The sequence below is a fragment of the Diplotaxodon limnothrissa genome, linkage group LG6, assembly GCF_057381915.1.
Source record: "Diplotaxodon limnothrissa isolate DT_005_m linkage group LG6, D_limnothrissa_male_GT1.1, whole genome shotgun sequence".
NCBI lineage: Eukaryota > Metazoa > Chordata > Actinopteri > Cichliformes > Cichlidae > Diplotaxodon > Diplotaxodon limnothrissa.
In genome coordinates, this window is record NC_140601.1 from 34,676,617 (window position 1) to 34,947,607 (window position 270,991).

At 39.7% G+C, this 270,991-nt stretch overlaps 18 protein-coding genes across 30 annotated transcripts; 12 read left to right on the forward strand and 6 right to left on the reverse strand.

Moving 5' to 3' along the window:
- Nucleotides 1–276: 276 nt before the first annotated feature.
- On the forward strand, nt 277–9,179 carry LOC146631035 (Fc receptor-like protein 5). The gene is made up of 11 exons (XM_085356284.1): nt 277–382; nt 471–497; nt 1,985–2,266; nt 2,358–2,654; nt 2,885–3,157; nt 4,048–4,380; nt 4,738–4,788; nt 6,493–6,603; nt 6,698–6,722; nt 7,708–7,795; nt 9,071–9,179. The coding sequence occupies exons 1-11, from the start codon at nt 277–279 to the stop codon at nt 9,089–9,091; spliced, it is 1,614 nt and encodes a 537-aa protein (XP_085212410.1). The 3' UTR covers nt 9,092–9,179.
- A 379-nt stretch (nt 9,180–9,558) lies between these two features.
- Nucleotides 9,559–14,843, forward strand: LOC146631036 (platelet endothelial cell adhesion molecule). Of its 2 annotated transcripts, none has more exons than XM_085356285.1 (13): nt 9,559–9,666; nt 9,764–9,790; nt 9,888–10,014; nt 10,097–10,278; nt 10,537–10,720; nt 12,218–12,321; nt 12,440–12,712; nt 12,809–13,114; nt 13,191–13,292; nt 13,378–13,405; nt 14,236–14,284; nt 14,385–14,450; nt 14,532–14,843. In XM_085356285.1, the coding sequence occupies exons 1-13, from the start codon at nt 9,636–9,638 to the stop codon at nt 14,598–14,600; spliced, it is 1,548 nt and encodes a 515-aa protein (XP_085212411.1). In that variant the 5' UTR covers nt 9,559–9,635; the 3' UTR covers nt 14,601–14,843. The 2 variants fall into 2 exon arrangements, with proteins under 2 accessions (XP_085212411.1, XP_085212413.1); XM_085356287.1 differs by having other exon boundaries at nt 13,378–13,399.
- A 2,462-nt stretch (nt 14,844–17,305) lies between these two features.
- Nucleotides 17,306–28,417, forward strand: syngr2b (synaptogyrin 2b). The gene is made up of 4 exons (XM_085355099.1): nt 17,306–17,545; nt 23,786–24,023; nt 25,419–25,555; nt 26,119–28,417. The coding sequence occupies exons 1-4, from the start codon at nt 17,426–17,428 to the stop codon at nt 26,392–26,394; spliced, it is 771 nt and encodes a 256-aa protein (XP_085211225.1). The 5' UTR covers nt 17,306–17,425; the 3' UTR covers nt 26,395–28,417.
- An 843-nt stretch (nt 28,418–29,260) lies between these two features.
- tk1 (thymidine kinase 1, soluble) lies at nt 29,261–32,294 on the reverse strand. Its single transcript, XM_085356288.1, has 7 exons — nt 32,223–32,294; nt 32,052–32,083; nt 31,541–31,654; nt 30,877–30,970; nt 30,177–30,266; nt 29,779–29,898; nt 29,261–29,443 (listed from the first exon to the last, which is right to left on the reverse strand). Exons 1-7 carry the CDS (start codon nt 32,292–32,294, stop codon nt 29,264–29,266), a joined length of 702 nt encoding a protein of 233 aa, XP_085212414.1. The 3' UTR covers nt 29,261–29,263.
- Nucleotides 32,295–34,234: 1,940 nt separating this feature from the next.
- afmid (arylformamidase) lies at nt 34,235–40,669 on the forward strand. Its single transcript, XM_085356289.1, has 11 exons — nt 34,235–34,374; nt 35,477–35,567; nt 36,256–36,360; nt 36,450–36,498; nt 36,583–36,668; nt 36,779–36,851; nt 37,069–37,166; nt 37,288–37,366; nt 38,832–38,967; nt 39,452–39,556; nt 39,888–40,669. The coding sequence occupies exons 1-11, from the start codon at nt 34,348–34,350 to the stop codon at nt 39,915–39,917; spliced, it is 879 nt and encodes a 292-aa protein (XP_085212415.1). The 5' UTR covers nt 34,235–34,347; the 3' UTR covers nt 39,918–40,669.
- Nucleotides 40,670–41,791: 1,122 nt separating this feature from the next.
- Nucleotides 41,792–51,259, forward strand: cant1b (calcium activated nucleotidase 1b). 2 transcript variants are annotated; one of them, XM_085356291.1, is made up of 5 exons: nt 41,792–41,880; nt 46,005–46,592; nt 46,677–46,817; nt 47,639–47,842; nt 48,942–51,259. In XM_085356291.1, the coding sequence occupies exons 2-5, from the start codon at nt 46,055–46,057 to the stop codon at nt 49,310–49,312; spliced, it is 1,254 nt and encodes a 417-aa protein (XP_085212417.1). In that variant the 5' UTR covers nt 41,792–41,880; nt 46,005–46,054; the 3' UTR covers nt 49,313–51,259. The 2 variants fall into 2 exon arrangements, with proteins under 2 accessions (XP_085212417.1, XP_085212416.1); XM_085356290.1 differs by lacking the exon at nt 41,792–41,880 and adding an exon at nt 44,010–44,042.
- Nucleotides 51,260–51,430: 171 nt separating this feature from the next.
- Nucleotides 51,431–58,898, reverse strand: ogal (O-GlcNAcase like). The gene is made up of 17 exons (XM_085356292.1): nt 58,549–58,898; nt 58,327–58,378; nt 57,883–57,980; nt 56,978–57,108; nt 56,535–56,706; nt 56,321–56,419; nt 56,083–56,222; nt 55,843–55,987; nt 55,208–55,306; nt 54,863–55,119; nt 54,610–54,784; nt 54,049–54,134; nt 53,414–53,506; nt 53,240–53,328; nt 52,769–52,889; nt 52,550–52,679; nt 51,431–51,800 (listed from the first exon to the last, which is right to left on the reverse strand). Exons 1-17 carry the CDS (start codon nt 58,619–58,621, stop codon nt 51,664–51,666), a joined length of 2,097 nt encoding a protein of 698 aa, XP_085212418.1. The 5' UTR covers nt 58,622–58,898; the 3' UTR covers nt 51,431–51,663.
- A 2,062-nt stretch (nt 58,899–60,960) lies between these two features.
- LOC146631042 (uncharacterized) lies at nt 60,961–70,334 on the reverse strand. The gene is made up of 11 exons (XM_085356293.1): nt 70,239–70,334; nt 68,090–68,194; nt 67,849–68,004; nt 65,855–67,538; nt 65,211–65,264; nt 64,343–65,123; nt 64,067–64,270; nt 63,805–63,871; nt 63,597–63,718; nt 63,354–63,505; nt 60,961–61,853 (listed from the first exon to the last, which is right to left on the reverse strand). The coding sequence occupies exons 1-11, from the start codon at nt 70,332–70,334 to the stop codon at nt 61,753–61,755; spliced, it is 3,522 nt and encodes a 1,173-aa protein (XP_085212419.1). The 3' UTR covers nt 60,961–61,752.
- Nucleotides 70,335–74,816: 4,482 nt separating this feature from the next.
- ldb1b (LIM-domain binding 1b) lies at nt 74,817–103,119 on the forward strand. Of its 6 annotated transcripts, none has more exons than XM_085355103.1 (12): nt 74,817–75,246; nt 82,347–82,512; nt 95,582–95,684; nt 97,118–97,162; nt 97,400–97,475; nt 97,564–97,666; nt 97,746–97,918; nt 99,210–99,332; nt 99,415–99,498; nt 100,644–100,767; nt 100,860–101,008; nt 101,765–103,119. In XM_085355103.1, the coding sequence occupies exons 2-12, from the start codon at nt 82,485–82,487 to the stop codon at nt 101,993–101,995; spliced, it is 1,239 nt and encodes a 412-aa protein (XP_085211229.1). In that variant the 5' UTR covers nt 74,817–75,246; nt 82,347–82,484; the 3' UTR covers nt 101,996–103,119. The 6 variants fall into 6 exon arrangements, with proteins under 6 accessions (XP_085211229.1, XP_085211228.1, XP_085211230.1 ...); XM_085355102.1 differs by having other exon boundaries at nt 74,817–75,175; XM_085355104.1 differs by having other exon boundaries at nt 74,817–74,913.
- Nucleotides 103,120–109,130: 6,011 nt separating this feature from the next.
- Nucleotides 109,131–132,702, forward strand: armh3 (armadillo like helical domain containing 3). 2 transcript variants are annotated; one of them, XM_085356295.1, is made up of 26 exons: nt 109,131–109,213; nt 110,421–110,530; nt 110,626–110,682; nt 111,049–111,195; nt 112,093–112,200; nt 112,364–112,456; nt 112,547–112,621; nt 112,730–112,816; nt 113,563–113,619; nt 113,745–113,788; nt 114,299–114,406; nt 116,316–116,391; nt 117,385–117,478; nt 119,196–119,297; nt 119,485–119,543; nt 119,636–119,701; nt 121,016–121,085; nt 121,229–121,289; nt 121,381–121,469; nt 123,525–123,607; nt 123,919–124,045; nt 124,181–124,256; nt 126,134–126,212; nt 130,194–130,310; nt 131,674–131,797; nt 131,877–132,702. In XM_085356295.1, exons 2-25 carry the CDS (start codon nt 110,429–110,431, stop codon nt 131,764–131,766), a joined length of 2,070 nt encoding a protein of 689 aa, XP_085212421.1. In that variant the 5' UTR covers nt 109,131–109,213; nt 110,421–110,428; the 3' UTR covers nt 131,767–131,797; nt 131,877–132,702. The 2 variants fall into 2 exon arrangements, with proteins under 2 accessions (XP_085212421.1, XP_085212420.1); XM_085356294.1 differs by having other exon boundaries at nt 131,674–132,702.
- Nucleotides 132,703–140,455: 7,753 nt separating this feature from the next.
- LOC146631045 (A-type potassium channel modulatory protein KCNIP2-like) lies at nt 140,456–154,820 on the forward strand. Of its 4 annotated transcripts, none has more exons than XM_085356296.1 (9): nt 140,456–140,528; nt 149,364–149,468; nt 149,583–149,758; nt 149,925–149,994; nt 152,359–152,429; nt 152,801–152,908; nt 153,003–153,107; nt 154,626–154,688; nt 154,773–154,820. In XM_085356296.1, exons 1-9 carry the CDS (start codon nt 140,456–140,458, stop codon nt 154,818–154,820), a joined length of 819 nt encoding a protein of 272 aa, XP_085212422.1. The 4 variants fall into 4 exon arrangements, with proteins under 4 accessions (XP_085212422.1, XP_085212425.1, XP_085212426.1 ...); XM_085356299.1 differs by having other exon boundaries at nt 149,364–149,466; nt 149,638–149,758; XM_085356300.1 differs by having other exon boundaries at nt 149,364–149,462; nt 149,634–149,758.
- Nucleotides 154,821–156,383: 1,563 nt separating this feature from the next.
- Nucleotides 156,384–176,894, reverse strand: jupa (junction plakoglobin a). The gene is made up of 16 exons (XM_085355107.1): nt 176,768–176,894; nt 165,265–165,299; nt 164,666–164,833; nt 164,325–164,578; nt 163,515–163,753; nt 162,741–162,942; nt 162,308–162,452; nt 162,025–162,128; nt 161,575–161,913; nt 161,006–161,158; nt 160,786–160,905; nt 160,485–160,635; nt 159,238–159,359; nt 159,007–159,046; nt 158,164–158,301; nt 156,384–157,385 (listed from the first exon to the last, which is right to left on the reverse strand). The coding sequence occupies exons 2-15, from the start codon at nt 165,275–165,277 to the stop codon at nt 158,165–158,167; spliced, it is 2,187 nt and encodes a 728-aa protein (XP_085211233.1). The 5' UTR covers nt 165,278–165,299; nt 176,768–176,894; the 3' UTR covers nt 156,384–157,385; nt 158,164.
- Nucleotides 176,895–201,170: 24,276 nt separating this feature from the next.
- hap1 (huntingtin associated protein 1) lies at nt 201,171–223,143 on the forward strand. The gene is made up of 16 exons (XM_085356640.1): nt 201,171–201,231; nt 201,516–201,827; nt 203,211–203,399; nt 214,164–214,240; nt 214,482–214,598; nt 214,706–214,800; nt 215,839–215,947; nt 216,125–216,203; nt 216,289–216,419; nt 216,512–216,586; nt 216,937–217,148; nt 218,803–219,021; nt 219,147–219,484; nt 219,727–219,915; nt 220,149–220,251; nt 221,518–223,143. Exons 1-16 carry the CDS (start codon nt 201,171–201,173, stop codon nt 221,912–221,914), a joined length of 2,703 nt encoding a protein of 900 aa, XP_085212766.1. The 3' UTR covers nt 221,915–223,143.
- A 177-nt stretch (nt 223,144–223,320) lies between these two features.
- Nucleotides 223,321–223,946, reverse strand: LOC146631048 (uncharacterized). Of its 2 annotated transcripts, XM_085355110.1 has the most exons (3): nt 223,906–223,946; nt 223,562–223,821; nt 223,321–223,397 (listed from the first exon to the last, which is right to left on the reverse strand). In XM_085355110.1, exons 2-3 carry the CDS (start codon nt 223,818–223,820, stop codon nt 223,321–223,323), a joined length of 336 nt encoding a protein of 111 aa, XP_085211236.1. In that variant the 5' UTR covers nt 223,821; nt 223,906–223,946. The 2 variants fall into 2 exon arrangements, with proteins under 2 accessions (XP_085211236.1, XP_085211235.1); XM_085355109.1 differs by lacking the exon at nt 223,906–223,946 and having other exon boundaries at nt 223,562–223,820.
- A 3,893-nt stretch (nt 223,947–227,839) lies between these two features.
- On the forward strand, nt 227,840–232,529 carry LOC146631049 (keratin, type I cytoskeletal 19-like). Its single transcript, XM_085355108.1, has 9 exons — nt 227,840–228,115; nt 228,671–228,799; nt 229,145–229,227; nt 230,175–230,331; nt 230,520–230,681; nt 230,785–230,910; nt 231,966–232,195; nt 232,285–232,319; nt 232,423–232,529. Exons 1-9 carry the CDS (start codon nt 227,840–227,842, stop codon nt 232,527–232,529), a joined length of 1,305 nt encoding a protein of 434 aa, XP_085211234.1.
- A 6,807-nt stretch (nt 232,530–239,336) lies between these two features.
- Nucleotides 239,337–244,031, forward strand: LOC146631050 (keratin, type I cytoskeletal 19-like). The gene is made up of 9 exons (XM_085355112.1): nt 239,337–239,612; nt 240,170–240,298; nt 240,644–240,726; nt 241,674–241,830; nt 242,020–242,181; nt 242,286–242,411; nt 243,468–243,697; nt 243,787–243,821; nt 243,925–244,031. The coding sequence occupies exons 1-9, from the start codon at nt 239,337–239,339 to the stop codon at nt 244,029–244,031; spliced, it is 1,305 nt and encodes a 434-aa protein (XP_085211238.1).
- A 9,471-nt stretch (nt 244,032–253,502) lies between these two features.
- LOC146631051 (keratin, type I cytoskeletal 50 kDa-like) lies at nt 253,503–255,629 on the forward strand. The gene is made up of 7 exons (XM_085355111.1): nt 253,503–254,003; nt 254,180–254,262; nt 254,372–254,528; nt 254,639–254,800; nt 254,898–255,023; nt 255,118–255,335; nt 255,432–255,629. The coding sequence occupies exons 1-7, from the start codon at nt 253,503–253,505 to the stop codon at nt 255,541–255,543; spliced, it is 1,359 nt and encodes a 452-aa protein (XP_085211237.1). The 3' UTR covers nt 255,544–255,629.
- A 3,178-nt stretch (nt 255,630–258,807) lies between these two features.
- krt98 (keratin 98) lies at nt 258,808–261,445 on the reverse strand. Its single transcript, XM_085355114.1, has 8 exons — nt 261,041–261,445; nt 260,666–260,748; nt 260,384–260,540; nt 259,818–259,979; nt 259,594–259,719; nt 259,255–259,475; nt 259,045–259,067; nt 258,808–258,908 (listed from the first exon to the last, which is right to left on the reverse strand). The coding sequence occupies exons 1-8, from the start codon at nt 261,443–261,445 to the stop codon at nt 258,808–258,810; spliced, it is 1,278 nt and encodes a 425-aa protein (XP_085211240.1).
- Between the last annotated feature and the right edge of the window lie 9,546 nt (nt 261,446–270,991).

Sequence of the window (270,991 nt, forward strand, 5' to 3'; positions counted from 1 at the left end):
TGGTGTGGATTTATGCAGGTTATGGATACAATTTGTTGTACATAAGGAATGTATGCACATACACTTGTAGAGTAAACAAAATATGTTGAAAGTATGGTGGTCACGGTCACTCAAAGACTTTAACTGTGGCCTCACTGTGTCCTTTAATATTGACTGTGCATGTTTTTCTCCAATTTGATCAAAATCTTTGTGCACATTTTAGCTATATTTGCATTTGACATCACAGAGATCCTTAAAATGAAGTTAACAGCCCAGTATGTTATCTGCTTGCAACACATGTGTAACACCCTTGCAAGCCTTGGCAAGCTGAAGAAACCATGCCCAAAGGTACATGAGAGGGTTATGGAGAAACGTCAGGCTCTTAATTTTTTGCCAGTTTTGGGTGAGTTGATTAATTTGATGTAAAACTGGGAAAATTTATTATTGTTATTATTGAATAATATTGTTAATGTGTGTGTTGTTTTTTCCAGCTGTGGCAAGTTTCCTCGTCAAGATAAGTAAGTGTGTTAACTGGGTGCTTAAGATATGTGGCTAAGATGACAGAGATCTTCACGCTTTTCAGATGTTTGCTTCTTAAAAATACTCTCAGAAACAAGGTTACAGTAATGTGGACAGTCAGTGTTCGAACAAAAACAACAAGAAAGTTGATATTTTCTTTAGATTTTAAAGTTTTATTGTTCACTTTAATGAAAAGCATTCAATAATGTCTGATGTGTTTCATTTTGTATCAGTCAGCATAGTGGTGCTGTGGTTATCCCTGCTGTTTCACAGCATAAAACTTCTAATGTGTCTTTGTTTTCCCTGTGTCTGCTGGCTGTAATTACAGATATCAGTCAGTAGTCGGTAATACCAGGAAAACCACTTTTCAAATTCTATAAAGCAAAATGGCTTAATGAGTGTCCTGTATGTGATTTAGGACCTTTTTATTATTATTGATGTACAAAATTGCCAACAGCAGTTAAAGACTGGTCCCTGTAAGGTGCAAATCACCATTGCTGGGGTTGTTACTAAAAGAAAAGTAATAGATTACATATTACTCTTAATTTTAAAGAAATGAATGTTTTTTGTAATTTGTGTCACAACTCATTGAATTTTGCCTAACATGGCCTGAAAAGCTTTTGTGATTCCACAAAGTGCTGTAAACATCCCTCTGAGATTTTGGTCCATTTTGACATGATATCATCACACAGTTGCCTCAGATAATCTGAATCTCTTCTAACATCACCTCTCAAAGGTTGTATTTACGTGATTTCTTGATGCAACAGGTCTGCCGGTAATCAGGCCTGGGTGTGGCTAGTGAAAATGAAATCAGCTTTTAAAAATTCCCAAATAATTCATGATTTAACAAGCGGGGGAAATTACCTTTCCAGATAAGTCCAGGTAGGTTTGGAGAGCTTTTGCATTTACTTCTTAGTTTAACATTAAAAATGTTTTTGATTATCTGAAACTTTAAAGAGTGACGAATATTTAAAAAAAACAAAACAAAACTAAGAAATCAGGAAGGGGGGAAAAAATTCCACATACATATGTTTTTTCCATACATCAAAGGTATCTATAATTTTGTACCAGTGTCATACTAACATTACAGCCTGGGAAAAACAGTTCAAATAAATCATTAAAAGTCCAATATTACAATGAAACCCATGCCCACGCAAGTTGTAAATAAACTTCTGACCACAATTGTACGCTCAAAGTCACTTACCTAGGTCGCTGCATGTTGATGCTGAATAGCATCTTTACGCTGAGCAAACATATCATAGAGTTCATCACCTTGTCTCTGAGGCCGACCCCAGTCACCCTTTTTAAGAACCTAATTTCTACAATTCAACCCACAATCTTCCTTCAGTCACTACACACAGCTTAAGGTCACAGGTAAGAGTAGCAACATAGACTGAACGGTACTTAGCCGGTGTTATTGAGCATAGTTTTAAATCTTTTTATAGTTTCAAGTTTGCATGCACAGTTGTTTCATTTGCTTCTTTAGGTGGATCAAGCTCTTTTCGCCCGGTGCTGACTGGTCCTGACCTGGCCTTCAGTGGCCCGAGGGTGGTTTTCCGTTGTGTTGCATCTAACGTCTCCCCACCAGTCATCTATGAGCTGATAAAGGATGGACGTGTGCGAATTGGCCGCAATAGAGATTTTCAAGGTGGCCAAGTTGCATCATTCCCTATCAAAGTAACTGCAGCGTCAGAAGGGTCATACCACTGCAGGGCCACAGCTGGAGGAACCAGAGAAATCAGCAACAGCATTAAGCTGAGAGTAGTCAGTGAGTATCGGATGTTGGGTAGTTTATTAAAGCTTACTCAACTGACTTTCCCCTTTTCTTCACCAACTGTCTTTTATTCCCTGATTTCCAGCTCCACCATCATATACCAGAGTGACCTCTGAACCCTTCCCCCCAGTTGCATACGAGGGGTCACGCATGGCCCTGAGTTGTGACGCTGAAATGGGGTCCAACCTTTCCTACAGCTGGTTTTTTAACAGGAAGGAAATAACATCTTCGACTTCTCTCCCCTTCCACTTTGTGGAAAACAAGCTGCTGGTGGAGAGGGTAACTCCTGAGTATGCTGGAAATTATTCTTGCAGTGCTTGGTCCAGCGTGAATGGGATCAAAAGGATTTCCAGCAGCACAGAGGTCCAGGTGACAATCAAAGGTACATATTAACAGAATTTACAAAGTTTATAAATACTACGTTTGCTACTTGGCGCTATCAGCCAGTTTAGTTCAGAAATATCTCATGAAACACTGAATAGATTTGCATGCAATTAGGTCCATTGTAATGTTCCCAGAGGGCATTTTTAATGAGTTTTCATTAGCACTGAGGGATTGATATTTTTTCCATTTCAGTGAAGTTAAAACTCTTCCTCCTTCCTCCTGCACCAGTCTATGTTTCAAAGCCAGAGATCTCCTTCTCCGTTCATAAAGAGGGAACCAGTTACCATGGCAATGTGACGTGCTGGTCAACAAGAGGGAGCCCTCCGGTGAACTTGTATCTTTTACTAGACGGTAAAGAAGTGAACTCCGTCACAGCAGCTCAGACCCTGGCTGCCTGGTTCCTTGTAGTCGTAGTCCCCGAGCTGGACATGGGAGAGGCACGATGCCGGGTGAAAACCGAGAATCAGGACCTCACAAGTGAGCCTGTGAACCTGGAAGTAGGTATGAAGATGTGTGAATGATCTCGGTCTTTACCATAGACTGTAGATGGATGCAACCAATGCAAAAGTGACTTAAAGGTGCATTCTTTCTCCTGTTGCCCATTAGAGATGCTTACATTACAATACAATATGAAGTTCAATGTGTAAACGATTCAGATCGGGGGATTATCTAGGATTTCCATCGTGATTTGTCACTATTTAAATAAAACTGAACTGAATTGAAGTTGCGTTCAGTAAGTGTTGATGCAGAAAAGGATCCAAAACAAAAGACTGACCGTTATTTAGTTGAGGTTTATGAAAATCCACAACAGAGAATCAACTAATGAATCCAAATGTCTGAAAAAGTCATAAAGCATAATCAGCAGGGAGAACTGAACTGAACAGGCCGACAAAGGAAGGCAGCAGCTATATCCACAAAGAGGTGAGAGACACCTGGAAGAGACAGAGAAGTAAAACTAAATACTAAACACACAGACGCTGCCAAAATAAAACAGGAAGTAACTAAAACATAAACACGGCTCCCACAGACCAAGAATTAACAACAAGACATGGGAACAAACTGAAAACTCAACCTATGAAAAAATTAAAAAGCTCAAACACATAATAAAAAAAACGAAACTAGAATTACAAGAATAGAGAAAATCACAAAGAGGAAAACTCTTAAGTAAGGACAGACACAGGACCAAGACAAGTAGACTCAAACCTAAGAGCACAAATTCATGAGGAAAGCGTCGTTTTTCTAGACTTGTTTTTGCAACCAGACGAAACGCCCCCTGCTGGCCATTAGAAAGACTGCATGTTTAAGACACGTCTGCATTGATATGTTTTACATGAAGTCTATATTTTATGTGAGATTTGTGACCCTCTCTTCCTTCTTCTTTGTCTGTCAAGTTCCAGTTGGAGGAAATGTGAAAGTGGAGGTGGAATATCTGTACACAGCTGATTCCAAACTGACTACAGCAAGGCTGAGCTGTCACGTCAGCAGAGGAACTTTTCCTTACATCTCCTGGCTCTTCAATGACTCTGTCCTTCCCTCTGAGTCTCATCCGGATTCCCACACTCAGCCCATCCTGCCTCACATTGCCTTCGCTGACCGAAGACGATCCCTCATCCTCACTAAGCTCAGCCCTGAGGAGTCTGGGTATTACCGCTGCAGGGCCAGGGACAGCTACGATGACTCTGGGCCCTGGGTGGAGAGTGCAGCTGAGCTGGTCCAAGTCACAGGTGAAAGACCAGGACTAAGAGAGGAGTAAAACTTGTGGAGTAGTCATTTTGGGAAGTATACTAACTTGCTTTATTATTGAGGTTTATAAACTCCATGTAATGGTTCTCTGCAAGAAAACATACAGTACCAATTAAAATAAGCAGTCATGATAGATCATTTCCACCTTAAGACCGTCCCTTGAATCTTTATGCCACAGTCCAGACATGAGTGTGGTATTGAGCTTTTTGTCTAGCTCTCTCCAAGAAGGCCAAATTATGCTTTAAAAAGGATTTCTGTTCAACCCAGGCTTTTGTTCACATGCATCATTTAATATAAATGTGTCTTCCTGTGGGTTTCTGCACTTTTTATGCCTTCAGTCAACTCCATGTCTCAAGCAGCGTCCTCAACCGAAACGCCACCAAGTCAAAGTAAAAATATTTTGTTTGTTTTATTAATCTTATTTCTGCACAAAAGTTTGGGGTCATGCAAAAAAAAAAAAAAAATCTAAATATTTTAAAATATTTGTATTTATTAAATGAAAGTGCAGAGTGATGAAAAGTACAGTCGATTAAATAATGAATTTGAAGTTATTTTGCCCTTTAAATTCTACTTTTGTCCAAGGAGTAGAGTTACAGCATTGTAGTCTTCATTGATTGTCAGTAATTCATTTTTTTGAATTCTTTAATTTTCTTTTTTTTCCACCCTTTCTTTGTGTCTAAAGTCTTGATTTTTGTGATTATAGTTAGGATTCCTGTTATGCTTCCTTTGTCATTCTAGTGTATTACAAATCTTAGGTCTGGTTTTGTTTTAGTTTTGTTTGTTTTGTTTTTAGTAATAAGTTTTGGTTTGTGATTTCTTGCATTTAGGATTAAAAGAGGATGCTAGGGATAGGGTGAGATGGTGGCAGACCCCTACAGGGAGCAGCTGAAAGAAGAAGAAGAAAAGAGGGTTCTTGATTATCATGATAGCCCCCCTTGTGCTTCCTGCGTCATCTTGTTAGTAGTAGGTGTCAGTATTCATGCCTGTCAGTCTCTTTGGGTTATTCTCTGCTTTTACTTTGAAGGATGTTTTCTCCTGTGCCCTGTGTCAGCGTTGTTTCCTGTCTGTCTTCTTTTGAGTCCTCATTATTCTCACCTGTTGTCAGTTGTGTTCACCTGTGCCCCCCACCCCCACGTAGCTCTGCCTGTCTTTGTGACATAACCTGCTTTGGCTGTTTAGCGTTAGTGAAACTTCCTGTTCTGATCCTAGTGCAGTCTCTATCGCGATCTTCTGCTCTCACCCCCTTTTTTCAGATTTTGAGTTTTTTGCATTGCACTTTTTAAAAGAAAGTGAATTTCAGCTGGCTTTTTGTTTGTGAACTCCATTGTACACAAAGCACCACCTACAAGTGAGACTGGTTTCATGGGTACTGAATAGATGCAAAAACATCACCTCAATAGGCAAAAACAGATGTGTTTGGTGGCCCAGCCAGACATACAACCAGCTGTTTCTTTCTTACATAATTCTTGCATATTTTGGATCTGTGCTGATTGACCTGTTGTACGAGGAAGCTGGCTCCCGACAAGAGCGATCCTAAACGTCTGTCAGCTAAATCCATTTTAATCTGCACAAATCTTATATTTACCTCCACATCATACCCCAAACCAGAACATTTCCTCCATGAGGCTTGACAGATTTGTTCTGTTTTACACAAATTTTCTTCTTTTTAATCCAAACATATTTGGACATCTGTAGCAATTTTGCAGCTCGAGGTTTGTGGGAAACATTTGATAAAGGGAGACAATGAGGTGTTTGTGTCTCTGTCAGGAGACTCTTTGTATTCTTGCTCAGTCCTGCAAGTTTCCAGCATTGAATGTTCTTCCTTTGTTAGAATAGCCTTTGGCCTTTTTAATGAAAACAAAATTGCGTAAAAATGTAACTGTCATTTAAAAGTCATTAATGATTGATTGATAATGTTTTATTGCTTATTGCTTGTCATTTGCAACATTTCTGGTACAGTTTATACTATTTTATTTCAAAACAAATATGCAGTTCATTCAAACTTGTAGATGTCACAGGTGACCCTAAACTTTTGTGCAGCAGTGTGTGCGCTGCCTCAGAGTGTGAAACTGTCTTCGTCTCATCTCTTTCAGGTTTTTGCATGAACATCACAGAAGCTGTCACCATCGCATTCTGCTGCTTCGTTCTCCTCATGCTAGCAGTGGGTTCAGCCTGCGTGTACAAGATGTTTGAAAACAATCAAGGTGTGTGTGAGAACCAGGAATCCACTGATTGGTACACACGCAGGAATTCCTATTAAAACTTCTTGTCTTCTTGTCATCTTATCTGTTGTTCCAGCTCATACCAACAGTGTTCCAGCAAAGTAAGTTTTACACCTGAAACACTCCAACTATAACTAAGTGTGATCATCTTATATTTACATAACACTTTAAAGCCTGAAAAATGAAATAATGCAAGAAAATTCTTTTTTTTAATGGAGTATTTAGCGAACTTTCTGATGAAGTAAAAAAAAAATAATTAAATACTAATTTGCATATAAGAGTTGTAGTTTGTATCATATTTGCTACATGTGGTATTGTTCTGCAGTTTATTCCTTAAAAATGTATCATGCAATTCATTGCAGTGTATTTGGGGAGGGGGGGGGGGGGGGGGGGGGGCAGATAATAATAACAAATATTTTTATTTATTGTTTTATTCATGAAACACTTTAAAGAAGGAATTTACATGACAACCCAGCAGCTAAATTGATTAAGTAAAAATAAGTAAAAATCTGGAAAGAGAATAACAAAAAAAGACAGAAAACACAAACGATGAAACAGAAAATAATAAAAACAGCTGAAATACAGTAACCTTACAATGAAATACTGAGACATAATCACATTAAAGCAAGTCTGTATGCTTTAAAAAATATATATATTCAAATGTCACTGAGCTTTACCTCCATAGGTAAGCTGTTACAGTCAAAGCATCTTGGAGTTTGACTTAATTTCTGAAGAGTCAGACGGGTTCGACTCAGCTGCAAAGTGGCTCAATTTTTTTAAATGACCTGAACCGAATGTGCTTTAAAAGAGATCAGCACAGAGTTGAGCTTATTGCTTATTGCTTGGAAACTTTCAAAGTTTATGCTTTTCGATGGAATATAGATATTCTGGCCTTTCAAAATATTTTAACCACGAACGGGCTCATATCTAAAATATCTGGACTTTGATATGGCTCTTTTGTTGTTGTGTTATTATTTGCATGTGCATTCTTTACATATTTTCTTTTATAAACTGTTTAACGCTAAGGAAGGATTGTTTGTTAGTTACATCATCCTCTTCATAAATGTTTGTGCCATCTCACCCCAGCTCTGATGCACTCCAGTCTGAACTGACGCCCCAGTCAGGGGGAAATATGGCTGATACTACTGCTACAGATTGTGATGTTCAAAATCAGGTATGCAAGCAAAAACTATAATACTACTATTCAGGATCAGTGAAATGTTAGTGTCCAGTCACACTCTTAATGTCCCTTTCTTTCCTATAATTAAGAAATAAGTATATGTAAATTCACTGAAGGATTTCTGTAAAGAACTACTGCATTTGGTACATAAAACAAGGAACACATTTTTCTCCACTTTCCTTAGTGTGTCAATTTTCCTGTTCTGAGCACAAATTCTATATTTTTCTCAGGGGGATATTTTTGGAATCTGATAGGAAATCACACATGCTTGAACAAACTGATAAGAAATAATCAGTGTACAGGAGACATAAATATATAGCATAAGCTTTCAGACTCAAACTATGTAAACTACATGAAGATTTTGAAGATGCCAAACCCACAGACTAGTGAGCTGCACCAATGGTTCCTAACTGTAACAAGAAAACATTAATTTATTTGTCAGTTCTTAACCTCTACACCATAACCTCCACACTGGCATTTGCCAAAAAATGATTGAGGGAATTTAAGCTGTTATAAATGGCTTTTTGACCTAAAATCTGTCAAAAATAGGTGAGTCATATCACTATATATATCGATCACATCAAGTAATTTAGAGCCAGAAAGAGCATTCCTATCAAAAAGCAGCTGCTGCAACCAGACTTTTACAGTATATATCCTTTATTTATCCAGGTAAAAAGTGTCATTGACATTAAAAATGTGTTTTTCAAGAGAGATCTAGCCGAGGAGGCAGCAGAAACTGTAACAAATATAACATCACAGTTCTAAAAACTTACTGGAAGTAAACAAGAAGGACTGGATTGATGACAATATTGGCACAAATATGCAGAGTCATAAAATACTTCAAAAACAAGTCATTTCCTTGTTTTACGTAAAAATCCTTCATAAATCCTGTTCACTACAGTCTATTTGCTAAAATAAGCGACGATATTAGACGTTAAAAAAACAAAACACAAAGACATTGGAAATCACTTTTTGGCACAACACCAGTGTCCTGCATAACTACTGGTATGTGTGCTTGTGCCCTGATGTTTCATGTGTGGTGCCAGCTAATAACAAAAACAGTTCCTGAGAGTCCTCGCTCTCTGTTGTTCGTGTGTTTGTGTGTTTAGATGTGTGACTGCACAAAGGCACTTATTTTGAACTGTCAGTCATGCAAAACTGTTTTTTCTGGATCCAAGAATAAAAAAAAGTGAGCAGAAAAAGTTGCATTTAAGCCAAAATCAGCTCCCTTAGATGTGATTGTAACATATTTCTCTCTCTCTCTTTCAGATCACTGAGGTCACAGTATAATGCACAAGACTCCTTCACCTCCTAATACAATATTTAATTTTAAATGTTTATATTATGTTCATATTTAATGTTCTTGGGTTACTGAACTTTCTACATGGCACTGTTGGAACATTCAGTTATAGACAAGTGCGAAATTGCATTGCCTACCTCCTGTATACTGTTATTTTGATGCAAATAAATTTTTAATGATTAGATTACTTTTTGTTTCTGGTGTTTTTGCTTTTTTTTTTTTTTATTAAAATAATGCAAAAACACATCACAACACTTACTTTCAGTTTTACTTTACACTGTGTTTCACGTGATATTCATAGCAAACAACACCAGTTAATTAGCTGATATGACAGAGGCACGGAGCAGGGAGGTCCAGAGTAACACTATCAGTTATTTGCACATGTTTCGAAGAGGGTGTGTGCGTACTTTTCCACATGCATTGCCTAAACACACAGTTTAAAACTGACAACTGTCACACTTGTGTCTGACAGCAGCTCCCTGTAATAATTTTCAAGGACTAATGTTGTATTAAAGTCTGTTGTTTTTCCAGAAGATGCTTGCTTCCTTCTTTGTGGTCATTCTGGGTAAGCAACACAAAGGGAACCACAGTAAACTTAATATTTCGCAATGTTAAAATCTTCCAATCTCTTTAGTTTCTTTCTCGTTTTTTCATCCCTGCAGGGTTGTGCTGCTGCTTTAAGGAAAGCAGTAAGTGAGCGTTACTGTTTGTATGTGTGTATTTTAATTTTGTTGTTGTTGATTCTTTTTGTGATATTTTCATTGTCTTTCCTTCTATTCTTTATAGGTCAGTTTTTTCTGGGGCATCCACAACTGTATGGCCCCAATGAGGCTTTGGTGAAAACGTATGTAGAGTTTCAATGTGAAGTGCCGAACCACCCGATAAATCACGAAATCCTGCTGCAGATATTTAAGTGGGTACATTCAATTTAACCACTGTGGTGAGACACGTTACATTAAATGATGACATTTTTCTAATTACTACCCTTTTTACAGGGAGGATGACCCCAACAAGGCATTGGGTGAATACACTTCACTGGAAGGGGAGGCCGCAAACATTCCCATGGTTATCAAAAAGCGTTATGACGGCTATCTGAAGTGTGTGGCTAGCGTACAAAACCGCTCCATCTCTCATATTAATTCCACATCCAGCAACCTACACTATTTAAAGGTTATCGGTGAGTCCCTTTATTTATATGCATATAAACAGTTGCTGACTATCACTCTGGGTTGTCTTTATTATCTTTTAATTATTTTTTTAATAAAACTGTTTCATTGTGTTTCACCAGTGCTTTGGATATAAAAAAAAACATAACTGCTTTTGTTTTTGAAGTTGGGGGCTGAAGTTTGGGGAAACAGTAGTCAGTATCAATAAGCATTACTGTTGTTCAGAAAGTGCACCATGATCTCAGCCTGTTCTTGTGTCTGTCCTGCAGAGCCGGTGAAAGGTGCACAGATCATCAATTCTGGTCCAGATGACTTCTTTGAGGGAGAAACACTTCAGCTAATCTGTCAACTTAGCGCTGGAAATTATATCTCCTACAAATGGCTGCACAGTGATCAGCTTGTATCGCCGTCTTCCCTCCGTCGTATTTATGACAACCAGCTCACGATCTACAGGTTAGTGACAATCAAATGAAGCAATCCAGCAGGTGCATGTTACTAATAATCAACAGTCCACTTACATTTGAGCTTCTGACAGCGTAGGATTATCTAAAAAACCACGTGCTGCAAATCAAACGCACTTGATTACCTGATCATCACCAACTGCAACCAAGTTTAAGTTTAGTGAAATACAAACACAGCCAGCAGCTCATACTCACTGTCAAGCATGATGGAGAGCTGATGATTTGGGCTGGTTTTGCAACAACAGATGTTTTCAGTCATTGAGTTGTTCATGAACACCTCTAAGTATTGCACAGTCAAATGTGAGGCCATCTGTCCAACAGCTAAAGCTTTGCCCAAACTGGGTCATGGAATGATTCCAAGCATACATACAAATCTACAACAGAATGACTGAAAAAGAAAAGAATCAAGTTCTGATTTAAATGCTGTGGCAGGACTTTAAAAGGGCTGTGCGTAAATGAATACTACTAAAACTCAATTAAATCAAGTAGTATTTTAAAGAAGAATGGGCCAAAATGTCTGATGTTTTACGGTGGCCCTGAGAGGCCTGCAACTTAAGAAAACACCAGTAATAAGAAAAACGCTGCAAAAGCACACAAAATACAACGGAAATAGGAAAAAGGAAAATAGAAATAGGAAAAAACTGATTTCCAAAAGCACAAGGGAAGTGTTTCTGGGGAGACAATAACCCGACGGACATGTTGCAGGAACCCAAAACATGGTAGGTGTGTTTTATCATGATTCATATAATACTGATGATGGATTTTTAGGCTAATAGTTAGACTAACACACTTACCTCTCATCTTTTCTTTCCTCACAAAACCGATAGATCCTCCACTTCTCCACAAGTGTCTCCCAGCGCAATTCTTAGCATATTTTGGTTCCTGCAACTGGTCCGTCGGTTTATTGTCTCCCCAGAAACACTTCCCTTGTGCTTTTGGAAATCTGTTTTTTCCTATTTATGTTTTCTTTTTTCCTATCTCCGTTGTGTTTTGTGTGCTTTTGCAGCGTTTTTCTTGTTGCTGGTGTTTTCTTAAGTTGCAGTCCGTTTGGCCTCTCAGGGCCACCATAGATGTTGCTGTTTGTCAGTTTAAACAAGAGAAAACATTGCATAACCATTAAGAATAATAATTTAAGACTGATTAAGAAATCATCAGCTAATTTATAAAACAGTCATTCAGACCAAATGTTTTGACAGATACAAGGTTTTTAATTTACCAGGTAGGCCCACCCTAAAGCATACCTGATATTCTTCTTTTGACTCTAACAGAAACTAACAGGGACCTGAAACTAGTGTGATTAGACCATAAACTTATCAGAAAATGATTTAAGAGTCAATCTCTCATAGACTCTAGAACTCCTCTAGACTTCTTTTACGTAACTGGAGGAGTTGCCCCCTGCTGGCCATATATTGACACCTATTTTTCCTGTACAGTCTATGGAAACAATAAATTCAAATATTACAGGAATAGTTTTCTTTGTCACCCTCAGAACAAATCCTCAAGACAGTGGCTCCTACAAGTGTGTGGCTACCAACGTCTTCAACAAAACAGTCTTCACCTCCAACAGCTCTGAAATTGAAATCACAGTCAAAGGTTAGCACTCATTTTGTGGGGAAAAATCCTTCTGGTCATGTTTTCGTAAATTCATCATGGTTTGTTTTTTTGACAGCAGATCAACAAAATAACATCACTCTTCTTACTCTTCTTTCAGAGTTTGTGTCAACCCCTGACATCTCCTTCACTGTGTTAAAGGAAGCGCCACAAAATTATTTTGCGATAGTTGTCTGTAACTCAACACGAGGAGATCTGCCTATCACCTACTCGCTGTACCGTGGGAAAGAGCAGGTCATCAACATGACAGTGGAAAAGAGAGATTCCGTATTTAAGCTTCCTTTGGTCATGGACCGCCACTTAGGCTTTCTCAGATGCCATGCGAGCAACGGAGAACAGACCACATACAGTCAGTGGTTGCCCTTGCATGTTGGTATGTTTTTAAAACTGTTAAGAAATTACTGAGATAAGCATGTGTTTTTACAGTTAACATCTATTTGTCTTGACATCCCTTTCTGGCATCCAACAGTCCCTGTTAGTGGACCTGTGACAATGCATTATGACTACGACACTGGAGAAAACTACGCTGTAACTGGCCTGAGGTTCTACTGCAAAGCCGAGAAGGGATCACATCCACACTATCAGTGGTTCCACGACAAAACCCTCCTACAGGATCGAGGAACCTACTACTATGTGGTGGACCAGATGCCACAACGATCGATACTCCTGCTATCTGTGGGGAGGGAAAGCGCCGGGACGTACTACTGTGAAGTATCAGACAGCTTTGACAACAGCACCGCCATAAGCAGCAAGAGACGATATTTGGATAAAGAAGGTACAGTTGATTTGAGTCAAACATACAGATACCAGGTGACAGCTTAAATCATCTCTTCATCTTCCTCCCCCTCTAGTGCTGAACCGCATTCCTGACTTTGTAGTGGGAGTTGTATTTGGAAGTTTTGCCTTTTTGATTTTCCTGATGTCTGCTTGTTGCTGGATTGGAGTGATTTTCAGTGAGTACAGATGCTTTTTCTTTCATCTCGTTTTGCAGCCTTTGCATTTGCTGCTGAGAAATAACATTATTCACTTTCGTTTCAGGGAAGAGGCAGTATGGAGAAAAGTCTCTGTGAGTTCTTTGTTTAATTCTGAAACTGCTGAAAAGTATAGTAACTATAATGTCAATGCTTCCTATGTGAAGGGAACTGTGCTACTTCCTCCAGAGTCAGGTTTTTCTTTGTTTTTATTGGGGTGTTATCCACCATAGGCCACTGAAAGAAACAATGGTGGACTATAAGTAACAAAGTAAAGTGGCCCTGCTTCCTGTTTTCCTTTTGCAGCACAGCGGCTTTTCAAAGAACAGCAACAATGAATGTAATGTTCAAGCCTAGATTCTTATTTGTTTGTGGTTAAATATTAAAGCTATCAAGGGAAAAACTCTACTGTATATTAGATGCTACACCCTTCTTGTCTACAGTTAAGACTCACCATCACAGGGTTACCAGAGAGCTATGAGTACATTTGTGATCCTGTCTTTAATGACATGTAAGATTTGGGGAGCTAAGATTGAACATGGGGTGCTGTGGTTTGGAAATTTGGAAAAATTGGGGTTTTTTTTATGATAATGGAACTGAAACAAGTGATCAATGTGTCTTATAAAAAATGTCACATGAAATGCTACTTACTTATTTTTGACTTCACTAAAATGGGTCAGCTTTCAACAACCTAACAGCAGTTTAAGATATAAATAACGAATGAAATAAAATGAATAACATGGAAGTCTGTGGAGATTGAATCACTTTGGGGTATTAAAGTAACTGTAGTTGTTTTGAATTTGACCACTTTTTTCACACCCCTTTCTCTCCTTCCCTTGTATGGGACTATAAAAATGTCTGTGCTTGCACACTTAATCATTCTTAAGACAGCTGTAGCCTACATGTGCATTTTGTCTCTTTGCAGGTGGAGCTTGGAGATGCAGAGAAGCAAAGCTGTATATGAGGACAAGCTGGTAAGTGGCGATTTCTTTAGTGCATTCAATGACATACTGATTGTATTGTACCACTTTACTCCCAGCACAGTAAGCACCACTCAATAATGTCTTCTTATAGGACTTTTCAGTCCACAGTGATGATTCTGATCTGCTGAAAGCAGCGAGAGAGGATGAATTCGATCAGGTGAGGCCAGATACGTTTCTTTTGTTACCCAGTTAGAGATAAACAAGCCGTTGAAGTATTTTGTTTGTTTTCTCCCCTCAGGCATCTGAATCCTCTGAAGATGAATGGCCCCAGATTCAGAAGAAGACTTTGAAGGATGAACCAGTTTAAAGAACTACGTGGATGTTTGCTCTCTAAACGTGAACTGTTGTAGTGAAATAAACATTTGGTCAGTGCTGCAGCGTCCTTACAGCATGAGCACTTTTACCAGTTATCTGTAAAACATTGTGAAGGACAAGTTAAGTCAGAGGTGCCAAGTTTAATACTGATGAGGATGAGGGAAACAAAATTAAGAAAGAAAGAACTCTCTTTAACCAGTGGAATCATTTTTGACCCCAGTTGTATATTTATATGTGCCTGTGTGATAATTTTTGATTGCAAAATTATTTTCTAACACGAGTTTGTCAGTTTACTTGTTCCACGGCTTTTCTTTGTGCTTTACAGGAATTGGGCGATTTGTATGCATGGATTAAGGAAAGTTATGTGGGGTAATTAATGTGTTTGTTTGGTTTGTTTATTTTTATCATGATTTTCACTCGTAACCTCTACATTGTAATGTTTTGCAGTGAAAACTGGCTAACAAACCAGGATATAGCAAGCTCCGAGTGTTGCAGAAAATATTAAATATTACACATTTAAAAACAACAAATTTGTTCAGACTGTGTCTGGGCTATGATGATTTTATTGTAATTATTTGTTGGTCAAACTATTACAAAGTTATCAGTTCATCTATATTTTGGTGTGAAAAATGATGATAGCATATAATTTAGCATAGAAATTTTATTTTATTTTTTTTGGGCGGGGGGGGGGGGGGGGGGTGGAATGGTAAAACGTTTAATACAAGAATTCTCTAAATAAATCATCTTTCGTTTGTACATTCGTGTTTGTCTTAACTCATTTCTGGATAAAGACTTTTGAAACACATAATTGACTACATTATAAAATTTATGAATTTTAGTCATACATGAATGAGCTTATGGCCACTATAGTCAGTAAAACCACTTGGTTACTTGACAAATAATCAATTTGTTTCTAAAATGTTTTTTAGAAACTTTGCACACTTTCTGTTCTGCACAATGTTGCCGCCATTTGTGTAAGCTTGTATCTACCACTGGAAAAAAATACTTTTTTTTGCCACCTATACGTCGTCTATGAGTAAAAATCTGGGGTTATTATCTACTTTTAAAAATTCAAATATCTAAAATGTATTTTTCTAAATTAGATAATAACTTAAATTTTGTGTCATTGCTGTGAAATTTTCAGATAATAACACAAGATTTTGACCTATAGTTGGCTTTCTTGTCTGAAATAAGCTTCTTTATTCTTAGCCTCACCACACCTGGAATAAAAATGCACTACATTAAAATAAAACAAAACATACATTTAACATTGAATACATATTTGATACATTGGGGTGGCTGTAACTCAGGAGCTAGAGCAGGTCACCTATCAATCTGAAGGTTGGTTGTCTGCTCCATTCTGCTCTGCTGCATCTATCGGAGTGTGAATGCTAGATGAAAAGCACAGAAAAAAGTGCTTGTGTGAATCGGTGAATGAGGTAAATTGTATAAGAGCACTTTGAGTGCTCAGTTATATATAAGAACCAGTGCATTACCTGCAGTTTTCAAACTCTGCAGAACCATTCAGTAGGTGTAATTGGTCCAGTTCTAGAAATTCTGGTAAGTAATGGCTCTCAGAAAATGAAGATTTCTGCAGGGAACCTCTGTAGAGCTTTAACAGGTAAACAGGGTCATTCCTGAATTATGCTTCAGTGGGAAATCTACATGACCCCTACACCATTACCTCCATGGCGGTATTTGCCAAGAAATGACTGAGGGAATTTAAGCTTTTAAAAATGGCTTTTTGACCTAAAATCTGTCAAAAATAGGTGAGTCATATCACTAAATATCGATCACATCAAGTAATTTAGAGCCAGAAAGAGCATTCCTATCAAAAAGCAGCTGCTGCAACCATACTTTTATATATTCTTTATATATCTGGGTAAAAAGTGTCAGTGACATTAAAAATGTGTTTTTCAAGAGAGATCTAGCCAAGGGGGCAGCAGAAACTGTAACAAATATAACATCACAGTTCTAAAAACTTACTGGAAGTAACCAAAAATGACTGGACTGATGACAATATTGGCACAAATATGCAGAATTAAAAAATACTTCAAAACAAGTTATTTCTTTATTTTATGTATAACCCCTTCATAAATCATGTTCACTACAGTCTATCTACTAATATAAGTAACCAACCAATTTCTGAGCCACACAAGTTTGAAGGCATTTTTGACGCTCAAAATGTGGTTTTAGTGTTAGTGTGTTAAGTTCTTGTTAGGTTTAGGCTAAAGGTTAGACATTCATATTTGAAGGTTAGGTTTAGGGAACGCATTGTGTCAATTAGATTTCCTCACTTAGATATAAAATGCAAGGATATGTGTGTGTGTGTGTGTGTGTGTGTGTGTGTGTGTGTGTGTGTGTGTGTTTGTTTTTCAGAGGCAAACTTATTTGTCCCACTAGCGTTTCCATATCTCATCAGTTCTGATAGTTTGTCTGCGTTTTTGAGTCCTTATGTTGACGCTGTTATTATTATCATTTTTGTTATGATCGTATTATCGCGATGGTTGTTGTTCTCTCGCTGAAGACTGCAGTAGCCGAAAACGCGCAGTAAGCGTCGGTAATCCTGAGCGGACCAATCACAGTAGCTGATAGTTACTTCGCCACCAAGTTTTGTTACGACGTATTTCCCGCTGAAGAGTAACTTGGCCACAGTTTTCTGTGTAGCTCCGCCCCTTCTGCGCACAGCGGCTACCTCAGGTGTCTCCGAGCTGGTCCCACTTGAGTGCAGGAGGCGGCGGTAGCTGGTAGTTTTAGTCGACTGTGACCGGAGCGTTGCTTTCCCCTTAGGTCTACTCGCACCGGAGGATCGGCTGAATGGCAGACATGGAGGAGACGGGCGGTGTAAGTGCGTACGGAGCTGCGCTCGCAGGAGGAGGTTTCGACTTTTACAAGTTTATCCGCCAGCCTCAGACCATCGTGCGCTTTCTCAGCTGGGTGAGTGCTGTTTGTGTTTGAAACTAAAGGTCCAGCGGGGTATGTGAGCAAGTCCGCGCACAGAGGTGAAGATGAGATATGTTGGTAATGCCGCGGGACAGCGGGCAGCTTTGTGCGCTTCCTCCGGCGGGCGTCGTATTTACAGCAAGACTCTCCGTGACAGCGCCGCAGGTCACCCCCGCTGCTGCTGACTGAAAACTGCACTTCCGGGAAAACACTACCTGCCAGATATCGGCATTAATAATTAACTCCTTATAATCCACAAGATTACGTTCTCATAATTTCACTTCACACAGCGGATGGAAGTCGATGTTTTTAAAAGTCTTTATTATTCGAGGCTGAAGCGTCAGAGTAGGTGGTGTTTACATTAAAAAGGGGAAATCGTGCTGAGAGAAAGTTCTCGGAACTTTTACAGCCCTAATCACCTGTTGCTGGGTAAATCTTAAGGCACGCAGAATTTGGGATGTGCAAAGTCCTAAATGAATCTCAATGAGACCGTTGATATAGTGAAAAACATACTGTTGTGCAACCCTGAGTGACTGAGCAGACACCGAAGGACCGTTTTCTGTCCTTGAACACTTCCTAGTTGAAATCGAGCTACGACATCTCCACAGAATGTACTAAGCTTGACTGTCGTGTGCTTTGTAAATGAAGATTAATATTCTCCCGTGCAGGACAGGCCCGGGCAAAGACGAGCGCACACATTAATCTGCAGAGTGAACAGTTTTTAGTGTGGCAGATGAGGACAGACTGTGCCCTTGGCTGTAGCTGTTGTCTGTGTGCATGTGTGTGTCAGTGGTAAACAGGGGCTAACAGGCAGGTAAGGTGACACCCGCTACTCTGTTATGCTTGTTGAATGTCTGCTACTGATCTCCCCCTGTGACTGGCACACATATGCAGTGCAGCTGTGCTCATCTCAGATTCTTCCAGGCTGGATCACTGTGTATCTCTGGTGATTTTAATCTTAGAAAATGACACCTGCATGTATGATTGCACAAAAGAGGAGCACACCTGGTCCTGGGACCAGTGTTATCATAGTTTTTATTTAACTTTTTTTTTTTTCATTTTCCATTAACGCTGGCATTTATTGCAATATTGTGTGTCACGAATGAATTGTGTACCAGTGAATGGAATATGTTGCCCGGCTGTTGTAACTAGGCAATTTTTTTTTTTTTTACAAAAACTTTTGCAATATCATTCAACACAGTTTAACCTTTATTAGAATACCGCATTACCACATAGTGTGCTCCAAAACATGGGAAAAGGAGAAGTGCAAACCGCCTCCAGTTCCCCAGAACTTTCCAACAACATGATTGTGGGATTTATCTTCCTATTTTATACCAGTTTTCTTTTTTTTTTTTTTTTTTTTTTTTTTTTTTTTTTTTTTTTTTTTTTTTTTTTATTAATATTTTTGGATGGACAGAAACATTAATAAATAAATATACAACTGCAATAATCATACTGTCAGTTCTCTGTCCATTTCTAAACAAACAAACAAACTAAGACAAGCAAACAAACAACACACTAACAAACAAAAAAAAAAAAAAAAAAAAAAAAAAAAAAAAAAAAAAAAAAAAAAAAAAAAATTACATAAATAAATAAATAAATAAAATAAATAAAACCCAGGAGAAACAAAATAATACACCGCCTCCTGGAAAACATCAGCAAAAACAAAAACGAATAAGGGTAAAACCCCCTGGTGCAAAAAAAAAAAAAAAAAAAAAAAAAAAAAAAGACAACAACCAAAATACCAATGACACATGAAATATCCCTCTAAGAGACCATTTATCATAATGTCTAAGAGACATTGTCAATGTACCGCAAAAAGGGACCCCAGACCTGCTCAAAAATATCTTCTCTTCCCTTCATTCTATACATAACCCGTTCATATGATGCCATCCTAGACATTTGTTCGGTCCATTCCTTGAAAGAACAGGGGCTGGATGACTTCCAATGCCTAAGAATTACCCTGCAACCAGTTATAAAAGCCAGACGCATCCACAATCTCTGTTTTTTTGAGAGAATGTTATCGTCAGGTAGTAGGCCCAGGACGCATATAGCTGGAGATTTAGAAAGATTAAGTTTAAAAATATCATTCACCAAGTTGATGATCCCATCCCACAAATAATCATTTTTCCGACATGTATACAACATATGAACTAGAGTCCCGACTTCCTGCTGACATTTCCAACAAATGTCCTTATCTGCGAGCTTCAACCTGACTAATTTACTGGGTGTCCAATAGTTTCTGTGAAGCAACTTGTACTGGATAAGTTGAGACTGTGTTTCAGGTGAGCAAACATACCATGATGAGATCAGCATCTTCCAACTGTCCTCTGAGATCTGGATACCCAGATCTTTCTCCCAACACCGCCTCAGTCCCCCCAAACTGGGAGCATGTGCCTCTCTGAAGCTCCCATAAAATTTAGATGCCCTGATTCTGTTATTGTCAGGGGTTGCAAACATCTTCTGAACACTAGATGGAGGGTCTAGATTATTTTTCAAAATGGCTTTAATACAATGTCTTATTTGAAAAAACCTCCAAATTTCCCTTGGATCCAAATTGAATTCTCGTCTGATTTCTGCAAACGATTTCATGCCAGTCTGCCCAAATAGGTCCCCCATCTGATTAATACCTGTCCTAGCCCAGGCCTCCCACCAGACCGGTTTCTTCCCTATTAATACTTTCTTATTATACCAAATAGAGGCTCTAGCAGTGAGATAAGGGCTGCTGTTGGTATATTGGTGAGCTCTAAGCCAGGTCTCTTGCATGAAAGACAGTACTGGATCTTTAAACGGTACTGGCCTACCCTTCTGAGTAAGGAAGGCCTCTAAAGACGAAGGGGCCACAAGACTTTCCTCAATCCCAACCCATGATGGCTTATCAGTAGAGGAATTATGTATCTTAACTAACTGAGAGAGGGAGAAAGCGTAATGATACCAGACCATCTTAGACAATGCCAACCCACCACTCTCTTTAGCAGCATATAATTTAGACCGATTGAACAATGGCTTTTTACCTGCCCACACAAAACCCTCTACACATGTATTATAAAGCTTTAGCAAATTATGTGGGACTGCTATCGGTAACATGTGAAGAAAGTACTGAAGTTTAGGGGCAATAATCATCTTCACCAAATTAATTCTGCCCAAAAGGGACAGATTTATTTTAACCCAATTCTGCAACAGCGAACGGATGTTTTGAATCACTGGGGAAATATTTACTTTCATTATGTTGTCTAAACCAGGGGTCAATTTAATCCCCAAATAAGTCAGACCCTCGGGCTTCCACTTGAAATGCCATGAACTCCTCATAACAGGCGGACACAATTTAGAAATAGGCATAGCTTCAGACTTAGACCAATTTATAGTGTATCCAGAGATTACAGAGAAAGAATCAATAATTGAGGAAATTGCAGGAACGGCCTGTTCTGGGTTAGTTGAAATCAGTAAAATATCATCTGCATCTGTTTTACAAAAACTTTTGCAATATCATTCAACACAGTTTAACCTTTATTAGAATACCGCATTACCACATAGTGTGCTCCAAAACATGGGAAAAGGAGAAGTGCAAACCGCCTCCAGTTCCCCAGAACTTTCCAACAACATGATTGTGGGATTTATCTTCCTATTTTATACCAGTTTTCTTAGTAAATATGACTCACCTTACATTCAGTCATCTTACTGCTTTTCGTAGCTTCTCCAGGGCAAACTTCCTACATGCCTTCCTGAGTTTGCACTTATAATTCCATATGATTGAGAGACCTTTCTAAGTATGAACAGCAACTGTTGTTTAAATATCAGTTTTGACCAATATGACCACAAACTTAAGACATTTCCTGTATAAAGGGTATGTCCAGTTGTTTCTTTTCCACAGAGTCTTTATATTTTGTTATTTTGATCACTTGTATTGTTACATATTTTTACACACCTGTTTGTTTTGGGTTTTTTGTTTGTTTGTTTGCTTTTTGGGTGGAAGGGCTATAACAGCCTTACCTGAAACAAAAAAGGGCATACACTCGCTCCTGGCCATTAAAAGTAGCTACACCTTCCCTGAAACAGTATATTTGCAGTATATTTATGTAACTAAATGCGTGTCATTTAGGTTTAATGCAAAAACAAGTCATCCAAACAAATCTTATTTGCGTTGCTTATTGACTGAAAGTTCAAATCAACATGTGACACTTGTGCGTCGGTTCGACATTTGTTATTCATTGCACAAACACTTTCTGTTCTTTTAAAAATGTACAAAAATTTCCATCTACTCCTCTGAAAGTCCCTGTCTTACTTTTGTTCCATTTTAGGGAACCCCCCTCCCCGCTTTTCACTTCTCCAATGTCTCTGTCTGCAGCTTATTTTCTGTATCGTTGGTTTCATCCCACCAGCAGGACTTTGGCCTTCTTTCCCTTCCCACCAGTTAAACAGTCTCTCTCTGTCCTCCTCCCAGATCTCATTATAAGCAATGTTAGGGAGCTGGTGGCATCTCAGGAATCACATGGCAGGCAGCTGCACTCAGAAGTAGGTCACATGGTTAGGTGGGTAACCAGAGCACAGAGAAGCCAACCACGGGACAGCCTGTCAGAGGGAATAAACACTCCACATACTAACATGAAGGAAAGTCCATATTTCAGGGGTTGATAGTAAGAAAAGATGTTATGTTATAATTATGTAGCTTGTCCATTTTCCACAAAAATCACCCGCTTTTGTGACTTTGTTGTTGCTAAACAGTTTCATTTCATTTTGATAGATGTGGTGTGAAGACAAGACAAACCTGGGGGTGTTTGCTAACTTTCTCACATGAGTTCTAAAACAAGCCTCTTTTTGATCCTACTTCCAGCTGTTGCATACAAAAACACATTGAAGAATTGGCTGCTTAAAAAGTATTTTACATGTTGCCTTCATGCTACAGCACATTACGTATTTTCTAGGAACTTTCATTTTTCATAAAGTTAGAACAACGGCTGTCTGGAAGGAGCTGAAAAGGTCATGTAATGCCTGCAAAGAGTTAAACACCTTCACACGTTTGAAGGTCTGAAAAACAAATAACACTTGAAAGCACAAAGTTCTTTACTTGCCCAACAGGTTTAATTTTTGATCTGTACGCCAACGTTCTGTAAGCTACACTGAACTCACAGATCCAAAGACAGGTGAAGATCTTTTCTTGGTTTTATGTTTATTAACACCAGCATATCTAAAATGCAGATTGTTGTTTTCCATCCATTTTGCCAATTTTGGTGACCTTCACTCTAAATATCCAACCTCTGCTTGATGCAGACACACAGTGATACAGCACTTCTTTAGTACTAACACTGATGTCGTTGGGTTCTTGGCAATACAAAGTGTCCAGTGTAAAATTCATAAACTTTATTCCTAACTATAAGTAAACATCAGACATGGCATAAAAACGACTGAAACAAAATGTAACAAGTAAATAAATACATAAATGTAACTATTCATCAGTTACTTAAATAATGCATAGTGCAACCAAGAAAAAATATTTGTATTTTTTTGTCATTGTAGTTTGGTATGAGAGTCATTTCTGCGTTTTCCTGTCGTTTAAAGTCATGCTGGTTTCTCTCCTCTGGTCTGTTTCACCGTGTGCATGATTGGAGACAACAAGTAAAGGATGATAATGTTACTGTAACTGACAATAACCCTGACAAATGTTAAAGAGAGAGCGAGCAAGAAGCTGACAGCGACAGAGCTGCCGCTGCATTTTTATCAGGTTTTCTGGGTGATTTTTTTTTTCTTCTATTTTAAACCACGAAGAAAAAAGTAGAACTTGTTGGTTTAACAAACCTAAAGTATCTCCAAACTGCTCACACAGTATCTTCGTCTAGCCTATTGTAGCTCTCCAGGGCACAGTTGTACATGCCGAACATCACATTGGATGAATTTTATTTTTAAACAACAATATTATAATGGTGGATTTGCGGCACATGTTACACATGATAGAAAAATATCTGTTTTTGTTGACTCTTAGCTTATTGAATTCGCTATGAGCGTCACAAGTTTATATGTACATTAAGTCAAACAAGATCATCTTAAGACTGGACACCTCTGCCAGGGCTGAGATATCCCTGCACATCATTCATAAATTGAGTCCAGGAGGATGTCTGGACCCTGATTAGTTTGAGATATTTTGAGCGATGCAAACATCAGCTTTTACCAACAATTCCGCGTTTATTTACTCTTCATTCGTTTTCATTAATGCCCGCCTTCTTTTCTCTTTTTCTGTAGATTTTTGCCATGGTGGTGTTTGCCTGTATCACGGGAGAGGGCTACGTCAACACCCCCTACGAAGCTGAGGCCAAATGCATCTTCAATCACAACGACTCGGCGTGTCATTATGCAGTCGGTATCGGGGTGATTGCTTTCCTGGCATGTGTGGCCTTCCTCGTGTTGGACGTTTACCTGCCTTTTATGAGCAACGCAGAGGAGAGGAGGTTTGCTGTCGTTGCCGACCTGGGATTCTCTGGTGAGCATGAACGTTTATTTTTATAAAGATTGCACAAGGAAGAAGAGACTGACAGAAAAACCTGAGGCAATGACAGGCAAAATAGTTGGTGGTGATGCAAAGTGGGTGGGTGTGTTTGCAGAAGTGTGTTTACAGCCTGGTGCAAACATAGTTTCAGCCTCTATATGTAATTTATCTATTCGTAGCAGCTGTAAAGAGGGCGAAACCATTTTTAGAACTCACTCATTTGGATTCTGTGAAGAGTTAAAGTTGGGGCATGGCTGCTTTGATTGATAGGTGATTGCTATCTCCTGGGCCTCACCTCTGCTAATTAGAGTCACCGAATTGTACCCTCGACTCTGTTTGTGCTGTTGTTTCCCTTTGGAGCATCTGTCCTTGGGAATATGAATTACCCACTCCTGACATAGAGGGAAGGGTCACTACATGTTAATACAAAGTACCTCTTAGTGATCACCTTTAATCCTATAATGCAAGGGTGTCAAACATAAAGGCCCAGTGACCAGAATGGGCCCAATAAAGACTCAGGTCTGGTCCACTGGATGGCTTTGGACAATGTGCAATGTGGAAGGCATAGATTTTTGCATTTTAACTGTGTTTTCACAAGTTTTAGATTTATTTATTTTTTCTACGGATAAAGAGCTCTCCCATTGCCATTCATACTACACCAAATTATGATAAACAATAAAATAACAGAACATTTCCCGATTTTGAGGTCAGAAATATGTGTTTCTTCTTTCATTCATTTCAGTGACCTAGATAAACTCAAACGTATTGTTGAAATGGCGCTTCTTTCTTCTTTAAACTTGGTTCTCTGAATCATTCGCGTCCTGATGGGAGTGCTCTCTTTCAAGATGATACTCGCATCCACTTGGCATGAGCTAAATGGCTACAGCCTTTGCAGTCATCACATCATAAACTAATTGAGCATCTTATGGAGATTATAGATTGAAGTGTTTTCACCACCATCGTCAAAAACGCAAGAAAGTGAGTGATTCATGCATTCAAGCTGTTCCTAAAGCGTGAACTTGTTCATGTCGAAAGCCTCTGAGTGTTGGTGTAATCTGGGACAGGCTGCTGACTGTTTCCCTGACATAACGCAGTATTCATCATTGCAACATTAGACGTGGAATGAGCTGCAGGGTGGAGGAGGAGTATGACCTCACATATTCAGATGAAAATAAACAGACATCGGCTTTCCACAGTCAGCCATTCTTCAGGAAAACAAAAGAGTGTTAGTTTGGAAAAACGGCGCGTTTTCGTGCGAGCAGATGGAGACGGGGGAATCCTGTTGTTTATCTTTTCATATCTGTATTTTCAGCTGAACGCTTCTGTTCCTCCATCCAGTGAGGAAAAGGTGATCATTTGTGCGTCTGTTTCTCTGGATGTTTGTTTTAGGAGTGTGGACCTTCCTGTGGTTTGTGTGTTTCTGCCTGTTGGCCAGTCAGTGGAGTAAAACTCCCGATGACCACTCAATCCCCAAAGACGCCGCACGTGCCACCATAGCTTTCTCCTTCTTCTCTATCGCCACCTGGGTGAGTGGGATTGCGGCTTTGATTTAGTCACTTTATCATTCAGTAAAATTTAGTTTTGAAAGTATTTTGTAGATATTTTGATTGTGTACTTGATGATGCTTTTTTCTGATTTAAAAGAGTGCTTTAACATTTTAGAAAATGTACTGATTCCCTTAGATGTGTTTGTTAACCCCAGTCTTGTAGCTTTTCATTAAGATTAAGATAACAGTGTATCTATGACAGAGGATAAGGAAAAGCCTAATAAGTCCACTCTAAAGAGCTGCTTACATCTTGGTGCCAGATACCACAGAGCCCTTCAAATTGTATTTCTAGCCTATTCCTCAGCAGGTCAGAGCTGCTTCTGGCAGAAAACAGAGGTTTAACACTTTAGGCAGGAATGCTCAGTGTTTTTGGCTCATCAGTGCATAATGAGTGTCTCCCATTAATTTTTTAATCTTGTGTAAAATTTGCATTATTTCTGTTATTGCTGAAAAAAATGCTCATCGGCCTCTCGTGTGATTAATTACTTGCACATTTTTCACAGAAGCTTGAATGACTTCATCATTTTTATTCTCATCATGCAGGGAATCCTAACATACTTCGCCCTGGGTCGTTTCCGCCATGGTGTAAAGGATGTTGCCATCCCTACCTACACGGAGACGGTGCCGGATATTGCCACCCCTTATCCTCCAACCTATGCCCCCACCTCCTACAATCCCACCACTTACACCCCCACCACTTACACCCCCACTACTTATACAGCCTATCCCAGCAATTTGCCTGACATCCAACAGCAGCCTCCTCTCGCCCAAAACCTCCCGCCCAAGGTAGATGCCGGCTACCAGCCGCCCAGCTACTGAGACAGAGGGGAGGTCACATGGGCCAGGTGGTGTTCGTCTGTCGGTGGACTGACTGCAGTTGCACTGCACACCCGCAGAGCTATATCATATTGATGTGGTTTCACGCTGATTTAACGATGTCAGATTTGAGAGCCTGAGCAGTGCAACTCCATGTTAGAGAAGAGGAACACTGCTGTTTACGTCAGTGGGTCTGTGATCAGGTCTTAAGACATCAGGCTGACTGCTGAGATTAGTGCTGATGATTGGGTAATCTGACCTTTGACCCCTGTGCAAAGATGCAACTTTTACCTCAAATGAGCAGATCCTGGAGGTAGAAGAGGGTCACATAATGTGACATTATGAAGAGTGCTTATGACAGCCACAAGTGGAAGAGGCCAGCATTTAATGTTTTGCGCATGAAACTGTTGGAACTTGAGGATATGCATTTATACAAACAATTCACAAGTAAAACTGCCATTTTCATGGTTGTATGTGGCTGATTATATTTTCTTATTTGGTCATACATTTTGTTTTGTTTTGTTTGTTCAATTTATTAAGCCTGTGGAGATGCAACTAGTTTACGAGGTATTAAATTAATTTGCAAATGCGAGTTGACTGTTAGTGTGAAAAACTACTGTAAAGCCAAATTCTGACAGAATTGTATTTTGTGAAACTTGGGAGTCTACATACAACCATAAAATTATCTATCCATAAATGTATTCTTTTCCATGTTTACTAACTGTGAGGACCCTGAATTTAATCAAGTCTGACTGAGGCAAATACAGCAGATTTGTGTTTGTAAAAAAAATTGGTTAAATGTTTCCAGCCTGCAGCAGCATTCATTGGACTTTGATCCCACCTTTAAGATAGAGAGGGGGGAGGAGACTCTACACAACTATGCATTCATTGAACAGATTTACCATATCCTAATACAGACGAGTAATTTATTAACTGCCATTAACAATGCTTTCTTGCTAGCCTGTGAACAGATCAGCCTCACACTTCCTCCAAGGTCTCAGTGACATTTTGTTTCCTCAACACTGATTATTATCTGCTTCTTAGTGTTCACTGTGGGAGAGGAAATATACCCAGTGTGTTAGTATAGTTACAGAATAAGTGCTTAATTTGCAACATGTGCATCCACCACATACACTTAGAAAATCTGGGGTTATGCAATGTTGCTTTGTGCCCAACAGTTAAATGTTTGCTGGTTTTTAATCTCAGCTGTTGTCGATCTGATTACACTCAAAACTTGGCCTGGCATCAGTTTTGGCGTGGGTGTGCAAACTCTGAATTGTCAGTTGGATGGGCTCATACTCACTAAACATTTTTCTTATGCTTCTGCTTTTATATCCGTGGATGGGGAATAAGGTTTGTTCCTTTAAAGATGTGCATAAACTACTGAAGCCAACTGTATGAAAACATTGCTTATTTATCATTTGTGCATCAAAGGGAGAAATTTGAATGACATATGTAAGATGGTGAATGATAGTAAATTGTGCCATGATTAAATCTTGAAGTTATTTTAAGGTTAAGCAGCTGTGCATCACAGCTGCCCTCACTGCTGTGCGTGAATGATTTTTGTTAATTTCCATACTGTTGAAAGTTCTGAAATCAAAATTGGCAACCCGTAGTTGTCAGTGAAAGGAGCTTGAAATGATTCAACTATATTTTTTTTTTCTTTAACATTATTTCCTGTTTGCAGCTTCAAAAGTAAGCCATATCTGCCTCAGTGACAAAAATGTAAAGTGATTATTTGCTGCACGTATCAAGTACAAAGTATCCTGCATTTGTGCTTTTGCTTAAATGTTAATCATAACTGGGTTAATGCACATAGCCTCATGTTTTAGATCCGAGACTGGTTTGATTTGCATGGTCTGCAAGTTTTATAAACACTGATCAAATTGTGCTTGGTTCATTGGTTTTTCTAGCATTTCCTGTTTTGTTTTTGATCAAGTTCAGTTTCTTTTGCCTTCGTGCCAATGTCACAGATGCACAACTGTTGAATAAAGTCATAGGTTCAGGCATCTTGTGCATGCTGCGTCATTCATTTGCTGCAGTAGTACAAATTTAATATAGTTTGCAGAGGATATGCTGTACTTTCCCATCCCAACATGACAGCTCACAGCACAGCCTTTGAGTCTGCCTGGATTTAAACAGGTTATTTTAGGCCTCAGATGCTTGTGAGTGTATTTACCGGTAATTACATATCACAGTATGCACTAAACATTTACATCTTAAAAGTAAAGAATTCCACAGAAATGGCAAAGAGTTTAACCACACATTTTACTTACAATATATAGTAAAACGTTGAGTCTGTGTTTCCATTGAGTATGGCCTTGTGAATGTCAGTACATTTGTTAAACACCTTACATTTACTAATGCTACAGTTCAAGATGTCAAAAGCAACCTAAACTAATGTTACAGATATCACCAAAACACTGAATTCTGTGACAGCAGGTTGTTTACTTAGATTCAAGGTTATTAAGTGCGTCAAGTAAATAATATATATATATATATATATATATATATATATATATATATATATATATATATATATATATATATATATATATCTATCTATCTATCTATCTATCTATCTATCTATCTATATATATATATATATCTATCTATCTATCTATCTATATATATATATATATATATATATATATATATCTATCTATCTATCTATATATATATATATATATATATATCTATCAAATAGACACCAAATACAAACCAAATAATCTGATTTGATCATATTCTTTAGCAGACATACAAATAATTAAAGATTCAGTTATTTCAAATAAAAACCCATTTACTCTGCAATCTGCTCACACACACACACGATTAAATGTCTGAACTTGTACACCAAGTCTTTGTTTCGTCTTCAGAGGTGTAGAGAGGAGAAGAGCTTCCTGGGAACACCGCTGTCCACGAGTTTTCCTATGAGGGCATTTTGTGGAGTTTCGTTCCTGAAGGGAGAACTGTTCTCTTTGTCAACCATCAGACCTCCGTAACACTTTCTGCACACCGCCTGATATTTGTCTGCTCCACCAATCACTTCCACCTATGACACAGACAAGACTTTATAAGTATACAACAGATTTATTGCAGACTCTCCATCTCCAACTCTAAAGCACTGGAGAAAATACAGGAAATGGTGAGAAAAATTCTCATTTTATATCACTGGATTTTCTATGGCATATTTTCATTTGTTTGAAGTCATCAGCATCATGTTCATCAAAGATCGGTTAGTTCCAGTTAAATCCAGAATCACTAATTAAATATAAGTGAACACTTCTTTTATGTTTTTAATATATTTACTGCATACAGACACTAAGTCTGTCTCATCACCACCCTTTGAAGAGTTCTTTTATCACAGCCTCAGTTATGCCTCCTCACCTCCTTTTCAGCTCCTATTCTCTTGGTGTAGGCAGCTTCTTTGAAACACTGCATGCAGACAGCGTGGAGCTTCACTACACTCTCCGCCAGAGGAACAAGGTTCAGGATGTTTCCAAACGCCTACAAGAATGTGCAGGACAGCAGAAAAGCACAGTCAATATCACTGAATGAACAGAGGTATAATTGCATTACAAGAAAAGAATAGACAATGTAGTGTGGAATAATGAGCGCATTGAGCCGTCTGCATCAGTTCTGCTCCTGCAGATTGTTCAGCATTTCCTTAAAAATGTTCATCGTCTGGGACATTTTGTTACCCCTTTTTCCCAGAGCGGTGCTTGGTGTTGCCCTGCAGCAGCCACAGTCTACCTGTATCACACCGATATGTGGACACTACTCACCTTTCTCTGGAAGGTTCCATCTAAGGCAGCTACAATGATTGTCTTCCCCAAATTAGCCATCTCCTCACAAAACTCCACAGCATCTGGGAACTGCAACATGAAGGAAGCAGAGAGTATTTAATGAAGGTCTCTATGCAAGTAAAGACCTATTAAATCAAATAATTTTTTTAAGCACTGGTCATTCAGGCTAGTGCAACTAGCAACCTCAGATGGCTGACAAAGTAACAAAACAAGATTCAGTGACGACCAATTTTAAATAAATTAAAAATAAGCTAAAATGTAAGTTTAGAATAGCCTAAGGGAGCACATCAAATGAAATTCAGAAATTACTTTAAATATTTTAAATCCAAAATTTTAAGAAAATGGATGAAAAAAGTAAAAATATATAAAAGAAATAACTAAAAACAAGGCTAGAGAAAATAAAATAAATAAATTTAAAAAAAAAGCACAATGGCTATTAAAATTTTAAGAGTGTAAGAAACCAAAACAACAAAACTGAATAAACCCAATATATTAGTTAAAATGGAAAAATAAATAAAAACAAAGTAAATGTCTATCAAAATATCTAATAAAAAAAAAAAGAAGGACTTTATTTTAAAGTCAGAAAGGTAGCAGTATAGGATTTTTTTCAAAAAAGGAGAGAGAAAAAAACAAAAAACAATGGGGTAAATGTAAAATGTAAATATATAGATAGACTTACAAACTGTCCTTCATCGATTCCAATCACACAAGCTCGTAGTGCCAAAGGCCGCACATCCCTCAGACTATTTGCTGGTACAGCTTCCATTGTGCTTCTAAAAGATGTACCAGAGAGAAGGAACTTAACTTCAGACAGATGATGTGCAGTCATTGCATTTGCTGTGACTGACCTGCTGAAATATTTACACAATCCATTTGCACACTAACTCCTCCACAGGAAAATGCACATCTGAGAAGTCTCACCACTAGAGGTCAGCTGGTGCTAACGTGTCATAACTTGGATTAAGGTAAAAGGAAGCAGCAAACGCAGCTTCTCCTCTATTTTTATTAAAACTCACCTTTTAGAGAATTACTTAATTGCTGTATTTGTTTGATGTTCATTATTATATGAAGACAATCAGTGGGATTATGCTTTCAGGTGTTCTACCTCTGCTGTATAACAAAATTATTGTTAAGAACTAATGTGTCCAGAGAGAGCACTTCCAGCCTAAGGTGTACTTGTCGGAAAATTGCATGCAGCTGTGCACAAATTAAAAATGAACTACTAAGCAAGACTGCATTGGGCTAATGTCTCCTCTTCCTCCTATTATGAAAACCAGAGGGTATTTCTGTGGATATGAACAGCTCAGCTAAACAACAAAGTAAACAGAAAAAACGAGGCTTACTTGTCATGAGTGGCCATGCCCGTGTCGGAGTACCGTGTATCTTTGGCATATTTGATCACCAGGCAGTTGTACTGGGCTATCTGGAAACGGCGCACTCTTCTCATCAGTTCAGTGCTGCAGAATAAATAAAGTTTGCAAACATCAGTTAAAGCTGGATGTTTATTTTCTACATGGACATAAAACTATAGTGCAGACACTATACACGTAAGCGCGGTAACGAATGCTACATAACATGATTAGTATGAAAATAGTGCAAAAATCTGTGCACTGATCGTTAAAATGTACCATATGCTGTATTAATGTGTATCAACTGTACGCTGTACAGTAACATGAACTGTTTTTATGAATGGGAGCCGGATAAACAATGCAGAATTTGGCGGGAAGTTTTGATTTGGGCGGAAAATCTTCATATAGTTTGTTTTAACATAATTTTACACGTTGGGCACGTAAAAAACTGGCTAATTAACGGCTCTAAAAATGCTTTCTTTAGGTTTATAAGTGAAGAACCCACCTTTTGCCTGAAAACATAGGTCCAAAAATTACCTGCAAACGACAACAAAGAGTCGACGTCAGGACGTGAAAGTCGGTTAGATAACAGTTTTTATCACCACAGGTATGCACCGTTTAAAGTTATTTATATTTTCTTAATTACCGGAGGGTAATTTTTGTTGTAGACACCTACCTGAATTTGTCCCCGGGCTTTCCTCGGTGAGTTTGGTAGGACTCTTGGGAAATCTACGCAGTCCATGTTCATTTAAAATACACAATAACTTAGTAATAAAAAAAATAACAGACAAAAAACCAGGTAATTACAACCGCTACTATCAACAAAACGATAACGTAGTCAGGACACAAGAAGTTGAATTTGCCGCGCCGGCAGTTGTCAGCGGATTTATCCACAGTTCCACCAATCAGCACAGAGTCACGTGATATAGTTTGAGCCAAACAGGCTCAACGGCTCATGTCTGCCACTATTGACCAATCAGAGCCAAGAGGGGTGTTTCGTTAGCCTAAAAAATGGAGGGCTAAAGAAAAGCTCTCTTTTTTAGGCTAAAAGCGCATATTTTCTTTAATAATTTACAGTTTTATGTTAATATTTGTAAAGTAAGACCCCTATGCGCTTACGTAAAATAATGTAAGTGATGTTTGTATGTTGAGTATAAAAGCAAAAGGTGTTGTTTCATATATTTTATGCATTAACATACAAGAAGTATCTACTGTATATGCATGAGGTTAATTTTACAAGTTTGATTGCAGGGTCACTTGATGACATTTCACTGTAATATACACTGGCTTGTCAGTTTATTAAGTACACCTGTTCAACTAGTTGTTTGCACAAGTATCGAATCATGGAAGCAAGGTGGTCAAGACAACCTGTTCAAAGAAAGTTCAAAGAAAGGTGATCATAAGTATTTCAGAAACTGCTGGTCTACTGGGATTTTTTTTTTTTACTTTGATGGTTCAAAAACGAGAAAATATCCACTGGATGGCAGTTCTCTGGGTGAAAATGCCTTGTTGATGTCAGAGGACAATGGCCAGACAGCTTCAAGGTGATAGGAAATACAACTCAAATTTGTATTTGAGTTACAATGTAACCATTGTAACCATTGTAACGAGTGGTTACAATGTAACGAGTGGTTACAATAACCACTCGTTGCAATGTGTGCAGAAAAGCCTCTCTGAATGAACAACATGTGGAAGCTAGCGCAGGAGACCACACCCGGGTAACCCTATTTCATCTAAGAGCAGAAAACTGAAGCTACAGTTCACATTGGCTCATCTTAATTGGACAATAGAAGAAAAAATGAAATGGAATTGGAAAAATGCTGCCTTGTATGTCTGCTGAGAGATTCAGATAGGGCCAGAATTTGGATGCATGCCTTGTATCTATCCATGGTTTTATATTGTATATTTTCTTGACGAAGTTTTGCCCCCTTGGTAACAACTGAGCATCATTTAAGCACCACCTTATCACAAAGCTTGTTTATTTATTAATTTTTTGTCTTCATCCCTTTTATAAAAACAATGATATGTAGATGGAGTTTAGTAATTATTATCTTTGGTGTTTATGAAACAAAACAGTGGGCCTATGTTTACTTATTTTGGCCAAAGTATTTATTCACAAGGCTAAAGACCCACAGTATTTACATGCTATTCCTCTGTATGTGTATTTATTAAGCATGTATCTCTGTTCTTCAAGAAATAACCTCACCACTGTTAACTGTAACATTTTTTAATGTTTCATTTTATTTAATATCTATTTAGGTTTAATTTACTAAACATCCGATTTTCATTCAATGCACAGTCTGTATTTTCCATCAGCTGCCCCATGGGTCATCCAAATGACTGTGGTAAATAGATTCCAGCTACCTTCTGTTTTCCTTGTTTTGTCAGCTTTTTTGAATAATTTATAGTTTATGCTATTACTTGTCCTATGGCTCATTGTAGTGTAGGTTTATTCGACATTACATTAGTGTCACCTGCACTGTTTGTTAAGCTCTACTTCCTGCATAGCTGTGCTTTAGGTCACATGTTTGATCAAATCCCGGAACTAGATATAAATAAAGAAAATGTAGCTTTTAGCAACCGTTACTTCCCATTTTTGTAAAGTAAACAATACGGTTTTAAGCCTCTACCACTCCCTGTCTGACATTTCTGATCTATAAACGACCACGTCCACAATAGACATGGCTGATTTATTAACTTTTCTGAAATGAGGGTCAGTCTGAAGTTCAGTCCACAGTAGAGAGCACGTCTTCTGTATTCATCAGCCAGCGACGACTTTAAACACCACAGGAGAAAAAATAATGCACTGGACAGAGATGAAGAAAGACGTAAGAGCTTAATTTTTATGATTTTTTGTTTTTTCTGTGTTATTAGGATTAGTTCAGTCTTAATTCAGTGTGAAAACAAGTAGAGATCACCCACCCTGCACAGGATTGAGTTAGGAACCGTCTGCAAAATTACCTGGCTTACTGAAACAACAGACTTGGGCAGTAATATAAAACCTATAAGACATGTTTTTCTGCTATTATTTTTTTAATCTTCCGTGTAATGAGAAAATGGAGTGCGCAATTAAATCCCCCATAGAGGGCAAACACCCGGATATTGGTACTTTGGATTGTAAGATATGCTTTATTGATCCCTAAAGTTGGGAAATTACTGCGATATCGCAGCCAAAACTCAAACACAACCCACAACAACATAGTCTAATAAAAAAGAATAGAGCAATAAAAAATACAAAGTCACACAACAAAATAGTTTAATAAGGTAAAATATTCAAATAAAAAAAGAATTCTGTTAAATAGTGTAATAAAGACCGATAAAAAGTTTAAATAAACTACAACAAAAGAAATATACAGAAATTATATAAAAAGCTGAATATAATGTGATGAAGTGCCTCTATAAAGTTGGTGTGTCTGACATGTCTTTATATTCCCTGTAAAGCACTTTGTAATAGATTGCTGTCTTAAAAAGTGCTATATAAATACATTTTACTTCCTTACTAAAATAAATTTAACAAAGCAAAATAAAACAGAATAACACGTACACTACTATAGTTTGTAAAAGTAATTGTCAGATAACAATGCCCAATACACAGTCTAACTGTAGTGGACAGTTCCTGCAGTGTGCATTTTATAATATTTTTCAGTAGAATTTTTTTCCTTTCTTTTTTTTAGCAGCCCTGGTGTAATTTCACTCACCTATTTCACCTTCCAAATATTTTTTTAATGTTTTCGTCACAACTATATCACAGGACTCCCATTCTGATAGCAATAAAAAGAAGTTGGAGTAATATAAGCACCAAAGCAGCGGTGTAATTGCGGCAGCAGAAGGCGCTGTTCACCGTATTTACGTCGCTGGTCGCCGGCTGATGGTGGTTGGTGTCTGTTCTTTCATGGCCGCGCAGCTCTCATGAGTTTCTCTCTCTTGCAGGAGCTCGAGAGGCAGTATTCCCCCAGCAGGTGGTCCCCCAGGATGTCGGCCGACGACGTGATCAAAGCCCACGTGAAGGCTTTAAAGGAAGGTGGGTTTGTTGTGAACTGGATACACACGACTGTGAAACCCGGCTGTGGCGAACAGGCAGGGCAGCAGGAACACAGGTGTCGTGCCAAATGTCGGATACTCGGGGACATCTGTGTCCGGGTCGATTATTTGTGCCTTACTTTGAAGCTTTGACACGCATTCTGACAGAGAAGCTACAGTTTTTCATTGTGCAGCATTTATAAAAACACTCACAGTGCTTAATGACTTACTCTAAGACTTCCTCTTTAATCTGCCAGATTACAAGATCCTACACCTGTGCATATTACGCATAAAACTACGTATTTTGGATATTTAATGTAGTGTGAGTACTTTTTAAAAACAAAACCTCAGTGAATAAGTAATGCTAATAAGTCTCTCTGTCATCATACGTGTAGTTTTAAGGGCTATAAACATATTTGGGGCATTTTTTTTTTTAGATCTATAAGTCTTAAACCTGAGACCCTTTTCCTAATAGAAATCACCAGTTTTGCCTGTTTTCATTTTTGATAAATGTTTTTAATTTAAGTGGTAAAATCTTTTTCTTTAAACAGAAAACAGTCTACTGATATGAAAATACGCAGCATTGCTCAGAATGATTTCTAATTAATTTGTCAGCAGTAGACAAACATGCATTTGGTCTCTTTGTATCTGTAATCATGGCGTTGTACCTAATGCTGTCTGCTGTTCAGGTACGGAGCGAGCCCGTGGTATGGCTCAAACTTTACTCAATGTCCCATATGGGGAAGGAGATGGAGAGAAACTGGACGTCTATATACCCAACATCAACTCTCTGGGTACGGACATGCATCGTTGCCCCACACACTGTTATCCTCCAGGTACAGAGCTGGTATAGGATTAACAGGCCTCATCCTCTCTCTTTCAGATGTCCACCTTGTTGTTTACATACATGGAGGCTACTGGCAGTTTCTCAGGTCTGTGCTGTTGCTGGAATCTCTACATTTCTAACCATAATTCGATTTCTGGGTCATTCATTTTGGGTTTTTGTGGTCACACAGCAAAGAGGAGTCTGGGTTCATGGCTGTTCCGCTCATTGATAAAGGTGTAGTGGTGGTTGCAGTCGGTTACGACATTGCCCCCAAAGGTAGTCTTTCCATTTTTGACAGTATTGTTTCCGTTCTCTCAGGTGAAAAAGGATGATTTAAGAAGATGAACTGAAAAATGTCAGCTTCCTGTTGTGACCTTTCTTTTCAGGTAACATGGACCTGATGGTATCACAAGTTCGCAGGAGTATTGTGTCTGTCGTTCAGCAGTATTCTCACATCAGGTAGCATTGCTTGTTTTTTATATTTGGATTGGATTGTATTTCTTTATTTCTTTAGTTCTTTAAACCTGATGATGAAGAATGTGAAAGCTCATCATCGTCAGGCTTGAAGGATGTCATCTTAAAGCCTCCCAATCTAATGAAATTGTATTTGCAGCTGACTAAAATGTCACTGCCTCTGTTGTAAACGCACTGTGTGTCGTTCTGATGATTCACTCAGTGGTCTGTACCTGTGTGGCCACTCTGCTGGGGCACACCTGGCTGCAATGGTCCTCTCAACTGACTGGTCGCAGTACAGCATCACTCCCCAGATTAAAGGTGAAGGCTGTCAGTTGAAACGGGACATGTAATCAGTAATATAATAAGGCAGAAGTAATTCAGTATTAATAAAATAGGAGGTTAAAACATGATACATTTTTGTTTTCTGATTGTGTTTTAGGTGCTTTTCTTGTGAGTGGCATCTATGACCTCCTGCCCATCTTGTCCACCTACGTCAACGAGCCTTTGAAGATGACAGAGTAGGTGCCTCACTACACTACAGACTGCGGGATAGCTTGTTTAGTACAACTACATACACCATCCCTGTTGTGTTTGCAACTCACTTTTTACAGTTATCTGAGTTTAGAAACACCAATGTGGACATAGACTCTGTGCTTGGTAACAGTAGTTATACTTAAAGACGGCGGTTTTCAAAAAGTTAATATATTAATGAAAGCGACTGATGCAGGAATGCGGTATCATAGTATACTCGCAACTGAACATCTGTTGAAGCCCTGTCTTTTTGGTAGTCCAGCAGATGTATTCCCAGCAACATTGTCCATTCAAGGGGGAAATGATCCAAATCTAATTCTAAAAGTGAATAACTGGAAATTATTTTTTCCCTTTAATGTTGAAGTTACATTCTAGTTGGTTATTATACCAAAAACAGATCTAAGTTAATACGCCCTGATAAAGGCCAAATTCACCAGTTTTGCCCAATTTATTGTTTATTATGAGCGCTTAAGGCCTCAAAGCCCTTTAAAATTCGTTATTAACTAGTATCTTAATATTTACATATACAGATAAAGTAAGCTGGACTCTTATGAATAACAGGAAAATTATGGTGTTACAGTTTAACCTTTCAAAATTAGCTAGCAACCTACCTCTTAAGCTGTCCTACTTTACTACATGTGCTGCAGACATAATAAGAGTATGTTCTAGAGAACGTTCATATGATGTCTCAAAATTTTTATTTAACTTCTTTGTTGTCTTGTGTTTTATGTAATGGTTGTTATAGTTGTAAATAATCCTATCAGAAATTCCTGGATCCAGAGCCGGATCAGGATCAACTGTAAAACTGAGTCACTTGAAGTTTGGCTAAACCTCACTTCTGTTCTTAACGTTTTAGGAAAATTTCTTTCTAACACACAAACTAAACCAATCACTTAACCTTCTCAGCAGTGTTTAAAAACAGAGTGGGTGTAGTTAGAAATAAGTTACCAGACCTAGCCTGCTTCTCTTCTTGAGGCTACATTAATTGGTGCTAACACACCTGAATGTTTGGAGATTGCCTTGGAAGCTTAGTGGTGTAATCCCATTGTTTACAAACTGAAGTTGGGTTAAAAAAGTAATTAGATTTTCACAACTTGTTAACACTTTATGCAATTTCCCAATTTAATTATCGTACTTTCTCAAACTTGGTAGCTGAGGTTGGTTGATGTGCACATTTGTCTTCCATCTCAATGTGTAAATCTAAAAAGTCCTTAAACTCATTTGTCATTGTCCAAATGAGTTTAAGGACTCCTGCAGTAATCCATTTGCATTTGGCTCTAAGTGCCAGTCCGTGTGACGTAAAGAGCATTGTGTGAACGAATGTCGTGATGCTCAACACAAAGGAGAAACTGTGCGTGTAAATGTCCTGGTGTTCATCCGTGTGTCCTCCGTTGGCCTGTGGTGCCAGTCAGTGCCTCATTCCTCTGTCTCGTGGGTGTCTACTGTTTGCAGGGAGGTGGCAGTTAGGAACAGCCCCAGCAAGCTGGTCCCTCAGCTCAAACTCTCCTCCTGCAGCTGTCAGATTGTTGTGGCTGTTGCTGAGAACGACTCGCCAGAGTTTCGCAAGCAGTCTGAGGAATTTTACAAAGTCAGTACCCGTGTCTGAGAACAGATGCAGTTAATGATCGGTGTATAAGAATAATTCAAGATAAATGATTTAGCCTTTAAAACTCTGATGCTTTGTTATGCCTTTTCTTTGCTCCACTGCTTGTTTTGTCCAATTTTCAATTAGAGCTCGTATTCAATTTGCAATACAAGAAAAGCTCCCAAAAATCTAAATTCAAGCTAGGAAATGCTTGTCATTGTTCTTATAAACAACATTTAGTGCATTCCTAAAATATTCTGTTAAATCATCTCCTGGCCTTGTGGTGATTTGGTGTCTCCACCCAACAAGCAACAGTCTTTTAAGATGTAAATCACAAGCAATATGACCTGACTCGGAAACATGGGGTCAGGCTTTTTCGTGTGTCTTTTGTTGGTGGAAACATCAATATACTTTCTAAATATGTTGTTATGCAAATCTGATATTTCCTCTGCTCTTTTTCTTGCTACCTCTTGTATTTCCTTTTAAGACTTTGGAGGCGTCAGGGCTGAATGTCACCATGGAGGATGTGGCGAATACAGATCACTTCAGTATTATTGAGAAGCTGGTTGACGGAGAGTATCACCTAACAAAGGTAAATATGCAAACAAAACCAAAGTTATTGAAAATTATTATGAATGTCAGTGCTTTTTTTTTTTTTTTTTTTAACCACTCACCCTGTCTTTCAAAGCTTTATGAGATCAATATACTGTATTAACTTATAGCCTACGGTAGTCAAATTTCACCTCCTAACATTCAGCCGCTCTTTTACTAAAAAGACTAAAAGTTTACAAGTCAAAAAAGTATCTCTGTAGATTATCTTTTCATCAAATGTTCAACAAATGTAGTTGTTTTTAACCTAATTTCTGCACATGTTTATGGACTATACGTTTTGTCATCATCTTAATTTCCTGGTTTCTTTGTAGCTTCTCCTGAAGATGATGGGGAAGAGCTGAGGTGTTTTATCCATCATCTAATATCAACATACCTCGGTATCAACGAACACCTCTGAACAGAGCCATCATGCAGCAACACTGACTAAAATATGCATTGTTTCAGATTTGTACTCTGGTAAATCTACATTTTGTGTCCATTTGGATCCTTTGTCAGTGAGGTGCTGTGGATTGTTTTGATGTCTAGTTTCACTGTTTATGACCTTGTTCACTGTAGTTACTGCTTCTTTTTTTCTTTTTAAGGCCTAAGCTTTGTATGTTTCAGCCACCATGCTATGAAATTGTGTGCCTAAAACTAAGTCACATAAAAATGGCAATGGTAGTAAAACTATAATTTTAGATTCAGTTTGCACAATAGCTGTTAAGTAATCTCTTAAAATGTTTGTCCTGTCTCGTACCTTGCAAAGTCTATTGTTAGTTTTGGTATATTTCTGGTGTTTGTGTGTGGGTGGGTCTGTCTGGTTTGTGAATTGTATTTTTTTGGGGGGGACAACAATAGGAGCTTATGTCAACAATAATGAAACCGAATGTAGCTTTTTATTATAACTTCCACAATGCTTATATGTCACCCAGGGAACTTTAATATGTTGTTGCTGATAAGGAAAATAATGTGTCTTTGCACTTTTTATTTGATTATAATCTAGTTCAAGAATCTGAATATTCAGGCGTTATTTTAAATTGCAGATACAACAAAACTGAAACTGATGCACATCACTACTTATGGCCATTACTCTAACATCTGACAAAACTGTTTACATGACTATGTACACTGTGTTCTGTTTATCGTTACTTATAAAGAGAACAATCAGTAAATGTTTATATTTGAGAAGCGTCAAGTCAAATTTATCTTTGTTTATTGTTTTCTTGTTTAGGAAATGATTTAAACTTGGATACAAGTGTGCAAAGGTAGTGAGGGACTCTAAATCCATTACTGTACTTAGAAAACAACAATTACATATTTGTGCAGTATAACTAATGAAATATTCTATTTTAAAATATTACAGATACTTCATTTATATTGAAAACTATAAATGGCAACTAATCAGTGATGTTTTATTGTTCTAAAGGCAGTTCCAGCAGCAGTTTTACTGTACAGTTTGGCCCATAAGTTTTTGGATAGTGATAGATTTTAACTCAAGCGGTGATTGAAGTGCAGACTTTCAGCTTTAATTCAAGGGCTTTAACAAAAGTGTTTAAGGATTACAGCAATTGTTTTTCGCATAGCTGCTCATTTTCAGAGGCTTAAAAGAAAATGGATCAACTAGAGTAAGTCACAATATTAGGACTGTTTTGACCCTTGGATGAAAACCCTTCGCAGTGTTGTACAGCCTGAAGTCATGGACATCACCAAATGCTGTTTTTCCTCCCTTGAAATGCTCTGCCTATATATATTTTTTGAAACAGTCAGTGTAATACTTTTTGTGTGTTGTTGCAAACCTAACTTTAGGCTATAGAAAAAAACTTCACATTATAATGTAAATAATTCCACATATTGAGTACTAAAGTAATAAGGTAGTTTGATGCTAATTGATGCTAACTGTAAGTACCCCCTTAAAGTCTGGAAACCCCCTTGCTCTCTTTTAAATGACACAATCATGCCATAAATAAAAAATAAATACATACATAAAAAGTTAAAGTACATATTTTAAAATACAAATGTGTGTTGTTTTAACTGACGTAATAGTGTGGGTAATTGTGTACTCGGTTGGTTCAGGAGCGCTTTGTTTTGATCTTGAAGACTTTTAAAACGACGATAGTGACGATTACAGTGGTTATGATGACATTTCCCCTGTCAATAGTAAGTTAGTAGTCATGGTGATTACTGAGTCATAATTTGGATGTGCAGACGCCCAGTTTAGCTGCTCCGGAGTCTCGGAACAGGAGGAGCTAATCATCGAGAAACTTCCAACCGAACCGTCCCAACAAAGATGGACAGCCGGGCTGATTTACAGACTGTCTACACCAGGTGAGTCCTCAGAGTCTCAGCGAAGAACTCGACCTATTGAACCCTTGAAGCAGTTCACTGATTTTAAATCCGAGGAATAAATGTTGGTAGTAACGTTAAGATGCTAGCCGACGCTAGCTGCGTGGCTAATGGGAGCCGGTGCGTTTCTAACTCTCATAAAGTGTTTAGCCAACTCTTATGTGGCTACTTTAAATACGTTAAATCCTTTAGGTTTTCACAGTTTGAGGCTCCAGTCTACGGCTGTGCTTGTGTGAGAAAGTCGGGCAAAGTTTATAAACTGCCAGGAGGTGATTTGTTTGGTTTTTTACAGGTCGCCTTATCTCTGCTTTCGTGGCCGTGTGGACGCAGGTAGGCACAAAGCGACGGGGGGTGGGGGGTTGGTTATTCAACAGGCAACTAGTGAGAGATGCCTCACTTTATCTGGGACTTCAGCGTTTTTATTTTGTACTTATTTACACGTTTAAACAGTGTCCCACGTATTTACTAGCTTAGAGAGATGTGCTGATCTGTCCCAGTTGTTAAGATGATGAGCAGAAAGGAGAGCAGCTAAACTAGTCTTTACAGTAGAGAAGTGAACGCAGAGGTTTACAAAACTGTAACATAAGACCATAAAACAAACAGGATATATTGTATTTATCCCAAAAGTTGTGAAACTCTCAGATTTGTTATAGATGTTAAATAATGAACACAACTTAAACAGAATAGATTGAATAGCTCTAATAAGTAGATTGCGATAAAGGTCATTACAAATAAAAAGGCTATATTATCTATATCTTATACAAATCATTTAAAGTTAAAATATATAATAATATAATATTAAATGGTTATTAAACACGTAGTTCGGTGAAACAGTTTAAGAAGTAGAAATCACAATTAAATACAATGCAATATATTATTGATGCCAAACCTTTAATCTGCCCAGTTTGTGATATATCAAACTTAGAAATTAAACAAAATATAGGTATTAATAATTGTGCAGCTCATTTTGCTTGTTAAGTGATATCACAACAGAGATGTGTGTCCTCAGACTGTTGTAACTTTATGGTCCATCCCGTGGTAAATGGAACTGCATTGTTTCTAATGAGCACCAGGAAGCAACTCAGGTGAAAACGGCCCTCTGCCCCTATGCTCTGACCTCAGTCAACCCTTTTCCTTTCAGGTCATACTGAGTAAAACTCAAAGTCTGTTTTATATAATTATGGTCATTTTGAGAAACAGAAAGGAGGATTACCCAGGATATCGTCACTGGTTAAGGATTTGTCAATCAGAAGACATTGTATAACAGGAATTCACAATATGACCACAAACCAGTGGGTGATGACACTTTGACTTCACCCATCTTTCGTACCATTCATGGTTCCAAGCTCAGCTTTGTTTATTCAGCCTTAAATAAAATACGGAAGAAGTTGATGATTGGTAACTAGAGAAAAAATGATATTTTCCTTCATTTGCTCAGAAAGGTTTTATCTTGACCTTGAAAACAGGGTGTACTTCTTAGGTGATAGCTTTGTTAACACAGCTGAGAAATGACCAGGGTTTATTGGACGTTGAAAAGCAGTAAAAGTCAAGAAAATAAACTTTGTCATTCGACCACTTTATAAAACATGGTTACAACGTCCTTTACAGAACACAATAAAAAACAGATCAAAGTAGAAATGGAGTTTGCCAACCTTTGTGCCTACCTTTATTTGTCTTTCTTGGTTCCCTGTTGTTCATTAGTTTTGTTAAAAATGTAACCAATATATTGTTGGAAAGCAAAGCTTGGTCCTGATTCAAAGTGCTTCAGGATGACCTAAAGGTTCATTGAGCTTACTCATCTGTAATTGCTGACCAGGGCTCCTTTGTTCTCCTCAATTCATTATTGAAACTTTCTTGGCTCTGCAGGAAGGGGGAGAAATTTGAGATAGCCGACAAGGAGAGAAAAGGAGGAGACTCTGCGAGATCAGATATTCATGTTGAACGAGGGCTGGCGGAAGGGGGGCAGGGAGTTTATTATGGGATGCGTGCAAAGGAGAAGAAACATGACAGTCGTGGCGTGTTCAGGAGTGAAGAGGCGAGGCAAGGGTGAATAATTGAACTCTTCATACAGCGTACAGTGAGGCTGTGTCTGGCTCTCCAGGGATGTGAATTACGGGCCGTATATTCAGTAGCAACAATGAAGGGTTTGTTTCATAGCCAAGTGCTTGCTAATTTGACATGTGTGTATTTGTGTATGTGGTTTGGAGAGCATGTTAATCGGGAAGTCTGAACTTGTCTAGAGAACTGTTCAAGAGGCAGTTCTCTGGAAAAACTGTGGTGGGAGATTATGTGAAGTATTGCAATAACACGAAACAGGATGTTGCCAAGTCTTTTCTGGTTTGCTTTTTTACACAAATTTTCAGATGCGAGTCTTTCGAAGCATAGGCTTGTTTCCTGTTTAATGTCGTTGCTCTTTAACAGAGAGAGACAGAGTTTTATTGATGCTGCTGTAATGATGCTGATATAATTTGACTATAATTTTGTTTTATTTAGTTCTGCTATTAGTGTTTAATTTATAGCTGTAGTAATGTTCACTGTTTAGGATTAAGTTCTGCGGGATTGCAAGTTGTTGTATAGCAAATAAAGTGAGGTAATCTTTTAAGATGTATGCTAAATATATTTTTTATAGTTATGATAACGGCACATTATAATACTTTATTAAGAGCTCAATCTGTTTTAGTGGTGCAGCTTTTTTTACTGTGCCGGTTTATCGAGGGTCACCTTGGCACCCTTTGCTTTTACAAAACAAACACACTTCTTGTGTTTCAGGCAACTTACTCACTATTTGTGAAACGCGCAAGTACCCATTTTTAACTGAGTAGACTGTGGTTTGTTAAAACAGTCACTACTGTTGAACTCAACGTTTATTGAGCATGCTGTTTAACTTTTGTCTTGGTGTCAAGCTTTAATACATTCATTCACTTAATGTACTACCAGCAGAAGATGACAAACTGATACAACCACACCTCTACGCATCATAAAAACATGTTTACCAGGATAATTTTGTGTCACAGAGTAACTAAAAAATTGTGTTATCAGGAACTGAGCATCCCAGCCTTGCTTGTAACTGGATGACATTGCATTTTTCTTGTAATCTGATGAGCTTTTCTCTGAAACCACAGAGGGACAGTGCTTAATTGCTTAGTGTAGTACATCCTGTACCGCCACCCAGATCCTAGCACATCTCCTGATGTGATATATGTTGCTGAATCGTATTTGCATACAAAACGTTAACTTATAGCCTGCAAGTCCCTTTATTCTGCACCCTCCTGTTCTGTCCTGTTCCTGTTCTGGTTGAGAGTAACAAAAGAAACATGAGGTTCACATTTTGGGGGGGGGGGGAGTTAAATTGCACAAAGGCTTCCTGTATATAGTCTGATAAATCTGCCCTGTTGTTTTATGTTGCCTCTGTTTTATGTTACTATTAAACTGATTGTTTAAAGTCTTAAATGTCTAACCAGGGATGGCAGCTCCACATGGTTAAACATTGTTGTCACATAGCTCATATGCACCAATAATATTTACCAGTGCTTTCATTTTTAAATAAACTGATGAAATAAACGGAGCAAAGATCTGGTAACTGGCACCCCCTCCATTCAGAGGAAGTAGGATGGGTCAGCTACCTCCTCGGTTTTCTGCCTGAACAGCACAACAAAGACCTGCTGTGAATACAGAACAATAGGAACAAGAGCCCAGTTTTCCTTCTGGTCATCCTCTGCCCTTTGTTCATTCTTTCTATATATTTCAAGTTTTAGTCATTTTTCTACTCAAAATTGAAAGTTGAAAATTTGATTATCAGCTTTCATTTTTTTACAGTATCTCTTAATGCACATGAAATGTTTGACGTGATATGTGTCGATATCATTTGTTTATTGTTTCCATTGTTAGAAAGGGAGAGCTCATCATCATCATCAGTTTCTGTTTTGAACATCAAAACGCAGTTACACAAATATTCAGTAAAGCTTGGTTTGAGCAGTTTGATGTAGGAACCGTTTTCTTTTCCAAGCACTTTGTTCTTTGTCAGATTTTGACTTTTTATATTTCATTTTTTAATGTATCCTCCATCATGCCCCTCTGCTGATAATCCTCTTTGTGTTCATTTCCAGGCCATAATCACCCCCAGACCACAGACAGTAAGGATGAAAAGGATACTTCAATGACCTCCTTTGGCATGGCTGCGCGAGGCCTCCCTTTGGCCTTAGCATCCATGACTCAAACTGCTACCTCCGACACGCGCTTCCACCCAAAATGGCGAGCGATTGCCGTGGCGACCCTGTTCACTTTAGTGCTCATGTTATATTTGCACCGGACCGTAGAGGACTGGGAGCGTCCAACCAAAGGTTACTACCGGAACAGGGTTCACAGCTTTCAAATGCTCGATGAGGGTGAAGATGACTTATTCAGGGACACCAATAGACAAATTGCACGAAAACTCGGCCGCCAGCAGAGGAGGGAAAAACCGTACAATCACACATATCCTTTGAGTCCACCTGAGAAGACGCTGCACGGCACCCGTTACCGCATAGGAGTGATTGCAGACTTGGACAAAGCGTCACAGAGCTCAAAGGATCAGACGTGGTTCAGCTACATGAAAAGAGGTCACCTGACTGTTTCAGCCTCCGGCGACAGACTGGAAGTGGAATGGGATGCGGAGACGGTCACCCTGGAGAGTCATCTGGCTGAGAAAGGACGAGGTACGTGAACTCAGTGAAGGAACTCAGATTTATAGTTGCATCTAAATATTGTTTTTGTGCTTACATGTGCTAACTCCTCTGCAGGTATGGAGCTATCTGAGCTGGTAGCATTCAATGGTCACCTGTATACTGTGGACGACCGTACAGGTGTGGTGTACAGGATTGAGGGCAACCAGGCAGTTCCTTGGGTTATATTACCTGATGGTGATGGCTCAGTCTCCAAAGGTGAGTCCTTTTCAAAACTCCTGAAGTCTCAACTCACAAACTCCACAGTGCTCTTCACACAGCTTCACACTGGGAGCATTTCAGAAGCAAATAGTTTATTCTCTGTTTTTTTTTTTTTTGTTGTTTGTTTGTTTGTTTTATCTTTCTGCCATGTTCTGCACCTGCTCTGTGAAACTTGATCTGGCTTCTCTGAAAGATAAACCTGGTTTCTCTGAAAGATAAACCTGGTGTTGAAAAAATACACCAGGAAGTGTCCCTGCAGGGAGACTTCTGAAACGTGCCAGAATGCAGCGCTTTCAAATATAATCTATTACTGGGTTTATAGGGATCTTTGTGTCCAGAGGAGGAAAACAATCTGAACAATATGCTGGTCTTAAACAACACAATATGGTTCTTAATGAAATAAAGACAGATAACAGCAGCTGTGGATATGCTAAGGTGGACTAAAGATGGCCAATTAAGTTGGTAAATTAAAAACACAACACGGACTCCAAAACTTCAGGGATCATTTCAGGGAACAGTCACCCTGTTGAGACTATTCAAACCAGTTTATAATGCAATAGAGAGACTGCTGTAATGAGACTTGTGATGCACTCTCCATTGGATGTTAATGGTCCATTTATTTAGCAATAATTCAGCGTACCACTGCTCATGTAAATCCACTATTAAGCAATAAATTAAATATGATAAAACTAAACCACTGCATGGTAGTCCACTTGGTTAGTCAAACACCGGCGCTGTCAAAACCCTTTTTTCTTTGTTCATTTGAAAATAAACAACCAAAAATGTCTCACTCGTGTGTCTTTTGTTTGCTTGTGCAGGTTTCAAGGCAGAGTGGCTTGCAGTAAAGGATGAGCACCTGTTTGTTGGAGGCCTGGGGAAGGAATGGACGACGACTTCTGGGGACGTCATCAACAACAATCCCGAGTGGGTAAAAGTTGTTGGTGTCAGTGGGGAGGTGGAGCATCAAAACTGGGTGCCGCACTACAACGCCCTACGGAGTGCAACGGGGATCAAACCACCAGGTACTGTTGGGTGTGTTTTTGGGGGTTTTTTTGTTTTGTTTTGTTCTTCAGTACAGTCTGAATTAGTAATCAGGCTTTATTTCTATTTATTATTAAACTTCTTGAAGACCAACTTATAACCTATAAATTTTGTTAAATGCTTATGTTATATTTGCCTATTTAATTAAAACAAAGATCGCTGATTTACTGCTTTGAGGTTTTTTGTTTGTTTGTTTGTTTGTTTTTGTTAAATACAGATTTCATATCTTTTTTTAGGACTAGTATTTGCAGTTTTCTTCTGAAACTACAGTCAGACCAAAATCAAGCTGGCCCAGTTTTCCCTGTTAGTGTAGCGAAATGCAGACGGAGACAGGAAATGTTTTGTAATCCTCTCATGAGCCAGCATGGCTGCTATGATGACAACAGCAGTCCACAAAGTTGTACGTTACCAAAAAACCCAGCTTAATCCAACTTTTGGCTCTTTTTACCTTCTGTGCATCCAAAAACATTTGGTTTATGGGTTATTTAACAGAACAATAACACACGGGTAACAGTCAGCACTTGTTAAGTAAGAGGTCAACTACTTCTCTCTCACGAACTGGCTAAACATCAGAGAAAGTTGCACTTTTGTCCTCCCAACACTTTGTTTGTCTTCTGATGTAGTCAACTAGATATGCGAGCTAAGACTTCCTGTTCTGTGGGAATGTCATTGTTAACTGGAGGGGAAAAAAATTATACAAAGCTAAGTTGTCTTCAGACAATTGTGAGTGGGTTTCATTTCATTCCCCTTTTGCATTCCACATGGCTCTCACATGTGATTTAAAATAGAAACCAAAACCTGAATCCTTGTCGTGCCAATAATCCTGCCTCTTGCCCACAGCTACTGCTATACATTGGTTTATAGAGACTAAAGACTTTAAGCATAAATTGTGTTTGAATTCTGGTATAACTGGGCTTAATGGGAAGCTTGATAATGTATAAAAGCCAAATTCAGGCACAAAACAAAGAACTTAAAAAATGATTGAAACCAAAATATTTGGGAAAGGACAAAACATTGTGAAACGTGGAAATTACCTCCAACTCCTTGCATTCATTTCTGTTACCTTTCCTTGCTCTCTAGGCTACCTTATCCACGAATCAGCAGCTTGGAGTGAGCGTCTCCAGCGGTGGTTCTTCCTCCCTCGCCGTGCCAGTCACGAGCGTTATGAAGAGACGGCAGATGAGCGGCGTGCCACCAACCTCCTCTTGTCCTGCCCTGCAGACATCCGCTCCGTCAGCGTGCAGCGCGTCGGACCGCTCAACCTCACACGTGGCTTCTCCTCTTTTAAATTTGTCCCAGACACAGATGATCAAATCATCCTAGCCCTAAAATCAGAGGAGGATGCAGGCAAGATTGCCACCTACATCATAGCGTTTACACTAGACGGCCAGGTGCTGCTGCCTGAGACAAAGATAGGAGATGTAAAATATGAAGGGCTAGAGTTTATTTGAAAGAGGCAGTGCTGAATATGCAACGTTCCTGTGCAATATGATGTGACCAGATTCAGAGATTATATAACTACGATTATTGAGAGACACAAGAAAAGTTAAAAGGGAAACCCTGAAGCATAGCTGTGTGTCGCCAACCACAGACTGGCTGACTGATGCAGCCAAAAAACAAATGTTTTAAAGGCATTACTACTAAATTTAAGCACTGCTACATTGCCGTCTAAACTTCCTGGTTTGACACTACTGAGTCTGTTAAACACCAGATAAGATGTAGATCTCTTTTCCTGCAGCCGAACTCTGCTGGTCAGACACTCAGGGAAATGAGACGAAGGAGCATTTAAAAAAAATAAAAGTTAATGTTCTTACATTACTTGAAATATTTAAGGTCACTTGTTGCTTTGGATTTTATTTATCCTTTTGGATACACTGAGGTTTTGTCATAATAGAAACGGAACCGGCCCAAACATGTTCACTTGTTTTATTTCGGCTGTTCTGTAAATGATAAGTTATGCTACGTAAGTCTAGAGGGGTGTACTATGCAGCAAAATTAAGCAGGTAGTGAGATATGTTGAGTTTGGAGTCAAAGTTTTCAGTGCCACAAAGGTGACTTCTCTTTTACTTTCGTTTGAGATCATTATGCTGAATGTAATCTGGGTTTTACAGACCAGCATGCTTTACTCACTTGTTCTCTCATGACATGAGTGACACGTTCCCGTCTGAGGGGATACATTTTTATATAGAACCTGTTCAGGTACTACTGAACAACAGTGCAGTAAAGTTACTGTGGCACAAACTGTGTCAACTTAGTGATGCAGAAAATGCATAAATAGGTGTTTTTCTTTGGTCTTACTTTGTTACTAAGTCTAGTTTTCAGGATGTCAGTATGACATCCTGATAGAAGACCAGAGAATTGATTAGTCTGTAATTATTAAAAAGAATATTCACTTAAGAAAATCAAATATTCACTTTAATTCGGTCCAAAGACTGAGTGACCCATATCGTCTTTATTATGAGGAATTCTCAGACTCAAATGCAGTTTGAATGTTTAAATGGATCCCGTTTAAAAGCTGTAATACGCAGCTGTCATATTAGAAATAAACCCCAGCATGAAGTTTGCACTGCATGGAAAAACGGCCTAATATTTTTTATGTTCTTCATATCACTTCATGACCCATTTCTGCTGATTGGCACTCCATCTGTTTATGTTGTGCAGAAGAGAGTCAAAGGACATCAAATGCCCCCCTTTCATGGGAGTGAGCACAGAGCCTGAAGCAAAAGGCCTAGGGCTGCTTTCACACCGTTTTCAGATCTTCCAGCAGGATGTCACTCTGATTTCTTTACTTCGTATCATTGTTACCGCTTTAGCTTTAGTAAACCTGTAGACTTATTGATTGTTTGGATTGAAATGTATAAGGCCTTTAATTATGTGGTCTAGTTACAAACAGGTGTACAGTTCTGTACACACACACTATAACCTCTTCTTTGATTTTCTGTTAGCCAATCAGAACACAACCAATGGATTCTTGGTTTCTTTTGGCTGGTTGGTGGTCAGGCTCTACGTCTTTTTTTTTTTTTTTTTTTACTTTGACCATGGTGCCAGCAAGAGATCTTGCACTCCAGATGTGCTTTGCTTACTGCTGCCCGAACCATTGAAAATAAAGGTTTTCAGATCACAGGGGTACTGTCCACATGTTCTGCGTGTAAGCTTGTCTGAGCACACGCACACGCACACACACACACACACACACGTTAATTGTCACTGAAGGTTTTGTCAAACCAGCTTATGCAAAGAAAGCCTGGCTAAACCAAACTTGCTTCCTATTACACCCCTCAACTTAAATGTTGCCTCACATGTGTTGAGTAATTATGATAAGCTTCTCAAGCCAGAGAACATGAGAATCACCAGCTGTTTAATGTAACCATAATTAATCATTAATATATTCCCTGTATCCCCTGAAAAGATTAAAATTTCTTCTTTAAATGTTCGCGTGTGAATCGTGATTTTAAACAAGAAACCAAAATCTTAATGTTGCATTTGCTGTGGTATTTCGTGGCATTTATTTAACTTGATTAAATCAACAAATTCATCTAAAAAATACCTATACAGTTTCATGTCTACAAAATCAATAGTAATGCATTACACTTCACTATACATTAGTTAGTATTCAGGTTTAATCAGGCCTTTCAAAGACTTGGCAATGGGTTCAGGATCACACCGATTAACCGCCTAACGTGAAAACATTTTGAATCAGTTTAACATGCTCCAAAGTTAGCGATTAGTCACATAGCAGATGTTTATCTCCTCACTTCAAACCTGAGGAAAGTACTCGTGAGCAGTTTTTTTTTTTTTTTTTTCACAGGCTCGTTGCCATTACAAGGATGTCTTGCGGTAGCCCGTCCATCTGTACGAGTTTGAAGGAGCCCAGTTTGGAATAAAAGTCGAGCATCCTCCGATTGCTCTGCCTCAACTCACAAAAGGCTCCTCTGGACCCTAAAAGGAAAACAACAATGGTAACTTTGGAGTTTTGTAATAAAAGAAGCAGTAAAGGCTTTATGTGAAGTATTTCACAGATGCAAATATTCTGAGACTAACTTTATAATTAAGTATATATGGGGGTGTTAAAAGGAGACCATTATGCTTTTCCTTACTTTCTTCCATACATATACTGTTAGAATGGTGGATACACACAATCTTAGAAAGCATTTCAAATCATAAGGTCAGCATGTGTAAAAGTAACCCCTGTGAGCTAACAGCGTGGGCTTCAACCTACTCAAAACACTGTTTCCTACAGTTTCTCTTTATGTTGGTGACTGCATGCATCCCTAGTATGGTCATCAAAGCCCCACCTATCTCCTGCTTAAACATTCTTTCTGAGTGGGGCAGCCAATCAGAAGAAAGCTGCCTTAAATTGAGGGTAGCTTTAAAGACAAGAGGAGCTAAATGTCTTATTTCATACAGGATGAACCTATACACAGCATAAGATTATTATGAACTGTGATTCATGCAAAGCCACTCTACTGGAACCCAAGAACAAACACATGGAGTTGGAAAAGACCATAACTGGGCCCTTAAACAGCAAAGCAGCTTATATTATAAACATCTATAGATATAGAATGATATTGCTCTAAATGGAACAGCTCCCCCATGTGGTTAATTTTCTGCCTCATAAACCTCAACATGTGCAGTTAGATGAGCTTCATCCAGAATGATCAAGTTCACAGTGTGAAATCTCGACCTACCACTGCTCCTGATGGAGGACAACAGCTGACCAATCATGCGCTTGGCTGGAGAAGGATCAGTGACCCGAGGGAGCATTTCCAGAGCAATCACTGAGGGGAACTCTTCAAACACTGAACCACTTACTGCCCTCTGGAGTTTGGAAATAGAATACAGTCAAGTGACAGCATTTATGGTTATACTGCATTCTAGAAAAATTTTCACATCTTGCTTTGAATCACCTGGATCTTGGCTGCAGCTGGTTTGGCATCAGTGAGGGCCAGTGCATAACCACACAGCCCGAGGTCATCCTCCAGGATAAGACCACAGAGAGGGGAAGGAGAGATTTCACCTGCTGACAGGCTGCAATGCCCCAGGGGAAAAAAATAAGATGAAGAGGAAGATCACATTCACAGAAGAAAAAAGGTTTATCATCCCAAGTAATTTAAAGTGCGTTTTAACAATATACCCGCTGTATATAAAAGATTGCTGTAGCCATCGTGACATCACTTGTTACTATCTTGGTGTTTTGAAAATAGACGTTCAAAGTGAGGGGCGGTTTTTCCTGAGAACTCGAGGAGTGATGCATGCTTCCTGCTTGTGCAACTTGTGAATCACGTGGACTTTTAATAACGAGGACCACAGTTTCCAAAAATCAACATGAGGAAAGTGGTTAGTGAGGTCACATCACTAACAGAGTAGCTAACTCTTACCTGTCACTGATAAGTGGAGACTGAGCCATCAGAGCAGAGTTGCCTTCTCCTGCTTTCTGCATCTCCCTAAAAATCCTCTCTACCTCTGGCTAGAAAGAAAAAGAAATACTCCATAACATCACTCCTGAATTTTAATCGAGAGAAAACTAAACCACTGATGATCAGCATCTTCACCTTGTCCTCAGGGCAGTAGGGTCGTATGCAGTAAACTGCTGTCATGGGAGGATGTCTGAACAGGTCTCTGTTTCCATGTCCTGGCAGCATCCTCTGTTGGTGCGGAAGAAAACAGACACCAGAAACCCAAAGTTTAAAAATCAGGTGGATCTAGCATCACAAGGTGGTGCTTATATAGTATGCACTACAGATGGATGGTAACGTTAAACATGAAAACAATAAAATAAACGTTTGTGCACATAATCACTGTAGCCAGAAGCTCAGACATCAGATTGCTTTTGTTTTCACGGACATTTTTTTTTTTTTTTTAACTCTTGGACCTTGATGATGTCAAGGCACACAGCACTGGAGGCCCCGCCCACCTTTATGAAGGGCAGCCAATCAAATGAAAGCTGGCTTGAAGGGAGCGGATATAAAGCAGCTTGTTTGAGACAGTAGAAGAACCAAGGAGCTGCACCAAGGCTCAGTATAAGATAAAGATGCATTATTTTGAACTGTGAATAATGCAAAGCTACTCTAGTGGAGTGCAAAAATAAAATATGGAGCACAAAACATCAGCTGGAGACCTTGCCTTGTTACTGACTATTATCACTGCTGTGATTTTATATAACAACTCACTGCACTGCTTAGTTTACCTGGAATTCTCCAGACAGGCCTCCTCTGAAGCCCCAAGGTTCAGGATCATCGTTCAATAACTGGGCTGAGGGTTGGCTGTGGCCTCCTGTGGAAGGCAACACACAACAAAATATTAAAAGCTACAGTAAGCAGCTTCAGTTCACACTTTCACACCTCATTTAACCAAAGCATAATCACTTCTCTTAAAAAGATAGAAGGATTAATCATCGAGCTGATAATCTAAATGCAGTTCCCTGCTGATTTTCATGGCTGCTGCAGTTTTTGTTTGGAAAAAAAAATGCTTACAAGCTCATCTCTTATTACAGGTAACAGTGGGAGCAGAAAATCACACAAACTGAATGAGATGCTCCAGCATTTCTTAGTTTCAGAATTCTTCAAAGAATTCAAGAAATATCTGTTTATATAGATGTAAATTTGAGTTTATTGTTGTTTATCAAGTGTTATTTTGTCCGTATTGTGATATGGATATTTTGCTACTAAGGGGTCCGCAACGTCTTCATCTATAGAGCAGTCTTTCAGTGTTGGTTTGCAATATGAGTGGAATATATTCGTTTTCTCACCTAGTGTTTTCACGTAGGCTCGAGCCAGACCGACCCCACTCTTGATGTCACAGATGTAGTTGTACAGATCGTACAGGATGCTGCGGTTCGGGGCATTTGACAGGCGGTTGAACATCTGCACCACTGCCTCACACATGTTATCGAACTGCTGGGCTCTTGAGCACCACTCTGCTGTCTGAAAAAACAGAAAACAGCTGTAGGAGGACAACATGTAGAAAAATGATCTGCGTTTGCATATAAATATAAATACTACCTTGTCTGTCTCTGCAGCTGCTGCCTGACTTTGGTTTTTGAGCCAGTCCAGCTCCTGCAGCATGGTCCTGGCTGTGGTACCGTGTTCGTAGGGCAGGTAGAAGAGGTCTGACAGCAGCTTCAGGTCATCCAGGGTCAGAGGCTCAGCTGTGTACAATGGGTTCTCCCCGGGACCAGGAATGTAGGGGCTCTCACCCATGTCAGTCTGCATGGGCTCCTCTTCTGATGACTCTTTCTTCAGGCGAGGATGACAAGGGCCTGGAAGCACAGACATACCGTGTATTAAAGTGACAACCACCCATTCATGTCTTTTAATATCATTAAACCATATTTAATAAGACTCTACCTCCTGGTTGATCTGTGCTCATGAACTCCTCCAGCCAGTCAGTGAGGGCCAGATTCAGGGCTTTCTGTGGGCTGTAGCAAGGATCCTGCTCTTCATCACCTGGAGGTGAAGGTCAGAGAAAGTGAGACAATGTTTAAGCTCCGTGACCTCACAGACAGCATGGAGTGGATTCCAGCAAACACAACGACAACACTGACAGCATTTCCTGTCAAAACTGGAAAAATAAATCTGCACCATAAATAGATGTTGATGTTGCTTCCACAGACAACAGTGATTCGGGCGGGGTGGGCCTTATGAAGCAAAAAATACTATTCAAAATATTCCAAAAAGTGCATGTTTTTATTTTTAAATATGATGTCTGACTGTCATGGCGTGGTTGTTGGTGTCAGGCAGGCTGAAGTACTCTTTGCGGAAAAAAGGAAAAGAAAAAACCTTGTTGATGCCAGAGGAGAAAGGCCAGACTGTTGGCTTTGAGCACTCCTGAAAGCATCAGGAGCAGGTTGGGTTCACTATATTATGATTGCAAATTACTTTCTACACAGTCGCTGAATGCACTTGAGGGTAGTCCTGTAATGTTTTACCTTCTACAAAAGAAAAAAAATGCATTTGTTAAATCATGACTAACAGAAACTCACCCATCTCCACATCCCTCGGTGTTCCTTCGGCAGGTGCTTTACACCATGTCGCCAGAGTGTGAACGGCCACGAAGTTTGGGTAAAACTCACAATTGGGATTTGTGAGCACTCCTTTCAGTTTTGGGATCAGATCAGTGGGTCTATCCTTTTTGAAAAAAACAATAATATATAGACACCGGAGTCATACTGGTACATGCACACAATCTAACACTGTTAAAATAAAGAAGAGAAAAAAATAACCTTATAGGGTCCAAGGAAAAGCCTTTGGGGATCATAATCATTGGCATGAATGTTGTCCCAGATGACTGGTGCCCTCTTCAGGACTGAGGATACCTCCTCTATGGATTCAACTGAGATTTTGTGGGATACTACTTTTGGACCTAAATAAATGAAAAAAGTAAAAACAAATGAATAATTAACCTTGGGGAAATTCAAGATCATGGAAACAGGTTCAGGCTCCGGCTGAGTGTAATCTTACCAGTCCACAGTACGTCAATGCCAGGCAGGAGCTTCTCTCCCACAGTGTTCAGGTACGAGGACTGGGTTACACTGGGCGTACAGAAGACAGCACAGTAATCTGAAGATAAAGAGTGAATCATTAAGAAACTGTTAGAATAATGTGTATTATTTTCTACCACAACGCTCCCTGTTTAACTGGACTGTAACTGGACTGGACTGTTTTGCTGTCTGACCTGTAGGACAGAAGAGAAAGACTTCGGGCTCTCCTAAGTGCATGTACACCTCGTTAGTGATGGCCACTTGAGCGTGGGCGAAGGAGCTGAAAGCCTGCTTGTCAGCTGGACACATCTCAGTCTCGATGTCGTCAAAGAGTAAAGAGAAAGACCTGCAGCCAAACTCCTTGACCTAAGGAACAGATGTAATTTCTGTCAGTGAACAGGGTCAAGTGAAAGTTAGCATCGCTTTGCTTACAGCCAAAGACATAAAAAAGGCTATTCCACCTAGAATTACACTAGCCTCTGTATAATTTTACTACCCCACTTTAAATGCATCCATTTTACTGCTAAGCGATGCGCTGTCCAAACCCTCGGAGAGCCACAAAGTGAGATACAACCAATTATAAATTATATTATATTTTTTCCTGCTGCACCCATCACCTCTGCTTCCAAAGTCCTACCTGATCTAGTTTCCTCTTCAGGGCAGCTACTTCTTTAGGGTTGGAGAAAGTAATGTCCAGACCGGGTGAGATTGCATAGACGAACTCGACGTCGTGCTGTTTCGCTGCTGATATCAGGCTCGTTAGTTGTTCTATGAAAAGAAAAGGGACAAAGAAGAAATGCTATTTGATGATGCAGTTCACAAATTCTGTTAATGATCCCTTTACTTCCCATCAATGAACAGATTTAAAACAAAGAGTTAAAGTGACATGGTTTAACCTTAGATTTAGCTGCTTTTGTGTCTGCGGGGAAACTTTACGAGCATATACAGGTGGGTCTGAAGTCCACTGACTTGATGAGGGGTCATCAAAAACATGATAATTTGAAAAAGGTTAAACATCAAATCGTCTTCACTGCACTTCAGATTGTAATGTTTTTGATAACATCCAGACAGTCGACCCAAAGACACTTTAAACACGTCTGAGGAGATAACAATGAGTCGTAAGGGGATGAGTTCGGAAGAGCTGACAACTGCAAAATGACCAAACTTTTATTATTTTATGTGTTTTAATTTACTTTTATTGTTTGGGGCTCAATTTATAACCAGTTTTGCACGACTATTGAATGAGGACTCAGATATGCACACGTAAATTTAAACACATAGTTTCAGTTCCATTGCAGTTAACTGGACGTTGCAAATTAGTAAGTTGTCTGAGGAGGAAATATAGTACAGATTTTTTATTTAAATGAGCATTTGTTAAGGTAGCGGACTATGCATGGAGGCACAACTGCTCTGCTAATAGATCAGGGAATTAGTCAGTGTTACTTTTAAAATTAAAGACAGGTGCAACTGAATTTCATCTGCTTCCAAGACCAGAAAGATTTTTGTGGTTTTGAATTATGAATGTGATACGGTGAGACTCACCCGCCTCCTCAGCAGCGTACAAGTCTCTCCAGTACATCCTGTGTTTGTAATCATCCTTGGGGGCGTACAGGTATGTGTTCAAACCCCACTTCTGTTCCCTGCAAAACCAAAATATTATGCCAGAGGTTAGAAATTCTCAGTGCAACATTTCTAAATGTTGGTGCGCATCCTGATCACAATAAAAGCTTCTAGTAATAACAGAAAATAACAACCGAAATTGCCAGTGTAAGAGAAACTGTGACAAAAGCAATGCAAATCACCTGCATGTCATTTCATTCATGCAAATGATTCAGCGCAACTACTTTTGGATATTTAAAAAATAAATAAATACATGAATATGAATACAGCTATATTACATATGTCAAAATCAGCAGCTGCTGTTATTACTTTCAGGAAGTGTGTTCATCATTTCCAGTTCTTCGCTTGGTGCCTAAGACCACATACCTCTTAAACAGTTCTGTTCTTTGCTCCATAGTCCACGGCCGCCCATAAAAGCCTGTAACAAGCAAAGGTCGACTTACACTTCAAAACGCGTCATCTTACCAAAAGTGATCAATGCATGATTGATTAATCAGATGCATTTTAAAGCGGGCAGCTGGAAGCATTCAAGAACCTGTAATCTAGCGGAGCCGCGGTGTTTGGGCCCCTGATTCCGGGTCTGCTCACCTTCTACTACGCCGCTGATGAAGCGCCCAGTCCCGGTGACGGGCTGTCGCTTGGTACTGTCCGGTTTCGACATGTTTTCCTGTAATATTCAGTCTCTTCCTGCTTTTTGACTTTAACAGTGCTCAGTCTGCAGCCCCAGCTGTGACACGGCGATACTGACAGTCATGCTTCTGCACGCCAACCTTTGAATTGATTCGCATTTATTGTACCTTATTCTCACGCCTGCGCAGTAACAGTCGGGTTAAACACCTGCAGCATTGCGCAACATCGCGCTAACGCCAATAAATGTCCAAACCTGTAAATGGTCGAAACAGAATCGCAGCTATTGTTTGGTGCGGATAACTGAAGTTCAGCTCATATTCAGACGCATGTGTCTGACTACCGGGTGGACGTCTTAAAGGGACAGTGTGCCCACAACTTAAAGGGACAACACACCAAAAAAAAAACAAAAAAAACACGCAGGATGCCACAGGAGTTCAGTATCTTCTACTAACTTTTACAGTTTTAATTTCAACATACCCGGTAGTTTGTTAAGTTAGTTTCGAGAGGATTTTTTTTTTTTTTGCTTCGTTTTAGTTTTTATTCTTTAAAATTTTTTATTTTATAGCTTAGGTTTTATTAGATTTAGTCTTCTTAATTATAGAAATATGTAACAAGCAACCTTATTAAGTACACCTGTCCAGCAGCTGCTTGTAAAGGTGGGTGAATCGATCCAAGCATCTATACCAAAGCTGGTCTTGGTGTCTAACGTGACAGGATCGATATTTTGTTTTTATCTTTGAAGTTCAGCATGTAGCCCACTAAAGAGTTTTAAATAAACGGTTTTACTCTTCTTCTTCTTTTTTTTTTTTTTAATGAAAAACATCTAACTCAAGATCTGAACAACGTCTGAAACTTTCTGTGTTGATTGTCACATCTATTTTATTTACAGCCTATAAGACATTTACAGATTGACCCAAAGTGATTTAGAGAAAGGCACATTTATATTCCAGGTAAAGCGGAAAGAGTGAAAGGTGTGGTTTTTGTATTAATCAATAATTATTGTGGATAGTAAAAATCACCTACCCTTAATATGTGTTCAGAATTTGCACATTAGTGATCCCATAAATCATGACACAATGCTGGCACATTGATAAGCTGCGTTTATAGATTAAAAGTATCTGTATCGGTACCGCTATTGGTAGTACTGGCCCTGTATTTACTTGGTATCAGATTGATACCAAAATTTGTAGTATTCCACAGCAGTTTATGTAAATAGCCAATCACACTGCAGAAAATCAATGCATTTAGGCCTCTAGACACGATCAAGGCAACCCTCTGAAGTTCAGACTGAGCAACAGTTCAAACATGGCTGGTTGTGCCAGAAGTGCTGGTAATTTTCCCGCACAAACGCCTGGAGGGTTTAGAGGGATGCTCTCTTGGTGAAAATGCCTTGTTGATGGAAAAGTCAGCGGAGGATGGCCAAAAATAACCATTTGTTACAACCAAGGTATGCAGAAAAGCATCTGTGAACAGACAACCTGTTGAACTTAGGTGGGCTACAGCAGCAGAAGACCACGGCAGTGCCACTCCTGTCAACTCAAAGAACAGGAAACCGAAGCTACAGTTTGTAGGGAAACACAAAAATGGGAAAATGGAAGACTGAGAAAATGTTACCTGATCTGATGAGTCTCACTTTCTGCTGTAACCTTCAGATGGTAGCGTCAGAATTTGGCATGAAAGCAGCAAGTCTCGTATCAATGGCAGGATGGATCCAATGGCCTTATATCACACTCCCTTATCTTTTCTGAGGCACAAATTGCAGTTCTTCTTGGTAGTTAATTACTGAAATAAACTGTCTAGATCTTTGCATATAAATCAGCAAACTCTTAGGAGATCGCCCAAAGAACTCCCACTCCCTCTCCTGAGTGTGTGGTTTTGCGAATGCATCATCAGGCTAATTTTACTTTTGTCCACAAAATTGCTGGCCCTAGTTTTTTGAAGCCAGGAGAGGATTTTGTGGCGTCGGAAACTAAGTCTAATCCTAAGTACTGTGATGATGTTAAGATATGTGAACAGTCTATAACAGTAAAAACACCTTCGGGAGCTCAAAATCTCAATATATCAAGTCTCCACAGATAATTGGTGCTTTCTAGTGATTCTAAATGTAGATTTTTTTTTTTTAATATGCCAGCAATTTAACTAGAGGTGCAGTCACTATCAGTAGCTGCAGTCCAGAATCACAGGTTTGAATCAGAGGTTTTTTAAGGACTTTTTAAAAATGGGGTCACTGCATAGACCAAAAGAATCACTTGTGTGGGCCCACGGGAAATTATTTTTATCAGAAATAAATTTCACACTTGATGACAATCACTTGAAAATTCAACAGGTTATGATTTTAATTGTCAACCAACAATTAAGGAGACCCCCCTGAAAAACATAGCAGCCAGATTAATGCACAAGATTAAACTGAGGTAATGCAGTGTGGTTACAGCCATAAACATTGTTTATTCTATGTAAAGAGCAATATATCACACCCTTTATTTCAAGCTCACCAATGGAAAGTAAAGCAGTGGAGCAAACCACTGTCTGCCACAATTATCTGGATCTGGTTCAACATCAATATGATGTCACCAAATTTTTCTTGTTTAAGTTTGGTATATGTTTGTGAAGATATAATCCTAAATGTCTAATAAACTACTAGAACAGATCCAAATGTGGACCTACTGGAAAAGTGAACCCCTTCTACATTAGTCCAAGCCCTCAAAAACGTTCATTTAAATCAGTCCGGAACAGCAAAGAAACACACAAATCAACACAATAACAAAAGCTCCTTGTCAGAGGTAAATATCTACATGAAAATATCTAATCACTCAAATTAACCCAAGTAAACAGAAAAACAATAAATTGCCTTTTTTCCCTATACAAACTTTTCTCAGTGCTCTGGAATGCCATAAAAACCTTGTCTCACATCAAGTGCTACATGTCAACTTTGCACACGAGTAACTGCATGCATACAAGTGCTACATGTTTGTACATATAAACTGTACACATAAAAACCTTCATGCATTTACAATATAGTTTAGCAAAACATGAAAACTTATAACAAATTTTTCCCATGCCAGTATAAGCACAATGCTCTGAGGTTTGTGGAAAAACCCCCCCAAAGCAAACGCTTCCATCTTTTCTTCCAGGCTTGTGCTGCCGTTCGTCCTCTCGGCTCTGCTACGTCTTTAATCCTCTCTGAGCCTGCTTCAGCAACGAATCAAAGTCGAGGTCCTCAAACTTGGTCCTGGAAGGAGACGCTTCTGCGTCTCTGTTTGCATCTGAGAAAGAGAGGGATGTGCACATGTTCACTGCTGTGTTCAACAAGGTGATGAGGGTGTCCGCGATGTGTATTACAATATAGTGTGAGAGCACTGTAGCAAATACAGCTTTTGTGAAGCTTCAAAATTTCAGTTTATGATAACACTGTTGCACTGTAACTCTTGACCAGCAGTGACACTGGCCCTTAATCCAAGTGCTTCATCTGTCTGCGGAGGCTGCGTGATAACCCACTCTGCCCTCCTTCCCTCTCAGCCTGTCTGTGTGGCCATTCTTTTCTATGAGCACTGGAGAGGATGTGTGCCTTATTTTCAATCAGCAGCACCTGGGCCCAGAGCGCCGGTGCTCTACAAAAGTCAATAGGGATTAGTTGCTGGGTGGCTCTCCTCCCTGAAGCCTGGAATGTTTATTTTAAACCAAACAGCCCTTCTAAGAAATACTAGAGCTGCTTAAAAAGAGCAACAAGCCCGTTTACTGGACCTGTGTGGATTCAGATACAGATGCACCTTCACCTTTACGAGGTGCCTCGGGCACAAAAAGTTAGAAAATCACTCACCTAATCAATTTATAACTTACACTAGTTACACCATCATCATCATCATCATTCATCTTTCTGATTAAGGTTTTCAGCTGTACACAGCGGTGCTGTTGGAGTGCTCTATTCTCACAGAAGTGAGTGGACTGTCATGATAGACTCGAATCGAACATGCTAGTCCTGCTGGGAAGTCATGAGGTGTTTTAGCAGTTGGTTTCTGTTTGTAATGAAACAGATTAAATGTGCACAATTATCATATATGACACCAATTTTAATTCCCAACCCAAAGAGATGACCCACACTGTACAGGTTGGGACACCTCTGGGGTGGCATCTTTGGCTCTGCAATTAAAGAGCATAAACAACAGTTGACTGTGTTGGGTATAAACCCCCTTTTTCCTGTGCTGAACATCTCAGCCTCATGTCTGAACGAGTACTGTGGTTTCTTTCTTTTTTTTAAATGCCTGAGAGCAACTTTCAATTTTAATCTGTTGGATTTAGTCACAATGTCACATCTCTACAACTTCAATTATTTTTTTTGGTTGTCTGGCTACATTTAATATGATTTCATTCAACTTCTTTTTTTCCTTTATTCTGGTAGAATAAACCAAGCGTGTTTCAGCCTGTCCATTCTCACACAGCTATTATAAGGCCGGGCTTTTATTCCCTTGCGGACGCCACAGATGAGTAGTTGTTCTTATTATATTTGTAGACCTTAGCTTGAAGCCTGCATGTGCTGCTGGTGCTCTTATACTGTGCAGAATACACAGTATACTGTCTGTACAGTCATAACAAATTGAAGGATACAGCATGTGTAGGTTCACCTGCCGTTTCATAACACAGTAGTTTTTAGGGCAATTTTTTTTAGTCTTTTCCAGATAAATTTTTTGTTTTTTATCGATTTGTCCGGTAACTCTCTCCTTTCACTATAGTGTAGTGTTTGTCTTGGCTGTTGGTGTTAGACCTACCAAGATCCGTGTAGTTTGTATTACAAAACTGCCGTCTTCCACCAAAGCAGATGTCAAAGGGCAGCTCATCAGGTTGCCGTAGTTTCCCACCATTATCGATGGCTGCGAAAGCATCTTCCATGTTGTAGAAAGTAACGAAGGCATAGTGGTCACTGTGGGAACCAAAGATGTTGAGTTTAATGGTGACCCATTTCACTGTAAAGCCAATAAAAAACGTGTTAAACTGTAATGGTGCATGCTTACCCCCTATCTCTGAAGTGAAGTGACACACACTCCACCTCTCCAAACTGAGAGAAGCGTTCTCTCAGTTCATCGTGAGTCATGGACCTGCGGATGCGGCCGACGTACACCACCCGGCGCTCGTCCTGTGTGAAAGAATTAAATGCGATATAGTTACCGCCCACTGGAAAAGCAAAAAAAAATATCAGTACGTCAGATGAGTTTTACTCACTATGGCTTTCAGTTTCTGAATCCTTATCTCATGCTCTCTCCTGAGCTTCCTGGACTCTCTGCTGCTGCTGCACGGACGAAGAAAATGGAGAGTGAGATTTTGCTCCCACTGAATGTGTCAGTTATCGCATAAAATCAGGGGCAACGACAAGTCAGTGCGATTGTTCTTTATGTCAAAAGTTCGCACTAGTTCTCTAGCAGTTAGCAACAATTGCACTGTATCTGAACTGGATGGTTACAGCTCATCAACAATATTCACTGACCTGCAAAAGTCTCTCCACCGCTTACAGCATATTTGTGGAGATGGCGACCGAGACCGGGATGTGGACCGGGACCAAGATCTGGACCGTGATCTGCTGTATCTTGGTGTACAGCACCCTGACCTGTACCGCCGAGGAGGGGATCGGGACATGGAGCAAGAGGGGGACGATGAACACGAGCTGCTCTCTGAACGCTTGCGATGGAGCCTGCAAGATAGACATATTGTAGCCACAAAAGGCAAAAGCTCAGGCTGAACGTGAATGATAGAAGATGAGTACCTTAATCTTTTTGGAGAGCGAGATGAAGAGCTGGATGAGGAAGAAGAAGAGGAGGACCGGGAGCTGGAGCTTGAATCGGACCGTGGTGATCTTCTCCTGTATCTCCTCTTCTCTCTGCCTCTGACAGGAGGGCTGGGTGGAGGTGTCGGGAAGGTGCATGGAGCGGTCTTGTCTTCACTCCTCCCACGATCTTCTTTGGCAGCACAGTCTGCAAACTGCAGAGCTCTGTCTGTGGTCTCTGATCTGGCCCTGGGCTGATTGAACTGATGCTGCAGCACTGACTGTGTTTTAACAGTTGTAATCTGGTTCTTCTCTTCACCTGCAGCTTGCGAGCCCTGGGTCATCACATGGTGCTCATTTGTGGTTTGAGAAGCATCCTTGAGTAAACGGGGCTTAGCTCTGCTACGCTGAGAAGCATTTACAGGAGAATGATCTACAGAGCCGCAGTAATCGTGATCGGCAGATACGTGCACAAATATGTGGGAAGAAGCAAGAGCTGCAGCTGACTCTGACTGAGTTGTGTGAGTCTTCCTGGACGGCAGAGGACGGGGGTCAATTATCTGAATAGCCTTGGATGGAGGATTTTTCCGTCTTGCAGGCTGCTTAGTGCTCAGAATGATTTCAGTGCTGAGGGGCTCAGGGATATCCACAGCCTCCAACACTTGGAGTTTCTGACTTTCTGCAGTGCTTAAAGATTCAAGTGGTCCCACAGAGGACATCGCCGTTAATGAAGCAGCACGGAGAAGCGCGGGCTCGTTCTCACAAACTCTCTCTTCTTTAGCTGGAGGAGGAAAAATAAAAAGAGGTTATGTATCGCAGGACGTGAGCCTCCATAGTACACCGCTGCTAGTAATCTGACAAAATTCACCTTGTGTTTCCTCAAACTGCTCCAACAAGCTGGTCAGATCAGTCGCTTCAATTCCTGATGAAAGAAAGAACAAACGTGAAAAGATCGCTTTGGAAGATGCTCGCCTTTAGTTCTCTCACACTCCTATCATCATCACATTTAACTCAAAATAATAACAACACCATGTAAGCTCAAAATCCTTGGGCTTTCTTATTAATATGTTCTATGAGAAAACAGTAAAAATGAAGACTGAATCTTCTAGTATGCAGAGTTTTTTGGACAGCCTTTAACTTTGCATGCGTCTCCTGTCTGCACACCTGTCTCCACGTCATCGTCCCACACAAGTTTTACCAGTTTTTCCTGGTAGTTCGCAACATGTTCCTTTCCTGCTTTTGTTGTGGAAAGCAAACAGCTTATAAGTGCTCTACTGCCGCACTGTGATGATCGCAACATAGTATATACTAGCAAAAAAAAGAGAAAGTATGCTTCCTGGCACAAAACATAAAAAATAGCTGTTGTTTTAAATCAGGCATATTTTGCCTTTGAAAATGTTTTCCCCAGATTCCAGTCTTTAAGTCGAGCTAACTGGCTGCTTCTACATTTATTTCACAGTCAATCAACTTCTGTATATTTCCTAAAATGTGAAACTACTCCTTTGTGTTTACCTGAGTCAGCTGTTGCTCCCTGCACTCTGCACCTGGATTGAGGAGGTGGTGGTTCCTCAGGAGGACTCATACTGTGGGTTAGGACCTCGGTTACTGCTCCAGAATCTATGTGAGTGAGGGGCTGACTGAAATGTGGGCTGACAGAGGAACATTTTACTGGTCTCTGTGCGTCAGGACTCGGTGCCTGTGGAGTTTCTGGTAAGCGCTGGGGTCCTTTGGGTGGGCTCAGACTGCATTTTTGAATGTGTGATTTTATGCCCTGTGAGTTTTCTTGTTCCTGAGAGATATAGGAATCATCTGCTATTTCACTAAATGCTGTCTTCGTATCCTGAAGTGGTGCAATGCTCTCTTGGCTATAATCTTTGATTAGAGGTGACACCTGGGGATTTAGCTCTGAGGAACATGTCTGTCTCTGAAGAGGTGCAGCTGAGGATTCAGTGTGGAGTTCTTGAGGCTGTCTGTTGCTCTGCAGGCTTGAATCCCTGGACAGAAACTCCACTTTAGGTGCTGATGAAGAGTTGGAAGTGGATGGTGATGCTGCCTGAAGAACTGGCAGGGAAAGGAGGACAGGATTTGGGGGGTCACTACTAAGTATTGTTGGCTTCTTCACTGGACTTTTCTGGCTTTCATGAAGAATGTCCGGCAGTGGACTGGCAGGCGAGAGGACTTTGGATTCAGTCCTTTGGTGATTTAGTCTGCTGTGATTTACATAAGTGGAAGATTTGGCTTCTGAGGAGTGAAGCTTGCGTGGTGAAGAGGCAAGATGGGATGACTTGAAATCAGGTTTACGGGGGTCTGGGTAGTGATGCGGCATCTTAGGTTTGCAGCCGTTTTGTTTCTGCAAACAGAGGATGGGGGTCAGCTCCTTAGGGGGCTCAGGAACAGAGGGCCACTTGGTAGTGTAGTTCCCCTGTTTCTCTACCAGGGGTTGTCTCTTCTGGCGCAGCTGTCTGTACTGTTGGAGGCTGAGTGATCTGGCCTTTGTCTGAGCTTTAGGCTGCTGGTCCTCAGTTTTGTTATAATTTACCTCCGAGGACGTTGCTGAGGCTTCAATTGCTGGATTTTCAAGTGTGTTTGTGCTGTTCAGTGGAAGTGACTCACTTTCACTAGTATGGCAATTTGTGGGATCGCTCTCATTTAATCCATTTTCCGATTCATCCAATGAAGCCACTCGAACGGGGCCAAAGCTCACTCTTTTCTTCCCTTTGGATGGGGGTGATCTGGAGTTTCCATTCAACAGCACGCTCTTCAGGACTTGCCCGCTATCTCTTCTTTCATCTACCTCATCTCGTATCTTGGTCTCTCTTACAGGCGCCTCGTCATCAGATACTACATTTATCTCTTCATCACTGTCTCCAGTTGGTCTTTCGTACTTCCACACCTCTTCCTGGGAGAATATGGTGGGATGTGTCCTCGGCTGATCCCCTTCCTCCACACGAAGCTTCAGACAGTAGGGATGCATGAGCTTCACCAGGCTGACGAGAGAAGTCGAGGTAAAAACCTCGACTTCGGCATCTGCCTTTTTATTTTTGGGATGAAACATCTGGCCTTGTAGCTTAAACATCTGTGACAGACCGCTTTTCTCTAGTTTGCCCCCCTCGCCTTTCTCCCCATCACTCTGAGTTGTGGATGCTGTAGTTGGTGTTTTAGATCTTGGTCTAAGTCTCTGAGCAAACGATGATCCCTATTAAAAATGAGAGAGAGGGGTCTCAAGATCTCATACTGCATCTGCTGCGAGTAACATGTCACTTCCTTCCTACCTAAACACAAGTTACCATGGTGATCTAAAAGAGCTGAAGTTGTGACATAGAAAAATCTTTATTTTATTTACAGACACCTGACTAACACACTAATCCTGCTTTGTAAATTTCCACATTAGCTGATCATCATTAGCTTCATGATGAAACAGTCGAAACGCTTCTCCTACTTCTTCTCTGATTACTAGAACAGACTGTGGACAATACAAGTAATTCTTCATTCTAGTTTCTACTCACCACGGTGTTGTCCCTGTACTCTGCCTGGCTGAGGAACTTGGTGTCTGGCAGGGTGTCGAAAGGAGACAGAGTCCTGCCGTCATCCTCCACACAATCCAGCATCTCAGTCAGGGCGGACAGCAGGCGCTCGCTTTCTTCCTCAGCTCTGCTCTTGCACTGAAGCGAGAACGCCAAATCAAAATACATACACAGCCAGTGTGACTGAGTGAAATCATTTAGATGAATCTGCTTTGACTCTGACCTCCGATGCAACAGTGGAGTCTTCCAAGATGGCCAGGATGGAGTGATCCACACAGGACTGTGTGTCCATGTCCACGCCTTCCACACCTGCCCTGCTCAGGACTGGCTGTAAACACAGGCATGACACTTCAATGTCCATGTTATACTGATTTGCATGCACACACATTAGTATATTTACACCTCCTGCTTAATAAAAAACAAAAACCCCAAAACACTCATTTCCCTGGGTGTGACCAAAAGATCAGGAAGCATGACTCTAACTCCAGAGCAAAAACAGGAAGTCCCAGTTCTGACAAAAGTTCAAAAAACTGTGATCAGATCTGATACTTGACTCATGTTTAAAAAGCGAGTACTTGTCTATCACACATAAACCCATACTGACTTACGTATCGTCCTAAATGAAATGCTGTTATTACAGAACATGATAGTTTGATTGCTTACTGCACTCAGCACTATCTGAAGCATTAGAGCAGCTGAATGGTGGTGCAGCTAAGTTGTTTATTAGTTTGTGGAATACAGCGGTTGTGACTAAAATATTAAGACTGTCCATAATGTTGTCCATTTCAGGGTTTAACATAATCAACATCTCAATGACTGTGGGCCAGTAAAAAAAAGGGCATCACATGGACAATAGTAATGGACCACATCTCTTAATCTTCAGGTGTGTTCAGTCCTTCTGCCAAAGGTGCAGAAAATCAAGTATCTAGTGAAACATTTACAAACATTCGCGAAGAACAGTTTGCTGTAAAGAGCTTGATGAATTTGAGTGAGCTGCTGTAATAGGATGCAAACCTTTAACAACTCAGTTTGCGACATTTCTTCTCTCCTAGATTTTCCACAATCAACTGTAAATGGTATTACTGCAGAGTAGAAGCATTTAGAAACTTAGCTCAGCCACGTAGTGTCAGACCACGTAAAGTTACAGAGCGGGTCGCTGAGGTGCACAGGGCACAAAAGTCTCACTGCTCTGCTGACTCAGTAACTCCACAGGACCAAACCTCCTCTGGCATTAACATCAGCACCAAAACGGTCCACCAGCAGCTTTTTCTTACATCATTATTCACAAAATATTTTTTTCTAAACTGCGTCTTTGGATAGCTTAAACATAAATGAAGCCATCCTTAACCACTCCCACCCACCACCTCATTACTATACAACGAATAACTCAATCAAGAAGCTGGTGAAAGGAAAGGTGCCTGTGTTACGTTGGATACTGGGCCTAATAATTTGACCTAAGAAACCCTATAAAATACTATTTATTTTTTAAAGATTTAAATCTGTGACAGCACACTTATAACTCACTGGGAAGCAGGAGTGCGCATCTTTGTTTTAATAGTATTTCATGTTATTAACAAACTTTGCCTATTTTTTGTGGCCGCTGTTTAAAAGACCCCTGCAACTTTTTTAGGCTCTAAATGTGATTATGTGGCTCATGCTATTAAATCAAGAACTGTGTGGGGTATTTAATCGATATACTATAACTAAACACAAAGAGGAGCAGACACTCAGTCAGACAGCAAAGGATTTCTCTTAAAGGAAAGAACAGGAAAGTGAAACCTCAGTTTTTAAGATCAAGTTGTGATGAATGAGTAGGAAGCCGGCTACGGCCCTAGAGGCGGGTGTAACATCTGTACAGCACCTCTGGGAAGTGAAGCAGCTCTCATTTCCTGCACTCCTCTAACCAAGCATTTGCTTGACAGGGCAGCGGTTCATTTCAGTGCCTGGAAATATGTTAAAATTAGGCTTCCGGCAGTCAAGCAAGGACAGCAGCTGGGGGATAGTTGAGGGAAATAAAGCAGCGTGGGTCGTACGGAGGGCGATGCCTTATCTGAACATCTTGTACCTTCGCGGGAACTCACCGGCTTCCCTCCGTTTAAACGTCCAAACTAATAAACATCAAACTAGACACGAACAGCCTCATTAACTAGCTTGTCATTTAGCATTTCCCGCATCCAAACCGTCCAAATGACAGGCGGATCGATCCGCTCCCTGATCACTACCTGAGTAGTACTACGAGCTCGTTTCAGCCACGTGTCGTTATTCGCGCATGTGGCCTCGAGAGCAGGGGATACACGCCCGACTAATGCACCGAAACCCGCCACTATGCGGTCTATTTTATGACCGATGAGCTAAAGTGAGGAAACCGGTACCTCGTTGGGGGTGTTGCTGGCCATAAAGTCGCTGTTGCCGGCATTTACTTCCCCGTCTTTCCCCCTCCACCGCGCCGCCATCTTGCCTCTCCACATGGTCCGCTGGCAGGCCGGAGGGAGACACGTGGTCACCGGTTGGAAGCGCGCGAAAAGCACTGATCTGAGATCGGATTTAACTACGTTAATCAGAGCGAGGACGCGAGTAGAAATCAGATCCCAGGTCAGCTGTCTGCTCGTCACGTTTCTCATTGATTATTAATTAGTTTTAGCTTAAAAAATAGTTTTAGTGACCCACAAAGCGAGACGAATTAGGGACAAATAAAGGAAGCGGGTTTTGACAATGAAAGGTAAAATAAAAGGCAGCTTATTAAAGGAATCGTTTTTCTTTTCTTTTTACAGGATCGTATTCAGAAGCACTTAAATGTTTCTGGACTGCTTTCATTCCACCCAAATTATAATCAATTCAAACAAATAAGTAAAAAATTAACTTATTAAAAGTTGATTCTTGTTACAGGTTTAAATTTTTCATTCATTAGTTATTGCTCAAAGAGACACCTTGTGGCGGAAGAGTCTTGTTACAGATGTTATGTACAAATATAGATATAAGCGATAAAAAATGTGAACTCTCTATAAAAAAACAAGTTATAAAACCAATACACTCAAAGTGAAATGTTAAATTAAAATTAATTATTCTAATATGAATATAAGTGAAAATGGTCCAGGTAGGAGTGATTTCCTGTTCCAATGATAAAATATACCTGATCCACATCAGTATCTATCTAGTGAAGTATCTAGCAAAGTGAAAGCACTATTCAGGATTTCTGGCTCTTTAACTGATACCTTTCTTCTTCTTAATTTGTTCCCTAGGTTTTGCATTAAGATTTCATGAGGTACCCTACCACTGCTGTAAGAAGACCCACCCTCACAGCCTCCATAGTCTGGCCTCGCTGCTCTTCTTGCTCCCTGCTGGCTCTGGAGAAAAGATCTCACTTTGTGCAGAGAAGGACACATGCCACACAAATATGTATAATTTATAAAGTAGCATTTTAGCAAAATAAAGGCAGAAACAGTCAGATACAGCTCAGGCTGCCTGACATTTGTTTGAATCTGTTTTATGGCATGAAGCTTTGATGGAGAGAGCACTAATGGTGTAAGTGGGAGTTATCTTCTAGTGCTTTATTATCGCTGGTGTTATAATTGCTGAGAGTGTGGTAAAAATATCAGTGCAAATGTTCGGCATCAGCGGCTTCATAAAATGTTAGATACCATAATAAGCTACATTAAAACTCAGTCCTTGAAATGGTGACTGTAACCTCCTGGTTTCTGCCCCATCTACAAAACAGGCTAACTGATTGTGCGCATGTTCAGACATCACAATGTTTGCTTTGCCAGTACTTTTCCGTTAGAGATTAACAACGGTTTTACTAACTTGTTTAACTTGAAATGGGACCTTTGTGAGGTCCAGTTTTTCCAGTTTAGTCTTCACGTGGACTCGAGGCCACAGAAAGCTTTAAATGAGTTTGATTGATTGTATTTATTGCTTGTTACTCATACAGTTCGGTGTGATTGATGCTTTGTTTCGTTTCTTTCCTCTTCATCTTGTGCAGCTCCACATCATGTTAAGTCATATATGAGAAATTGTTATTATACATCTGAGTAATAAATACAACTGCTCAAATCAGTATTTTCAGCTGTGGTTGATTACATTTGCATATTCAGTACATCAACTATGTGCTTTCCTCTTGTTTCCTTTTCTGTTTACTGTTACACTTTGTTTCTATTTGATTATGAAGTTGAGCCAATCATCGCTCAATCATTTCTGCAGGAGCTGAAGAGTTTGCTTGGTTTTGTCTGTTTGTTGCCTCTGTCTGCACCATAACCAGATGAGGGTGGCCGTCAGTAGTTATAATGTCTCCCCATTTTGTGTGAGTCTTCACCTGCATGTGATGGCAAATACACGAAGCTTCAGACTCTGTTCAGGTGTGGCTATATTATATTTTTAGTTTATTAAGGAACTCCCTGATCTGTCTGACTCTGCTAGCCATTTGCCTCATTGCATGTGAATAAGCTGGGAAGAGGAAATGAAATAAAGAGACCTGGACTCTTATTACCTAATAAATAATAAGCTTTAAAAATAGAGATCTTTATTCACTTTTTTATTCACTTTATTCACCTGGTTAGCACTAAGTGCAGGATTTAACACAAAGGTCTTTTGTAAATGTAAATGTTAGATCTCCACCAGGTGAGAAGAAGCTAACCGCCCACCCACCCAAGTGCTGAACTAACTCATAAAACCTATGCGACGAAGCACACTATGAGCTTTTCATAACTGACTGGATATTTTACGTAAAGGAGACCAGTGGTTTTAAGATAAACTGCCTAATTATTCGTTTCTGTACAAGCCAGAGGAGAGATATGCAGCTGAAGGTCAAAGTTGTTGTGCACACATCAGATCCTTTTTTAAAAATTGTGCACAAGTTGTCAAGCTGTATTTCCTTGAGAGTGTGGTGCTAATTCTTCTAATATATTATCCCAATAGAGCACCTCTCTCCCAGACTGCAGGCTTGCTTGTATTTTCCAGAATTTCCAAAAATAGAGTGGGAGGCAGGTTTCAGCTATCAGACTCCTGTTCGTGGAACCGGCTCCCAGTTTGGCTGCAGGAAACAGACACCCTCACTACTTTCAAAATGGGGCTTCAGCTGTCTTTTTCTTTTAATAAAGCTTATATTTAGGGCTCAATCTGGTGACTGTAAACCATTTTTAACTATGCTGCTATAGACTCAGACTGCTGGAGGATTTCCCATAATGTACTTTTCACTCCCCAATGTGTTTATTGTTTGTGGTCTCTCTGTGCTCTTGTTTTTTCTCACCTCTTATTCTTGTCAATCAACAACAACAACCACAAGTTGCATGTAGATGCTCCTCCCTGAGCTTGGTTCTGCTGGAGGTCTGTTCCTGCTTGCTCATAGGGGATCACCTGATTGCCCCTCTGATATAAGAGAAGCTTTACTTGCAATAAAAAGCACCTTGAGATTACTTTAGTTGGTGATCTGATGCTAAATCAATAAAACAGAATTAAACTGAAATCAGCTGAATTGAATACTCAGCATAATGAAAGTCAGACAGATTAATTTCATAGCATTAATTTTACACTTTTATATGACTGACATAATTTAGGTCCTGGCTATTTAAATATATTTCAGGGAGAAATATCTCATGTTCCTATTTTTGGGTCATGGAGGTGGAAATATTCCACTGCTGCAATGTATTTTCTCCACTAGATGGTGATATTGTACACCTGCCATTACGTTCCACTCATTCTTTTGTTTTCTATTGGATATCAGAAGTTGTGAATCAGTTCATTCTCAACTCCATACCAGCCACCTACAGTTAAAGCTATTTAAATTGCCATAGGCATTTGCATAATAAATGTCAAGGTTGTTCACCTTTCTGTTTGTGCTATCTCGTATTATCTTGTCTTTTTTTTCCTGTGGAGGACTGTGGATGTGTCTGTCCTGTTATCTTGTGCATACCAGGAAGGAGCTGACCTTTCTGCTGAATGTCATGGTGGAGTCAATGGCTGCACCAGATTAGCAGGGAGGAAAAATGTACTCTCTGATATACACTTTTAACAGGGTACCACACATACCCTGCTCATTTACAAGTCTGCCCGATATGTACCTATACTGTACGTCATGTCTACCTTGCAGTCTGCTCAGCTTGTCGCCTGTTTCCCACTCTTTTTGTTGCTTTATATAGTTTAATCCCCTGTCTTCTTCTGTTCTGTTGCTTCAGGTCTCTTCAGCTGCCACACACCGACGACCTCCCACCTCATCTTCCACAACTCTTGAAACACATTACTGCCTGAAATGGGGCCAAAGCATCCTCCAGTCTCCAGTGTGAGTGTGTTCAGGAGTGTGCAGAGGCAAGTGTTTGTGTGTGTGTGTGTGTGTGTGTGTGTGTGTCAGGAGAGGCAGTTCTGTGTAAGTGGGTCACCTTACTGCCGCATCCAGCGCACAGCCACCCTGCCAGTATATGTCCCCACAATCACGAACACCCACATTTAACCCACTCTCCACACACCACATGCCCCCACTTTTATCCTTTTTCTTCTTCATTTTTTATACTTTTTTAAACTTATTCCTTAAAAATAAGGAAAATATAAAATTCACTCACTAAGTTCTTTTAAGTGCCAGCCTTCACTTTCATTCTTGGTGGGAAGAAAAGCTCTCCTGCTTTTCTTTCATGCCTCATCTGTCCTGTACTTCTCATCTTTTCCTCACTCTTGACCTGCAGGAAGACTCCCACGGTGCTCTTTTGGCATGTTTGAATTTTTAAAGAACCTGTGAGGTCTAAGGAGTCGGGTATAAGCTTTCCTTTATCACTCTAACTCACACTTGCTGCATTTCTCTGTGTGTGTGTGTTTGTCTATATGACTTCCAGTCGTCTTGGCTGCTCGGTCATGCAATGTTTTACGTGTCTCTTATGTGACCTTTCAAATATTGTGTAACACTGGGAGCAGTGTGTTATAAAAAGGCAAAAGCACTCTGATCTTTAACTTGACACCTTCTCTATGGGGGAAAAGCAGGACACACAGGCATTACTTTGGAGACTGCTGAGTTGGGGAGCTCTGTTGCTTTCGTCCTCGTTTGATTTTTTTTTTTCTTTGCTTCAAGTAAGTCTTCTTTTTTCTTTGCTTTCAAAGCAGAGTGGAGGAATGCCCTCCCACATGGTTCAGAGAACATCTGTTAGTGAGAAATGAAGGCCTGAGAGAGAAAGAGAAGGAGGGGGAGGTGGTGCAAGGGGACTTACATTAATACAGAAGACGAAAGGAGGTGAAGAAAGAACAGGAGAGCATGCGGAGAGGTGGAAAGGGGAGGAGGGAGAGTGACAAGACCTCAGCTGGTGGAGACCACCCTTTCTGCAGATCAGCAGAGGTGAGACTATCCAGAGGTATCCGAGAGATAGTGACAGAGGTGGGACCAAGTCATTGTTTTGCAAGTCTCAAGTAAGTCTCAAGTCTTTATCCTCAAGTCTCAAGTCAAGTCTCAAGTAATGTCAGGCAAGTCAGAGTCGAGTCTCAAGTCACTGGTGTAAAAGTCCGAGTCAAGTCACAAGCCTGAAACTTTGAATTTCAAGTCCTTTCGAGTCTTTAAAAAAAAACAAACGAAAAAATAATGTTGCAGTTATATGCTAAATGTAAATATTAGACCATGTAATTTTAAAATCTGTGTTTTTCTCAACACATGACAAAATAGTGAACTTAGAAAATATACACAAATTGTGAAATTGCACCTCTTTAAAATGCAGCTCAATTAAACCTAGCTCCAAGAATAATTTTCACCGACAGTTCTGAGATACGCTGCATGTTATTCTTGGATGCGGTTGTAGGACCGGCTTTAAAATCGCATGACAAAAATATCATACACATTAAAAAAAAACTGCATCACCAACGTAGCCTGGACAACATTTGCTAGTTAGATGAAGTCAACTATCTCATCTTAGCATATTTATATGCATATTTATAATTATACGGTTCTTGGAGTGAGTGCATACACTCATGAAGTTTAGTAACTTCAGGTCACTGCAAAAAGCCCAGGTACAGTTTACCGACGGATGGGTGCAGGACCTTGAAATGCACCGTGTAGAACGAAAGACCATCGTACGTATCATAAGTTTACCAGTCTCACAAATCGTCTTCATAAATACACATTCCTTAACCGTTTATTAATAGGACCTTTGAGCTCAACGGTAATTAATTAGTAGTGGAAATAATTTCTGGTACCCATCACAGAAATGTAGCAGTGACAATAATATTGTATGCTGTAATCGTACTGGGCAATTAGTGATACAAAAAACCTGTTTTATCCTGTGAATAAAAGTATATGTTTTTGTCAATGTACCATAATAACAGAAGCGAAACGCAATATTGTGTCAGGACAATTCACTATTTATGCACAATAAATAAAGGAGCATAGCGCGACAATTTCTGTTCAGCACCAGACTTACTTGTAACCTATATCACCAATTATGTTAAGAAAAATGACGTATTAACTACTACAAAACTCTGACCTTCGTGTAAATGCTTGGAGCAGACTAACCTGTGAGCTGGAGTGTTCTGGGACGTTATATTTGATCTTTGAATGGCTGCAATCCAGGCCATCCGTCGCGTCTTTGTTACTTCGGAAACATGGCTCGAACAATTTCTCTTCAACGACGTAATCCGATAACAACCGATCTCTTTACCCGTCGGCTTCCCGTGGCTGTCATGCGACCGGCTATTGCAGTTAATAATACAACGGCTTCTTGACATTTTTGTGTTTCTTTTTATCGCTGTATAACTGATTTTAATTGAAAGCCTGCGTGCGCTAGTACCGCTTGCCACGAGTTCCCAGAATCCTTTGCGGTTCTACCCGTGAATGACGTCACATTTTCAATCTCTATATAATATGCATGTTAAATTTTATATTTGGGGTAAAATATCAAGTCTTTTCAAGTAAACCGGTTCAAGTCCAATTCAAGTCCCAAGTCATTGGTGTAAAAGTCCAAGTCAAGTCACAAGTCTTAGAACATTTTTTCAAGTCAAGTCTAAAGTCATAAAATTAATGACTCGAGTCTGACTCGAGTCCAAGTCATGTGACTCGAGTCCACACCTCTGGATAGTGACTTACAGGTGCACATGTTTCCGTGCACGTATGCATACAAACACACTCGGCATGGTAACAGAAACCTACATCAATAATGTAGCTGAGAGAAACAGGATGCAGTTTCTGCCTTACATAAGAGTTTACAGACGGCTGGCTCGCTCAGAACAGCCTCTTTCATTCTCTGCTTTGCCCTCAGGCTGGATGCACACAAGATTTCTTGAGCTAATTAACCACCACATTTGCCTTCCAAACAACTTTAACAGATAACTATGCAGCTACAACGGCATGAGAGTGGCACTAAAGCCATTTTTAACTTCAGTCTACTGACTTTAGGTGATTTGTTTTACTCTCTAGAGCAAAATTTTTCAGCAGTGCTTCTGTAGCTGCTAATTTGCTGGTTCCTACATTATTAAAGTATTGCAACAGGCTTGTTTCTAACAGGCATGACTAATGACCTGGGAAATGAACTTTTGTCTTTGCTGCTGCGCACATACTGATTATAGTCAAACCTGGCAGCACCTAAGCGTGTGGCGTGTTTAATCCAGGTCACAGAGGGTCGCAGAGACATGACAGAGGTTCAGTAGGACTTGGTATATTAATGTTTGATGGGCTATATCCTGTGAGGTAAAGCAGAACAAGTCAAAATCTACTAGAGCATTTTCTAAGATGGCAAACATTGCATCAGCTTTACACGAGTATGTTAGCAGCATACTGACTTCAGCTACTGTTAAACTTATTCCAATAACATTTTTAATACTTTTTAAGTAATGCGACACTGTCGACACAAATAAGAAACTGTTGCTGTAACACACTCTTTAATCTATATTTGAAAAAGAACGGGCAATTTTAGTTTTTTGTTTAGGGGTGGCTGTAGCTGAGGAGGTAGTCCAGGTTATCTTCTAATAGGAACTAAGCTCGATTCCTGGCTGCTCCAGTCTGCGTGCCGAAATATCCTTGGGCAAGATACTGCTTTCATCAGAGTGTGAATATGTGTGAATGCTAGATAAAAAGCACTTCTATAGAAAAAAAGCGCTTGCACAAATGGGTGAATGAGACTTGCTGTATGAAGGCCTTTGAGTGCACAAGTACAAGTGGGCCTGTTAAGTAGGTCAGTTAATAAGCTGACTTATTGAGGAAGAACTCAACATATATACAAGCAGAGCAGTACAAGTCTAAACCAATTGTGCATAGAATTATTTAGAACTTCACTAAACAAACCTAAAGTTTTTATGTAAATCCAGAGAGTGAAACAGAAATAAACCTAAGTATAGTGCTGATGTGGGAGAGTATGAAACCATAAATCTGTATGTTGGATTTATGAGGGGATGAAGATTAACAACCTGTTATTTCAGTCGTGGGGCTGTGAAAATCACCATCACAGGAGCATTTCTGGCAACTTCATCAGTTTTGTTCCTGTTCTGGTGTCAGCTTGGGAATTCCTGATATACCTGCTGTATGCTACCTGCTGTGCACCACACACAGAGTCAGCAAAATGTTGACCGCCTAGAGAAACTTCCCTCAAGAGCTGTCGGGCATCACGGAGGAGCAAAAAAGGAGTAAATATTAAGCTAGCATTCATCAGGTGGACAAAAAAAACAAACAAACACACAAACAAAAAAACATTTCAAATGAGCATTAGTGCTGCTTTGCATCTTCTGGGTGCATAAATTGGCAACTGCTTGCTGATGCATTAGCTATAACAAGTAATTGAAGTGATAATTTGTCAATATTGTATTTGTCTTTCCCCAAGTGGAGCCAAAATAATCAGTTAATGCTGGGTTTACTGAAGTGTTTTATAGATTAGTGAGAAAAAAGGGGGTAAGAAGAAAAAAACAAGTTAAAGGAAATGCGCATCATAATCCAATAAAGTCTATTGTAAGGCAACACAGCAGGCAACGGTGATACTTGATTAGGTATTTAAAAAACTGCTTTCTTGTTCTCCTTTATTATTTTCTTCTCCGGTGCCTTTTCTTCACCTTCTTGTTTTGTGTTGACTGCCTGTCTTTTATGCTGTAATCTCCCTCCACGGCTTCCTTTGTCTCGGTTATTTCTCTGTTATGCAGGCTTTGACTATCTGCAAACTGGCAAATTGTTAATGCGTGTGCATGCCTGTGTATAAATGATTGTTGTAGAGTTTAAGACGCCGTGCTTTCTGCCCACACCCATTTGAAAGTATGAACTTGTCAAATATGTCTCCATGAAACTGTTAATGTGGGCAGATACATGTGTGAATCACAGTTTTCATTTATAAAATTGCGTGTGTAGAAGCTCATCATGCTTGTGCTATCCTTTTTCTGCCACATTGCCATGGCGACAGTGCCCTCCCGGGGTAATGGGGGACGAGTGCGCCAGAGCTATTTATTCTTTCACCCTCCCTCTTTTCCGCTCTCCCTCCATCCATCTCCCTCTCTTTTCCTTCGTGTCTCTCTCTCTCATTCTCTCTCACCACCTCTCTCACTCACTCCATCTCTGCCCTCTTCCTTCTGCAACCTCGCCGTCTTTCCCTCTCTCCTTCTCCCTCCTTCCTCTGCTCTTTCTTCCCCTCTCTGATTGGCTTAACGCTCTCCTCCTCAAAATGAGATGCTGCCTAATGAGACAGAGGGTGAGGAAGAGAGGGAGGGGGGGCAAAGAGCAAGTGTCTTAAAAAAGGCAAGTAGGAATATGTGGGGGAGGCAATCTACGCAGACTTGTGTTGCATGTAAAGAGAGAACCAGATTTAACAAAAACTCTGTGATGTCATTCTGGAGGGAAACGGCACGCTCTTGTTTATAATTAGACATCTCAGGAATGTGCGTATGTGCAGAATGTGTTGTATTCAGTCTTAGGATGTCAGTGGGGGTCATGACCTTTCTAATGGCTAAAATCCCTGAATAAGCACAATTTATATACTGCTCAGCCACAACCATTAAAAGCACTGACAGGTGAAGTGAACAACATTGATTGTCTTGTTACGATGCAGTGTTCTACTCAGAGACCTTGCCCTCACAATAAAGGACACAATAAAGAGCCCCTATGTTTTGATCCGACCGTCAAACCGGCCCAGATCCCGATCCAAATGAGCATCTTTGGGATGCACCAGAACAAGACCAACCCAGCACCCAAAGTTGCTGCCAGGTGTCAGACATCACAGGAAAACTCCACATATTCTGATAGGCAGAGCTGCTTTTGCAGCACCATATTATAATTGGTTTAGCAGTGTAGCTGATTGGTGAGTAGGTGTTTATTTTATTTCTAAGGTGAACAAGAAAGATTTTACCAGTATTTTACGAGAAAATAACTGCAAAAAATTATGAATATGGAAATAAAGATAAATTTGGGTAACTAAATTCTACAGTAGCAACCAGAGCTGGGTGACTTAGTGTGGAAGCAAATGGTTAATTTGCATATAAGCTTCTAAGCTCCTAAGCTTCCAACTTGCAAGTCTTAAGTTATGAACTAATAAGCTGCATAAAAACAGCTAACTGCTAATTAGTGGTAAGTAACTTATAAATACAGTGACAGAACTTCACATGTCAAACCCGAGCACAGATTTCTTGGACATCCTGTTAGTACAATTAATTTGTCTTATAATTGCATTTGCCTTAAAGTGCTCCAAAAGGCGGCAACACCCACACTTGAGAAGTCCATTTCAGTGACTTAGATTAGCTGAGGTGAAGTGTAGCAGACCTCCATTAACTGTAGCGGCCTATGTTTGCATCTACATCAAAGCAGACCTGCCACTAATAATATTTTATGTGCCAGGCTGCAAACTTATTTGTGCCGAAAGGCTGAACATGCAAGTCTGTGGGATCAGACCTGATTCAGAAGCCAGCCTCAAGTGGTCATACAAGGAACTGGAGTTTTTGGCACCTTTTCAGCATTGAAATAGCACCCTGGTTAGGGACCATAAGTTTACAAGATATCAAATGCCAGGAAAAGACCACAACCATCCATGTCGGTGGCACTCAGCCACAAAGCCAATTTGTTCCAAGTTAAATCATTTAAGTATAATATCTATCTAAACTTACAAAAAAGAGGTAATGTGATTTTCCTCAAATTACTGGGTTCTGGGGCTTTGATCAAAAGCAGACATGCATTTGTTGGGAACTATTGTCAGCTGTGGATTAATACGCATTTAGTTACAAACTGAGTACTTTGGAGTAGCAGGGAAGTGCACTCAGGATAAACTGCAGAGCTCATGTATAACTACATGGCTCAGTGATGTAGCTTAATAGTTCTTTGGCAGAGAGGAAAAAATACTTGTTAATCGCAACAACTCGCTGTCAGAGTCTTGTCTTTTATTTATTTATTTTGGCAATTAGAATAGGATAGTACCTGATGTGTCCTTAAGCAGTCAGGTGTCATGTCGCTTTTAATGTGGGCCTAACTACTCTCTCCTCCTGACACAAACTTGAGCATCTGACCGAGAAAGAGAAATGACATAGTGATGGAGGGAAGATTAGGGCGAGATGGAGGCAGTGGGAGGGAAAGGTAGAATGGAAGAAAGAGTAATAAGGACCGAGAGAGAGAGACAGCGAGGGGGGAGGGAAGGGCAGGAGAGATAAATGGCCGAGTAGACAGGAAGATGAGTGAAGCGAGAGAGCAACACTGTGTGACATACTGCAGACAGGAAGACTAACGGAGCGAGAGAGCGGATGGGTGAGAAAGGGAGGCGAGAGAGAGGGCGAGAGAGAGGAGGCATGTTAGTTGCATCCTCCTCCCTTTTTCCTCACCCGTTTCCCTCCCCCTGCCCGTAGCAGACCTTGTCCGGATGGTAACAAGCCACTCAGACAGCTGCAGCGTGCACACACACACACACACACACACACACACACACACACACACACACACACACACACACACACACACAGTCTCTACATATTTAAAGGAGGGAAAAAAGGGACCCACATCACATGGTTGTTATTCTCTCAAATCTGCCTCTCAGGTCACTTTGACAGTCCACTCTCTCTCTCGCCCTAGCTTACTCGCTTGCTCGCTCGCACACACATTCGCACACACACACACACTCTCTCGCTCTCTCTCTCTCTAGCACTCAGCTGCTCATTCCCTCCCTCTCTCTTTCTCTCTTACTCCCTCTCTCCTCCCACCTGAGCTGTAATTTGCAGGGCTGATGAGGGTGAGGGCAGAGCAGAGGCAGGAGCAGTATTCTCCTCACTCGACAACACGCACTCACTTACACACTTGGACACACACTCGCAGTGTGATTCAGTGTACAGCTACAACTGAGAGAATCTGATCCTTTGTGTGTGTGTGTGTGTGTGTGTGTGTGTGTGTTTGTGTGTGCTCTTTTTTTTAACCTTTTCTTCCCCTCTTTCTCTCTTTTCTCTTTTCCTCCCTCGCCGTCACTCACTCACTCCCTCCCTCCCTCCCTCACTCACTCCCTCTTCTCTCTCTCTCTGCTCCCTGGCGGTGTGTATATGTGTGTGTATGTGTCTGTGTGTGTGAACCGTGGGGATAACAGACGCTCATGTGAGCAGCCTCAGTGGCGGCAGCAGTGACTGGTGAGAACGAGGAGAGAGAAAAGGAGAGGAAGAGAGCAGGGATAACAGAGCCACCACCACCATCATTCTGATCGGATTCACACCAGACATGTGAGAAGATGTCCGTGGGCGGCTGCGCGTGTCCCGGTAAGTAGCTGCCGTGGTGATGGTTGTCTTTAACGACAGCCCTGCCGCTGCTACCTCTGCTGCTGTTGCCAGCCGCTGACTTTTTCTGGTTGTTGTTGTTGTATTTTGGTTGGTGAGTGCAGCGGCTGCTGTGGCGTGACCAACTGGGGCAGAGAGATGGGGAAAGAGGTGCCCCGAGGCCCTAGGGCTCTGTTTGCAAAGGCTCATGGGAGGTCACCCTCTGCGATGGCTGATGAAGTGCAAAGAAAATACTAGGACATATGCAGCAAACATGCATTCTTCTTATCATCGTACTCTTTTAGTTTCAAGATGAAACGCTGAAGATATTTGCTTGCGGCGCGCACATCTGTGCATGAAGTTGTTGCAGTGGCGCCACTAATGCAACTTCTTCCTCTTCCTCCACCAGTTGTTGTTCTTGCTGTTTCTGCTGTTGCTAATGATGCTGATGCTTTCTGACTAATGGCCCAGGTTAACAACAGAGTCCTTTATAAGTTACTCTCTCATCCAAAGTGGAAATCTGACAGCGGAGGTAGTGGAAAAGAAGAGAGGAGGGAAAAAAGGGATCAAAGTGTGACATTTAAAGGGCAAAGATCAGTGGCATGAATCAAAGGCTTGCATGATTGATTTTGCTCCTCTTTTCACAGAAGAGTTATTAATGAATGCTTGATGTTTCGTAGCTCACACAGGAGTATGCTGTTTAGGATATGTGAAGAGGGAGATGAGGGGATGCTCCTCTTGCAGGTACAGAAGCAGTTTTTATCACTGATATCAAAGTGGGGAAGAAAGTGCCCTGCTACATCTGTGGGACGTGATTTTTAAAGATTCAAGTCTTGTTCCTTAACCAAAGCATGGATGTATAATAGCCTTGTTAGGGAGCTTTTTACCTAGAAGTTCTCTTTAAGTTCACAAAACGAGGTCAGCAAGTGCACGGTCGAGTGGGAGAAGGGCAGACGCTGATCTTACTCTAACACAATTACTTGCACCTCTCTCTGTTCGCTGCTGTTTTCTGTGACATCTGAGGCTTCTTCATTCATGTTAAATATCTGTCTTTGGGGTTGAAGAAGTGTCAGTCATATCGCCACAGTCGTAGCTTCATAGGCCGTTTTCATTTTGCGCCATGATAACAAAACAGCCCCGCAGTCCGACTGTTGTATGTCACCATTTTATTAAAATTGGTTGAAGTTGAGTATCGGCTACAGGGCTTCTGGGAACAGCGCCACGGAGAGCGACCTGGAGGGAGTAATATCCGTCATATTAGGCCACCATATTGAGAGGCGTGCGACTTCTGAGGAACTCCCCGCAGTCCCCAAACAGTTGTGTTTAGGTGTGGGACGCCTGACAGCAAACAGATAATTCTTCTGGTTTTATTGACTTTAATCAGGCAGAGGTGGAAAGAACAAGAGAAATAAAGGTCTAGAAATAAACCCTGCACTGCTCAGCCTCAGGCAATATATTATTAAGTGTTACAGCGATTTATGTAGCACTCCTGATAGGATGTGTAGGACATGAAATATAATCCTATAGCTGCGAATGTATTCATAATCATGATAGATGCTCTCAGAATCTGCTGCTGTATAATTCTCAGCAGCAGGAGAGGAGGAAGGAAGTGTGATAAAGTTGTGAGCTGCTGTGTGTATTTATGTGCGTGCAGGGTGCTGCATAACCCTGACGTGGCCTCCTCTCTTCTCCTGCCTACCAGGCCACAGCGGCCACAGTGGTCAACCCTCAAACAGCCGGGATGTGGATAAAGAAATTTAGCCAACCACTCATCGAGTATCGTATTTCCCTGGTGCCAGTCTCGACTTTAGTCATTAGAGAGATGGAGCACTAACTGGTCCCATGTTTTGCGGTCTGGAAACTCTTTAGCATTGCAGATTATTTTAAAGGCGGAAAGTTTCGGAGAAGCAAACTGAGAGACAATGTCAGCTCGTCTTGGCTTGTACAGTTGCAGCTTGTAGACAGATGAATAGGAAGAGACACGACCGAGGATGACGGATCAGAAAGCTGGATAGTATAGAAACATGTTGGCAGACAGATTTGGTATCAGCAAGGGCAAACTCTCTAGACGCACCAGATAACAATTTGTCTGGAGCGCACAATGGTACAGGGAATATGGTGCATCAGAGTTTTCGCCTGTGTGTGTGTGTGTGTGTTCAATCATGTGTTTTCAATCTCTGCGCAGCGCTCCGTGTTACAAAGGCAAACGCTGCCACCTCAGCCGTTAAACAAGCCTGCACAGCAGAGGCGAGAGCATTTGTTTAGAACCGGGCCTTAGCTATCTTGTGGTCAGATTGCATACTTAATCAACGTGGTCATGGAAATTTCCAAAAAGACGTATGACTGCACTCTTCTGCGCTCCACTTTTGCTCTCATATTGTTCTCTCTGGTGTTCCCCTTTTTGCTTTTGGCTTTTTTTTCTGTTTTCTTTTGTATTCTCTTTTTCATTTTCTCCTCATTTTTCTTTTTTTTTCTCACTTAAAAAAAAATATTATTGACAAAGTAGCTTCTTGTCTGGTGACATCTTTCACTTTTCAGCTCCTGGCTTCATAGATGTCGACACATATTTAGCAAAACCCAAACTTTAAAAAGACAACACAACTGTGCAATCTTACTTTCTCATGCACATCTGGTGACCTTAAAGAATACGTGTGATTAATACAGCTTCAGTCACTCACACAGATACACATGTATACACAACATGAGGTAACTGAAAACCAATGTAAACACTGCCTCCTAAAACGGAACAATCACTTCCATTCATTCAAGTCAACTTCAAATGAACCCAAAACTTGACCCTAAAGTGACGCTAGTTAATTTACACGCTTAAGTTGCCACCCTCTTTATATAATTAAAACACGATCAGAGACTCTGAGAAAGCTGACTAAATACAACAGCATGTAAAATGTGAAACTATATAATTTCTGCCTTTCGGTTGCTTTCGTCTTGTTCTCTGTTGTTTACATTCCTGAGCCGTGTTCAACGCACAAGGATCCTCCCCCTTCTTGTGTGGGCTCACAGTTTGTACGTGAGTGTGTGTGTGTGTGTGTGTGCGTCTGGATGCACACACACAGCATGTGTCCTGACATGTGGATGACATAAACAGTGGGCCGAAGTGTGTGAGGGAATAACTTTACTCAATGGTTATTGTGTTTTCTGCTTGGAGATCAATTAGATGACTTCATACTATTCTACACTGACCTTACAGTAAAATCCACACTACTCTGTGCCCCCCTCACCTCTGTGACATCTCCCCCCCATACCTCCCCTGTCTCCCCTCTCCCACACAGTTTCAGTCTGCACTGTGTATATACCTTCATCCTTCTTTCCCCTCTCACCCTCCCCTCACTCCCTCTTTTTCTTTGACTCCTCTGATTGCTAGCGTATGTTGGCTGGCTGGCTGGCTAGAGTGGGGGAAGCGGTGGGGAGGAGTAAGGAGGGAGACGGGGAAAGGGAAAGAGAAGGAGAGAGAGCGACAGAGAGAGAGAGAGAGAGAAGGGGGAAGGGACTGTGCCCTCTCATGCAGAGAGTCACATGGTGTCCCTGATTGGAGGAAAATGAGTAAAGACTGCAGCTCTGGCTGAAATGGCAACAGACAAAAACGCACAAAGGCTGAGCTGTTTAAAAACGGGTTGCACAACAAGAGAGCCTGAAGAGGAGGAGGAGGGTGTGACAGAGGGGAAGAGAGAGGGAGTGAGCAGACACCGAGGAAAGATGTGGATTAAGGGAGGAAGAGGAGGAGGAGGAGGAAGCAGGAGAAAGGAGGGAGAAGAGGTGATGGGGGGGGGGGGGGGGGGGGGCAGAGTGCAGAAGAGCCAAGAAAAGAGAAGCAAGTAGGAGATGAACACTGTAGGAGAGGGAGGGAGATGGAGTGGGTGAGACAGAGTGAGAGAGAGAGATCAGACTGTGTTTCTATGTTTTCTGCAAGGCTGAGCGGTGACGTGATTGGCTGAGGGTGTGTGGGGTGGGGGGGGCAGACCTGACTCTGAGATCAGAGACAGACAAAATGGCTCCCAGAGAACAGAGAACGCAGCATCAGGGCACTGTCATCTCCACTCACACAGCTGCCAGCTGACACCAGCCACCGCCACACACACTCTCGTGCACATCTGTCACACACACACTTAAATCTAAGCTACCTGCAAAATGCCAGGGAGAAAAGGGGGTGGCGGTGTTGGGGGGGGAGTGCAACAGTGAAGATGATGGATAATAATATAGATCATTAAGTTACTACAGCACATGCATGATTCTTTTGACACTTAAAGTAACACACTCATATAATATATTTCAATGCCAAACTGCCTCACAGCTGAGCCTTTTCCTGATTTAATCCCTTCACCTCTTGGCCTGTTATAACATGTGACGCACTTGCCGCTGAACTTCCCAGGTTGCAGTGTGTCTGTGTTTGCCTGCCAAAAAGATCCTGAGTAGGGAATTCACCCAGTGAGTGAGAAAAAAAAAAAACTGTAGGGCAGCATGAAAACAAAGACACTGGCTCATTGTGGCCACGAGAGGGCGCTGCTATCAAAGGACAAGCTGCAGATTGTAGGTCAGTCCGAATTTTCCACAGTGATTTCTCCTGACTGTAAAGCAGATGAATGAGTGATGGATCTCTGCTGAGCAACAGCAGATCCATTTATATTCAGTGTCGCTTGTTTTGATTGTCGCACTTTTGTTTTCTCTTGCAAATGAGACGCATCAATAACAATTTCCCGTCTGACAGTTGAGCTGTAGGGTGCAAGAGATTCAGATCGTTTAAGTAAAAGCAGTCAAGTCCTTTCAAAGTAAAAGTCCTCACTAAAAAAAAATTACTTATAGTATTTAAAAACTATTTATTTTTCCGAACAAAATATCAATAGTCCCTGTGTTAAGCTTCATTATTTTGGACAGGGGACGTTAACATTATCTATGATTTAATAGAGGGAGAAATTAATAATTTATTAATATTAATCCTATTATACATTTTTTTTAATAAAATAATTTTCTGAATGGATAAAATAAGCTTACTCAAGCTTTGAGCTTTACAATATCTTTTTTATTATCTAAATCTGAACACAGAGGGAGAAAAATAAGACCCAGTTGGGACTTAAGCGCCACTGAAATTAGTTTAATATCACTGTTTTGCACAGACTAGCTGACAAACTCAGCAGTATTAGTATTACATGAGGTTGGAGGGATAAAATTCTTATAAATAAGACCATTTGATACTGGTTCTTAAATGTAAGGGGTTTCAACTTCTATCCCTGATTGTTATTACCTATATTGCTTTTCTGTACACGCACGTACACACACACCCTGTTTTTGGGGTCTCCTGTGATTTAAATAGATAAGTCAAAATTACTTTAGACAGTTATTTCTAACTTTTGATTCCAGTGGTTGTTCATGTAAAGAAAGATTACAAAAACACCCAACAAGATATAGTAAAGCTGTTTTGTGATTAAAATTCTAGAGTGAGGCTACCTGTGCACATCTTTGACCAGGTGATATAGAAGCAGAACCTGATGTTTGTATTATCTTGAACTGATGTTAAAAAATCCTCCAAACATTAAAACATTCAGTGAGCAGCAGTTCTCTGCCCTGATAAATATTAGGAGAATGGACAGAAGGGTTCAAGCTGATATGAATGCAACAGTAACTCAAATAGTTGCTTATCACAACCAAAGAATGACAAAGAGTATCACTGAATGCACAACACGCCAAACTTTGAAGCAGGTGAGCTACAGCAGCAGAAAACCTATTCCTGTCAGATGAGAATAGGAAATCTGAGGCTTTGATTTGGACAAGTTGACCAAAATTGGACAATACAAGATTGGAAAAACATTGCCTCAACAAACAACATGAAAGCATGGATCCACCCTGCCTTTTACCAACAATTCAGACTGCTACTGGTGGTGTAATATGTGGGACATATTTTCTTGGCACACTTTGTCCCCCTTACTAGCAGCTGAGCATTGTTTAAATGCCACAGCCTACCATCTCCATCCCTTTATGACCACAGTCTACCCATCTTCTGATCGCTGCTCCCAGTAGGATATCATCCCATGTCACAAAGTCAAATCATCTTATAGTGGTTTCTTGATCATAACAATGAGTTCACTGTACTCTAATGTGCTCCACAGTCATAGAATCGAAATCCAACAGAGCACTTTTGGGATGTGGTGCAACAGAAGATTCACATTATGGACGTGCAGCAAATGTGTTATCATATCAATACGGACCAAAATCTCAGAGGAATGTTTCCAGCACCTTGTTGAATCTGTGCCATAAAGAATTGAAGCAGTTCTGAAGGGAAAAGGGGGTCCAACCTAGTACTTTGCCCTCATGTAATAACTAAGTACAACTCTTGAGATTAGGAATCTCTTTTGTGAGTGTGTCCTGGGCCCAGATGGGATGCTGTTCAGTGGCAGAAGTAACTAGAGAAAACCTTCCCAGGCTGAGGGAGATCATTTGAACTCCACAAAGAAATCCTCTTGCTGTGAGCCACCATGCTGCTAATTAATGTGAATGCTACTTTCTTCTGTTGTACATTTCTCTGTTGAGATAAGACATTTTGCTTTAACCCTAAACCTTGAGTCCATTAAAATAACTACAGCTGAAGTTCTGCGTCAGTTAAGTGTCTGCAGCTCTTCTGGCTCACAGTCTCTTTGATCTAAAGCTGGCCACTGTTAGAGCTCATTCCTCCAAAAAGTGGCAGCTTGTCTTTTGGATCTTTTATCAGAGCTGAATCAGACAGAGAGATCTCTGTCCCCCCCCATCTGATCCAATAAAGGAGTAAAGAGGCCTGAGCTGCCAAATGTATCAAATCTGGCAGGCAGACACCAGTGAAACGAGCCCCAGAGACATGTAGCTAGCCTCCGTGTGGACAGTGTGTGCCACTGATGTGTCTAAAGTACTTATTTAATATTGTGAAGTGGGAAAAGTCGAGAAACAGTAGGCATGCTTTTAGCTTTGGGAAAGAAATGCAGTGAATGCTATCTATGAAAAGAGGAGTGGTTCTGTTTTCATTCCTGTTTGGGGAAAAAACGGAAAAAACAGCACTTAACTGATGTCACTCATTCTCCAGTTGGAACTCATCTTTGAGCTGGGATCAGCTCGGTCAGGGCTTTTTCTGCAGTCAAACCGACACAAAACTGTCCTGAGATCAGTGCTTAGGATTGTGCTGAAGGGAGGCTGGCGGGAATGGTTCTTATCAGAACTCTGGCAGATGCATGTGCAGTTGAGTTTCCTGTGGACTAGTAAGTGGAAGTGGCACATTGCACACATTTGCACATGTGCACGATAGCATGCACGCACACACATGCACATGCGAGGCAGACACACACACACACACAGACTGTAGGCATCCTCCTTCCCCCTCCTCGTGCCCCTGAGCCTGACAGTCTGGACATGGAAGATATCAGAGAGTGGGAGAGGCATGAAAACACAGACTCAGGCTCTGAGTTAGATCAGTGTGTAGCCGTGAAAGTGCATTTGTAGGTGACAAAATGGCGATGTCAGAACAGCTAGAGTCTGAAGGAGGTAAGTCTGTCTTGCTGACCTTTTCCTTTTTGCCTTTCTCACAGCTGACGAGGTAACAAAAACCTCTGAGGTCAAATAAAACGGTCGAAAAGAAGAATTTCTGATTTGTCTTTTATTTAAAAGCAAGAACTAGTACAGCATATTTATACCAAAATGCTGTACAAGTTCAGTCTCTTACTCTCTTTTTATTGACTTTAACAAAGGTCAATTTAAACAGGTTGCACTTGTGGGTTTAAAGTGTAGGCTTAGTGAAAACACCATGTGTGTCCGCTTTGAGCACTTATTATACATGGCTTTATGGCTTTAGGTGTGAATGTTTAACTGCAGGAAAATGAGGCAAGCTGACGAAGCGAGGGTTGGGCAGATCTGTGTGAGTGTACCCGTGTGCCTCACTGGTTGGGGTGCTGGTTGAAGATAAGGCTGTCCCTATGCCTGAGAGCAAAGGAGATGGTGTGTGTAAGCCCTTCAAGCCTTATCCTGACACACCTCCCACCCCCACCTCCTCTCCAACACCCCACCACACACACATGCACTGGGGATTAACCCCGTCATGTACCATTTCAATGGGTGAGCTTGGGGAGACACACACACACAGGATTAACCCTTGTGTGTCCATTTCCATGGATGTTTCTTAGCCTCTCTCTCTGGTTGTGTCAGCAATGATTGCTCATGTTGCCATAGTGACAGGAGCCAGCTAATGTAAGATAGGCAAATCCACATAAGTCACCCACAACAGACACTCTTAGCTACAACAGACTACACCTCCCCCTGGTACTAGACACACAAAGATGCTGCCAAAGGACTGACAGCAGCCTCGTGAGCTGTGAAGAGCTCATGTCACAGGCTTACCATGGTCAAACCAATATACATAAAGTCAGCCCGGGCATCTTTGTTGCTGGTCGGGTGAGAGACAGGCCTTATAGAGGCTTATCCTCTCTACATGCCTGGCTCTGGGAGACAGTGCACTTCACCATACTCTGGATTTCATACATCAGAGTCTACAAAGAGGTTCATATTTGAGTTGCTGTCTTCATTTTGGGCATATAAGAGCAGCAGATCCCGGTGGGATAGATGTCCAACAAACAGATCCATCACTTGAAAAACATACACAAGTATTTTAAATGTATAAATGGAAAAAAGCATAAAAATAAAAATACAATAAAATGTATTACACCTAGATTCAGTGTATCAAAATGCCGGCATGAATTAAAAAATATAACATAGTAATAATAGTAAAAAGAAATCTGGATGAAAATGTGAGAATAATGTTTTAAAAAATGTGCAAAAATTGCATCTTTACTTATATCTACTGCACACATTTAAATGACTTATAAGTAACTGAGAATTAGATTATTGCATTAAAACTATCATCATCAAAGAATCATGGAGCAACATGTATACGGGCACACAAACTGCATACCACTGCAAATACACCCCAGTGCAAGTCTGGTTCAGGATAAAATATTACACCATCAGAACAACAAATGGGATTTTAAATATCAGACAAAGGCAGCAAGTCATAACCCACTGAAATAACTTGTTTAACTGATGCTTGAAGTTTAAATTGTTCTGCATACCAAAATGTGTAAAAAGAAACTTAAAAAAAAATCACATTTCTACTCATGTCCGCTTTGGTGTATATATTTCCAGTCATTTATATGTGTTATCTATAGTGCAGTTAAAAGGTGAAGATGAATGTAATATTAATAATGATGATGATAATAATAATAATAACGACGCTGATGATAAATGTTATTATAATGTTGCAATAATGTCATATTACTGATCAGCACCAGTGTTTAGTCTCACTCCCTCTGTGAAGACCTGTTTACTGAGCAGCTCGCAACAGCGGCTTAATTTATGAATAAATCATTTATGAAACATTGTTTTCACTCCCAGTGTGCATGGGTGGTGTATTAATGAGAACCGTGTTCGTGCTGGTGGCTGTAACAACCTAAAGAGTGCAGCAGGAAGGGAAAGTTCTTTAGTGGGTGAAAGGAAACTACTTTACATCCTCGATATGGGATAATCTGTCTTTTCTGTCCTTTGGGGTTAGATGCTGTAGATCAAATAGTTTGCGTGTTAGATATGACGCTTGCATAAATATGGAAAAATTGCTGTCCTAATACTGCTTGTTCTTTTTATATCACAACTTTGGACATATGGGTGAGATCTCTGCTGGCTGTGATCTGAATATCTGATTATTATTTGAGGCGATTTAAGCAGATTTAGAAGCCTGTGGGATTCTCCTTTTGGCTTAGTGCTTTGTGTGTGTGCGTGGATCTGTGTGTGTGCGCGCAGACTCAGAGAGGAAAAGAGGGTATAGAGATTCCTGATGTTAGGGGATTTACTCGTCCACCTTGGGCAGTTCAGCATACAAACTGAAAGGCAGAATTAACTGACAAACTTATTCTGCTGTCTTTAAGTGTAAATTTATAAGATCTTGGTGTACTTTTGACCAATGGGACTGCTCCACTGCAAATGTATGTGCATCACGTTTGCATCCTGCTTGGGCCCAGGGTCTTGGTTGTCACTGCCTCAGCTCAAGCTGATTGCAGCAAGCCTATGTTCACTAATTAGGTAAACATGACAGCCACTTTGCAGTCAGCATGATCTTTGTCTCCACGCTCATCTCCACTGAGTTGCATTAGGACAATTCTCATCTGTGTCAGTTACAAGGAAGGGATATGGGATGCAGGGAGGAGGAAGGGAAAAATGCTTACCAGACAACCTTTATGTGCAGTTGTGCATTAGTGGGGGGAGGAGGAGCAGAAGTGGGAGAGGGCGGCTGGCGGTGCTGAGCAGAGGAGAGAGGAGCAAATGCATTGCAGAGGGAGAGGAGGAGGAGGGCCTACAGCTATTGTTCATGTCCTCCCGTGAACAAAGGGCTCATCGGGGTCCATATGTAAACCCACAGCAGGCTTCAGCCCACTGACAAGGCCTCATGCGGGACAAAACATAACCGACCGACTCCCGCAATTTAGGCCTTATTCCGTTTGGAGGAGATTTTTTTATTGATCCAATTCAAAGGGACGTATTGTGTGGGTACGTTGCGTCCAGCGGGCCTATCCGTTTTTACGCACGGAGCGTACACACGGTCTATCAGCACGGATCTGTAAACATCAATTTTCTGATAGGACTTCTTTGCAGGTAAAGGGTCGCCTTTCCTCCAAACACACTACTCGACTCTAACGTTTAGCTTTTTTAACGTTTACAGTTGGTGTAGGAACTGCCGCCGGTGTAATTGCTCCTCTTTTTGAGTGCTTTTTCGTTGCGAAGGGATTTAACGCTAAGGCGTTAGCAGGAAGGCTAAAACCAGCTAACTGGTTACAAACAGTTTTCAGGCTAGCTGACGTTAGCCTACCTTGCAGGCCTACGAGGCAGTGTTGTACACAGTCACCGTCGCTGTGGTTGAGGGGATCGGGATTATGTATTGTGTCTTGTTTGTTCACATAAATGTATTGCTTTTCAGATTATTATTGTTTGGCGTTTTGTTGTTAAGCTCGCTCGAGTCCCGTAAAAAATTTAGCCTAGCTAGCAACTATATGCTAGCTTGGTGCCATTCTAATTGCCTTTGTAGCAACTCTACATCCAATCTTCTTTAGCAGTTAAATTTATGAAGCATAGATGCCGAAATAACCTAAACCGGTGTCACTTTACGTTCAAAGTTTAACAATGTGGTTCAGGTTTATCCGGCTCACAAATTCCGTTTGGATACTTGTCCCTTATCTTGTCCCTTGTACCAATCATGGTGGCAGTCTTGAGTGGCAGGAGTGCACAACCACGACAGGTTATATCCCCATTTAGAGGAGACGTGATGTTGGGTGGATTTTTGGCGGCTGAGCATGAAGAAAAGTCAATAGTTGAGTGTTTTTTGGCATCCGTGCCAGTTTGACAGATGATCTGCTCTAAAAGTTTCTGTCCACAAGCAGATGTGTGTATGTTTAATGTGTATGTTTCTGTCGACATTGTGTACTGTGTGCTTGTAAAAGAGAGGAACACGATTCCCAGTGGAGGAAGTGGAGTCCAGCTGATGTGATTGTGACTGCCTGTCATTAACCGCTAACGGGAGAGGAGAGGAGCTAATGGAGCTCTCAACAACTAATGGACACACAAAGAATCGATTATTTATTTATTTATCTGTCTTCTGGTGGTGCATCCAGCCCATAGCATAGTGTTGCACATAGTAAACAGCTTGTTTTTAACTCGATTTGAAGCCAGGGTTTCAAATAGATGAGTGTTTTATTGCCTTTTCTTTTTAACTTTTTAGAAAGATGGAAATGTTTTATGGCTCTATACTCTTTACGGAAAACTTTTTTATTAATTTACCTCTGGGTCTGTAAAAGCTGTGATCGCTGCTGTTATTCACAACATATTTGAATGCAATTCCTCCTTTCACTAGAATGGATTTCATAAGGATGCATAGATTAGTGATTTATAGGAACAACATCCTAATGTGTGTGACTTTAAAGGTTAGGCAGCCTCTGTCTGCCCACCTCACCACAGTGTGTCTGCAGATATGTGTTATGAAGTGTTACTAGTACTTTTTACTGGTTTAACTGTTTACTATACATCTTACGTCACTGTGTTCTCATTTCATAACAAACTTTCCTCTGAGACAAGTCCCCCTCTTTGGTTATATCTTTCCTTCAGACATACAGTGACATAAATATGTTTAATATGCAGAGACACCACAGAGAGATATGAAGGAGGTGGGGCTTCACCATGGTGACGCAGAGGTCGTGACCCAGAGGCCGCCACGCCTGGATGGCCTTTATAAGAGAGCCAGGCAATTAGAGTAGAACAGGGACTGGATCTTTATGTGTGTGTGTCAGTGTCATCAGTATGTTTTCTCTTGTGTTTGGGGTTCCTTCTGACTTACTGTTTAGTACTTCATGGTAAAGCACCAGTTTCTATGGTAGTGCTGCATGAGGCTTCTTCCATTGTGTTGTTTTATATTTTAATGCCCCAAAAATGAGCCATTCAGGGAAGACCATGGAATGAGTGCAGTTAAAACTGGACCATACTGGTTATTTCAGGCTGATTAGGCATCAGAGGTGTAACAGTTCTCCACTTTTTACTTTGGTTTTCAAAAAAAACTATTTTTAGCACAGGTCCAGTTATTCAATCATGATTGGATCATGGACCAAAAAAGAAACTATGTATTTATGTATCGCCGCTTCAGTTTTTAGCCAGATAATCTTTAAACCTGACAACTTTACCATACTAGCATGCTTCAAGTAGGTAAGGCAAGATCTGATGCCGTATCGTGGGCCTTTGCATCTTTTCAATCTCAGTATTACAGATTCGTACAGCCCTGTTCGACATCATCATCTTTGGTTTTGTTGGTTTTTTTTCCATAACCTCAGCTTTATCAATATTGAAAAGTTTACTTTTTTTTCAGTTAATAAATTTTTTATCTTTATCTTTTGTGTCTAAATTTGGCATGCTTACTATACACACGTCATGTTCTCCGTCAGGTCACAAGTTTTCATCTGCCATAAGTTAAATATAATAATGTATATTACAAATATATACGTTACTTCTATTCCAGGCTGTTCCTCCAAGTCGTTCAAGCTGTACTCCCCCAAGGAGCCCCCCAACGGTAGCACTTTCCCCCCTTTCCACCCCGGCACCATGCTGGACAGAGACGTGGGGTGAGTTTAATTTCTGTGCTGTGTTTGTAAAGCTTGCCAAAAATTAGTCTAGCTGACTGCTTATGGGGCCAACTGTGTTGTTTTTAAAGTATGTTTTCTGTTAGCTGTCAAATGTTTTTCAAATGCTTCTGTGCATTCAAACTGTTGTCGCAAAGTTTTTGCAGTGCGTTTACAATAACCTTACAAGTTATCGACTTAAGTAGCATTATCCTCACTTTAGCTGTCTCAGCTCCGCTCTACAAACACGGCGAAGGAAATCTTGTATCTTTGCATAATTACTTTAAGCCTTTAATTTAAAATCAAACCAACAGATAGAAATCCTCCTCAGTCTGTTTTCCCACGTTTTGTGAGGGATCAGTGTAGCCACTCAATGCTTGCACATTCATTTCAAAGTGTGTAGAGAGATGAGCACATGCAGTAGGTGTGACTGTGAGCACATCAGTGTTGCAAGAGTGTGTTATATTAGCTGAAGCTGGCGTGAAGCGTGAATTTTCCTGGGAAATTTTAGTTCAATATTTATTTAATCCATCCATTTTTATTAGTTACTTATGGTACTTATGGGCGAGGGGGCACAGCCTATCCCAGCTGAAATGGTCAATCACATAGCAACACAGAGAGATGACACACTCACGTCCCCATCTATGGCCAATTTAGTCTCGCCAATTACTGTAACATTCGTGTCTTTGGTCTCTGGGAGGAAGCCGGAGTACTCAGAGAGAACGCACACAGGGATTGGGAGAACATGCAAACCTCAATTAATAATTGAATGCATTATGCTTTAAAAAAGCATCAAGCCTTGAGATCATCTATTGGCATAATAATGTAATAACTGAGTGATGCTACCTTCCAGTATCAGATCCTAAATATAAGCCGTTTTTCAAAGTGTTGCATACGTTGTACAATATTACCACGCACTGGTAAAACACCTTTAATATATGAAGGTTTATTCCTTGTATTTAAGTAAAGGGGGGCCCGCTGATCTTCTGTCATTGAGTGAACATTTGCATCAGTACTGCTGTAATCCAGAGTAGAAAAATGTTATTCATTCATCGTTTACGCCACGAATTATAAAGGCAATTACCTGCTGAGCTACTGTGAGCAATGTTTAAACTGTTAACTGCTGTATGAGGTGAAAATTTACAGCCAAAAAATTGCATTGAATTGTGTAGCTCAGTAAAGTTGGAGAATATCGTTGTTTTTTTAAATTTTGGTTGTTTTTCCACCCGTTGTCATTTTGCAATAAATAAATAAATGAATCGGCTGCAGTTGTTGATTGTGTCTGTGCATTTGAGAATTGATATTTACCGTCTCATCCAATTTTTGCCATGTTTGGCTCATGTCCCGGGGTTGTAAAGGCAGACTAGCTCCTTGAGGAGAGCATATTAGCATTATAGCTGAATGTAATAATGTCTCTGTCTCCTGTTTCTCTACAGCCCCACTCCAATGTACCCTCCCACATACCTGGAGCCAGGAATAGGGTAAGACTACATTGTTTCCCATTATTCCAGGCAGGTTTAAAAACCGTAGTAATACAAATACAGATAAGATTGTGAGATTTTTTTTCCCTTCTCTTAATTGCCTAGAGATCTTGCAGTAAGACTGTAAACCTCAACTGGGTTAAACCCTGCTAAATCTAAAGAGTCTATGAGAGCTGTAACCCTACTGCATTTTGATGACTGTCAGCTTTTGTGTTCTTTTCAATTTGTTTCTTCCAGGAGGCACACACCATATGGCAACCAGACAGACTACAGAATATATGAGCTCAACAAACGACTACAGAACTGGACAGAGGTTTGTGTGCATACACAGCCACATACATTGACGCTAAACGCCCCCAAAAAGGTGTTTAATGGATAACTTTCTCCTCTCTACAACGTAGGAGTGTGACAACCTGTGGTGGGATGCATTTACTACAGAGTTCTTTGAGGACGATGCCATGCTGACCATTACTTTCTGTCTGGAAGATGGACCCAAACGTTACAGTAGGGAGCTGTTTGAATGACACAAATCAGATTCAGATTTTCAGAATCAGGTTTTTCAGATTCCGATTTCTTCTTACAGCAATTGGCCGGACGTTAATCCCGAGGTACTTCCGGAGTATATTTGAGGGCGGTGCCACTGAGCTCTACTATGTACTGAAACATCCCAAGGAGTCCTTCCACAATAACTTTGTCTCCCTCGACTGTGATCAGTGCACTATGGTCACACAGAATGGAAAACCCATGTTCACACAGGTGTGTATGTGCAGGGGATGGGGACAATGAGGTATTGGGGACAAATACAGCTGGTACTTCTAAAAACTGATATTTAAAGATGAAATTTCTGTCTATGTCCATCAGAGTAATTCTATTTCGAGACAAAAGTTGAAATATGGAGATTAAAGTTGTTTCAAGAAAAATGGAGTCGGTGGAATCTTCATAATTAACTTTAGTAAAAAGGAAGGAAACAATTTCTCTTTTAGCACGTAGACGTCAAAAAGGTGGTGCAGGAAGCTGCAGCTGCAGAAGGAAAAATAAAAACACTCGGAAGAGTGGATTTGCACAAAATGTAATGGCTGGCAGTGGACAGATGCAAGGATATCAATAGTTCCACCCTCATCCAATAAAGTGGATGTATGCTGTATCACAAGACAGTTGATCAATTTGTTTCACCAACTCATCTAAATAAGGCATTTTGGAAAGGGTATAGAAATCTGTCTTGAAACAATAACTGTAATCGCCACATTTTGACTATTTCTCATCTTTAATCTCGAAATTTCAACTTTATTCTCAAAGTGATCAACATGTTTCTTTTCTTAATTTGGCCCTAATACTCAATAAGATGTAAATTTAGCTTCTCTCACTTTAAGGCACTTTTCATCTGATTGGCTGTCCATTACAAACAGCAGATTGGAGCATCTGGGTTTAGAGCCGTGTCCCTGAAATAAACGTATCAGGAATATTTCCTCTTATTAACATACAGATACATAAGTTTAGAAATAAAATAAAAAATAATAAAACCGATTGTGCAGATCAAAAACTGGTCGTCTCCTCGAGTTACCTGCATGCTACCACAGCATTAAGGACGTGGTTAGTTGCCGTTTTAATCAGATTTTATGAGTGTTTCGTGCATTCTGTCGTGCACAGAATCTCTGTCCCAGGCTCTCCGCAAGTGATTATTAACTTGGTTGACATTGCATTGATGATAGATGTGACCTTCTCTTTCCACCTCTCTCCACTCTTATTTTGAGTATAATTACTGTCCCAAAAATGGAAGGCAACATGCAGCTTTGTTGATCATGAACTTGGCTCATATCATTGTCCTTTTCTGCAGACAACGTAGGGATTTGTTCTACTCGTGTAGTGAGAATCTGATATTCTGTATAACAAGAATTATTTAAAAAAGTATTTTCGAAAAATTTCTTAATGAATTCCCTGCTGCAAAAAACACTAATCTTTAAATGTGTAAACATGTACCCACTCCTGCATAGATTCTATTCGTCTCTCTTCGGTTGTGTACTAACTCCAGTTCTCTGATCTTCTGCAGGTGTGTGTAGAAGGGCGCTTGTACCTGGAGTTCATGTTTGACGACATGATGAGGATAAAGACGTGGCACTTCAGTATCCGACAACACCGTGAACTCATTCCTCGTAGTATACTGGCCATGCATGTGAGTGAATGCAGAGGAAGTAGGAACCCACACCGGCACACGCTGTTTGCTAGATTTCTAATCTCCTTTCCATATGTTCCAGGCCCAAGACTCTCAGATGCTGGACCAGCTGTCCAAAAACATAACAAGATGTGGCCTGTCGAACTCCACCCTCAACTACCTCCGAGTGAGTACAGTACATGTGCAACATTTGGATTTGGAAAAATGTTCTTTCCTTGTGTCTTGATCGTGGTCCAGATGTAATTTCGTAAGAAAACATTTCCATCTCTGAAAACTTTACAGGATGTTAAACAGTTAATTAGGGACATTGAGTAACCTGCCAAACAGCAGCATATGTTATATACAGCATCACTGAGTAGAGTGAGAAGACTGTTCAGAGCAGTTCCTCCTTTTAAAGCACTTTGAATGATTACCTTCTGGTTTATAAATGAATATATAGTTTGTAGTCAAGGTGTGTACAAACTGGAGACTTTATTTTTGGATGCTTTACAGATCCTGTGGGGTGACAACCAACATAAGCACATTGTGTTCATGTACAGTAAAGATACAAGAATGGTTGAAATGGTTTATTACTAAAAACTGACCCTGTATGTAGAGCGTTTTTGACTAGTAGTGTCTCTGGAGAGCAGTGCTTTGCTTGAATCTCTTGTTTTACAAGCGTGAAGCTGCTGCTTGTTGACAGGAACCTTTAAAACTTTAAGGGGATATTATAAGTCATCATCTTGGCAACATTTTACCAGCATCTATGTCTGCATAATTTACATTTCATTCAACAGCTATTTCCCCATTTGCTTTTAAAAAAAGGCTCTTCATCCTCTACCCGACTGTGCAAATAATCACAGCTGTTTATTAAATTTTGTGTGTGAGACATGAGAAAAATACTGCCTCTTTAGTTATTGGTGACATCCCCTTGCAGAACAGTAATGCTTTAAATGTTCTTGTATGCTTGACAAACAGGCCCAGTTGGATACTAGCAGGCTGTTTGTTTTTCTGCATCTGGCGTGCCTCTCATTTTAAACACAGCACGCAGCACCACCTCACATCCATGTGAAAATTGATTGGAACATGAGCTTTAGATGCCTCTGTAGTGATTAAGCCACTCTAACGTTGCCGCGAAGTGATAACAAATTGTTTTGCTTGATGTTTTATCCCATCGCATTGTCTGATCTCAAACTTTCAAGTCAACCAGTGATGCTAATAATGCTGAACACCAGCTGATAATGCTGGTAATAAATCAAGCGGAGCATCTCTAATTACCTTGAAAAATGGGTAATCACTAACCTGTGGCATCTCCTCTGTTCCTTCCTCTAGCTGTGTGTGATTTTGGAGCCCATGCAGGAGCTGATGTCCAGACACAAGACCTACAGCCTCAGCCCCAGAGACTGCCTCAAGACCTGTCTGTTCCAGAAATGGCAGAGGATGGTGGCACCACCTGGTAGGTGAACCGCATGATTAGATAGGACACGCAGACACGTTGATATGTGGTAACTGGATGTGTAACTTTCTCTCTTTATTCCTTATCTGTAGCTGAGCCATCAAGACAAGCCCCTAACAAACGGCGGAAGCGTAGGATGTCAGGCGGCAGCACCATCAGTGGAGGAGGAGGAACTAACAATAACAACAACAACAAAAAGAAGAGTCCTGGTAGTGGCTTCCCACTGTCCAGCCAAGTTCCGGTGAGTGCTCTGGTGCCATCTAGTGTCTATCATTTGAGCAGACATTATCATTTTGCTCTTTGATAAACTGCTCCATGGATTTGCTAAGGAGAGTTCAGATAATCGTGGCAACAAAAAAGCAGGACTCAATAAACCAAAGTCATTCTGTGTACAAAAATATGAGGACTGACTCAGATTCTGTAATCCTAACCCTAACTAAAACACAGTTGAAACATCTTGTTACTGACTGAGCTAGTAGAAGTACAAATGTCACTTTTAAACCCTCTCATGTTTTTGCAAACACCTCATCAGGGTTCATTCTTGTTTTGTTTAACTGTAAGATAAACTTGTGCCATTTAATGCATTTTTAATATAGCCGGGAAAAGTTACTAATAGCAACCCAGGAAAATAAAAGCACTGTGCTATGACTTTTGGGTGAGTTCCATACTTTCATTTTCATGGTAGAAAATGTATTAATTTTCTTTAAATTCAGTTGTTGTCATTAGTATATAGCCATTACTTTTGGAATTAACATTTTAGATGTTGCTTGACTGTAATCAGGTCAGAGCAAGTGTTTTAACAGTAAATACATCTTTATTATTAACAGCTGGTTGGTCAAAGTTCCTGCCAAAACTACAGCAGGTGCAAATGAGAGGTGGCTTTACAGGGGGGGATTCAGAGGCACTAAATGCATCGCTTGTATGATATAAAATCGTATGCCATCTGTTCTAAGATATTCATGTGGTCTGATTGTTGTGCTGTTTTGTAACTCCGTAGGATGTGATGGTGGTGGGAGAGCCCACTCTGATGGGAGGGGAGTTCGGCGACGAGGATGAGCGTCTGATCACACGGCTGGAGAACACACAGTTCGACGCTGCCAATGGCATAGATGACGAGGACAGCTTCAACAACTCTCCGGCGCTGGGCTCCAACTCGCCTTGGAACAACAAGGCTCCTTCCAGCCAGGAGAGCAAGAGCGACAACCCCACCTCACAGGCATCACAGTAGAGCCCAGAGCCCCGCATCCTCAACCTAACCCCTCCCTGTCACTCCTAGGCCCCCACCCCACCTCAATAGCCATGACTGCAACAGTAACAGTCCATCATCTGCTCTCCAATCCAAACACCACTGTAGCGCTCAGATTCAAGCACAGGTAGCCCGAGGGGGCTCGGACTGTTTTGCCGAGCTGGAGGAAGTTTCACAACTTCGATTATTGCGGTGACTTCCTGATAATTAGGCACTGTGTCCCACCTCTTGCTCCCTTTTCGTCATTTCATAGACAAAAAGTCCCATCTGCTCTTGCCAATTTTCAGTTTTGGATGGCAACCGGGTAGCACGAGTGATGATTTAGTCCAGGGGAGAACTGTGCACGCTAAAGTATCCATACTGAAGTTCACATGTAGGAACAGGTGGGGTGGAGGGGAAGGTGGCAGTCGGGCTTCAAGATGGTGGCGAGTCGCTTAGGGACGACTCGTCCACTCCTACGCTAAACATGCCTCTGGATTCTGGTCTGCTCTGCTGATGTGCGGGTCGCCCATAACGTTTGTTAATAGAGTGTGTGTGTGTGTGGGTGTGCGCTTGCATGCGTGCGAGTGTGTGTTTGTGAAAGTTTTGAGAAGAGAAAAGCAGCAGCGTGAGTTTAATGGTGGCTTTGCTGAAGCAGATGGACCAGGATTTAGAATCGGTATGTAAAACCATTTGAAATGAACACACTAATAAGAGAGGTGAAATGTGGCACTAGGGAAACATCAAACACACAGACGCGTGCGCGCACACACACAACCACACATAATGATCGAAGGATTTTGAGTCCCCCTAGTGCCCAAATATCTCTGATTAGACTACAGTGAATGCAGTCTTTCAAACAGAACATTGACAACACACACACATGCACAGTCTTACACACACACACACACACACAGTTACACATTTTAAGAGTTTTTATACAGTATATATTTCCCTAGAATGTTTTTTAATTTGTATTAAACGCCTTCATTTCAATTGTTACTTTTTTATTTTCTACCAATACTGAAAAAGCTACAGACCAAGGAGCAACACAGGACTTTTATCCCTTCCCCCTCTAAAATATATTGTTTTTATCTTTTATGTTTATAAAAGAGAAATACTTTAGTGTGGATGTTTTTATTTTGTCTTTTTGTTCCTTTTTTTTTTTTTTTTTTTCCTTTTGAGATTTGAATTTTTGTGTATTTGTGCTTGTATATTTAAGGTAGTAGCAAAGTTCTGTCTGACTGTAATAAAATGTATTCTTACTTAGATTTACCTAAAGCCATCCCAATCTAATGTAAAGAAACAAAAATAGGAAAAAGGAGAAAATTCATGAACCCGTCCCCTCTACCTTCCCACCTGCTCTCTTTCCTCCTCCCTCTTTTTTAAAAATGTAAATTACAACTCCCCCTGGGGGTACAATGCCACCATAGAGAGATGGTTTTACTGTTTATTTTCTTTAATTTATTCAGAAATTCAGTCATGTATTCATCTATACAGAAAGTGATTTTTTTTTTCACTTAACATTCACAATTTTGTGTATTACAACTTGATGTCAAGTGAATGTGCTCGCTGAACTTTAGTTATCCGGTGACTTTCATGTTTCGTCACTGGCTAAACAGATTTTTTGTTTTAAGAAGTTTTCTGTCTAAATTGTCTTTATTTGTATTCATAACCAGAATCATACACATCTTCTTAAACCAGCCTCACATTGAGTTCAGTCTGCATATTTGGTAGCAATGCTGAGTCTGTAAAGTCTAATAAATGAACAGCTGAAGCTCTGTCATTGTTTTGTACATTTCCATTTTGTTACTGTTGAATCCAGCAGCAGTTATGACTGAGTTTGAATGGTGACTTGTACCTTCTCCAGACCCTGTAGGAAAATCATTGTTTGATATATATTTTTTTGATTTGGTTAGTTTCTGCCCTTGATAATTAATGTATGGTACCAATAAAAAGATACATTTTCACTTTAAAAAGCTTCTTTGTAGTTGATTGTACTAAATTTTACACTCAAAGCTTATTTAAGCCAACACTGTTTTTTAGTTGCATGTTGTGTCCTTTTGGCTTACATAATTTTAAACAACATTATGTAGTGAATATTTCGCAAACACAAAACAGCTTAAACCCTGTTGCATATCTGGTTACTGTTTATTGAAAGCTTATTTTTGGATAAAACTTACACACTTTACTTTGTGTGTTACATAGACTGATCTGCTTTCATCTCAAGACAAGTGAGACCATATAAGCTAAAAAGCATAAGAAAATGACTCATCAAACACATGATCAACTGCCTGGTTTAGGAAAAAGTGCAGTTACAGCAATATGTTTCATATTTTCCGCTTTCGATCACAACTCGAAGACTAAGCGGCATTAGATTGCTGTAAAAAAAAAAAAATGCACTGGAAAAACAACAACAACAATGCCCTTTTGTGCAAGATTACTATTTTAAAGAACTAGAGGCGCTAACTGGACACTTTATTGGGTAGGTTCTCTGGTATATCACGTTATGTAACTTTATGTTAAATTACCTAGAACCTAGAGTATGTCCTCTCTGGAAGTCCATAAAAATGCACCTTCTTGAATTCCACATAGGAGGTGTTGATACTCTGGGTTTCCTTCATGTAAACTGCCTTTAACAGCCTCTCTACATGTTTAGTATGCTGTTTACTTTTGTGGCGCAAGAATAAAAAAATAATTTAGGAACGGTAGCAAATTTTTTTTTGTAGTTGTCAATGTTAAAAACCCTCCAAATCTTCAGAAGATTATTTTGCATTAGTGAAACATCTCAAAAACAAAACAAACAAAAGCAATGGTTTTGAGTTTTCTGCATACAACAATCATGAACCCGTCCTCTCTACCTTCATACAGTAGCCATAGATGCCCGGGGTGAAAAACAGAAAGCGTTGATGACAAATATTTTTGTTGCTCTCCTGCCTGTCTCCTCGGTAGTTTATGAATTATAGTACATCCCTCTGTTTTTTCTGAAACAGACCCTTTAGAGCGCAGCTCCTGTTCTAGGAGCCAGTGTGAATTTGTCTGTCTCACAGGCTTGAAGCTGTCCTTCTGGGTGTCCAAAGCCTGCAGGTATTGTGCCCTACCGGGTGGTTAATGGCTGTCAATCAAGTCTACATGTGCCCTGAAACACACATCTACAATAACATTGATGGGGAGAAGAGAGAACCAGTAGGCTTCTGACACCAAGGAACCAGAGATGTTGCCCTTATTGGTGAGACAGATTTCATATCTGTTCAGAGTGGCAACCAACAGTTCTGTCATTCAGGTTTCATCATCAGTCCTTTGTTTATGTAACAAAACCCCCCAAATCAACATCAATAATGTGCCTTCTTCACCCATTCAGTACCAAAAAGCTTTGTTTTTTTCCAAATTGTTTCCACTTGTATTTACAGAAGTGAAATCAAGAGGCTCACTGTGGGTTACCAACATCCTTCAGACATTTACATACACCCTGCCTACCTACCATCATTATTTTTAAACAGGTATTTATTCCTCTTATTGTGCCACATGGTACCTTCACAGCTATAAAGGCTATCATTTGATCTTCTGCCGGGTCAAAGAGCAGACAGTTGGGACACAATAGAAGATTTGGGGAGAGTCAATTGTCTTTGTAAGTCCCAGCAGAAAAAATTATGTATGACTAATTGGGACGATGCACAGTTGGGAGACCAAAAAACAAACAAACATGTGCTGGAACCAAGGCCCTGAGCTGGCCTGGTGTTTGGCTTTGCAAAGTGTAAAATGGGCTGCTGTATTAAAAAATACTAGTTTGGTTTATTTACAGAAACTCTACATGTGAAAGTTTTGCGCCTTTCTACTGTATTCTTTTAATGCACATCAAATGTGCATTAATTTACTTAATTTAAAAACTAAAATATTATTTTTCAAACTGCACTTATTTTTTTGGGACATCTCAGACTTGTCTATATAATAATAGAAAACAATTAAAAAAGAAATAATGCCCTCTGCTGCCTGAAAAGTTTTAAGACAATGGGGTGTGAGGTGTTTTTATCCCATAATTATGGAATGGTTTTACTAGCGTAGCCCACATGAAATCAAATTGACATGTGGATGAAGTGAAACAAGTCTGACAGACACTCATGATAGAAAGAATAACATATGTTAAAGAAATTAGTAATAACGAGTAGTTAGTCTTTTGCGAGGCTCATTGTTTGCAACAGGCTTAATTATAAATGACTCATGAATAAAATGAATCATTGTGCTCTATGGCAGGATAATTATGAACTAATCATTAACTAAAGATTCACTAATGTAGTGTCTCTCACTTTGATCTCTAGTAATTAGTTATTTTCTATTACATACTCACTGTCTATGACGTATTGGTCGATAATGAAAAGATATTATTGATTATTGATTCTTTATCAAGTTCCCTCTTGATTGTTGATAGAGCTCATTGTGATTATTCAGCAGTTTGAACCCAGTGTATAAATAGTGACTCAGGTGTGTAAATGCTCCACTTACATGATTCTGACTATGACTTAAAGCTGGCAAACAACCATGCAAGCATTTATATTTGGATCTTATACCATTCTGATGTACAGAACATTTTAGACCCTCTTTAACAGTTATTAGGGAAGTACTTTTGAATGATGCATCAAACTGTTCCAGATGAATTCTGTACTTGTTCTTTATTAACTACATTGTTACAATATTGTTGTGTTATTGGATTATCTTGAAATATATCATAGTATTTTTGCATTATTAGCTGTCTGACGCTGCCCACAGCTTCATTTAAAACGTGAAATCTAGTGAAACTCTCTTTCAAAGGTCTTTATGTCTGCTGATGTGTTACAACAGAACTATTGAGCTGTGCTGGCATCAAGTAGCTGGCAGACAGAAATGACTGCGGTAGTGTTTAACTTTCCTTTCTGTTTCATCATCAATTTTAACCTTAACAAAGAGTTTCAAGCAATGAGCACCTGCAAAGTTAAAACCTTCTTAATGTTCTCTCACACTCTATAAACCCAGTTTCTCTCCTCTACTCCTTTCTCATTAGGTTCTGATTTTCTTCCACTCTCTTCCTTCGTCTCCTTCTGTCTAATGACGCAGTAAAAGCAGAGCTTGTCTAATTTATTTTGGAAATTGAGGTGGTCCATGTACTCCTTACCAGAAATATTACCCCTTGATTGTAAAAGTTAATTTACCAAAAACGCATGAGGTCAAAATATGGACGCATTAACTACTGTTTTGAACTACAGCCAAAACCATTGGGAAATATATTATCTTGGTCCTGAGAAACAGGTCTACCATAAAGACGGCAAAGCACTTGCTCTAATTCACAGATACAGACAAAATGAATGTGCAGTATGAAGTAGTTAAAAGGGAGTTCATTCATCTCAACTCACTGCATAATTTCCACACAACTCCATAGGAAGCAGTCACATAAATATGACAGAAAACTGCTGCTGAAAAGCCATTAAAAGACTGTAACTTTTACAGAAATAAAACTAAGATGTGAAATTAAGCTCCAGGATTTTAATGTACTGAAAATAAATTACAGTCAGAGGTGGGTAAATGTTTATTTCTGCTACCGCAAGCAATCTTTGTGGTATAAAGAAGAGCTTAATAGTTGGACTGTAATGAAGGCCACAAGCTGAAATGAGCTGGGCAAACAAAAAAGTTACATACTTTAAGACAAGCCTTAACCCTTCAGACTGTATGCTCTTCTCTCTGAACCTTTGAGATATGTGAAAATATGCCAGAAAACTCTTAAACATTTATTTGCTGTGTCAATTATTTTTTACATTTACTCATCAGGGGCTTGGACACATTGATACTCTTAAATGCTTAGTGAAACTTTCAATTTTCTATGGACCTAAAATTTCCTATCACTAATTTGATATTAACTGGAACAGACTTATAAAATGATCTTTTCATCGTCTGAAAAAAGGGTGTTTGATTATGTAGTTTTGCTGCTTTTCCTGCCTTGTTTAAAAGCAACATGACTGCCAGAAAAGAGGTCAGGTGACCATTTCACGTATGAGCTTTGCTGTTTTCTGGAAGTGTATTATTACCTCACTCAACGTCTTTATAAACACAGTTTTAACAGAATTTAATAAATCGTCACAAACATCTAAGTGTTAATAGAATACACAGATCTGTCGCATCATAAAAAGTACTGTAATCATTTTAACACTTTATTTGTTTTGTAATTTAGAATCTTTGGCTAAAATTGTGTGATATATTAAAGCAAATAGTTGTTTTCCCAGGTTGATGTGGGATCAACATCACCTAGAAGGGGCTGTGTAGTAAAGGTGCACTGGCTATAACTACAGAAAATATAAAAATAACGTTTAGACTCTTTGTTTAATTAACATTGTCACCACTTCAAAAATGAAACAAAACAAAACACAAGCAAAAAATTGACTTTTAGCTGTCTACCATGTCGACAGGAATAAACCAGTCATATCTAAGTAGGCCTGTAACTGGGAGCCACCATCCGAACGTGGCCAGCAATGTCCTCACAAATAAAGACGGTATTATCTGAATGAATCTCCAGTGAAATAGGTCTGTACTGCTATTTGACTTGATTGTGCTTCACTTATATGTGCAACAAAACCTTTTCTGTGAACCACAACATGCTCCAGTTTTTTTCGTAATTGCTAAACATCTGTCCTTTCTGCTGCATATTTTTGAATCGGATCCGGTGGGTTGATAATCTTGCAGAGATGTGACCCTCTCAGTTATTCCCATTTTACAATGAGTTATTCTCCAGAGTCCCAGTCTTATATTAAATTATAATGAGTTAACGGGTAGGACAGTTTGTACACAGATAGTAAATATTTAATTTTAATCATTCTCTTTGTCACTCAGGGGTAAAAGTTTCAAAAGTAAAAATAGAAAAGGACAAATATATGAGCTCATGCATTTGCGTGAATATCAGCATCCATATGTCTGGTGTCTATATTTTCCTCATTCATTCATACAGACACGTTCTGTAGTATCAGTGTTTGACAGTGTCAGCACTGTTAAATTGTCAAAATGTTCACTGTGTCTCCTTTGCCCGGAAAAGCTGCCCTATGGCGTAAACATGTTGCAATAAGTGTAGCGCTAGGACCCTGCAGATAAGCAGGAGTGTCGACAGCCGTATGCTAGCAGATACTGACTGTATGCTAGCAGATACTGTTGTTACAAGAATTCATGAACTGCAATAGCAGCATAGGTTTTAAAACTTTAATAGAGGTAAGAACAGACGACAGCCACCAATCTAAACAACACAGTAACGTTGCTAATAATCCCTTTCAGATATCAGCTGACAGCCAAATCGTTGTTAATATCTTTGTGTGACAAATATTAAGCTACGTAGCGTTAGCTTCAGCTGGGAGGAATCTGGGCGTTTTATTAGATTAACATTTAATGACCTAACCGCTAAAGTGCTTTTCGGATGTCTGCTGGACAACAGTGCATGCTACATGATGTGTTGCCGTTTGTTGTTTACTGCTTGATCCCACCAAGTTAGGTGGCAGTGGTTAGCAAGCTAATGTTAGCTGACAAGCTAGTACTTCAACGTCCAGTTGGCTTAATACTGATCAGTGTGAGCAAATGTCAATATGATATATGATACTCAGATAATCAATTGATGCAAGCCCATAAGATGTTGGCAATGCAAACTGATAATGCACGTTCATTTTAAACGTATTACTCGGTCTGATTATGGGAAAATAACTTCTTAAATAAAAACTGTATACTTACATTCATAACCTGTTCATTATAAAAAGGGTGTGGGACAAAGGCACGAAATCTTGAAAAACAGGTCAGACTATTATCTGTTTCTTATCTTTTCTTTTATTCAAACAATACAGAATATTAATAGCCTTGTTTTTATAATAATCAATTGACGATTGTGGCTCCACAAGCCAGTGCACTCCTAGGGCCAGTCCTAAGTTTGGTCACAGAGGACATCTGGCATAAAATCCTTTACCAAATCAAACATACAGATTTTGAAGGATGAGATTTCCATATTGGATTGGTCGGGGAGTCTGGGTTAACAAGAACTACCTCTGGTGCTGTTGACCAGCAGGGTACAGGTAAAAACTGTGTGCTGGAGAGGGGGGAAGGCATATTCAGTACAGCGAGAAAGAAGGAATGACAGGAGTGTGGAGGTGAAGAATTTAAATGTTGGAACTATGACTGGTAAAGGGAGAGTGCTGGCTGGATACATTGTACAAAGGATGCTGATTATGGACCTACCAGGTGGGGAAAAAGGAAGAACACAGGGACAATTCGTGGATGTAGTGAAGGAGGACATGCAAAGAGTTGGTTTGACGAAGGAAAAAGCTAGGAATACAGAGAGATGGAAGCAGATAATCTGCTCTAAAGGGAGCAGCTGAAAAAAGAAGACAAATACTCATTAAATATATATGTCTTTTAACTGTGGTTATCTTCTCAGACTTAATCATGTCTCAGGTGGAGAAGAAGGCAGGGCTGCTGAGGAGGACGTCATCCTCTAAAAAGCCCTTGAAAGAGAAGGTGGTCCTCATGTATGATGAGATTTTTGCAGTGAGTATCATAGAAAGTCAAACAATGTCGATGTTGAGAGTTTTGAGAAATGCATTATGTTCAAGTGCTAACAATGTCATTTCTGCTTGATTTAGAAAGAAGACCCAGCAAAAAATAACCCTCGTTTCTGGGATGAGCTGTTTCTTATGAAGGTAAGGAGAAAGAAGTGTGCTGCATAACAGGAAATCTCTCACAGTGCACTCTGTGGTTATGTGAAGCTGCAGCAGTGATGTGATGCACATAGTTTAAAGAATGCATACTTTAGAAAAGAGGAAGTACTGATGCTCAAATCAAATACACTGCAACCAAATACTGCAGAGATAAGGACTTTTGAAGATTGCCAGGCAGTATAATTTGCATTTATTGTGATACTTCTCTACTATGAATGGTTAGGCTATTGCTTTTTTAACAGGAGAGTAGTCTGAGATTTTGAAGTGTATCTTTTATATGACTTATGCACCCTTAACGTTTAATTCTCCTTGCCTTTCACTCAACACTTTTATCTTTTTTACCCGCAGGTGAACCTAGAGTACCTGGAGTCAAAGTTGGAGAGTGTGGATGGGGAGGACGTCCAGCGCATTCAAGACAACATCAACTCTCTGTTTCACCAATGCGTTCAGGCTCTGGGAGAGGAGCACCAGATCAAAGTGGTCAATGCCCTGCAGGTAACTGTCACCTGGATTTTCAACTGCGTGCACATTGTGTATATAATCATCACATTAGGAGCAATCTAAGTATGTTGATCAGGCTGTTAGCTTCTTTTGACTGATAAATTATGTTAGCTTGACTCCATATTTTTATTTTATAATATCATTTCACAAAAATGTGGAAATGTGTGTTGTGGTTTTTAAAAAATAAAAAATATTTAGGTTAATGGCATTCTATAATGAGTGTGTTGATATGCATAGAGGTGTTATGATTGCAGTTTATAATAACTACAGTATTAAAGCTTAACCCTGTTAAATAATGAAACATACTAAAACTATTTTTCTCCTTGATGCAGTAACAGCGACAATATCATCCCATGACTGTTGTTGTCTCATGCAGGATTTATGGACCTGCATCAGTATTGCTTTTTAGGTCTTTTTCTATTCAGAGTGAAGTTTAAGTATGCAACCAATGCAGAAGTACCCACCTGCAGTGCCCTTAAAAAAACAACACAGTGTAGCCTGGTGGCACTGACATTATGTAGCAGTTGAATGCTGATTGGTTGAAAAGCTGGGTTAAACAGAAAAGGGAGCAATAGCAGAGTTCACCATAAACACCATCAAGCATGGAAAAAAAATCCAAAATCAAAACAGCACACTCAAAAAGCCCATAGATCTGTCACAACACAGCAGAGTCATTACCGTGTAGTATGACTTCTGTCTATCAAAACTCAAATATATAGTACATATTTACCTGATGTTCCACACCTTTGAGGCATCTCCCCTTGCTGTAAATCTTCGAAAATCTGCATAACATTTAAAAATTACCAATGCAAAATGATGTGGGGTGCTTTACAGACGTGCCGATTCATGAAACATGTGTTAAGCAGCCCATGTGTCCTCCTTTACTTCCAGACTCTCTGTGCACTTTTCCGAGGGGTCCACCAGAAGAACAAGTCGGCGTCCGGGTTTGATATTATCAACATGCTCATGGGGTTTGATAAGGCTGAGCAAAGGATGAAGGTATGTTAGACTCTAAACCAAAATAGAAAGAAATAGAAAATAGAAATAGAAAGGAAATTGAGTGAAGTCGATTAGTAAATAAAGATGTAAAGGGAAAGATGGGTTGAGTTGTTGCTTTTTTTTTACTCATTCATACACTTCCTTTTGTTTGTGTCTCCTGCAGGACCTGATGGAGAGACTGGACAGCCTTCTCTGTGGAGACAGCTCAGAGAGTCTCAAGAGCCTTTGCCTCAAACTGTTGCTGTGTTTGGTGACGGTGAGATGGAGCATGTATGATAATTATCATTTGATATGCTTGTTCTGCTGTTACACAAAATGTTACAGCTGTTGAAATATTGTGTTACAGGTAACAGACAATATTAGCCAGAACACTATACTAGAATATGTGATGATCAATAGCATCTTTGAAGCCATTCTTCAGGTAAATCATTTGAATAGAAAATATAATTCTGTGATTTTCAGTTATATTTTGAAATTGTCTCTCAGCTCTGGTCTATTCATCTTTGCTCTCTGTTTGTTTCCTGCTCAGATTCTGTCAGATGCATCCAGCAGAGGGCAGCATGGTTATGATGCTGTGGTGCTTCTGGCTCTCCTGGTGAACTATAGAAAATATGAGGTCTGTTTGATGTGCATATGCTGACTTTTGACTGTGCTAGCGTTTCTTCATATAAAGCTTTTTCTACAATAGTCATGAACTCCAGTATAAGACCCATGTGAGACTGAACCGGGTTGTGTATCCAAAAGCAAAGATCAACCTCCTGTTCTCCGACGAATCTCCTTCTGGAAACTGATATGTATCTTCTGCTGTAAAGTCTAAAAATGAGAAGATATGTTAAAGGCAATTATTAGTCTCTAAACACCGCAACAGTAGAGAATAATAGGTAAAAATAACTAAGAGGAAGAAAATAACTCGGGCGTTTTAAATCATGTTTCCAGAATATTAATGGTGCCACACTCTAATTAGTTAAGCCAATGTGGATGAGGGGTAAAACAGTGTCTTTATGCATCATCAGGGTGACTTTACCGGCTGACTGTTTCTATTTGTAGTCTTACTGGGATGCCATCTTGGGTGCATCGGGGACAAAAAGAATAATATTCCAGCATCCATTTTCTGCTCTTGGTATAGAGTTTAAAAACATTATTTTTTGTACCAAAGCCCTTCTTGACGCCATATTTTCACCCTCTAGAAAGAAAAATAACCTTCAAAAAGGATGATGTATTTTTATTTGCATTTCTGAACATTGCATTGCTTAGCCTGACCAGTTAAATGTTGCAGGTTGTTAGTGTATATACTGGGTAAATAAAGAATGGTCTTTCATGGTCTTTAATAATAAAGTATTTACTTTTCCTTTTCTGTTATAGTCTGTGAATCCATACATTGTAAAGCTCTCCATTGTGGATGATGAACCAACACTAGATGTAAGTATGCTGTCACTAGCTGTTGTAATTGCAGAATAATAAATAGCCAGCCTGATGTAGGTGGTCTTTACATCAGACAGATAATCAAAGCTTTCACTGACACCTTGAATGTTTTTCTTTTCCAGGGAATGGGTATGGTTGTCCACCAAGCTCTGACAGAATATAACAGGTGCGATTTAAAACTTCCATCTGTCAAAAAGGTGTTTTTAATGATGCAGTACATAGTGTGCTGAGAGTGTTGGTACCATCAGTTTAGTTTGATGTATCCTGCAAATGTTCTATTTCTATTCTCCTTAAAAGAAAACAGGCCTTCATAGCTTTAGTTATTTATATCTGACAGCTTTCTTTGGGAGTCTGTAATGTTTTTTGGATGAGGAAAGGTTCAGATATTAAAATGCTGTGTGTGAAGGAGGTCTTGTCTGTCTGCGTGCATAGACAGACACATCAAAATGATGGATGGTGGCTCAATGCACTTCAATGTTTTTGTGTATAAACTGATTGCCCGTAGATAATAAACTGCAGAGAGCAAAAGGAGGTGTTAGGTAAATGTGTGTTAGGTTAGGCATGGCTGTTTTTATTGCTCTCTTTTGTGGCTTACCTGCCTTTCATTAATTTGTCATTCACTCCTCTTTTTTTGTTCTTTCTACTTTCTGTCCATCTGGTCTTTTTCTCTTTTTAGGCAGTACAAAGACAAAGAGGAGGAGAACCAGGGTGGCTTCTTCTCTACCCTCACTAGTATGGTGGGCAGCATGTTTATAGCAGATGCTGATGAGAAGCTCTCCGTACAGTAAGTGCAAAGCTGTTTCACTTCCTACATCAGACAGATTCATTGTTCTTTATACTCAAGTTAAAAGTAACAGGACAGAATTAGAGTACGAATGAACAGGTTGGCTGAAATACTATAAACAGAAGGAAGACACTCAGATATTAATAAGTTTAACCCAGTATTTACTGTTATATTTACAATGTGTTACATATAGTTTTTAATATCTTTAAGTCCATTTGTCAGAACCTCAGTTTCATTAATAAAAACAAGATTTATCTGGTAGAATTTTAGATATCTCGCCATGTTATTTCATCATTTAGATGCATGGACTTGCATGGAATTAAATCACTATTTTTGCCCATCAGTCCACATCCAGTAAGCCATAATAACACAGGAGCATTTGATTGTGGCCTTTGTCTAAACCACTTAGACAAAGGTACTATAATTTTGCTTTTGCTCCATTTGCATCCATTTTTCAGGTGATGAGTAGACCGAGTGCTCCTCTGAAATAGTGCTTGTGTCATCAGATTAGACGATTTGTTTCATTCATTCATTCATTCATTCATTTATTTGTTCATTTTCAGGCACAACAAATACCTATATTGAACATAAAATGCACAAAACAAAAAACAAAAATTGCCTGAAAAAGGAGTGGGACGAAGAAAACTTATTAAATCCCACCCCTATACTCACTCATCAACAAAAAAAACAATAAACTTCCCGCAGCTAAGCCCATCATTGCATACAGATGTTTGCTCTTGCTTTGTTGCTCATTTTCAGTTCCATATTAGAACCTTGCAAGACTTAAAGTCTTTGTATTATACTGGACTTTAGTTTAGCATTTCAGTTAATGCTGTCTCTGAAATAAGTTCCATTCCAAGCCAGCTTCGTTCTCATTGGATGCCCCTTGCAAACAGAACATTTTTACAACAGGTGGGTGGGGCTTCTGGGCTCGCAGACATAGATGTGTGCTTAAGATGTCCATAGTAGGTATACACGCTCTCTGTGACATCATACCGATCTAAAAGTAGAAAAACATTGTGAAACTGAGTGTTGAGATCAGTCTGATATATATAGTCAGCTGCTGTATAATTCTCTCAGTCACTTCAGTCTTGCTAGTTTACCACCAAGGCCTGATGCTTTGTCCTCCTTCAGGAGGTTCTCTGATCTCTCCGTTAGGGTTAGGGGTCGGGGTTTTTCTTACACCTTTTTTACTTTACTATTTAGTTTGAGTTTTGAGTTAATGCTGAACTGAAGGAAAAGTTTTGTTTCAGATTTCTTGCATCTCACAGGTTTTGGGCTGCTGTGCTTGTGGGTTTATAAATCATTTGTACGCTTCTTCTGGTCTATTCCTCACTACAGCTTTACAGCAGATGTTGTAGGAAGTTTATTGGACTTCTTGGCTTGGTATATAATCACTTTTTCACTGTGAGTTATTTAGTCTAGACTGACGGGGAAAAATATATAGCAGTAGACAATATAACTTTTATATGGTATGATGAAGAAAGTAGAAGATAAAAACTGTTGCATTGTTTAGTACAGACAGTTTGGCTCAGGCCAACTAACTTAATATGTTTAAAACTGCAGTCAAATACTTGTGTTCATAATCAGTATACTCACTGTTGTTTTACATGACTAATGTCCCAATTTCTATCAACATAAAAATGGACAATGCATTACGAGGGAATTTGGGAAATGATTTATTATTCTGTTCAAACATTGTGCAGTAGTTAATGACACAGAAAATTAAAAAAGTGACCTGCTGATGCGTGAAGCCGTTGTTAAGAAACTTTGAGCAGCAGAGTGCTTTTCCAGTTGTTCCTTGAGCTTGACTGGATCAAAGGCTGGAACGCTCAGTCCACTATTTTGTAAAATTTGGATATTTATCCAATAAAAAAAGTGTTCTCTCTAACTTAACTTTCATTTCAAGGACAAATGAGGCGATTCTGCTGGCACTCTATGAGGCTGTGCATCTCAACCGCAACTTCATCACTGTCTTGGCACAGGTAACATACAACACTTTTTTGTGTTCTTCTATGCTCACAGCTTTTGGATGTTAGAGGTCAAGTAAAAGTTATTCCACCCCTTAGTTTTTCTGTAATTTTGTGTGTTGATGCCTTTTGGCCTGCACTGTAACTCACAGAAAGTTGGTAAGAAACTACCTTGTCTTCATTTATGATTTAATTTAAAGAGATATTACAGGTGGTCCTCACGCTAAGCAAAGGTCCTCAGGTCCAAAAGTTCCTGAGGTTCTCAGACTGCAATGAGAATTCAGAAAACTTTGAGTTTTATGATTTAATCTTTAGCAAACCTTATCATTTACCTCCTCTCGAGGTTGAAATCTTTTTAATCTTAAATCTTCTGCTACACATGGTATCTGTGAGATGATTTGCCAATAACGACCGATGCGCAGACCAGTGGTTAAGAGTAGAAGCGGAAACAGGCATCACTTTTTATGTATAAGTGGGCACAGGAAAAACTGTTTTATCATGAGGAGACCTTTGAAAGAACCAGGCCCGGGGAAGGACAGCCATGTGTTGTGAGTGAAACAGAAGAGAGAAAAAAAAAGACTATAGAGAGAAAATACTAACTATGGGAGTTAATTACATGCATTTGTCATATATAAAGGCTTCGGAAGTGAAAAGATTGGAGTTGCTTGCAATTTAATGTGTTTTGCTCTTTTAGTATAAATGACTTGATAAGAGTAAAGCGTTTGAGCTAACGACCTAAATAAGGATAAGATGGCAGCCTCAGGACCAGCTCACAAATGTGTTGCTTTTTTGCAGTGTTGTGCTTATTTGCATATTTCAGGGTAAATGAAGAGATTAGGTGAATGATTAGTGCATCGTTCTGTAGATGTTTCACTCTCCTAAACGTAATCTGTCTCTACTACTCTTCTTGTTTTCTCACTGACTCAGCTTTTCTTTACATTATGAGACTCTAGGCAAGGTTAATCACTGTTAATGAGGTGTTTTTATGTGTGTCATGTCTTTCCACAGAGCCATCCCGAGATCGACATTGCCGCCACACCTACCACCACTACTCCAACCACCCCTACGACGCCACTTGGCACAACGCCGCCCTCCCTTGACAGTAAGCCGTACACTTAATATTTTGATTCAGACACGCGTAGACCCAGAAAAGCTTACATGATGTCAGGGGCATTAATCATTGGTTTCGGAGGGCAACTCTCACTGGCTTTATATCACTGTTTGGGAGCACATTTTAAAGTTTCTAGAAAGAATATTTGTTGACCGCAGTAGTCAGTCAACAGACCGTTTTAAAGGCGTTGTCTGGAGGTTGAAAATTGATTGAATAGACTCAGTTACAGGATTCGGTTTTTTAACCTAAAAAACTGTAACCTTGTCTTCTTTGATATAACAAAAAATGACCCTTCAAAGCACCTGAATAGGCCGAGAGCACTGCAAAGGTCTCTAAAGCTGTGGAGCGTTAATGGTCTCTGCTTCTTTGCGTCCATTTAATCGTAACTTTTAATATGCATTTTTAAACACTCCCTTTGAATCTGGCAGCTTTTGTTCACGTTTGCTTTTAAACACTCAAAAGCAAAGAGGCAGAAATAAAAAATACAGTTTGTGCTCTTTACCTGATAGAATTGAGTTCCTAATACACACTCGATTTATTACACCTTAATAAGTGAATTATTAATGCTACTTCAGCTGCTTACTAATCTCACTTTGAAAAGGAGTTCATAGCTCCCACTTCAGCTTTTGTGGATGGTGTATGTTGATGCTGGCACATTGAAAAGCAGCTCATTTGGCATACACATGTGCTGTAACTGTTAAAAGGTACATGTTTCTATCTCTGGATAACTTCAAACCCAAGAGCCATTTTCTATATAAAATATTAACCTCCAGCTTCAAATACAAATGAGAGTTTCACATGCAGTGTGCATCATGAAAAGTTGAGAGAGCGTCAGCCCTGAGGTCTTTTGTGTGGAACATACATGTGCCTTGTAATCACATGTCAGGAATATGCATTTCCTTCTACAGTCGAGCCTCACACGATAGATGGTGTGAAATCTTTTTGTTTTTTTTGGTGGTATGCCTGCTGTGTGCTGAGGAAGAAGGAAACACAGGAGGGTTTTGTGGGGTGGAGGGACATGACCAGCTCATCATTTAACCATGAGTCAAGCTGTATGTTTCAGAGAGCAGAGATTTTTAAATGGATGAAAATGCTTGTCTAGACTGCACAGTTAAATACAGTAGCTACAGTAATGGCAAAAACACATTACTTTTTGTGCGTGAATGAACACTCCGTTTACCCAAACAAGTTAGCTGCTGTTTTATCCCAAAAGGCTGAGTCTGTTCATCTGGACGTAGCAATTTCAGTGGGAGAAACGTTTTGTCACTCATCCAAGTGATTTCTTCAGTCTCAGCTGACTGCAGGATTCCCCAACCATATAAACAGTACATTTGCACAATGACTGAAACCAACCCACTGAATGAACAGTTGGGCTGTGAGGTCAAACAGCTACGTCCAGATGAACAGAATCAACCTTTTGGGATTAACTTACCTGGATGATTGAGCATGCATCAAGACAGCTGTTGTTTCAGTGTCATGCTGTTGTTAATGGTGGCTTTAAGATGGGCTCAGGTTTCATGGAGAGTCATAATTTAAAGACTGGGACTAACTTCAAAATTTCTTTTTTGCAACTCTTTTGTTTTCTGGATTCAGAGTAAATCTGAAAACAAGGAAATTAGTTTGACTGTGTGTGTGTGTTTTTTTTTTTTTTTTTTTTACCCTAGTGATGATGTTTATCTGTACTGTCATTTCTACATTTGCATTATAGTGATGAGCAACCCAGAACTGCCTCTGGATCCCAACCTGCAGACCAGCAACCTTCTCATCACCTTCCTCAAGTATGCTTCCATTGTAATGCAGGATACAAAAGGTAACAAAAAGATTTAAATCCTCTTTCTCTTGGTCTCTGCTACTCTACCTTCTTATAATCATTCATTCTGGTAATTTTAATTTCATCTTTGTCCTAAAGTGCCCCCCCAAATTATTAAACTGTTATAGCTGTCATCATGTTGTGGGTTGTTTATGTTTAGTCCTTTTATCTGTTATTGTTTTCAAAGATGAGCACCGACTCAACAGCGCCAGACTGTGCCTGATTATTCTCACCTGCATAGCCGAGGTATGAGAACCTACCGTCCTGCAACAAATGCCACCGACCACATTCTCCATCAACCTGACCATCTTTGTTTTTAATCCTTCCCTGTACGATAGGACCAGTATGCTGATGCCTTTCTTCATGATGACAATATGAACTTCAGAGTCAGTCTCCATCGAATGGTGAGTTCATGGCCGTGTGAGTGACACTCAGTGAGGATAGAAGTAATTACAAGGTGCGATCCGAAAGTCCAGCCTGTTTCTGTTATGCGTGATTAGCGTACATCATGGTCATTTCCATGAACAGGTGTGAGAAGTAACTTTCCTGAGTCAGGATTTTGTGTGACAGTGCACGGTCAACACTGGGATCTGCGTTAGACAGGTGTGGACATTTGTCATTTGTATGGTCTCTGTGAATAGCCCAGTGTTAATGTAATAAACCTGCACTGTCAGTGGAAGATGTTTCACTCTAAGGGGACACATCAGGTCAGGATGGTGACCCAGGCCGTGATCATCACTCTTTTGATTGTTCCCGGGGGTTGAAAACTGAATTCATTCCCTAGGATCAGACTTTTTACTGCATGTTCTATTATAACATCTTGCAGCACAGATGAATCTAAATGTTACACAGTGGCACAGTGAATTGTATGCTTTAAAAATGTGCGCTGGTTCGTTTCCCCCTACTAAGATATTTTTAACTCCCTACTTGTCTTCCCTCGCCTGATATTACTCCATCTGATTGCTTCCTCTTGTGCATCAAAGATAGTTAGATAGAAAGAATGGAGCATTTCAAGTGTGGACACTGGGTGTGGTATATGGTGTCTGCAGTTGGTTGGAGGTATCAACTGTTTTAGTTTTGTCAACTGAAACATATAATCAGCTCTTGAGTGAATCTCGTTCTGTAGCTAAACTCAGACTCCATCATTTTGGACTTCAGCTGGCGGCTGTAGACCTTGTTCTTCTCTGCAGCCTCTGTGAGCTCAGAATAGCAGTGCATGGAAAAATTGCCCACTGCTACAGATTCTGGTTAGTGTGGCCCTCTTGCTCACTGATCTCCAGACCAGAAGGAGGACTGCTGACAGTTCAAAACAGTAGAATTGGAGTACCTCCCACAAATCCTCTTTGTGAAAACAGCTAAATGAAATTGACATATAGCACAAAAGCAACCTGGCCAGTGAGATATCTGGCAAAACATGAGATAGGCAGTGACTGAACTCCGACACTAAGATGGAAGGAATAGAGTTGCAAATAAAGTTACTCTCTTAAAAGTTGTACTTTGAAGGATTACATACCCGTGCAGATGCTGTCAGTTTCTGACTGTGACTGTTATTTAGTGTCTGCTGATTATCTGTTCTGTGTCACTTAACAATAAATAACATACAGCTGTAAAAACTGTTTCCAAAACTGCAAAGTAGGCTTGTCTTGTACAGTTGTAATTATTAAAATTACAGAGTATCTGTGCATATTAACATATTTTTCTATTTCTATATTTTTCAGCCTATGAGGCACAGGAAAAAAGCAGTGGACAAGAACATCCCGTCACGGCCGCTGGTGTGCGCTGTTCTAGGTAAGAAGAGTGTTTTAACACTTGTTTACTATGGATTCAAATCAGCAATGATATCTGTTAGCTGTAAGGCCTAACTTCTGAGTTTTAAACCTCATTATTATGCAATCAAAGGTCATGCATTTTAACAGTTATCTTTTGTGCAGATCTGATGGTGGAGTTTATTGTTACTCACATGATGAAGGATTTCCCCATGGATTTATACCTGTGAGAACACATTAAATTACACATATATCATTATGACTCATCCATCATCAAATCGATTCAATCAGAGTTTCTTGTCTTATTTCCTGTGCAGGCGCTGTGTGCAGATCATCCACAAACTCCTTTGTTACCAAAAGAAATGTAGAATCAGATTACACTACACCTGGAGAGAGCTTTGGTCAGGTAATGATACCTCATCTTCTCGCTTATGTACTGTTTGTCAGAAAAAAAGCCCCATTCAGATAGGATTTATTTCTCAGGGTGAAATAAGGTGAATTTAATGAAATGCCTGCTGTTTTTTTTATATATCACAGGTTATCTCATAATTTAAATCCCAGTGTCCTTGTATTTTAGAGTCAATCTCAGCTTTTCCATTTTCATCCCAGTTTTTGTGAATTAGTGAGCTGATAATACCATTTAGCTCAAAGCACAGTCCCTCAAAGCTCTGAAGAACAATTTCCAATTTATGACCTTTTCACAGAAATAAGTAGATACGTTTTAGATAGTAGATAAGTACACCCTTACTGCTTTTAGAGTTTAGAAGGTAAGTAGCACCCAGGTGCTGCTAATCAAATGCACTTGATTGTTGATCATTTGCAAGCATGACCACCTCTATAACAGCAGAAGTTTGAGGTATTTGCTTGCATGGCGCATTCAGGTGTGTTAACACAATACCGCAGTCTTTCCACGAATGAACGTTCAAGTAGATTTAACCCAAGATCATCTGAGACTCTACACGCCTCAGCATGTAGCATGTTAATGTTCATGACAGTGCAGCTGGAAAAAACTGTGCAAATATGGATTATTCAGAGGGATTGCCAGGAGAAATGGTGACGTGGCGTCTGTTGGATCTGAACAAAGATTTTAAGACTTCTGGAACAATGTTCTTTGGAGAGAACAGATTAAAGTGGGGATGTTTGGTCGTAATTCGCAACACCACAGCATGTCAGCACAAATACCTCATACCAACTGTCAGCATGGTGGTGGAGGGATGATGATATTGGTTTGTTTTGCAGGGACAGGACCTGGGCACCTTGCGGTTGTTGAGTAACCATAAACTCCTTTGTATAAAACAGTATTCATACTCTAGAGTCAAATGTAGGGACTTCTGCCCAACAGTTAAACATTTTGGTTCATGAAACGGGACAATGATCTCAAGCAAGGAGCAAATCTACAACAGAATGGCTTAAAAAAGAAGAGTCAAGGCAGTGCAGTTGCAGTGACTCATTCAAAGTCCAGACTTCAACACAACTGAAATACTGTGGTGGGAGCTTAAGAGAACTGTGCATAAACAAATGCCCACAAACCTCACTGAACCAAACCAAGTTTGCAAAGAAGAGTGGGCCAAAATTGCTCCACAGTGATTTGAGAGATGGATAAAGTCAAACTGAAAATGAATTTGAAGTTAAATTTGAAGTTATTGCAGCTTAAGGTGGGTTTACAAGCTATTGAATCATTGGGTGTATTTACTTAGAGTCCTGTGAAAAGTTCTTTTTCACATGACTGTTGATGTATATACCAGAAAATAAGTAAATGCTCAACAGGTTACTTTTAACCTAGGTTTAAATGACCTGAGAGACAACATATGACTAATTTAAAATGTTTGATTTGCTAAATATATATCACCTCACGAGCTGAGCAAATAGTTCCTGCTTTTGCAAAACAAACACAATTTTCTTCTAAAGTGTTGTTTTGTAAATGTACTGCATCACTGAAACCAGATAATGAGTCTCTAAAGAAAGCACAATCCATCCTCGTGGCCTTGTTTTCAGCCTGGTCAACAAACAATAGGATAACATTTCAGCTTGTAATGGCCTCATCGCGCTGTGTCTCATTAGAATACAGATTCCTCTAATCAGACCAATAATCAGCTTAATTCCCTGAATAACCCCGACTCTCTTTTCCTGGTGGAGATAATAGCGTACCATGAAATGACACTGGAGAGAAAAATTAATTCGATTGTTTGTCTTCTTTTAGCATGTTGCTGTGCCAACTCGTGTTGGAGCTTTTTTTGTGCGTGCACATTTTGGTTCTTCTCGTGGGATTGTTTGCCTCAATAAAAGCCCGTGAAGAGGCTAGATTTGGTGTTGAAAGACCCCCCCTCCTGTGATTCCATTATCTACCTTAATAAAGCTGCACACTAAGGAAAGCAGTCTGCTGCCATATGCCTGTGCTGCTAGACGATTAGCAACACTCCTCTGTATTTCATTAATGCAAGCATGTCTCCCTCTGCATTAGCTCTCATCAACCTGCTGAAGTTCCTGCTGTCAAATGAGACCACACTGCTGGCCAAGCACAACATCTTTCATCTGGCCTTGCTGGTGAGAATCATACACTGTTAAAAAAAAAAACACATGGAGGCACAGGACCAGACCACAAACCACAGTGAGGATTGGTTTAATAGAGATGCTGTATGTGTGAGAGTTAGTAAGAAGACAGATTCTAGTAGTGGCGCTTCAACCACGAATCTAAACAAATTTTATGTTTGTCCAAGGAGATTAAAAGCACCAAACGGATGTGGTGTAAATGTAATTTTCCTTTATAAATCCTCTTTTTGGTTTATTTTTCTCTTGTTGGGTACTTTCTATAAATGTAATGCTCAGCTAATCCTAGTGTGTGTCACTTTATCCAGGTAGTAAACCTGTTCAACATGTTCATAACTTACGGCGACACATTCCTGCCCACCTCCAACAGCTACGACGAGCTGTACTACGAAATCGTACGAATGCATCAGGTCTTCGACAACCTCTACTGCATGGGTATGTAACCTCATGCTTGAGTTTTTAATTTATTTCTTTTAAAGCATTCCTAAACTATTTAATACGCACAGCCATCTTTATACAGCCTTAATCCTAAAAAGGATTTTTGTGTATTTCTGTCATTCTGCTTTCCAGTTTTGAGAGTTTCAACTAACACAGGCCAGTGGAAGGAGGCAGCCAGTAAAGTCACACATGCCCTTGTCAATGTTCGGTAATCACACAGCCACACACCCGCACTCACACTCTTTACTCTGATTTCTGTATCCTAAGAAGGAGAAATGAGTCATACTGGATTGAAGGGAGCTGAAAGTGAGCGAAGTCTTCAGAGCCGTAATTTGGGTTCTCTACCATCTGACTTTTTTTAGTCCCCTAGGCCCCTCTATTTTATAAATTTTTAAGCTTTTATCTCCTTCACCCCAACCTCACACAGATATTGTACTTGGTCTCTTCCTCAAATCTTTTCCCTGTAATCTCCCTTTCCTCCTCCATCTTCTCTGGGGAGATGATCCTCTGAGGTCACCCTGGCTCGAAGGCCCCAGAGGGCAGCCGTATGAACAGGATAGTCCTAGAGGATTTAGCAAATGCAGTGGGCTCCTGATAGAACAGCATCCCTGTGTAAAAAGGCAATCAGAAGAGCTGAAGTGAAGGCTGGGAGTATAACAGGAGTAAATGTTGAAAGAATGGATGAATAAATACACGAAGACAGAATTCTAAAGATTCACAGAAGATGGTCTTATAATGAACTTAAATGAAAGGACCAAACCCATTTTACTCAGTTTGTTTTTTCCACTATAGGCTGGCTTCCCATACATAAATGACAGCAGAATTACCACTGCCGAGAATCCTCTGCATGTTTGTCACTATAATCTGTTTGATATATGACGCAGCCAAAGCCAGTACAAAATAAGCCATTCAATCTCTCAGCTGTGCTTAGTGCATCAACTCATACTTGAGCTTTAAAGCAGTTTATTTCTCGGAAATAAATGCTAATGATGGAGAAGATTGCCTCTGAATTTAGATTTGATTCCCTGGTGTATCCAAACAATATAAAGGAGACAGTGACATGTATCAGAGGTGACTTTTCTGTTAACAGACACGTTTTGTCAAAAAATACAAATTTCAGATATTTAAACCTTTAATATAATTTAATTATCAATTATTATTTGAACCTAAATAAGATGTTGTTCCACATATCATAGCCAAATGTATTTGGACATCCTTGCTTTCAGCAGATTTCAGACAACTTGTCAAGGATATCAGGTTTGATCCTTGTAGCCTATATGCCGATTATATCTATTGAACTGGGGCCAAGAGGCACAGCTGTTCTTCCTCTGCTATGTATTTCCATTCTGAGCTGCCCTTGATAAAATCTGGAGGATGCATCACACAAACATGCTTTTCTTGACATAACTCAGATAGACTGTGGCAGGAGTTACCTCTTAAATCATCCAAAACATTTTGTTTTCTCCCATCTTTGAACCTCTTTTGCATTGGTCATTTTTAATCTGGGACAACATCGGACGGGTTGCAGTGTGGCCAGTGTCATAGTACATTTAGACTGGCACTGTTTCTTTGTTTTGGGTCACGACTCTGTTTCAACTTTTTGTACTATTAGTTTAGAAAGATTCTTCCACATTAAACCATCTAATTTATTTTTCCCCATGTCCCAGACAGTGGAACAAGTGTGGAATATTTGTTTGATTGTAGCTCATAATTGCTGCCTGCTGTGCTAGTCCTGCCTCTTTAGTCCTTCAGCTCTGGATCTCCACCTGGCACTCAAGCTCACAGCTGCTGTAGCAGGTGGAGAACTGGTTTATGTGGCGCTACACAGAACTCGCCAAGGCTTCAGACAAGGGCTAAGATCAGCAGCTGCAGTGCATGATGATGAAGTTGGAGTTAATCTGCAGGATAAGAAACTTGCTATAGAGCAGCTCAGTTATGTACTGTAACAAAGTATTAGGTGGATAAAACAGTTAGAGACAGAAGTTGAATTATTAAGTCATTCAACAAACATACACATACATGCGCATGGATATCCCCTTTATCTCCCATTTCTTATTTAAAAAGTTTTTTGCGTTTTTCTTCCAGGGCCATAATCAACCACTTCAACCCCAAGATTGAGTCATACGCTGCAGTGAACCACATATCTCAGCTGTCAGAAGAGCAGGTAAACACTTTGCCTGACTAAAAGTTGCATGTGAATAAAAATGAACTTCCATATCGTCTCGGGGCCATTTGGGCTGAACTCCAGTGACATGTCACTCTTGTTCTTTCAGAAGAAAATCTTCTGAATTTCTCAGTAAACAATGAACTAGGCTGAAGTGTTTGAGGAAAAGCTCACTGAGTTTTGTTTTGGGGGAAAAAAGCCTATTCATCAAGACGTAGTTACAGCAGTGTGGCAGAAATGAATGACTCAAACATTGGTTATGGTGATGAGACGCACAGAAAAGCAGTTGTTATCACACACATCGCTGAGCTTCAGACTCATCATGGCAGATTCAGGGAAACATTACACTGAAAGGCAGGCTTGAGTTATTCTCATTTGAGATTTTATTGTACATAAAATACAGCAAATGTTGCCATTTCTCTGGTGTCTGCAGCTGCTCTTGTAGAAATAATGACAATTTTTCCACATAGTTTGCAAACACAAACAGAGTGTGGATCGAGTCATTAAGCAGAAGCGCTGGGCGACTTTTGAAACAGTAATTTTTGGAAATACGTGAGCCGGGACTGGAAGGAGGCTGAACTGATATGAGCTCTATAAGTTCCATTTAAGACTCGTGTGAAGTCTTTCGCGATGGAAAACAGCAGGAAAAAAACTTTGGTTTTTTTTGTACTTGATAAGAATTGATGGATTTGGTCATTATTCTCTCCAATTACCTCTCTGCTTTTATCTACTAGATTTATTCACAACAAAGAGGAAAGCCAGAAGGTAACTCAGGTGTCAATGAGCTGCGGCTGGTTTTATGTTATTTTTCACCTTTGGTATTAACAGCCTTTTCGTTAGATGCAAGGGTTGAACAGCAAAGATTGGGTTGAAGCTGCGGTTGCCTAGGGCTGTTCGATATAACGAGATAACGATATAAAAACTATCGTTTCATTTTACGCTATCGTTTGTTTCGTGGTGTCGCAAAATAAACTGTTTACGGTAATATTTTTTCATCGTTTTGATGGTCACTGTAGTGGCTATATTAATTTCTTAAAGTTCTCTCTTTCTTTTATATTTAATATAACCACACTACAGACGGACAAGCACCTGTTTTTATGCTTTGTCGTTAGCAACAACGACGGTAACACCATCGCGTGTCCGCTTGTTTATGTTCCACATAAACCTTTCAAAATAAAGCTCAAGATCCTGTTGAGACTTTTCAAAAATAAACTGAATCACGTGAAAGAGCAGATTATTTACGGATTAGAAGTAAAAAGGAGCCGCCAGGTGCTAAATAATAAACCTTAGACTCAAGCGTTAGAACAGGCTTTTCCCCGCAGCACGCCGTGTAATAAATACTCACAAAGAAAACGGCGGCCGTTACAACTTATGTCTAAAAATGTGTAGTTTCATGCATCGGTTAAAACACTCGACTCCAGCTACATGACGCGCAGCTGGAAACACTTCCCGCAAGACGAGCTGCCCGAGATTCACAGAATTTACAGAAAATGTTACATTTTTGTGATTTATATCGTTATCGGACGATAGAATTCTTATATCGGGATATGAGATTTTGGTCATATCACACAGCCCTACGGTTGCCTTTCTTAAAGTCCATAAAATAGGCATTTCAGATCAGTGATTCTCAGCTGACCATAGGTGTGGATGTGATTGTGTTTGGTTGTCTGTCTGTATTTGTTAGCTCTGTAGTGGACTGTCGACCTGAAAAGTCAGTTGATTGTTTTTAAGAGCTGACAATTTCCAGCTGTCCACTACGGTTAAATTGATACAGATAGAGGAAAGCTGGAAATGTTTAAAAATGATTTTCTTTAGAGTAACGCTGGAAAAAACCCCTTTTACTTGTCTTCTCCTAATTTTAGGCTTTAACTGCTTTTGTACACATGTGGCTGGCTTGGCTTAAGCACAACACATCACGTCTCAGCTGTCCAAAACACGTTTCTGCGTTGTAAATGAATGAACTGCAGAGCAGTGTGAACACATGAACACGCGCTGACAGTGAGAGGCTGAAGATGCCAAGACCTGTCCAAACCTTCTGACTCAGCTTTGTCATAACGACATTGTGCAGACCTCTGCAGGATACTGTTTAAAACATTATAAAAGGCCATTAATATAATTTTATGTGTTTTTATGTTTTAAGATTAATGCCCATTGTGCTTTCTCTGCACAAAGTAATTACAATTTGTAACTCAAATCTGGAGGAAAGAACATGGTCACTATTGGGATTAATATTTCGGTTAGTGTGTTTATGCCGGCTGAATAATTACTCTGGTTGTAAATTACAAGATCAGCCACAGCCAGGGCAGCATTTCAGTAGCTGTATGCAGCCGGTGACTCACATATATGCAGCAGAACAGAGATAAAGAAAGCAGGAACACATGACATCTATAGAGTCAGCTCTTTACTTTTCTCTTGTCTGCTTCTGTCCCTTGCTCTTTGTTTTTCAGTGAACTGAAAGAAACTTTGAATTTTGATCCCTCAGTCTTTTGGCATACTGTCCTAAACACACATACACACACACCAACACACACAAACCCCCTGCTCTCCAGCCCTCTGGAGCGACTTCACTCTCTACAGTGACACCAGAAGACGGATGGCCTCCAGAGACACGCAGCATTGAAACAAGCTGCTGTACGCTCTGTTCCTCACACAAAGTACGAAACTGGACTACAATACTAGAGTTAAAACACATTAAAAACCTGCTTTTTAGTCCATGCATCAAGATAAAGACAGTGACAACTGCGTGCACACAATCGTATCTGCTTAGACACTGAAACAGTTGCACAAGCAACAACCCCTTCTAACAAACTCATACACTTTCCTTTAATTCCCCCTTTTTCCTTTACTTTATATCAACATTTTTGCTTCTGAACAGTTTGTTATATCTTTTGGTTTTTTTCTTCTTTACTTTTTCTTTTTGCATTAGTTTGGTTGACTATTCAAACCTACCACCGCTTTTTCATACAGAGAGGAGGGAGATGGAGAGGGAGGGAGCGAGAGAGAGATATGGGTATGAATTTTTCATCAGTGTACCACCAGAGGTTGAAGTAAAAACAACAGCACTTTTTATTCACAAGCAGAGTCGTAGATTTATTAGAGAACGCTCTTCAGGTCTCAGCCTTTAATAAGTCTAAAAATGTTGATTCAGCTGGATAGTAAATAAGCTGCCATGGCTAAAAGAGAATTATGTTATGTATAAATGAAATAAGACCTAAATGTAAGTTAACATATGGGTGTTTAATGTATGAGTGTTCATGTTTGTGGAGCCTTTCTGAGAAGCATGACAAAGTGCAGCTCATGTTCTTTGCTGTGAATTTTTCATGCCGTGTGGAGTCTTTCTGGAGCATTAATAAAAAAAAAAGAAAAAGGTCTGCTTAGTGGCTATTTCACAGCTGAAAGGTGTGGAGAATCTCTGTATAATTACCTCTGATTTTAGCCAGTCTTCTTATCTCAGCTGGACATTAGCTGAGGCAACTCTTTCCTCTGCATACGTAACCACAGTTTATACACACTAGTGACGATTCTGCATTATTCGTAGCCTGAAACTTTCATTGTGAAAATGCTTTTAATCCGTGAGTCTTAACAGTCCGCTCAACAACAAAGTAATTAAGCAGCTGCAGTTGAATAAGCCTGTTAGAGTCCCAACTGAAGGCGCGGACAGCACTGAGAAAGTGGGACAGAAGAAATAAAACTTAAATTAAGTGAAATCCGTCAATAAAACCTCATTTTTCTAAATGACACGTGAAACGGTTCATTACAGTGAGGCACATTATCGCTGGAAAAAGTCGGAGAGGAACCAAATGTTACGTTGCAACTCTGAAACACTACTTGATCCCTCATAAATAAAAGTGTGGGAATAAAGTATTTAATACTAATTAATTTTTGACTGCTCTGTAACCATTCCCAGTACAATGCAAAAACCAGTTGAGAGAATCACATGAGACTTAATTTCATTTTGTGTTTGTCTGATCTTTTTGTAAGGTGTTGGAGGTGGTACGGTCCAACTATGACACACTGACCCTCAAACTGCAGGATGGCCTGGACCAGTTTGAGAGATACTCTGAGCAGCCCAAAGAGGCTGCTTTCTTCAAGGAGCTGGTAAGAGAGAGGGAGGGTGGTTTGTTTTGAGTGTTCAGGGTTTTATACACTCCATTTGAACTCTTTCTCAAGTGCATCCAGTCTAATGTTTGACTCAAGCAGCGTTTCACTCAGAATGATCAAAAATCTGTCTCTCAGGAGTGTTAGAAACATTTTCTCAGATTTTACTGTGTTTTTTTAAGGAAGACCATTACTTGCCAGCTTGTTTCATTATAAAATTAATGGAGAAAGTACAAGACACGAGGCAGAAGTAGCAGAAAAGGTGCACATTGACACAACAGCTAGAAGGTAGAGGGTGATTGCTCAGCGCACTATTAGTGAGGTTTTAATTTCTGTTTTTTAGACAAGAGGCAATTATAAAGTTTCAGGACTCCCATCAAAAAATTAAGCATCTTGCCTGATGTAAACAGGGCCAATCTCCTCTTCAAGGTATCTTCTTGCGTACCTTTTGACCACTTCCAGTACAGTTATTATATTGCTCTGTGAATGCCTCATTCTGTGCTTTTGCAAGCCTCTGCGACACACACACTGGATCTAATTTCATTTTGGGGAAATACCAAAAGGAGGCTAAGCGATCTGCGTGCACTGAATGTCGTCCCTCAGATTCCTCAGGATGTTGCAGTATAATTTAACATTGTTAGTGCTACCTTGCTGATCAGATTCACGGTGCACGGCTTGTGCATGCTAAAGGGAAAACAAACATACTACAGCTCCTGCTTCACCTCGCCCAGTGCACCGCTTCTGGGATTGGAAACTGTGAAGCCTTCAGAGGACTGCAGTTCTGATAATCCTCCATGTTAGACTTGGGTGGAAAGAAAAGTTTATGCCTGTTTTGTGCAGCAGTTGAGGTCTGTGTGAAAATATCTGGCAAATGCAGGTGGTCAGAACACACCTTCCATGGAGTGGTACCAAAATCCTCCCAATTATTGAAGATAGTTAGTGGGGTTAGGTTAATTGGTGAATCTAAATTGCACAGTACATAAGTGTGTTAGACTGGTGTAGCCTGCCTCTCACCCTATCGTAGCTGGGATAGGCTCCAACCTCATGCAGCCCTGAATTGGATAAGTGGAAGAAAATGAATGGATGATGTATTTAGTATTTAGTATTTATTTATTTATTGTCATTGTCAAGAACAATGAAATTGCGTTTGGGGCTTCCATACAACCCAAAAAAAAAGAAGAAAATAATAAATACCCCTTAAAACCCAAGTGTACATATTTAACCCAGTGTGTATGTATTTATTGTCAGTGCCATAAATTAATTTGTCGCTGTCGTTAACGTGTTGATGAAGAGAGGTTGTTGTGAGTGGAGTGAGATGTTTTACACAAACATAAAGCCTTGTAATAAATGTGCGTGTCCCCAGGTGCGCTCCATCAGCCTGAATGTGAGGAAGAACGTCTCCCTGAACACGCTGAGTCAGGACGTCCTGCTCAAAGAGTTCTCCACCATCTCCTGAGAAACACCCACACTCCCTTCAACACGGATGTGTAAATATAGTTTAACACATGCAACAGAAACGATAACAATCCTGGATGGTTCTTTCCATAAATCATTTCTCATCTTCAGTGTCCTGTGAACTGGATCGGGGGATCCTGCAGAGACACTTAAAGGCTGGATGCACCTTAAGGACAGGCCTGAAAACTCTCCAGACTTTGCTCCTTGTGCTTGTTCATGTTCATGCTGATTTGAAGAAGTGCCCATATTGCACTGGTCCCTCACGTGCAATCAGCAGTATTGGCTGGACTGTTAACTGACACTTAAAAGTTTTGATTATGGTAGTAAAACAAAGTATTTCAGTCCTCTGGTGTCTAATCACATTTTCTGAATCATCTGTTTAGCAGTTTGTCCTTCACGACATTAGTGATGGTGATGCTGAGCCGTTTTGAGTTTGGTGAATCTTACTGTACTCTTGAATTAGAGCATTAGCCTTTTCTTTTCCGATCAGTGCTCGTTGCGCGAGTATTAAATTCATTCTCTACATGTTCAAGATTGAATTTGAGTATTTTTATGTACTTACTTGCTGAGGGGATAGAGCAAGCTGAGGATGCTTTGAAGTGACGGAAAGCTTTTTATTTTTGTTTTTGATGAGAGCCAATACTAACACTCACTACTGTTACTCACGTCTCCATTATTTTAACAAATGACCTGAATGTGTTTGACGTGAGCTGTTATCATTTAGAAGAAAAACTGTTTATTAATGAAACAAAATGAGCTGTAATGTCATCATGGCTGTTGTGTCTCTGGCACACACAAGGTCTTTAGTGAGAATAGTCTCATGCGTATGCGCTCTTGAACTCACTTTTCTTCTTTCAGAACAGTTGAACTTATATTTTTGAAAGTTGATCTGAATTATGCAATTTCTTTACCTGAAAGGTCTTCTTTCTTTCCTTCACCTCTAACCTCTGTTGGTATATTTATGTTTCTTTTTTAAATAAAGATTGGTTTCCTACTATATCAGTGATTCCTCTTGACTGTTTTCACACATCGTTGAGGATCTGTGACATTGGTCGCATTGCCGAAGTGCTAACTGATGAAAGAAACATTGAATTGTAGGGGACAGAATTCATGTCACCTGCAAGAAATATGAAATGTGAATGATTAAAAAAAAAGAAACCAGGAAAAATTAATGGTTCTTTCAGAGTATTTGATATATTTACTGCACTCTGCTGGGACAAACTAGCAGTGTATGAATTTATGTAGAAGGTATGACATCATCTTTATACACACATTTTTCAAAATAAAAAATAATAATAAAAATCCCCGTAAATCCAGCTTAGAGGATTGTGAGATACTTTATGAAATGAGAACAGCAGCTGCAATAAATATATCAGACTGAATGCAACGATCCTGATGTATGATTGTAGTTGCAACATGATAATCAGTCAGAGAGATGCAATGTGATTCTGGGTCTCACATGTACCAGGCCTGTTATTCTAAACTGTGGGAACAAGTCTGTGAAAATGAGACACACACCTGATTATATAATGAGAATGTAAAATGTGTTTTGTTGCAACAGCAGAGATGTGGAAGTAGTTCATTAAAAACAAAAAATCAATAGTCTGCTGCTGAATAAACGTATTATCAGGTCATAGTTGGTGAGAAAGTGGAAACTTTCCTGCTCCAGTCTCGCTGTTCCGCCTTTTACCCTTCTTGCCCCTTCATGTTGTGAAACTAATTAGCCAGTATCTCTGATAAACTTTGTCCTCCAGCTACTTCCTAATGATGTCTGCACCCTGAGGCTCGCACAAACAACACCAGCAGAGGTCAGAGAGGAGGATGGTAGAAATTGTGATAAAGAAGTCCAGACGAATCAATAAAGGTAGTGCTTGACTTGCTTTCTTAAAACTTCTCTCCCCTGCTGCTGGAAGTTAGTTTCACACCAGGCAAGAAACAGACATGATCCTTCTGTCAGGAGATTCCTGATTGTTTTCCTTTTTCCTTCATCATCATCCAACTCATAGCATAAGAAGTCTGTGAATACATCTTGAGGGCTTGTATTACTTATTATTGTGTTTGACTGCTTCTGGTAGCTCAGATGACGCCATTGTGGGAAAGGGGTTCCTATCAACTGTGTTAATTAATCACAAATTTATTTAGGCACACGGACTGTGTGCCTTTTTTCTGCAGGACTCCTTTAAAACAAAAGATGTAATCAATCTGATACCAAGCTAACTCCGAGTTAATACGCAGCCTCTGGCTCTGCTGTTTGGTTTGACTTGTATGGCATTAAAGCTGCTTGCTGGTTGTCTTTGCTCCTAAATCAGATGTGACTTGTTTACTGAATTCACACACAGTGCACACAAAAGTTCAGTGTACACAGCATACATAACACATAGGCAAATTATAGCTACTCTGGACCATCTTAATGCAGCCCACAAAGTCCCTAGTGGAATTACTTACAGTGACTCTGCACTTCTGTTCGATCTTAATTACAATGCAGTGTGTTTCATCAGTGACTTGTGCAGCGGTGCACATCAGAGAACTAGTAAGCTGTAGTGATATTGTCCTCATAACCTGCAATCAGGTTTTAGGTAAACTCTGTGGCATTAGCATGCTGTATCTGAGTAATGATGGCACTGTGGAAACAGGAAATGTTGCTCGCCCCTGTTATTCATGTTGAGCATTTTCAGGTTTGTTTGTGTTTAGGGCCGGTTAGAATAGAAAGGAAAGTGACTGTTGCCTCAAAACGCATAAATATTGCATCACATTTGGGCCTAAAATTGAAAACTATTGAGTTGATTTGTATGAGTGGAAGTTAAAATAGAAAGAAGCACTTACCATTAATAATTAACACCAAGCAGTTAAAGAGTCACAGCTACCTTTGAGGAGACGATGGTGACCCCAGCACCCCACTGTTGTTTTGCAACTAGCAGAGATTTGGCAGGTGATTTTATTTTGTATGATCACCTGATTGATGATTGCTGTGATATTTAAAAATATCAGTGAAGGTATGATGAAAGTGTAAATAATCACCATTTATGCACACTTTGTTACAGTTATAGTTGCAATCTCTCACAAACTTGTTATAGATCAATTTGACTGATGTCATTAATGCTGTAATTTAAAAAATGAATCCAGTTGATAGCACTGTCGCCTCACAGCAAGAAAGAAAGTACGCTCTTGGACTGAGACCTCCTGGCTGGAGATCATCTGACTACAGTCATTGTTACTGAACTCAAATGTTTGCCATGTTATTTTATCCTGCAAGATGCATCAAGCAGGAGGTGGGTACACTGGTTTTTAAACAATGCTCAGTTGGTACTTAAGGGGTCCAGAGTCACCCAAGAGAATTTTCTCCACACCATTATACCAGCAGCAGCCTGATCCACTTTTACAAGGCAGGATGGATCCATGGATTCACTCTGACCCTACCTTCCAAATGTTATAGCACAAGTCGAGACTCGAAGCTCGGGGCAGTCCATTCTTCCAGAGAACAATCACACGCTAGATTTTTTCCTCTTTTGCAGCCCTTTCGCTATAAACCTAGAGATGACTGTGTGGGAAAATCACAGGAGATCTGCAGTTTCTGAAATACTCAAACCAATTTGAAGTGGTGTGTCTAATGTAGTGGCCTGTGAGTGTATATTATATGGTCAGTTTCATCTTCACATTCAGTAAAAATCACATCAAACACAATCTTATCCTTTACCTTGAAATTCAGAAAAAATACGCTATATATTAATGTAATAAAAGTTAGAAAACTCAAAATATTAACTTTCTATTTTGTTTTTTTTGTTTGTTTAATGAGTAAAGGAACCATTACAGTGGCATTTGCTTTGTCTACAGTCCAATGTTAAGTTAACTGTGAGGTTTATACCTAACATTATCACAATTTCCAGTTTGGGACAAGTTGTTGCATGACACAAGGAAGGCTGTGACATGTTCTAGTATAAAGAAGCACAAAAGCACTGCTACCAAACCAAACACATTTCTTTTTTTGTAATATTTTGAAGAAAGACAGATGATTAGAAATTCCAAAAGAAGACAGTGGTGGTACACCACCTCCTGCTTCTCTGTCCTTTCTTAAACAACTGCTTAAAACCTTTAGGTGTCTGAGATGCAACAGCTGGGCCTTTGATACTTGCACTTACAAGTCATAGTAATCCTTAGGGAATTGTAAGGAGTAGGAATGCAGTAGTCAGATATTTATTGTCAGCTAAAATAACACAAGTTAAAATACAATTAATTTCTTTTTAGAAACATAAATTATAAAAAAAACCATGACCATTCCTTTTCTTTCTTCATTACTAGATATCAGTCATTTTTTAACAGTAAAAGCAAAAAAGTCTTTTTTTTTGTAGCTGCAGGTGGCTACCTGTCACTCCCATCAACACAACAGCTATTGAAACAACTTTGCTCTTTTCACATTCGCTTTTTCGTTTTTCTGCCTTTCTCATAAGTAAGTAAAATTTATTTATATAGCACATTTCACAGATAAAAATCACAAAGTGCTTTACAATAAGATCAGACATACAGTGGGGCAAAAAAGTATTTAGTCAGCCACCGATTGTGCAAGTTCCCCCACCTAAAATGATGACAGAGGTCAGTAATTTGCACCAGAGGTACACTTCAACTGTGAGAGACAGAATGTGAAAAAAAAAAATCCATGAATCCACATGGTAGGATTTGTAAAGAATTTATTCGTAAATCAGGGTGGAAAATAAGTATTTGGTCAATAACAAAAATACAACTCAATACTTTGTAACATAACCTTTGTTGGCAATAACAGAGGTCAAACGTTTACTATAGGTCTTTACCAGGTTTGCACACACAGTAGCTGGTATTTTGGCCCATTCCTCCATGCAGATCTTCTCGAGAGCAGTGATGTTTTGGGGCTGTCGCCGAGCAACACGGACCTTCAACTCCCGCCACAGATTTTCTATGGGGTTGAGGTCTGGAGACTGGCTAGGCCACTCCAGGACTTTCAAATGCTTCTTACGGAGCCACTCCTTTGTTGCCCGGGCGGTGTGTTTTGGATCATTGTCATGTTGGAAGACCCAGCCTCGTTTCATCTTCAAAGTTCTCACTGATGGAAGGAGGTTTTGGCTCAAAATCTCACGATACATGGCCCCATTCATTCTGTCCTTAACACGGATCAGTCGTCCTGTCCCCTTGGCAGAAAAACAGCCCCATAGCATGATGTTTCCACCCCCATGCTTCACAGTAGGTATGGTGTTCTTGGGATGCAACTCAGTATTCTTCTTCCTCCAAACACGACGAGTTGAGTTTATACCAAAAAGTTCTACTTTGGTTTCATCTGACCACATGACATTCTCCCAATCCTCTGCTGTATCATCCATGTGCTCTCTGGCAAACTTCAGACGGGCCTGGACATGCACTGGCTTCAGCAGCGGAACACGTCTGGCACTGCGGGATTTGATTCCCTGCCGTTGTAGTGTGTTACTGATGGTGACCTTTGTTACTTTGGTCCCAGCTCTCTGCAGGTCATTCACCAGGTCCCCCCGTGTGGTTCTGGGATCTTTGCTCACCGTTCTCATGATCATTTTGACCCCACGGGATGAGATCTTGCGTGGAGCCGCAGATCGAGGGAGATTATCAGTGGTCTTGTATGTCTTCCATTTTCTGATGATTGCTCCCACAGTTGATTTTTTCACACCAAGCTGCTTGCCTATTGTAGATTCACTCTTCCCAGTCTGGTGCAGGTCTACAATACTTTTCCTGGTGTCCTTCGAAAGCTCTTTGGTCTTGGCCATGGCGGAGTTTGGAGTCTGACTGTTTGAGGTTGTGGACAGGTGTCTTTTATACAGATGATGAGTTCAAACAGGTGCCATTCATACAGGTAACGAGTGGGGGACAGAAAAGCTTCTTACAGAAGACGTTACAGGTCTGTGAGAGCCAGAGATTTTCCTTGTTTGAGGTGACCAAATATTTATTTTCCACCCTAATTTACGAATAAATTCTTTACAAATCCTACCATGTGAATTCATGGATTTTTTTTTTCACATTCTGTCTCTCACAGTTGAAGTGTACCTCTGGTGCAAATTACTGACCTCTGTCGTCATTTTAAGTGGGGGAACTTGCACAATCGGTGGCTGACTAAATACTTTTTTGCCCCACTGTACAAGTTAAAATTAATTAAAAGCCCGTTTGTATAAAAATGTCTTCAGCTGCTGCTCATACACCTAATTAAAGCTGTGAGCAAGAAAAAACACAATGACAAGCCTCTTATGGACACGTATTATGTTAGTTTAACCTGTTCCTGAGATAATGATGTGGTTTTGTATATACTGGGGATACTCACAGTATTTGCCCCTGTGAGTGCTATGGAAAGAGTGACATAATATTTAACCAGCTATACTACAGTCCCCTGATATTAATCTACATGAAACCCCCTGATACATTTGTCAGCATTATATACTGGGCACTATATTAACTCCCTGATATAATCTCTACAGTGTGTGTTCGTGTCTGCACTGACGATGGCTTAGACGGTCGGATTGATCCAAGCCCGGGTATTTTACTGTGACAACCCATTAACGCTGCAGCGTATTTATAATGTTTCATTTAGGCATATCGCCCTTCTCATCAAATATTCATCTGAGGGGAGATTGCCTACTTTGTCTTGGCTGAACTCCCTCTGTCAACCCTATTTCTTTATTTGTGTGTTCTTGTATCTGCAGAAAACACAAGATCAACTCAGACTGAGTTGTGGAGATACATGTGAGCAGGCGCACAACTCCTTACGTCATGCGGCACCACTTTTTTGTCCTTTTCTCTGGAAGCTTGTACTTGTTGCCGGATTGTCCTGCATACTTTTACTGTATCTGCATGCATGTGTGTGTGTGTTGCTTGCCACCTGCACTGTGCATAACTCCAGGCATCAATCAGAGCTCATTATTGGTTATCTGTCGGCTCCACTTTCCAGCCTGCAGAGGTGCTAAATGTCTCTGTAAACCCCTGTGGGAGATAAACACCATCAATACTGCGAGATTTAACAGTCCCCAGGCGCATAATATATTCAAATACCTCTCCACTGTGTTACCTCCGTCTTCTCCTATTTCTCTTTCATGTCTGTGTTCCTTCTGTTGCTTCAGCCTCCTCTTCAGATGCGCCACCATCCCTCTGTTTGATATTTTTTGCTTCACCAGACCTCTCTTTGTGTCCTACCTTTGCCTTGCGCTTTCCTCTTTTTGCAGCAGCTGATAGATATTTTCTCCCCTCCCCATCAGTCTTCTGACTGGGGACACAATAATCCCTCTCTCGCTGGCTGGTCTTTAAAGAAGCTCTACTACACCATTTATCCCCAACAAGGATTATTTCAGCTTTTCCTGGAAAAGGTATTCTCACTTACATCACTCTCTGTATGAGAGAATTCAAAGGCAAAAGTCCATTTGCTAATCATGAAAAGTGCTGCTTTTCATGTGGAAACGACTATAAAGCTGTAAAGCTCCCATTCTAGTTTTATTATGAGCCCAAAAACTTCGAGTTATGTGGCACCGGGTCTTGAGTATTTCTTATTTTTAGCCTGAAGAAGAGAAAAATCTGAAAACAAGAAATTTGCAAAAAATAAAAAAAAAAGTCCTTGGATGTTACTATTATCAGGTAAAGAGTTTCCGTTTGTCCAATATTCTGGTTTACTTTGGTTCTGTTTAGTGCAAGTTCTTCTACGCTGGTGAGATGGGAACCATAAAAATATTATACCCGCTGAAAATCAGTACATTTGTCTACATGTTTTGAGTCTAATATTTTTTGATAAACCTCAAAATTCAAATTTGCCATGTGGGTAACAGAGAAAAGTTTGGTTTGAGAAACACTAGTTGCTGCATGTAATTCCAGTTGTATGTGCATATTGCTCAAATAGGCTTCAGTGCTGTTTATATAGGTGGCCAGAGGTTCATCCACCTCTTTGTTCCACCTCTGATATTCAGCTCAAAGCACAGCTGTAAAAGCTACACCCTCACAGAGATGCAACTTTATGAAAGAGTGCCTCTACAGTCTACAAAAAGCAGCTATAGCATGGTGTCTCCATGGTGCGCATTCATGGAGATAATATTCAAATATTTTTTCTACCTTGAAAAAATACGAGTGAGTCATTCTTTTACTCTGCTGAGCCAACCCAAGGACGTGAAGCTGACAGGATATTGATCCGCAAGTATTAGGATGCCGAGCGGCTCAAGTCCAAGGTGAGACCATCCATCAGAGAGCCAGGCATAGATTAGTAGGTACACACTCCCACATCCCTCTGCTGTGCCACTCCCTCTTTTGCTTCATCACTCCTCCCAGCTTTGATGGTTTACCTCTCTCTCTCTCTGTTCGCGTCTTTGCAAGGACACCTGTACACGCTCCAGCTGGCAGGCGGACTTTGGATGTTTGGCAGAAAATTAAAGTCAGCAGTACATTTGAACCTCAGATCCACTGAAGTCCTTCAAACTGTGGACGCTGCGCTGTTGATAAGCGCGAAGAAGAGAGAGTTGTAGTTGGGAGTGCAGGGAGCAGACAGACGAGCTTTGCGCGGACTTTTGCTTCTCCGTCGTTCATTTATTTGCAGCCCACACTGACTGATGCTCATAGAAAAGTGACATGCAATCGGGAGTGAATGCGCTGAAGTCGTAGATAAACTGCGGCTCGCACAGATCCTGCAGGTTCAGCTTGGTGATCCGAAAAGAACTGAGAGGGAGGGAAGCATGAAATCCACGAGTCAGGATCAGAGTTTGTCAGACTCCAGAGAGCTGGACAGATCTTACGACCCACTCACAGGTAGGCGTGTCGTCATGTCACTCTTGCCTTTCTTTGTTTTAATAGTATTTTTTAATGATTTGGCGCTGGCCTGGCTCAAATCTCCACTAAGAAGTGCGCCTTCACTGCGGCGATGAAAGTTTTGGTTTGACGGAAGACTTCGGCTCATTGATATTCGACTGTGGGACTTTTAACAAACCACAATCAAACAATTAGTGAGTGTCTGTGCACGTGAACTCCCTGCTCTACAGCTCCCCCAAACAGCAGCATGATCTGATTAATTATTCAGAGTCTGATCTCACAGGTATTTTCCTTTGAAATGAACTTTACACCATCTCCCCACTTTTTGATAATAAGAATGTGAACTAATAGATCTAAAAATGTCAGGTCGCCATCATATGTTGATTATTTTTTAGTTGGAACTATAATACTACTACTACTACTACTAATAATAATAAGATAAATAATGTTCCATATGAATGGCTCAGCAAGAAGAAAATGTGTTACAATGTAAATAATAAATGGAGTTAACGTAAAGAAGTTAGTGTTTGATTTACAACTAATTGACTGTATGTGAAATAAAAGATGGGTAAATAATAGCAATAGTGGTATTATTTGAGCCATTAGCTATAAATTTAACTGAAAGCAGTCCCTTCTGTGGCCCCGTGCTACTGATCAATTAATAATTTAACTAATGGACAGAAAATTAATCAGAAATCATTATTAATCACTGTAGAAATTTGGCAACAGCCACACGCCTATCTTTAGGTTTTCAGCTGTGTTTCTTTTCTTCTTGTTTTCAGTTTTCTAAACAAGCAGCAGTCAGAAGACATCACCATCATGCCGGTCTGCTTTTATCTGGGCACTTTCCCCACCTTACTATTAAATAATTGACATAATGGTTCAATGACTTTGTTCCTCAAACATCAGTGCCATTAATTGGTTACAGCATAGCAACACGATTCTTCTCAGACTAGCTGAAGGAGTGAAAAATGAACAAACACATTAATTTGAAAAGAAAAAAGAAAACAAAGATTTGTTTATATGAACAAAGTAATGCTAATGAGTAGTTAGGATGATAAAAATCTCAATGTGGATTTACTGTAGTTTAGATAATCACACTGGTCGTAGGCCTTGAAGGTGAAAAGCAAGAGAACAGAAAAATATTGCAAAACAGGCTCTCGTCACCTAAAATTACATCTAGCAGTGTGAGTGTTCGTAGCCTAATTAGATCAGTGAGGCTCTTCTCTCTTTCAGACATTTCACTGGTTTATTTTTCTCACGAGTGCTTGCAAACACAATCCTCTTTAGAGATCACACACGCAGGTCTCTCTTTGCTTTGGCAGGCTGGCCTGTCATTTTTCTGACAGCTTCCCTAAATAGTCCTTTCCTTTAAAAATAACCACATAAATGTGTAAAAATAACCCCTTTAATATGGTGCACATAGCAGCACCATTTAGTTTTTTATATGATGTTTCTAAAGTACTGTATGAGATAGATGTTATACAGATGACAGTTTATTTCATAGCTGATAGTTGCTGTCTCAATAGAGGGTGTGATATGCACTCAGCAGCAGGTTAAACAAACAGAGAACAGGTGCATGAGGTTTTAAGAGGTGTTTAGAAGACACAAACAAAGTGTTTTATTAAACAGTGAAGCAGAGCCCGAAGCCTCTTCCTTTCATCTCCATGGTTTTTGTCTAACAGCAACATATGCTTATGGAAAATTATATTAAAGTGTATTTGAAATATTCATCAGATAAAATTCACACTGAACACTACATGGTCTTTATGTCCAACCGTTCTTCTGTAAAGCTGCTGAAATCCTCATGTTGTTTACTTCTTGGTTCATGCATTATAGATACACATTCCTTTGTGCACTACACTTATTACAGTAGTACAGGCTGCCTGCTTCTGTGGGACAGTTAAACCATGATGTCACAGAAAAACACCGTTAAAAAGGCATTGGTTGATGGTTTGGGAAATCTGCTTAGATTGCATATGAAATTCTTGGAAGCAGCTTGCTATGATGGGCTTGCGACTTGTCCTCTGTGCACCCGATCTCTCATCCAAAGTCAGCTGAAATAGGCTCCAGTGCCCCCATGACCCTGGATTGAATAAGCTGTTAAGAAAATGGATGGATTTATCAGAATTCAGTTCAAAAAGTGGACCCAAATGCAGACCAGTAATGAAACAAAAGATGAGCTTTATTCAAAGGCTCAAACACAGACACCACAAACCTGGAAAAACCATGAGAAGGCAAAAAGGTGGCACGAATCACAATTCCACAAAAGCTGCTAGAAAGACTGGGATATTCATACAAACTCATCCCATACAGAAGGAAACCAAAGGTTCAAAATATGACCAAGAATCAGGATCACTGTGGAATTTAAAGAAATCAAGGCAGAAATCATGCACTACATAAATACCAAACAGTAACTGGAACTAAAATACAAAGCTAATCCTAAAGATTGTAATAAATATAGAATAGAAGGAACACAAGGAAGTAAACTCACCTAGAAGATCACGAAATAAAGAGAACTCGAGACTTTACTAGGTTAGAAACAAATCCACTCTGTGACTGATTGATGGATGGATGGACTTGGTACCTCAACATAAAAACTGTGAACATTTAGCCCTTTGTCCAAAGTTAAGATAATCAGTGTTAAAGCTCACTGATGAACACATAATGTGCTTAATTAATACATTCAAACCCAAAAGGCCAGGAGCAGTTTTCACAACTTTCTACATGTTTATTAATTAAATTCGTAGGTTTTGGTAGGAAGATGTCATGTTTCAATCTTAACCTTAGTCATAATTTGGGACTAATATTTTCGTGAGTGTTGTAATTACAGACTGGCTATAAAGATGTACCGAAATATGAAACATTCATAGTATGTCCACCATGTAATCATATCCAATTTTATAGCCTCAAAGAACTAATTTTAATAAACTCCTCAGCCTACACTATCATGATAAAAATATCTGAAATGACAGAAATAAACCTTGGGAAACATTTGTCTGAGCTGCACTTTAATGTTTTAGTTTTACCCACATCCCATCCACTAACATGGAGCTGATGGGGTTTCTGACCTACACTTTAGTCAGCCACCAAGGAGTGATTGAAAGGTTTATCTTCACTAAAAGATGAAAACAGCTTCTTGGTCTGAAAAGTATAGGCATTATAAAAGGGCCCCGAACCTGCATTATTTGGCCAGAAGCGGCTGAGTCCTTTGGTTGAACACTGATGTTTTCTTATATAAAAGTTTATGGGAAAATTACCCTTTGGTTCCCTTATACTGTGACCTCCGTGACTGTTTTACTGATGGGTTTATGGATTCAGTCACCAGCTTCAGTCTTATTGAACACAGCATAATATTTATTTTTAAAATTATGAGCCTCACTACAAAACACAAAAGCGGAAAAAGGCTGTTTATGTCTTTTATATACAGCTTATGGTCGTGTGACAGAATAATTTCCTCGAGTGAACAAACATGCTTGTGATATGTATGTTTGTGTGCTTGAATGAGAAAAGTGGCATCATTTTCAGACATTTTTTATACAATACTCAAGGATCAAAATATCACCTGAAGCCATCTATAATATACAACACTTACACATTTCATTTCAAAATAAAAGCCTGTCATGAGATAAAACTATTGATATGATCACTGCAGAGCTCATGCTGTCAGCCCCGAGTGAGCAAACTTAAGTATGTTTGCGTGTGTCAGTTCTTTTTCATGAAATGGACATCTATAATCTGAACTGCGTCCTTCTGGGGGATTATTGTAAGTACAGGAGCTGTTGCCCCTGGCAACATTAGCTTACAAATGTTCATTTAGTGCATAGGCTGTCATGGCCTCCTAAAGTCAGCATGAAATGCTTACAGTTAAATGACACACAGTTGTTGGTTTAACTCACCTTTTGCCAATTATTATTATTTTTACTTTAGAGATTAATTAAGCTTTTATAATGAACTGTAAAAGATTTTTAAGAATCGGTGAAAGATATACTGATACTTAGGTCACAGGTTGTGTATTGTCTCTCAGGGTTTGTCCTCCCCCCCCCCCCCCCCCCCCCCCCATGAAATAATAATAGAAAATACATTTTTTATAAGTAAAATCATCAGAATCTCCTTTTGAAGATTTAAGTCTTTCACTTCATGATTAAATTGAACTCCAAAGTCAATATTTTCAACCACTTCAATGTTTTTTGTCATCTCCCTGATCCAGCTCATCAAAAGCCTAATCGTCAGGCCCATCAAAAGCTTTAAAATCTGCTCAAGGTTTCTGAGAAAGTTATTGACCTTTTATGAGTAAAACTTGCCGAGAAATATCTTCAGCTTGGCCTTCAGAAACTTTTAATTTCGTTCTTTCAGTGAATCTTACTTTCCCCCCTGTGTGCTTTTTGAAACAGTGGATGAAAGAGGCTTTAAATAGTTACAATGATGGCTCAAAGAGGCTGTAAATGTAGTTATATCAAAGGGTGAAAGAGGCTGTAAAGATAGTTATAACGATGGGAAAGCGAACATTGATCTACCCCAGAGGACTGCATTTATTCAAATTGATTTACGCGATCAAAGTCACCCATGAGGGTCTCTTGAACTGACAAATAGCTGCTGGGTACTGTGAAATGTCAACATCGGCTGAAATAGCTGTTCAGTTTTGTTCATCCATAACTCCAGCTACCCCCTGCAGATATATGGTGCTCATTTGCAACACATATGGGACAGGTGAACAGTTGCTTAATAATTAATCAGGTATGCTTTGTTGCTTTTGCTCATCTTCCAACTGTGTGAACGAATCAAATCATGACACAATGTCCCGCTAATGTTTATGAACCTGTGAACTCACAAAAGCAGCATAAAGCGTGCTTCAGCTCATTTAGTAGCTGTTTTTTATGCAAGAACAACCTCCAGTGTTGTTTGTGTGTAAAACAGTCACATCAAACAGATTCCCTCAGATGGGTTTTTAATAACTTAGGAAGTATTCGTGGCCTGAAATGCCCTGAAAAAAGGAGCCTTTCTGTTCCTTTTACAGTTTATTTTGTGCTTTTTTAAAAGTCATTTATAATTTTGCCACATTCAATCACAAATCTGAGGTGTTTTTCATGCAGCGCGAGTGTGTGTGTGTGTGCATTTGTGTGAAAGGCTGTATAAAGCTTTGTTTGTTTTTCCATGGTCATGCAGCTGCTATATTTGATAGTTTGATTGATATATCCTCAGCATCCACTGTCACTGATGTTCATGATAAGTGCACTGAACAGTTACTGCCACCCTGGGAGCTACAGTAATTGCTTAAAGAAGACAAAAGCTTGCTTCTACAGGCAAAAAAGGAAAAGAGTTTCACTGTGCATTTTAATACTTTGGATGTATTACTGCAATTTACACCTTGCTTGTTTTGCACGTGCAAAGGGTCTTATATTTCATATTTGCAGCATCCGCTAACAGCGACTGATGTTTGTGGGTTCATAGGTTTCTCTTTATTGTGAATAAAAAGTTTACAGGTTAAACAGTTTTATTTGTTGTTCCATCATCATGATCATCATCATCATTATTTAAACACCTTATTTTTTAATTTCCTCTGCTGTTTCCAGTGTTTGGATCAATAGGACTGTGTGTATGTCTGCAGTTCTTTTTGTGTCTGATCTCAAGCCATTCACTGCTGACTGCTGACTGCACACGTTTGTTCACCCTTTATTTGACTTGGAGGCCCTTCACAATCTTAAACGCACCACTGCCCTCTGGTGGCAGAAAAAAACTTTTTCTCTGGCGACTACAGAACTACTTTAATTTTTAGACCTTTAATCATCCCGTTTTTATCACAACTTATAATAAATCTAAGCGCTTCCAAGAATGTTTTAAAATTTTCTTTAATGTTATATTTAACCAGTAATATGAATGTCTGTTTTCATGGTACCACAGCCTTACCACTATGTTAGTAAACTAGTTAACAAGTAGAGGACGCTTTCCTTCATTAGCGTCACTTTCTTCTGCTTCAGTTATTTCTAAGATTGTTTTCTTTCTTTATGTTTCTGTCTACTTCTTTCTTATTTCACCGTCTTTGCAGGGTTTCATAGCTTTTTTAATAATTTTTTTTATCATAGTATATTTGCATATTTTAAATGTTTTAATGGTTTTATTTGACTTTGTTTTATTTTGTCTTGATGTTTATAAGTCTGTAAAACTTTACATGTGATATTGTATTACACAAAATAAACTTGGTTTGTCTGAGAAAACTCTAAGACAAAAGTTAAAGTTCAGAAAGTCGTTGCTGGAAAAAAAGATAAGAGAAGAAAGCAGAAAAAAGCAGCAAGCAGAGCAAAGGAAGTAAATGTCAGAATAGATTTCTCCATCCCCTCCTATCCACTTTCTGCTTGTCCTTGGCTTATTTTGGGTTAATATAATATTTCTGTGTCTGGCTTTGGAAAAGAGGCTAAAATCTACTAAACAAGCTTAACACAATCAAGAGCCTTTAACAATTCAATTCAGTTGTATTCATATAACACCAAATTACAGCATTAGTAATTAACCAATTAACTTTATATTGCAAAGTCATATCGCTACAAAATTATAGAGTTTATAGAAATTGCTAACAGTGGATTTGTTTAGCAAGAAGATGTCTTCAGCAGATCCGGTCTCGAGGGCGTGTGGTGCAAGAGCAGCTAGGGAAGAGGAGCATGGCACAGTGAAAAACAGACATGAAAACAATAAATGCAGGTTCAATAAGAGAGAGAAGGGGCAAAGCGAACAACAAATAAACTGGAGGAGAGAGAAGAAACAAAGTTAATGATGTGCAAAAGTGCCATCTAAATGCATTAGAAGTAAGAAGAGGGGAACTGAGAGGTTCTCAGTGCATTATGGCCGGTCCCTAAACTGCCTGGGCCTTTAGCAAGATGACTAAGGGATGGTTCAGAGTCAGTTAGTCACACAAGTTTGAATTCTGTCAGATGAATAATTGAACGCAAACATGCGACTTAATTAATAATTGAGAAGTCCTGATATGTTTTCTTCTTCTTCTTCTGGCTGCTTCCTTTAGGGGTTGCCACAGCAGATCATCTACCTTCATGTGACCTTCCCTAGTTTCCTCTTCCATCACTACATCCATGAATCTTCTCTGTAGTCCTCCTCATTTCCTCCGCCCTGGAAGCTCTGCCTTCATTGTTCTTTGTCCAGTTTTTCCACTATATCTCTTCTGCAGGTGTCCAAATTATCTCAGCCTCGTCTCCCTAACTTTGTCTCCATATCGCTCGACCTGATCTTTCCTTCTGATACATTAATTTCTAATCACGTCCATTTCAGTCACACCCAAAGAAAACCTTAGCATCTTAAGTTCTGCCAGCTGTGTTATTGTTAGTGTTACTGTCTCCGCAAACATCATAGCAGGTCTTGTAAAGTTTCCCTTCACTCTTGCTGCTACCGTTCTGTTAAAAAAAAACCCGACACCCATCTCTACCCACTCCACCCTGCCTACACTCTCTTCTTCACCTCAATTTTGTGCTGTCTGTTGATTTTCAATGGTTTATTTAAGGTCATCCACATTCCTCTGCTCTCCAGCGCATACTTCCACATCTCAAGTCTCTTTTCAACCTGCTCTCTACTCTCACTACAGATCCCAATGCCATCTTCGAACAGAGACTCCTGCTGTTTGCCTGTCCATCACCATTACAAACAAGAGGGGGGCTCATAGCTGAACCCTGATATAATCCCAATCCTGTCATTCCTACTGTGACCCCACCACTGTCTCGCTGTGCTCTTACATGGAGTACCTCGTGCAGTAGCACAGTTCCTCTCTTAGCACCCTGTTGTGTGATTTCTGTAGTTCTGATATCTTTGACTTCACCCGGCATTATTTTAGGTCCACCGGTACAGGAACATCACACTTTGGGTAAATGCGTCTAAATTAATGCTACAGCTTTTTAATGAGTTAGTCAAAAATATGGAGGTTTTAAAAGATAATGAAGAAGATAGCTTTTTGAAACCATAAAGAATTTGGTTGTTCTCTGAGTTTTCACCTAGCAGCACCATCACAATTTGAATTTGCCCAAGATTTCTATTGGCTATTTTGTTTTAGTAACAATTAACAAAAGTTAGCATTCTAACATGTTAAACTCAAACAGTAAACATGCTAAACATTATGGCAGCATTGCCGTTCAGTTTTTAGGGTTGCGGTGGCAGGATGGGTTATCTACAGTTTGAAGGTTGGTGGTTTGATCCCCGGTTGCTCCAGTCTGTATGCCAAAGTACCCTTGAGCAAGATACTGAACCCTGAGTTGTTCCTGATGCATCCATCAGTGTGTGAACAACATTAGATAGAAAGCACTTACACAAAGGAAAAAGGTGCTTGTATGAATCTGTGTGTGAATGTTATGTTGTATAAAGCATTTTGAGTGCTCAGGTAGAAAAGTGCTATATTATTTAAATGCTTACCACACTGTCAGCAATGCTTGCAGCGCTGTGTTAGTATTACAGATAATCCGTTGCTGTGTTTGCTGACTCCAAAAACCAGTTAATTTATATTTAAAGAGACCTTATAGTTAAATAAATAATGACACAAACTTCTTTTCATATCTAAAGAGAAATTAGATTAAATAATGTTAAAAATTTAGGAATCTGTCAGCTGATTTCTGTATCTTAGAGGAGCTCGGACTTGAGACTCGACTCTGCTGGGTCCTGTCCCAACAGATGTAATGGGTCACACAGATTCAAAGCCAGGTCAGCAAACTTATTTCTATGCAAGACAAGTGATTTCAAGTATTTGAGTCTAGTTTGCCCAGTGTTTTATCCATTTAGCATGGCGCTGACTTTGTGGGCCACTGAGTCTGCTTCTAATCTCTGGTCTGATCTGGTTCTTTCCAGGTAATCCTCCATCCAAACCCAATAAAAAGACCTTAAAGCAGCGCTTCCTCAAACTGCTGCCCTGCTGTCGTTCTGGCTCCAGCTCTTCAGTTGATCAAAGCAAGTGTTAGGACACGCACTTTGTCACACCACATCAATTAAATTAAACACAAACAAAACATTGATTTTTACTCTTTTAGTCTCTTTGCCTTTTCCTCTCTAAAGTTTCCGTCATTTCAGGGACGCTCAAAGAGAAACTGTTTCCTTTCTGTCTTCATTCCTCCGATGCAGGGAGCATAGTTGAAGATGGTGAACTATCGACAGTGTGTTACAGACCTGAGGGCCTTGACCGTCTTGTACAGCAGACCAAATTCAGCAAAAAAGAGCTGCAGGTCCTCTACCGGGGATTCAAAAATGTCAGTCAACGTTTCCTGGAAATCATTGATCATTCCTCTTGCAATGAATGCGCAATACTTGAAAACCATCAATTATGATGTGGCTCTACTGTGCTATTTATGTGCATTGGAAAGTATGTGTGAAGGGTTTTTTTTGGTCCACATAATAATTTTATGATTTCCACAGGAGTGTCCGAGTGGTGTGGTGAATGAGGAGACGTTTAAAAGCATCTATTCCCAGTTCTTCCCTCAGGGAGGTCAGTCACACTCACTTCCTTTTATCCCATGTTTTACATTTTATTCAATTTTTTTTCTAAGGAGCTAGGTAGGAGGAAATGTTCTGTCTCATGTGTCTTCAATGTATTCACTGAGGATTGAACTGGTTAGGTGCGTTCAATTCAAATATGTATTTAAATTATAATACTTTCAGCTTTGCTTTACTATGACAGTGACAAATAACATACACATTTGTGGTTATAAACACTTCTTTCATCTTTAAAAGCAGGGTCAAATTATACACAATACTGTGCAAAAGTCTTGAACCACCTCATATTTTGCTTCCAAGGCACCAGATTATTAATGTTTTTTTAAGCGGTCTTTTGTCACGGTCTGCAATGGGAGACCATGGGGATGAGGGGGAGGGAGGACCCAAACGCAGGACTCTTGTGCGATGAATGTAGTGCGTTTATTTACAGTGATGTAAATATTACATAATAAATCCCCGTGCGCTCCCCTGACTCCCGTGCCATGTCTTCTTCCCAAAAACCGTGCTCGGTGTTCTCCGCTCCCATGTGTCCGCACAACCCGTCCTCACTGCCCTCTTGTTTTCCACGCTCCTCCTGGGGGGAAATAACAGAGGCAGCCGTCAGGACACTTAACTACAGCACTACAACTTTAATACACTCACTAAACTTGGGTCACTAGGAAAACTGACATGGAGTTTCACGCAACAGAGCGCAATCACACTCTTAAATAGCTCCCCCGACGAGGCTGATCAGCTGCAGGTGCGTGGCATGATCTTCAAGTGTGGCCAGCCACCTGGCAGGGCCACACCCACCAGGCCTGAAAGTGCCTGTCACCTGGCCTATCGGACCAGCCGCACCCACACACACCGGCCTCTACATACAAGCATGGAAGCACAGGAACAGCAGCACAGTGCAGTAAAAACACATATAATGAGTCCACACTGCTCATGGACCCTGGGCCCCTCAGATCCAGGTCCCTGACAGTCTTCAGCAATAGTTCTCCAGGTCTTTCAAAGCTTTTCTTTGGGCATTAGCTGCTTTTTCATTCCTTTTCAGTCCTGAGCATTTACAGAGGAAAGCTACTTAACATTGACCTATGAACAATTTTTTGTTAAAACCATGAAGGATGGCTGACTGGAAATGACTGGTTTAAAAAATCTACAGCACATGAACACTTTCTGAAAATCAAGCAAAGACCTGAAACAGGACCTGAGAGATGCATCTGGCCCTTCTGCTGATCGTTATACTGTTCAAAGCTTCATCAGAAATGGTGCATGTGAAGAAGCCATTCTTGAGGAAGTGATACAGGGAAAAAAGGCTGAGGTAGTCCAAATTACACAAGAACTGGACTAAAATGTGAAAATTTGGGTTCAGAATGTAGTAAGTATGTACAGAAGAGGACAGGAGAGAGGTACAACAGTGGCTGTCTAAAGCTCTCTGTAAAACACTGGAGGCTCTGTCATAGTTTGGGGCTGCATTTCAGTCAGTGTTATTGAGGATCTTGTCAAAATTTATGGAATTATGAATTATTTTGATCCATCATCTGGAAAGCATCTGCTTGGCAACAGCTTCATTCTTCACAATGACAATGATCCCAAACACACCGCCAGTGCTGTGAAAGCTTACCTGAATAGAAAAACAGACAATGGAACACAATCAGTCATTGATTGACCTCCCCAGAGCACGGACCACGGCATTGCTGAAGAAGTGTGGGATCGTCATGACAGAGAACAGAACAAAAGGCAGCCAACGTCCACAGAAGAGCTTTGAAAGTCCTTCACAAAGCCTGGGGAACTATTTCTGAAGACTAATGCAATTACAGGAAAGCTTGCCTGGGAGAGTTCAGACTGTGTTGAAGGTCATACCAAATACTGACTTTCGGTTAGAATTGCACAAACTCTGTTTTTGTCTCATACACTGTACTTCCAGGTATGTTTGCACATGTTTTTGAAAAACTTGCTACATCTATTTCCCATTTTCCCAGCCAAATATATACGATGGGTGGCTCAAGACTTTTGCACAGTGCTTGTATACTTGTTAAATGTGTTTATCTGGCTTTAACTGAATCTGCAGTCATATATTAAATCATTTTAAAATCAGACTTTTTGTGTATCTGTGCTTGATATAATTTGTGCATAGATAAAATGCATTTGCATGTTTTTGCATGTTTACAAAGTGCGATAAACAACCCACGACTGAGCAGCACAGTTCAAAACACTATTACCTCTTAACTGATGCACATTTAATTACCTGTCCACATCTTTAATGTCTCTAATATTTTTCTGTTTCTGTCAGTTTAGGCTGTCATTACACAAAATCATTGACGTGACTGCTGCACAGTTACAGTAACTTGCTTTCTTATATTCTCTTTTGCAGATTCAAGTATGTATGCGCATTTCTTGTTTGAAGCCTTTGACACACAGAACAATGGCTCGGTCAACTTTGAGGTGAGATACACACCTCAAAGCCTCCTTTCATTCCCTGCAGCTCACAGAGATGTTTTCCCTTTTCCTTTTTCATCTTCTTTACTGTCCTTTTCTTTATCTATGCTGTGTAGTTTGATTATACTTTTTCTTAGAGTTTGGAAGAAAGCAGCATAAAGCTTTGTTCTTGGTGCACATCTTGTATAAATCTCATTACTTTTTAAAATGATTTCACTCTGTTGGTGAAACTCTGTGGGTGTCAGTAACACAGGGTTGGAACTGAAAAAACATAAAACATAGTATCAATGCAGCAAATATTGAAAAGTTTTGTCTGTGCCTTTTTTGTCTTTATTGTGGTCTTCACTTTTAGTGCCTGTTTTCTTTCCCTGCTGTAGGACTTTGTTATAAGTCTGTCCATCATCCTGAGAGGCTCCATCACTGATAAACTCAACTGGGCCTTTAATCTGTATGATATCAACAAGGACGGCTGCATCACCAGAGAGGTAAACCAACCAATCACTGCCTGTTTTTTTCTTTTTATTACATTGGCAGCTCATGTCTTTTTCATATTTATTTTCCTTCTGTCTGTTCTTCCAGGAGATGACAGAAATAATGCACTCCATCTATGACATGATGGGGAAGTATACATACCCCCACATGAAAGATAGTGCACCGAAAGAGCATGTTGACAGCTTCTTTCAGGTAAAAACTCACAAATAATCAGATCACACATCACACATCTCCAACACTGAACTCAAAGTGAGTCAGAATGTACTGAAAGTGATGGGTAAAGCATTTACTTTATCTACTGTGTCACTGTTGTGCCCATTAGTGTAAATGTGGAGCTGTGGGTTAAACAGCCAGCTTCGTCAGAGAGTGGATATCTATGAATTTGAATATTTTGCTTTTGCTCTGCTTCATACACACAAAAATAACCCAACTTAAAGACATGTTTTATTTCTAAATTGGGCTTTTAAATGATGAATAATCGTCCAAAAGGCAAAAAATTTGAAGCTAAACAGTGTAGCTCAGAAAACAGATCCCTGTGGAACAACACATCTCGAAGCAGCCGTTTCTGGGTTTAAACCGATGATAGTAACAAAAAAACTTTTGTCTATGAAGCAGCATTTACCCAGTCTAATGCTGATCCAGACACACCCACTGCCTGATGAGACTTATTCAATAAGATTGTGTGATCCACATTTTCAAAAGCTTAACTCAGATCTAATAAAACCAGAACTATTTTCAATAGATTGCTGTATATCTTACCAAGTTACAGCCCACTCTCGATTACTGGGAAGCATGGTGTCACCTGCCTGCATGTGAGTGATGGCAGGTGAAGGCGTATCTTCATTCCTGTGCACAACATAAATAAGCAGGAATCCACCTTTTCAGCAATTTGGTAGTGGTGATTAAACTAGAACATGTTCCATGGACTTCCACTGAAAATGGGCGGTTGGCAGTGCCAGAAAGCTGCAAAAAAACCCAACAAAAAACCCTGACGTCAATGATTATGGGAGGACCTGCTGAAAGGAATTCATTGATGATCCATAGTGGCAGCCCCAGCTTCCATTACTGTTTCTGAGTCCCTTTGAAATGTCGACTGGTTTTTCAAAGGCAACGAGGTAGAATGGACTTCACACCAACTGAGAAAGCCTGAGCTATGATGTTTGGGCTACTTAAGCTACCCCCTAGAGTTACTATAGAACATAGATTTTTTTAGGCCAATCCCTGTTTTTTGTGTCATCTGGTAAAATAATTTTTGTCCTGCAAGACTGGAGCATTTCCAGAAATGTCTAGTTGGCTCACAAACACAAATGTAAACAATGCAGGTTTTAAAGGATTTTGCAAATATGTGAAAGAACTTTTAGCACCTGGTAAAACTAAACTTGGAGAATGAGGTCAATACATTTTAAACTTTCATAGTTAATGTTCCTATTTGTGTTTGCCATATTGCTATATTTATTCGGTTAAATATAGGGTCATGATAGACCGTAACAAGGTTGGCTGTTATTAATTATGTCACAGAACTTTCCATTATTTTTTTCAGCACAAATGGGTCAGAGCCTGTAAAAACTGTGAAAGGTTGTAAGAGAGGTAGATTTTATAATTACAAATGTCACATCTGCACATCCCCTCATTTATGACTGGGGTCATGAATGAAGTCATTTAGTTACTTAAAAGTTAAATCATCATTTGTAACTTGTTGCATTTTTCCAGAAAATGGACAAGAACAACGATGGAGTGGTCACGATGGATGAGTTCCTTGAGACGTGTCAGAAGGTTAATAATAATATCTGTTTCAAACAGCAGTGCAGCTACACATCCACAGCTGCTGAAAATACAGAATTCTTTTTTCTTTTTCAGGATGGGAACATCATGCAGTCCATGCACATGTTTGATAATGTGATCTAAGCATTGGTGGACATAGACAGAAAACAGATTTCCCACCTGTTTGGAGCTCTCGGCTCAAATGCAGCTCATCGCCAGCGTGGATGAATTTTCTGAGCTTCAACAGCGGTCCAAGGTTCAAGTAGCAGTGACCTAAAGATACCGACCCCAAACACACATTTTCTAAAATACTTTTAATGAATAGACTGAGCAGAATGAGTCAAGTGTTGATGCAAAATTACTTGACTTGTGGGAAATGTGAGATTTTATTTTTTATACTACACATACGAATGAAAGCGTTAAAGGTACGCCATGTTGCAGTCTGACGAAAACAAAAAGTGCTAATGAACAGTTTCCTCAAGAAAGCAGCAGATATGCACAAGCAGCTGCGATTTTAAAATTTGATGACGTTCTTTCTAAATTATGACTATTACAATATTTCTCTATTGCATGTGTTTACACACTAAAGTGAGACAGAGGCACCGGTTATACAGATGTGGAACAAATGGAATAACTCTTAAATGTTGTAAAGTATCACACACTCTCTCTAATCACTCTTGTCCTATAACAGAGGATAGCTTTAAGTTTGAAATCAAAGCAATAATCTTACATATTATCAGTTCTTATCTGTTCTCTGTGTTCTTATGGAGCTCACCACTCACATTTATTATAATTGTGCATATTGTGTGCATGATGTATCTGTTTTCATTGAATAGTTTAATGAAAGTGTTAATATATTTTCTATATGGGCATAGTAACGATGGTGAGGAGGAAACTAAAAATCACACAGTTGCTATGCAAAAGCAAAAATCATTAAACTACTGAAATATGATTGATGGGTCTGGCTCGGATTACTTGTTTTTTTTTTTTTTAAAAAGTGCTGAAACAGTGCTTAAGAGGGTGTCACCTGTCCAGATTATGATGTGCATTACATTCATGCAGCAGAATGTAATGAGAGCCGAGCTTTTAAGAAGTTCCTGGCACGACTTCATCTGCAAACAAGGTGCATGGAGCAAGTTCAGCAACACTTCATTTATATTTTATTTGTAATGTGTTTCAACTTGTTGATTTTTTTCAGGGTGATCATAAAAACATATGACAAACAATACGTCCTCTCCACCGATGTTGCAGTCGTCTCTTACTTGAACACCTTCAGCACTAATTTGGCTCCGAGAGGATCTTTAAAGCTTCAGCGGCAGGAAATGTTTCTTTTACCCATAAATTGGAAACACAATTAAATGACTTTTTGTAGAGAAATGTCTATTTTCAAACTGAAAGCAGTGTAGCCAATGAAACCATTTTTGCCTTTGAATCAGACTACTAATGACAAGAGTAATAAAGAACTTGCTTAAAAAAAACAACAAAAAGAAAATAGCAGGTGTATAATCAGAAATTGTTCAACTGGGTGTTGCCTAAACAGACGATATAAACCCAGCAGACAACCATTAGATGTACCATGCTCGTACTGGGTTGGACCCAAATGATAAGCGTAAGAAAATGGATGTACAGAAAACGAGAAAAAGCACATTTCTGATTTATAACTCAATAAACATGAACACAAGAACATTTTGAATATATATCCTTTATTTTTATTAAACAAAATTTAAGTAAAAACTCTTAATAAGTAGAAAGACAAATTTCCCTGTCAGTAGTTTTTTTTTTTTTCAACCACAGCTGTATTATCTCATGTGTTTACTACGGAGTTGGACAAATCTGTTGCACAAGTATGTAAATGAGGTTTTTTTTCAGTGGCTACATATGATTTCCTCTCTAAATTCATTTTAAAATCAAAGGCATCTCTTTCCTTATTTTCTGGTAATTGTGCATAATGTGAAACTTTCCCAGTAAATAACTTATAAAAGTTGAAGATGACTCTTGAAAACAAACAAACAAATAAAGCAACCGTACTGATCAACTACAGTCCAAATAAAACGCATCAGATGATTACAGAAGAGAAGGGAGCAGCTGTACAGTGTTAGCTCGAGTATCTCCGCTTCTCCCCATTTGCTCACGTCTACTAAATTTTGTGACACATGAAAGGAGCGTTAACCACCTCTTCGCTGACTCTTGGGCCACGGTGTGAGAAAACTGACAGTATATAGAGCCAAAACTACAGCAAAGTCAGAAATGTGTCTTACAAAGGCGTTAAGCGGAGTTGGTGAGTTGGTGCACTGTGCACGCTGAGCCACCTCTGGCAGTGTTTTCAACTATTATTCTCTTTTTCTTTCTTTTCTTAAAAAAAGAAAAAGCTACGATTATCATCACAAAATAAAATATCTTTGGCATAGAATACCCACCCAAAAGCGTAAACAACCACGCACACTCATGCACTCACTCTTAGAAGGTTCTTAAAAAAACAAAACAAACTACAAGCATCAATGTCAAAATTATAATCTGCAAAATTATGCTATAAAACAGAGTTGAGCCCTGTTAAGATTATGAGTCCCATACTCGGCAATAATTGTATATATTACATCAGGTGGCGAGCAGAGGAAAAAGACCTTTCGTGATGACCACGTTCTACTCTTCTGTGTCCCGTTACATCCTAAATCAGCTCTTTGCTGCCTTCTCCTCGTCTGCTTCTTTCCCCTGAAAGAATACAATTTAAAAAAAGAAAGTTATTATTTCACAAAAACAAAAAAGTGTTTTTATCTTTTTTCCTTGCTCTGAAATGAGCAGGACTTTATTTGAAAAAGGGTGATAACATTTTGCTGTTAAAGCATTTCAGAGGTACAGGCTGCAGTGCTTTTAAAGTGCATTAGTACACTACATTAAAACCACTGATAAGTGAAGTCAATGGCATTGATCATCTCTTTATAATTTAATGTTCTGCTGGGAAACGCTAGGTCACGGTATTAATGTGGATGACACGCCTCGCAACACCCACAGAAATGGCTTAAGATGTTTACCCAATCGCCAAATTCCCAAGAATCTAATTTTTACTGATAATTTCAGGCTGCACAGAGAAGCCGCCTCACAATTCCCAACATCCAAATCATCCGCTGTCAATGACCCACTGTTAGACACTACAGGACACTCCCACAGGATCTTATACAGTGGATATCACACAAGTGGTTTAAATATTGTGGCTGATCACAATATATAACAAGAAAATAACATTTCAAAAAAGTACAGAGATAAATTCTACACGCTGTAAAAGGCATTTAAGTGTTTCTTCTGTGTTTTTAAGAAACCCCAGAGAACATAAGAATTTGATCTTTTACTTATACAAGTTCAAGATTATGCTTTTGAAGCTTGGACTTTGTGCACACACACAAACAAATGGCATTATTTCTCACACAGTCCCGATCAGCTGAGTCTAAATAAAGTAAGATGACTGGCTGAAGTAACATTAGCATCTACTGACCTTAATAATGGTCAGGTGGGTACTGTTGTCTTTCGTAGGGCAAACTGGCTGCGTATTCGTCATGCATCATAGTTCCATCCATGCTGTCCATGGGCATGTCACCTGGATATCCGTATCCTTGGAAACCAGCATCTAGCTCTGCAAAACAAGATGTGTAATTATTATATTAAGGCACATTTCTGGATTACTGGGATCAAACTGAGGGAGAAAAAAAAAAAAGATTTTTTTTTTTTTTTTTTAACTTAGTTGGATCAGAGTAAGAAACAAAATACCAAAACCATAAAAGGAAAAAAGGCAAGTAAAGGAAAGGATAGGACGAAGATGCAAACATAGATAATGAAGAAACACCACAATGGGGGCGAGAGGAAGACCTTAACTTGATAATAATGAAAAGGAAATGATGTATCAGGAAATCAAACACAGAAACAAACAAACACAATGTTGTTTTCAATGTATTCATTTTAGATTTTCTTAGATTCTGGTATAATACACCTTGACTGGGGAAAAATTATATAACTAACAAAGCACAGATGGAAAGAATTGATAAAAAAAGCAAGTTTAAAATTAATTTAAGAAGATATAACTGACGGTTCATGCGAATCTCAAATTAAAATTTTTACTTTACGGTACATGAAAAATAAGTAGCCATTTGTTTTTTGTGCTGAGCTTTGTGATGAGCTCATTCTTATAGCTGCCAAATAATGAAAGTAGTTTGTAAGCAGCAGCAGGGAGGCAACCTGCTAACAAATTATTGCGCTTTCATGCTGCGGCTGCTCTCCGTGGTGTAGTGACCCACTGCTGAGGAATGTGCTGTATGTGCACATTTCAGCCACAGTTACTCACCATCGGGATAGGGTCCCTCCATGACAGCTGTGTTGTGGGCCTGCAGATAAGTCACGAGAGGGCAAAGGTCAAATGAAGCCAACACTTTGATATAGAAAGATTTTTAATGCCACAAAAATGCCAAGATGTATTTGACACAGAAACAACCGACGTGAATAAACAAGTCTACGAGAATCTTCATTAATCTTCAGCTGTCGTGTTGGTGCATCAGAGGGTGCCACACCCACTCACCATCTCCCAGGCAGCGGGATCGTTTTTGAACAGAGAGTGTGTGAGCTCCACAGACACTCGCTTCCTGTAGTCTGAGTTCTTATCCTCGGAGATGCGGAAGAGGACGGCTGCGGCGTAAGTAGCTGGAGGGGAAAGAATAAGAAAACAGTCAGTGGTCGGGGTCAGCGTTAGTTAATAAACTTTGAAAGCTTAATATCTGGAACAGAATGTCCTTTACTTTGAGCTTCAGCACATTGGTGCAAAATAAAATGACCAACAGTGCGATTTACAGTGGTTGATCTATGAGTAAGCGTGGCCTTTTTAAACATCTAGAGCTCAACGTTTTAGAGTTTACAAGTATAACAGAGAGCATATAAGACAAAAAAATGCATTTTATTTTTTTGGTGTGAAATCCTTCCTACCTGAAGTCATTCCTGATAAAGAAATGTGCAGCTACATCCTGTTTATTTAAGGCTTATTATACTTCATTTGGTTCATTTGGGCTTTTTCCTCCTTAGCAATGTAATTATAGTGACAGACTGTTGTATCTGCAAGAGCTTCTAAATGTGAAGCTACAGCAGGGGTGGGCAATCTCAGTCCACGAGGGCCGGTGTCCTGCAGGTTTTAGATGTGTTCTCGAACCAACACAGCTGATTTAAATGGCTAAATTAGCTCCTCAACATGTCCTGAAGTTCTCCAGAGGCCTGGTAACGAACTAATCATGTGATTCAGGTGTGTTGACCCAAGGTGAGATCTAAAACCTGCAGGGACACCGGCCCTCGTGGACTGAGATTGCCCACCCCTGAGCTACAGCCAGTTAACCTGCGTCAGCATAAAATAAAATGGAAACAGGGTTTAAAAAACAACAACAACAAAACAGAATAAAACAGCCCAAAATATGAGTACCTGCAGTGCTAAAGTGTACATATTAGCATGTTATATCTTCTTGTTTGTTAAACTGAATTAACCAGGACAACAAGCTGGTGTTTCTGTAGCATCTACAATAAAGACAGAACCTAACAACAAGAAAACAGAATTTCACACAACAATGTTTCCATTATTGTGTATTCTTAAAATGTAGTTTGCAACATTTCATTATGGAATGCGTAGAAAAGTATAATGACTCGCAAAATGGACTTGTGCAAGTGCCTGGAAACTGCACTTACAGTAAGCACAGCACTTGAGTAAATCGACTTTGTTATTTTCCATCTATGACTAAATGCTACGTTACAGTAAGCTAATTACAGTGCATTATGTGCATGTTTTACCAATGCCCTCGTTGTTGGAGTGCAGCAGCTCCATCAGTGGAGCCGAAGCGCCCTCGGCGTCGATGAGCTCAGCTGATGGTTTGTCCACTGCCAGCTCGCACAGGACGCCTGCTGCCACGCGCTTCACGTTGTCCACTGGAGAGTAGAGTAGCTGTAGAAGACAAGAAAAAAATAAGTTTAAGAAAAACAAACATAAGTGCGAATTGAAAGTAAGTAAGTGAAGTTTATTTATTAAGCGCATTTCATAGACAGGCCGTCACAAAGCTAATTGTAAAGGCTTCGTTTCTGTTTCTTTGTTTACCTGGACAAACAAAGGAATGGTCTGGAGATTGGCGATCTCTGCTCTGTTAACAGGATCTCTGGCTAGTATGTGCAAAGCTCCTGTGCAGCCCTCCACAATCTCCTCCATCCTCACTCCATCCTGAGAACAAAACATGAATAGAAAAAATGTGATTCTACAGAAATGCTACAATGTCGACAGAGGGATCATAAACGTCCTTTGACATGAGCCCATCATGTACCTGGTATGTCTGCTGGTTGGATGAGCCATGTTTCTGGGCATCCTGGTGGGCTTTGAGCAGCAGGTTGATCAGACGGGGGACTGCTCCTGCATCCCTCAGAGGGGCCTGGTTCTCGTCGCACAGGGCCAGGTTACGGATCAGGCCAACCGCAGCCTTCAGGCAAGAAAAAACAAGCAAAGATAGACTGATTATGCAGTTCTGTTATTGGTCAGCAAGTAAAATGACTGGAATGATCTCAAACTTTTGTTTTCATTAGAATGTGGTGTTCTGTTTTTCCCCCTAAATCCCAGTCTTGTAAAACATACTGCTCCTGCTGTCATGTGCATTTCATGCTCTTTCAGGATGGCTGAAACTCTGGCTCTCTGCCCTACTTGCCATCCACTTTGGCCATCTGTCCAGCTCCCAGTGTCTACCACTGAACTCTTTAAAGTACTTATTTCACAGTCTTTAATATTTTTTCCAGCATAAAACCACCTTCTTTCAGTCAGATCCTTTCTTCCATAAATTACCACATTTCTGTTGCGCACATTTTTGCCCCACTTTAGAATATCCTTCCCTCTTTTAACTACCTTGATGACAGGCCAGTAGTAGGGTTGGTTGAGCAGCTTGACAATGGGAGGGATGCCATAATGTTTCCTCACTGCATGCTGTGCCATCTCAGCCTGCTGGTGGCGTGAAGTCAGGTGGCGTAGAGCGCAAATGGCGGGTTCAGTCACATCCTCCTTCTCACTGGCACGCAATATGGCATGGATGAGAGCCTCAACGCCATTGCTCTGAGTGACCAGAGATTTGTTATGGGCATTGTTGCATGTGAGGTTAGACAGGACGCCGGTCGCACAGGTGAGCATATTGATGTCATCTGAACTGAGCAGGCCAACCAGCTGCTGCAGCAGGCTGTCCATACCCTCCTGAAAGAAAGAAAAAAAGATAGATATTCCCCATTAGTTACTGGTGGGTGGAAATATAGCAAAAAGAACGTGAGAAAAAAAAAAAGTAAGTAAGTAAAGCTGGACTCAGACCTGTTTGGTGGCAGCATCAGAGAGGTTCCTGAGAGTCCAAAGGCAGTTTTGCGTCAGACGCTGGCTAGAGCCAGTAATGTGTTTGCCTAGAGCCTGCATGCCACCTGCAGGGAAGAGAGAAGTAAAATTACTCAGCTCTCAACAACATTTAATAAATTATGCTATCAAGAAACACAGTTACCAAGGAGCCATTGGCCCCTGTTCAGATAACACAAAGCTGACACACCTGTATGACTAGCTTGTGCACACAGGTGTTTCAACACAGAAAACCTATATCACATACCAGCCTCTACAATGGCGGGTTTGTTGCTGGGGCACACAGAGAGGACTTTGAGCACACGGCTTGTGGTCCACAGCAACTTCTCGTAGTTGTAGTTTCTCATGATATGAACGAGACCTTCGGGGCCCCCGTTGGCAAGGATGATCAGCTGTTAAACAAAGACCTTTATGAAAACAAATTCTTACATTTTACAATGCACACTTCTAACTAAGCCATGACTTTCCTGGCACCTGTCAATTCATTACACTAAGCAAACAAACAACCACACCCAGCCAGCACCTGAACACCTCTGTTCTCATGCCACACCCAAAGCAAAACACATGCACACACACGCACGGCACTGTCGACGGTTTCAGATTGCAGTCATTGTGTAACGTAAGCCCGTGGTAACAAAACACAAAACAAGTGCAAACTAAAATAATAAATTCACACACACCTTGCTCTCCTGGTTGCCGTATGACAGCAGCTGCAGACAGTCTGTGGTGATGGCCAGGAACTTGGGGTTACTCTTCTTCAGCAGGGGAACCATTCTCTGCAGTCCATCTGCCAGACGAACGGCCATCTTAGCTCCTTCCTGGTGCAGCAGCAGGTTGTGAAGCGTGGTGATGGCGTAGAAGAGCACAGATTCCACAGGGGAGCTGTGGGAGCAACGAGGAAGAGAAACATGTGTGTTTAGCGTGCGTCACAAAATAATCCTGTCTATTTTTCGTTTGAGCCAATTGTGTTTTTCCTTATTTTCCACCAGATATATGTATATATTAGTTAGTGGTTGATAGCTCATAGTGAGCATGGCCTAAGCTTCAAATACGTCAGTGCCCTTACCAGTAATCCCTGTGAGTCAAAAGCTCACTTGTTCATTGGACAGAAGTTAATCATCTTGTTCCATTTAGATCTAGCTGATGGGAGGAACAATAAAGCTTCCCACCAGGCTTCCAGCATTGAAGGCTAATGCTGGCAGCTTACTCAAATAATATTAAAAACTTACTACAAACTGTTATTTCCTTCTACATATAACTGCACGGTAGCTGCACTGGAAAATACTTCAACACATTGCCACAGAGCGCATCTTAACAAGGATTTAATGCAACTTTGAGTGACTTTTCTAAAATATTTTGAGTTTTTAATGCAAATATGTCCTATTAACCATAATAAAAAAGTATTTCTAGCAGACCACAAGTGAAAATTTGACCCATTTGTAAACCAGCAGCACCTGAGCATGCGGACTAGAGCAGGGATTCCTCCTGACTTGAAGATAGAGAGCAGGCCCTCTCTCTGGTGGGACAGGTTGTGGAGGATGCTGGCCGTGGCTTTTGCCGTCTCCATGTCGCTTGTGTTCTGCATGGCTCGCACCACGGCCGCCACCATCTGAGGGGACTGCATCAGTGCACGGCGGGATGCCTCCTTGCGTGTAAGCTGGTTCACAATCTGTGCAGCCTTGCTGACTACCACCTTATGAGAGATGGAAGGGGAAGGTATGAGTTAATTTGTACAAGGGAAAATTAAACACCAAAGTTCTTAAATCTTCCTATTCAGAAGGTAATACAATGTACATGGCATTTTTTTCTGAATTTGATATTCACTTAGTAATTATCAGAAATCTAGATAACCTTCAATTATTTGACTTATTTGGTCAAAAATAGAAAGCTACTGCTAAGGGTGGTGGGCTAGGCAGTACACAATCCCCAGGGAAAGCAAGTTTAACGCTTTACAGTTTGTTTCCATCAAGGAAATTACACAAGAATGAGTGAACTGAGTTTGGCTGGCATATTTTGTGATGTTTTGACTGATTCGGATTTATTGTTATCAATCCTCATGCCAGTATAAGCATGAAGACTGCAGCCAGCACTATATTTAGCACACAGACATGACCACAGTATTGATGTCTTATTATTAGCACAATTTTAAACTTATTCCTTCGCTAGATCCATTAATGACTTAGTAATTATTTTAGCAAGTTTAACAAAATATTTATAGACTGTGTTTGTTTGTATCGACGCGGGCACATCTTCGTTTTCATCACCTGGTCTTCATCGTTGAGCAGTTTGGTGAGCTCTGGCACGGCACGTGTGGCTAGCTCGGCATCGTCCTGGTAGTTGATCAGATGGATGATGGCGGTCTTGAGCATCTGAGAGGGCTCGGCCAGGCGCTGGACGTTAGTCATCTGGGACGGGTCTGTCTGAGTCGACAGAATGGTGGTGCCTCCCTCCAGTGTCTCTGGAAACATTGCAGCTCGCACCCTCTGAGCTCTGGTCATAACGCTTTGGGGATCCATGTCTATTGAGAAGCGAGATGATGAGGATGATGATGTAGTCTAGGTGTATTTAAGCCAAAGTTACAGCATGTTAGCTGGTCTGTCCTTACCAGGCTCCTGCATTGTCACAGTGCTGGTCATGGTGTACTGCTTAGATATGGTGAAATCGCCGTCATCATCTCTGACTGTGGTGGCTCCAGACTGGATGCCTGAGTCTAGACCATACATCGTCTGTTGCCACTCTGCCACCTTTACTTTGCCAGTTTCCATCTCACGCACTGCCAAGGAAGGAGAGAGGAAATCAAAGGTTTTAAAAGTAACTTAAAGTAATTAACAGATTTCATGAAGATTAAGAAACTGCTCTTTATTAAAACCTTTGTGTAGATCAGTTTTTCTTTCTCCCAAGATAAACACAGTTGTTTTTTTTAACCAAAGTAATAAAAATTTTATAGCAGGAACCTGTAGTTATACTTTATTTTAAGGAAGTGATTTCAATGCAAACACTGAACACAATACTTGGAAGTAGAAAAGGTCAAGCTCAAACTGTTCAGGTCTATTTTGAATGAAGTGATAGAGACTGAGGTGAAATCAACGAATCACACAAATACAACCAACATTAAGCTGCTGCCTTGTCAAAACAGAATTTACAGAAGAGGAAATAAAAATCGGAACATAAAATATGATCATGAAATTGAGCTGATTTACTTACTCTGCATTGCCATCCTTTCTTCCGATGGAGCAAACCTAAAAACAAACACACAGAGAAATCCAACGTCAGTGTTTCCACCATTTCACGTCATACAACGGGTAAATACACGCATTCCTACAAACCCTTTTTGCACGAATTAGTGAATAAACTGTCTACTTCTTTCCACGAGACAGCTTACTGAGTATGGGGGTGGCACGAGTTGGACACTTCCCCACTTAGTGTTCACACTGATCTGGAAATTAAAGCACTGAGCAGAGTGACTTGCAAAGAGAGAAGGGAGAGCAAAGTGAGTAAAGTGACAGCTGTAATGTAAAAATGCTAAGCAGGGTGAGTGACCTTTAACCCCAGGTCTCCACCCATGCAGTCATGGGAGCAGCCCACTGCTGATATGTGGCAATCAGGAACCTGCTCATCAGGTTTCAATTCCACTTTGAAAGTGTGTATGTAGATGACTCCCCAACACACCTTTAAAGTAATAAAAAACAACCAAAAAACCCCAACAACACACACCCTTACCTTCACTTTAATTTTGTCTTTATATTTACATGCCCACCAAAAAACCTGGATTTTAAAACTACGACCCTTAATCATAGAGGCCAAATAAACTACTTAAGTCCGCTAAATACTTGGTTTCACTTTAACAATCCCCCAACTTGTGCAACTACCTGCTACCTGTCGGTGCATGTTTGTTCATCATGCTCTTGGTTTATCATGCAAATACTTCCTCTCACCCCCGACAGGTTTCTACATGGCTGAACTGCAGTTAGGTTTTTAATGTGCTTCGCCATTAAACCCTCTGCAAACAAAGAGCAAAACTAGTACATGTGAAATATTTAGAAAAGATTATGAGGAAAACGTAAATGTATCCTCTCAGAAAAATTCAATGTAATAGTGGTGTTTTTGTATACAGGAAGACAGATTATTCTTGGAAGTGGCCTCCCAGACCCAAAATAAACCCCCATGGTTACAACATGCATGGAAGTTTTCTGCATAGTTCTGTAGTCTTAATGTCATTCACCCTGAATTTCAGAGAAACCTGCATTCGCAATAGCTGCTGGTCACTGGATGTGTCATACAGTCTACAGTATTGCATTCACTTTGCTGCTTATGAGCGTTTTCAAATGTTAGACTTTTACAGGATTGTTTGCCGAACATATCGCCGGGATGGGTTATGTGTGTGATGGTTTTGCTACAGATGTACTTAATATATGAGGGTGTGTGCATTTTCTGAGAGCGCGCTTAGAATAAGAAATCTCAGATTTAACTCACAGAGCTTGTTGCATAATTGGCCATAAATAACAAAAACTATATTACAAAAACAGAGATGATCCACACACAGTAGAGACAAACAAGCAAGTGGAAAAAAAAAAGCTTTAATCTTCAAAACCCTTCTGTATGACAGCTGTTTTTAGCTTACTGTGGTTCTGCATGTAATAAGCAGCTCTGCATATCTTCCGTCTTGACTATTAATAAAACAAGTTGGGGCTAAAACCCACAATGGCAAGCTTCTGTGCTAGCATATAATGAGCCATAAACACTTAAATTACCACCTTTACCTATACGCGCCCTCAGTTCCATGGAACAAAATGTACTAAACAATGTTAAGAAAATGGAAAATACTTGAATTGAAGCTGATCAATGGGCATGCAATTACAACTTGTAAAAACAAGAACAAAGAATGTATTTGAGTCAGTCTAGTTTTCTCACGCTACTTATTTGATCTGATGTGCATGCATTACTGTTGCTAGCGGCTTTGTTTTTCATTAAAATTGATACGAAGAAGAAATTTTCACCATTTTTCAGCGTCTGTCCTCAGTTTTCTGTACGCGCCACTTTGTTTAACGAAAAACTCATTTATACGTCGACACATTTACTTTTCAACACAAAGTTATTTACTATACGGTTCATGTGCACTGGCAACATTTTCCTCTACGAGTTTCCCATGTATTGAGTCTCACTTGAGATCCTGCAGGACCAGGCCACAGAGGGCTGTCTGTGCTTGCAGCTACACGTTACCTTACAGATAACACAACTGTACCAACATTCCCCGTGCATTTCTACCTTTCTCAGTAAAGGTGTGGCCACCTTTTAAAAAATTACGAGCACTGGTTAACAGGGCAACGGGAACAACTGGACAAAAAACAAGATACAGCTTCACTAACTTTTTCAAAGGTTTTAAAACAGATAAAAGTATAATGATCCATTTATAACAAACAGTACACATCTGAGTTTGGTGCAGAATGTATGTACCTTCCTGTTGTCTGTAAATCAGGGTCAGTGTTTGTGTAGTCTTTGTTTTCCTGGGCGAGGCAGCGGGTTCAGTCAACTGTTGCAATGCAGTGACACGCCCCGCATATTGTCTAGGTAACTGAAAGTCCGCTGAAACGCTGTGCTGTGAGGGTTTTATCTGCTGTCCAATCTAAAGTCTGAAGCTCTGGGCACTTGTTTGTTGATAATTTGTCTTTTCCTCTTGGGCTTTCTTATTCTCTTTTTTCCTCCATTTGAGAAAAAAAAATCTATTGGGGAAGGGGTAGGCTACAAATTATTTAAAAGAATAAAAGATCAAAGCAAAAAAAAAAAAAAACCCTGAGTGAACACAGTTTTCTATGTTCTGATGATTATAAAGTCTAACCCAGCCTTCTCCCATTGTTCAGTGCCAACAAAGAGCTGATGGTGCGTGCTGTTGTGACTGAACTTTGTTCTCTTCCAGTTAATCAGTAATATGTCCTTTCACTCTCACTGTGAAGTGCCTTTCTCCTGAATAGTCATTCCCACTGCCATTTATACACCCACACAGACAGTGACATGAAGCCATACTTCAGGAAAACACTTTTCACACACCCGTCACCTCCCACTATCTTGTTAAGCAACAGCCTCTGCGGATGATGATTTAGGAGGCTTAAAAAAACCAAAAAGCCTGCACAGTAAAACCAGGAATGTGTATCAGTAAAAGCTGCCAGTGAGGGAGGAGTGAGTTGCAACAGAAAAGCAAAGCAGAGATGGATCTTGATCAGGGCCCAGCGCTCAAACGCTGCTGTGACATTCCACACTAGTGTTGCATATTCAGTCTGAGTCGTCAATCTGTTTCTGGGAGGGAAAAAAAAATAATAAAGAAAAGGGGAGAACACACCAACCTTATCTAAACTTTACTCACTGACTTACTCAGAAATGTTAAATTGCTGAAACTGGTTTTACTGTGCAGGCTTTTCTCTGTAGGGACAAGACTACTGTGACAAAGGATGAGTAACTCTAATCTCTGTAATGAGAACACATTTACTATCATGCAAATCCCTCAGGCATGTTGGAAAGGGAGTGTCTCTTCAGCAGTGACAGGCTCTCAGAAAGGGTGTGGCAGAAGAGTGCTTGGATGTGTGAGGAAGAATACACCTAATGGCTAGAGGGGATCTTACATTTTATTCCTTTCAGTATCCTCCCAATAATTATAGCTTTACAGTTGCAAACGGAGCATAGTAATGAAAAACATTCCAGCAGGCCAGATTTTGACTTTGCTGGTGTAAGCTCTTCTTTGTATCACAGCAGGAATGAATCAGGTCAGGCAAGAGGCCCAGGGGGGCTTCAGATAAACTTTGCTCATATTGCAGTTGTGTTCAAGAGGCTGTTCACATACTTTACAGTATTTGTAGTAAATGTTGCTGAGCCACATGTCGATTTAGCAGGCTGGGGTGTAAATAATATTTCTGTTGCTTTTTTCTGTTTTACTTTCTATGGATTTTTGTTTTAAAGCATAAATACTGGGGGGGGGGGGGGGGGGGGGGGGGGGGGGGGAAGAAAAAAAAAAGCATCACAGGTCTAAATATTAAAATATTTGTAAATATGTTTTTTTTCATATTTTTTTTCTCCTGTGAAACTACAACCTGTCATTTTTACGCCAAGCTAAGCTATGCTAACTGTCCTCAGGCAGCGGCTTCATATTTAATGTAGAGAGAGGAGAGAAATACTCATATTTCCATCATGTTTTCTTTCCGTTACATAAGGAAGGAAAAAAATGTTTATGATAATTAAACATTTCTCACAGTTATGGGAGGATTATAACTGGGCTTTAGAAACATCCTTATCTGGTGGCTGTGTGAACAACCTTGCTAAACTTATTTAAAGTAACAAGCAAATAAACTTTATTATATTAGTGAACAGCTTCCTATAGCACTGGAATAGATAAACAATTTGACATACAGGACAGCCTCCCATGCACATGCACACACCCAATCACATTCATGTCCCCAGACATGTAAGCCACACTCTTCTTGCAATAAACCGTTTCCCAGATGGCTTTAACACACACCCTGCACTCCCACAGCCCAATCCTCCTGACACAGTAAATGGCCAGTTCAGCCAGCTGAGTCTGCAGTACAGTTGACATTTTCCTCTCTGCATCCTCTCTCCATAGACCCGGGGTTCAGCTGCCATGACAGGAAACAAGTTAACACATTCACAAACCCTTCTGGTTCCCCCTCATGCCTTACTTGTACAACAATAGATACTATGACACTGTAATGGCAGCAGCTGGGGCTGGATAGCTGTTTGCTATAAATCAATAAGGGAGGATGTGAAGCAGTGCACAGCTAATGGATTTACCATGGTGGGTGACAGGAAGTGGTGGTCAACATTGTCTGACTCACCAACATTTCTGGGCTGTCTGCTCTGAGATGGGAAGTTTATTAGGAGAAGTTACAAACTGCGATAAGGTACTGGGGAAGAACACAGCTTGAAGCCCAGATTGTGTAAAGCACAAACTCTAAGAGAAAGCATTTGTCAACTGACTGTGACAGGCAGTTGATCAAATCCAGACCAGCGCAACGTCACCATACCAAGTGCCTAGAGAGAAGAGACAGCCAACAACACAATACTCCTATGCACTTGTGCAACACACCAAGTGAATTTGTGTAAATGTGGCAGAGTGCATCTCCTTCTTCCCTGATCTGGAAGCCTTCCCAAAACAACAAGCAGCCTCAGCCAAAGAATTTAAAAAAAGAAAGAAAGCGAAGCAACAGAATATCTAATGGGCCTTGATTTGTCAGTTGATTCACTGCAGCAGCTTTAATAAGCTGATTTAGGCCAGAGGATGCAGTGCAGTGGCTGTAAACTGCTGCGTAGTTGTTTGGTCTCCGTGGGAGCTCTCTGTGAATCAAAGGAAATGTGAGCTGTCTCAGAGGAGGTGCCTGGGTCCAGACCAGAATCAGATTACAAAAAACAGATAAAGGAGGGGGGAGTGAGTAGAAAGGGGTGTAATCTCTGTAGCAATAAACACTCAGATGCAATGCCCGCATAGAAACAAAGTTCACAGAAGTTCATGATAAGTCAGATACTGTGGGAGGAGTAGAGGTATGTCCAAAGATTATCTTCAAACCAGGAAAAGAGCTCAGCATAAAGATGTGGAAGTTAAATAGTGGAATATTTGAGCTTTATGTGTAATTCAAATCTTATGTGAAAAAAAAAAACAAAAAACTTGAATTATGTTTTTATCAACAAGAAGAAGGATCCCCCCCCCCCCCCCCGTGTTGTTTGGTTCATGGTAGGAAGGAAGTGGACGAGCTGAGTTTTTGATAGCACAGTGAGCATCTGTGTTACTCTGTTTAGTGTAGAGAGGAAAAGAGTAGCTGCATTGTCCTATTGACTGCTGTTACTGTGAAAAGGAAACCACTCTCAACTGTCCCCACTGAACGCAACCAAAAAGGCTGAAGCACATCAAGATGGCACTGTGTGTTCACGGGCCAAGTTTGGTAGCCAATGCTGCATCTAAAGCCCCCTTTAAAGGCCTGACAGGGAGTTTTTTCTTGAACTGCTACTGCTACGCACCAGTGTATATCTGAGCACTGAGGCGATGTGACAGATGATTAATTTTTCAGGGAGATTAGAGGCACGAGGGAGCGGGAGGGGTGTGCTTGGGAGAGCAGGGCAAAAATCTGAAGGGACCCTAAAGAGTACTGCAAGTTCATCTGACAAGTTTGAATTCACAGTTTGTTCATCTTCCAGAAGACTAAAACAAAACTAACATTGGTTTTTTTGTTTTTTTTTTTGGCCTGTCCCGTTTGGCTCTTTTGCCATCAGAATTGTTGTCTAAAGGCAAAGAAAGATGCCCAACGGATTTACTTTACCAAACTGACCATCCCAGCCTTGCCGTAATGGTCCATTTGATTCACCTTTTATTGTTTATTTTATTTTCACTTACTGAATACGGGACAGACTTGACTGGGGGAAAGAAGGGGAGAAAGAAAGAGGGAAAGAGAAACAGCTGAGAAGAGGGACGGGGGAGAAGGGCAAAAGACAAAAACCAACAGAACGGGCAGAGAAAAAAAATGCATATATCAATCACCTGGATCACCTGCTGAGAAAGAAAAAAGAAAGCAAGCAGAAGAGAACAAGAGTAATAGAATAAACAACATCACAATGATATATGGGAATATGACAGTAAATACTAAATGTTAAACATTATTGTGCAGCACATAAGATCAACAGAACACAGTGTGCTTTGAGGTAGGAGCCAAAAAGGGTGTAGTTTGTGGGTGTGATCACCCGTGTGTACACCTGTGAGCATGGACGCGCTTGTTTTTTGTTTTTTTTAAAAGGTTCCTTCATGTAATAATCTGCTAGAGGGTGTGGGGGGGGCCCCCCCAAAACTAACATTGTTAAAAATTGAGTGACTTATTCCGACAACACGTCGTTTGGTTCGTACATGTTGTTGTCAGATGAAAACCTGGGAAATGTCAACTTTCAAGGAACAAAGAGGGAAGAATAATAGTGTCAGTTGTCTCAAACGCCCATGCTTTTTTCAGTTTATGCAGTTTTTTGCAAAAGTGCTCACAGGCGCCAGGGTTGCACAACATTCGCAACTCATGAGAGCATAAAATCCTTCAAAAGCAGTGAACAAAGAAAAGCAACCACAGTGACTAAAGCATGGATTTTGAACTCAACATATGCAAAACCACCCTTCTTGAGAGACCTCACGTTGCCTAATTAACAGCTGAGCTTCTCCACTGATTTGCTTTCTGTTTCAACCACACCCTTTCTGCCTTTACTTTCTTGAATCTCTCGCAGAAGTGTGATTAAGGGATAGGGAGGAGGCAAAGAAAATAATAACATGACACAACTCATCAGAGTTGCTATGCTGAGACATACGACTCATCAAAAATCATCCACGTGTGAAAACTTTGTCTTTTGAGTAGGGCTGCCACGATTAGTCGACTAGTCACGATTACGTCGACCATCAGAATCGTCGACGACTGATTTAATAGTCGACGCGTCGTTTGAAGCTTTGTAAGATCCCAAAAGACGCAGGAATAAGTAGTAGGATTTAAGAGTGTAATAACGGACTGAAACAGAAGATGGCAGCACTGCATGTACAAGGATGCCAGCTGCCGTTAAACCCCGAAGAAGAAGAAGTAACTCTGTCCCAGAATTCATAGCGCTGCCCAGCTCAGTTTCCAACAATGGCGGCAGCTAGTTAGTTTTAATATTACTCTTATTATTCTTTGTGGGTCACAAAATAAACGTTTAACATATTTTCAGGCGAGAATGTAACCGTGTAAACCTAAAATATTTGCTCAGTTTATCAAGACACCACATATTTTTCAAAAGCGCTCCGACGTTTTCGGAGACGTCTGTTACCCACTAGCTCGATAGCTAGCCGGGGGCTAGGCTCACTAGAGCCGATGAGAACACCAGACTCCCGGCAAATCGTTTTCAAACCCACCACCGTCTTTCGCTACTCAGGTTAAACATATATAAGTCACTTAGATAACTTAAAAATGTTATTGTTTGGCTTTTTGTAGTATTTTATTTGTTCCTGAGTAAATCGGTTTGGCTGAGATTAAAGTTATAGTTTTTACACAGCTGAATAAACGTCAAGCAGACAACTGATTATCAGAAGTGTGAGATGCTCGAGAATATACTCCGGTGTCCTGTTATATTTTAGATAGCAAGGAGTTTATTAAACTTCACCGAAACAATCTGCAAATTTCATTAAAATTTAATAAACTATCACCTTGTCTTTATTTTTAGTTAGCACATACCTTAAACACTTAAAGCTGTAAGCTAATGATAGTTATATAAGAGCAGATGCATGCTGCAATAAGCTGTACGTCCAATGGATCCAATGGATCTGATTAGTCGACTAATCGCAAAAATAATCGGTGACTAGTCGACTATCAAAATAATCGTTTGTGGCAGCCCTACTTTTGAGTAAGTGCCGAATCCAGTTCACTCCCTCTTTGTGTGGACACACAGTAAGTAATGAAAAACTTATCACTGGTAATGTATTCATGATGACAGCAGGAGGATTCAACTATTTCTAGAAGGCTGTTAGCATGATGCATGAGTTTTTTTTTTTTGTGTTTTTTTTTACACAGCTTTGATAAGAGCTGACTTGAAATGACCCATGTGGTAGACTTGCCTATGTTTTTTATTTTTTAAAGTGCAAGTGATGAGAAGAAACAGCCATTAGGCCTTTGACATCTTAAGTAACGGGACCATTTCTTGCCCTTGCTTGATCCAACCAAGAGAACTGCTGAAGGTAAATAATTAACTTCAGGGACTGTCATCAGTAGAGTTCAGCTGGGCAATGTCGGCTTCACTTGCTCAGCGTTATTCAACTGCACCCTGCTAGACACTCAAGTTAGAGTTTGGTCATGACAGAAGGCATCTTTTACAACACTGGCAATTTTTGGATGACATTTCTAATAATTTAATAACTGCATTCAAGGATAATGTCATGCATTTCAAAATTAATTGCCACTTATTTTGAGTTATTGCTGGTTTGAAAAGATTGAAAATATAGAAGCACTTGTTGTTAGAGGGGTTACTTTGGGATAACAAATAATAGATGTGTGTATTTTGTCTAATTTGGACTTATATGAAAGCTTTTTTAGCAGAACATAATGCAGAAACAAAGAATGCTGGGGGGTGTTGTAGATGTAGCAGGGTGTAGCAGCTGAGCATGTGGCAGTGCAGGGTAAAACAGTTATTAAGGAATGGCCACATAATTTCTAGCTTGGACCCAGTTTAGAACAGGTGCTGGAATAACCATTTGATTGGATAATGACCAAGAAAATAAGCACCGTTATTCTGATGCATTTCCAGTTCTCTCTGTACCTTAATGAATTTTAAATATTTCAGTTTCATCATACAAGCATAACCAGCGATATCGCGGCACGGAAGACAACAATGAAACAGGCCACAGAAATTTTATCACAGATTCTGCCACAGTTTAAGAACCCCAGTACCCGTATGACATACTGTATGTTTAGTAGGCCTGAACAATATGTGCAATGGTTAATGCAGCAGTCAAATACTGAAGTGTGCACACTGGCTGCACAGTCGCCACATTTAAACATGCACTCAGACTGGATGTCGAGTGTAAATAAAATTACTTTTCTATTCCTTCACTTCATTCAGTCTTTTGCACATTCTTGTATTGTGAAAATGCAGTTTATCTAAGCTGTATTGTATTCTATAAATAATATCAGAAAGAAAAAGATTTTCCCTTTGCAGATTTGGTGTGGTCATGCCACTTCACTTTTATTTCACCCACCCACCCCAAAAAACAACCTTAAAAGAAAGAAACTCTTGTTGTAGCTGACGGGAAACTTTATCTCTGTGCCCTTTTCTCCATGGGAACAGTAAAACACAAAGGCAGACTGACATACAAACACAGAGGAGGTCGCACAATGTGTGCGCTGAGCACCTGTAACTGGAAAGGACTCAGGCCTCGTTGGACTGAGACAGAAGCAAGACGGGGAATCCACAGAAAAAATAAAACCAAGAGGGTGGGATGTATGCCATACAGTAATCCCCTTTGAAGAGTGTAGACCTATTTTTAAAACCGAAGGATCTCCTGGCCTCTTGTTCTGCTAATGTAGGACAGTATGAGGGAATTAAGCAGGAGGGGGGGAGATTATCACCGTGCCACCACAGCTGTAGCTGTGAAATCTACAGTAAGTCACCCCCCTGCTGTCCCACCACCCATCCACTCTTTCCAGACAGGGACAGCTTTCCTACTTGATGACACAGGGCAAGCTCAGCAAGGCCATTCTGGCACAAAGTATTGGCACCCTGTCCCGTTAAAGCTGGCACACAGTCAGCAAACTCAACTGGAAACATTGGTAGAGAAAGCAGCTGGATACCACAAACCTGTTTGGCACTGTTCTTGCTGCTTTGTGACGCTTGCAGATAATTCAAACAAAAGAACAATGGATAATGTGATTTGGAGTTTGATGGTGTAGTGATTGGCTCTGTTTACTTTCCAATCCCTAATCCAACTGTGTCAAATTAGGACTTTAAAACTATACTAAAGTTGGCCGCAGAGGACACCGCAGATGACTTAATCGCATAAGAAAAAAGCCGATAAGATAAAAGTCATTTGAACGGGATGCTGATTTCAGGGGATTTAGTCATGAAATCAAATGAAAGAAATTTGTGCTCCTGTGCTCCCTAAGCAGGATTAGCTGTCCTGTCAAGTCCTGAGAATCTGCAAAGGTAATGACATCATGGAAGATTTGGCAACACCTGGAGACATCACTGCTGCCTTGAAGCACAGCGTAGGAGTGTGGGGGGTGGGTAAAGAAACATCAGCATGTATCACTGTCATACGTTACAGATGTGCACCCACGGACAACTCATCCCCTCAGGCACAGTTAGCTAACACTGTTTGTTTACAGACTCAACATCACTGTCATAGTTGGTAAAGCGGAAGATCTGATGCGAAAGTGCTTGTTTTTGTCCAACCACATCCAAAGCTAAAAAAAAAAAAAAAACCCCAACCTCTTATAAAAAAAATAGACATTCAAGACATTAAAAATAGTGAATAATACCCACCATTACTAGACAATTAAAACACCTACTTACTAATTTTATGTTAATCCACTGATCTTTCATAAGTTAACGGGGAAAATGTTTTTTGTTTTTGGGTCTGCTTCAGTGTGACTTTTACACCATTTCTGTTAAAGGACGAAATAGAAATGGCAAAATCTTTTTTTTTTGTCTCCGATTCACGGAAACACACAAATCCAAGCGATTTATCTTCAACACCACCAACAACCAACGACACGACGGGGTCTATTGACAAGTGACGACGTGTAGCTGTATGGTCGATACTGGGGCTAAATGTCGTTATCTTTGGGCAGAGAGAGAGTAAGGGAGCTCTTGCACTTTAAAAAGTTTAAAAAGAAAGAAAGAAAGAAAAAAACTGTCCACCACAAGAGAACAAACTTTTGGTGGCTGTAGAGCTGGCGCAGTAGGCTGCTCCCTAACAACAGGCAGTAGTGGTTTGAGGCATGCGGAAATGAATTCCTAATACAAAGCATCTGAATTTGCATCCAGGTAAGCAACAAAGAGAAACGAAATTACCCCACACAAACACATAAGATGTTTTTTTTAATAGAATAAACGATAATAACTACACACCAAGCAAACCGATAAATACATAAATAAGCGTTCACAGACGCTAAGGGCAGTAAAATCTGTCGGAAAAGGTAGATTTAGTGAATCTTACCTGTCTTAACACACGGCCGTATTTTAGATTATTCCGTGCTTGCTTGTTTCTAATGACTCCTTTGGTCGGCACAAGACTCCGCTCTTTATTTCTTTTCACTTCTCCACACTCTGCCTCCCTGCAGCTGGCCACCAGTCCTCTGAACAAAAAAAAATGAGTAAAAGGAGCGTTACCTCACCCTGACTCCGCCTCCTCGAAGACTCCACCCACATCGTCCACAATGGGAGGGAATTTTATGGCTAGGCACTACAATAAACTGTGAAGTTGAACAGTTTAGTTCGGTTTAAAAAGTTTACTTCTGTCTTTATTGTACCGTTGCTACGGTGCGTAGATTGTCACTGTTTTGCCCTTTGATACAACAGCGAATATTTCAAAGTCAACTTCATTCTTTTATTTGAAGGGACACTGACTGACACCGATTAAAAAATACTTTCGATTTTGTAAAGCACGGTATACAAAATGTGTACAGCACCACATATATGTATTGCAGCCTGTTTAAGTGTGTTTTATGTTCTATTTCTTGTAGTGACTACTGTGAAATCGAGCGCTAACAGCCATGTCTTTCACCTGTATGACGATCGACCACACCTTACGGTTACAACACGAAACCAGACCAAAGAATGAGTCACAGCAGTCGGGAAGCGATACTCACTCAGTTGACAGAGATACTGATAATGTTGATTATGTGTGTCTGCGTCATGCGCATTTGACATAGTGGAGTTTTCATCATTATTTTAAGCTCTATGTGGGAAGTGGCAGAAAGAGAAGCGAGACTACATCAGAATGAATACATGTTCAGTAGAAAGAGGTTTTGAAATCAGAAGCTAAAATTCTATTTTGAGTTTTTAAATGCTTAATTTTTTTTTTGAAATTAAAAATCTCAACAGTGACAAAACTCAGTGAAGATGTACTATACACTAATGTTTTCATATCTACCCACCTTATCTACCCTCATGAACATGATGAGGAGAAGAGGAAGCCCCCCCACACCAACCAACAAACAAACAAACAAACCAACCAAAAACTAGGTCACATTTAGCTCATTGCAATGGTTTTTTTTTTTAAGAATCCATCTGTACAAGGTAAATTATAATATCTACAGTATAGATAGTATGCATTAATAATAAAAATTTGAAGAGGTATATGAAAATAAAACAAAGTGGGAAAAATAATAATGTTCTGAGCTCCATATACTCAAAAATTTACAAAAGGAAATAGTGAGTGACATAAATAAAGACATCATTAATTGGTGTGGAGCAGACATAAAAATATTTATTTTTTCAAGACAAGCGTCCAAAATGTTTTAGCAAAAATTAAGAATTTAAACGACTTAATTAATTTAGACATTTAACCTCAAGGAATCAACTCCACTGATAATCAAATACAGCTCTCAATGCCTGTTTCCCTGTTTACTGTCATACCAATTGTCTAATCAGGCAAAAACTTTCCAGTCCTCTGGGCTACTAAGGTTTAAAGTATATATATATATATTTTTTTGTCCAGGTTATCTTGAAATCTCTGCCTGACTGTCTGTCTCTGTATTTGTTTGTTGTGCTGTGCATGTCCTCCTACACAATCAGGAACTGAGCAGCCAAACTTGACATATCTTAGGTCGTATTTAAGGCTCTTATCTATAAGAGATATTGTGGGTGGGTTATTGTGATGTGTTGCCCAGCAACCACAGAGTATTTGGCTAAATGTAACCATTTTTAATGTGTTTATTTATTTGTTTATTGCATTTATGCATGTCCAAGCCTAATAGAAGCACTGTATTGCTTTAATTTCACGGCCAGAAGCGCAAACAAGCCAACAATCCTGTAGGATGATCATGTGCTAGTATATATAAATGTAAATAATGGGAAAATGAGATTTCTGGTGAATACATATTAAAAACAATGCAGCACACTGGCTATGAGCAGACGCTCCTCTAACTGTCGATATGAAACACTCAGACTGGATGGACTCATAGAGGTCAGGCTGAGTTCTCAGTCCTGCCTCGGGCTGTATTGTCATGGCTCTCCCTTATGTGACCACAGTGACAGTTATCATCTGTGCCTCCAACAAAGAAAGAGACAGCAGCAGAGGGAGATCAGGCCACTGCTGATTATATAGGCCATTATATTTGTCGGAGTGAATGTGAGGGCCGACAGTCCACTCTTTAAAAATAGCTTCAGGCCCAATTGACACTCTTGGCTTTTCACGAGCTGCTCGGGGGGCTTGATGAGTATGAGATTGCTCACTGAATGGAACAGTGACTTCAACTTGCTGTCTGATTCTGGATTTTACTGTCACAAGTATGACTTTAACTTTTATTTTGCAAGCCTTTAACTTTGGCTTTCTAAGATGTCCCTGGATGTTGGACACGGGGGCTGCAGTGACATGAATAGTGCCTTTGTCTAGAACACAGCAGGCTCTTTATTTTGAAAATTAGCCAGGAATTAAAAGAGTGGGATCCATGTGGGACTGCAGCTCATGCTGTGTCTGTCAAAACACTTTTGTTTTAGCACTGATCCAACTTTCAGCTTTTGATGCCTTTTCTTTTGTAACGCTTTCCTGTAGAAACATTAAAGAGGCTGTGCGGTTACACTCAGTAAGCTCATGTGTCTGCTTTTGTAATGTGACACAGGTGATATAAAATGCCCCACATAATGCCAGACACAGCCCACTAAATATGTTTCCTTTTTTAACATTGCGTACACACAGGTCAAAGAATCGTCTGCAGTTATGTCTGTCGTCTTGGCCCCAGACTTACCCAGTAACCTCCTACCAAACATGTCATGAATCAGACTACACAGCCAAGTCTGTCTTTCATTTCAAGGGCAAAACACAGTGATATGATGTCTCTGCTTTACAATACTCGCCTGTTTCACAGCCCACAGGAAATGGGCCTATTGTCCTCGGGAGAGGAAGTGGCCTGGCGCAGACCACAAACTGACGGCACTGATGGAGACTGTGGTAAATTATTAATCATCTCTAACAAATGGAAGACGCACACTCGAGTGGTGGCTGTCCACTTGGAAAAGTTATGGAGCAAAGGCACAGAAGAGTACTGTAAGAGATGTCCTAGTACTTTGAGTATAAAATACAATTTTAGTGTTAGAAAACTGTAAAAGTTAATGTAACAAATGTAGTCAGAAAAACTTCCTATGAGGTTGACTTTTAAAAATATCATTTTACAAAATAACTCACACTCAACGCTGGCTCACGTACTCCCCTTTTATGAAGCCTAATGACAAATGCTTACTCACTTGTCATGATGGAACTGTGATCACTTGTCTATTTTGTCTTAAACAAAATAACTCCATTCAGAAACTTAGCTGGTATCGCAAATCTGACAGAATCTTCCAGCTAAGTTATAAATCCGTCTAAAATTGGGAGCTGTTTCACCTCAAACAAAAGTTAACTCATAAGTAACTGAACACTGAATTAAACAGACAATTTAAATCTTTTGGCAGATTCAGTGTGTCACCACTAGAGGTAGACAGAGACTCAGACAATCGGCATCGGTCATGTGATCACATCCACTCCGTGTTTGCTTTCAGGGTTAAAATAGGTCGGCATTTGCTCACATGTTGGAGTCCTTTATAGCTTGGCAAGACGTAGATAAAATAACAGAGGCAGCTTAAAATAACATATAGCTGCTACAGACATCCCTTCCATAATAACAACACGACAGGTATCAGACAGAGAGAGGTTGCTGTCGCTAATAGAGGTGGTTACGCAGGAGACATGCAAATCAAAAAAATCTGAAATGTGTTTATTCCAAGTGTCAAATAAATGCTAAAATGTATTTACCTATTAGAGGAGCATCTCGTTGCATTCACAGCTTTTTGTAATCTAATTCAACAGTGAAAGTTTGTTACCTGTCTGTCACACCCTGTGGAAGCTCAGACAGCGTCAGATAGGATGCCTAAAAATATCCACAGGGTGTGATGTGATTTCTCTGGCTTGAAATACTTTTCATGTGACGAGTTGGTTCAACAGAATCAATTTGCACATGCTATCCTGTCATTTAAAAGATGCAAAAGATGACACCAGGGGAAATGAAAGTGTTTGGATGTTTCTCTGGGGTTGAATGGTCAACGAAATACTATAGTCTTTTATTTTTACTGTAGGATGTGATTGAGTTATTATTTTTTCTTGTTTTTTAACACTTCTCTGTCCAAATTTTTATACTGATTTGATACCATATATTTTTATTTTTATATATTTTTTTCAATTCCAAAATAAAAGCATTTATTTAACAGATTATAAGGAGTTAAATACTGAACTTAGAGGGTGGAAACAAAGTATTGATCCTTTTGTGCAAGTATTGATCTAATACTGATACAAGTGTTAGTATGGATACTAAGATATTTGGATTGATCCGCCCATTTCTACCCCACAGACTGTTTTTGCAATTTCAAGGAAACTGATCTGGGTTCACTCCAAATGTGTTCTTCTTTTGCCGACCTTGCACTTCTCCAAATTTCATGAAATTTAGCCTGGTGTAATTTTGCAGATAATCACACAAACGGACAGACATGCAAATAGACATACAGACCCCAAAACAAATCAATGAATTGATCAGCAGCTTGTAAAATTTCTAAGTTTTTTTTAAATTGGGAATATAGCGCGTCATTGGAAAAACTACATGTCCCACGATGCCTCACTCTCAAGCTGACCAAAGGGAACGACCAGCCGTTCAGCTGAGCCTCAAGTTTGCTGAGGGAAACTTCAGCGCCGACCACGACCTTGAACAGATACACATGAAATAAACACGTAAGTTTAACTTTTTTCTTTTTCTTCACCATCTCGCTGACATTTCGCACACACTTTTGTCGCTCACATGTCGCCTCGGTGTTTGTTTCTGCACTGTCCAAAGGTGGCGAAAGGATATTTCCGTAACGCTGCGGGAGGGTGGGCGACTCCTCTGTGGGTGGATGTGTTGATGCTGCGGTGTTCATGGTGTCATGTTTTTAATCTTTTAATAATCTGAATAACTTAAAATATGAGTTTAGTGACACTTTGGTCAAACCTAAATAAAACTGAGAGTAATAAATAAATAAACTACTGACATGCTTGACTTCTCTGGGGTTCTGATATTTATGTTATCCATAATAATGACTATAGGTGACAGGATTACTGGTCAACTGTTAGCCCATTAAGACATTAGGATAATTAGTAGTTTTCTTACTATATAAAATGGGGGTTTTGCTCCTTTCAGTACAATAGCCATTTTTTCCCTTATCACTTCCTGTGATATAGCACCTGTGGGCTCAGCAGTCCTTCAGTCTCCCCTTCTTACAGGATGTAGTCTTGAAGTTAACAATGGCTCCTGTAGGCTTGCACATGATAACATTACTACAGAGTCAGGCAGCAGTGACTCACAGAAGGTGCACCCTGTGTACACACACAAACCGGTGGGATATGAATGACACCTTTGTGTACAAAATGCCCTGCATTCACTGTGTGCTGCCCGAGATGTAAAGCAGTGACAACACAAAGGCAGAATAGTAAACACTGTTAAATCTAAGCTTGTTGTAGCTCAGGAATATGTAACACAACCAAGGGGAAAGAATAATTAACCCGTGTTTTACTGTTCACCTATTATTGAAAAACTTTAACAAAGATATATATTTGAAATGCTAAAATTACTGTTTGGGAGCTATTTCACATGTTTCTTGTTTATTAATTGGAATGAATTGATTACGTTATGCATTTTTACAAAGATTAGGCTCTTTCTTAAGTTGTTTTTTCTCGTGGTTGTTCAGATAAATTGGACTTGGTTTTATAATAGTCTAGTGGAGCTGTGGACACCTCAGGCTATATAAGTAATCACGCAGGTATACAAACACCAGCTTGACCTCCTCAAGGTACAAGGTAATATATTTAGCGTTTACCAGAGGTAGGAAAAATGATGCTTTGTTCTTTCCTTACTTAAAATAAATAAGCCAGTAAACTTCACAGATTTTGTCTGGTAAGTTGAATCTGTTTGCCTGTGTGTATTTGATTGAGTTTCACTTTAGGGTGGCATTATCAATAATACAGTTTTTAAACTAAGGCTGCTCAAATATGGCAACATTTCTCAAAATTTCGCAGTTATAACAATGATTTTTATTTTTAGGACTAAAATTCCTTTCGTTAAAAAAATTAATGGATTTACAGAACTGTTTGTTGTAAATTCAGAATATAATCTAAATGAACAATAACTTAAAAAGTTTTTAAAAGTTAGGCGACGGTGGTGGGGGAACAGAGGTGTCTTGTGGGGATTTAGGCTCAGACTAGTTGGAGTTCCTGAACAGAAATGAGAGACCTTCCAAAAGCTGCAGACAACCACTAACAATCAATCCACAAACCTTTTTGGGTTCCACTGGAGTTTCACAGTGAATCCAAAATAGTTTTATCCTCATTATCCTGTTGTCGTAATTGCTAAAATCCAAAGTTGTAACTAAAAAGTTTGTCTGAGTAAGCGTGCAGCATTGGGTTTATAACATTTAAGGACTTTTGTTTCTCTTTATAAAATGAAAATGGATAATACTGATCAATAACTGATCAATAATCAAGTAGTCCATCTCATACTGATATGACAGTAGAAAAACTGCTGTTTTTGGGCCACTCATTTCACTTTTAATCAATACTTATAAGTTATGGGCGATCGTGGCTCAAGAGTTGGGTGTTCGTCTTGTAATCGGAAGGTTGCCGGTTCGAGCCCCGGCTCGGACAGTCTCGGTCGTTGTGTCCTTGGGCAAGACACTTCACCTACCGCGATATGGCAGCCTCGCCTCTGTCAGTCTACCCCAGGGCAGCTGTGGCTACAACTGTAGCTTTCCTTCACCAGTCTGTGAATGTGAGAGTGAATGAATAGTGGTATTGTAAAGCGCTTTGAGGGGTCCTGAAAAGCGCTATATAAAATGCAATCCATTATTATTTATTATTAAGTTTGACTTTATTCATGCTTCTAGTCCCAAATTTGTGAGACTAGGGTGTTTTTTTCCTTTTATTTCTTTTGAGATATTTTTTTTCTTAGAAACTTCTACATGGTGTTAGATTTCAATTTTTATTATCTTAAATGCTACCTAAAGTTCTCATTTTACAGTGTTTTCTTTCCTTCAGTCAGTAAACAAGAATGTTTAATGTAGACGTTGCTCCTTTAAAAATGTATTCAGCACAGCGAAGGAATTTCTTCCTCCATGCTTTTTGAAGGACATTTTATGTGATCTCATTGAATATTTATTCATTTTCTATGATATCATGACTGTGGCAGTCTTGCTGCTATTTTAGACTAAGTGGAGAAAAAAATGACCAAAACCGGTTAGAAGTGTTTTTTGGAGGCATGGACTTTAATAAAAAGCGTTCTTTTTCTGATGTTCTGTCTGAACTGATACACTGTGTTTTGTTCACATGATTAAGTTAAGCCTCATTTAAAAAACAAGTGGAGGCCTGTGTTATCCGGTGAGCTGCACGTTACATTAGGTTCTGTACACACACCACTGCTGATGAGCTATATGTAAACATTTGCTACAATTAACCTTTTACTAGTAATTATTTTCAAACTGTAAGATTAAATCTATGTCCATAAATTAATTATAAGATAGTGAATAATCAATGACTGATCACTAGCTATAAATCCGTTACCTGCTGTGTTAGGAAACTTGTCATTGTTTCTCCAGCTATACGATTAAATCTAATTGGGATAATACAGTTAAGGCTAAAGCCTGGATCTCTGTGGTATTTGAATGATGCAAATCATTGTGTACATGAGGAAAAGGGAAGTTCTGTCACGCCTTATCACGATAACCGAAACATGTGGTAACTGACAGACTTGTGTCCTTTCCTTCTTGTAAGTTGCCTTTATCTGCCCTTTGTGGCTCAGGCGCACAGCATAGTAAACCAGCACCGCTTTTGCCTGGACGTCCCTCCTCCTCCTCCCTCTCATTGCTCCTGCAGCCCCACCTCCACCCTGCCTCACTGTTGCTTTCTTTCTTACTGACAGGACAGAAGCCGGCCGGTAAACCAGCAGTAGCATGAGAAAGCAAGTCATTTGATCAGGAAACAATAAAGGAACCTTTACCCACTGCACACAAAAAATCAAATGCTAAGAAAACTGCTACAGCAGCACCCCGGTGAGTATTTTTCATGGTTTTATATTGAGTACTCATGAGCTTGTCTGCTGTTATTAGCATTCTAGCAAGCTGTCCTGTTGTATTTAGTGGGCTGATTAATGTAAGCAGCAAAGACATGATCTGTTTATTTTCATCCACTCCTGGTACTTGTCAGCATGATTGAAGTCAATGAAAGGATGTTTTGTTTGTATAATAATGTTGCTTTGTGCTTGAAGCAGGACACGATTAACTGCCACAAGCTATTCAAGTCTCTTGATTATTTTATCTTTGCCAATCAGTCACAGCAGTTCTTAAAACTTCGCTTTAGGCTTGTGTCTTTGTTCTTCTGAAACAGCCCTAAAAATTAGATGTCACACAGTAGTTTCAAGTCCTGTCAGATGTGATGAATGTAAGTGAGACTTCCATTATTTAAAAAATAAATTTGTGTGATGGGTATTAAGGTGTAACATCCATTCAGTGTTTATGACTGAAAAAGTTGGCCTCTATCATTACCCATGATTGCATATTGCAATAGTCTCTTGCTTGTTTAAATGATCAGAGAAGGGATTATAGATTAAGAATAAAACATGCTATCAAATGCACCACATTTTTTCCGAAAATAGCCCAAAAAGTTGTGCAGAGACCTGTTGGCTGCTTGGTTTCTAATACAATGGGTTCTGATACAATGTTTTCAATGCAGCTCACCGAATGTATCGCACATTGGATTGGTTCTCAGTTACAAAGGTCCTTCTTCAATGTATGACTAATCAACTTGCATCATGACATCTTTCAAAAAATTAGGATTGTTGTAATCCTGCTTTACTGCCTGACTTAGGACTTTGGATAGTCCTGATGAGACTTTACAGTCTGTATTAATTATTCTGGCCTTGCTTTTTGCTCTTCCAGTAGCGTTTCTGTCTTGAATCGCTTACTTTCCTACTTACTTTTTTTATGCAGAATAGTTGTAATTCCTGATCTTAAGTATCGTTGTGGGGACTAACTTGAAGAGCAAAACATTTTTCAGCATCTCCAAACAGCAGATCCTTGTAGTTTTAATGGACCACATATTGAGTGAACAGAGCAGATTTCCCTTCAGGAGTGAATGTTTGGTATTTAGGTTTTTGCGACCACTTTCTTTCACATTGACTGTCTAGATATAACTCTCCCAGTTGTCAAGGTGACATTCACAGTAAAATCCCCTATTGTTCCCTGTGTGCCTCTTCTGATGGGATTTCTATTTCATCACCATGTTTATTTATAACAAACCGTCTAGCTCTTAGCTGATGTGGAAATGTAACCTTAAAACCAGCATGATTTTTTTTTTTTTTTTTTACATAAAGTTTTTATATATTCAGTTGTTATTATTTAAAGATATTAAGTTGCTGTCCCTCTTTCCTTCACTTTTTGTCATTGGTACTGCTTCTTGAATTCTGCGATTTTTCAGTTGGCAATGCAGACCAAGAAACTTTTTAGGCCGATGCTGGTATTTTCTATAAAGTCGGTTAATTGTTCAATTTGTGGAAAAGTACACATGGAATCTTACAAAGGCTTTGATCGCAATAAAAAGCAGAAAAGGAAATGAAAAAGCAGGCCGGAGTCACTGCAATTTTTAGAAGTTTTAGGTCAGTAAGATCATTTCATCCAATTCATTATGATTAAGTAATAACCATTAAAAAAATTATCTTAGATTCTTTAGCCGCCCATTTTAAGCATTTCAAGCACTGAAGTGTTCAGATACAGAGAAATGCAAACACTGGCACGGGTTTACAAAAACCCCACCACAAACAAACAAACAAGTTATGACATGCAACATCAAACCAACATACAATCCTGACATACAGTCGATGAAAAAGAGAGGACCTCATAGAGTCCTGTGAAAAATAAGTCCACCCCATGATTCAGTTGCTTGTAGAGCCATCTTTAACAGCAATAACTTGATGGAACAATACATTTTCTTTTGTTTCTCACAGTGTTGAAGAGGATTTTTGACACACTTTTCTTTACAACATTGATTCGGTTCATTGAGGTTTTTGGGCATTTCCTTATGCGCAGCTCTCTTAGGGTGCCGCCACAGAATTTCAGTTGGGTTGAGGTCGGGACATTTGCAACACCTTGATTTCTTTTTCCTTTTTAATAATTTTGTTGTAGAATTGCTGCTAAGTTTTGGCTCAGTTTCCTGTTGCAAGGCCCAGTTTCAGTCAAGCTGCAGGTGTTGGACAAATGGTATCGTATTTGACTCCAGTATACTTTGGTATACAGAGGAGTTCATGTACATGCTTCACAGCTGGTATGAGGTGCTTGTGCTAATATGCTGTTTTTTTTTCGACAAATGTGGCGCTGTTCATTTTAGCCAAACATTTCCTTTTGTCTCATTGTCCAAAGGACCTTGTTCCAGAACTGTTGTAGTTTGTTCAGATGCAACTTTGCAAATGGTAACTGTTCTCCTATGCTCATTTAATAGAGAAGAATCGTTCCTCTGGTAATCATTACGACTTGTTGAGTCGCTTGTTGAGTTTTTCTAATTGTACTGTCATGAACTTTAACATTTGATAACTGAGTCCAATAGAATCAGAGATAGAGCTATAGATTTTTCAATTTCAGTTTATTTGAGCATTGTGCAGTCTGACCTTGGAGAGAATTTGCTGGGACATCCACTCCTTGTGGACGTCTTCCTTATGGAGATGTTAGCAAACACCTGAATGATATAGGCAAGTAACTTGCAAAAACTTCCTTTTTTATAAAGGGGGTCACACTTGCTGATGATCAATTAAAGAAGTGCATCTGATTTACCCTCAAAATTCCTATAGAAGCCGTGAGGGTGTATAGGTGCAGTTTTTCACATGACTCTGAATAGTGAGGTCTATATTTCACTTGAACCTGATACTCTGCCTACCCTACTTTCAAATCTGGTGCACTTCAATATTTGTTATGTATTTGCATCGCTACCTGTCTTTTGTCATTATGTAGGCTTTGTATTTACATTGTGCAGATTTGTAGGCGGTAATTTTATATAGATGTGTTATTAATAGTACCATAGATGTAATTTCGCACTGTATTTGTGTTGGTCAAATGATCCGATGACACAAGTCTACCTGACCGTGTTCGTGTGAACTTGAAACTCCCATTTCACAGCATTATCTGCGTCTCCTTTATGACTAATAAACGTGTCCTTTTATGGGAACATGCTAGGTATTGGTTGCTAATGGTTAACCAAACAGTTTGCCCTCCTAATTCATTGCTATGGTGAAGCTCGGTGCTTCAAAACAGCTGACATGTCCAGTAATGATTATGATTACGTGATATTTATGGAATTAGAGTTATCAGACTGACACATTAATTTCATATTAGGAAAAAATAGTTTGTGTGTGATTATGTGAGAAATATTGTCATTGTCATTATTTGTTTTCACTGTTAAAATATAAAAATTCTTCATTACCTTTTAAACTTTGCAGCTCAGACTATAGTAGCTCTGGTGTTTTATTGTCAGGGACTTTTCACTTTTTGTCTTCTGTTTATATGCAGTCTTATATTTTACCTGCCATGTCACAAGCAAAATATTAAATTAAACCATGACTTTCAGTTTAGGTGAGCATCACAGATACTGTAACCTTAGCAGCAGATTACTGCATATGCTGGTAACACGGATGTGCACGCACTTCTCGTCAAAGAATATATTGCCGTTGGATTGGACTATAAAAGTCTTGTGATATGTGTGCATGCATATGTGTGTGTGTGTGTGACTGAACGGGTTGTAAGTATTGTTTGTTGTCTTAATGGTGCCCTTAGCGCATGGACTGATGCACGTCCACTTATCTGTGCTGTAGACGAACTGTTAGGTCATCTTATCCTCCCAGCTGATAAAGTTCAAATATTTCATCAAACCTGACGTTTGAATCTTGACTTTTTAACAGATCATTGATGTCAGAATGATTCATGAAAATCGATGAAGCTTTTAAATAACGTACAACTTAAAAACGTGATTAGAGTTGTGATGCTAGCTTTATAATATCACAAGGTCACAGTATAGGAAGTAAAACATAAAAAACATTTTTTATAATACACTGCCTCTTGACTCATCCTCTTATGACACATGTTTTCATTATTTTTATTTAAAGCTTCTAGAATCTCCCAGTTTCTCTTAAATAGCTTTTATTAACTCTGTTGTCCTTGGACACCAGATTGCCCTGAAAGCTTTGCAAGCAAACAGCTACTTGTGTATCTTGTTTGAGTGACAACACTGTTTTTGTTTTCCTCCTTTGCTCTAAACCATATTTGTTCCATGTTTATCTGTTCTTACAAAGTGCAGTGAACGGAGAAAACCTGTATTAAATAGCATCTTTTCCCTTTTAAAATGGCAACAATCCTTCGGAAAAAAAAAACTCTGAAAGGTTATTTGTGTCCTTGTGAGATCCAAAGCTAACTCCATTATTTGAGAACCAGTTTTGTCCTTTAATATTTACTTATTAAATTTTGCTCAGTGAGGTTTCTAACTTCATGAAATGGTACATAAAATAATACTCATGATAAGAAGCCAAATTTGCCAAATCCAGAGATCTCAAAGTTTACCCAGAGGCAGCTGTTGGTAACACTTTGTACGGCTCTTGAGCTGTAATATAGCAGCATAGATCAAAAAAGAAGGAGCATCTCTCTTCAATATGAATATCTGTGTAAGTAATAGGGGAGACTGCTGGTTAAAACAGCTCTAAACCAGCAAACATATACCAAGGTAGCTCTGAGCAAACACGTAAAAAACACTAACAGTGTTTGGTGTGTGTGTATTTTTTCAGTGTGGCCTCCCTAAAGTGCTTTGAGGACACCTGATCTAAATGCTAACGAAAGGTGCTTCATTTTATTTTACTGGACCATTCTTTGTGAAAGGAAAGGATGTTTAAGTGCAGTCAGACTGATCCCTGCTGTTGTGTGTCCCTGTATGAACTGTACTTTACATCTTTCCCTGGTCACACGCGAACTTGCCAAAGTATTTGCACACTTCTGTTTGTTTCTTTGGCAAAGATAAAATCCTCTTACAAACAAAGTGACGTGTAGCTTTATTCCCTAATCAGCTCAAATCTTTGATTACTGAGAAAACAATTTCCCCACAGAATGCCTCACATTGTTTTATTTATAGAGTTCAGTCAAATTAGGAAGAGTTATTTTATTTTGCACAAAACAATACAAAATATTAAAATGTACAAGAATGTATATTTATAACTATTATTCTTAAAATATTATTCCGAATTTATATATATATGTTAAAGAAGATAAGTTCTTAAGTCACATTTCGCACAATTTTACTAAAAATGTCTTGCTCTGAATTGGTGAGTAAGGTGATTGGATATTAAAGTTATATATATATATATATAAAAAAACACCCAGCACGCCCCTGCGGGCGGTTTATCCTTCAAGCTCGGGTCCTCTACCAGAGGCCTGGGAGCTTGAGGGTCCTGCGCAGTATCTTAGCTGTTCCCAGGACTGCGCTCTTCTGGACAGAGATCTCCGATGTTGTTCCTGGGATCTGCTGGAGCCACTCGCCTAGCTTGGGAGTCACCGCACCTAGTGCTCCGATTACCACGGGGACCACCGTTACCTTCACCCTCCACATCCTCTCGAGCTCTTCTCTGAGCCCTTGGTATTTCTCCAGCTTCTCGTGTTCCTTCTTCCTGATATTGCTGTCATTCGGAACCGCTACATCGATCACTACGGCCATCTTCTTCTGTTTGTCTACCACCACTATGTCCGGTTGGTTAGCCATCACCATTTTGTCCGTCTGTATCTGGAAGTCCCACAGGATCTTAGCTCGGTCATTCTCCACCACCCTTGGGGGCATCTCCCATTTTGACCTCGGGACTTCCAGGTTATACTCGGCACAGATGTTCCTGTACACTATGCCGGCCACTTGGTTATGGCGTTCCATGTATGCCTTGCCTGCTAGCATCTTGCACCCTGCTGTTATGTGCTGGATTGTCTCTGGGGCATCTTTACACAGCCTGCACCTGGGGTCTTGCCTGGTGTGATAGACCCCAGCCTCTATGGATCTTGTGCTCAGAGCTTGTTCTTGTGCTGCCATGATTAGTGCCTCTGTGCTGTCTTTCAGTCCAGCTTTGTCCAGCCACTGGTAGGATTTCTGGATATCAGCCACCTCCTCTATCTGCCGGTGGTACATACCGTGCAGGGGCCTGTCCTTCCATGATGGTTCCTCGTCTCCCTCCTCTTTCTTGGGTTTCTGCTGCCTGAGGTATTCACTGAGCACTCGGTCAGTTGGGGCCATCTTCCTAATGTATTCTTGGATGTTCGTTGTCTCATCCTGGACTGTGGTGCTGACACTCACCAGTCCCCGGCCCCCTTCCTTCCGCTTAGCGTACAGCCTCAGGGTGCTGGATTTGGGGTGAAACCCTCCATGCATGGTAAGGAGCTTTCTTGTCTTTATGTCAGTGGCTTCTATCTCCTCCTTTGGCCAGCCTATTACCCCAGCAGGGTACCTGATCACGGGCAGGGCGTACGTGTTGATGGCCCGGATCTTGTTCTTACCATTCAGCTGACTCCTCAGGACTTGCCTGACCCTCTGCAGGTACTTGGTGGTTGCAGCTTTTCTAGCGGCCTCTTCATGGTTCCCATTCGCCTGTGGGATCCCCAAGTACTTGTAACTGTCCTCTATGTCTGCAATGTTGCCTTCTGGTAGTTCAATCCCCTCAGTTCTGACTACCTTCCCTCTCTTTGTTACCATCCGACTACACTTCTCCAGTCCGAACGACATTCCAATGTCATTGCTGTATAGCCTGGTAGTGTGGATCAGTGAATCGATGTCTCGTTCACTCTTGGCATACAGCTTGATGTCATCCATGTACAGGAGGTGGCTGACAACTGCTCCGTTCTGTAGTCGGTATCCGTAGCCAGTCTTGTTAATGATCTCACTGAGGGGGTTCAGGCCTATGCAGAACAGCAGTGGGGACAGAGCATCTCCTTGGTAGATCCCGCACTTGATGGTGACTTGTGCTATGGGCTTGGAGTTGGCCTCTAGTGTTGTACGCCACATCCCCATTGAGTTCCTGATGAAGGCTCTTAGGGTCCCATTGATCTTGTACAATTCTAGGCATTCCAGTATCCAGCTGTGGGGCATTGAGTCATAGGCCTTCTTGTAATCAATCCAGGCAGTGCACAGGTTGGTCAGTCTGGTCTTGCAGTCTCGGCTGATTGTTCTGTCTACCAGTAGCTGGTGTTTTGCGCCTCTGGTATTCTTGCCAATTCCTTTCTGTGTCCCGCTCATGTATTGACCCATGTGCCTGTTCATCTTAGCCGATATGATGCCTGACAGGAGCTTCCATGTAGTACTGAGGCAGGTTATTGGTCGGTAGTTGGAGGGGACCGGTCCCTTCTTGGGGTCCTTGGGGATCAGGACCGTCCGGCCTTCAGTTAGCCATTCCGGGTGTCTCTCGTTAACTAGCAGCTGGTTCATTTGTGCTGCCAGACGCTCGTGGAGTGCAGTCAGCTTCTTCAGCCAGTAGGCGTGAACCATGTCGGGCCCTGGTGCTGTCCAACTCTTCATACTGGAGACCCTTTCTTGGATATCTGCCACTGTGATGGTTACTGGACCCTGTTCAGGGAGGTCGCTGTGGTCAGCCCTCAGATCCTCTAGCCACTGAGCATTGCCGTTATGGGTTGCATCCTTCTCCCATATGCTCTTCCAGTATTGCTCCGTCTCCAGCCTTGGTGGTGCTGTTCTCTTATTGTTCCCTTGCCACTGAGAGTACACCTTTGCTGGTTCTGTGGAGAACAGCTGGTTTATTCTCCTGCCTTCTATCTTTCTGGTGTACCTCCTCAAGCGGCTGGCCAAGGCTGTGAGTCTTTGCTTGGCAGTTTCCAAGGCCTCAGGTATGGACAGCTTGCTGTATTTCTTAGGCACCTTATTTGTCGCACCTTTCTGCAACTCCGTTAGTTGGCTAACCTCCCTCCGTGCTACTTTGATCTTGCCCTCTAGCCTCCTTCTCCATGGAGGGTACTGCCCCTTGTCGCTGTTCAACTTGTAGCCAAGCATCTCACTGATCACTGTTGCCGTATTGTAGATCAGCTTGTTAGTGTCGGTAATCGTGGTTGTAGGTATTGCCCGTAGTGCTGCATTAACATCATCTAGCAGACCTTCTGAGGGAACTTCACGTAATCTTGGTAACCGGCTACGCGGGATCCAGGTTTCAAGCTTGGCCATGATCCTATTTTTCAGGTCAGTTCCTCTCGCACTCAACGATCCTTCTCCTATCGCACTTGGGGCTATGTACCCAATCTCGGGTGGGGGTGATGATATCTCCCCCCTGACCTGGCGTCCTGACTCCTCCTTGCCGTAACATTTGTGTTGTACCTCGTCAATCTCTAGCTATATATATATATATATATATATATATATATATATATATATATATATATATTTTTTTTTTTTTTTTTTTCTATGTTTTATCGAACATGAAACATTGTCATGCTCTTTAGGTAAGATCCTGGCTTACTGGGATATGTTTGCTATTGATTTGTTAAATGCTTACAAAATCCTTTCACTTTGCTTTCACACCCTCCCTGTTTTTCTCTTTTACTATATAAAAATAAAAGTGTAGAAAAACCCCTCATTATCATTAAAACTGCCTGTTTCCTTTGAAACTGGTTGATTACAGTTTTTTTTGGGTCAAGGCTATTCACAGTTCCTTTGCTACATAGCTTTTACTTTGAAAGTTTGACAGTTTGGAAGAAATGTCAAATGAAAAAAATGCTTTATCTGAAACATTAAAACCAGCAAAAAAGGAAGACTGCTACTTTGTGTTAAATGGTGCAAATAACTTGCACTTTTGTTTTTACTGAGTTTTAGGCCAGTTCTGTTAGGAGCAGTGCAGAAGGGATCAAGAGAAAAGAGGTTTTCAGCTAGTGTGCAGAGTCTACCTTATTGAATCTGCTGGTGAAAGAAAGTGTTGACACTCATTGTCTTTTTTTACCCTTTCTCCTAAGTCCCTCTGTGTCAAATGCACCCTTCCTTCAAAAGCCTCGAGTCCAGGCGTCCTCTCTCCCTCCCCCTCCTAGCTCTATCTTTCTCTCTGTGTGCCTCAGCTCACGTACACACCCTCCTGGAAGGGCATTGTTTGCACAGAGTACCAATGTAGAGCTTTTCAAACACCCTTTACCTCTGCTGAGTTCATCTCAGTCTAGGCTCCAAGGTCAAAAGCGTGATTATCTGCTTGTATCACACTATTTCAGTTCAAGCCAATAGCACAAAACACCATAATTATCATTGTTTTGTGAGATTATATTCTGCCCCTATCCTAGTTGTGGGTACATTTTCAAAAATCTCTGATGGCATTTTAAGTCTGTTTTGTGTAGTTTTTTTCTCTTGTTTTAGACGCTGGTGCAATAATCTCTGCAGTTTCATTATGTTCTGCTCGAATCGTGTCCTAGCTGATTAATCAGCTGACTGGCATTATGCGTAGCACACTAAAAGGACAGAAATACAAAGGAAAGAGAGATAACTAATAACCGTGCCTCCAGTGTCACCCCTCAGTGTGACAGGGGTTTTGTTTGCCTTCAGGGGTAATTAACCAGTGGTGTAACTGCTAAATTGTAACTGACATCGCATTAACATGAGAAGCTTGGCTGTCACTGTTCTTCTCTTTTAGCTTTTTGTGTGTATAGAATAATTCATTTAGTTCATACCTATTCTATCCATGGTCAGTTTTATTTTATTGCTTTAAGAAGAAGTCTTAGTTAGAACCTGTACTTTCTCCTCAAACCTCTCATAGATTTATTGTCAGAAATTGTGGGTCAGGTCAGGTTAGGTCAATATGAAAGCTGAAGTCTGTGACTGTAGTGTGAGAGAGGACTAATTTGAGCATGTTGGCCACAAACCAAAGCACTCACCTGATTGGATGGGCTGTGCAGTGGAGAACAGACACCAATGTGGATAAAGAGAAATCTGGGGGGTGGTGATAGGGATACTCGTGGCGGGGGGTTAATTCGTGATGGTGGAACTGTAGTCTTGACTTGTGTCATGTGCATATTGCCCAAGCTGAACTAGTAGCTGTTGCTTTAATTGGCACTAAGCCTTTGCCCTCTGGCCAACATGTTTTATTGACTGCAATAACTTGGCCGAGGTATCAAATGTCCTTTTGTTGCCCCCTGGGTAAACTAGGAAGCCTTTATCTGTGACTTCAATTAGTAAGAGAGGCATTATTTCAAAAATAATGCAGTGCTAAATATAAGCTATTTGAGCTCTGTGAGAATATTTCCAATATCTATGAACACACAGTTAAAAATGTTTTTGTGGAAATTTTCCCACAGCAGCTAGAGTGACTCAGACAGGACGGATAAGGTGAGATAATGTAGTATGTGACAAGTTCTTGTTGTTTTGCATTACTTAAAATAACAAGAAGCACTCCGAGAGCACAAACCTCCACCATGGCAGCTCACTTTCTGGGGAGTATTTACTTTTAAGGGAATCATATTGTATTTTGTAAATGTTTATTGTGTTTTCTTCTTTTTAAACAATATACTTTAAGAAGTTTGGACTGCAGTAAAAACAAGTGTAGAGAAAATATGTGCCCTGTTAAAACCCATTTTAACATACTTGATATAATTCTAATTATTTTTTGTATTGATGTGGATTTTTGTTGAATTTTAAGTTTTTGATCATAAGTTTATTTTGTTTTGTCTCAAAAATACTTGATATATATTTAATCAGTTATAACAAGGTCGTTATAAAATTACGGAATAAACTATACTCAAAGTATCCAGTGCCAACATGGTAGTGTGAAAAGCTATTGTCATTTTAAATAGCTCTATAGAACATTGTTATCACTTTGACCTTCAAATTACTTTATTGATTGAAGGAGGGGTCGAAAGCCAAATGTGTCGTGATGTTTTAAATCTTTATACACCTTCTATATGCTGACAATACACAGCACACTTAAAAGAATAATAGTTATAACTTATAAGGCTTTTTGTCAATTTCCACCTAATAAATCACTGAGTTGACCTTGAAGATCTTGGTGGACGTGAGCCAATTAAATCGTTAACATGACACCACTCTACATCCCTAGAACATTTTATCAGATTTAATTAAACATTTTTCAAACTATGGTGTTTACAGACAGAATGTACGTGTGTGTGTGTGTATATATATATATATATATATATATATATATATATATTAGGGGTGCAACGATATTCGTATCGATATTGAACCGTTCGATACAGTGCTTTCGGTTCGGTACGCATATGTATCGAACAATACAACATTTGTAATTTATTTTATCAATTTTCCTTCTGACGATGCTGTCTGTGTTGAGCGCTCAGTGAATCTGTGTTCGACTACTCCGCCTAGGCTGCACTGTCCAGCGCAGATCCACTGAGCGCTCAACACAGACAGCATAGTCAGAAGGAAGAGCAGGGCAAGCTAGCGAGACAGAAGTTAAGCTCTCCTTGCAACAGGCAAATTGAACCTCATTCAGATCTGGCGTTTGGAATTATTTTGGTTTTCATGTGACGTATGACCCTGAAGGTAAGCGAGTCATGGACTAAAGTAAAACAGTATGTTGGATGTGCCATGCAATGCTCAATTACATTGGTGTGAACTAGTGTGTTAGCGCAGTTAGCTCGTTAACATGTTGGCCGTCTAGCCCCATGCACGGAGCGATCGGCGGTAGCTCGTTAACGGAGATTTGCCGTGTTGTGGCGTTAAGGTCATTTCAACGAGATTAACCTGAAAGCACTAGTGGGAACACAACGAATATGACTGCACATTTACGCCGACATCATCCTAGTGCAAAGACAAGTGAAAGCAGACAAAAAAAAAAGCAAGCATGCTACTAACTTTAGCCGAGTCATTTAGACCGCTGTTAGCACATGATTCTCCTTATGCTGCTGAGAATATAGCCCAGAAGAAGCGGATAGTATAGCTTTTATTTTGGAAAGAGCCATTTCTCTGTAATAAACTCTCTTTTCCAAAGATGAGTGATTCCTCAATCAGATACAGGGCTTGCAATATCGCTAGCCCGACGTCCCGAAGCTAGCGATTTTTTCAGTCGGGCTACCAAAATCTATCTCTTCCCTGCCCGTCGGGCTATTGTAGGAAGGAAAATATATGTCAATGCTTTTGCATTCTTTCAGAAATGTAGCTGGGTAATTATGTCATTGGCATCGGTGAGCCACTGTCAATATGTGACATATTGAAGTCGTGTTTGAATTTGCGCTTGTTTTTTTGCTTTCACTTTGCAATTGTGCGAACTGTGTATAGAGAGCGACAGCACTGATTGGTGAGTGATGATAATTTGTGCACCAATTCCTCTGACATCGTCTTATTAATCGTTAGCTTACTATGCAAACATGACAAGTGAAATCTCCCGCAGCAAGCTTAAACATGTGAGAGGTTGATCGCGCAGAGAATCGCTGAGCTTATGTGAGTGAGCGTGTAAAAGCATTTCAGTTCTGCTGAGCCAAATAAGACAGGTCAGGGTGAAGAAGTGACAGCCAAAGAAAAGCTTACCACAAAACGGAGAAGTTATGACAAATCAGACTATAAGGCAAAAAGAAAGTGCAGCTTCATGGTTTCATGGACAAAAGAATTTCTGTGGCTGCAATATGATGAGCTAAATAACCAGGGCTGCACATAAGTGGTCCGCAGGTGCGCATTCGCTGTCACAATAAAAAACACGCACAAGGGTTAGGGTTAAATTTAAAAACTGTACTTTTGAGTTAAAATATATATTTATAATTTTAATAAATGACAAATTAAAAATGCATGAACATTTTTTTGTATCGAAAAAATATCGAACCGTGACACCAAAGTATCGAACCGAACCGAACCGTGAATTTTGTGTATCGTTGCACCCCTAATATATATATGAGTTCATCTCAGTCTAGGCTCCAAGGTCAAAAGCGTGATTATCTGCTTGTATCACACTATTTCAGTTCAAGCCAATAGCACAAAACACCATAATTATCATTGTTTTGTGAGATTATATTCTGCCCCTATCCTAGTTGTGGGTACATTTTCAAAAATCTCTGATGGCATTTTAAGTCTGTTTTGTGTAGTTTTTTTCTCTTGTTTTAGACGCTGGTGCAATAATCTCTGCAGTTTCATTATGTTCTGCTCGAATCGTGTCCTAGCTGATTAATCAGCTGACTGGCATTATGCGTAGCACACTAAAAGGACAGAAATACAAAGGAAAGAGAGATAACTAATAACCGTGCCTCCAGTGTCACCCCTCAGTGTGACAGGGGTTTTGTTTGCCTTCAGGGGTAACTAACCAGTGGTGTAACTGCTAAATTGTAACTGACATCGCATTAACATGAGAAGCTTGGCTGTCACTGTTCTTCTCTTTTAGCTTTTTGTGTGTATAGAATAATTCATTTAGTTCATACCTATTCTATCCATGGTCAGTTTTATTTTATTGCTTTAAGAAGAAGTCTTAGTTAGAACCTGTACTTTCTCCTCAAACCTCTCATAGATTTATTGTCAGAAATTGTGGGTCAGGTCAGGTTAGGTCAATATGAAAGCTGAAGTCTGTGACTGTAGTGTGAGAGAGGACTAATTTGAGCATGTTGGCCACAAACCAAAGCACTCACCTGATTGGATGGGCTGTGCAGTGGAGAACAGACACCAATGTGGATAAAGAGAAATCTGGGGGGTGGTGATAGGGATACTCGTGGCGGGGGGTTAATTCGTGATGGTGGAACTGTAGTCTTGACTTGTGTCATGTGCATATTGCCCAAGCTGAACTAGTAGCTGTTGCTTTAATTGGCACTAAGCCTTTGCCCTCTGGCCAACATGTTTTATTGACTGCAATAACTTGGCCGAGGTATCAAATGTCCTTTTGTTGCCCCCTGGGTAAACTAGGAAGCCTTTATCTGTGACTTCAATTAGTAAGAGAGGCATTATTTCAAAAATAATGCAGCGCTAAATATAAGCTATTTGAGCTCTGTGAGAATATTTCCAATATCTATGAACACACAGTTAAAAATGTTTTTGTGGAAATTTTCCCACAGCAGCTAGAGTGACTCAGACAGGACGGATAAGGTGAGATAATGTAGTATGTGACAAGTTCTTGTTGTTTTGCATTACTTAAAATAACAAGAAGCACTCCGAGAGCACAAACCTCCACCATGGCAGCTCACTTTCTGGGGAGTATTTACTTTTAAGGGAATCATATTGTATTTTGTAAATGTTTATTGTGTTTTCTTCTTTTTAAACAATATACTTTAAGAAGTTTGGACTGCAGTAAAAACAAGTGTAGAGAAAATATGTGCCCTGTTAAAACCCATTTTAACATACTTGATATAATTCTAATTATATCAAGTGTGTGTATATATATATATATATATATATATATATATATATATATATATATATATATATATTAGGGGTGCAACGATACACAAAATTCACGGTTCGGTTCGATACTTTGGTGTCACGGTTCGATATTTTTTTGATACAAAAAAATGTTCATGCATTTTTAATTTGTCATTTATTAAAATTATAAATATATATTTTAACTCAAAAGTACAGTTTTTAAATTTAACCCTAACCCTTGTGCGTGTTTTTTATTGTGACAGCGAATGCGCACCTGCGGACCACTTATGTGCAGCCCTGGTTATTTAGCTCATCATATCGCAGCCACAGAAATTCTTTTGTCCATGAAACCATAAAGCTGCACTTTCTTTTTGCCTTATAGTCTGATTTGTCATAACTTCTCCGTTTTGTGGTAAGCTTTTCTTTGGCTGTCACTTCTTCACCCTGACCTGTCTTATTTGGCTCAGCAGAACTGAAATGCTTTTACACGCTCACTCACATAAGCTCAGCGATTCTCTGCGCGATCAACCTCTCACATGTTTAAGCTTGCTGCGGGAGATTTCACTTGTCATGTTTGCATAGTAAGCTAACGATTAATAAGACGATGTCAGAGGAATTGGTGCACAAATTATCATCACTCACAGATCAGTGCTGTCGCTCTCTATACACAGTTCGCACGATTGCAAAGTGAAAGCAAAAAAACAAGCGCAAATTCAAACGCGACTTCAATATGTCACATATTGACAGTGGCTCACCGATGCCAATGACATAATTACCCAGCTACATTTCTGAAAGAATGCAAAAGCATTGACATATATTTTTCCTACAATAGCCCGACGGGCAGGGAAGAGAAAGATTTTGGTAGCCCGACTGAAAAAAATCGCTAGCTCCAGGACGTCGGGCTAGCGATATTGCAAGCCCTGTATCTGATTGAGGAATCACTCATCTTTGGAAAAGAGAGTTTATTACAGAGAAATGGCTCTTTCCAAAATAAAAGCTATACTATCCGCTTCTTCTGGGCTATATTCTCAGCAGCATAAGGAGAATCATGTGCTAACAGCTGTCTAAATGACTCGGCTAAAGTTAGTAGCATGCTTGTTGTTTTTTTTGTCTGCTTTCACTTGTCTTTGCACTAGGATGATGTCGGCGTAAATGTGCAGTCATATTCGTTGTGTTCCCACTAGTGCTTTCAGGTTAATCTCGTTGAAATGACCTTAACGCCACAACACGGCAAATCTCCGTTAACGAGCTACCGCCGATCGCTCTGTGCATGGGGCTAGACGGCCAACACGTTAACGAGCTAACTGCGCTAACACACTAGTTCACACCAATGTAATTGAGCATTGCATGGCACATCCAACATACTGTTTTACTTTAGTCCATGACTCGCTTACCTTCAGGGTCATACGTCACATGAAAACCAAAATAATTACAAACGCCAGATCTGAATGAGGTTCAATTTGCCTGTTGCAAGTAGAGCTTAACTTCTGTCTCGCTAGCTTGCCCTGCGCTCTTCCTTCTGACTATGCTGTCTGTGTTGAGCGCTCAGTGGATCTGCGCTGGACAGTGCAGCCTAGGCGGAGTAGTCGAACACAGATTCACTGAGCGCTCAACACAGACAGCATCGTCAGAAGGAAAATTGATAAAATAAATTACAAATGTTGTATTGTTCGATACATATGCGTACCGAACCGAAAGCACTGTATCGAACGGTTCAATATCGATACGAATATCGTTGCACCCCTAATAAATATAAATATATATATATATATATATAAGTATCTAAATTCTTTTAGTTTTAGTCTAGTTTCAGTCGACTAGATATCACAAGATTTGTGCGACTAAATTTAAAGTTGTTCCAGTGACTAAAATACAAACTGTAAAAATTTGTTGTGTTGTGAGTTTCTCCAAACAGTTTACAAAGTGTTGTAGTTTCTTTGAGATCAAATGTGATTTGTATCCATATAACTGCTCTTCAGGAAAAACGGAGTTTTTCACACATATAATGTTACTGCACAAGGATATTACTCCTGATTGGATCACTTCCAAACTCATCCCACCTATAGGTATTGTCTCACTTTCGTCATAAATAAAAGGTTGTTGACAAAATTAGCGGTCAGCGAAATTAACACTGTTGTACATACATATGTGCATGTTCTAATGTGTACAACATTAGCTGCAACTGTTTTTTTTTTTGTCATGGAGATAACTGCAGATGGTTTCTGAAACCTTCTAATGTTTCTATTCTCTTTTGTTTCCTCCTCTCTCTTCCTCTTTGTCCTCTCTCTAGTCATTACCTTCAGTCTCAGTCAGAGCCCAATGCCCTGGATGCCTGTGTTTTCCCCCTGAGCAACCGGGCGGCCTCAGTCTCCAAGTGGGACACCTGGCTCCGAGTTGACCTTCACCCTGAACCCCCCAGCCCCAGCCAAGCTGTCCCACCCTGTCTCAACCCCCCTCACTTCTTCTCCTCGTTCTTCTCTTTCTCCTCCCTTCTGGCCCCCACAGGCCCATCTGGACACCCAGTCAGCCTTCTCCCTCAATGAGGGGCAGGGGGAGGCTAAGGGGTCCCTGGACGTGGACCCTCAGCCTCTTCACATTGCCTCACAGGGGTACTTAAGTGAGCTGGGACAACGAGCCTGCCATGATGTGTCAACTCTAACTGGTAGGTCTTTATTTTTTTTAATGGTGGTTTGAAAGTCAGTGTCCTACCTAAATATACAAGTGAACTAAGCTGATCTGCATGTTTCTTCAGTTAATTCTGACTCAGTGTGCATCTATTAAGGCAGAGCTTCCCAAAGTGTGGGGCAGAGCCATTGCAGGGAGGGCGCAGTATGAAAAGGGGAAAAAACCCAAAACGCTTGGACACTGCTAGTACGGGACGCCCACACAAACGCAAAGCAGGAGATGAAGCATAGCTGAATATGTTTCCAAACCAACTTCATTCTAAGCCAAAGACTAGAAAATATGGTGAAGCATATCTGTCCTTTGGTTTCACCTGCACAAGTGTCAAGATAGGTCTCCCCTGCATAATTGGTTTTCCCTGCGTCGGGAGCAGCGCTGGGCTCTTCAAATCACGGACAAACAGGATCCCACATTCTTGATTTTTAGTTCACAAACACTTCTTGTAATGACTAACTACTCCTGACATTTTGGAGATGTTAGCTCTTTATACAGTAAAGTTACAGTGGGATACAAATAATATCAGGCTGATCCTGCCACGATTTGTTCCCCCTGTCTAAATCACGGACAAACAGTATCCCACAGTTTGTCCGTGTGACAGAGAGGCACAGAGAGGCATTTTTTGAAAAATGTATTGATAGCAATGTTGAAAAAACAAAGTGTAAAAACTGAAGATAGAGACAAAATACTGTTAATCTGACTATCTGCCATTCTGCAATTCATCTCATGTAAACAATAACGTGGCGCACAGCGTGACGTGAAAAAGGCACATACCTTTGACGTTGCGTGACGAACTCTGCATTCCTCGTCCACACGTAAACGCAAAACAGGAGTTTTGAAAAATCTCCGTTTTCGGTGATTCGAAATGCCGTTTACGTGTGGACGAAACAGCTGTGTTTTCAAAAATACCCGTGTAGCTGTGGACGTAGCATAAAAGAGTTAGTAGTTTATTTTATTACTACCTGTAATTTATTGCAAATTACTTGTATTTGCTTAATTGTTTACAAAATATTTGAGGTGTGAAATAATGGAGCAAAATATGGGTGTGTGTGGTTGGAGATGTGACTGTGCGTGTGTGTGCGTGTGTGTGCGTGCGCGCGGGAGGTGGGGGGGAGACATTTTTCTTGTAAAACAAAGGGGGGCCTAGCAAAAAAGGTTTGGGAACCACTGTATTAAGGGATTGCATTGCATTGCAGATTCAATCATCTGTCAGTAGAGGGCAGTGTACACTTGCAGGTGACATTGGCTTTGTTTTGGGTCTTAATGTCCACTTTCTTTTTGTTTTTCCTCTCTCTCATATTAATCCATACACTCATCAATCTTCATTAAAAACATACATGTGCACACAAACAATCCCCACACTCAGACCTTTGTTCAGATCTGCCGGAGCTTGAGATAGTGAGCCTCCTATCAGAGGGTCAACCCAACTACACTCTTCGAGCAGACAGTGTGTTTGGATATGACAACGACGACTGGCTGCACACCCCTCTGGTGCCACCAGAGGTCGTACTGGGACTCACACATGACCAGATTGAGGAAACACTCAAATACTTCTGTGAGTACTGTTTCATTTCAGCTCTGACTGAACTGTAAAGTTGTTGTTAGAAAGGCTATAAAAATGGATTATTGACTTCTTTAACTCTTGTTAAAGCAGCAACAAACTTATTGTACTGTAGCTGTTTGTGAAACATGCACAGTGAAGGAATTTTAAAACATTAAACATCAAAACTGTTTCAGTTTATTAATACTCTGGAATGTCTTTGTTTGAAAACTCTCTTCAGGTTAAACCATCAGCTCTTCTATTAAAGTTATTACTTTAAGTCACAGGTGTCGAACTCCAGGCCTCGAGGGCCGATGTCCTGCAGGTTTTAGATGTGTCCTTGATCCAGTGCAGCTGATTTAAATTGGTAAATTACCTCCTCAACATGTCTTAAAGTTATCCAGAAGCCTGGTAATGGACTAATCATTTGATTCAGTGGGTTGAAACAGGGTGATATCTAAAACCTGCAGGACACCGGCCCTTGAGGCCTGGAGTTCGACACCACTGCTTTAAGTCATTCCAAAACATACATTATCTTCTTTTTCATTCATTATAAGATTGATTGTTTGTTTGCTGTGGGTTTTTACCTCTTTGCCCTTAGAGGCTGAATGGGTATTGTCGCCACTCCCCCGGGTGGTGCGTAGCGTGGACACCCAAGTTTTGTAAATTCGATAACTCAAGAATGACGAAACTCAGGATTTTGTGATTGATATCGTAGGTGCATGTACTAAAAATCTTAGAATCCCTCTAAGGTCAAGGGCAGGGGTCAGATTTTCTGAAAATCTTGTGATTGAGATAATTGAAGATGTAGGATTTTCTAAATAATACCACACTAAAAGTAAGGAAATTTGTGTTTGGATGATTTTTTTCCTGTTTTTTTACAATGCTTCTTTGCTACAAATCCTATACTATTAGAAAGCCTGTTGATTTTCTCCTTAAATGGTAAGACATTGGTAAGGGAAATTCATTTTTGGGTTGGGCAGCAGAGTTGAGCATGTGGGTTGCTCCCATGAAAAACTTGTCAAATCTTCTCTGCTGATGCCAAACAGCTTTTGTTTGGTGTTGTTTGTTGGATTTGAAGATTGAAGTATGAAGAAACAAGACATTGTGACAATTTATTAATTTAACAAACGGTGGAGGAACCATACACAGGCACAAAAGCTTGACACCTCCTCCTCGTGCTGGTCACGCACAGCTGTGGGACAGCGTCACAGTCTTCTACCAGCATTTGTTGAAAGTCAGCCAGTTTGATTGTGTTATTCATTCTGGAACGAATGCTGTCTGCTGTCTTTGCAAGCTCAAGCTGATCCCACAGGTGTTCAGTAGGGTTGAGATCCTGACTGCAGGCAGGCCACTCCATCCTCTCCACTCCCAGATTTTGGAGGTAGTCTCTAATAAACCCTGCTCTATGGGGGCGAGTATTCTCATCTTGGAGCACAGAGTTCTGTTCCAGACTGTGGAGATATGGGATTGCCACTGGTAACAGAATCTCATCTTGATATCTCTCTGCATTGAGATAACTCCAAAACAAGCCTTGTTTTTCTAGTGAGGGAGATGTCGCCCCACGCCATCACACCGCCTCCAACAAAAGTAGATATCCTGTTGGTGCCGTAATCAGCATAGCATCTCTTTGACCCTAGGATCCAACTGCCACTGGCAGAATCTGGAGTCATTGCTGAACATAACTTTCCTTCACATTTTCAGGTTCTAGCGCACATGCTGCTGACACCAATGCAAATGGGCCTGATGATGAAGGGTAGTCATGGCAGGCCTCCTGGCATCTCTGAAGGCCTCTCTGGAGTGGACATTAGAGACTGGCTGTGTGTGGTCTGTCTGGTTAGAGAGTACCTGGGGTAGAGAAGATTTGCCAACATTTCCATGGGCAGAGCCCACATTCTCATCTCTGCTGCTCAACCCACAAATGCATTAGATGTGGCACATTTAAGGGGGAATAAACAGACTTTCTAACAGTAGTTTGGAAGCTTTATTATACATATTTATTGCTAAGAAGCATTTTTGCAACAAAGAAATAATTAACCAAACACAAATTTCCTTATTTTTCTTTACTACTTTATTTTTTTTCCTGTTTATATATGCCGTGAATTGATAAAGGAATTGTGCAATCAGGTTGTTATCTTGTACTTCTGTTCAATCAGATCTCTTTTTGCTACCACAGTCTCCCCCTGCAGGACGTTAGAAAAAAATGCAACTTTAAATATATGTGCACTGATGTCTATCTTCAGACGTTAAAGTCTGTGTTTTATATACAGTCTATGATTATCACAGGCCCTGTTGTGTAATTCGTTCATTTAATACGTAAATGTTTGGTGGCAGTAGCAGGGAACGTCATCAAGCTAAGCTCCTTTTGTGATGTGCTAATAGTTACCCTATGCTAGTTTGTCTCTTCTAGTTGAATTAGCGTGACTCTCTCACTTTAAAAAAATACAAGCATATTTAAAGTCGTACAGTATAATTACAATTTCAAATGTTTTTCCTTCTGTCAGTGTGTTCCTTCTACAAGAATGCTTGATCCATGGTCGGGTAGATATTTCGACTGAGATCTGTTTAAGGCTGCCATCTAATCCTGTTTATGTTAAATTAACTTGTTTCCGAGTAGGTTTGACCTTACCGACATATCACTTTGACAACCAACCAAACAGTTTCAGAGAAGAGGTAATTCCAGGATGACATCAGATCGTGAACAAAGCTGTAATCCAGCTGAAACGTTAATCCAAGTATGGAAAATGACCCCCTGACTCAAAGTACCTTTTGTAGAAGTTGCAATCAGTTTTCAGTTTTCCAGCTCTGAGTCTTTATTCAATGTGCACGTTTGCGGTCAATCAAATTATATTTATGCAGAATTGGTTTTGCCATTGTAACAGAAACTGTAGTATCTATGGATTCATGCAAAATTAAGTTCTACTTGTGTTTACAGACGATAGATAAACATGATGATAAAATATTTTAAGTTGTGTTAAAGTTTAGTCTTTCACTTTCCTGAATTGCTGCCTTTTTAGTGGGCTCAATCTCCCAAAATGTTTCATTGTTGCCATAGGGGGAAAAAAAAAGTTTATTTAATTTAGTAAACGTGTACTGACTTCAGCTCCTCATAGTTGTTTTTACCTTTAAAACATCACAAGAATAAAAACGCGTATTGTCACAGGGAAGTAAGAATTAATTAAAATGTAGAGATTGTCCCAAGAGAAAAATCAAACAATCATTGTGTTAATTTTTTGCCTTTTGTTTTAGAGCTCAGTCTTTGCCCGAGTAAAGTTTAGGTTTGGTTCGTTGAACATTAATATGTTACTTTTGATGGTTGGCCAAGAATGTTCTCACGGCCGCTTTGTACTCGATAAGGTACTGAAGGAAAGACAATAAATGTGAAGGCGCGCCTGTCAACATAGTAATCGAAAACAGACTAGTTAGCTGTTGTGCAGCACACAAAGCACGTTTCGGTTTGCTTTGTAAAGATATAAAGGGAACAGTACTCACAAGAGTGAATATGAAAATTTTAATAGTAAGCTGCATTATTGTGTTTATGGCCTATAAAGTTTGGTGAATGTGTCATTGCTATAGTGCATTTAGTTTTTATTCTGATCAAAGACTGGATAAACTAACTAGTCATACAAACTTACAGTTTTCGAGTATTAAACTTGGAATATTAAATATTAAACCTTTCATTTCCATTTATGCTAAATGTTTTATTTTATTATTTTAAATGGAGAATAAATATTTCAGGAAGCTCCTTTTTATAATGTTTAAACTTGGTGGTAAGAAATAAAAAGGACCTTCCATCTCTCTGGTCGTGCTGTGCACCCAACCTCCCCCACGCGCGCACACGCACCACATTTAGGTGAGTCGCAGATGTCAAATGTCACTAATCCGATTAAGCAGTCATGACTTCTAAGCAGTTTATGCTGCAGCTCCGCAAACAGCATATCCTAATGGCGACTCTGACATCACTACAAAGACAATGTTGGCAGTCACTTGCAACACTGATGTTAATACATCCTCTGTTTTAAATAAAGTCATCATGAACTACTATAGAGTAGCTGCAAGACTCAATGCATCTGTTGTTATTGTCCTGAAACATGTTGACTTGCTCTCAAATTATAAAATACAGCTGATGAGAGAATCCTAGAATTGGATTCTGTAGTTCTTTGAGGTATTAAATATTGAATTAATAATTTTGTTAATACATTTATACACTATTATACTATTGTATGTTTCTGTCATTATAGTTGGATCTCTTTTCATAAGGAATAATTTTATATATGAAGCTAAATATGTAAATAACTGCCCCATTACCTTATATTGTGTTTTTGCTTGTTTCTATATTTTAAAAATTAAAAAAGGAGTTAGAGTGGTTTCCTGTCCCTATAGCCCTGATTTATAGTAATAGGATTGCATGTTTGTGTCCTCGTAATGTTAAATAGGCTCTACCTACGTGATGCCAACCCACGTATTGCTGTACGGAACAGGACAGACTAACCTGACCCATGCAGACTGTGCCATGCTGCTGTGACTCTTTTTGGCATGTGGCATATGGTGTTGTTTGAGTTCTTTACTTAAGCTCACACCCTGCTCCTCTGTGCTCTTTCTTTGTGTTTCGTTTGCAGTCTTGGACTCATTTGATATAATGCTAGTTAATGAAAAACACTTTTCAATCATTTCTAGGATTGAGATTAAATCTCTTTCTAAATATTGATCACAGTTAATGTTGAAATTGGTGCATATTTTAGCATTGTGTAGAGTATCTGGCGTGTCATCGAATGTTGAATTTGTTTAATAATATTTATGTAATGATAGTAGATCAAACCACATACACAATGTATAAAGGCGTTGTCTCAAGGTGCTCTATGTTGTAAGGTAAATCCACATATAATCACTGATGTTGACCCCACTCAGTTCATTATTTTGGTTTTTTAGCCTATAGCTTTACTGTTGTACTTTGCTCTTTCTGCATTCTTTGAGCATACAGCTAAAGAGCCAAAAACCTGCTAAGTTTTTGCTCTAAAGAACCAATGTAGCAACTTATAACATTGTGGAACATATAGGAGCTAAAAATTAGACTTTCTTGTAAGTAACTGGTCAGAAAATAAATATAATTGTTTAGCATTGGAAATTGTTTAACCTAATGTGAAAACGTATATGAACTGAACAAACAATGAGTAGTATAGCCAGTTTGTCAAGGAAGTATTAAGATAATTTTTTTAGCGCTATCAAAAATAACAGTAATGATTCACAAAACCAGTGATCCCTAACAAGGAGTGCATGGGAAGTAACCATGAAGCGGCTCAGGCATGCAGTAAAAGGAGATTTTTTGGTTCAATTAGAAACATTGTTCTCCAGCATATTTGGATATTGATTCATGTTTTACCTTTCCATAAAGGATCATAAAGTTATCACAACCAGAGATGCGAGCACTACGTGACGACTGTGCACAACGTTTTTTCTGTAGATGCCCTGAAGCAAAACAAGGTAGCAAGTGACCTTCCAGGGTGTTCCCCTGCATGAATATGATCTCATATCAGCTCATATCAATGATATCAGCTCTCACTTTGCAGACTTTTATCAGTAACATTTGACTCTTAGTAAACAAAGAAACACACAATGAGTTACACAAGGGTCCTATTTCATGCTATTGAGCTCTTACTCAAAGTTTATAAGGTGATCTTAAGAACTATATCTGCAGGATTTTCTTTTTTTTAATGAACGTGCTAGACTACAGGTTTTCTTTTGTTTCTGGCTGGTGACTTGAAAGTGAAGCTTTTGTCACTTTTTTTTATTACTAAGGGCGAAGTCCACACATCATTACTTCCTTATAACCATTTGCTTTTCTTTTAGTTGTGTTGTCTCTTGTCTCATGGTTGAACCATTCCTTCCGTGGACGTGCACGTAATTCACGTGCATTCTTCAGGGAATAACAAATGCATGAATGTCTTTTACAGAATTTGACAGGCACACGGTCAGTTTGTGGGTGAAAAATTAATTAGAAGGTAAATATTTGATTGTAAGAAACTGCTTTGGCTTGGGCAACAACTGAAGTCACAAGATGCACAGACTGGACATATATGATGAAGATGTAGAATATTTGTGACTTTTATATTATTTTAGTGTCTGTAATATTTTTACAGAGAAAAACAAAAAACTTCATTTTATTATTATCTGTGAAAACTTACTCAGTAATTAAGAACAGGGGCTTTTGCCTCCATCAGTCCCCTGTGGGGGTGGGTGTGACTCTGCCTGCACCACTATTACGCAGAGCCCCCTCCTCTATCTGGTACTGCGTATGTGAGGAGAATTAGACCAGCCACTGGCATGGATGGAAGCTACTATCTTGCTCGGTTTACAGGGGTGGGTGGGCTTTGTGCAGCATCCTTTTGAACTGCACCAAATGCCCCAACCAGAATTATTGTCATTTGTAGTCTCATGTCACTCATATCTTTTAATTATTGCTAACAATAATGAATAAATATCAGATTTTATGGCTTGCCATTTAGACTTTGATGCCTCCTTTACCCCTTCTCCTTTCCCCCCCTCTTTTCTTACCCGGTAGTCCAACGTGGCCAGGTGAAGGGAGGCAGGCATGACGACAGATGGCCCTTACAGTCTGACGGATTATATATTAACAACAAGCAGCTCACATTCTCATGCACACGCAAATAGAGGCGTATACACTCACTCACTCACACAGTCTAGTTGATATTGCTTTACCCTACACACACGCCAGCAGATTCATGCCAGAGACACAAATGGTTTGTCACAGCACAGCTGACAGACAGCAGGAGTAGAAGAACGAGGGATTTAACCCATGGACGGAGATACAGAGAGCAGTTTTTCATCCATCACCATGGAGGTGTGGAGCTCCTCAGCATCTGAGGGAGACGAGGAGGAGAGGAGCCATTCCAATCTTTTAGATGAAATAGCAGAGGAGAACAAATGCCACAACAGCAATAACAATAACAACAACAACAATGACAACCTTTGCAGGGAGGTGACACAAGGTGAGATGTGCTGATCTTCTTCTGCAGAGCTCATACTTAGAAAATAGAAATAAGAGAATGTAGAAGTAAAATATTAAAGGTCAAGTTCAAGTGCAACTCAGATATTCTTGTCTGGTGTACTCTGTAGTACATTGCGTTGTCATGGTCCTCGTTATCTAAGCACTTTAATACTTAATGGTGAACTGCGTATACTGCAGGGTGCAGTTGTGTCACTGAAGATACACTGTGCAAATGAAGATTAACCTTTAACAAAAAGCGAGTCTTTGCAGACCCTGCTTGAAGCTTTAGTTCAAAATTAGAGCATCAAGAGGTGTAAAGTTTTGTAAGTGTATTCAGTTTCAGTTTTTCCTTTTAGTGTTGTGAAGGTCAGAGTACCTGTGAGTGTGTATGCCCATGCATGCTGCAGCAGCACAACCAGGCTGTGTATGCAAGCGATCAAATTATAATTCTCGGTCATTCCATTTTGTGTTTTCTCTTTTTACTGTATGGATCCAGCGTTACACTATATATGTTTTTTCCTTTCTCCTGCAACAAACAAAGGGGGGAAAAAAGCAAAAGCAAAATTAGCTTTAGTTTTTGCAGGACAAGTTAGAGAATTTAGACATATTTCTCTTTCTAAGAATGACTACTGTTTAATAGATGTGCTTTTGAGGAACAACAACTGCAGGTGCATTACTGTACTGCTGCTCTAGTTCCAATCCTATAATTTCAGGAGCTTTTTCCTAAATGTGACTGGTGCATTAAAATGCACCAATTTAAACTGACATTTGCCAAATTGAGACATTTTACATAACATAATTTTTTTTTTTTGCTTTTTCTCCAGATCAGTTTGTATACCAAAAAAAAATCTGGTACTGCTCTAGTACTTTATAAGTAAATGCATGTTTATGTAGGCTTGTTTTTATCTGAATGACTGTTCCAGGCCTTTTATTTAATGTGTGCATTTATAGCTGTGTTTTTTCCCCTCTGTGCTGCATGTTGTGTGGGTGTGCATGACGGTGCAAACCAAATGTTAATCAGAAATATAAGTCCTATATTTCTTTTTAGTGACATGTATTTTAACTTGGATCTGTCCCTTAATACTGTTATTGACTTGCTTAAACTGCACTAAAAATGTACAGACAGATTTGCACTAGGAAGTCTTGTGAGACAAATATTTTATCCTGCCAATCCTATCAAATGGTCACCTTCAGAACAATACAGATCAATGATCACTGTAAATGTTATTCCTGGAGCTCATCTATGTCCGTCTGATCCCTCAACCTAACAGACGTCATAAGCGCACCTAAGTCATTAAGGAACAGTATTAGACTTGCAGTCCATTGAACTTGACTAGATTTAGCTCAGCCTACACCCCAAAACCTCTACCTGGATCTGCTCTGTGCCGTGACAGCTGGGTTAAGAGGAAATAGATTAGGTATTTTGGCCAGTGGGATAGAGGGTGTAAATAATACACAGTACTCTAACTTCAGTTTAATGTTCTTGTAACCACTGAGATTAGGCAGTAAAATGTAAAAAAGTAGTGTTTCTTCTTGGTTTAACATGTCATTGTTTTGGATATGTGAAAATGAAAATGTGTTCCTACCAGTAGTCCTGCTGCAGACTTTCCCCTTAGCACTGCACTTTCAGGACAATAGGATTTAAAGAAGTTAACCTATTATCTGATTAACCTTTGTTAATTTACAGATTCTATTGTGGTCATCACATTAGTGCACAAGTAGACGTGCATCACTGTGACGATTTGCTGTTTCGTTTCCAGTTTGGATTATTATTGACCTTGAAGTCTTATCTCTATTGTTGAAATGTTGCTGAACATGTGACATTTTTTCATTAGCAGATTAAATTTCAGGATTTTTGTAACACTTGCATTTGTTTGATTATGCTCACATTTTAAAGAGATTGGATTTTAATACGAGACATTAGACAGTATCTCTGACCTGACTTTTATGATGCAGACCTGCAGAGCTAGTGTTATCATTCAGTGGAGGCTGGGTATTCAAGTGCTTTTGCCTTGCTGCAGTGTCCTTGAGAGAAACATATTATCCTGCCAGCTGACCTGTTACATAGCCAACAGTGAGCATTAAAATTGAATCCAAAGGGTGGCAAGCATCATTTGTCATCTCTGTGTGTGTCCTAGAATCAACTCTTTGGCTTTGACACATGATCCCCTCTACTGCTCCTGAGAAGTCTTCAACAAAATAATTAAGTTCCTGATCTCACATATTTTGACAATGACCAAATTTTTCTTTGATCTTAGTAAAAATAAATCCTGTAGATGTGGTTCATGCTATAAGTTATGGCCAATATAAAGTGTTCTTACACAGAGCAATGCGGTACAGTCCAGCCTAACATTGGGTTCCTTCCATTAGGCTGATTAGATACTGACACAGCTATCCAATCACTGTGTTTCCAGGCCAAATTCAGGACAGTCTAATTGTGTGCCAGGCAGCTTCCCATCTCTTTAGCTAAGCTTTCATCTGAAGTAAGATTATTTAACTTTAGAGATGTTGCATACAGAATCGTAAGCTAATCCAGCCAATGTCTGCACATCTTTAAGCAGATTCTAAAACACTGTATATATGCATTTTACACAAATGAGGCATGCCACTAAACAGTACCTATAATTAAAGGCATTATTGCAAAGACAGAAACAAAGTGAAACCACGATCTCATGGTAAAATGGTAAATGGCCTGTATTTATCTAGCGCTTTACTAGTCCCTAAGGACCCCAAAGCGCTTTACATATCCAGTCATCCACCCATTCACACACACATTCACACACTGGTGATGGCAGCCACATTGTAGCCACAGCCACCCTGGGGCGCACTGACAGAGGCGAGGCTGCCGGACACTGGCGCCACCAGGCCTCTGACCACCGCTAGTAGGCAATGGGTGAAGTGTCTTGCCCAAGGACACAACGACCAAGACTGTCCAAGCCGGGGCTCGAACCGGCAACCTTCTGATTACAAGGCGAACTCCTAACTCTTGAGCCACGATCGCCTCATACCTATTAGTAAATGTCTGAAAAATAATTTAACCTATTGAAATTTAGAAATGATGATTACATGAATGCTATTAATGTAAAATCTGTCTTATCTATCCTAAACGAATGACTGATTAATCCTGTTCGCCACTTCAGCTTTAACTGGCTTGTTTATGTCTACTTCACTGTACAGGATGTAAACAAAGTTACAGGTCAATAGCCAGCCACTGTTATCCTTTCCTGGTGTGAATACCTAGTCAGTTTAGTCCCTGTACATAGACCTATATTAGCATCCAGGAGAACGAGGTCTTTAGTGGCGTCTTATCTGGGCTAAAAAGGATCAAGCTAAGAGGATCAGTTTGTGGCTGACCATGTGGAGCTGGTTAATGATAAATAGCAATAATGTAACTTTATCAGGTAGGCGGGTCTTTCTTCACTCCAGTGGACATCTTGTTTTTATCTTTTTGATAATTCAGGTTCACCAGTGCATCGACAAATGCAACCAAGCACAGCAGCTTTGAATAGAGAAAGAAAAAGAGAAAGAGATGTTACAGTAATGGACAAGAAATATCAGGAAAGTCTTTACACCGTAATATCATGTAACCTATTAAAGGTATTTGTAAAGTAGAAACGGCAAGAGATCAAAGTGACAAAAGCAATCTAGTTGTCTAGTTAGCCTTACACCATCCTGCTGTTAGCACGACTGACTTCTTGCTGTTCTCTTCCATTACCATCTACAGTTATGTCTTTTCCTTCATTCATTAAATTCATCTCTCACTCCTCCCACAGTGCTGTCCTCAGACAGAGTTGGCCAGGTCACCAAGACATATCATGATATCAAGGCGGTCACCCACCTGCTGGAGGAGGTAAGACAGAGACACACAGCAGATGAATGGAATTTAAGAGGATTAGACTTATCTGCCTCACAGATCATCACTGTTTGCCACAGTTTTCTGCATATTTTTGTCACCTCTCTCAGTGCTATCTACTAACATTTTGGTCTTACATAATTACGGTTTAAATTAGTACAGTGTAATCAAATCATTTAAAACCTTAAACATATCTCAACGTATTTATTAATTTATATGTTTGATTATGACTTTGCAGAAAGAGCGTGATCTGGAATTGGCAGCACGGATTGGCCAGTCCCTCCTGAAGCAAAACCAAGAACTAACGGCACGTAATGAAATGCTGGATGAACAGCTTGAAATTGCAAAGGAGGAGGTAAACAGAAAGGCTCCTGATACACACCTGTATAGCGAGATGGAAATATTTCATCTTTGTTGTGCCACACTCTGCTGTGCTTAAGTGATCGTGACTTGTTTTCCTAGATTGCTCAACTGCGCCATGAGCTCTCGATGCGAGATGACCTCCTTCAGTTCTATGCGAGCACTGAGGAGATTGAAAACGCTCAGTCGCAGTCACCGTGAGTACACAAATGTGCACATGGTGTAACGCACAGGGTTGAATGATGACGAGCTGCTGGCAACTTGTTTTGCATATTGTGTATAAGTCTTACTTTAACATATGTAGCTTTTTTCTGACTAAAATTGTATTTGTCTAAAAATCTGTAACAGAGGTGCAATGCATCCTATACTCTAACTATGCTTCAAGATGTTATCACAAAGTACTTTCAGTGGACTTCATGCTGTAGTGGTACCAAAATGTTCTTCAGTGTTTATGATGGTGAATGTCCGCTATGAAGGATTGTGTTTACACTGTTGGTTACTACCTTGGGCTTATACATAAGTAAACAGACGTCAGAACATCCCCACTGATCCTCTCAATGTCTTCAGCTAGTAAAACCCTCCCCATCAGCAGTTAATCATTCCTATTACACATTATTAGACTCTGTTAACTTAGATTCATCGCAGTGATCCATGCTAATTATTTTGAGCGTTAATTATATTATAAAATAGCCTATTTATACAGGGCTTAGCACTTGATCACTCTTTTTCAGAATCAGGATCAGAAAGGGTTTTATTGCCAAATGTTGAGCAGGTTTACAACATTAGGAAATTGCTGCAGTACTTAGTGCAAACATACTGTCAGATAATGCTTAAATAAACATAAAAATAAAAATTAAAAGTGCTAAGTAGATAGATATATACATGAGTGCAGGTGGTGATCGGTGCAAACATGGAATGATGCAGTGAGCACAGTGTAGGGTCATGTGTTAGTGGTAGGAACAGTCATGTGGTTTGTTCATGAGAGGTTCTGGTGCGAAAGGACCAGAACCTCCTGCCTGAGGGGAGCAGGTCAAACAGACTGCGTCCAGGGTGAGAAGGGTCAGCTATGATCCGAGCTGCACGCCCTAGTGTCCTGGAGGTGTACAGGTCCTGCAGAGATGGGAGTCTGCAGCCAATCACCTTCCCAGCAGAGCGCACAACATCAACATTTTCATCACTTTTCTTATAAAAATTTGGATTTTATTTAATATAAATGCATTTCTTTCTTTCTTTAGAATGAAAAGGAATGAATCATCAAGTTCACTCACCAACTTCATCCACTATGACTTCCTACAGCAGAAACTGAAAGGTTTAGAGGAGGAGAACCGCAAGCTCAGATTAGAGGTATGCACTAACTTTGAAATTAAAGAGATATTCCTGTTTGTTATGTGTTTATTTATTCACTTATTTGAAAATAAATAGTACAGTATGCAGTGCGTCTTTGCACATTGCACACAGAGTTTTCAAGACTGCTGTTCAGCATCACATATGATAATTGATTATTAATAATTTTTTCTGCAGGCTACTGAGCTCTCAACGGAGACATCAATCTACGAGGAGCAAGAACAGGAGCTGATGATGGTGTGTGTGGATGAGCTCTGTAAGTGTCACAGTCTTGCTTCAGTCAATGAAAATGAGAATTATAAGTCAGGCACAAGGAAATTTATGGGACTTGTGTGTTTCAGCATCTGCCAATAAGCAGGTGGTTGACTTGTCGGAAGAGCTAGCGCGGAAAGTAGAGGATTGTCTCAGGCAGCAGGAGGAAATCAGCTCGCTGCTCGCTCAGATCGTTGACCTGCAGGCACGCTGCAAAGGGGTGAGAGGCTCACACATGTGCACAGCTTTTGTTATGGATTATATTAAATACTTGTGTTAAAACTTTTTGAATTCTGTTCTCTTTCCGTCTAGCTCACCCATGAGAACGAGGAGTTAAACCACCAGCTGAATGCCTCCCGTGAGAGCCAGCAAAAACTGAAATCTGAGGTAAGATACTCGCTTTGTAATCTCTGTGACTTCAACGGCATTTTTGGTGTTGGATTAAGATGATTACATGAGCTCAGTTTTGATTTGTCTTTGTGTGTGGCTGAAAAGCTCTCATAATATAGACACAGATGTAGAGTTTGAGGTGTTTACAGAAACCCATTTTTGGCTTTAGATAGATATGCTGATTCCAGCACCGCTTGGTGATTTATTATCAAATGTGTATGTGTAGAAGCTTATCATAGCAAGCTTCTACATATATATTCAGCTGCTCCTGTGTATTTTGTCAGTGGCATGACACTTTTCCCCCCCTTGATCTACAGTTTGACTGATTTGTCACCCCCTGTCTCTAGCTCAAGGACTTGCAGGACAAGTACTCAGAGTGTAAGGACATGCTCCACGAAGCCCGAGAGGACATTAAAAATCTTCGAAACAAGAGCCTGCCAAATAGCACCGTGCAGCGGTACACTTCATTGGCCTCAGTCCTCCCCATGGACTCACTGGCAGCAGAGATTGAAGGCACTTTCCGCAAAGGCCTAGACACCCCAGCTCCCTCAGAGTACAAGTGAGTCTGTGACCTGCATCTGTTTGGCTTATATGCACATTTAAAAAAATCCTTATCCACTTTGTCTGGTCTAAATTGACCAGATTGTACCGTGAATATTGAGTAGCAGTTGTAGTTTCATGTTCCTGTTTTCATAAGAATTATTTTCTAGAACTACAGAGATAACTAAGGTTAAACAAGTTCAGCTCTGGGAAACCACCTTTATACCTTAAGTACTTAAATTCTGTGGTAGTTCCACTCCCTGCCCTATCACACCTTAAACTCAAATGCCTTCGTCAAGTGGCTTTTACTTTTATAGCAGCTCAGCTTTTATTAGACACATTCCTTACAGAAGAAAAAAAACAGCCGGTACAATAGTACTGACTGAGTTGATGCATGTTTGAAAATAATTACTAGTAAGGTTTAGTATGTTACATGTTTATGTGTTGTTGTGGTAATTTTTTAGATTAAATTTATGCGATTTGGATTTCAGGGAATAACAAGTTTTACTTGACTTACGTTTTGTTAGTACGTAATGTTTTCTGTTAAAAGAACTACATAATGTCAATTGTGTGTAATGACGCTACTTGACATCCATCCATGATTTAGCTGAATAAATGCTTAATGTTAGTTTTGTATTTGATAATTAATGATTTTATAAGGTGTTAGATGGTGTCAGGAAAATGGAGTGGGCCAGTAGTTGATTACAAACTAGTATAATTTTTATTGTTTTGCGTTCTCTTGTATAAACAAAGAAGAAGAACATTGCAAATATGTTTTAATCAGTCTGTGAAATTCTGAACAAATTAATAGTGGAGACAGTGACTTTACCCCCATGAAAAATGATCCGTAGAAATGAAAAAGGAAACGTGAAAAATGAAACGCACATCTATTCTTGCTTTTTCTTCTCTTTCATCTGTGTCTCACTCTGTGCATCTTTGTTATGGCATTTTGCATTCAAAGCAATCTGTAGTTTGTTGATTTAATTTCTTGTATGGATGCATTCCCCGTATTTGGGTAATTTTTTTGTTTTAGGAGACAATATACTACAAAGAACAAGAACATCATCAACCAAAATGTTAAACAAAGTGAACCAGAATTTGAAATGCAAATTGAAGTGAAAATCAATTACAAATTTGACCATTTATTTATTCAATATATATGTAAATAGTATATGTCATATACTATTTGAAAGATACGTCACTGATATATAATAACGCATTTTATTTGAAAAAACAGAATCTCAGACTTGCCTCACTCTTTGCATCAGCCTAAGATCCATAGCGTGAGGCATTCACTTTGCCAGCAGGCCTGTTAAGCTAATAGACTTAAAGGTATTGTAGGTTACACTTAAAACTGTTACAGCTAAATTTTAACTGACACAGCATGACACCTTGGTATATCCCAACACTGACCCCTTTTGCTTATCAGTACCATACTGGTACTGTTAACTGGTAGTTTCTTTTGTTAAAAGAGTCTCCAAACAGAGGAGAATCTTTTAAGTTCAAGTTTGAAGGGTTTTCTTTGTTGCTTCTAAATGAATGGCAATTATACAATTTCCCCCCTGTAGCTTGTGTAAAATTTTGATGAGTTTCAATTCTGAATATTTTTTTGGAGGAGTGTGAATGTGTAAGAGAGACACTCATGTCATTACTTTTGCTGTTTCCTCTGGCAGGAACCACCCCTGGCGTGTTTTTGAAACCGTGAAAGTGGTGAACAAGGCTGTAAGGCAGCGGTCTCAATGCCACTCACCAGGTGTGCCAGGCTCCAGCCCGGTGTCCGCACCTTCCAGCTCTAACAGCACCCCTCGGACCAGCTACTATGGCTCCGATAATGCCAGCCTGAACTTGGAAGACAAGCCGAGCTCCAATCATGCTCAGAAGGAAGACAGCAGGTAAGACTGCACATCAGATGCCACAGTAATGCCTAAAGATTCGACACAGATTTTACATTTTGGGATACAGTTTGAAGCTGTAGGATGTTGACTTTAAAATAATGTTGTTAATTTTTCCTTTTTAGCGTTAGTGGGCCAAAACGTTTAGGTCAACCAGGCACACCAGGAGGCCAGGATCTCGAAACTGCCTTGTGCAGACTCTCAGTCCGCCAGCAGAACCACTCTTCTGACCGACCTTTCTTCGATGTGGAACGCGAACGTAAACTCCGTGCCTTGGCAGCAGACAGTGAGGAAGGCGAGGGCTCTAGTGGCTTCCTGACGCCAAATTACAGCCTGGCCTCCAGCCCAGCTGCTTCAACAGGCACCAACTACTCCAACGGTAGCTCCCGACACTCCTGTGGCTCCTCGGGAGGATCCAGGTCCTACCTACCTGACCGTCTGCAGATTGTCAAACCTCTGGAAGGTAAAATTTTTAGCTTTATGTTTCTCTAATCATGTCTTCAAACCTGCTTCAGCATTTGTGCAGTCTTGATGAAGCATAAGAAAGTAAAACAAGACAGAAAATGACGAGCTTCTTCACCTTAGCCTCTGTAGTAAATGCCACGGATGAAAAGCTGCCCTGCTCAGAGAGCAGTATTTGTAATGCATCTGTATTTTTTTACCACACACTTCAGTGGCAACACCTTCTGAATCTCTACTCTTCAGGCTCAGTGACTCTGCACCAGTGGCAGCAGCTGGCCAAACCAAACCTGGGAGGTATCCTGCATCCACGCCCGGGAGTCCTAACTAAAGACTTCAGGGAGCTCGAAGTTGACATACAGCACGTCTACAGCTTGAACGACCTGGAGGAGGATGAGCCAGACCTGTCACACCTCTCTGGAGCTCACGGCATGGGTACGACACATTGGCACACTACACACACAAGTCAACTAGTTGTCTCATTTCTACTCAATTCCAGATGACATATTTACTGAAGTGCATATCTTCTCATTATAGAGGATAGCTCCCATTCCTTGCAAAATTAGTGCAGGGTTCATCTTCATTCAGTCTTTTAGTGACTCTTTAGATGTGTGTCCTTTCCCACATGTGTAGTTTAACCTACCTTTTTCCCCTCCATGACCTCACAGTCTCTTCATCGGGTCCCAACCTCCCTCAGACCCCTCCCACACATCCCATCACCACCTGCCAAGTCCTCCAACCCTCCCTAATCATCCCCTCCTTCTCCACTAGGTAAGAACATACTGTTTTGGGGTTATTTCGTCTTTGCTCATTGTGTTTTTTCACAGCTCTGGCCAAGGTAAATACTCTTTAGGCAGTGTTAGTTGGATTTTTTATTAACCTTTTAAACTAGATTTACTAACCCAAACTTTTTTTTCCCAGTGTCAGTTTCATTAAAGCGGGCCTAAATTGTTTGTTTTCTTTTTTTTGTGAAATTGTGTGCAGCGATACTAAATATGGGCAAAGTTTGACATAATGAGGTCACTGTGTATGCTCTTAACACTATGGCCATCCCAGGCACATAGCTCTTAGCCACAAACTGCTTTTTAAGTATTCTGTTTGCAAGGGACAGCCAATCAGAAGTAAGCTGTCTTATAGGAAAGGTGGCTTTAAAGGCACCAACACTAAAATGGTTCATTTTATACAGAAGATGACTTGAATGAATTACTTCCCCAAGGCTCTAAGGCTACTAATTTAGACTCCAAGAATAAAATTGTGGAGCTGAAAATGAGCACAATAGGTCCACTCTAAACAGGTATAGATATTACAGATTGCAGTTGCTCTGTCTTTCCTAACTTCCATTCTTTACCCTCTCAATGGTAGAAAACGTCTGTCAAGGCTCTTTCTCCAACTCTAGAAGGAGCCACCAGGGAAAAGTAAGAGCCTGGTGTTATAAATGCACTCTGAATGCTTGATTAATGTCTGTAATATTAACGACAGAGGCATGATCTCCAGCACTTCCAGTCCTCACTCTGTGCATGAAATGAGTGATCAATAAGTCTAGAAAGGAGTTTACTGTGTAAACATTTTAATATATTTATAAAACATAGATCTACCTAAATCTAATGTACTGCATTGCCTTCCACGGTAAAACAATTTAAAAAGTTGGTTCACTGCTTTTAGATGCTAAGTAGGATGTAGTGGGAGGTCTGTAAATGTTACTTGATGCGCCATGAGTCCTACTTCCGTTATGCATGTTATCTTCTACTAACGCTGTGCCTACCGTTGTAACATCTGCTCTTACTTGTTTTTGAGTTTTTTATTATATATATATTTTTTACCATCTCTTCCACTTTCTTCCACACCAGATCTGTTTTCCTCATCACTGGGATATTAACATCATGTTTCTCCACTTTTTAGTGTTGATGTGCTAAACTAACCAAAACGTCTCACATCGTCTTTTTTTCCCAGTCGGTTTATATGAATATGCATGTGCTTGTAGAGGAGATGTTATGTCATTTAGTTTTAATATTTTGTTTGTTTCTTTTTTTTTAATAGCCTTCACTCTTTCGGCCTGCCACCTTCTCGGGACCGTGAGCACGTGAGCACTTCACCAGCCTTGCAGCAGGACTTTGGCCAGGGAGGCCAGACAGCCACCACAGAGCTTAGCACTTCATCACTGGGACTCCTGCAACTGCTGCAAGAGCGCGGCATCTCAGCTTCCCGTCATCCCCACCACAACCTGCACTACAGCCGCACTGGAAAACCTTCATTTTCTACAGTATCAGACAAAAGAGGAGACTTTTTCTCACACAAAGAAGGACGAAGGAACATTTTTAGCTGGAACTTGGTGGAGAAGCTTCAGAGTCTTGGGTTGCACAGAGTGGCAGCCTGGGGGATGAGGGGCCCCAGTGACAAAGACAGGGAAGCAGTCAGACCTCCTCCGAAAGTGTGATGCATTCACCTCCACACTCCTCTCTCATTCACCATAGTGACTTTGCATAAAGCCATGCGATTCCTACTGTGCACTTCAGTGCCCACCACAGCACCCGTGTCTTGAAAAGAAAAGCCACAGAATGTGTTAGAGCCATACTTTCAGTTATTGGTAGTGTGCAGTACAATGTTTTTCTATGAACTTGTGCACGGTAAATTATTCTTTACATGTGGGACATTTTCATCTCAGGAAAACCACCTGATCACTGCTGTGTTGTTTGATTCACACTTTGCTTCTTTTTACGCAAAAAGGAAAATGATGAAGAAAAGAAATATTTTATACTTTTGTGTTTTGACTTTCCTTTTACAATTTGCCCCACCCGCAATCACTGGTTTTAAAAAAACCTCCTCACTCGTCATTTTATTAGTTTCCAAAGAGAAACATGAGCTATGTGTAAATAATAACTGTCATTTAGGGAAATGAAAAAAGACAATGTGCTGTAAATTACTGAGAGTAGAGAAACCACAAACAAACCAATGCTGTCCCTGAAAATGCACTAAAACGCAGTCTGGTCTTCCTGCTTATTCGCTGCTATGTTGACAAAAGCATATAGTATATAAGTATGTCAAACTATTCTTAGAAAGAAGCACTGAGAAGAAGCCTGACGATCCAGTGACTGAACTGAGTAATGTTAATAATATTAAGCAGTCTGCCTTGCAGTCCATTACTTGCTCTCACATGCACACTTCCATTTCACCTCTAAGCTGTTTAAAGTTACGCCTTTATGGACTTTATTCTGAGCCAAACCTCACCACAACCAAATCGGATTTGCATGCTGCATGGAAGACGGTGAAGCAACATGTTGACTCCAGTGACTCAAAGTTTTGTTTGTATAAATCTGCTGTATAAATCATGTCATCGGGAATTTTTAAACCACTGGGATTTAAATTTAACCGAAATCACGCTGGGCATTTCAGAGTGATATCTGTGACAGTAGGCGCAATAAGTAATATGTAATAAGTACAAGAGTTATCATGATAATTTAAACAGCATCACCCTGGTTGATCAATCAGCTCTGGCGAAAAAGCCACAGGATAATGTGGATTTAAAAGGGAAGAATTCATAAACAGAGATTTGTGTTTCTACTTAAATTAACCAAACGACTGTTTCTGTGCGCTGTTGTTTGCTGTAACTCTACATGTCAGTGTGTGCGTGAACTGTACCACCTGTGAATAAATGTTTTCATTTCCACCAAGTTCACTTTTGACTCTTCGTCCACTCATCACCAAAGATATGGAATAAAAACAAGTGCAATAAATCTGCAAAACTGTTTATTTCGAAAGTTGCATGGGAAGTAAACGTCCACTTTTTTTATAAAATCTGAACAAAAAAGCAGTGCGCCAGCTCTCCAGCTGTTGTGATGTGCCTCATTCTGTGTCCCGGCGGCCAAAATCCACCCAGCCCTGGTAGTCCCGATCCGTCATGCACTCGGAGTTCATCAGCTCTGTGAACAAACCATTCCTACAGTACATGAACCACAAACAAAAGGGTTCAGTATGCAAATCTGAGCATTGTCTTGGACCTCCGCCTATTCACACATTGCTCTAATTAGCTGAAGTGAAACAAGATGACAATCACAGAGCTTTCCCACCCAAGTCTGCAGCATACCTGAAATTGCTTGCATTATTTGTTTGGTCATTATCTCGCGCTCATCAACTGAAAGGTGCGCCCGTCGTTCCACCCGTGCAGAGTGAGTGCGGGGTGCTTGCCTCTGTCTTCCAGCCGAGTCTTTTGCCATCTCATGTTTAGCTAGAAGCTGCTTGAGAACATTTGTCTCCTCAGTCTCTCCGGTTTCAGTTGGGGAAGCTGCTCCAGACACAAGCAGAGCAACCAGCAGTGCAAATACCACGAAAACTTTCCCTGACATTCTCTCTGCGCAGTAAGAAAGAAACATTTGAGTAAACATGAGATGTATTCTAAAAAAAATTAGGTATCAAAAATGGCAAACTTACTGTACCTGTGAAGATAGGATGAGATATGTACACAACAAAGTGTGATGAGCGTGATGTCTCCAGTGCACAACTGCTGATTCCCAGCAGGCTGTCTCTTTTATACCCAAGTTTGGTGTCAGCATAATGGCTTTCAATCAAATACTGATAATGGTGTTCACCACAGAGCGTTTGATTAAGAGATGGATACATTGGAAAAAGGATGTGCGCAAAGGAAATTATGCAAGTTTACATGGAGAAACACATCATTATATTTGTCACTTAAGACCTCTTTTGCACTGCAATAACAATAAAACAACTCGATGTGTTTACACTGAAAATCCAATATTTCCTTAGAAACCATTTAAAACAATACAAATCTGATGTAACAATAAAGACACTGTTAAAAAGTCAACTTTAGGGAGGAGGAAACACAGGTTTCCTGTACCTGTACAGAAACGTACATTTAAACAACGTCCCATTTCTTTCAGTTTTTTTTAACTGGTAGTATTTATTGAGAATACTATACAAGTCTTTCAATTTGCACATTATATGTTGTTTACATTGCTACTCTTCATATTTTTTATATATTTTCATCCATTCTCTTCCATTTATCATTAAAAAAATCGCTGAGGGGCTGGAGCCTATTCCAGCTACCATGGAGTCAAGAGTCATACACCCCGAACGGGTCATCAGCCTGACGCAGGGCTAAGACATAGAGACAGACAACCATTCGCAATCACATTCACAGATATTTATTTATATTAGCATGAACTATGTAAGTGAAAGTAAAGCAAGTGAAAACAAGATACCTAAAATCACTTAATGAATCAGAATCATCATTGAAATTACCCCCAATTATAAAACAAAACACATCACATTCATTCATACTTGGATTGAATGTATTTACCTGCAGCTTTAAAGAAAAAAAAGTAGAAAGTTACACAGATGTCCTTCATAATGTTCAGGCTGTAAACATCTCTGTGAAACGTTTTCTTGACATATGTTTAAAAAGCGAAGTTAAACGGTGATACATCAAATATAAAATGTGCATAATTTATTACTGTCATGCTGCAGCCTGTACTTTCCACATGACGTACACACCACCCTTTTAGCAAAAGTCATACTTGCTTGGATAACATTAGCTCTGTTTACATACAGTACTGTATAGATTTTTTTTTCAAGTGTCCCAGTTACTCTGAATCCAGCGTCCCCTGATAATGTGTGATGTTAAACTGCTTGTAGAAACTCAGCCTTCATATATTTTTCTTCCAGGCAGTGAAAGTGTGGTCTGTCCGCTGTGAATGATTGTCTGCTACTTTGATTTATGCAATAAAAGTGATAACAGCACAATGGAGAGCAGCAAATGTACTTCAATGTATGAATCTACAAACTGCCTCAGGGTATTATAACTAATTTGTAATACATACAGAACACGAGCCTGCAAGTTGATAGAAAGGCATATGTGACCTTTATCCAACCTCAGTCTAATATCTTCTAATACACTGCTAGACAGATTATTACTGGTCTAAATATTTCATTTTTGTTATCTGCAGACTAAAGGGACACACACCCATCAGTAAAATCTGATAATGTCCACAGACACCACCTGCTCTTGACAAACTGCTCCTTTCACTTGTTATTTAGTTCAGATTCATACCCACACACACTGTTAGCTCAAGGCTGCATCGGATGTTTGGTGCAGGTTTTAGTCACTGTCACTGATTTTCTCTTGTCTCGTCTCAGGTACGTGTCTTCAAATTCCGTCATGCTGGTGAAAGGTTATGATAAGACGTCTACATTACACATGAGTAGTGTTTCCAATGCAAAACTTCCCGATAAAACTTTCCCTTTGAAATTCCAAATATATCCCAGAATCGGACCTCGCAGTTTAAGGAATAATTTTGCTGATATTCCATAAATGATTTTTTTGTAAAATCCACAATAAAGAATACCAAACAGGATTGTTTTGAAGAAATGTTGAAGTTTAAAGACAAATTGTGGTGAGGGCTGATTAAAGGCTCTTTAACAATATGGTAAAGCTTATTTGGCATTTAGGTCTGAAATCTGTATACATGTAAAGGTCGGTTCCACTGAATAGTGCCATGTAAAATACTACAGTGTACTCAGTCATGCATGTCAGCAGTATGGGTGTGTTCCACAAAGGTTAAAATGATTTTCAGGTTCTTGTTAGTCACTTCAGAAAGGTTTACTCTGACCACATGTTACCTGAGCTTCCAGAGAAAAAGGTGTGACAGCGTCAAAGGTGTGACAGCGTCTTGTTTTGGTATGTTTGGGTGGGGGTGGTGGTCTGGAACAGAGATCACAGCTCTATTTGGACGGGTGTATATTTAAAATCATTTATGGTGCCAACAGCTATTAATGTTGTTGTCTGCTTCTTTCAATTCACAGAACAAAAATAGCTTTAGCCTCTCAAACAAAATTGTGGTTGTGCAGAGGAACCAGTTTCTAATAGTTAAATCCTTTTTCTTTCACATGAGTGCATGTAAAACCTCGTGCATATAATACTTTTCATTTTGTCCACAAGTGTCTTTGTGTGGTGCAGTTTGAGATAAGGAGAGACTAATAACATAATACAAGAACACAGACACAGATTACAGAGCTCTGCTGTTTACTTATTATTTTAAAGATACTATATTAGAATACACACACACACACACACACACACACACACACACACACACACACACACACACACACACACACACACACACACACACACACACACACACACACACACACACAGTTTATTCAGATTTGCTGACTTTCATTTTTGTACAGCTCTGTTAAGGTCCTTTCCTGGCATTTCAGTCAGGTAAAGGTCTGGAATTTGGGTGCCCAGGTCCTGTGACTGCAAAATAAGCCCAAACCCTGAAATATCCATCACTGTGCCTGACAGCTGGTATGAGCTGTTTGTACTGATATTGCGTGCATTATGCCTAGACATCTCCACGCTGATCTTGTCTGTCCAAAGTACATTGTTACACAAATCTTGTGCTTTGTTCAGAGGCAGATTTGCATTGCCAAACTATTCTGCCATGCTCTTTTTAAAGAGAAGAGGCTTTCCACTGTGCTGTCTAATCTTTTTCATCAGTGTTTCTCAAGGTAACTGAGGCCTGTAGACTCTGAGATGTAGCTCTTGGGTTTTTTACAGAGCGTATTTGTTGGTTTTGCAAATTGTTTTTATTAAAACTGTTACCAACATACCACTCATTGTTTGGTATGTGCAGATGAAGCTGTCTTACACCCCCAGAAAGGCTTAACAAATACCACTGGCTTAGGCATAATTACTGCTCATAGGTGGTTGTGATAGTGATCTTTTTGTTAAACTTACCTTCTCAGTCAGGGTGAACATGAAAAAGTTGATCACGCTACCTGCCATGATACACCTGCTGACTTGCATTTTAGAGAAAAAAAACCTTAACTATCAAATGCAGTGAAATTAATTTAAAAAAAAGAAACTGATCATACCCATCCAAATACCTTCTCCCCCCATTTTTATATAATTATTTTACTCTTGTTTGTTGTCTTTTCAGCTTCTTTTGGGTAACTCACTTAAAATCATCTTAGCATTCATCTGTGCCCCATAAAGTAACGAGTAGGAAGTGTAATGAGTTAAGAAGAAATAATTAGCCACATCTTAGGTTTTGGCTGGATTTCAGCATAGTTATCAGTTAAGCTGTCTGACTAGATGTTCCACTTGTCTTTCATCAAAGTTTGTCTAATGAAGACTTACACACCCAATCGATGGAAACAAAAACAAAGACATCAAAAACTATTATCTGCATACCACACTGTTGTTGTTGCATGGCATTTGAGACTGCCCCCCTCACTAAGAACCCTATAAAATACCCTGCTGTGTCTTGCAGGATCACACCTCGGAGACATTCCTTCTGTGCTCACCATCAGCCTCGCATCACGACAACCTCCTGTCACCATGGCAGCCTCTTTGACCCAGCAGAGCAGCTACAGCGTTAAGCAGAGAACCTACAGTTCCAGCAGCCTGGGCGGATGGAAGCAGAGTAGCACGTCCTCTGTTGGCTACACACCCAGTGTGCATGGCGGAGCTGGAGGTTATGGGACCCGCATCTCAAGATCCAACTCTGTCTTCTCTTTAGGGTCCGTGGGCTCATATGGAGAGACTTCTGTAGTCGGAGATGGGAAGGCAACCATGCAGGACCTCAACGACCGCCTGGCTGATTACTTGGCAAAAGTAGGTTTTACTGATGAGCGCTAGTTGCAAGAATTACTCCCCCCCTTTATTTACTTTTAACAATTTGCATTTGTAATCACTAGTTAATAAATAATAAGATTAATTTCCATATAGTAAAATAACAGTTTCTAACAGTACATATTGACCTAACCCTAACCCCCTTTATTCTATTATCTTATCCTATTCTATTGCTTTTTTCCCCTTAATGTTTTACTGCTCTTAAACTTGTACTTTCTGTTTTAAACTTGTACTTGACCAAAAAAAAAAAAAAAAAAAAAATCCCACATGTGGGACTAATTAAGGTTTCTCTTATCTTATTGAATTTTTTCATGCAGCACTTATAATGGGGTGTCTTTATATTGTTGTAGTGAGTAAAGGATCAACATACTCACATACAATAATGAACACACACACAAAAAAAACCCAAACCCCAAAACAAACTAACAAAAAAAAAAACATATGAAATTTTACCAAATGGAAAAATGTAGAACAGTTGCTTTCAGACAAATAATGATAGCCTGCTTGTATGAACCAGTATTTCCTCGTGATGTGCAGGTGCGTTCTCTGGAGGCCAAAAATAGGCAGCTGGAACTGAACATCGCTGAGTTCTGTCAACAAAAGTCAACTGTTGTTACCAAGAACTACGGTGGCTATTTTTCCACCATCAGTGACCTGAGAGCCGAGGTACCTCTCACACTTTACATAACACAACACACTGAAAAGCAAACCATTTTACAATGCACACACACGAAACCTCGAACATTGCCAAACACCCGAAGTAAACATCTATGCAGGCGACTGAAACATCTTTCCATTGTTTTACTATCACAAAAATTATTGACACCAATTAATGCTGAAGTGTGGATTTGAAGGGTTAGAACCCGTTGTACGCTATGTGACTGATAGATGGCATCCAAAGAAAGCTGAACTGCTGCGGAATGCAAAATAATTTGCTCAATATCAATAAATGAAGAGTATAGCCTATACGCGGTCAGAATTTCAGACAGTTTATTCATTTTCTCCAATTAGATTGCAAGAAGATTTGCAGAGAACCAGGCCATCCACGTGCAGCTTGACAATGCTCAATTGGCAGCGGAAGACTTTAAAATGAAGTAGGTTTACATTCCTTTGTTGCTCCGTGGTATTTCTGTCACAGTCTGGCGAGGGCAGACTGTATGAATTGAAAAAGGACCCAAAATGCAGACTCCAAGGAACAGGGAACAAAACTTTAATGTTAACAAAAAGCGAGCCGTTTAATATGGCTGGTAAAAAAGGTACAAACAAAGGGCAAAGCAAACTGAAGCAAAATTAACACAAACCTAAACTGGGAAATCTAAACAAACAATAAGAAAAACCTAGACAAGAAACTTGGAAGCATGGCATAGGAAACATGGCGTGGACAACAGACGACCTGACAATCACACACTGAAAACAGAGGACTTAAATACACAGGAGGTGATTAGGGGAAGTGGAGACACATGAGGAAACAGCTGGCACACATGAACATAATGACGTCACAGTGGGAGAGTAAAACTGAACATGATGAACACAGAACACCAGACCTCTTCACAATAAAACAGGAAACATAATGAGACATAGACATGACAACCCGAACTTGACAACGTAAGACACAGACATGAAACGCATGAAGAGCAGGGGAGATTTAACATGGTTGGAAACACGAGGGGAAAATAATAACTAGAAACACTTAGGCATAATAATACAAACTTGATAACATAAGACACGCAGCATGAAACACGAAGGGTGAGGGGAAGCTTAAATACAGGGGAAGAAAACACAAGGAGTCTAATAACCAAATGAACTTAGATAACCTAATGAACAAAATAAACTCAAACTTAAAACGCTGGGTCAAAAGACCCAGGACCATGACAATTTCTTTCTACCCCATATTACTTTATACCAAATATGAAAAGAAATCCCACTACATTTGGGAGTTTTTGTTTTATTATTTATTTTTTTCTTTTGAGACCATACAATCGTTACCCCCATCAAAATCGTGAAAATAATGGCATCTGAAAGGGCTGCTTTTCTTCTGTAGATATGACATGGAGATGAACTTGCATTTGACCGTGGAGGCTGACGTATCCCGTCTCCGAGCAGTCCGCGACAGCTTGACTCTTGGCATCAGTGACTTGGAGCTAAGCATAGAGGATCTGAAAGCAGAGCTGGCGCAAATGAAGGCGAATCACAAGGAGGTAAAAGGCGTATAATAGAAAAACAAACCTATTAAACACTGCTAAAGAGATTGCGTGAGTCAATGCTTTCCATGGTGCAGTGTCGCCATCTGCTGGTGGTGGAAGCGCTTACACTTCTGGATGGATTGGAGATTTAAACACTTTTTTTTGTTGTTGTGTTTTTTGTTTGTTTGTTTTGCATGTTGCAGGAGATGAGCCAGTTGAGCATCCAATGCAGTGGCTCTGTAAATGTAGAGGTGGACAGTGCACACTCTACAGATTTGACAAAGGTCCTGGAGGAAATGAGGGAGCAGTATGAAACTGTGGTGAGCAAGAACAAGCTGGAAGTCGAGAAATGGTTCCAGTCGAAGGTGAGGTTCCTAAAATGTTCAAAACGACTCCGGTAGATCCTTAAAAAAATAAAAAAAAAGTTCAAATTTTCTTATTGAATTTTGAATGCTTTCTTTTAAAAAGGTGGAAATTCTCCAGAAGGAAATCATTGTTTCCCAAACAGATGTGAAAACGTTTCACAAAGAGTTGTCCACTCTGAAGAAGACCTACCAAAGTTTGATGATAAGCCGGCAAAGCGCACACACAGAGGTATGGAATAACAACCCAAAAGTACTGGATATGAAGGTTTTGTAACTGAAGCCAAATGCACATCGCAGTGTTAGGTCTAATAATCTCAGCTTGCTGAAGCTAAGAAGTAGCAGACCCGCTCTTTTTTTCTCATATTGTACCTATCTCTGGTATCTTGGTGACACAGCTGCAAGCAGAGGAGGCAGGAAAGAGAAACAAGGAGAGGAGAGACAACAAACAAACATTGCCTTGGAGGCTCATTTAAAAAATATAATCAGTATTCAACACTACGACATAACATAACTGCCGTATTTTATGAACTCACATGTGATCATGACCTTTCAATATTTTTTAACTAAAATCATTGTGACATTTTGCAATGTGGCAAGAAACTCAAGACGGTTGAAGTGAGAGAAGGAAAACAGGATAAAGACATGCTGTGGAAGAGAGACAGAGATTAATAACAAGTGTGGTTCAGCGCAGAGAGGTCTATTAACACATAGTGACTGAGCAAGCAAATGAAAAAAAAAATAGAATCCTAGAATATAAAATGCATCATCTGAAACAATAACAGAACACTAATCACCCCTTAAATGTTTAAGGAATTAAGAGTTATCTGCTATTTTAATTCCCCCTGTTTATAACAGTCATGAAAAACCATATTCATGAACTTATGAATTTCAAAATAATGTTGGTGGTGTATTTCTGCTCAAAAGCTGAGTTAAATGAGAAAATAGCCAAAAAGTATGTTGCAAAAAATCAAACAAACACATGAAAAAAACATTAATAAAACAAATAAAGGACAAATATACATATAGCTTCCCTACATTTGATTGGGAAATGCTTCATACTGGTTGACATCAGCAGATGTCGAGCCTGGTTAAAATTACTTTTGCTATTTGAAGCACATTAGGTTCGTAATGTTTTAATTGTTAGCGCAAGGGGAATGATTAAAAAATTAAATCAGTTTTTTCCAAACATATCAGGACATATATTAATTTGCTGTAACAGAGAGGAAATGATTCTTCCCACTGACTGTACTCACATGGAGCTGTTGTAACCTCTCTGTCCTGCAGATTACATGCCTACAGGAAAATTTGGAGGAAGTGAAAAGTCGCTATAGTCTTCAGCTTCAACAACTGCAGGTCACCATCTCCACCCTGGAGACTGAGCTGCAGGAGCTGAAGGCCTCTCTTCTGCGGGTGCAAACAGAATATAATGAGCTACTGGACATCAAGATGAGGCTGGAAATGGAGATTGCTGAATATAGGAGGCTGCTAGAAGGAGAGCACTATGAAAAAAAGGAGTAAGAAATTAAAAATGTATCTGTTTTTAATCGATTATCAATTAAAGCAAACAAAAATGTTTTTAAAAAAATGTTTACGCTCTTCTTAGGGTGGTGGTCATCAGCAAGGTCGTAGAAGTGGAAGGTAAGAATCTCCATCACTCACTGAACCAGAACTTCAGATCTTGTCGCAGTAAAACTGAAATAAGCTCTTTACACTATAGTGATGCGATGCATTGTCTTTGCAGAGCGTAAACCCCACATTGAAAAACGAGTGAAGACAATCATCGAGGAAATTGTTGATGGACAGGTGGTCGCCTCCTCTGAGGCCACCCAAGTGGAAACAGTTCAGTAACCTGTGCTCCCCTCACCTGAGCTTCTAAGTTGTTAAAGTGTACGCTAGTTTCTTCTGGGGAGTTCTCTTTGTTTTCATCTCATTATAAATCGAAACATTGCAAAATGCAGAAAATGCTCATCTTTACACAGTGCACGAGCCTTTGGATAAGTATGAAACCAAACTATGAATAAAAGGCTGAAAAAAATAATGATGATTGACTGATTGATTGTATTTCATTCCAATATATACCGCAAATGAAAAAAATATCACTATCATTATTTTTTATTCTGAGTTATAAATGTGTTTTCACATCCAGAAGAGGAGTATATTTTGAATACTGACCTTGCTTTGGGATCATTTAATCACAGAGCTAACAGAATCAACTTAAAATATAAAGCCACTGTCTCCTGTACTTTTCTCGTTTGACTACTGAGGTAAAAATCACAAGAGTATGTGAAAACAAATGATGTATTTAGCTTGTAATTTCATATTTAACCACCAGGTGTCGCCTTTGGTTTTCTTTTTAAAAGTGGTCCTGGCCCAACTTCAGTGGATTGATTGTATAAGCTTATTTTGCTAAAGTGGAAACAGATTGTTGCTACACAAGAGACTTCTAGAAGCATGATCAGTTTCCCTTACAGAACAATAGACAAAGATCTGCAAAGAGCATAAAAATGAAGGCGCATTACAGATGCTATTTCCGAACTGTTGGAAAAATGGGTGACACTGGATCACAGGCATGGAAACACACAAAAGAAAGGAAAGAAATAAAATATCACAGAATACCTGTGTTATGCAAGCTTGTGCTCTAAGTATGAGTGAAGATTATGTTTGATTCATCACAGGCATCTTTATTTGGGTGGAGCTGAATCAAGTGGAGGCTTGAGATCTACAAAAAGCTTCTCAGTGCTTTGATGAGTTAATCTGCTGGTTAAAATGACTCAACCCAAAACTGCCTTCTTTTCGGTGCTTTTGTATTCCAGTACTTTGCCACACTGGTCAATCCTAAGTGCTATTAAACGTAATTATCGCCCTTAATTGTAAAAGTGAACCTTGCTGTTTCAGCTGTTTTCTACACAAAGAAATATCAAGTTAAGGCGAAGCAGTCATTCATACAACTCATCATCTAAAACTAAACCTGAGCATAAGTAGTTCATACAAAATTGTACAATTGTTGGACCGTATGCAACTTAGGTTCCTAATTTATGTGCATAAGGTCATGTTTTAAAGTGAAATTCAAATGTTACATTTACCTCAGGGGTTCAAACTTATGCATAATTTCAAAAGCAAAATGCAGTCACATATGGTGGGCAGATTCTCAGTGCACGTGTGTTTTTCTGTTGCACTCAGTCTGTGTATGTTTGATAAAAAGAAACAGAAATTGTGTATTTTACTTGCTTGCCTGCATTACAGAGGGAATATTAGTACGGCATAGCATAGATATTGTGGGGTTTGACTGTGTGCACATGGTCTCTTTATCTATATCCCCAAATTTTTTAATGGTAAAAAAAGCAAATCTGTCTCAGTGAACATTGTTATGCTGTCTCTGCTGTAAATTTCCAGACCTATTGAATGAGATGTTCCTTGCTATAGAGGGTGTGGCCAGTCATTGCAGGGCACTGGAAAAGGCAACAGAGACCAGTTTGGGCCTGAATCATAATAACTCAAAACATTCTCAGAAAAAAGTACCTTATTGCACCTTTAGACATATCACAGCGTGGGCTGGTACCGTCTGTGGTACTGTCATTTTAACCTTGACATTGTCTATTTTGTACCTTTGTGGTTTGTACGTTACAAATGTTTCCTGCTCATATACAAGCCACATATATGCAGTGATAAAAAAGCATACAGCATGACTCATTAGCTTGTAGAAGCCTCTTTAGCAGCAGTAACTTGAAGTCACCTGTAACTTTATCTGTTTTTTAGATCTTTGTGGAGGAATTTTGGCACACTCATTTGTACATTGTTGGTTCAGTTCTTTGAAGTTTGTGGGTGTTCATTTCATGCACAGCTCTCAAGAGCCTGCCACACTATTTCAATCAAGTTGGGGTTTGGATTTTGGGCCATTGCAACTCCTTGACTCTTTTCTTTTTCAGTCATTCTGTTGTAGATTTGCAAGTGTGCTTGGGATCATTGTCTTTTTGCATGACACAATTTAGGCCAAGCTTTAGATGTTAGTATCACATTCAATTCTAGAATACTTTGGTATATGGTCGACTTAGTGACTGCAAGGTGCCAAGATCCTGTGAGTGGAAAACAATCCTGCATCATTACCCCTCCTTGACCATGCTGACAGTTTCTATGAAGTGCTTGTGCTGATATGCTGTGTTTGGTTTGCCTAAAACTGCCTGGTAGTCCCGATCCGTCATGCACTCGGAGTTCATCAGCTCTGTGAACAAACCATTCCTACAGTACATGAACCACAAACAAAAGGGTTCAGTATGCAAATCTGAGCATTGTCTTGGACCTCCGCCTATTCACACATTGCTCTAATTAGCTGAAGTGAAACAAGATGACAATCACAGAGCTTTCCCACCCAAGTCTGCAGCATACCTGAAATTGCTTGCATTATTTGTTTGGTCATTATCTCGCGCTCATCAACTGAAAGGTGCGCCCGTCGTTCCACCCGTGCAGAGTGAGTGCGGGGTGCTTGCCTCTGTCTTCCAGCCGAGTCTTTTGCCATCTCATGTTTAGCTAGAAGCTGCTTGAGAACATTTGTCTCCTCAGTCTCTCCGGTTTCAGTTGGGGAAGCTGCTCCAGACACAAGCAGAGCAACCAGCAGTGCAAATACCACGAAAACTTTCCCTGACATTCTCTCTGCGCAGTAAGAAAGAAACATTTGAGTAAACATGAGATGTATTCTAAAAAAAATTAGGTATCAAAAATGGCAAACTTACTGTACCTGTGAAGATAGGATGAGATATGTACACAACAAAGTGTGATGAGCGTGATGTCTCCAGTGCACAACTGCTGATTCCCAGCAGGCTGTCTCTTTTATACCCAAGTTTGGTGTCAGCATAATGGCTTTCAATCAAATACTGATAATGGTGTTCACCACAGAGCGTTTGATTAAGAGATGGATACATTGGAAAAAGGATGTGCGCAAAGGAAATTATGCAAGTTTACATGGAGAAACACATCATTATATTTGTCACTTAAGACCTCTTTTGCACTGCAATAACAATAAAACAACTCGATGTGTTTACACTGAAAATCCAATATTTCCTTAGAAACCATTTAAAACAATACAAATCTGATGTAACAATAAAGACACTGTTAAAAAGTCAACTTTAGGGAGGAGGAAACACAGGTTTCCTGTACCTGTACAGAAACGTACATTTAAACAACGTCCCATTTCTTTCAGTTTTTTTTAACTGGTAGTATTTATTGAGAATACTATACAAGTCTTTCAATTTGCACATTATATGTTGTTTACATTGCTACTCTTCATATTTTTTATATATTTTCATCCATTCTCTTCCATTTATCATTAAAAAAATCGCTGAGGGGCTGGAGCCTATTCCAGCTACCATGGAGTCAAGAGTCATACACCCCGAACGGGTCATCAGCCTGACGCAGGGCTAAGACATAGAGACAGACAACCATTCGCGATCACATTCACAGATATTTATTTATATTAGCATGAACTATGTAAGTGAAAGTAAAGCAAGTGAAAACAAGATACCTAAAATCACTTAATGAATCAGAATCATCATTGAAATTACCCCCAATTATAAAACAAAACACATCACATTCATTCATACTTGGATTGAATGTATTTACCTGCAGCTTTAAAGAAAAAAAAGTAGAAAGTTACATAGACGTTACACAGATGTCCTTCATAATGTTCAGGCTGTAAACATTTCTGTGAAACGTTTTCTTGACATATGTTTAAAAAGCGAAGTTAAACGGTGATACATCAAATATAAAATGTGCATAATTTATTACTGTCATGCTGCAGCCTGTACTTTCCACATGACGTACACACCACCCTTTTAGCAAAAGTCATACTTGCTTGGATAACATTAGCTCTGTTTACATACAGTACTGTATAGATTTTTTTTTCAAGTGTCCCAGTTACTCTGAATCCAGCGTCCCCTGATAATGTGTGATGTTTAACTGCTTGTAGAAACTCAGCCTTCATATATTTTTCTTCCAGGCAGTGAAAGTGTGGTCTGTCCGCTGTGAATGATTGTCTGCTACTTTGATTTATGCAATAAAAGTGATAACAGCACAATGGAGAGCAGCAAATGTACTTCAATGTATGAATCTACAAACTGCCTCAGGGTATTATAACTAATTTGTAATACATACAGAACACGAGCCTGCAAGTTGATAGAAAGGCATATGTGACCTTTATCCAACCTCAGTCTAATATCTTCTAATACACTGCTAGACAGATTATTACTGGTCTAAATATTTCATTTTTGTTATCTGCAGACTAAAGGGACACACACCCATCAGTAAAATCTGATAATGTCCACAGACACCACCTGCTCTTGACAAACTGCTCCTTTCACTTGTTATTTAGTTCAGATTCATACCCACACACACTGTTAGCTCAAGGCTGCATCGGATGTTTGGTGCAGGTTTTAGTCACTGTCACTGATTTTCTCTTGTCTCGTCTCAGGTACGTGTCTTCAAATTCCGTCATGCTGGTGAAAGGTTATGATAAGACGTCTACATTACACATGAGTAGTGTTTCCAATGCAAAACTTCCCGATAAAACTTTCCCTTTGAAATTCCAAATATATCCCAGAATCGGACCTCGCAGTTTAAGGAATAATTTTGCTGATATTCCATAAATGATTTTTTTGTAAAATCCACAATAAAGAATACCAAACAGGATTGTTTTGAAGAAATGTTGAAGTTTAAAGACAAATTGTGGTGAGGGCTGATTAAAGGCTCTTTAACAATATGGTAAAGCTTATTTGGCATTTAGGTCTGAAATCTGTATACATGTAAAGGTCGGTTCCACTGAATAGTGCCATGTAAAATACTACAGTGTACTCAGTCATGCATGTCAGCAGTATGGGTGTGTTCCACAAAGGTTAAAATGATTTTCAGGTTCTTGTTAGTCACTTCAGAAAGGTTTACTCTGACCACATGTTACCTGAGCTTCCAGAGAAAAAGGTGTGACAGCGTCAAAGGTGTGACAGCGTCTTGTTTTGGTATGTTTGGGTGGGGGTGGTGGTCTGGAACAGAGATCACAGCTCTATTTGGACGGGTGTATATTTAAAATCATTTATGGTGCCAACAGCTATTAATGTTGTTGTCTGCTTCTTTCAATTCACAGAACAAAAATAGCTTTAGCCTCTCAAACAAAATTGTGGTTGTGCAGAGGAACCAGTTTCTAATAGTTAAATCCTTTTTCTTTCACATGAGTGCATGTAAAACCTCGTGCATATAATACTTTTCATTTTGTCCACAAGTGTCTTTGTGTGGTGCAGTTTGAGATAAGGAGAGACTAATAACATAATACAAGAACACAGACACAGATTACAGAGCTCTGCTGTTTACTTATTATTTTAAAGATACTATATTAGAATACACACACACACACACACACACACACACACACACACACACACACACACACACACACACACACACACACACACACACACACACAGTTTATTCAGATTTGCTGACTTTCATTTTTGTACAGCTCTGTTAAGGTCCTTTCCTGGCATTTCAGTCAGGTAAAGGTCTGGAATTTGGGTGCCCAGGTCCTGTGACTGCAAAATAAGCCCAAACCCTGAAATATCCATCACTGTGCCTGACAGCTGGTATGAGCTGTTTGTACTGATATTGCGTGCATTATGCCTAGACATCTCCACGCTGATCTTGTCTGTCCAAAGTACATTGTTACACAAATCTTGTGCTTTGTTCAGAGGCAGATTTGCATTGCCAAACTATTCTGCCATGCTCTTTTTAAAGAGAAGAGGCTTTCCACTGTGCTGTCTAATCTTTTTCATCAGTGTTTCTCAAGGTAACTGAGGCCTGTAGACTCTGAGATGTAGCTCTTGGGTTTTTTACAGAGCGTATTTGTTGGTTTTGCAAATTGTTTTTATTAAAACTGTTACCAACATACCACTCATTGTTTGGTATGTGCAGATGAAGCTGTCTTACACCCCCAGAAAGGCTTAACAAATACCACTGGCTTAGGCATAATTACTGCTCATAGGTGGTTGTGATAGTGATCTTTTTGTTAAACTTACCTTCTCAGTCAGGGTGAACATGAAAAAGTTGATCACGCTACCTGCCATGATGCACCTGCTGACTTGCATTTTAGAGAAAAAAAAACTTAACTATCAAATGCAGTGAAATTAATTTAAAAAAAAAGAAACTGATCATACCCATCCAAATACCTTCTCCCCCCATTTTTATATAATTATTTTACTCTTGTTTGTTGTCTTTTCAGCTTCTTTTGGGTAACTCACTTAAAATCATCTTAGCATTCATCTGTGCCCCATAAAGTAACGAGTAGGAAGTGTAATGAGTTAAGAAGAAATAATTAGCCACATCTTAGGTTTTGGCTGGATTTCAGCATAGTTATCAGTTAAGCTGTCTGACTAGATGTTCCACTTGTCTTTCATCAAAGTTTGTCTAATGAAGACTTACACACCCAATCGATGGAAACAAAAACAAAGACATCAAAAACTATTATCTGCATACCACACTGTTGTTGTTGCATGGCATTTGAGACTGCCCCCCTCACTAAGAACCCTATAAAATACCCTGCTGTGTCTTGCAGGATCACACCTCGGAGACATTCCTTCTGTGCTCACCATCAGCCTCGCATCACGACAACCTCCTGTCACCATGGCAGCCTCTTTGACCCAGCAGAGCAGCTACAGCGTTAAGCAGAGAACCTACAGTTCCAGCAGCCTGGGCGGATGGAAGCAGAGTAGCACGTCCTCTGTTGGCTACACACCCAGTGTGCATGGCGGAGCTGGAGGTTATGGGACCCGCATCTCAAGATCCAACTCTGTCTTCTCTTTAGGGTCCGTGGGCTCATATGGAGAGACTTCTGTAGTCGGAGATGGGAAGGCAACCATGCAGGACCTCAACGACCGCCTGGCTGATTACTTGGCAAAAGTAGGTTTTACTGATGAGCGCTAGTTGCAAGAATTACTCCCCCCCTTTATTTACTTTTAACAATTTGCATTTGTAATCACTAGTTAATAAATAATAAGATTAATTTCCATATAGTAAAATAACAGTTTCTAACAGTACATATTGACCTAACCCTAACCCCCTTTATTCTATTATCTTATCCTATTCTATTGCTTTTTTCCCCTTAATGTTTTACTGCTCTTAAACTTGTACTTTCTGTTTTAAACTTGTACTTGACCAAAAAAAAAAAAAAAAAAAAAAATCCCACATGTGGGACTAATTAAGGTTTCTCTTATCTTATTGAATTTTTTCATGCAGCACTTATAATGGGGTGTCTTTATATTGTTGTAGTGAGTAAAGGATCAACATACTCACATACAATAATGAACACACACACAAAAAAAACCCAAACCCCAAAACAAACTAACAAAAAAAAAAAACATATGAAATTTTACCAAATGGAAAAATGTAGAACAGTTGCTTTCAGACAAATAATGATAGCCTGCTTGTATGAACCAGTATTTCCTCGTGATGTGCAGGTGCGTTCTCTGGAGGCCAAAAATAGGCAGCTGGAACTGAACATCGCTGAGTTCTGTCAACAAAAGTCAACTGTTGTTACCAAGAACTACGGTGGCTATTTTTCCACCATCAGTGACCTGAGAGCCGAGGTACCTCTCACACTTTACATAACACAACACACTGAAAAGCAAACCATTTTACAATGCACACACACGAAACCTCGAACATTGCCAAACACCCGAAGTAAACATCTATGCAGGCGACTGAAACATCTTTCCATTGTTTTACTATCACAAAAATTATTGACACCAATTAATGCTGAAGTGTGGATTTGAAGGGTTAGAACCCGTTGTACGCTATGTGACTGATAGATGGCATCCAAAGAAAGCTGAACTGCTGCGGAATGCAAAATAATTTGCTCAATATCAATAAATGAAGAGTATAGCCTATACGCGGTCAGAATTTCAGACAGTTTATTCATTTTCTCCAATTAGATTGCAAGAAGATTTGCAGAGAACCAGGCCATCCACGTGCAGCTTGACAATGCTCAATTGGCAGCGGAAGACTTTAAAATGAAGTAGGTTTACATTCCTTTGTTGCTCCGTGGTATTTCTGTCACAGTCTGGCGAGGGCAGACTGTATGAATTGAAAAAGGACCCAAAATGCAGACTCCAAGGAACAGGGAACAAAACTTTAATGTTAACAAAAAGCGAGCCGTTTAATATGGCTGGTAAAAAAGGTACAAACAAAGGGCAAGGCAAACTGAAGCAAAATTAACACAAACCTAAACTGGGAAATCTAAACAAACAATAAGAAAAACCTAGACAAGAAACTTGGAAGCATGGCATAGGAAACATGGCGTGGACAACAGACGACCTGACAATCACACACTGAAAACAGAGGACTTAAATACACAGGAGGTGATTAGGGGAAGTGGAGACACATGAGGAAACAGCTGGCACACATGAACATAATGACGTCACAGTGGGAGAGTAAAACTGAACATGATGAACACAGAACACCAGACCTCTTCACAATAAAACAGGAAACATAATGAGACATAGACATGACAACCCGAACTTGACAACGTAAGACACAGACATGAAACGCATGAAGAGCAGGGGAGATTTAACATGGTTGGAAACACGAGGGGAAAATAATAACTAGAAACACTTAGGCATAATAATACAAACTTGATAACATAAGACACGCAGCATGAAACACGAAGGGTGAGGGGAAGCTTAAATACAGGGGAAGAAAACACAAGGAGTCTAATAACCAAATGAACTTAGATAACCTAATGAACAAAATAAACTCAAACTTAAAACGCTGGGTCAAAAGACCCAGGACCATGACAATTTCTTTCTACCCCATATTACTTTATACCAAATATGAAAAGAAATCCCACTACATTTGGGAGTTTTTGTTTTATTATTTATTTTTTTCTTTTGAGACCATACAATCGTTACCCCCATCAAAATCGTGAAAATAATGGCATCTGAAAGGGCTGCTTTTCTTCTGTAGATATGACATGGAGATGAACTTGCATTTGACCGTGGAGGCTGACGTATCCCGTCTCCGAGCAGTCCGCGACAGCTTGACTCTTGGCATCAGTGACTTGGAGCTAAGCATAGAGGATCTGAAAGCAGAGCTGGCGCAAATGAAGGCGAATCACAAGGAGGTAAAAGGCGTATAATAGAAAAACAAACCTATTAAACACTGCTAAAGAGATTGCGTGAGTCAATGCTTTCCATGGTGCAGTGTCGCCATCTGCTGGTGGTGGAAGCGCTTACACATCTGGATGGATTGGAGATTTAAACACTTTTTTTTTGTTGTTGTGTTTTTTGTTTGTTTGTTTTGCATGTTGCAGGAGATGAGCCAGTTGAGCATCCAATGCAGTGGCTCTGTAAATGTAGAGGTGGACAGTGCACACTCTACAGATTTGACAAAGGTCCTGGAGGAAATGAGGGAGCAGTATGAAACTGTGGGGAGAAAGAACAAGCTGGAAGTCGAGAAATGGTTCCAGTCGAAGGTGAGGTTCCTAAAATGTTCAAAACGACTCCGGTAGATCCTTTAAAAAAAAAAAAAAAAAGTTCAAATTTTCTTATTGAATTTTGAATGCTTTCTTTTAAAAAGGTGGAAATTCTCCAGAAGGAAATCATTGTTTCCCAAACAGATGTGAAAACGTTTCACAAAGAGTTGTCCACTCTGAAGAAGACCTACCAAAGTTTGATGATAAGCCGGCAAAGCGCACACACAGAGGTATGGAATAACAACCCAAAAGTACTGGATATGAAGGTTTTGTAACTGAAGCCAAATGCACATCGCAGTGTTAGGTCTAATAATCTCAGCTTGCTGAAGCTAAGAAGTAGCAGACCCGCTCTTTTTTTCTCATATTGTACCTATCTCTGGTATCTTGGTGACACAGCTGCAAGCAGAGGAGGCAGGAAAGAGAAACAAGGAGAGGAGAGACAACAAACAAACATTGCCTTGGAGGCTCATTTAAAAAATATAATCAGTATTCAACACTACGACATAACATAACTGCCGTATTTTATGAACTCACATGTGATCATGACCTTTCAATATTTTTTAACTAAAATCATTGTGACATTTTGCAATGTGGCAAGAAACTCAAGACGGTTGAAGTGAGAGAAGGAAAACAGGATAAAGACATGCTGTGGAAGAGAGACAGAGATTAATAACAAGTGTGGTTCAGCGCAGAGAGGTCTATTAACACATAGTGACTGAGCAAGCAAATGAAAAAAAAAAATAGAATCCTAGAATATAAAATGCATCATCTGAAACAATAACAGAACACTAATCACCCCTTAAATGTTTAAGGAATTAAGAGTTATCTGCTATTTTAATTCCCCCTGTTTATAACAGTCATGAAAAACCATATTCATGAACTTATGAATTTCAAAATAATGTTGGTGGTGTATTTCTGCTCAAAAGCTGAGTTAAATGAGAAAATAGCCAAAAAGTATGTTGCAAAAAATCAAACAAACACATGAAAAAAACATTAATAAAACAAATAAAGGACAAATATACATATAGCTTCCCTACATTTGATTGGGAAATGCTTCATACTGGTTGACATCAGCAGATGTCGAGCCTGGTTAAAATTACTTTTGCTATTTGAAGCACATTAGGTTCGTAATGTTTTAATTGTTAGCGCAAGGGGAATGATTAAAAAATTAAATCAGTTTTTTCCAAACATATCAGGACATATATTAATTTGCTGTAACAGAGAGGAAATGATTCTTCCCACTGACTGTACTCACATGGAGCTGTTGTAACCTCTCTGTCCTGCAGATTACATGCCTACAGGAAAATTTGGAGGAAGTGAAAAGTCGCTATAGTCTTCAGCTTCAACAACTGCAGGTCACCATCTCCACCCTGGAGACTGAGCTGCAGGAGCTGAAGGCCTCTCTTCTGCGGGTGCAAACAGAATATAATGAGCTACTGGACATCAAGATGAGGCTGGAAATGGAGATTGCTGAATATAGGAGGCTGCTAGAAGGAGAGCACTATGAAAAAAAGGAGTAAGAAATTAAAAATGTATCTGTTTTTAATCGATTATCAATTAAAGCAAACAAAAATGTTTTTAAAAAAATGTTTACGCTCTTCTTAGGGTGGTGGTCATCAGCAAGGTCGTAGAAGTGGAAGGTAAGAATCTCCATCACTCACTGAACCAGAACTTCAGATCTTGTCGCAGTAAAACTGAAATAAGCTCTTTACACTATAGTGATGCGATGCATTGTCTTTGCAGAGCGTAAACCCCACATTGAAAAACGAGTGAAGACAATCATCGAGGAAATTGTTGATGGACAGGTGGTCGCCTCCTCTGAGGCCACCCAAGTGGAAACAGTTCAGTAACCTGTGCTCCCCTCACCCGAGCTTCTAAGTTGTTAAAGTTGTGGAGCAGGGAAATTATTTTACTGCTATTGTTAAATAATCATCATTATTACCATTGCATTAATAATATAATCTGCAGTATGATCATTGCTTTAACAATGTAACAGATAGCTTTAAGATGGCCTTAAGATGTTTATGATGATGTTAATTTTGTATTTCAGATGCAGTTATAACTATTGTGTACACAATGCATATCTGTGCTTATTTGAGTTGATGTTCAGGTTCTTTAAAGGTCTTAAGCTTCACTGACGTGACTGTTCAGGTGATACATGCTGAGGGAAAACTAGAACATAGAAGGAATTGCAATACATGCTTACAAAACACTTATATCAGGTCATTTTATATTAAGGTTTTAGTAGAGGTTCTTGGTTAAAACATTTATTTAGTAGAGGACATATACATAGTCTCCGTTAGGTTGTAACACATAAGGATGAGCCTCTGTTCTGGTAAAAGGTCAGAAGTGCAACAGGTGAATTGAGAAAGAGCATTTGAGGACGAGACACAGACAGTTAGTAGGTGAAGAGGTGACACAAAGAGCATGTGAGGTCAACACACACACACACATGAGTTAGATTTATTTAGAGGAGAGATTAGTCATGTCTCGGTGAAAGAGGAACCGTCCTTGTTGTCTCGGCAAGAAAGAGGAACAATTCACTTTAAGACAAGAACGGAAAGTACCAGCCATGAAAATAGAAGATGATCTTCTGGGTTAAAAGTCATTGTGGTGTTGATCTGATCTATGTATAAAATGTATCTGTGACGCATGAAGGGGCGTCAGTAAATCAAACCCTGATGCTATAAAATATCTGTTCATGCTTTGATTAAGTTGAAGATCAATTGCTGTCTGCATACAGAGTTGTCTTCCCACACGTGTGTATTCATTAAAAATCATCGTTTGACCAAGAGCTTCTGGACCAAGGGTGGTTTGTACTCTCCCTCCTCAATTTTGAACCTTAACAAAAAGATATCCTTTGGGGAAAATTAGTGAGGGTTGAAGGAGGAGAACAGGTTTGATTTCTTTTGATTTCTAGAAGTAGTGGTTATAATGTAGGCTTACACAGACAGATATTACACAGAAACACACATGACAGTATTGATTCCAGGCAAAAGGCCTCAAATTCATTTAGCTTTTAACTGAACTTAAAGAAGGACCAAAGAGGAAGGAAAGCATATATTTTGGTTATGTCTGATAAACTAGAATTAGAAGGTATTGTTACATTAAAAGGAGCAAAATGAAATAAAGAGGCTATGTTAAAAACAGGTTATAACATAGGAAATGTGAGGGTTAAAATGAAGTTAGTGTTAACACACAGGAGTTGTTTTTAGGCAGCATTTAGCTATGTTGAAATGTATGCAGGAGTAATTGCTTATATGCTTAAACTTAATTGATTAAAGTGGTTGTTTTCTTTTGGATCTTTTAGTAGAATAGGCGCTTACGATGATTTTCTTGTTAAAAAGGTGACTTAAGATTAGAGTAGAGGAACTTGCAGCAGCGACAATTTGTGCACAGGATGTTGATGATCAGATAAGGGAAAAATAGAGCGAGCAACCGGACGTGAAACCAGCGCTTAAAGAATTTTAAAGTGATGAGGAACGTTGAAGAATATATATAAATACAAGTCAATAAGTTAAGAGCATAATTAGGATCATGCTTTTGATTAAAGAGTCCCAGATAGGATAAGTTAGGGAGGTGCAGGAAAAGGTGTTTTGTTTCCTTTGCAGAAGATCTCGACGATCGCGAGAGAGGGACCGAGAAAACCTAAGCTTACACATGGAGTGTTCTCGAAGGGGAGCTGGTGTCTATGACTGGACCAATTGGATGACATGAGGTTGTCTGATTTGCTGAGCGAGGACACAATGTATTGCGACCTCTGGAGTTCCAGAGGTCGAGAGAGGGAGTGTGGAGCAGGGAAATTATTTTACTGCTATTGTTAAATAATCATCATTATTACCATTGCATTAATAATATAATCTGCAGTATGATCATTGCTTTAACAATGTAACAGATAGCTTTAAGATGGCCTTAAGATGTTTATGATGATGTTAATTTTGTATTTCAGATGCAGTTATAACTATTGTGTACACAATGCATATCTGTGCTTATTTGAGTTGATGTTCAGGTTCTTTAAAGGTCTTAAGCTTCACTGACGTGACTGTTCAGGTGATACATGCTGAGGGAAAACTAGAACATAGAAGGAATTGCAATACATGCTTACAAAACACTTATATCAGGTCATTTTATATTAAGGTTTTAGTAGAGGTTCTTGGTTAAAACAGAGGACATATACATAGTCTCCGTTAGGTTGTAACACATAAGGATGAGCCTCTGTTCTGGTAAAAGGTCAGAAGTGCAACAGGTGAATTGAGAAAGAGCATTTGAGGACGAGACACAGACAGTTAGTAGGTGAAGAGGTGACACAAAGAGCATGTGAGGTCAACACACACACACACATGAGTTAGATTTATTTAGAGGAGAGATTAGTCATGTCTCGGTGAAAGAGGAACCGTCCTTGTTGTCTCGGCAAGAAAGAGGAACAATTCACTTTAAGACAAGAACGGAAAGTACCAGCCATGAAAATAGAAGATGATCTTCTGGGTTAAAAGTCATTGTGGTGTTGATCTGATCTATGTATAAAATGTATCTGTGACGCATGAAGGGGCGTCAGTAAATCAAACCCTGATGCTATAAAATATCTGTTCATGCTTTGATTAAGTTGAAGATCAATTGCTGTCTGCATACAGAGTTGTCTTCCCACACGTGTGTATTCATTAAAAATCATCGTTTGACCAAGAGCTTCTGGACCAAGGGTGGTTTGTACTCTCCCTCCTCAATTTTGAACCTTAACAAAGTGCACGCTAGTTTCTTCTGGGGAGTTCTCTTTGTTTTCATCTCATTATAAATCGAAACATTGCAAAATGCAGAAAATGCTCATCTTTACACAGTGCACGAGCCTTTGGATAAGTATGAAACCAAACTATGAATAAAAGGCTGAAAAAAATAATGATGATTGACTGATTGATTGTATTTCATTCCAATATATACCGCAAATGAAAAAAAATATCACTATCATTATTTTTTATTCTGAGTTATAAATGTGTTTTCACATCCAGAAGAGGAGTATATTTTGAATACTGACCTTGCTTTGGGATCATTTAATCACAGAGCTAACAGAATCAACTTAAAATATAAAGCCACTGTCTCCTGTACTTTTCTCGTTTGACTACTGAGGTAAAAATCACAAGAGTATGTGAAAACAAATGATGTATTTAGCTTGTAATTTCATATTTAACCACCAGGTGTCGCCTTTGGTTTTCTTTTTAAAAGTGGTCCTGGCCCAACTTCAGTGGATTGATTGTATAAGCTTATTTTGCTAAAGTGGAAACAGATTGTTGCTACACAAGAGACTTCTAGAAGCATGATCAGTTTCCCTTACAGAACAATAGACAAAGATCTGCAAAGAGCATAAAAATGAAGGCGCATTACAGATGCTATTTCCGAACTGTTGGAAAAATGGGTGACACTGGATCACAGGCATGGAAACACACAAAAGAAAGGAAAGAAATAAAATATCACAGAATACCTGTGTTATGCAAGCTTGTGCTCTAAGTATGAGTGAAGATGATGTTTGATTCATCACAGGCATCTTTATTTGGGTGGAGCTGAATCAAGTGGAGGCTTGAGATCTACAAAAAGCTTCTCAGTGCTTTGATGAGTTAATCTGCTGGTTAAAATGACTCAACCCAAAACTGCCTTCTTTTCGGTGCTTTTGTATTCCAGTACTTTGCCACACTGGTCAATCCTAAGTGCTATTAAACGTAATTATCGCCCTTAATTGTAAAAGTGAACCTTGCTGTTTCAGCTGTTTTCTACACAAAGAAATATCAAGTTAAGGCGAAGCAGTCATTCATACAACTCATCATCTAAAACTAAACCTGAGCATAAGTAGTTCATACAAAATTGTACAATTGTTGGACCGTATGCAACTTAGGTTCCTAATTTATGTGCATAAGGTCATGTTTTAAAGTGAAATTCAAATGTTACATTTACCTCAGGGGTTCAAACTTATGCATAATTTCAAAAGCAAAATGCAGTCACATATGGTGGGCAGATTCTCAGTGCACGTGTGTTTTTCTGTTGCACTCAGTCTGTGTATGTTTGATAAAAAGAAACAGAAATTGTGTATTTTACTTGCTTGCCTGCATTACAGAGGGAATATTAGTACGGCATAGCATAGATATTGTGGGGTTTGACTGTGTGCACATGGTCTCTTTATCTATATCCCCAAATTTTTTAATGGTAAAAAAAGCAAATCTGTCTCAGTGAACATTGTTATGCTGTCTCTGCTGTAAATTTCCAGACCTATTGAATGAGATGTTCCTTGCTATAGAGGGTGTGGCCAGTCATTGCAGGGCACTGGAAGAGGCAACAGAGACCAGTTTGGGCCTGAATCATAATAACTCAAAACATTCTCAGAAAAAAGTACCTTATTGCACCTTTAGACATATCACAGCGTGGGCTGGTACCGTCTGTGGTACTGTCATTTTAACCTTGACATTGTCTATTTTGTACCTTTGTGGTTTGTACGTTACAAATGTTTCCTGCTCATATACAAGCCACATATATGCAGTGATAAAAAAGCATACAGCATGACTCATTAGCTTGTAGAAGCCTCTTTAGCAGCAGTAACTTGAAGTCACCTGTAACTTTATCTGTTTTTTAGATCTTTGTGGAGGAATTTTGGCACACTCATTTGTACATTGTTGGTTCAGTTCTTTGAAGTTTGTGGGTGTTCATTTCATGCACAGCTCTCAAGAGCCTGCCACACTATTTCAATCAAGTTGGGGTTTGGATTTTGGGCCATTGCAACTCCTTGACTCTTTTCTTTTTCAGTCATTCTGTTGTAGATTTGCAAGTGTGCTTGGGATCATTGTCTTTTTGCATGACACAATTTAGGCCAAGCTTTAGATGTTAGTATCACATTCAATTCTAGAATACTTTGGTATATGGTCGACTTAGTGACTGCAAGGTGCCAAGATCCTGTGAGTGGAAAACAATCCTGCATCATTACCCCTCCTTGACCATGCTGACAGTTTCTATGAAGTGCTTGTGCTGATATGCTGTGTTTGGTTTGCCTAAAACTGTTCTGTGCATTCTGAAAAAACATCTCTTTTTTGGTCTTACCTCTTCACAAGACATTGTTCCAGAAGTCTCGTGGTTTGTTCAATTGCAACTTTGCAAACCTAAGCATTGGAGCCATATTATTCTTTCTCCTGAAAACCCTTTCAAACAAGCCACATTAGTTTAGTGTATTGAATTGTTATGATCTTAACATGCTGAGGCCTGAAGAGGTTTTCAGACTTTAGGCTGTATTTGCTGTCCACTCCTGGAAAGATTGTGACTTTGTGCTAAAATACACCTGAATGCACCTGAAAATGAACCACAAAAATGTATACACGACTGGTCGCAATAGTTATATTTGTGTAGACTATACCTGTAGAGAATGAAATGGACTTTCGCTGTACCTGTAAATCTGAGAGTGCACACATGGAGAAAGGCAGATGAGCAAAAAAAACCCCAAATGATTCTGTAATGAATAATCAGAACTCTCGCTTTCTTGCCTAAAGGGGGGAGATATTGTTTTATACTGGCTCATATGTAACATACTCACACCCAGGAAAAAGCTCTCTAAGCTATTTGATCATGTCACAGCACATTTTAAACATGGTGTTCCTGTTCTCACCCCAAGCTGCATTTATTTCTGTCAATGAGGCACTTTATACTCAGGCTTGAACACGCCTTTGACATTCCAAGAAACTGGATACGTGACACTGTAAATCTGTCAGAAGAGTTATGGACACGGTTTTTGGCAAAAGTCCAGTAAGTTTAACTGCAAGTACATTTCTCCTTCACGCTATATACAATAGTCTTCCACAATGGCATAAATGTAGTGAATATTGTTTTTAGTCTTATCTTCTTAAGATCTGATTATGGCTTTAAGTGATTGGCATCAGCACTGGTTCTCAGGAATATCTCAATTACAACCATTCATACTTCATTCATAATTTCATACTTCACACAACAGCTCACCTTGCCCTACACATACAATTACGCTAATCAACAGAACTGATGTAAAACCACAGCACGGTTTTTACTGTCAAAGAAAACAAGTGTGCAAATTGTTTCGCAATCAACAAGAGCGTAGTAGGCCCACACCCGAAGGCAACGGGTGACTTTTTAACAAGCGAACATTTGACACTTTTTAAAATATATATTTAGTACAAGACCTTGAACAAGACCTTTGTGAAAATTCATTTTTTATTTTGATTTCCCCCCCCCCCATTCAACATATTTACAAATGCAATTCCAAAAAAGTTGGGACCCTGTGTAGAATGTAAATAGACACAGAATGACAAGATTTAGAAAATCTCCTAAACCTATATTTTACTCACAATAGAACACAGAAGGGCAATGTTTTTCACTATGTAGCATCGGCTGTCTTCTTTTAACAGCAGTCCATGAACACCTGGCAACTGAGGAGAGCAGTTGTTGGAGTTTTGAGACAGGATTGTTGTCCCATTCTTGTTTGATATAGCTGCCCAAAGTCCTGGCTCTTCTGTGTTGTGCTTTTTGTTTCATGATGCACCTGATGTTTTGAATTGGTGAAAGGATTGGAATGAATGTGGTTTAGCTTACTATACTAAAACACATACTTTACCAAAATATGAAAAATCTTTGCCTGAAAAAGATATCAGCATTGGTGGTGCCTTTCCAGAGGCAAGCTCGCAGTTTCATGGCAACTAATCCTCCCCAGTGCAGAGATGCAGTCTTTCAAACTAAGCATTGATGACAAGCTGGACGGACCCTTTCTGCTTCAGTCCAGAGAATGGAGTGTTAATATTGTCCAAACAGAATGTCAACTTTCCATTTGTCTGACCATGGAACAGTTTTTCACTTTGCCTCAGTCCATTTTAGAATGAGCTTTGGTGGTCCAGAGAAGACAGTGGCTTTTCTGGATCATGCTCATATATTGCTTCTTTGTGGCACCATCCAGCTTTAACCTGTATTTGTGGCTGGCACAGCGAATTGACAGGATCATGCCTGCTTTTAACGCAGCACCACCTGAGGGTGATCGCAAGCATCTAAGTACTGATTTTCAGTTCCCTGTGCACAGAGATTTCTCCAGATTGTCTTTTTGATGATATTATGTGCTTTAGATGAAGAAATATTCAGTCTTAAGTTATACGTTGAGTTACATTAAATGTTTTTTTTTTCAGGAGATTGGTGAACCTACACTGATCTGTACCTTTGAAAAACGCCTCTCTAAGATCCTCTTTTTAAACCTAATCATGTTACTAAACTGTCGCCAGTTAACCTAATTAGTTGTATTTTCCTCTACCTGTTTCTTTTTAATTCCACTTACTTTTCCAGCCTTTTCCTGCCCCCATCACAACTTTTTAGAGAAGTGTTGCAGCAGTCCAATTCAAAATGGACTCATATTTTCCTTAAAATAATACATTTCCTCAGTTTAAATGTATGACTTGAATTCTATGTTCTATTGTGAATAAAATAAGTGTTTGTGCTACTTTTCTTTACATTTGGATTTGCATCAATAGATCATCTTTTATGAAAAAGGGAAGTGCACTCTTGGGTGTAGAAGTTAGTGGTTATATTGGAGAATTAAAATCTTGGCTAATTGCTAACATAATGCTGACGGCAGGGGTGGCAAGTTTTAAAACACCTCCAAACTAACCAAACTAACTCTAATACTTCTTCATGCAATGTTTCATTCTAGCACAAGTAAGTAAAAATATTTAAGTGAATGCACTTTGTCATGTTGTGTAGCTTTCCATTGATTTCGTGATCTACAGATCAGTGAGTATGAGATTCCTGTCTGTGCAGGTTTTGCCTAATGCCTAAGGAAACATGAGCTGTTCATCATTTTGACAGGATTCTTGACAGCAGCCAATTAGCCACATTATTAAAATGTTCATACCTAGAAGTTAATAAATGTTCCACTTGCATGTTATACACTCTAAAATGTTAATCAGCAGAAAATCCAAAAATATATATTTAGCAAATGACATGAAGGGATGAACTTCATCTAAGTGATTCAAGTGCACTATTTGTTATGCTCTGTGCACATAAATTATCCTCTGTTATGAATAACCAGTCAGCATCTCAGATATAATTTACAGCTGTTTAGCACATGCAAGAGACAGCTTTGCAACTTGCAAATGATTAGCAGCATCTGGTTTTGCTAAGTAGTAATTGCTAAATCTACGGTGTATGTGCAAGTTCTGCAGCAGTCATTTCTGTGAGGCAAAGGGAAACTTTTTACTGGCTAGAAACAAAATAAAAGCATTGTTAGAATCATTTTCTACATTAAAAATGAAAAAAAGAAGAAAAGAATATAAAGACACTATAGAGTAAAGAGAAAAGGTAAATGCTTTGCAATTTTTCAAATAGATAGGTAAATGGTAGGTAAATGGTAAATCTAACATTTGCACCAGACTGATGTGGAACTGGGTATTGTATTGTAAATGACTTAAAATTGGTGTGGAGAGATGGAAAGAAGCAAACAAGCAAGAGCTTGTTCTTATTCAGGCATGATGCACACGTCAAAGTACAATGCCAAGAAAAGTCAATAACAAGCAAGCACATTTCTGGTGAGCTTTCCAGCAGTGCAGTGCCAAATCTTGAATAAGGCTAAGTCTTCTTTGACATCTATAATACTCTGCTAGGCAAACCTGCAGGCTATTGCAGGGCAAAATGAACAAACACATAAAAGATGATATTTTAAGGTAACATTGAGGGAAAAAAAGATGTGTGAGAATAAGTGTGCTGCTGGCTGAGAGTCAAGTAAAAAAAACAACTTGTGTTTGCAGTGCTTATTACCTTGGGAACAAAACAGGTGTGGCTTGCCTGGTTTGGCTCTTTTTTTCAAAAATTATGCTACAAAATTAATGAGGTCCCATCACCTGACAGAACAGTTTTAACTGTATAACTAACTTGAGGCACATGTTGATGGGTGTGGCTGTTTTACAATTTACACAACGTTCTGCTATAATAAAGATACTGGTGTCCTTATGCACAATAATATCGAACAACGGAATACAGAATAATATTGAATGAAATAATGACAATATTCAGCATGAATTGAAGCCAGTTGTAAAATTTGGATACCTTACAAATGCAGTAAATACTTAATCCTACTTTCTCCTTTTTATGATTGCACAAAATGCATATCTGTGTGAACACTTGGGCTGAACACCCATTTTAGGTAATGCTCCTCCCTTTGTGCCTGCATGACACCACCCACACTGAAGGCAGCAGCAGCTTTTTGCAGCATAAAAAGGGTCCAGCAGCAGAGCTGTGCATCTCAGCCATCTCCGTCTGTTCAAGGCAGTCAGACCACCTGAGCAACCTTCACAATGCTGTCTTTGTCAACATCCAATAGCAGTTATTCTGGGCGCTTTGGAGGTTCAGGCATAGGTGGAGGTGGAGGCAGTGTCCAAAGGATGTATGCTAGAAGCGTGCACGGTGGTGCAGGTGGACACGGAGCAAGAATTTCGGTTTCTGGTGGTGGTGGTGGTTTTGGTTTTTCCAGTGGAGGTGGTGGTGGAGGTTTTGGTAGCGGTGCAGCCTTTGGCGGCGGTTCAGGCTTTGGTGGTGGTGCAGCCTTTGGTGGTGGTGCAGCCTTTGGTGGTGGTGCAGGTTTTGGCGGCGGGGATATCAATGTTGGTGCCAATGAAAAGGCCACCATGCAGAACCTGAATGACCGCCTGGCCTCCTACTTGGAGAAAGTGCGCAAGCTTGAGAAGGCCAACGGTGAACTTGAGCTCAAGATCAGGCAGTTCTTGGAAAATAAGACCTCCCCTTCAGCCCGTGACTACTCAGCTTATGAGGCCACTATTGCTGACCTGCGAGATAAGGTATGTCACATGAGTAGTGAATCTGAATGCTACACCACGTTTTAATTTATTATGAAATGCATGAACTTTAAGAAGTTGCTTTTGAAATATAAGTCAGAATCAGTTGTTTTTAATGTTTGCACAAATATAAAGACATGTAGTAGTTATTTAAAAAATGGTATTTCATAATCACACAGATCCGGGATGCCATTTCTGTCAATGGACGCATCTTTCTGGCCTGTGAGAATGCAAAACTGGCAGCAGATGACTTCAGAACCAAGTAAGGGATAGTAGTGGTTAAATGCTGTTGAACCTTGTGAATTTTTAATTTACACTAAACAAACACAGAACTGTTGAGATGAAATATCTCATCACTTGTGGCCTTGCAGGTATGAGAACGAGCTTTCTATGCGTACATCAGTAGAGGCAGATATTGCTGAGCTGAAGAGACTATTGGATCAGCTGACACTATGCAGATCTGACCTGGAGATGCAGATAGAAGGCCTCAAGGAGGAGCTCATTTTCCTTAAGAAAAACCACGAGGAGGTCAGTAGAAAACAGTGAACAGTCATTCAAGCAAATTAAAAATGGAACAAATTTATTCAACTGTACAATACAACCAACTCAATTAAAATACTGAACCATTTGTCCACCAGGAAATGGCAGCAATGAGAACCCAGATGAGTGGTCAGATCAATGTGGAGGTGGATGCAGCACCACAACAAGACCTGAACAGTGTTTTGGCTGAGATCCGTGACCAATATGAATCTATAACTGCCAAAAAAAAGAAAGAACTTCAAGCTTGGTTTGATCAAAAGGTAAGACTGAAGAAGATCTGATTTTCAATGCATAGATTGTTGTTCGAAGTTATTTAGTGATATATGAACTTTGCATTGAGTCTCATATCTGTTGCAGTCAGATGAGCTGAGCAAAGAGATGACTGCGAACACAGAAATTCTGCAAACATCCAAAACAGAAATCACTGACCTCCGTCGCACATTGCAAGGCCTGGAGATTGAATTACAGTCACAGTTAAGCATGGTAAATAAAATCATTTGGCTTTATTCGAACTCATTCACTAATCCCAGCTTCAGATTTTTGACAGATTTTCTTTACCCCTTCCTTTCTTCAATAGAAAGCAGGTTTGGAAAACTCTCTGGCTGAAACAGAGGCACGGTATTCTATGAAGCTTCAAGGCCTCCAGATGCAAGTGACAGGCATGGAGGAACAGTTGATGCAGCTCCGTGCTGATATTGATCGCCAGAGCCAAGAATACAAGATGCTCCTCGACATCAAAACTCGCCTGGAAATGGAGATTGCAGAGTATAGGAGGCTGTTGGATGGAGAGGGCAGGTAAGAAAAATGAAGAATTCAGCCCTTTCACCATAAGCTAGTTCTGCAAATTTAAATCTTAAACTGATTTTAACACCAACTCTGTACTTTTCACAGCATCCAAAGCTCTGGATCTTCCAGCGTCACCAATAAAAAAGTGGTCGTGATCACTGAGGAAGTAAGCGATGGCAAGGTGGTGTCCTCAAGTACCCACACCACCCATACCTAAACTGTCTCAAACAGCAAACACAGCACAACTTCTGGAGTACACAAATTCCACATCTAAGTCGCTACTACATCCTTCAAATACTAACGTGATGCAATAAAAGGCTCTCAGTTTGCTGACTTGAATTTTGTCTTATTTGTGTTTACTTAATTTCAAATGTCATGATAGTGACAGTTCCACAGTTTTTCATCAACCAAGAAGGTATTTTTAAAAGGTATATTTATATTTCATAAGGTATTTCATGACATTGGTGAATACTAAGATAATATTAGTATTTTGACAATATAAACTTGGCTGAGAATTAAATTAAACATAACAGCAAATATAAAGTTGCAGCCTGAGGCCATCTTGCTAGATAGAAAAGCTAAAAGTAATGATTACTCAGGACTGTGCCTCTTTTCAAAATTTCCATTATGACACATGAGCCTAAGATGTTTTATAGTCTTTAGAAAGAGAGCAATAAAGTAAAACATTTCTGAACCTGTTGAGTACACGATGACACAAAAACATTTAAAAACACGTTACAGTCAGCATTTAGACTTTATTTCATATTTGGAATAGAATAGAATAGAATAGAACAGAATAGAATAATCCTTTAATTGTCCCACAGGGGGAAATTTGGGTGTTACAACAGCCAGAAAGACACATATACAAACAAACAGTACACAAGACAGAACAGAAACATACACATTTTTTACATATTTGCATGAAGGACAATGGTTACCAAAAACTGAGTACCATACTGTTATTAAATTAAATAAAATTAAATACAGATAAGAGGCAATCCCTGGTTATAGTGTGAATCGGTTTATAAAATAGTGCAAGATACAGCGCTGATGTAAACATCTATGATTGTTGGGAGCAGTTCTGATTGTACTGTCTGACAGCTGCAGGGAGGAAGGACCTGCAGAAACGCTCCTTCATGCATCTAGGATGCAGCAGTCTGTCACTGAAGGAGCTCTGCAGTTCAGCAACATCTACATGCATGGGGTGGGAGACTCTGTCCATTAGAGATGTTATTTTGGCCAGAGTCCTTCTGTCTCCCACCACCTGCACAGGGTCCAGGGTGCATCCCAGAACAGAGCTGGCCTTCCTAATGAGTTTATCCAACCTCTTCCTCTCAGCTGCAGATAAACTGCTGCTCCAACATACAACACTGTAAAATATGACAGATGCCACCACAGAGTCATAGAAGCGCTCCCTGTACTCCAAATGACCTCAGCCGCCTCAGCAGGTAGAGTCTGCAATGACCCTTCCTGTAAAGAGCATCGGTGTTGTGGCTCCAGTCTAGCTTATTATTCAGGTGAGCACCCACTATCTCTATAAGAGTCCACTATCTCAATGTCCACTCCCTGGATGTTCACTGGTGTCAGTGTGGTGGGTCTGCATCTCCAGAAATCCACTACCAACTCCTTGGTTTTCCCAGCGTTGATCAGCAGGTGGTTCTGCTGACACCAGTCCACAAAGTCCAGAGTCCACTGTCTGTACTCTGAGTCGTCCTCACCTGTGATGAGGGAAAACGTGTGTATGACATCAAGAATCAACAAGTTTTTGTTCATTAAAATTAATGGATCTTCCCACCCCTAACATATGTGATGTGAGCAAAATGTTCACCATGTGGATTCTGATAGACTTCTCCGTCTCATTACACGTGATTAAAGCTGCATCAACCAACATTTTGCCACTAGGGGGCAGGGAATGTGTGCATCAACACTAGAAGACATTTGTCTAGGTTTTAGAAAGATCATTAAAAATGTAAGGATACTGATAAGCTAAGTGATGTTTTTTTTTTTAAATGTGTCTTTAATATAGCAACCTCTGGGGTAAATGTTTTTGGTTCTGAACAGAAGTTGTCCACTGAGACAAAATGCCCAAAAAACCTAACTTAGTATATCCACAGGTAGGTGAACTCTAAAGAGACACAGTTGTTAAAGCGTGTAAGCAAACAATGTCTGTGCAATCAGAAGAAACAACATTATTATTATCATTGAATCTCTTTACTATAAACCGATCATTATGTCACTCCATCATTAACCCTCTCCAGGCAGGCGTTGCCGATTTGCAACAGTTAAAAACTAACAACCTGATTACCCCACATACATATTTTATGAGTTTTTTTTACTCAGAAGTACCACTGCAGGACTTGGTTGTGCATTAGCAACAAAAAGTTTAATTTGAGCCTGAGAGGGTTAACCCACTCTTTCCTGGCACTCCCTGTACCTACACCAGGCAGAAACTATTATTATACTCTGCAATTTTACTTCTAAGTTTATAAGAAGTAAAAAAAGCCTTGAGGCGACTTTTGTTGTGATTTGGCGCTATATAAATAAAATTGAATTGAAATTGATCAAGCTTTGTAGAGATGGGGTTGAGAATTTGTTTAGTACCTGCTCTAAACTAATTTTAACAGCTTGTTATTTTTTTCCTTGTACTTGTCTTCAGGAGAGATAAATTTATTTTTTGTCAGAAGAAGTGTCTCATATGTATAAAGGTTGTTTAGTTTGAGCTTACAGTTTTTTGGTACTCACTGAATTTGATTAACCAGGGGTTTAAGGAACAAGAAAAGACTTTACATTACATAAAACCCTATTTTGTCCACATTTATGATAAAATATGTTGGTAGTCAACATAGACTGAATGTAAAAAGACACTGATTTGTGAACCCCTGTTTTAAAGCCTAAATGTCTGTCTCTCTCACTGCATTTTTCACTCCTGACAGCTGGGATGGGTTCCAGTCCCATTACCCCACAACCCTGAATTGGAGAAGTGGTTGAGAAAATTGATGGAATTTCATTAAAATACTTCAACAGGCACCAACACAACATACATGACTTTGAGTGACTCAAATTTGCCGAGGCAAAGCTTAACAGACTGCTAACAGCTACAGCCACGTCAAAGTTTCCCAGCTGTCAGTCATAACCTCAAAGCCTGTCTGCTTAAATTAAAGCATTATTACAATTTAAAAGGGTGGCTTCTTAATAAAACCAACCCCTTTAAATTGTTACGAAAGGAGATTGGCTACAGAAAAGGGGCTTAAATTCACCTTAAAGCTGCAAAATTGACAGTTATTTCTGGTTTTTCATGTCATACATATGTTAAATAAAACCACACTGACTAATGCCACATGCACATCTACTATAAAGTGACAAAAGAGATGAAAACCTACATAATAATTTTACATTTATGTAGACGCCACACATGAAACTTTAATTCAACTGCATGATCTTTATTTTTTGATCATTCATCCCATATTCCACGAGCTTCTATCTATTCATCCCTAAGTTGACCCAGATTATCAACGGTCTCGTTGGTCTGCACCACCCTTCCATCCACAATTTTCTCCACCACTGTGATGACCTTTTTGACCACTAAAGAAAAGAAGAGAAAAAACAAACATGATAAATTCTCAAGACATTTCTTAAAACTGTATCTAATGTAAATTTATGATATAATTTGGACAATTAAAAAAAATGATACGAATGATACAAAAAAAACCTTTCTTGCCTTTTTTTGAGCTGCAATAAGTGCTGGTGCGGATGGGGGGTGGGAGAGAAATCATTAGTCTGAATCATTCATATCATAAACAATTTCAACAAAATCAACAAACGTAGATTTTTCCCCCTCTGTCTCTAATGTTCTCTCCCCTGACTCATGATTTTCTCATCATATTTTCTCATTTTTCTCCACTGCCTCTTTCTCTTCACTAGGTCTTACCTGTCATCCTCCCCATCCAGCAGCCTCCTGTACTCTGCAATCTCCATCTCCAGCCTGGTCTTGAGATCCAGCAACATGTCATATTTGTGCTTGTTGTCGGTGATACTGCTGTGGATCTGGGAAAGCTGATCCTCCAGGCTTTTGACCATATTCTGAAGGTTTGTTAGCTTCATGGCATAGCGTCCCTGGGTCTCTGCCAGAGTTCCCTCTAGAGATGTTTTCTGTTTGAGTTTCAGAAGAAAATTGTTCAGTGAATAGGCAGTCAGCAATTGTGTGACATACTGCAATGGACAGATAAAATGACATCAGTTCCAGTGACATTAAACTGATGTGTGTTACCATGGTCAAATGGCCCTGCAGTTCAATCTCCAGTCTCTGGAGAGTGTTCCTCAGCTCTGTAATCTCTCTTCGTGTTGTGACCAGAACCTCAGTTTGTGTTTGCACTTCCTGCTCCACTTCTGCAATCTGAGCAGAAACACAACATCATAATATGTTTCACTCCAGTTGAAAGATCACTTCATGGAAATAATAATAATAATAATAATAATAACTTCACTTCTCACCTTGTTTTGATACCACAATTCGAGCTCTTTGCTGTTCTTTGCAATCACACCCTCGTAGTGCTGCCTGATCTCTGCTATAGCCTCGTTAAGGTCTCGAGAGGGAGAAGCGTCCACGGATACATTAACCTGGCCACCCATCTGAGTCCTCAGTAGAACCACATCCTGCAGAGGTCAAAGGGCAATAAAATTTCACAAAATATTTCACAAAAAAATCACAAATCCTCAAAATAATCTACCTGTTGTTATGATAGTCATGCGTGTTTTTGGCTCTTTAATCTGCATGTGTGTTCATGTGTGTGTGGTGGGTGCGGGTGTTGAACAAACAGAAGCAATGAGGTAATGGAGAAAGAGAAGAATACATGGAAGTGTGCAGAGAGAAGAGGGGCAGCAAAGGGAAAAGGAGAAGGTGGCAGAGCTGTTTATAAAAGCATGAACCTAACACTGCATTTCCTCTGTATTATCAGGGGTAAAACATGGGTCATGTGTGAATTATGAACAGCCAGCCACAAAAGCTTGCAATGAAAAACAGATGTGATCTCATAAGGTTGCCCTCTCAGTAAACTCGCCTCTTCGTGGTTTTTCTTGAGGCTAATGACGTCTTCCTTCAGGGTTTCATACTGATTCTCCAGATCCAGCCTCAATAGGTTAAGATCATCCGTTAGCTTCCTCAGACCAGCAATGTCTGCTTCCACTGCCAGTCTCATGGCCAGCTCGCTTTCATACCTGAGTGAATTTCACACAAAATGGCAGATGGACAAGTCAGCAGGTTATCACAATCAGAAGCTGTGAGTCAGACATGTGTACATGTGAATGTAGAAGGGTTATAAACATACAGAGGGCACACTCACTTCACTTTAAAATCATCAGCAGCCAGTTTTGCATTGTCAATGTCCAGGATGGTCTTGGCATTGAGCATGGAGGCAATACAAATCTATGAGTGGGCAAAAACACATGGAAACAGTCAGAAAACAATCAAGCTCTTACTTCAGGTAACAACATTTGAGTTCCTCTCTACACCTGTGCTGCTTCTCTGTGTAATTAACATTGTAATATTCAGGACTTAACTTAACTTATGGGTCAGTATCTAAGTCTTTGACAATGATGAATGAGCTCATCTAACTGAAAAGTTAGATACCAAAAGATACCTCTTCTGTTACACTTACAATGAACATTGACAAGCAGGAATTGCTCAGGCAGACTCTTATCTGTATCTTTTCTCTTACCTTTTCCTTCAGATCCTCGATGGTGGCGAAGTAACCCGAGTAGTCACGGGAGACCACGTTTCTGCTCTGGTACCACTCCCGGATCAGGTTCTCCAGGTGCTCATTCTCCTTCTCCAGCTTGCGCACCTTATCCAGGTATGACGCCAGACGGTCATTCAGGTTCTGCATGGTGGCCTTCTCATTGGCCCCAACATGGAGGTCGAGACCATCAGCAAGATTCAAGCTTGGTGTTCCACAGCTCATCTGGGATGAAGAGATACGGACTCCACGACCTCCTGCTCCACCATAGACACTCATGGTGTTCTGCTTGAAGCTTCTTGTCCTCATAGACATGTTGAAGGGTCTTGATGTGAACCAAGTAGGATAACTGGAGTTGATCTGCAGCTGAGTGCCTAACTTTGGCATTGTGGTTATATAGTTGCCAAAGTGGGATGGGCCTTGCATACGCTGAAAGGTAAGAATGCAGTTGACAGCTCAACCCCCCCACCCCTCTATGCAATCCCTCCATCACCATGGGTGTGGTGACCAGTGGGCAGGGGTTCATTCACCTCTTTTCAGGTCAAACTTGTGATTCCACATTTTGTTGCAACTCAGTGAAAGCACAGTGATAAGTTGAAAATTCCTTTTTCTAGATAATCCTTTCATCAGTTTGTTTTTTGCCCCCCCCCCTTTTGTTTGCTTAGATGTTGGTATGAGAAAAACATACATTTCAAAATCCAAATCTGAATACTTTGTTTATCCTAGGGTGGAATTGCATTACACTGAAGTGTGGATATGAAATAAGAATGATATAAACTGCAGTTTGTTAAAATGTTAAATGTCTTGTTAAGTACTCCAGAGTTACAGAAAATGTATAAAACAGTGAAAGTTTAGGTTCTTTTAATCCTAAGAGACTGCAGTGTGTAGCTATCCTGTAAAATAGTCACTCACCCTACTTACTCATAGCAGTGACAAAAATAACACATACCAGCGATAATTTCACCTGTGTGGTACTCTATGTCAGCTGACGTTATTTTTGCCACATAAGCTTCTAGGCAATAGACAAAAGACTGTATTAATTAAAACTTACACAATGTAGCTGTAACACAATAAATGAATGGATGTGTTTATATTTTAAGTGATCACACAGACAAGAGCATGCAGCACTTGTCTGTACAAGAAACTCCAAATTTCAGAACAGGAGAAAATACAAAGGGAAGGAAAATCTAGCACAGGGCTGATCCCGCGAGCCACCAGCAGTTCTGTGTTAATTAGCAATTTTAAATCTTGTTTGTTAATTTTTTTTTTTAAATAAAAATGACTATTAAAATGTAATATATCTTAGGGTAGGCAAATACACAGCCAGAAGCTCAATTAAGTGATCATGCTAAGCTAAGAGGTTGAACATGGTAAACATTACACCTGCCAAACATTATCTTGTCACCACTGCCATTGTGAGTATGTTAATTTGCTGATGGGGCATCAAGTAAGATCCACAGAGCGAGACACTAAAACACAAACATGTCCTAAGTGGAATGTCTCTGGCATTTTAGAGAAAGTATACCTAATAGAAATTTATGTTTAATTAGCGCTTATAGCTGATTGTCTTATAAAAGTATTAGCAATCTTTTGGGCCCACAACAAGTAGGATACTGATAAATGTAATATGTTTCACTAATTGCATAAACAACTTGCAAAAGTAAGATGTTAACCTATCGAGAATGCGCCAGCTGGTTTTACTGGTTTGTAGTTATCAGGCCATACTCATGAGAGAAAACAATCACCTTGCACCCCCTCCCCCCACCAACCTATCATCATTCAGTCACATAGCCTGGCTGCCTCTCTGCCATCATTTGAGCTCTTCAGCTTCCTCATTCAGCAGTCACACCGATAAGCTGGGAGAGGCCAGAAAAAGGAATGAGTGATGGTTGATTTGCATCTAAGGAATGACAGTCAGTCTCAGTCTGTTTTGCAAGAGAGAAAGTAGCATTAGAAGCACAGAAACTACAAACTATATTTTTTAATAAATAATATTATTATTGATAAGGTGATTCCTGTTTTAAACACTTGACTTAGTAGTCCAATTTTAGACTGTGTTGTTTGTGTGTGTGTTATATCTCCGTTTAGCATCATCAACAAGTGTGACAACCTTTAAAAAAAGCTAATCTTGTTAGTATGCTGGTCTGGAGTATTCAGTTATGTGGTAACAAAATGCTTCAATCTTTCCTTGAGTGAAACTCGCATAAAATTCACCCAAAGCCCTGATTGTGCAAAGCTCAGAGAAACGGTAAAAACCCCTGAGCTGCATGTCAGACTCTACATCCTCTTCTTTCTGAAAAGAGTAAAGTATTCTACAGTCAAATGTGAAGCTAACTGTCCAAAAGCTAAAGTTTTGCACAAGCTGGGTCATGCAGCAAGACAATAATCCCAAGCATACATGCAAATCTACAACAGAATGGCTGAAAAAGAAAAGAATCAAGGGGTTGCAATGTTCCAGTTGAAATACAGTCCCCATCTGGACTGAAATGCTGTAGTCAGACTGACAGAGCTGTGCATAAACGATTACGCATAGACCATATGAATTGAAGCAATCTCTAAAGAAGAGCGGGTCTAAGTTCCTCCACAACAGTGTGAAAGACTGATAAGGTCATACAAATACCAGCTGTTTTATTGTTATTCCTGTTTAAGGTGGTTCAACAAGCTATTAAATCATAGGGTGTATTCAGTTTTTCACATGATGTCATCAAGACTTTGAAAACATTTCACATGACTGAGCTCATGTTGATTGACAGCATAATCCTTTCAAAAACTTTTCCTCAGGTCACTGTTGAAAGATCTTTTAGTTCAGTTTAACATGAGAATAATGTCGCACTTCCCGCCAATGCCTTGTGGTGTTACTACAGGTTCACTGATTTGTATATCTGATTGCATATCAAGGCACACTTGCATGCTTTTTAAAAAGTTGAAAAACTTCTTTTTTGAAAATAAGAGTTCATAGATGGTAACAGCAGCTGTTCAACGAGGGTAAATGTAATCGATTTATGGAAGAGTGAATTCCAATGTCACAGCATTATCAGTTTAAATCCCACTGATCCCAAATCTGAGATAGCAATGGATCTAAATGATTATATCGTATGGTTAAATGATCATCCAGTGTTTAAAGGGGTGGGCAAGAGAAGAATTTACAAGATTCAACTTTAGACCAATCCTGACCAAGCATGGGCTCACCACCTTCCATCAGCTCTCCACACCCACTTAATTTTGCTGTTTCAACAAGAAGACCAGGCAGACAGATCAAAAGGAACCCACATTTTGACTTGCAATAAAGATCCAGAGCTCCACTGTGCACCTTTTTTCTTTTTACTCTTCAGCTTCTTTTAGTCATTAAATCAGAAACATTCTGCAGCTGTCATTACATGTTGGACACTCTGTGCATACTTGCGAATGAGCGTGTGCTGAATAGTTACACACTTTGTATGTGACTCTGTGCGTCTCAGGGAAGAGCAAGACTGTGTGCCTGTTTTGTGACGTGATATTCATGTTTTAACTGCAAGATTATCTATTATTAAACTAATAATGTTACAGCATCAATTTCCTTTTATCATTGATTGTATTTATCTATCAGATGCCTCAATAAGAGAGGAAGATGATGACGAACTGTCTTTTGGAAAATTAAGTTTAGCATACCTGCTGCTCTCACTTTACACAACTTTCATGACCCCTTTGGGTGTGGCAGGGTGAGTCACTGAAAACATGCTTAATAATCTACACAGTGAGCAGTTCTGTGTGTGATACAAAAGTGATACCTTTGGATATCGCTAGATGGTGCACTTCTACTGAGAATCTCACCTGTATGCAGGGTGTGGCCCTGTGAGAGTACATTAGCCCAACAAGACCTTATCTGACCTTCTCCTTGTGTCTCTGTGTCTAATCTTTTTATGTTCTATTAGTTTCTTTATATATTAGATGTTTTTAGAATAGACAACAGACCAAGCATGTAAGCAGATGGAAGTTAAATTGTACTTTTCTTTCCTTCATTTTCTGCAGAGGGTAGCTTTAGGTGCACTAAATTAGCTGCACCTACCAAACTCTGAGGTAATTAAGTAGAATCCAGAAAGTGCTTGTAGTACTTTGAGAAGAGAAGAAGCTCTCCTTTAAAACATTGAACAGTGGCTTCACTGCTGGAATGAACCATGGTGGGTCAACACACTTCAGTTTGCTCAAACTACTGTTGATGAATGGACATGAGTGAGTCTATGCACAGCTGATGATTTACTGCATGATGAGAGAGGGAATATAAACCGAGCACACAAAATCCACCATATAGATATACACACAGGTTGGTACACTCACACTTTGAATTTTCAGTCAATAAATTAGCCCAGGACCTTTGTCAGAAATATTGCTGATGGTGTGGTACAGACCTGATAGTTAAAGTGTATCTGATAATGTCTGTGGAAGGGTGTGGTACATTTAGAGACTTTAAGGACTGTGTTGCTCCATACAGACTGTGATTCATACTTTCTCTGCAATGAGCTCCACTCCCTACTGTTTGTGCATTGTATATCTGTAACCAAGACGGAGTTGCATTCATAGCTAGACATTGAGGATGTTTTATTTATTTCTTTATTTGTTCATATAACTTGGGAGCTCCCTAATAGATGATAGATCCAGACAAACATGCAATGACACTGTTCTCATTAATTACTGAGTTAATATTGACACACTCTGGTGCAGTAAGGCTGCACAGTATATCCTGCACAAATACCTTGAATTATTAAATTTGTATTCCCTGAAAACAACTGCACACCAGATGCTGAAACTAATAAGAATTACTTAATTACAGCTTTACTTTTGTTTTCAACCATGTCTTTTGTCCCATTGCTTTAGTTGTATTGCCAGCATCAGCATGGTAACATGACAATAATGAGCCTATCACAGACACTGTTTATTGTATTTTTCTGTGTTTACTGAGCAACCTCGCCCTGAACAATGTTCCATTGATTAAGTGCCAAAAATCGCACTTCCTATCGTGGCCACTTGAGGTTAATTTAGAATGCCAACATGTGCTGAAATGCTCGAATTATGGCTTTCTGTCTGGCCAGTGCACTAATATCCTGTTGGCAAGCGAAACTGGAGTATTTGCATTCATGCAGGTCCAAATAGTACTTTTAATAGATGCACCGATACAGATTTCCGCATTTTGCCAACAAAGTTAGCTGAATCATCTAACACTTTCCTCTCTTCTGTTAAACTAAACTGCATCTTTACACACCAACGGGTGACATAACTGTGATCTATTAACCTTCCATGCATATCTTTACCTGTTAGTGTAGATGCTAGTTATCACAAATCACAAGGTGCAGCTGAATTTGATTAGTTTTGCTCTTAAATCAAAATACTGGACAAGTGAACATTTTGTTAAAACAGTGCTAAATGATTTCAGCAGTTCACATGACCTGGCCAGTTTGAAGAAGTCCCCGTGTCTGACACATGCATGTGTAAGTCCATCACTTGAGAGAATACAAGAGGATACACCATAATTCTGTTGTTAACGTTGCAGTTTGTCTACAGCGTGTTGTAAAAACCAACTCCGATGAATAAAATGCTTTGCAGGTATCAAATACAAGAGATGTGTTAAAAAACGAGTGTGATGAGATACATTTGATCTGGTGTAATCTACAAATAAAAAGGCAATAATTAAACTTTATTTGGTTCATGTGTGCAATAGATTTCAAGAGGCAATAAAAAAGAATAAAATGGCACTGATATGATATAATGTGCCAATTATTAATAAAGAAAGTAGCCTGGTTGTGAAAGACATGGGAACACCAGCCAACTGTCATTCTCATTGTACAACGAAACTGACGGCAAGGACACTTTGCTCGGTTATGTTCAGATAAAGGAATCCAAACCATCCAGAACACTGCAGAATACAATAGATAAGGTTCAGGTATACACAGTGACGCATGCACACTGCCATCCTTGTAGTTGCTATGCTACAAACAGTCTTCCAAATAGTGGAGTATTTTGATGTTTTGAGTCTACGGTAACTTTGAGGAGAACAGTGGGCTTCCTCTCATGTTCTTAGGTTGTGACTCTTTTTGTTTTAACATTGAATAGAAACCATCTCATTAGTCCTTACAGCTGAGAAAAGGAAACTGAACACAATGAATGGAGCACTTTATTGTTCCCCCTGTTACTGTTAGCTGCAAGTTTGCTTCACTATGCAGTCATTATTTGTGGTTTATTTTAGATGTAAGGACTTAAAACATGGGTAATGAATTTTAGTCTAAGAGCCACATACAGCTCAAATTGAGTTAATCTTGATCGGACTATTATTTTAAAAATAAGCATTTAAAAAAAAGTGCAATTTCATATCAGTCAGTCTACATTATTAAAACGAAATGCAACTGTGGGACCTCAATGAAAGACTGTAACATAGCCAGAAAACAGATTTTCATTCAGACGAATAAAATGAAGTTCAAGACTGCAGGTAGTAGAGTGCATTGTTGTTTCATGAACTTTTATCATGATATACACAGAAGAAAGAAAAGCAATACTGTGATAGAAAAATAGTCACAAAAGCTGTCAAGCAAGTCATGAAACAGAGTGTTATCTGAACAGGCTGCAGGTTGTAAACAGTCTTTATCAGATGATCTTATCTTCATGTTGACTTCTTGGCAAGTAAGCAGTAAGCCAATTTGCCTGAGGGTTTTGAAGTAGGTGGAGGTGGAGTAATATTTTTTACTGGATGAGATAGTAAATTACTCAGTATGAATAAAAGCATCATAAAGGACACGGTCAGACACCTTAGGATTGCCACAAAGGTAGAAGGGGCGGCTAACAGGATTTAAATGATTTAGCTTTAACTATTAGGCCACTGATGGAGGACTCTGGAGGATGTTTTAGTAAACATTGAGCATAGACTTTGTTCTCAATCATCATCAGCTTGATAACAAAAAGCTCATCAATTTGAGTTTGAAGCTCAGGTCTGAAGACATTGTCGTCACATGCATCACATCACCGTAGTGAATACATTGTAACTGAAGGTTGCATTGATATTTAAATAAAAATGGACATTAAGAAGAAAGGTGTCTGTGTGAGTCGCCTGTCATGGAGATTATAACCTGCTGTGAATACATGAGTCATAATTTGGTTTTAGTGAAAACACCCAGCTTGATTGACCAACCCAAGTCAGACATGAGGTCAACCACTCTGTTTTAACACGTTTCTAAAGTGTACTCATCTGTTTTGGTAATGAATCTGCCCGTACCTGCATATTTCTCAGCACCTGTGCCAGGTTTGATTCATGCTTTATCGGTTACAATGCCAGGAAGTCTCAGTTTAAAATTTTTTTTTCCAAGTGTTGTTTAGACAGCATGTTGTGTATAAGATCAGAGCTCATGAGAAACCTAGCACCAACTCCCCCAGGGTTTGGTGCATTTTTTCCCCTTTGAGCTTCCAGTGGGAGTTTTTTTACATACTCACTGTGAGGATATTAGTTTAGAGGAATTATCTTTCATTCACTGTTTTCATAATATGAGTGCTGGCACGCCCGCTGAGACGCTACATATTAAAGGTGATTAAGGGTTATACAAATAGACTAGACATGTCTTTATCTCCACTCAAGTCAAGGGAAAACTGTAACTCACAGACACTTAAAGACCGTAAAAGGCTATAATAAACACCTAGTCTTTAACACTTAACAAAAACAAACTTATTTCAGCTACACAAAGGCTTATTTTTCTTAAATGGTGTTTTGGAAAAACAAAGTAGAACTGATAAGGAGATGAACTGATCTGCAGGATTAAATCTTAGCTGTTTTTAAAAGAATATGAAATACTGATTGCTTCATCAACCTGATGACGCAGAAGCATTCTGTTACTCATAAATACACATTGTTTCGTTGTTGTAATGACCCTCAGGGCTTTATTCAGACCTTCACAAGACAGTGACAGAGAGAACACTAACTTTAGTGTAACCACACCTTTGAATGTTAAGTTTGTCTAAATGTCTGTGCCTGACCCCACCCTTTGCATACAGGCTCTTAAAAAATAATCTATTTCCTTTAAAAGGACAAAAAAACCATCATACATGAGGAATGCTTTAACCTAAGTGCAAAAATGATTTGGAGATGGGGGCAAAGCGGACATTTTAAAATGTATGTTTTTGTTGTTTATCCTTTTGGGATACGCACAGACATGCACAGTTGGGATCTTGGGCGTGCCGACCAGGCCTTTAACTCAGACGTGAAGCATACACATTAAGATGCTGTCAAACTGATGGAAACAAGTGCATATTTGGAAGGTGCTTTATGCTTTAGGTTTTGCAGGACACTTATACTTTCTAAAAAGACCATTGCGGTTTCTTACACATGTGCACTTTAAATATAAATATGCACTCTAAGCAGAAAGCTACTGCTAGCTGCTTGACTTTGACCATGCAAAGTTACTGCTGGTTGCCTAGCAGCTTTCCTGCACTCTGGCCCACAATTATATCTTTATAAATGTCATAAGTAGAATTTATAGTAAGATGCACGTTTCACTCCAATGCGCCTAATAAATTGTGCAATACTGATTCATTTCAAGATTTTAAGTAAGAGGGACTGATAGCTCTGTGGCTAGTTCTGGTCATGTGACCCGTGTCTTGCAGGCATTAACAACCCATCGAGATTTTTTTGCATCATATTTTGGGCATAGGCATGAAAGTGGCATTTCCGCGCTCGTCAAATAACATGACAAAAGTAAAAAAAGTAAATTAAAGCAAAGGTGAGTTCTAGTTTGAAGGTTAAAATGAGTATTAAGAGCTTCTAACGGTACAGATGTAGTCTAGACAAAAATCTGTATCTGTAATTTTTTAAGTAGCTTGTGTAACCCAGCTAAATATAGAGTGGCCAGATTCTGCCCCTTAAACAAAGTACAAAAGAAGCATGATTTACTTTTCCCTCTGACTGTAAACTGATCCCCCTGTGCCTCTTTCGTCTCCCCCAGCTGACACCAGATGCTAGAGCACAGAAACTGGCCAGAGCCCAACACTGAGATAACGACAACGCACACATGTGTGCACACTGAACCACCCACACATTCATGTGCTAACACATAAGTTGCTTGCACAATTTGTTGGGGCTCTGTGTCATCGCTCAAGAACTGTGACACAGTCCAAAACCAACAAAAAGAGCGGACACACACACGCAAACACACACGTACGCACGCACGCACGCACGCACACACGCGCGTGCACACGCACACAGGATACAAGACTGAGGGGGGATGTTGTGTGTGATAATAGTGAACAATGGGTGCTGATGTATTCTCTTGACTGAAAAGACAGAAAACAATGTTAGTTAGTGGGTCAAGGCTGGTTTAATGCATTCAGCACCCAGTAACACATTTATTTATTACACATTCTTTTTATCTAACTGAGAGCCATCACAGTGACAAATTAACATGTTACTGAAAAACATTGGTCATAAATTAAATTAAATAGTCCACAATCATTTATTATTCTTTTTTGCCTTTAGAAAATAGCTGTTTAAAAACTTTACCTGTTCGGTATAGACAAATGCATGGCGTTACAGCAAAGTCTTTTGCAAACAGAAGATTAATCAAATTGTTCATCTGTAAAAAGCACTGTAAGGTTAAAGGCTGTGAGATTAAATGCTTCATTTGGACTAATTCTACTACAGCTTGATTTTATCATCATGTGGATTTTAAAGTGAAAGAGACTCATGGAAACTTTTGTTTTTGCAAAGTGCTCATATGAATGTTGACCTATGGTGGAACATTCATATGAGCACTTTGCAAAAACATCAAATCTGGAGCCTTTCCATTTACAGTGAGATACCAAATGGGTGGTGTGATCATGACTATACCGGCAGGTATTTATAAAAGCATACACAAAAAGTATTAATACAAAAACGCACAAAGATATGCACACATACATACGGTACTAACAGTCCTCACACACACA

Bases quoted from the DNA above. Each gene is read 5' to 3' on its own strand.
- LOC146631035 (XM_085356284.1), top strand. From the start codon at position 277: ATGTGTAACACCCTTGCAAGCCTTGGCAAGCTGAAGAAACCATGCCCA. The intron at 2,655-2,884 runs GTACATATTAAC...CTCCTGCACCAG, and splicing joins GGTCCAGGTGACAATCAAAG to TCTATGTTTCAAAGCCAGAG. The intron at 7,796-9,070 runs GTATGCAAGCAA...TCTCTCTTTCAG, and splicing joins ATTGTGATGTTCAAAATCAG to ATCACTGAGGTCACAGTATA.
- LOC146631036 (XM_085356285.1), top strand. From the start codon at position 9,636: ATGCTTGCTTCCTTCTTTGTGGTCATTCTGG. The intron at 10,279-10,536 runs GTGAGTCCCTTT...TCTGTCCTGCAG, and splicing joins ACACTATTTAAAGGTTATCG to AGCCGGTGAAAGGTGCACAG. The intron at 13,293-13,377 runs GTGAGTACAGAT...CTTTCGTTTCAG, and splicing joins CTGGATTGGAGTGATTTTCA to GGAAGAGGCAGTATGGAGAA.
- syngr2b (XM_085355099.1), top strand. From the start codon at position 17,426: ATGGCAGACATGGAGGAGACGGGCGGTGTAAGTGCGTACGGAGCTGCG. The intron at 17,546-23,785 runs GTGAGTGCTGTT...CTTTTTCTGTAG, and splicing joins TCGTGCGCTTTCTCAGCTGG to ATTTTTGCCATGGTGGTGTT. The intron at 25,556-26,118 runs GTGAGTGGGATT...CTCATCATGCAG, and splicing joins TCTTCTCTATCGCCACCTGG to GGAATCCTAACATACTTCGC.
- tk1 (XM_085356288.1), bottom strand. From the start codon at position 32,294: ATGAACATGGACTGCGTAGATTTCCCAAGAGTCCTACCAAACTCACCG. The intron at 30,267-30,876 runs GTAAGTCTATCT...TTCATGTTGCAG, and splicing joins GAATCGATGAAGGACAGTTT to TTCCCAGATGCTGTGGAGTT. The intron at 29,899-30,176 runs GTGAGTAGTGTC...ACATTCTTGTAG, and splicing joins ATGGAACCTTCCAGAGAAAG to GCGTTTGGAAACATCCTGAA.
- afmid (XM_085356289.1), top strand. From the start codon at position 34,348: ATGCACTGGACAGAGATGAAGAAAGAC. The intron at 36,361-36,449 runs GTACGGACATGC...TCTCTCTTTCAG, and splicing joins ACCCAACATCAACTCTCTGG to ATGTCCACCTTGTTGTTTAC. The intron at 37,367-38,831 runs GTAGGTGCCTCA...TACTGTTTGCAG, and splicing joins GAGCCTTTGAAGATGACAGA to GGAGGTGGCAGTTAGGAACA.
- cant1b (XM_085356290.1), top strand. The intron at 46,593-46,676 runs GTACGTGAACTC...ACTCCTCTGCAG, and splicing joins TCTGGCTGAGAAAGGACGAG to GTATGGAGCTATCTGAGCTG. The intron at 46,818-47,638 runs GTGAGTCCTTTT...TTGCTTGTGCAG, and splicing joins TGATGGCTCAGTCTCCAAAG to GTTTCAAGGCAGAGTGGCTT.
- ogal (XM_085356292.1), bottom strand. From the start codon at position 58,621: ATGTCGAAACCGGACAGTACCAAGCGACAGCCCGTCACCGGGACTGGG. The intron at 56,223-56,320 runs GTAAGATTACAC...TCATTTATTTAG, and splicing joins CATTGACGTACTGTGGACTG to GTCCAAAAGTAGTATCCCAC. The intron at 53,507-54,048 runs GTAAACTAAGCA...CCGCACCAACAG, and splicing joins GCCTGTCTGGAGAATTCCAG to AGGATGCTGCCAGGACATGG.
- LOC146631042 (XM_085356293.1), bottom strand. From the start codon at position 70,334: ATGTGGAGAGGCAAGATGGCGGCGCGGTGGAGGGGGAAAGACGGGGAA. The intron at 63,719-63,804 runs GTGAGTAAAACT...TCTTTCACACAG, and splicing joins TTCAGAAACTGAAAGCCATA to GACGAGCGCCGGGTGGTGTA. The intron at 63,506-63,596 runs GTAAGCATGCAC...TGGTTCCCACAG, and splicing joins CTTCACTTCAGAGATAGGGG to TGACCACTATGCCTTCGTTA.
- ldb1b (XM_085355101.1), top strand. From the start codon at position 89,994: ATGGCGATGTCAGAACAGCTAGAGTCTGAAGGAG. The intron at 97,919-99,209 runs GTGTGTATGTGC...GATCTTCTGCAG, and splicing joins GAAAACCCATGTTCACACAG to GTGTGTGTAGAAGGGCGCTT. The intron at 100,768-100,859 runs GTAGGTGAACCG...CCTTATCTGTAG, and splicing joins GAGGATGGTGGCACCACCTG to CTGAGCCATCAAGACAAGCC.
- armh3 (XM_085356294.1), top strand. From the start codon at position 110,429: ATGTCTCAGGTGGAGAAGAAGGCAGGGCTGCTGAGGAGGACGTCATCC. The intron at 113,620-113,744 runs GTAAGTATGCTG...TTTCTTTTCCAG, and splicing joins ATGATGAACCAACACTAGAT to GGAATGGGTATGGTTGTCCA. The intron at 124,046-124,180 runs GTATGTAACCTC...TCTGCTTTCCAG, and splicing joins CGACAACCTCTACTGCATGG to TTTTGAGAGTTTCAACTAAC.
- LOC146631045 (XM_085356296.1), top strand. From the start codon at position 140,456: ATGAAATCCACGAGTCAGGATCAGAGTTTGTCAGACTCCAGAGAGCTG. The intron at 149,759-149,924 runs GTCAGTCAACGT...TGATTTCCACAG, and splicing joins TCTACCGGGGATTCAAAAAT to GAGTGTCCGAGTGGTGTGGT. The intron at 149,995-152,358 runs GTCAGTCACACT...TCTCTTTTGCAG, and splicing joins CCAGTTCTTCCCTCAGGGAG to ATTCAAGTATGTATGCGCAT.
- jupa (XM_085355107.1), bottom strand. The intron at 162,943-163,514 runs GTGCTGCTGGTT...TTGCTCCCACAG, and splicing joins GCTCTAGTCCGCATGCTCAG to CTCCCCTGTGGAATCTGTGC. The intron at 160,906-161,005 runs GTACATGATGGG...TTTTGTTCTCAG, and splicing joins CCAACCAGCAGACATACCAG to GATGGAGTGAGGATGGAGGA.
- hap1 (XM_085356640.1), top strand. From the start codon at position 201,171: ATGTTACTGCACAAGGATATTACTCCTGATTGGATCACTTCCAAACTC. The intron at 201,828-203,210 runs GTAGGTCTTTAT...CCCCACACTCAG, and splicing joins TGATGTGTCAACTCTAACTG to ACCTTTGTTCAGATCTGCCG. The intron at 214,599-214,705 runs GTAAACAGAAAG...TTGTTTTCCTAG, and splicing joins TTGAAATTGCAAAGGAGGAG to ATTGCTCAACTGCGCCATGA.
- LOC146631048 (XM_085355110.1), bottom strand. From the start codon at position 223,820: ATGTCAGGGAAAGTTTTCGTGGTATTTGCACTGCTGGTTGCTCTGCTT. The intron at 223,398-223,561 runs GTATGCTGCAGA...GTTTGTTCACAG, and splicing joins AATAATGCAAGCAATTTCAG to AGCTGATGAACTCCGAGTGC.
- LOC146631049 (XM_085355108.1), top strand. From the start codon at position 227,840: ATGGCAGCCTCTTTGACCCAGCAGAGCAGCTACAGCGTTAAGCAGAGA. The intron at 230,682-230,784 runs GTGAGGTTCCTA...TCTTTTAAAAAG, and splicing joins AGAAATGGTTCCAGTCGAAG to GTGGAAATTCTCCAGAAGGA. The intron at 230,911-231,965 runs GTATGGAATAAC...TCTGTCCTGCAG, and splicing joins GGCAAAGCGCACACACAGAG to ATTACATGCCTACAGGAAAA.
- LOC146631050 (XM_085355112.1), top strand. From the start codon at position 239,337: ATGGCAGCCTCTTTGACCCAGCAGAGCAGCTACAGCGTTAAGCAGAGA. The intron at 240,727-241,673 runs GTAGGTTTACAT...TTTCTTCTGTAG, and splicing joins GCGGAAGACTTTAAAATGAA to ATATGACATGGAGATGAACT. The intron at 243,822-243,924 runs GTAAGAATCTCC...TTGTCTTTGCAG, and splicing joins CAAGGTCGTAGAAGTGGAAG to AGCGTAAACCCCACATTGAA.
- LOC146631051 (XM_085355111.1), top strand. From the start codon at position 253,503: ATGCTGTCTTTGTCAACATCCAATAGCAGTTATTCTGGGCGCTTTGGA. The intron at 254,529-254,638 runs GTCAGTAGAAAA...TTTGTCCACCAG, and splicing joins TTAAGAAAAACCACGAGGAG to GAAATGGCAGCAATGAGAAC. The intron at 255,336-255,431 runs GTAAGAAAAATG...TACTTTTCACAG, and splicing joins CTGTTGGATGGAGAGGGCAG to CATCCAAAGCTCTGGATCTT.
- krt98 (XM_085355114.1), bottom strand. From the start codon at position 261,445: ATGCCAAAGTTAGGCACTCAGCTGCAGATCAACTCCAGTTATCCTACT. The intron at 259,476-259,593 runs GTAACACACATC...AAACTCAAACAG, and splicing joins TGCAGGGCCATTTGACCATG to AAAACATCTCTAGAGGGAAC. The intron at 258,909-259,044 runs GCAAGAAAGGTT...TCTTTTCTTTAG, and splicing joins TTATTGCAGCTCAAAAAAAG to TGGTCAAAAAGGTCATCACA.